This window comes from Mustela lutreola, chromosome 1 (genome assembly GCF_030435805.1).
Source record: "Mustela lutreola isolate mMusLut2 chromosome 1, mMusLut2.pri, whole genome shotgun sequence".
NCBI classification, from domain to species: Eukaryota; Metazoa; Chordata; class Mammalia; order Carnivora; family Mustelidae; genus Mustela; species Mustela lutreola.
The window spans coordinates 204,242,476-204,481,006 of NC_081290.1; the positions used below are offsets into that span (position 1 = coordinate 204,242,476).

General features: G+C 39.6%; 5 protein-coding genes and 1 non-coding gene across 24 annotated transcripts; 4 read left to right on the plus strand and 2 right to left on the minus strand.

Moving 5' to 3' along the window:
- The first annotated feature begins 5,978 nt into the window (after nucleotides 1-5,978).
- JAM3 (junctional adhesion molecule 3) lies at nucleotides 5,979-98,177 on the plus strand. Of its 2 annotated transcripts, XM_059185465.1 has the most exons (10): nucleotides 6,032-6,137; nucleotides 36,656-36,730; nucleotides 84,561-84,626; nucleotides 85,136-85,249; nucleotides 90,636-90,788; nucleotides 91,285-91,487; nucleotides 92,467-92,566; nucleotides 94,928-95,057; nucleotides 95,153-95,207; nucleotides 95,512-98,177. In XM_059185465.1, exons 2-10 carry the CDS (start codon nucleotides 36,670-36,672, stop codon nucleotides 95,545-95,547), a joined length of 918 nt encoding a protein of 305 aa, XP_059041448.1. In that variant the 5' UTR covers nucleotides 6,032-6,137; nucleotides 36,656-36,669; the 3' UTR covers nucleotides 95,548-98,177. The 2 variants fall into 2 exon arrangements, with proteins under 2 accessions (XP_059041443.1, XP_059041448.1); XM_059185460.1 differs by lacking the exon at nucleotides 36,656-36,730 and having other exon boundaries at nucleotides 5,979-6,137.
- On the minus strand, nucleotides 97,324-168,050 carry NCAPD3 (non-SMC condensin II complex subunit D3). Of its 2 annotated transcripts, XM_059185439.1 has the most exons (35): nucleotides 167,899-168,050; nucleotides 165,348-165,502; nucleotides 163,708-163,870; nucleotides 151,103-151,287; nucleotides 149,798-149,962; nucleotides 149,628-149,689; nucleotides 149,367-149,454; nucleotides 147,041-147,174; nucleotides 145,439-145,511; nucleotides 144,519-144,644; nucleotides 144,138-144,390; nucleotides 142,706-142,762; nucleotides 142,368-142,457; nucleotides 136,338-136,411; nucleotides 135,233-135,367; nucleotides 134,074-134,294; nucleotides 128,111-128,302; nucleotides 127,486-127,583; nucleotides 127,275-127,390; nucleotides 123,152-123,259; nucleotides 120,904-121,018; nucleotides 120,703-120,810; nucleotides 118,931-119,169; nucleotides 117,926-118,005; nucleotides 112,094-112,231; nucleotides 111,649-111,782; nucleotides 111,197-111,396; nucleotides 108,865-108,975; nucleotides 106,755-106,892; nucleotides 105,864-106,030; nucleotides 105,500-105,639; nucleotides 104,549-104,626; nucleotides 99,917-99,988; nucleotides 99,778-99,838; nucleotides 97,324-99,687 (listed from the first exon to the last, which is right to left on the minus strand). In XM_059185439.1, exons 1-35 carry the CDS (start codon nucleotides 167,960-167,962, stop codon nucleotides 99,579-99,581), a joined length of 4,449 nt encoding a protein of 1,482 aa, XP_059041422.1. In that variant the 5' UTR covers nucleotides 167,963-168,050; the 3' UTR covers nucleotides 97,324-99,578. The 2 variants fall into 2 exon arrangements, with proteins under 2 accessions (XP_059041422.1, XP_059041430.1); XM_059185447.1 differs by lacking the exon at nucleotides 123,152-123,259.
- On the plus strand, nucleotides 160,181-160,286 carry LOC131822914 (U6 spliceosomal RNA). Its single transcript, XR_009350390.1, has one exon. It is a non-coding gene; the product is annotated as a U6 spliceosomal RNA (small nuclear RNA).
- A 651-nt stretch (nucleotides 168,051-168,701) lies between the features above and the next one.
- VPS26B (VPS26 retromer complex component B) lies at nucleotides 168,702-191,063 on the plus strand. Its single transcript, XM_059185644.1, has 6 exons — nucleotides 168,702-169,358; nucleotides 178,217-178,373; nucleotides 183,334-183,498; nucleotides 186,406-186,581; nucleotides 188,184-188,326; nucleotides 188,735-191,063. The coding sequence occupies exons 1-6, from the start codon at nucleotides 169,136-169,138 to the stop codon at nucleotides 188,879-188,881; spliced, it is 1,011 nt and encodes a 336-aa protein (XP_059041627.1). The 5' UTR covers nucleotides 168,702-169,135; the 3' UTR covers nucleotides 188,882-191,063.
- A 439-nt stretch (nucleotides 191,064-191,502) lies between these two features.
- On the minus strand, nucleotides 191,503-197,211 carry THYN1 (thymocyte nuclear protein 1). 13 transcript variants are annotated; one of them, XM_059185600.1, is made up of 9 exons: nucleotides 197,058-197,211; nucleotides 196,202-196,329; nucleotides 194,356-194,537; nucleotides 193,480-193,548; nucleotides 193,265-193,324; nucleotides 193,041-193,133; nucleotides 192,354-192,512; nucleotides 192,031-192,181; nucleotides 191,503-191,700 (listed from the first exon to the last, which is right to left on the minus strand). In XM_059185600.1, exons 2-9 carry the CDS (start codon nucleotides 196,242-196,244, stop codon nucleotides 191,654-191,656), a joined length of 804 nt encoding a protein of 267 aa, XP_059041583.1. In that variant the 5' UTR covers nucleotides 196,245-196,329; nucleotides 197,058-197,211; the 3' UTR covers nucleotides 191,503-191,653. The 13 variants fall into 13 exon arrangements, with proteins under 13 accessions (XP_059041583.1, XP_059041512.1, XP_059041530.1 ...); XM_059185529.1 differs by lacking the exon at nucleotides 197,058-197,211 and adding an exon at nucleotides 196,523-196,653; XM_059185547.1 differs by lacking the exon at nucleotides 197,058-197,211 and adding an exon at nucleotides 196,523-196,649 and having other exon boundaries at nucleotides 192,417-192,512.
- ACAD8 (acyl-CoA dehydrogenase family member 8) lies at nucleotides 196,693-218,216 on the plus strand. Of its 5 annotated transcripts, XM_059185496.1 has the most exons (13): nucleotides 196,788-196,924; nucleotides 197,593-197,680; nucleotides 198,315-198,461; nucleotides 202,632-202,732; nucleotides 203,152-203,321; nucleotides 204,088-204,197; nucleotides 204,610-204,686; nucleotides 205,088-205,225; nucleotides 207,296-207,431; nucleotides 207,527-207,624; nucleotides 207,958-208,110; nucleotides 208,743-208,887; nucleotides 215,761-218,216. In XM_059185496.1, exons 4-13 carry the CDS (start codon nucleotides 202,700-202,702, stop codon nucleotides 215,811-215,813), a joined length of 1,113 nt encoding a protein of 370 aa, XP_059041479.1. In that variant the 5' UTR covers nucleotides 196,788-196,924; nucleotides 197,593-197,680; nucleotides 198,315-198,461; nucleotides 202,632-202,699; the 3' UTR covers nucleotides 215,814-218,216. The 5 variants fall into 5 exon arrangements, with proteins under 5 accessions (XP_059041461.1, XP_059041471.1, XP_059041479.1 ...); XM_059185515.1 differs by lacking the exon at nucleotides 198,315-198,461; XM_059185506.1 differs by lacking the exon at nucleotides 197,593-197,680.
- The last annotated feature ends 20,315 nt before the right edge of the window (nucleotides 218,217-238,531 follow it).

Consider the following 238,531-nt stretch of genomic DNA (forward strand, 5'->3'; position numbering starts at 1 on the left):
TAATCTCAAAGGCACATGTTAGAAAAGAAGGAAGGTTGAAAACTATTAAACTCTAGAAGCCTGAAAACAACTGCAGAGAAAATATGACATTAGAATATGGTGTGATGAAGTGTAAAATATATGAATGCATAGTGTATTATAGGAGGAGGGCCACCTCAATCATCTTGGAGGAACAGTGGGGTCAAGAAATTCTCCCACGAACATGCAATGCTTGGAGTGGTTCCTCAAAGACATGATACAGCTAAGAAAACCGAGCAAATAGGAGGAGAGGTGATGCAGGCCAACAGGACCCCATGGGTAACTCCAGGAGTTCAAGAGAGCATGACGAGTCATAGGAAGTTCAAATGAGTCAGTGTAACCAGATTCAAGAACATTGATGAGGCTGTAATATGAGATATTGTCTTGTTGCTCATGACCAAAGGACTTCTTTATTTCAGCTATGACTTTTTTAGTTATAGAAGGGATTTTAACTGGATTCTGAGGATAATATGGAGCCACTTAAGAATATTAAGTAGAACACTATGAGCTGCTGTTGGTTTGGTAGGATGCAGGAGTGTTTTTTTTTTTTTAAGATTTTATTTATTTATTTGACAGAGATCACAAGTAGGCAGAGAGGCAGGCAGAGAGAGAGGAAGGGAAGCAGGATCCCTGCTGAGCAGAGAGCCTGATGCGATGCGGGGCTCGATCCCAGGACCCTGAGACCATGACCTGAGCCCAAGTCAGAGACTTTAACCCACTGAGCCACCCAGGTACCCCAGTAGGATGCAGGAGTCCTATTGACATTCATTCCACGGATACTTGTTGAGCATTTACCAATGTTCCAAGCCCTATACTACTCAAAATTTTGAAAATAAAAGTCTAGAGACAGAAGATACATGCAGGTGCTTATAGATCATTTTCGCATTCTGAATGAAAACTGATGCAGCTTGCTCTAGGTTGGTGGCAGTGGGGTGGCCATTTTTGTGGGGAGGTGCACAAGGAGGATATTGATGCTTAGTAGAATTTCCCACCCTTTCCAGAGTCTATCTTGTGCATCTGCTAGTGCTGGGCCTGGACTACACTGGGCAGTGCAATTCTAGAGAATAAGGTGTGGCCAGAATACAAAATACTGCCTGGAAGGAATGACGGGAATAAGGCGAGACCTCAGAGTATAAATGTGCAGAATACAGACATTCTCAGGAGATGGTACTCTGTCCTTTGTAGAGCTAGAGTAGCCTCCAAACTGCAATAAATCTCTGCTGTCTTATGGAGTATTTTGAGGACTTGATATCATCGCAGAGGACCAAACACATCCACTCCTCCTAATCCTAAATTTTGTGGAATACAATTCCATGGGATTAAAGAGAAACTTCAGAATCCTCTCTAGAGCCTTTATCTACTTGCTTAAAAGACATGGTATTAAATAATCTCTGGGGGGAAAAAGGCTTGGGGTATAATCCTCATCATGTTAGAGATCTGGGAAATAGAATCAAATACTCACTATTTCCAGTCCTGGAACAGGCTATCCAGAAACTCTGCAATGGCAAGTAGAAAAAATACCCTTCCACCCTTGGAAAGAAAGGAGCAGTACAAGTTACCAGCCCAAAGCCTGGGCCCAAGACCATCAGGAAGAACTTGCCTCTTCCCCAAACTGTGCAGTAGGGAATTGACCCTGAAAGGGACTCTGAAAAAAATGCAAGATTCCCTGAAGGACAAGAGAGAGATAACAGAGGCCCTGGTCTCTCTTTGGTGCTGCCAGGAGGTAAATACTTGATGGTACAATTTGTATGAAGAGAAAATTACTTCTAATAGGAGGTTGAGATAAAAATATCTCCAATCTGTAAACAAAGTAGTTGGAGCATCCCAGAGGCATACAACTTGAACTGAAGAGCTGCAGATACACTGTCTGCCCACTGTTAGGAGCTCTCCTACCCCTGCCTCTGAATCTGCTCCTTGGCTGGGCTCCAAGATAGTCCCAATAGCTTGTGTGTCCTTTGTGCTAATGTTTGTCTGTGTCCCCAGTCCTGAAGCACTGATGAGGAGAAGTTTCCCATCTTCTCCCCGGGCAGTGGAAATATTCATCAAGTCAAGTAGAAGAAAGAGCTTGTTTGTTTTATCTCATGACAGGTGTCCTTCTGGGAAGTGTTTGCTGGCTGTCCCTAACACATTTTCCTTGGTGTCTGGAGGGAACATTCAGGCAAACCCTGCTTCTCTTTTTCCTCAAAGAAGGAACTGAGGCAGACACCTTTACAGGGATCTCGGGATTCACAGTTCTTAGAACCTTCAGTGCCAGAGCATAGCAAATCCTGTGTCAGGCCTCGGTTGTGGTCATGAAATTGTCCATTCAGTGTTGGTTGTTTTGCATTTTCAGGGGCACTGGTGAGTAGAGATCCTGGCTAGTGGTGATGGGACATTCCAACTCCTCCCCTAGCAGAGGTGAGTGAGTCTTTCTTTCACCCATGGCATGTATGATATACTTATTTATTCCACACACAAACACATACTAACACACTCTAGCATATGAACATCAGCTTCCTATTGGTGAAATATGAAGGGACTGCCAAATAGCTTCTTATAAAGTTCTCTCCTAGGAAGACATTTTAAGCCAAAATTTTTGGCATTAATACAACCTTTCTCAACTGAGCCACTACAAAGGAGAGGACCATGCAAATAAATTGAATAAAAAATTATTTATTTTATAAATAAAATATATAACTTCCTTATATAGCGTGAGCAGCATATCTAGTTAGAGGGGATGGAGGTTTTCCTTCCTACTGTTGCCTTGGATCGGCAGGGGAGGGATAGAAATCCTCCTATTTAAATGAAATTCAAGAAGTACTTTGAAAAGAAGGAGCAGGGCCTGATAGCTGAGAGAAAGTGTGAGAGAATAGAGTTGAATATTTCAAGGAAGAGGAAACTTGAATGGAGATGAGATGGAGCAAGAATCTTTGATAAAACCTGAAGAGGAATGCTTTCACAGAATGACTCTAGGGTCAGAGACTTCCCTTAGTCAATGGATCTTGCTTCTTTTTTGCTGTGAGGGTTGACTTCAGGTGATTGTTCAGGTGTATAATGGCATACTGAAGGGACAGAAGCTCTTCATGTTACTTTTTAAGAATATAGGGTGCCTGGGTGGCTCAGTGGGTTAAGCCGCTGCCTTCGGCTCAGGTCATGATCTCGGGGTCCTGGGATCGAGTCCCGCATCGGGCTCTCTGCTCAGCGGGGAGCCTGCTTCTCCCTCTCTCTCTGCCTGCCTCTCCGTCTACTTGTGATTTCTCTCTGTCAAATAAATAAAATCTTAAAAAAAAAAAGAATATAATCACACCAAGAGAACAAACACACATTAATGTAAAACTTCCTCTTTGCTGCTCATTCTCTCTGAACCCATATCCAGGCTGAAGATTGTTTTCATTATCAAGACTCTCCAGGAATATTATATCATTTGGCCCACTCTGAGCCGGAATAGTAGGAAAAGGAAGGGGCATAGAGCACAAACATCTACTGAGCACCTAGTATGTTCCAGACCTTTATTTCACATGATCTTCACAATGACCACTTGAGGTGGGTATTGTTATCCCTATTTTACAGACAAGGAATCCAAGGTCTAGCGAGATTAAATAGCTTTCTTAAGTTTACAAAACCCAAGAACTTGAATCATTGTCCATCAGACTCCAGGGCTTATATTTCCCCTTCTGTAATTGCTCCTTCCAGGACCTCCAGTCTGTTCAGGAGTGACTCTCACAGGAAAACTCTACTCTTTGCTACTTGATTTATACTTTGCATTAATATTGAAAAGTCTCACAAATGCTTCTGTATAAGGTTAGCATATGTGTATTTAGTTCCCTGAGTGCTTCTAAGAAATGTATCTCTCCCTAGTAAATCACACATTAGAAATAAACATATTCAGTTGGATAATGTGGTGATAGAAGCATAGACTTCACAACCCCACTCATTGAATGCTTCCAGAACTCTGGTTCCCTTCTGAACAGAGCCAGAGCTCTCCTGGGAACAGTTAAATCATGTGGAGAAGCAGATCATTTGACAGCCAAGTACATCCTACCCTGTCTTGGTGCATCACTAGTTAGGCTCCAATCCAGGATTGTGTCTCAACCACCAGCCATGACACGCAGACTCCATCTGTGGAGGAAAATCAATGTTTTACAACGAAGTACCTGCATTTGCTCTAATAGGAACCTCTTTTCCATATAGAATATTCATGGATCCTTTCTGTCTGGTCTTGTTCTAAGTTTGAAAAGATTCCTTAACAGAGAAGACCATTTAATAGAACCGTGTCACAGTGCAAACACAGGAAATACAACAGGAGAAAAGAGGCACTAGTTTTTGAAAACGACTCTGTCCACAGTAGGAAACTTCATATTTCTCAGGTAACCAAAACGGTTCCTTCATTTAGGCAAATAGGCCTAGCTATATATTTGGGAACCAAAGGGAATGATAAAGAAAAGAGAAAGCAAAAGGAAAAAAGTCAGTGGGCCTAAGAAGAATTTTCCCCTTTAAATTTCTGTATGTTGTGTTTGATGAAGGGAGAAAGGCTGCCACTATAATATAATTTTAACATACTTTTACTTGTGACTGGAATATAGTGAACTGGAACAGAAAGATGGGTTAAGAAAGGAAAGATAAAATAATAATAAATTGTTGAGTTATTTTAAATATTTTATTCTGTCTTTATGAGATTTTGAGAATGTAATTAATTCACAATTGCAAAGTTTTGAGCAATTATAAAAATTTATAAAGAAGATCATAGAGTGTGGCAGTTGAAGCATATCCTTGGCAACAACCTCAATCTATTTCATGTTTCCTGGCATTCGTAATTTGGTATATATGGAAACTACAACACACACTCACTGTTATACTTTGCAAAAAATAAAAATGCTAAAAAATATGTAGGGTGACTGTATGAAAAATGAAGTCCTTAAATTAAATATAAAAAAATCAGTTGTTGGAAACTCTGGCATATTTTACTAATAACTACACTCAGAAATCCGTTTTTACCCTATTGTTTTCTGGAGCATTTAGGGGTGTATTTTCTTTTTTTAATTTTTTAAAAATTTTATTTATTTATTTGACAGACAGAGAGAGAGATCATAAATAGGCAGAGAGGCAGGCAGAGGGGGAGGGGGAAGCAGGCTCTCTGCAGAGCAGAGAGCCTGATGCAGGGCTCGACCCCAGGACCCCGGGGTCATGACCTAAGCTGAGGGCAGAGGCTTTAACCCACTGAGCCACACAGACACCCCAGGGGTGTATTTTCTATATTAGATATAATACAAGCTATATTTTAAGAATTTTCCACAGTATTGACACACAAAACTTCCTGCATCCTTAGAACCAGTTTCCAGTACATTCTATCCTTCATCTTATCCGGTTGTCCTCATAAGATTCTGCTCCATTTTCTACCCTAGCCTTACCATTTTCCGAAATTCAGAAATCAGACAAAGAATTATCCTGCTTTTCTGCAGAGGAAGCTATCCTCGTGTTTTTGATCTACCACAGAAACTATAGATTACATTTATTTTAGGAAGACATCAGTTTTATGTACTACCTAATATATGTCTTGCTTTGTGGGGTTTTGTTTGTTTTGTTTTTGTTTTTTGGTCTTGCTTACGTTTTAAATAGATTTCAGTGCTTTTTCCTTCCATCACATTTGGAATCAGGGTTTCAAAAGAGGTTCAGGCAATAATGCTTCAAAGACAATTAGATTGTACCCTTATTTGTGAGGGAACGCTTCATTTCCAAGTTTTAATTGAGTGTTTCTTCTTTGATCTGTAGTGCCGGATTCATTTTATAGCTATGGAAAATTTACCCTGCCCCAATCTCGAACAAGCTTCTTTACCTCTTCCCATCGGATTCTTTGAATGAGACCACATGGGCGCGGGTTCAGAGCATCCCTGCATCCATAGCAACCATATTCAGCTTCTTTTGTCACCATGGTGACGGCTGTGCCGGGGCCAGGAGGTCGCTATGGTAACTAGGGGCGGGTAGCAGGGGCCCCGGCAGGCAGGGCGCATGCGCGCGGGGAAGCCTAGCTGCGCCTGGAGCCTGCGGCCCCTCAGCTCCGCTCGTCATGGCGCTGAGGCGGCGGCCGGCGGTCCGGCTCTGCGCCCGGCTGCCCGACTTCTTCTTAGTACTGCTTTTCAAGGGTGAGTGTGTTTCTGTCCCTGGGAGGGGAGGATCTGGGGCGGATGGGAGTTGAGCGAGTCCGGAGCGGCTGGAGTCGGTCCAGGCGGGAATAGCGGTCCCGGCTCCGGGAAGGCGGGGGACTCGGCCGGAGGAGCGGCGCGCGCCCGGGTCCCGGCGGGAAGGGGTGCATGCGGGCCCTCCGGGCGGGGGTCTCAGGCGGGTGGGCGCGGGGCTGCGAAGGGCCCGTGCGAGGCCCGGGTAGCTCGCTCCGGGTGGTGGGCCGGTCCCCGGGCGGAGGGCACAGCTCTCTGGAAAGGGGATGGCAGCTTAGGCGTGGGCTCGGAACTTAGGGGAAGACTCTGCGGAGCGAGCGCCTTGCCCAGAAGTGGATAGTGAGGGGCCTGCGAAGTACCAGCGAGGCACGGCTCCGAGGCCTGTCTTCTTGGTCATAGCCTTCTGGGGATCTGCGGTTCATTTCTTCCTTGCTGTAAACAAAGGAACTGATCGGGCAAACCCAGCTTTACTTCGGGGGAAATAAAATGGCACAGATCTCAATCAAGTATCCCTTTTGTCTCCAGCCTGGCCTAGGAGACCCCGCAGACCCTTAACCTGAAATAGCATCTGGGCCATTTTGATGAGGTCACATTGATAAACTTGGGAGTCTTGGGAATTCTCTTCGATTTGTATGTCCCAGGACAGTTGGACAGAATAAAGTAGATTGTATTTCGTGGAAATGAACTGTGTACTGGGCACTTCGAAATCTTTATCTCATTTAGTGCTTACAAGAACTGTGTGAGCTGGATTTTATTAATCCATTTTCAGGTAAGAGAACTACGAACCAAGTCAAATCTCCTTTCCAAGACAGTGTTCTGAGTGAGGCATAAACTCACGTTTCCATAAAGCACTACCACACTTCTGTGGTGGGCATCCAGAGGCAACCAGATCCGTAGCACTATCTGCAGACCTTTTCAGTTTTTAGGTCATTTTATTGTTTGAGTTTCTGTTGTCATCCCATGATGTTTTCCAAAATATACAAATTAAAGTACGAAGTGACTGGGAGTGGGGGTGGACAGACTAGGAAGACAAAGCACTCCTGTGTTTGATGCTCATTCTTGGGGAATGTTCATAATGGTGGTAGATAAAAGTAATGGTCCTAGAAACTGTGTAAACAGGATTCTATGATGAGGGATCAGTTTCAGGGTATAGATTTTGTCCATATACTTTGCCTGAAAGTGATCCAAAAACGTGGCTGGGAGATATAAATGATCAAAGGCTAGCCAGGGGACAAGGGTGTCAGGAATGTCCAGCTCCCAGCTTTGTTGGTCACACTGACACTGTCCTATTCACAGACTGGAACAACTCCCTATTGTTGAAAAGTTCTGTTCACATGGAAGTTTGCAGTTTTTATTGCAGACACATTTGGCAATTTAGTTTAGGAATGAATTTCAACTTGGTGTCTTGTTAATAAAACTAGAAGATGCTAAGGACCTCACATATCCTTAACTTTATTTTGCTCTCCGGGAGGTGCAGGTTTTGTGACTTTATTGATATTAAGGGCTGGGATTTACTGGTAGGACATAGGAGGAAGAGTGAAATTTTGCAAAGTAGGGCTGATGACAATCACTCTGAAGGGATGCAGCTCTCTCTCTTTTCTTTCTTTTTTTTTTTTTTAGTACGGAGCTGTTTTTCCTGTTATTTTGTATGTACTGTAAACATACTGTGATACCTTGAAATTTTATTCTTTCATAGGTCATGACACCTGTGTCTTTTTTATTTTTATGGTTATTCTTTTCAATTACTATTATTTTTCAGCATTGTCATTTGAAAAAAAATTTGTTCCCCATATAATATGTTTTTTTATTAGCCTTTGCCAGGCTCTGTTATAACAGTTTAATATTTATTCACTTGAGGTTGATAATAACTCTCAGAGGTTTTTACTATTATTTTGCCCATTTTGTGGATGAAGAAACAAGTACAGAGAGATTCAGTAACTTGCTCAGGGTGATAAGCCCGTGTGTTCTAAATTTAGAAATCTTGAACTATTTTTGTTAATCTAATTTCTGGTTACTTGTATTGCATTTGACAGTGGATTTCTTGTTATGCATTAGTTTAACAGTTTATTAAATGTTCAAAGCTATGTGGTTTGTATATATAAAATATTCTTTTGTTGTATTGGTGACAGGTGCAATTCAACCTTACTAGTGTTATGCCACATGTCTTTTTTTGAGTGATTGTATGGTAATTACTTTTTGGTTTCCAAATCTTTTGACATCCTAGAGAGAAGGGCTTCATTTAGAATTAAAACAGTAACAGTTCGTATTCTTGGGATTAGACAATTTGTGTGCTGAAGTTTAGCAAAATCTGAAAATTGAAACTTCCAGGAAAATTTTTTGAAAAATATTCTGAAACATTTTTTAGAATGACGTATTTTATATTGTTTTAATTCTTTTTAAATTATTTGGCAGATATAATTACTATCAGACTTGTGTGTGTGTGTGTGTGTGTGTGTTCAGAAAAACAAAGAACCACCTGCCCTGTAGCATGCACTTTCTCAAATCAGCTGTTCATTCCCAAATGACTTGTTGATAGGCATTTCTTCTTGAGTGCTTCAGGCTGCCGAGACTGAATGGATAGCTATTAGAGATACTTCATCATAAGTAATTGCAGTATTACATCCAGATAAAATTATCCTACACCCAGCCTCTAAGTTCTATATAACTTGCTCTTAAGGAAGCCCAGTAAGTTAGGCTTAAACCAGTTTCTTTGAAAGAAACCAGATTTGTAATTAAGCACACTTTCTGACATGGACATATACTATAACTGAAGGAGAGATAAATTTAGTATATCCAGCTAGCAGCTGTTAGAGATGTGATATTAGCAGATCACTTCTCCATAAATTCTTTGAATATTTTCAAAGCACAAGTGGGGTAAAAGAAAAGAAAATATGTGTGTGAATGAAGTTAGGATGTTGAATAAGACACTACTCATGAAGCTGGATTCTTTTTTTTAAGTTAGGTTTAGAATCAGGTGGTGTGTTTGTGATGGTGTTAGGGTTGAATACAGATTTAACCATATATGCAAATAGCTTCACTGGGGTATAAAGAGATCCTGAAAGAAAGTTTTGGTAAGCACATTCTTTTACACCTAGTTTAGCAAAGACAGTATCCACTATGGTACTGTATGTGGAGATCTAAAGCCTTAATTTGCTGCCTCTTTGCCACTTGTGAAATACAGAAAGCTTCCTGAGAATTAGACTTTGTTTCTGATTTAAAAGAATGCTGTAGTATTTTGTGTTGGTGTATTTTCTTTGTTTTTAGGTAGAATCTACTATGTGTTATATATTATATTTCCCATGAATAGTTGGTGTATATTCAACAGGGGTTTCAATGTTAATTGTGTAGAAACCTCAAACTGTTAAATAAATTAAGACTATAATACAAACATTTTTTCTTATGTTATCTTTCATTTTCACAGAATCCCAAAGCTTCTTTGGTTCAGCCTTCTTTCTGTAAACTATTGCCAGAGTCACATTCTGCTATATTCATGCTGCTCCTCTGCTTAACCTAACCTCAGCTCACAGTGACCTTTCCTATTTCCATATAAGCATAGCTCTTAGTTTGTAGTTCAGTTTAGTACAACAGTCATTTACTGAGTATTTGTTATATGCCCAGTACTGTTCTTCATGCTAAGGGTGCAGACATGAATGAAGTATCCCCTGCTCCTGAAGAGCCAGGACAGTTGTTTACTGGGTTTCAGTTATTGGGTATAAATACATTTTATCTTCTCAATGGTATTAAAAATTCATTGGGAACAGAGGCTGAATTTAATTTTTTTTTGTATCTTTCCAGATATGACATAGTAAATATTCTCTTCGTCACTTGCAAGTCAGTTAATTATCTTAAAAACTTCCTGTGTATCTGGGCATTTTTCATGTATCTTAGCTCTAGTGGCCCCAGGAACTTTGGAAATTCTCAGTTTTTACTAAAGTACTTTCCGTGAAAGAAAGCAAGTGATATTTCTTGGTTTAATTAAAAATCTTTACCATCTATGCAGTTATACAAGGTTCAGAAAAAAAAAGGGGGGGAAATGCTTATGGTATAACTTAAATGACACAAGCTGCAGATGCGACGAGCATATACTATATGATTACAGTTAAGCAAAACTAATCATATGCTTAGGGGGCAGAAAACCCTGAAATATAATGAACCAAAATTTTGAGAGTTGCTTTTTTGAGTGGTAGGTCTTACGGCTGATTGTTTTCCACATTTTTCTGGCTGATTCTTTTGTCTTTTTTCCAAGTTTTCTTTAGTGAGGATTTTTTAATATAATGGAAAAAATTGCATTTTGTTTTGGCCTCTAATAGATACAGTAGTGGAATTTTAAATTTGACACTAGTAAAGATTTTCTTTTAAAATGGAAAAACTGTTTAGTTCAATGTGATAGCATGTTGCCTGTGCTTCTTAATTAATGCCAGCCACAGAGAATAAAGGAGGGGCTGACTAGATTCAGTTGCTTGATCATGCATTGTTTGTGACTCATTTGAGAAATTTGCTGTCAGTGGCTTTTGGGTTGGGGAGCCAGCTGTGGCATCCTTAGCAAATGGATAACTGGAAAACTGAAAGAAAGCTGATGAGAAAACCTGTCCCCCCCACCTTTTTTTTGAACAAACAAACAGAATAAGCTGAGTAGTTGCTGTGGTCTGGTCTGCCTGTTCATAGTCAGCCAGCATTTATTGAACACCTCCTTCGTGCCAGCTGGGCAACTCCTGGAGGACTGTTTCCTTTGTCTTGTGTGAGAGGAACACCAGGTCAAATTGACTTCCTTGGAAAATAGACTCTGAAAGATGTTTCCTGAAGTAAGCTGTCGGCTCATGTACCCTTATCACTTCTTCCAGCCCAGCATGGACTTCCTTGTTTGATGTCTTTCTCTAAGGAAAAATACATAATGTCTTTAGAATGAGGTGCAGCTGTCTGGAGGGTTACAAAGAATGCACAAATCCTAAGACAGCTGCCTTTGAGGAGGGGCATGTTTTTGCCCTAGAGTAGCTCTGTCAGGGTGCTAAAACTTAACCAGCCAATCCATATTTATTTGGCAGTCTTGGTTTTCATGGCTGTAAAGCTTTCCATGAGCAAAACAGGAAAATCTAAGAAGAATACCTCTCCAGATGAAAAGAAACATACAGTTTAGATAGTGAACAGAGTAGCATCTTGGGAAATATTTTATTTTTTTAAATATATTATTTATTTATTTGACACACAGAGAGAGATCACAAGTAGGAAGAGAGGCAGGCAGGGGGGGAGCAGGAAGCAGGCTCCCCTCTGAGCAGAGAGCCCCATGCGGGGCTCTATCCCAGGACCCTGAGACCATGACCTGAGCCAAAGGCAGAGACTTAACCCACTGAGCCACTCAGGCACCCCTTGGGAAGTATTTTAATGTGTTTAGTTAGAAGCAAGAGCACTTACTTGTGCTTGGTTATTAGGGGAGAATTTCAAGAAGGAGCTGGACTTTCAGGGATAATTTTGATTTTCCTAGTGCACATATGAGGGAATGGAGGTGTTGAGGGCCAGTAAAATGAATATTATGAGCAAAGGCATGGGGTTGGGAATGCATATGTTATATTTTAGGACCTATGAGTTATAATGAGAAAAATACCATCTACCATTTATTGAAAACTGTGTGCCAGGTGCTGTGCAGATAGCTTTACCTGGCTATTTTAATTGGTCTCAGAAATCAGTTTTTATTGGTTTTATTTTGCAGATGATGAATCTGAGGTTTAGGCAGGTTAATTATCAGCTTAGGGTTACGCTTAGTAAATTGAAGAGCCAGATCATCCATTGTAAAAAAAAAAAAAAAAAAAAAACCCTAGAGAGTAATTAGATTGTAAAGTGCTTTCAATGCCAGGCTAAGAAATTTGGACCTGATTATGTAGGTTCTAGAAATTCATGTGGCAGTTTGAAGCAGGGAAGTGATAAGATCAAAATGATTTTGGAAGTATTAGTCTGATATTAAGAAGATTGGAAAGGGAGGGTTGGTTAGGAAGTTCAAAATCATTTCCAGGGTAGGTCTCTTGATCTTCAATTCACTTTTAAAAAAAAAATTTTAGGGCGCCTGGGTGGCTCAGTGGGTTAAGCCGCTGCCTTCAGCTCAGGTCATGATCTCAGGGTCCTGGGATCGAGTCCCGCATCGGGCTCTCTGCTCGGCAGGGAGCCTGTTTCCTCCTCTCTCTCTCTCTGCCTGCCTCTCCATCTACTTGTGATCTCTCTCTGTCAAATAAATAAATAAATAAAATCTTAAAAAAAATTTTATTTATTTATTCGACAGACAGAGATCGCAAGTAGGCAGAGAGGCAGGCAGAGAGAGACGGAGAAGCAGGCTTCCCACTGAGCAGAGAGCCCGATGTGGGGCTCGATCCCAGGACCCTGGGATCATGACCTGAGCGGAAGGCAGAGGCTTTAACCCACTGAGCCACCCAGGTGCCCCTTCAATTCTCTTTTATGTGTATCTAAAAATATATTTATTTTGTTCTTAAAATATAGATTTGCTTGATGTGGATTTGCTTTGTTAACAGTTATTTTGTCTTGGAGCCTGGAATATGTAACACAGTTGCCATTATTATTATTGTGAAGTCTGCAGTTAGTCATATCCTTAGCCTTCTCTATGTTGGCCCTCTTCTGTCCAGCTACTTTAAAGATCTTTTCTTTGTCTTTGGTATTCTGAAATGTTACTACAATGTGTCTAGGATGTGTTTCTTTTTAGTTATTTTCCTTGTTAATTTGTTATGCTTTGTGTATCTATGACTTTATAGCTTTCCTGAGAATTCTCAGGTATTATCTGTTCAAATACTGTCTACCATCTGGTTCCTTAATTGTTTCCTTCTGAGACTCCTATTTGATATGTATTCAGTCATTTTCTCTTCTAAGACTGTTAACCTTTCTGTCATAATTTTGTATTCTTCCCTCTGTGCTATTCTGGGTTATTTACTTAGCTTTGCTTTACAGCTCTTTCTTTTTTCAGCTGTGTCTAATCCGTTATTTAACCAGTACATAAAGGTTGTTTTTTTTTTTTCTTCCCCCAGTTATATTGCTCATTTCTGAAATTTTACTTCATTCTTTTTATAATTTGATCTCTTTTCTTTGCTCATTTTTTTAAAAGTCCCTTCAAAAAACCATTTCATGCATCGTTGTTTTATGTTCTTTATCTGATACTTCAAACATCTGTCATTCTTGGATATCTTAATCTAATGTTTATTGTTTCTCATGACTCTTATGGTGATTTTTTTTTTTTTTTACGCAAAAGCTGATATTTGACTGATTGTAAATAGTTCAGGGTCTGACCTGAAAATGCTTTTTGTGACAGTATGCTTCCACTAGCCAGTGGCCACCTGGGATGGCATTACTCCTTTGAGAGTCCCTGGGATTATTGGAAAATTTCAGGCTCCATTTCTCTGCCTTCCTGCTGGCTCAAGGGCACAGTCTCCCCACTGAAGTGTTAAAAATGAACATTTGTTCTCAGAGTCACATCCCTACCCATCTTTCTGGTTTCAGCCCATAGCAATTTTATTTGCCCTTTTAAAAATCTCCCCACTTTGTGGGAGCCCAGAGATGTATTAAAAACTATGGTTTACAGGGGTGCCTGGGTTACTTAGTCGGTTAAGTGTCTGCCTTTGGCTCAGGTCATGATCTCAGGGTCCTGGGTTTGAACCCTGCATTGGGCTCTCTGCTTAGTGGAGAGTCTTTTCCCTCTTCCTCTGCCTGCTGCTCCCCCAGCTTATGTTCTTTCTCTCCCTCTTCATCTCTGTCAAATATATTAAATCTTCAAAACAAAACAAAACAAAAAACAAACCAAAAAACCCCTATAGTTTACATAGGACCTTGTTGCAGTGGAAAGCCTTTTGTAGTATCTAATCCACTGTACTGCTGGGAAAAGGAATCTCAGTTTTTACTTAACCTATTTCCCCTTTTAATTAATTTTAAGAGTTACATGTCTTTATTTTTTTATTTTCTTAAAAGATTTATGTGTTAGAGACACAGAGAGCATACACACTTGCATGAATGGGAGGGGTAGAGGAAGAGGGAGAGAGAATCTCAAGCAGACTTCACACTGAGCTTGGAGCCTGATGCAGGGTTCTATCTCATGACCCTGAGGTCATGACCCGAGCCAAAACCAAGAGTCAGATGCTTAACTCTCAGCACCATCCAGGCACCCCTCACATACCTTTTTATTTTTTTTTTAATATTTTATTTATTTATTTGATAGAGATTACAAGTAGTCAGAGAGGCAAGCAGAGAGACAGGAGGAAGCAGGCTCCCTGCTGAGTGGAGAGCCCGATGTGGGGCCTGATCCCATGACCCTGAGACCATGACCTGAGCTGAAGGCAGAGGCTTTAACCCACTGAGCCACCCAGGCACCCTTACCTTTCTTTAAATGTCCATATTGTGAAGGTAATTTTTTTTCAGTTTCAAATAGAAAATAAAAGTATTATTTTTGCAGAAGCACATATACCTCCAGACAGGTTATGATATACTTGAAGGGAGGGATTGTATGATTCTTGCTAAGCTTCACTGCTTTAGGCATTGAGATTTTATATATATATATATATATATATATATATATATATATAATATATAAATAATATATATATATATATGACTATTTATTTATTTATTTTATTTATTTTAAAGAGTGAGACAGTGTGTGTAAGTGAGGGGAGGGGAAGAGGGAGAGAATCTTCTAGCAGTCTTCCCACTGAGAGTGGAGCCTTGTGCCAGGCTTGATCCCACTACCCATGAGATCATGTCCTGAGCTGAACCAAAAGTGGGATGCTTAACCACCTGAGCCACCAGACATCCTTAGGGGTATATTATTTTAAAGATATACAGAATTGTACAACTATAATCTCTGTCCTTAGATTCTCTGAGAAGCAACCATCTATCATTTAAGATACAGCAACTTAAAATTTGGAGAATTACAGCTGTTCTGCACTAAACAGGCAAGGTGAAGGTGAAGACATTCAGAGGTAAAATGTAAAAGTAAACTTGAGCTTTATAGCTGAAATCTGAATCTGAGATTCAGATTCCTACAGAATAAAATGTTGGTTCTCTGAAAGGCTCAGCACATGCACAGTGAGGAAGAAAACCACCCACTGTATCTTGGGAAGGCTCCATTGTTTGTAGCCTTTCAGATACTTTTCTGGGTGAAGGAAGGAGCACAGCATCGTGGGTGTTAGGCATTCTGGATTCATTTCCCAGCATTGCATGTGATTCATTTTTGGACCTTGCAGAGATAATACTGGTTTTAATCCAAATCATTTGAAAGTAATTTAAACACCATCCCTTTCACACTACCAGCAAAACATCCACATTTCATTCCCCTTATTAGATGACTCACTTTAACTATATAAGTTTTCACATCCAAAGAAGTGATTTTATGGGAATTTAAGAGAATTTTAAATTGATTAGTTGAATTAGTTTGTTTTTTAATTGAAAGTTTATTAGAAGGTTTTGAAAACCTAGTTTTTAGAAACCTCTTTTTCTTCTCAAAGTTTAGAAGTGTATTAGGGCCAGGTGAACTTTGTTTGATCTCCAAGAGGTTGGGAGCATTCATATTTCAGAGCCTCAGGTTTTTGTTTGTTTGTTTTTGTTTTTTTAAGACTGCTACAGCCTTACTACATCTAATGTTTTAAGAGTTTCTGTGTTTGTTTACCCAAATTAAAAACTAAGAACTATTTGGTTGGGTTGCTGTTCTTAATTCAGTATGATTTTTTTGTATCAGATATGAAGTCTCACTCACCAAAAGTCTACTGGTAATAAAGAACAGGTTTAGAACTTTAGTTGTGAATCTTTAGAACACTGATTCAGTAGGAACAAATATTGAAGTATCTTTAATTTACCATGCAATTGTTTTCATACCATTAGGGTACATTGATAAAGTACCTTATGTTATGAACACTTTATAGGAACTAATGAAACCTGTAGACAGACTCTTTCCTCCAAAGAGTATTCTTAAGTACATATATAAATCTTTTATATACTATTTTTGGGGGTTTGCAGCCCCCAGAAAATTATTCATGCACCTTAGGTTGAGAAGCCTGCTCTAGGGCTTAGGATGGGGGACAAATCCTTAGAATGAATGTTTTTTGAAATAGATGCTGACTGCGAGTAGAGTTCAGGAGGATTACAAAAATATTATTTTATTCTTATTTCTTCTTTCCCTTAATTCTCTTATAGCCTAACTTTTCTGTTAGACTATGTATGAATAATGACTGTTAGTGTCAAACATCTGGTTATGGGCACCTAGGTGGCTCAGTTAAGCATCTGCCTTTGGCTCCGGTCATAATCCCAGAGTCCTGCGATTGAGTCCCACATTGGGCTCCCTACTTAGCAGGGAATCTGCTTCTCCCTCTTCCTCTGCGCCTCCCCCGCTTGTGATCACTCACTCTCTCTCGCTTTCTCACTTTCTTAAATAATAAATAAAATCTTTAAAAAAAACCCATCTGGTCATATTCTTTATGTATTTTCAATTTAAATTACTTTGTAGATAAGTCAGAGAATGAAGACTTCGATGTAAATGGAAAATAATATACATGTAACTTTCAAAATGCTTAATTCTATAATTTTTACAGTGTTTTATCATGTTAGTACAGCTTTAGGAGGTGTGCAGGGTTAAGCCAATGAATAACAGAATGAAATGTCGAGATGAAATTATTGCTGGAATTCCTCTTCCATCTACCTCTGGTTTCTGTTTATAGCAACTCCCTCTCTGTGTCTGTCTTTGCCTCCCTGGCTCACTCTCTCTTTCTTTTTCTTAGGCATTAGTGATGAGAGAAGAATCCCAAAGACATTTAGTAACATTGGATTAGGAATTTGGACTTCATTGAAGCCAGAACAAATATTTTCTCCTTCTAGTACCCTGTGGCTAATATCCCACATGCTGTTTGCAAATTACAGCAAACTATTCCTTCAGAGTGAGTTCAGGGTCAGGTAACTTTTTTGACAAAGAGTGTGTTTTTGTGTTTTGTTCTCTCCAACTCACAGATTTTACTTTCTGTTCTCTTGTCAAGTACATTTTCTACATGTAGGATAAATAAAATCTGTTAAAACTTTGGTTGCTTTTGTTCTTACATGTGAGCAGTCCTTTTAGCTTGTATTTTTTTAAAGTTACTTTTAATGAAACCTTGAGGAAGAAAATTTAATTGGAATTTAGAAGCTCCAGTTTCAAGCCTCATAACTTACCTATAGCCCGATGATAATGTGATGTGCTTGGTTGTACAACCTTAGTTTCCTATGGAAATCACTGCTTTCCCTTCAAGAGAAAAACATTAGACTTGGGTTTCCTGATGACAGAGGTAAAGCAGTTCTTTGAATGTCCACATCCACCTTTTCCTTTGAGGAGTTGGATTCTAGAGAAATATTGCTTTCCTTTTTTTTTTCTTTTTTAAGATTATGGCTATATAATGGAGGAAAAATTGATAAGACTTACTTTATTCCCTTTTTATTGGGAATCATGATTTGGAGCATGGTATTTGGCTCTGTAGAATTGTTTTTTCATTGTCTTCTGAGTAACCCTTGTTTTTTCCATTCCTATTTTCTTATCATGGTTCATTTACCCCCAAATATAGAGCATACTATTTTCTTCATTGCTATGCATTCCCTAGTATCCAGCTTAGTGTACTTCTCTGTAAAGTCTTGTTTAGAGCTCTAACCTGTAGTGATCTCATCCTCTTCTGAATTCCTATTTATTACGAAGAGCACAAATTAGACCAAGATTTGGATCTCAACTCTGCTATATTACTTGCCAGTAATTTCCTGTTCTATAAAAGAGTAGTGATAATTTGTAAATTTGTAGGATTGTCTTGCAAACCAGTGACTATATATAAAGCTCCTATCAGAGTATCTAAATGGTAACAAATATAACATTAATTAAGGTAGTAAAATTAAAATTAATTACATGATTCATATAAGTGCTCTGCAGAGGGCGTGACATAATAATAAGCTCATAGTGTTATGTTTGTTTTTTGTTTTGGGGTTTTTTTTGGTCAATAAGTAGTAAATATTTACTTTATTATTAACTGTTGTTGCTACTACTTCTATTACTACTTATCATCTGACTGCAACTCATTTGATCCTTAATTATTGAGAGGCAAATTTAAAGTGAGGTTTATCAGGCTTGGGCATTTGGACTCCTCACTTACAGAGGGATCCCTTTCAAGGCCCTGGATTTCATACTAGCAATGTGTCCTCAGATTTGCATAAGTTAGATGCCTTAGCCATAATCAACTAAGACTGTTCCTTTCTTCCACTCGCTTTCCCTTCTGTCATACTCTTCCTCATGTTGAGTACCGTTGTAATGGTCATAGGCATTTTTTCCAGCTAACAGGAGTTGAGTTGGGAACACATTCAGTTCTGGTTTTAGTGGAATTGTTTATGTGGTCCATAGTCACTGTTATGTACAGTTGTTATTGCTAACCATCTCAGTGTAGGCATGGTTTCCAGGAATATTCTACGATGTTGTTTGACTTACTAGGATGGTGATAAGAAGTTGTAGAGCCCACTGAGAATGCCAATTTTAAGTCCTCTTAATCCTGCTGTAGTGAGTATGTGGTTGAAAAAACCGGGTAATGAATTTTCTCATGTCAAAGAGTATTTAAGATTTTTCACTGTAAAAGAAAACCTGAAATATCCTGAAGTCTTAGAGCTTAAATGTGAAAGAAACTATATAGTATGTTTTTATTTATTTTTAAATAGAGAGGAGCACCTGGGTGGCTCATTTGGTTAAGTGTCTGCCTTTGGCTCTGGTCATGATCCCAGTGTCCTGGAATTGAGCTGGGCTCCTTGCTGTCAGGCTCCCTGCTTAGTGGGGAGCTTGCTTCTCCCTCCGCCCCTGCTCATGTGCTTTTCCTCACTCAGTTTCTCAAATAAATAAATAAAATATTTTAAAAAAATAAGTAGAACACCTGCATGAGCAGGGGTGGGGGAAGGTGCCAAGGGAGAGGGAGACAGAGAATCCTAAGCAGGGTTCACATTCAGTGTGGAGCCTGATGTGGGTGGGGCTTGATCTCACAACCATAAATCATGACCTGAGCTGATATCAAGAGTTGAACACTATCAACTGAGCCACCCAGGTGTCCCTGAAGGAAACTTTAAACAGAGATTTTCCCAAATTTAACAACAGTACATTCACTCTTTGCATGATTGCCAATAATGAGTATTTCATTTTCCTGTGATATTACCAGTAATGAATAATGGAGCACCTTAAAGTGTTTGTTTTTTCATTAACCATGCTGAAAGTGGTTTTTTTTTTTTTTGTTTGTTTGTTTGTTTTTTTGTTCTTTTTTTTGGATTCACTTATTTTTATAGAACATAGTGACATAGTGGCAGGGCTGAGGGAGAGGGATAGGAAGAGAAACTCAAGCAGACTCCCTGCTGAACACAGAGCCTGATGTGGAACTCAGGCCCATGACTCCAAGATCAAGAATTGGATGCTTAATTGACTGATCCACCCAAGTGGCCCTGAGTTAACTGACTGAGCCAGGCATCCCAAGGCACCCCTGAATTAAAGTCTTGATTATCATTATTATTTTCATAGACAGTATTATGAAATCATTGTCATATCATGATGTGCTCTAAAAATCCTCAGATGTGGGAAAGATTTTAGAGTACCAAGGAGTTAATGAAAATATGATTATATGTCTAGGTTTTGTGATATTTGTGCAGCCATCTTTTTTTTTTTTTTTTTAAGATTTTATTTGACAGGCAGAGATCACAAGAAGGCAGAAAGGCAGGGGGAGAGAGAGGAGGAAGCAGGCTCCCTGCTGAGCAAAGAGCCCGATGTGGGGCTTGATCCCAGGACCCTGGGATCATGACCTGAGCCTAAGGCAGAGGCTTTAACACACTGAGCCACCCAGGTACCCCAGCCATCTTTTAAAATTTGTATTTTTTTGTGATTTTTGCTCTCATTCTTTTTTTTAAAAATATTTTATTTATTTGAGAGAGAAAATGAGAGAGAGAGAGAGAGAGCATGAGAAGGGAGAGGGTCAGAGGGAGAAGCAGACTCCCTGCCGAGCAGGGAGCCCAATGGGGGACTTGATCTTGGAACCTTAGGATCATGACTTGAGCCAAAGGCAGTTGCCTAACCAACTGAGCCACGCAGGCACCCTGTTCTCATTCTTAATAAATATTCACTTATTACCTAATTTTGTATTCATAATTTTGTATTTGTTCTCCTAATGAGGGACTCAAAATTATATCCACTTTAGACTCCACAAAACTTGGTTTACCCTAATTATAGTCTAATTTGAATCATATCTTTGGTTGTTAAATTGACCTATTAATTTAAATTACCAATGACAGTGTATTTTCCTATTTGTGTGTCTTGACTCTTCAAGTAGTTTGTAGTTTGAGGGTAGACAATTTGTCTTATGCCTAGCATAATTCTTGAAATAGGTATATAGATATAGTTACACAGATATTCACTGTTGAGAGAACAATGTGGCATAAGGAAGTGTCTATTCTTTAATTGCAGGTTTGGGAGCTTCACTAGCTATTTTAGATGCGGGCTGATAAATATTTATGTTCAAACATATTATAGCCTGAATAGATGAGAAGCCATGGTCTAATTTGTATGTTTCTTAATATTTATTTTATTTTTAAAGATTTTACTTCTTTATTTGACAGAGAGAGAGATCACAAGTAGGCAGAGGGAGGGGGGAAGTAGGCTCCCTGCTGAGCACAGAGGCTGATGTGGGGCTCTATCCCAGGACCCTGAAATCATGACCTGAGCTGAAGGTAGAGGCTTAACCCACTGAGTCATTTCCCAGGCGCCCCTAACCTTATTTTAAAGTAATTCGGAGCTAGAAGACCTGGTTTTCACTTTGATCTCTGATACTTTCAAATTTTAAAGTTATAATAGTCTCCTAATATATTTGAGAATTATTCTCTTAATCTATAGTGAGATCATTATAATACCCATTTTCTAGGATTGTTACATGGATCAGATGAGATCGTGAGTGAAAGTGGTAGTATACATTATAAAGTGCTATACAGATGTAAACAGTTACCATTCTTTGCTTTATTCCCTTTGGGTTCTAGAATTTCATTAGATCTCCAATTCTCCAAAACTTTAACAGTACTAATGAGAGGAACATAATTGTATTAAAGCTTCCCTGATGGTTTATTTTGATGAGATAACCAGTTTTTAAATTTATTTTTTTTTCTATGTAGGGAACATATTTCAACTAAGGTACAGATGGTGTCCTGAATTTTTCTTTAAAAAAAAAAAAACAAAAAAAAACCAAATAATTTTAAGTTTCAAGAGTAAAGAAGAAAAATTTCTCTTTGACATTCCAGGATTTAAAAAGTGGTTCAGTGATATTTGTAGAAAAAGACCTCAGGACACCTGGGTGACTCATTTGTTAAGTGTCTGCCTTCTGCTCAGGTCATGATCTCAGGGTCCTGGGATTGAGTCCCTCATTGGGCTTCCTGCTCAGGGGGGACCCTGCTTCTCCCTCTGCCTGCTGTTCCCCCTGCTTGTGTGCACACACACACACACACTCTCTCTGAAAAACAAATAAAAATCTAAAGAAAAGAAAAGAAAAGATTAGACCTCTTATTGGGGAAATTTTCATGTCTGAGCCAGCAAGCTTTGAGTAATACGAAGCGTTGGTGGGAATTTCAGCATATCTTTAAGTAAAGGGGCTGCCAATATAAATCATTCAGTTTACATTAAAAATAAACATCTTATGAGATAAATAGCTGGTAAGAATGGATGAGTTTGGGATAATAAAATGCCATATGAATGAATACATGTCCATATTTCATAGGCTGTTCTACCTGAGAGGTTTAGTGTTGCCTTTTCCCCAACAATGAGATAAGGTGACAGAATTTCATGTCCTGAGATCAGTGTGCCATGTAATGTTAGCTACCCTTTACATGAAGGACATTTTTGTTGCTATTGTTGTTTTTTGGTATATGAAGAAAAAGTAGGGGGGCGCCTGGGTGGCTCAGCGGTTTAAGCCTCTGCCTTCAGCTCGGGTCATGATCTCAGGGTCCTGGGATCGAGCCCTGCATCGGGCTCTCTGCTCAGTGGGGGGCCTGCTTCCCCCTCTCTCTCTGCCTGCCTCTCTGCCTACTTGTGCTCTCTATCAAATAAATAAATAAATAAATCTTTAAAAAAAAAAAAAAGAAAAAGTAGGGGAGTGTGAAGAAAAGCATTCTGAAACTCACCAAAATACCTCTGTTTTAAGACCCAAAGAATATATAGTTTTCAAAAAATGCTATAACAAAGCATATGTTGGGTATTAAACCAGAGCTTTATGGGCATTAAATTCTGGGTCTCCAACTCTCTCATAGATTATATTCATACTCATTTCAAATCATTAATTGAAGTTAGTTGAAATCTGGAAAGTCTGAAAGTGTTAACTGTTCATTCATTGGAGAGCCAAAATTTGGAATCTGTCTCATTACAGACCTATATAGGTAAGATACTTTAAAAAAATTTCCTCTTCTCTTAAATGTTGTTCATGTTGGACTTCTCTGGAAGAGGGAACTATCTTATAGGCCAAATCTAATTGCTCAGTAACTGGACTAGTTATCAGGAGATCCAGATTTTTGTCACTGATGTACATGGTGATCTCAACAACTCATTTAATCATTTTGTATTAAGTTTTCAACCCTCCAAGGTAATATTTACCCCCTCTCAACTTATACAGAGTTGAGCTTATAGAACTTAAGAGTTGAAAGGCATTGTAAGAAATGGTTTCTTAACATTGGCACTGTTGACATTTTGAGCGGGATAATCCTATATTATAGTGGGCTGTCCTGCACATTGTAGGATGTTTAGCAGCGTCCCTGGCCTCTAAATGCCAGTAGTAGCACTGCTAGTTATGACAACCAAAAATGATGCCAGAAATTTCCAAATGTTCTTTGGGTGGCAGTGTCTCTCCCAGTTGAAAACCACTGCTGTAAGAGATTATTCAAGACTGAGACAACTGAGGCCTAGAGAAGTTCAGTCACCAGCTTTAGATCACATAAATATTAAGTGATTGAGCTGGAACTAGAACCCATCTTTATTAATATACTCCCAACCCAGTTCCCTGGTTTCCCCCTTAAATTAATTTAGGGTTTTGTTCCATATCAAAAGCAGTGGCATACATTAATTATTGATGCCAAAAGAAATATTGATAAATCTTCTACATTTACCAGTTACCAGTTATGTTTTACCCACTGACTTCCACCCCACAACTTCCAGAGCTCTACCATACATCCTAAGGAATCCCTGCCTTTCTCCACTCGTAAACACTTGATAAATGCTTGAGCACCACTTGAGTTCCAGCTATCCCAAAAGGGCACCCAGTCCAGAGAGCTCTGGCCTATGCCTGTTCTACCTCCAGCAATCTCACCAGGGCCTTTGGCACAGAATGCCCTAGACTGTGCCCACTCCAACTCTAGCCATCCTTGTGGGGGTGGCTCCGGTGCGGTGTGTCCTAGGACTACTGACCCATCCTGCTTCAGCTCCAGCTCCAGTTGGCCAGCCAAAACTTCTAGGCACTCACATTTTACACTGAGGATGTTTCTTCAGGAAGCTGCTCCTTCAAGACTGGGAGATGTGACTGTTTTCCTTAATTCACAGAAACAAAGAAAACCAAAGAAAATGAGGAGACAAAGAAATACGCTTCAAATAAAAGAACAAGGCAAAACTTAAGGACAGGATGAAATGGAGATAAGCAGTCTTATAAAGATTTCAAAAAGTAAGAGTCATAATGTTACCTGACTTGAGAGAACAGTAGATAAGCTCAGTGAAGACACCAGCAAAGAGAGAGAAAATATAAAAAGAACCAATAAGAGTTTTAGAATACAATAACTGAAGTGAAAAATTCACTAGAGGGAATCAAGCAGATTAGAAGATACAGAAGAATGGATCAGTAATCTGGAAGACAGGATAATGGAAAGCACTCAAACTGAACAGAAAAAAGATAGAGATATTACTGTCTATCTATAAACATATATATCTGTTAAAGTTTTTATATATATACAAACTTTATATATGTGTAAAATATAAATGTATATATAAATATATATATAAACACACATATATATAAACATTCTATCCAAAACCAGCAGAATACACATTCTTTTCAAGTATACATCGAACACTTTTCAGGATCACATATTAGGCCACAAAATAAGTCTCAGCAAACTTAATGAAATTGAATTCTTATTAAGCATCTTTTTCATTCACAACACTATGAAACCAGCAATCAGTTACAAGAAGAGGCCTGGAAAAGGCCCATAAACATATGGAGGCTAAACAACATGCTCCTAAATAACCAATAGGTCAACAGAAACATCAAAGAAGAACTCAAAAAAATAAGTTTTTTTTAAAGCTTTTATTTATTTATTTGTTAGAGAGATTGAGAGCACAAATAGGGGCAGCAGCAGGCAGAGGAAGAAGCAGGCTCCCCCTGAGCAAGGAGCCTAGTGTGGGATTTGATTCCAGAACCCTGGTATCATGACCTGAGCTGAAGGCAGATGGTTAACTGACTGAGCCACCCAGGAGTCCCACAAAAGAAGTTTTAAGAGTGAAGTTTATAATGATACAGGCCTACGTCAAGAAACAAGGAAGATCTCAATCTAACCTTATACCTAAAGGAATTAGCAAAATAAAAGGCCCAGAGTTAGTAGAAGGAAGGAAATAGTAAAGATGAGAGTGGAAATAAATGAAAATGGAAACTACAAAAACAATAGAAAAGATCAGTGGAACTAAGAGCTTGTTCTTTGGAAAGATGAATAAAATTGATAAACCTTTAGCTAAACTTATCAAGAAAAAAAGGACTCAAAAATTAGAAATGAAAGAGAAGAATTAAAACCAACACCATAGAAATACTATGATAATAGGAGACTGCTGTGACCAATTATATGCCATAATTGGACAACCTAGAAGAAATGGATAAATTGATAGAAATATAGAGTCTTTCAAAATTGAATCAGGAGGAAAGAGAAAATCTGAATAGACCAGTTAACAGTAATGAAATTAGATTGACAATTTAAAAGCTACCAACAAAAAAAGTTTAGGACCAGATGGCTTTACAGGTGAATTGTACTAAACATTTAAAGATTAATGCCTATCCTTTAAAAAATATGACAAAAAAAATAGAAAAGGGAAAAAATCTTTCCAAATTCATTCTGTGAGGCCAGCATTACCCTGAAACCAAAACCAGACTAAGACACTATAAAAAAAAGAAAATTACAGACTAATATCCCTGATGAACATAAATGCAAAAGTTTTCAACAAAATATTTGCAAACCAAATTCAACAATACATTAAACAGATTATTTACCATGATCAAGTGGGATTTATTCCAGGGTGCAAACATGGTTCAATATCTGCACATCTATCACTGCTATAACACATTAACAAGATGAAGGATAAAAACTATATCATTTCAATAAATATAGAAAAACCATTTGACAAAATTCAACATCCATTCATGATAAACTCTAAACAGAGTAGGTTTAGAGGGAACATACCTCAGCATAATGAAGGCCATATATGACTGACCCATAGCTAACATCATATTGTTGAAAAGCCAGATGCATTTTCTCTAAGATCAAGAACGAACTAGGATATCCACTCTTTCCACTTTTATTCAGCATAGTGCTGAAAGATCCAGCCACAGCAGTCAGACAACAAAAAGAAATAAAAGGCATTCAGATTGGTAAGGAAGAAGTAAAACTTTCACTATTTGCAGATAACATGGTACTATATGTAGAAAACCTGAAAGACTCCACCAAAAGAGTATTAGAACTGATAAATGAATTCAGTAAAGCCATAGGATACAAAATCGATGTGCAGAAATCTTTTGCATTTCTATACACTAATAATAAAGCATCAGAAAGTGAAATTCAGAAAATAATCCCATTTACAATTGCACTAGAGATCACAAGATACCTGGGAATAACTAACTAGACTAAATAACTAACTAAAGAGGTGAAAGACCTGTACTCTGAAAACTGTAGAACATTGTTGAAAGAAATTGAAGATGACACAAAAATGTGGAATGACATTCCATGCTTATGGGTTGCAAGAGCAAATATTGTTAAAATGTCTATACTACTCAAAGCAATCTATACATTTAATGCAATCCTTTTCAAAATAGCAACAGCATTTTTTACAGAAGTAAAGCAAACACTAAAATTTGTATGGAACTACAAAACACCCAGGATAGCCAAAGTAATTTTGGACATCAAGTGCCAGACTGACAAAGCTGTAGTAATCAAAACAGTATGGTACTGTCACAAAAATAGACATATAGGTCAATAGAACAGAATAGAAAACCCAGAGATAAGCCCACAAGTGTATGGTCAATTAATCGCAACAAACAAGAAAAGAATATGCAATGGGGAAAAGAGTCCAGCAAATGATGTTGGGAAAACTGGTTAGCTCTATGCAGAAGAGTAAAACCAGACCACTTTCTTATACCATACACAAAAATGGATGCAAAATGGATTAAAGAACAGAGCAGAGGCAGTGATTTCTCTTACATTGGCTGTAGTAACATTTTTCTAGATGTCTCCCGAGGCAAGGGAAATAAAAAATAGACTGTTGGGACTACATCAGAAAGCTTCTGCACAGTGAAAGAAACAGCAAACTAAAAGGCAACCTACTGAATAGGAGAAGATATTTGCAAACTACATACCAATAAAGCGTTAGTACCCCAAATGTCCGAAGAACTTATACAACTCAACACCCAAAGAACAAATAATTCAGTTTAAAAATGAGCAGAAGAAATGAATAGATATTTCTTCAAAGAAGACATACAGATGACTAACAGACACATGAAAATATGCTCAACATCACTCATCTTTAGGGAAATGCAAATCAAAACTGCAGTGGGAGTTGTCTGGGCGGCTCAGTCAGTTAAGTGTCCAACTCTTGATTTCGGCTCAGGTTCTGATCTCAGGGCCATGGGATCAAGCCCTGTGTGAGATTCCATTCTCAGTGCAAGTCAGCTTGAGATTTTCTCTCTCTCCATCTTCCTCTGTCCCTCCCTCTACTTGTTCTCTCTAAAAATAAATAAAAGCATAAAAAAAAACTACAGTGAGATATTATCTTACATCTATCAGAATGGCTAAAATCAAAAACACAGGAAACAACAAGTACTGACAAAGATGTGGAGAAAGGGGAACCCTTTTATACTATTGGTGGGAATGTGAACTGATGTTACCACTGTGGAAACAGTATGGAGGTTCTTCAAAAAGTTAAAAATAGAAATACCCTATGATCCAGTACTACTGAGTATTGACAGAAAAAATACAAAAATACTGATTCAAACAGATACATGCACCCCTCTGTTTATTGCAACCTTATTTGTGGTATCCAAATTATGGAAGCAACCCAAGTGCCTATTGATAGATGAATGGATAAAGAAGATGTGGTGTATATTTATAATGGAATATTATTCATCCATATAATAGAAAGAAACTTTGCCATTTGCAACAACATGGATGGAGCTAGAGAGTATATTGCTAAGCAAAATGAGTCAGAGAAAGATACTGTATGATTTCAATCATGTGGAATTTAAGAAATGAAACAAATGAGCAAAGGGAAAGAAAAGAGAGACACAAACCAAGAAGCAAACTCTGAACTATAGAGAATAAACTAATGGTTACCAAAGGGCAAGTGGGTTGGAGGATAGGTGAAATAGGAAATGGAGATTAGGGAGTGTGCTTATCATGATGAGCACTTGGTAATCTATGGAATTGTTGAATCACTGTAATGCACACCTGAAACAAATATAACACTATATGTTAACCATACTGGACCTAAAAATAATTTTAAAAAGCCCTAGAGACTCCATGAAAAAGTTAATTAGAACTAGTAAGTTCAGTACATTTGTAGGATATAAAAATTAATATACAGAAATCTGTTGCATTTCTTTCTCTTTTTAAATAGATTTTATTTATTTATTTGACAGAGGGCGGGGAGAGAGAGAGAGTGAGAGTGTGTATAAGCAGGCAGAGAAGCAGGCAGAAGGAGAGGGAGAGGTGGGCTCTCCGCTGAGCGGAAAGCCTGGTATGGGGCTTGATCCCAGGACCCTGGGATCATGACCTGAGCCGAAGGCAGATGCTTAACCACCTGAGCCACCCAGATGCCCCAGTCTGTTGCATTTCTTTACAGTAATAGTGAAGTAGCAAAAAGAGGAAGTAAGAAAAGAGCCTCATTAACAATTGCACCAAAAAGAGTAAAGTACGTAAGAATACATTTTACCAAGTAGGTGAAAGACCTGTACTCTGAAAAACACAAGCCATTGATGAAAGAAATTGATGACACAAATGGGAAGATATTTCATGCTCATGGGTTAGAAAAATTAATATTGTTGGGGCGCCTGGGTGGCTCAGTGGGTTAAAGCCTCTGCCTTCGGCTCAGGTCATGATCCCAGCGTCCTGGGATCAAGCCCCGCATCGGGCTCTCTGCTCTGCAGGGAGCCTGCTTCCTCCTCTCTCTCTGCCTGCCTCTCTGCCTAATTGTGATCTCTGTCTGTCAAATAAATAAAAAATCTTTAAAAAAAAAAAAGAAAAATTAATATTGTTAAAATGTCCATATTACTGCAGTCTGTAGAGTCAGTGCAATCCATATAAGAATACCATTAGTCATCTTCACAGAATTAGAACAAATAATCCTAAAATTTGTATGGAGCCAAAAAAGACCCAGCATAGCCAAAACAATCTTTTTTCTTTTTTTTTTAACTTAACTTCAATTTAGTTAGCATGCAATGTATTGTTAGTTTCAGGGGTAGTATTTAATGATTCATTAGTTGTGTATAACACCTAGTGCTCATTACATCAAGTGTCCTCCTTAATGCCCATCACCCAGTTAACATCCCTCACCCACCTCCCCTCCAGCAACTCAATTTGTTCCTTATAGTTAAAGAGTCTCTTATGGTTTGCCTTCTTCTGTTTTTATCTTAGTTTTCCTTCCCTTCCCCTATGTTTATCTGTTTTGTTTCTTAAATTCCACACATGAGTGAAATCATGTATTTGTCTTTCTCTGACTGACTTATTTCATGTAGCATAATGCCCTCTAGTTCCATCCACATCTTTGCAAATGGCAAGATTTTGTTCTTTTTGATGGCTGAGTAATTCCATTATATATATATATACACACACATATATATGGAATTCCATATATATTCATAAACATATAATGGAATTACTCAGCCATCAAAAAGAATGAAATCTTGCCATATGCATACATATATGTATATATGTATGTATTATATATATACAGCACATCTTCTTTACCAATCTATCTGGGTTCTTTCTATATTTTGGCTATTGTGAACATTGCTGCTATAAACACTGGGGTACATGTGCCCTTTTGAGTCACTATTTTTTGTATCCTTTGGATAAATACCCAGTAGTACATTTGCTGGGTCAAAGGCTAGTTCTATTTTTAGCTTTCTGAGGAATCTCCATACTGTTTTCCAGAGTGGCTGTACCAGTTTGCATGCCCACCAGCAGTGTAAGAGGGTTCCTCTTTCTCCACATCTTTGGCAACATCTGTTCATAGCCAAAGCAATCTTAAGAAAGAAGAACAAAGATGGAGATTTCAAACTATACTACAAAAGTATGGTAATCAAAACAGTATACTGGCACTGACACAGAAATAGACACATAGGTCAGTAGAGTAGAATAGAGAATAGAATAGAATAGAATAGAATACCTAGAAATAAACCCACTTATTTGGTCAATTAATCTCAGCAAAGAAGGCAAAAAATACACAGTCAGGAAAAGACAGTCTCTTTTATAAATGGTAATAGGAAAACTAGATAGCAAAAGGATGAAACTGGGCTTTTTTTTTTTTTTTAAGATTATTTATTTATTTGACAGAGATCACAAGTAGGCAGAGAGGCAGAGATAGAGGAAGGAAGCAGGGTCACTGCTGAGCAGAGAGCCTGATGCGTGGCTCGATTCCAGGACCCTGGGATCATGACCTGAGCTGAAGGCAGAGGCTTTAACCCACTGAGCCACACAGGCGCCCTGGGCTACTTTTTAATACCAAGTTTATTAATATTGAGTTCATTTAAGAATAAACTCAAAATGGATTATAGACCTAAATGTAAGACCTAAACCAAAAACTTTAAAAAAATTGGGCAGTAAACTCTTAGATATTGGCCTTAGCAATATTTCTCTCGTTCTGTCTCTTCAGGAAAGGGAGACAAGAGCAAAATAAAGTATTGGGATTACACCAATATAAAACACTTTTGCATAGTGAAGGAAACAGTCAGGAAAACAAAAAGCAGCCTAGTAAATGAGAGAAGGTATTTGCAACTGGTATATTTGGTAAGGGATCAATATCCAAAATACATAGAGAGCTCTTAAAACTCAATATCAAAAAACAAATTATCTGATTAAAATGGGCAGAGGACTTGACTAGACATTTTTTCCGAAGAAGAAATAGAGGTGACTAGAAAACAGTTGAAAAGATGTTCAACATCACTAACCATCAGGGAAATGCAAATACTACCATGACGATAGATAACCTCACAATGGTCAGGATAGCTAGTATCAATAAGGCAAGAAATAACAAGTATTGGTAATGGTATAGAAGAAAGGGAACCCATATGTGCTGTTTGTGGAGGTGTAAATTGGCACATCCACTATGGAGATTCCTCAAAAATTAAAAATAGAAATGCCACATGGCCAGGGCATGTGAGTGGCTCAGTTAAGTGTCCAACTCTTTATCTCAACTTAGGTCTTGATCTCAGGGTCATGAGTTCAGGCCCCACATTGGGCTCCACACTGGGCATGGAACCTACTTTAAAAAAAATTACCACATGACCTATTAATTCCCCTTCTGGATATTTCACTGAGGAATGGGATAACATAGATGTTCATAGATGAACATCATAGATTAATGGATAAAGAAGATGTTGTGTATATATATATTACTCAGCCATAAAAAGGAATGAAATCTTCCATTTGTGACAGCCTGCATGGATGTCAGGGGTATTCTGCTAAGTAAAAGAAGTCAGAAAAAGACAAATACTGTATAATTTCACTTACATGCAGAATCTAAAAAAGAAATGGGCAAAACCAGAAACAGACTCTAGAGAACAAACTGCTGATTGCTGGAGTGAAGGGGGTCAGGTGATGGGTGAAATGGGTGAAGATAATAAAGAGGTGCAAATGTCTTGTTCTAAAATAAGTCACAGGTATGAAAGGTACAGCAAGGGTAATATAGTCAACAACATTGTAACAACTTTGGTGACAGATGGTTTAACACTTAATGGTGGTGAGCATTTGGCGATGTATAGATACCATGTTGTACACCTGAAACTAATAAAATGTTGTATGTCAACTATACTTCAGTAAAAAAGTGCTTGAGCAGCATTTAATAAGAACATTTGGAATGGCTGGTATGGAAGATTTCAGTTTGCATTATAAGTCATATAGATAAGTTTAAGTTGGATATAATGTATTGGATATTGAAAAGTAGTGAATTCTGTTGTAGTAGAGAATCTAGAAGATGTATCTTTGGAATCTAGTGCCTGTGTATCACAGTGAAATCACTGTGATATCTTATGTTTATACTGAATCATTTTGTGTCTTCCATTCTTTACGTACTGCAAAGTTACATGATTTTTAATAAACAGTAAATTTGGAAACATAGTAGCACTTAGTAAATTTTGATTATTTGTTTAAATTCATATCTGATGTTTATCATAATAACTTGGGTTTTCAGTTTATCATAATATCTTGGGTTTTCAGTATATAGAAATTCAGTTTTAGCTTGGGGACACAAGGGGAAGACAAAAGAAGGAGAACCATATAAGAGAGAGCAAATTGGGTAAAATTTGTTGTCAGAAAAACTGTCAGGTAGGAGAACTTGTAAATATACACTTTCCTTTAAAGTTAGGGTAAATCATCTGAACATTTGAATTCTGGAATTCTCTCAAGCTCTGTGCTGAGGACATCTTTGGATTTCTTATGGTCTCATTAACAGAACCTTTTCTCTGATAGCTGTGCAGCACAGCTGTCTATCTTTTGAAAACTCCAGACCCCTGCAATGTTGAAAACCTCAGACACTAAGCTTTGAAGATGCTTTTTTAATCTATTGAAATCTTTGAACTTAGATACAATTGGGTTGTTATGTAATATTCTGAACATGCATAAATTCACAATATGAAAGTGCTTGAAGTCCAAACTCAGGGGTTTGCAGACTAAGAGAAACTATAGAGTAAGAGCCAGTAGGCATTAAGTGTAATTATCTGCCATGGTTATATTTACTTGCTGTTTTTCCATTCCTCCCTCTATAAGTATATTATAAACTATCCTAAGCTAAAGTATTAATTAGATAATAAGATTTTTTTTTTTTCACGGTTGCTTGCCTTTTTATTTTTATTTTTATTTTTTTTTTAATTTTTTATTTTTTATAAACATATATTTTTATCCCCAGGGGTACAGGTCTGTGAATCACCAGGTTTACACACTTCACAGCACTCACCAAATCACATACCCTCCCCAATGTCCATAATCCCACCCCCTTCTCCCAAACCCCCTCCCCCCGGCAACCCTCAGTTTGTTTCGTGAGATTAAGAGTCACTTATGGTTTGTCTCCCTCCCAATCCCATCTTGTTTCATTTATTCTTCTTCTACCCACTTAAGCCTCCATGTTGCATCACCACTTCCTCATATCAGGGAGATCATATGATAGTTGTCTTTCTCTGCTTGACTTATTTCGCTAAGCATGATACGCTCTAGTTCCATCCATGTGGTTGCAAATGGCAAGATTTCATTTCTTTTGATGGCTGCATAGTATTCCATTGTGTATATATACCACATCTTCTTGATCCATTCATCTGTTGATGGACATCTAGGTTCTTTCCATAGTTTGGCTATTGTGGACATTGCTCCTATAAACATTCGGGTGCATGTGTCCCTTTGGATCACTACATTTGTATCTTTAGGGTAAATACCCAATAGTGCAATTGCTGGGTCATAGGGCAGTTCTATTTTCAACATTTTGAGGAACCTCCATGCTGTTTTCCAGAGTGGCTGCACCAGCTTGCATTCCCACCAACAGTGTAGGAGGGTTCCCCTTTCTCCGCATCCTCGCCAGCATCTGTCATTTCCTGATTTGTTGATTTTAGCCATTCTGACTGGTGTGAGGTGATATCTCATTGTGGTTTTGATTTGTATTTCCCTGATGCCGAGTGATATGGAGCACTTTTTCATGTGTCTGTTCGCCATCTGGATGTCTTCTTTGCAGAAATGTCTGTTCATGTCTTCTGCCCATTTCTTGATTGGATTATTTGTTCTTTGGGTGTTGAGTTTGCTAAGTTCTTTATAGATTCTGGACACTAGTCCTTTATCTGATATGTCGTTTGCAAATATCTTCTCCCATTCTGTCAGTTGTCTTTTGATTTTGTTAACTGTTTCCTTTGCTGTGCAAAAGCTTTTGATCTTGATGAAATCCCAGTAGTTCATTTTTTCCCTTGCTTCCCTTGCCTTTTGCGTTGTTCCTAGGAAGATGTTGCTGCGGCAGAGGTCGAAGAGGTTGCTGCCCGTGTTCTCCTCAAGGATTTTGATGGATTCCTTTCGTACATTGAGATCCTTCATCCATTTTGAGTCTATTTTTGTGTGTGGTGTAAGGAAATGGTCCAATTTCATTTTTCTGCATGTGGCTGTCCAATTTTCCCAGCACCATTTATTGAAAAGGCTGTCTTTTTTCCATTGGACATTCTTTCCTGCTTTGTCGAAGATTAGTTGACCATAGATTTGAGGGTCTATTTCTGGGCTCTCTATTCTGTTCCATTGATCTATGTGTCTGTTTTTGTGCCAGTACCATGCTGTCTTGATGATGACAGCTTTGTAATAGAGCTTGAAGTCCGGAATTGTGATGCCACCAACGTTGGCTTTCTTTTTCAATATCCCTTTGGCTATTCGAGGTCTTTTCTGATTCCATATAAATTTTAGCATTATTTGTTCCATTTCTTTGAAAAAGATGGATGGTACTTTGATAGGAATTGCATTAAATGTGGCCCGACTTATCAAAAAGAAAAGAGAAAGGACCCAAATAAATAAAATCATGAATGAAAGAGGAGAGATCACAACTAACACCAAAGAAATACAAACTATTATAAGAACATACTATGAGCAACTCTACGGCAATAAATTTGACAATCTGGAAGAAATGGATGCATTCCTAGAAACATATAAACTACCACAACTGAACCAGGAAGAAATAGAAAGCCTGAACAGACCCATAACCAGTAAGGAGATTGAAACAGTCATTAAAAATCTCCAAACAAACAAAAGCCCAGGGCCAGACGGCTTCCCGGGGGAATTCTACCAAACATTTAAAGAAGAACTAATTCCTATTCTCCTGAAACTGTTCCAAAAAATAGAAATAGAAGGAAAACTTCCAAACTCATTTTATGAGGCCAGCATCACCTTGATCCCAAAACCAGACAAGGATCCCACCAAAAAAGAGAGCTATAGACCGATATCCTTGATGAACACAGATGCGAAAATACTCAACAAAATACTAGCCAATAGGATTCAACAGTACATTAAAAAGATAATAAGATTTTTTAAAAAAGATTTTTATTTATTTATTTGACAGAGAGAGATCACAAGTAGGCAGAGAGGCAGGCAGAGAGAGAGGGGGAAGCAGGCTCCCCTCTGAGCAGAGAGCCCGATGTGGGACTTGATCCCAGGACCCTGAGATCATGACCTGAGTTGAAGGCAGCGGCTTAACCCACTGAGCCACCCAGGTGCCCCGCTAATAAGATTTTTAAAGATATCATTCTTCTCACTGGGTATCAATATTCTTAGTGGTATTTTCCACTAGAAAATGAACTAACACTAGCCAGTAGGGATTGGCCTAGTACTGAAGGACAGTTAAAAGTGGTCCTTGGGGCGCCTGGGTGGCTCAGTGGGTTAAAGCCTCTGCCTCTGGCTCAGGTCACGATCTCGATCTCAGGATCGAGCCCCGCATTGAGCTCTCTGCTTGGCAGGGAGCCTGCTTCCTTTCCTTTCTCTCTGCTTGCCTCTCTGCCTACTTGTGATCTCTGTCTGTCAAACAAATAAATTAACTCTTAAAAAAAAAAAAAAGTGGTCCTTAAGGGGCACCTGGGTGGCTCAGTGGGTTAAAGCCTCTGCCTTCGGTTCAGGTCATGGTCTCAGGGTCCTGGGATCGAGCCCCACATCCGGCTCTCTGCACAGCGGGTAGCCTGCTTCCTCCTCTCTCTCTGCCTGACTTTCTGCCTACTTGTGATCTCTATCAAATAAATAAATAAAAAATCTTAAAAAAAAAAAAGTGGTCCTTAAACTTAAGCTTGGATAGTAGGATTGAGGGTCAAAGAATAGGTTTGGGGGGCAGGATGTATCCTATAAGTAAATGTGTGTAGTGATGGAAAGGTTGCATGATGCAAGGGGACAAGGGAGCCACTACCATGTAGTAGTTGGGGAAATGGCCTTTTTTTTTTTTTTAACTGTAAGAATGATGGTCAGTAAAACTTGGTAAGTTTAAAAAGTTTACATAAGAAAAATAATTATTCACAATCTTAACAGGGCAGTGTTGCAACAATTTAACATTTTCATATATTTGTTATTTTTCTCTACATTTTAGAAATAATTGAGTTCATACTTTAAATATCCTTTTGTATTCTGCCCCTTTGCTCACTATAGTTGGTTTCCTTGGCTTTTATTTTCTCACAGCTGCTCAGAGAGACTGCACATGTTTCCCAGTGCATGTAATATATTTTTGGCCACTTTTTTGCAGGGTTGAATTTATTTACCCATCAGAGTCAATCCTAAATGTTATTTTCTTAGAGAAGCTTTCCCGAATTCTTGGGATTAATACCTCCTATTACATACTTTTGTAGTCCCCTGTACTTTTCTTTATAGCCTTTATTGCAATTACAATTCATAATGTATGCAGAATTAGGATGTTGTATATTGGTTAAGTATGTGTTGTTAGAATGCAAGATTCATGAGAGTAGGAACTGTTCACTCTATCTTTATCTTCTACCCAATACAGAATGTGGTAGGTGCTCAGTAACCTTCAGTATATATTGAATAAATAAATGAATGAACAAACATTATAGGCAGCAGTCTCCCTCCGTCATACATAATACCTTTGTTAAAGTGTATGTTTGGTAGTGGGTGTCTGAAAGTCTAATCCTGGATTCTTTTTTCTAGGAGCTAATAAATATATATATAGATCCCTAAATATGCTTCTTGGAAGCACTGCTCTTTTTGACCAAGGAAAATGAGTTCAGAGTCTACCTTGTTAGGCATCAGGGGTGGGAAGTGACTGCTAAGAGTGGCAGTCACCAGCTGCTCCCTACTGATTTGGAATTTTGTAAGTAGAATCAGGAATCTCTTCCTCCACAGGCTCACAGACCCCTTCCCTGATCCTTTTTAGTCCATGTTACAAGATCAGGCAACCCACAATATTGAAATTTCTGCTTTAGGATGCTCTTGGTAGCATCCTGGGTGGAAAAGGGGAGACAGTGTTCGTTTTTCTTGTCCAGGCAGCAAGATCTGAATGGAGCTTCAGCCATTTGCAGTCCCCAGTCCCACTTACAAAAATCACGATCATCATCCAGGTGGGTCTTTTCACCTGCATTTAAATTCCTGAGATAATAGAAGAGGGAGAAGACTAGTGGGGTGAGATTACAAGTATCCCCAGAACACAAAAAGTCTGACTTCATCATTGAAATGAAGGAGAAAGAAATAGGGGCACCATTGCTGTCAAAATGTTTTCCACTAACAACAGCAGCACCTGATAGGAGCACTGTCCTATTTTAATCCTGATTAACCTTTTGGATATATGGGTTAGGGCCTTGCTGCTTAGGGTGTAGTCTATAGACCAATAGCTTACAAAAAATGGATGGGCTGGGGGCACCTGGGTGGCTCAGTGGGTTAAAGCCTCTGCCTTCGGCTGAGGTCATGATCCCAGGGTCCTGGGATCGAGCCCCACATTGGGCTCTCTGAGAGGCAGGGAGCCTGCTTCTCTTCCTCTCTCTCTACCTCTCTCTCTGCCTGCTTGTGATCTATCTCTCTCTCTCAAATAAATAAATAAAATCTTAAAAAAAATGGATGGGCTTATAAAAAAAAAAATGTCAGGTTTAATTCCAGAGTAGTGAATCAGAATCTTCATTTAACCAAAGCTGGGTGGCCTGTGTGCATGTTAGCTTTTAAGGCAAGCTGGGTTAGGTTGCTGTAAAATGTACAGACTGAGTGGTTGCAAGTCAAGGACATAAGTATTTGGAAACCTGAATATCTATCTATTTTAAAATTTTATTTTTAAGTAATCTCTATACCTAATGGGGGGCTCAAACTCAACAACCCTGAGATCAAGAGTTGTGTGGTCTACTGGCTGAGCTGCTGGGCACACCAGAAACCTGATTTTTAATCTTAGACCCTGATACTCAAAATATTTGATATACGAGTTTCTTTCTGAGAGAGAAAGAGTAGCCACTCTTTAAATGTATGGCCATGCAGTAAGTTAATGGCAGTCACAACTCAGTATTTCTGTGGTGTTTTAACCTAGACTTGTTTTCTATTTAATTATTTAATTCACTTTGCCTGATTTTATATTAGGGCAAAACTTTTAAAGATAGTCTTAGGGTGCCTGGGTGGCTCAGTTAGTTAAGCATCAGACTCTTGATCTCAGCCCAGGTCTTAATCTCAGGGTTGTCAGTTCAAGCCCAGCCACTGGGCTTCATCCTGGGTGTGGAGCCTACTCAATAAATAAATAAATAAATAGATAGATAGATAAATAAATAAATAGATAGATAGATACTCAATAAATAAATAAATAAATAGATAGATAAATAAATAGATAGATAGATAGATAAATAAATAAATAAAATAGAATAAAAATTAAAATTAAAATAAAAAATAAAATTGTCTTCTTGTACCAACAGAGAAAATAGAGGTTTCCTGTGTTTGTATATACAGAGACATTTAGAAGGTATTCCAAGCAGTATATTTCTCCATTTATATTTGGACTATTTTGTTTGAAAACCTAATTTTAACAAGTGGGAAAACAGGTCAGCTTCTTTTCTCTTTTTCTGTTGGAGTTTTCATCTGTCATATTTGTTCAACATAAGTCTAAAATTTAACACACAGCAAATGAATTATCTTTTCTTTGCTAGACTCAAATGCAGCCATTAACAACATCTGCCTTTAGAAGCCATTTACTTATACAGTGAGCTGCTTTTTGCTGGAGTGAGCTCTGAGTTGAGTATAAATAGGAAAGGATCCTTATTCTCTGATCTTATGGGTCCATTCAGTTCCATCCAGAAGTTCTGGGTTTCTGGGTTGTTACGGTGGCTTTGTATGTCGAGACAAACCTTAAATGCTTTTACTCTTCTTGTTTTACTTCATATTTCATAGTAAGTATATACAGAATTTGGGAATTTCCTCTATTTTAAGATTCTTCTCAAATCCATTGTTTGGTAGAGGTTTACTGGAGACTCCAATCACCTGTTCTTCCCCCTGAGGAAAGGTAGTACGTTTGAAGTCTCAGTTCTGTTATCCAAAAGCTGGTTATGCATTTACCTGCTTCTGGTCTTTCTTACTTCCAGGAGAGGCTGACTCAACACTTCCAGCTACCTTGTGCTTTGAACTGACTTCTTTGGTGTGTTGGGGTACTCAGTTTATCAGAAGTGGACATAATTGGATGCTTCTTTCCTTTGGTAGCTGCTGGCCAGAATTACTTTTTCCCTTTTACCTGCCAATAAAGGACTCTTCAGTTTATGGTTTTACATAATTCACTAAATTTAGTGTATTTAGTTAGGTTTATCAGTATAATGTTTGCTGAGTGTTTACATTGTGCCTGACACTTTCCAGAACCATTTGGGAGAACCATTACTCGGAGAGTACATCTTTATGTCTTGGGTGTTGTGGGAGAGGGCTGGAATATAACATTGCCCTTTATGGGTTTTATTGTGATATGTAATATAGAAGAACTTTCTTCATGGGCCCCTACACATGTTTATGCCCACTTTAGGCAGATCTTCTTGAGGTAAAGAGGAATACCTTAAAGGAGGAATAGAAAATGGTGACAATGTCTTAATACCCCCCTACTGTCCTCTTCCCCCAATAGTTTGAATGTTACTTAGAAACAGTTTCTAAGAGGGAATTTCCTTAAATAAGTATTACGGAAGTTGGCAAATTGTGGAAACAATTTTAGCATCTGTGGTTGATGTTCTACATTGCAGAACATTTTTGCATATAGGTTTGAGTCTTAGCTGATCACTTTGCCTTCTACATCATGCATGCAGGAACAGGGTACAATAATAACACCTTCATTTTAGACTTAGTGAAATTTTTAACAAGGATCTCTGGACTCCTTTGATGAACCTCTTTGGAACATTTAGTGACAAAATGTCTTTTGCAGAGACATCTCTTCTTCCATCTCATGAGTCCTTAGCCTGTGCTGGTTTTCAGGAGTAGGCTGACTTCTAGTTGTATAAGCAATTAAATTTTTTCCACTAGTGGAGAAGAAAGGCATTATCAGTAATGGAAAATCCAAATTACAAAGTATTAGAAGAAATTTTTTTAGAAGCAATTTAAGGGTATAGTTTAGGGGTGCCTGGATGCTTCAGTCAGTTAAGCATCTGTCTTTGGCTCAGGTCCTGATCCTAGGGTCCTGGGATTGAGCCCCATGTCAGGCTGTCTTCTTGGCAGAGAGCATGCTTCTCCCTCTCCCTCTGCCTGCCATTCCCCCCCCCCCACTCTCTTTTTCTCTGTGTATCAAATAGATAAATAAAATCTTTAAAAAAATAAGATTATATTTTACTTTAAATAATATTTGCTGTATGTCTGACCTAACAGTGTTTATTTCAGGATAATGTTTTCTTGATTTCTTTTTATATTAGAAGATGCCACCTTATCTTCCACATTACAGAATGTAGTTTTAAGGCATGATCTTTAGGTTTTTAAAATTTTAAAATCTATTCTTAATTTTCTTATTCAATGTATATGCTTTCTTGGTCCTGTAAGATTAATACTGCCCTCTCAGCAAATCCCTCTTAGAGGAAACATGCCTTAACATAGTAAAAACCATATATGAAAAATCCACAGTTAACATCACACTCAATGGTGAAAAACTGAGAGCTTTTCCTATAACATCAGGAACAAGACAAGGATCCCCACTCTCACCACTTCTGTTCAGCATAGTGGTGGAATTCTTAGCCACAGAATTCAGACAAGAAAAAGAAATAAAAGGCAATGGGGAGGAGCTTAGATGGTGGTAGAAGAGGAGGACCCTAAGCTTGTCTCCTCCCTCAAACACAACTAGATAGCTATCAAATCTAAATACCCCAGAAATCAACCTGAAAACTGACAGAACAAACTCCACAACTAAAGGGAGAGAAGTATCTACATCAAGGAAGGTAGGAAGTATGAAATGTGGTTTAGGGGAGAAACTGGGTGCTTTGGAGGGGAGAGAGCCATGGTTGCAGAGAAAGATAGAGAGAGAGAGAGGAGAACACCAGAGAATACACAGGGAGACTATTTTCTCAAAACCATTTCCTGGAAAATGAGATGGGCTGATTTTCATGAGTTCTTACAACCATCAGGACATAAACACTAGAATTTTAAAAGTCAGTGGGCTCTATAGACAAACTATGGAAAGAACCTAGATGTCCATCAACAGATGAATGGATAAAGAAGATGTGGTGTGTGTGTGTGTGTGTATATACGTATATATATATATATATACACACACGTACACACACACACACACACACACACACACACACTCTGGAATACTATGCAGCCATCAAGAGAAATGAAATCTTGCCATTTGTGATGATGTGGATGGAACTAGAGGGTACTATGCTGAGTGAAATAAGTCAATCAGAGAACGACAACTATCATATGATCTCCCTGATAAGAGGAAGTGGAGAGGCAACGTGGGGGGCTTAAGGGGTTAGGAAAGGAATAAATGAAACAAGATGGGATTGGGAGGGAGACAAACCATAAGAGACTCTTAATCTCACAAAACAAACTGAGGGTTACTGAGGGGAGGGGGTCTGGAGAGGGGGGTGGACTTTGGGGAAGGTATGTGCTATGGTGAGTGCTGGGAAGTGTGTAAACCTGGCGATTCACAGACCTGTACCCCTGGGGATATGTTTATAAAAAAATTTAAAAATTAAAAAAAATAAATAAAATCTTAAAAAAAAAGTCAGTGGGCTTCGCAGGGTTAGAGCCATGAGAGCACTGCAGTGCTCCTGAAGAGAAGGCAGGCAAACAACCTGGAGGTGTTCAGTATGGAAACAATGATCTGGAAAATGCCTAGGTCACACATGGGGGAGATTATTCACTCCTCCCGGAGTACTCCCCTGAGAGGTGGCAATCAGGGAGATGCCTTTCCAGGGACAAAGGAGCCATCTGCACCATTTCCCTCTCCCACGCCTCAGCATAAGAGCCACCTGCAATAATCAATGCAGTGCCAACACTGCCTAACCTACTTATATCAAGTTCTACACCCTTGTGCTCTGGCAGGACTGCCTGTCTTGGTCAAAATTGCCTTAATCCCTATGCAGCAGGCCCATTCCCCAGAAGACCAGCAGAAACCCCTACCCACATAATGTCCCCCAACCAGAGAGTTCTGCAGGGCTTCAGTTCTAGTTGAAGTAGTATCAGGTCCCATTTAACAAGCAGGTCAGAGCACATCTAGTTAAAACTGGTGCATTCTGGCCAAGGACCAAACACTGCCCACTGTGGGCAAGGAGACCCTCTGTAAATGACTATATTGAAGGATAGAGCAGCCAAAACACAACAGTAGAGCTCATGCAGCACATACCAGAGACCTTCCCTAAAGAGCCAGGTCCTGGACATTACATGATCTCTTCTTCATAAAATCATTACTTTCAGGAATAGTAAACATAACAGGCTTTTTTCTAAAAAATAGAAAAAGACAAGGACTTAGACAAAATATCAAGTTGGAGGAATTAATCCCGAATGAAAAAACAGGATAAGGTCATAGCCAGAGATCTAAGTGACATGGCCAGTGGAGAATTTAAAGAAACAAACATAAGGATACTCTCTGGGCTTGAGAACAGAATTGATGATTTCAGGGAGACCCTTAAGACAGAGATAAAAGAGATAAAGCAGCAGAAATGAAAAATGCCATAACTGAGATTTGAAACAGGCTTGCTGCAATGAACACAAAGCCAAAAGAAGCAGAAGATTAAGTGATATAGAAGATAAAGTAATGGAAAAAAAAAGAAAAGAAAACAAAGTAAGGGAAAATAGTGAAAGTGAACAAAAGAGAGAAAGAAGAATTATGGAACAGGAGAGTAGACTGAGGGAATTCAGTGACTCCATCAAACGTAATAACATGTGTATTATAGGAATCCCAGAAGAGGTTGAGAGAGAAAGGGGGGCAGAAAGTTTATTTGAGGAAATAATATCTGAAAACTTCCAGAATCTGGGGAAGGAAACAGACATCCAGATCTAGGAGGCATAGACAACTTCTGTCAAAATCAACAGAAACAGGCCCACACCAAGACATTGTGATTGAATTTGTACAATATAATGATAAAGAAAAAATCTTAAAAGCAGCAAGGCAAGAGAAGTCTTAACTTACAAGGAAGGCCCATAAGGCTACCTGGAAATTTCTCAACAAAAACTTGGCAAGCCAGAGAGTGGCATGATATAATCAAAGTGCTGAATGTGAAAAAAAAAATCTATATCCAAGAATACTGTATCCAGCAAGGCTGTTCTTCAGAATAGGAGAGGTAAAGAGTTTCCCAGACAAACAAAAACTGAAGTTTGAGACTACTAAATCAGCCCTGTAAGAAATATTAAAGGGGACTCTGAGTGGAAAGGAAGGACCAAAAGTGACAAAAATAAGAAAGGAACAATGGAAATGAACAGGAACAGCAAAAAAAACAGGTAGTAAAATGGCAGTAGACACATATCTATCAATAATTACTCTGAATGTAAATGAACTCAATGCTCTAATAAAAATATATAGGGTGTCAGAATGCATAAAAAGATAAGACCCATCTATATACTGCCTATAAAAAACTCATTTTAGATCTAAAGACACCAGCAGATTGATCATGAAGAGCTGGAGAAACCTTTGTCATGCAAATGAATGTAAGAAAGCCACAGTAGCAACGTTTAAATTGGACAAATTAGACTTTAAACCAAAGACTGTAATAAGAGGTGAAGAAGGGCACTATATCATAATACAGGGGACAAATCCACCAAGATCTATCAATTATAAATATTTATGCAGCCAACCTGTGAGCACCCAGATGTATAAAACAATTAATAACAAATATAAAGGGGGGCACCTGAGAGGCTCAGTTAGTTAAGCACTCTGCCTTTAGCTCAGGTCATGATCCCAGGGTTCTGGGATCAAGCCTCATGTTAGGCTCCCTGCTCAGCTGGGAGCTCTCCCTGTACCCCTCCTCTGCTTGTGTTCTCTCTCTCTCAAATAAAAATAAAATAAAATAACTCATTGATAATAATACAATAATAGTAGGGGACTCAACACTGCATTTATATCAATATACAGATCATCTAAGCAGAAAATCAACAAGGATACAATGGCTTTGCACACTGTATCAGATAGACTTAAAGATACATTCAGAATATTCCATCTTAAAGCAGCAGAATTACACATTCTTTTCAAGTGCACATGGGACTTTCTCCAGAACAGAGCACATACTAGGTCACAAATCAAGCCTCAGTAAGTACAGAAAGATTGAGATCATACCATTCATATTTTCTGACCACAATGTTATGAAACTTGAAGTCAACCATAAGAAAAAATTTAGAAAGACCACAAATACATTGAAGTTAAAGCGCCTTCTATTAAAGAATGAATGGGTTAGGCAGGAAATTAAAAAAGTAAAATATATGTGGCAACAAATGAGAATGAAAACACAGTAGTCCAAAACCTTTGCCATGCAGCAAAAGTGGTCCTAAGGGAGAAGTATATGGCAGTAGAGGTCTACCTTGGGAGACAAGAAAAATCTCCAAGAACCTAACCTTATACTTAAAGGATCTAGAAAAAGAACAACAATTGAAGCCTAACACCAGCAGAAAAAGGGAAGTAATAAAGATTAGAGCAGAAATAAATGATACTGAAACAAACAAACAAACACAAAAACCCAGCAGAACAGATCAAGAAAACCAGGAGCTGGTTCTTTGAAAAAATTAATGAAATTGATAAACCCCTTGCCACACTTGTCAAAAAGAAAAGAGAAAGGACCCTAATAAATAAACCACAAGTGAGAGAGGAGAAATAATAACCCAACACCACCGAAATACAGTTATAAGAGAATATTATGGAAAACTATATGCCAACAAATTGGACAACCTGGAAGAAGTGGGTAAATTCCTAGAAACACATAAACTACCAAAACTGAAACACTAAGAAATAGAAAAATTGAACAAATGGAAACCATCAAAGAAATTGAATCAGTAATCAAAAAATCTCCCAACAAATAAAAGTTCAGGGCCAGATGGTTTCATAGGCAAATTCCACCAGACACTGAAGAGTTAATTCCTATTCTCAAACTATTCCAAAAAGTAGAAAAGGAAGGAAAACCTTCAAATTTATTCTATAAGGCCTGATACCAAAACCAGATGAAGACTCCACTAAAAAACCAAAACTACAGGGCACCTGGGTGGCTCAGTGGGTTAAGCCTCTGCTTTTGGCTCAGGTCATGATCTCAGGGTCCTGGTATTGAGTCCTGCATCAGGCTTTCTGCTTGGCAGTGAGTCTGCTTCCTTCTCTCTCTCTTTGCCCTCCTCTCTGCCTACTTGTCATCTCTCTCTGTCAGATAAATAAATAAAATCTTTAAAAAAAATAAAAAAAACTACAGGCCAATATCCTTGATGAACATGGATGTAAAAATCCTCAATAAAATACTAGCAAACTGAATCCCAGCAGTACATTAAAAGAAACATTCACCATGATCAAATGGGATTTATTCCTGGGCTGCAGGGGTACTTTAGTATTCACAAATCCATCAGTGTGATACATCACATTAATAAATGAAAGGATAAGAACCATATGATCCTTTCAATAGATGTAGAAAAAGCATTGACAAAGTACAACATCCATTCATGATAGAAACCCTCAACAAAGTAGGTTTTGAGGGAGCATACCTTAACATATGTACAAAAAACCTGCAGCTAACATCATCCTCAATGGGGTAAAACTGAGCTTTTCCCCTATGGTCAGGAGGAAGACAGGAATGTCCACTTTCCACCACTGTTATTTAACATAGTACTGGAAGTCCTAACCTCAGGAACAAAAAGAAATAAAGGCATCCACATCAGTAAGGAAGAAGTCAAACTCACTATTTGTAGATGATATGATACTCAATGTAGAAAACCAGAAAGAACACCAAAAAATTGCTTGGACTCATACATGAATTCAGTAAAATTGCAGGATACAAAATCAGTGTATTTTGTTGTATTTGCAATTTGTATTTGCAGTGTATTTGTTGCATTTCTCTACACCAATAATGAAGCGGTAGAAAAATAAATCAAGGAGCCTGTCCCATTTACAATTATAGCAAAAACCATAAAATACCTGGGAATAAACCTAACCAAAGACGTGAAAGATTTGTACTCTGAAAACTATAAAATAGTGATGAAAGAAGTTGAAGGTGACACAATGAAATGGAAAATCATTCCATGCTCTTGGATTGGAAGAACTAGTATTGTTAAAATGTCTCTGTTACCCAATGTAATCTAAACATTTATGCAATCCCTATCAAAGTATTAGCAGCATTTTCACAGAGCTAGAACAAACAATCCTAAAATTTTTATGGAACCACAAAGTAGCTAAAGCAACTTTGAAAAAGAAAAACCTTGAAGCTTTAGAATTCCTGACTTTAAGTTATATTACAAAGTGGTAGTGATCAAGACAATATGGTACTGTCGCAAAAATAGACATCTCGATCAGTGAAACAGAATAGAAAAAGAATAGAAAACCCAGAAATGAGCCCATAGGCAATTGATCTTTGACAAAGCAAGAAAGAATATCCAATGGAAAAAAGACAGTTTCTTCAACAATGGGTGTTGGGAATACTCAACAGCAACATGCAAAATAATAAAATTGGACCAGTTTCTTACACCATACACAAAAATAATTTCAAAATGGATGAAAGACCTAAATGTGAAACTCAAAACCATAAAAATCTAGAAGAGAACACAGGTAGTAACCTCTTTGACATTGGCTTTAGCAACTTCTTACTAGATATGTCTCCTGAGGCAAGGGAAATAAATGCAAAAATGAAGTATTGGGACTACATCAAAGTAAAAGGCTTCTGCACAATGAAGGAAAAATCCACACTAAAAGCCAGCCTATGGAATGGGAGAAGATATTTGCAAATGACATAGCTCATAAGGGATTGATATCTAAAATCTATAATGAACTTTAAAAACTCAACTCCCATAAAGCAAGTAATCCAATTAAAAAATAGGCAGAAAACACGAATAGACATTTTTTTTTCAAATAAGACATCCAGATAGTCAACAGACACATGAAAAGATGCTTAGCATAACTCATCATCAGGGAAATGCAAATCAAAACCATAATGCAGTATTACCTCACACTGTCAGAGTAGCTAAAATCAACAACACAAGAAACAATAGGTGTTGTCAAGGAAGTGGAGAAATCTTACACTGTTTATGGAAATACAAACTGGTGCAGCCATTCTGGAAAATGTATGAATGTTCTACAGAAGGTTCAAAATAGAACTACCTTTTGATCCAGCAATTGTACTACTAGGTTTTTACCCAAAGAATACAAAATATTAACTTGAAGGGGTACATGCTTCTTTGATTTTTATAGTAGCATTATCTACAATAGCTAAATTATGGAAAGAGCCCAAATGTGCATCAACTGGTGAATTAATGGGTAACAAAGAAGTGGTATCTCTACAATGGAATATTAGCTATAAAAAGAATGAAATCTTGCTATTTGCAATGGCATGGATGGAGCTAGAGAGAATAATGTTAGGCAAAATAAGTCCGCCAGAGAGAGATAAATACCATATGATTTGACTCAAATGTGGAATTTAAGAAACAAAACAAATGATCTTGGTGGGGGAGGGGAAGAGGAAAATCAAGAAACAGACTCTTTACTATAGCGAACAAACTGATGGTTACCAGAGGGGAGATGGTATAAATTTGTGATGGGGATTAAGGAGTGTACTTGTGATGAGCTGTATGTTGTATATAAATTGTACATCTCAACTAATATGATACTGTATGTTAACTAAGTAGGATTTAAATAAAAATTTTAAAAAGAGAGAGAAAAGACATCTAAATTGGTAAGGAGTAAATAAAACTTTGACTCTTTGCAGGTGATATGGTACCATGTATAGAACACTGTACATTCTCCACCAAAAAACTTTTGAAACTGATAAATGAATTCAGTGAAGTTACAGGATACAAAATTAATATACAGAATTCTATTGTATTTCTTTTTAATAATAGTGAAGTAGCAAAGAGAAATGAAGAAAATCCCATTTACAATTGCACTAAAAATAATGAAATTAATAGGAATAAACTTAACCAAGAAGATGAAAAATCTGTACTCTGAGAACTATAAAACACAAATTAAAGAAATTGACACAAACAAGTGGAAGGATATTCCACGCTCACAGATTGGAAGAACCAATATTGTTAAAATAAGTCCATAGTAAACAATCTGCAGATTGGATGCAGTCCATCACAAAATAGCAACAACATTTTCCACAGAAGTAGAACAATAACCCCCAGATTTGTATAGAACCACAAAAAACCTTGAATAGCCAATGTAATTTTGAAAAGGAAGAACAAAGCTAGAAGTACCACAATTCCAGATTTCAAGCCCTACTACAGACCTGTAGTAATGCAACTAGTAAGGTATTACACAAAAAAATAGACACATAAATCAAGGGAACAGAATAGAGAGTCCAAAAATAAACCCATGCATATATGGTCAACTAACCTATGAGACTGGGGTCAATAATATACATTTGGCAATAATATACAAAGATAGTCTCTTCAAGAGATGGCACTGGGAAAACTGGACAGCAACATGCAAAAATGAAACCAACCACTTGCTTGAAGCATAAACAAAAATATACTCAGAATTGGTTAAAGATTTAAATGGTGAGACATGAAACCATAAAACTCCTAGAAAATAACATAGGCAGTAATTTCTTTGACATTAGTCATAGAAACATTTTTCTAGATATGTCTCCTCAGGCAAGGGAAACAAAAGCAAAGTTAAGGTATTGGGACCACAACAAAATAAACTTTTAAACAGGGAAGGATGCCAGCAACAAAACAAAGCAACCTGTTGAATGGGAGAAGATATTTGCAAATGAGGGGTTTTTATCCAATAAGGGGTTAATATCCAAAATGTATAAATGATTTATATAACTCAGCACCAGAAAACCAAATAATCCAATTAAAAAATGGGCATAGGATCTGAATAGACACTTTTCAAAAAAAAAAAAAAAGACACAAAAAAGGCCAACAGACACATGAGAAGATAGATGTTCTACGACACTCATCATCAGGGAAATGCAGTTCACAACCATGATGATATATCACCTCACACCAGTCAGAATGACTAAAGTCAAAGAGAAAAAATAGCAAGTATTGGCTGAAATGTGGAGGAATACAAACCTTGTGCACTGTTGTTGGGAATGTATATTGGTCAGCCACTGTGGAAAACAATATGTAGTTTCCTTGGAAAACTAAAAATAGAATTACCATATGATCCAGTAATTCCACTACTGGGTCTTTACCCAGAGAAAATGAAAACATTAATTCAAAAAGGATATGCATCCTGTGTTTATTGCAGGATTATTTACAATAGCCAAGATATGGAAGCAGCCCAAGTGTCCATGAATAGATGAATGAATAAAGAAGATGTAGTATGTATCTACAATGGAATATCAGTCACAGAAATGAATGAGATCTTGCTATTTACAGCAATATGGATAGACCCAGAAGGTATATGCTCAATTAAATAATTCAGACAGGGAAGGACAAATACAATATGGTTTCACTCATATGTGGAATTTTAGAAACAACAAATGAAGAAAACAGAGAAAACAACTCAGACTTTTAAATACAGAGAACAAACTGGTGGTTGCAAAGAAAAGTGTGTGCAGTGGTAAGTAAAATAGAATAAAGGGGATTAAGAGTGATGAGCATTGACAAACTTAGAGAATTCTTGAATACCAGAAATTGTACACCATAAACTAATATTATAAAGTATACTTCAACTAAAAATTTTTTTTAAATTTTAAAAATAAAATATTAATCCTATATTTTATGTGAGAAGACAAAGTAAAGAGAATTTGGATTTTCTTAAAAACAAAGCAGTGATACCTGGTAATGATACTCACATGGGGGATGCTGTGTAAAGGCTTATTAATGAATAGGGCCCAGGCTCCTGCACCAAGGCTCAACTCCTTGCTACTGCCCTCAAATGCACTAAGAATCAAAGTTAAAGTAAGAGGTTTTCAAAAGGACTCGGGGCACAACACCTGTAAACCAGACTTAGCAGTCAGTTTAATCCCATCCTGCAAACTCTTTGACAGCCAGGTAAGCAGGACATGTATGACTCTGGAAGCCTGCTGTCCTGCCCTCCCCTTTCCTTCTGTCACTCTCTTTTCCCCAGGCTTGCAGGGTCCTTGCTGCATTCTCTAGTTGTCTGCTCCCCTGGAGTGTCCTACAGGGCTCAGCCCAGGCCTGACATCCATACCTGTCCCACTTGAACTTCCCAGATACTGTTCCTTCTGTATTTTATAAGCTGCCTAGATGAACTAACCAGATAAACTAAGTTCTGACTTGAGGTTTGCCTATGTTTCCCACGCTTGGTAAGCTCCACCTGGGAGTAATATCTGTGAGACTGGAGCTAGACATGGCATACCTTCCTACAGCAGCAATATTACTCCAGGACTTGGGAGAAAAATATTATTTGAAAACACATATATTATTGTGGCAAATAGTATAAAATGCACTTGATTTTAAGATAAAACATAAAATATAAAAACATAATACTATTAGTTAAATCACATCTCTAGACACTTCCCCTTCATCCCCATGTCCTATCCCTATTTATAAACCCATTCATTCTCTTCTAGAATTCAGGGCATCTTGAGGGGAAAAAAGATGCTCAGTTCATGCCATTATTAAGGGCTCTAGCCCTTGAGTTATGAAAATTTAGTGCTTGCTCTTTTGTGATGACTGTTAGTTTTTTCTGATCACTTCCAGTCTGTGACAAAGCTATACACCTTACGGGGCACACAGGAAACATCTTCCTCAATATTTTCCATTTCATTCCCCAAAAACCTTGATCGGGTCCATCCCCTGGGTCTAGTGAGCATTTATTGAGTACCTGCTGTACCCGCAGGGCTTAGTGCTAGAGCATGATGAAGGCCCTGTCCTCTAGGAGTAATACTGTAGTTGTAGAAAGGACCAAGCTGCCCACACCATGTATGCATAGAACATGATGCCTATGCAGAAGCTTCAGCTGCATATGGGCTACTTTTTGAGGAGAGTGTGGACACAAAAGTCCAATTTCAAAGAGGGAAACTAGTAGCAATTCCAAGTTAACAGATTTTAATCTGTTTTGAAAGAGGTCTGTTTATGAACTGAAGCTAGTTCTTACAAAAAGTGCAGTAACCAAAGACAGATAAAACCCATTAGAAGGTTTGTTTGAAATATATGATATTTACAAAATTAGCTCTAATGGGTCAGGACAAACAGTAAACTATTTCTACCTGGGCAAGATTTTGCTTTTCCTGTGTATCTGAAGTTAGAACCAGTCGTCCCTGAGGCTGAAATGCTTCCTCACAGGTAGGCCACATAGACAGATGTGTATTCTCTTTTTAGTTGGGTCAGCCATCTTTCCTATGTGTTAGGGTTACCTCTAATAAGATCGCTAAGGTGGCAGGGAGAGATTCTTTTTTTGCCCAATACCAAGAGCATTGTCAGAATACACTGAACTATGAATTAGGCAAATAGCAACACTTTATCTTTCATTTTTCTCAGCCTGATTTTTTATTTTTATTTTTTAAAAGATTTTATTTATTTATATGAGAGCTGGGGAGAGAACATGGAGAGGGAGAGAGAGAGAGAGAGAGAGAGAGAAGCAGGCTCCCTACTGACTTGGGGCTCCGTCTCAGGACCCTGAGATCATGACCTGAGCTGAAAGCAGATGCTTAGCCTCTCAGCCTGATTTTTATGGCATACTGATCTTCCTAACTGATTCTGAGCCAACTTTCTGAGCTGACATGATGGACCTCCCTACCTACTAAAGGATAGCTCAGTAAGTAGTTTCCTTCTCCCAGAATACCTATCCCGTTGATATTTTACCATTAGAGAAATATATCTTTGGGTTCGGTCAGAGTCTCCACAAAGTCTCCGATTAAGTGCACCTATGCTCCACAGGGGAGGGATGAGATGAGGTAAATATAAGGTGTAAGATGAAAGAGGCATCTGGCTGGGACAGGTAAGCGCAGGAACAGGTTTCAGAGTTTTATCAATATTTTTTTTAGAGTATGTTTCCATTTTCTAGATTTTTTTTTTCTTACCCATTCCCTGCTACTTAAAAGAAGATTTGAGGGTGCATACATAATGAGGAGTCTATTTGAATTCTTTTCTCTCTCAAGTTTTTATTCTCTATTCAGTGATAGTTGTGGAGGATGAGACATATTTATCGTTTGTAATGTAATATAACTGATTAAACTGTTCTCAAACTTCTATTTCTGGTTAGAAGAACACTTTGAGATGAATTCCTTTTCCCCCTTTTTCTAGTACCTTTCTCTGAATCTTTAAGGAGTTCATCACTTCTATCTAATCTAGACAAATTTCTGTGACTCTTAATTCTATAGGGCCCATGTGTCCTCTGAAGAGTGATGCTTTCTGCATAACATCCAGTGTTTTTTGCTCTTTCCACCCACATAGCGTTTCTTGTTGAGGAGGAGGTGTGATGTAGGAAAATTATGAGTGCTTTTCAAACCTATTTGAATTGATGGCCCAGATGGTGAGGAAAATCCCTTGGGGAGCTAAAAATTGAATGGTGATAGCAGAATTTTTAAAAATCATAATTTTAGGATCATTTTAGAGCTTCCAGTCTTTATTTATGAATCTGAGTTCCACTTCTTAATTGATAGTGATCTCCTTGAGGGCAGTCTTGGTTTGTACACCACTGAAACTCCAACACCTTAGAAAGTAGTTCTTTAATACTATCATAATAATGGCTAACATGGATTGAATGCATTTTATATGTTAAGTTCTGTACTGAGTACCTTACATATGCTACCTTATTTAATTCATACAACCTTAAGAGGGAGGTATTGTAATTTACCCCCATTTTATGGATGAGAAAACAGAAGTTGACTAAGATGCAAGTTACAAGTACCCTGGTAAGCAGCTGGAGAGTATGAACTCTTAACCACTACATAGTACTACTTCATTATTAAATACTTAGTTTTAAAATAAGTATTTGTTGAGCAAAGGAAGAGCGAACCAAACCTAAAATTAATTTTCTGAAGTCACATAGAGATACTTTACTCTTTAGTATGTACTGCTCAGTGTAAGCAGTAAGCTAGGATGCACAGTGCTGTGCTTGGTGCTACTCAAAATTCAAGAAGATACCACCCCTTTTATAGACACCCAACATGGAATAAGAGTGTTAACACTGAAATTTCTTCTCTTTTTATCACCTTCAAACAAAAGTTCAACAGTGATACTTGGCTTACAAACTTAACATCTGTTGTGCATCTTGGTAATGGCAAGTTAATGTGGCATTGATGAGGCGGCACTGTCATTTAAGTACAAATTAAAATGTGGGTTTTCATTCCAGTTCTGTATGTATTAAGTAGTGTGCTCTGGGAACCACAGAGTATTCTCAAGGAGGATGGCCATTTAACTCTAAGCAGAACCATTTGATTTATGAAGACCAGAATATTTGTTAAAAGAGGGTAGCAAGAAAGTGACTTGGGTAAAGATACTACTTCATAGTGGAGAGAACACTGGACTGAGAGTCAGGATATCTAGATTTTAATCCTGTCTTCATTTTAAATTTCTCTTGGGTTTAGCTAAAGCATTTCTGCTACTAATACTTTAATATCAGAGAGGTTCGTAACTACACTAGAAAATATGGTCACCTTCTTTGTGTCTTTGTAACAGTACAGTATTCTTTTGGTAGAATTTTCTGTCCACCACCAGCCTTGCTTTTTATCTTCTTAAAAACAAATCTGATCACATTACTCTCTTATTCACTCCTATTTTTATTAAGTGCTTGCTCTATGCCAGAAATTGCTATAGGTCATTTGTATGTAGTAACTCATTTAATTATCTCAGTTATCTTAAGAGGCAGGCTCTGATACCTACATTTCACAGATGAAGAAACTGAAGCACAGTAGTACCAAAAGTAGCGTAATAATTGATGGTGCTAGTATCAGACCCAGACAGTTCAATGCCCAAACTGACACTATGAATTACTACTCTTCACTTCCTGTCAGTAAGACATTTCTTTCTTGAAAATCATCAACAAAAACATTTATGAGCTCCTAATTTATGCCAGTTACTGTTCTAGGCACTGAGGATTCAGAGGTGACCAAAATGTAGGCACTGGGGGCAGGGGGAGGGGCGTGTGGGTGGCTCAGTCAATTAAGCAGCTGCCTTCTGCTCAGCTCATGATCCCAGGATACTGGGTTGAGCCCAGCGTTGGACTGTCTGCTCAGCAGGGAGCCTACTTCTTCCTCTCCCTCTGCCTGCCACTCTGCCTACTTGCGCTATATATCTCTGTTAAATAAATAAATAAAATCTTTTTTTAAAAAAAGATTTTATTTATTTATTTGACAGAGAGAGAGAGATCACAAGTAGGCAGAGAGGCAGGCAGAGAGAGAGAGAGAGAGGGAAGCAAACTCCCTGCTGAGCAGAGAGCCTGATGCGGGACTCGATCCCAGGACCCCTGAGATCATGACCTGAGCCGAAGGCAGGGGCTTAACCCACCGAGCCACCCAGGTGCCCATAAATAAATAAAATCTTAAAAAAAAAAACAAAAACATGTAGGCCCTGGGGTTCAGATAATCTGTACCTGATTAGAGTGCTTTCCTTGTAAACTTTCTGGTGATTTAATCAAAAACATGGGGCCACTCCAGCCCCCACCCTATTACACAGAAAGCAGAATATTAAACTTTCTCCAAGACTAGTCTGTGGCTTTTGGCCTCAGGCATGATAGATTTTCATCCTTCAGACTTCCCCTTTTCTTATCAAATGTCCATGTCAGCATCCCCTTATTCTATATGTAGACAGGCAAGGGAGTACAGCAGCATAAGTAAGAGCAACACATATCTAGAGCCACAAGCTGGTTCATCTCCCCTGTACCTTATTTTTTTTTTTAAATAAATGTTTTATTGGAGAAAAATAGAATCATCATGTACACAGGGAAAAGAGCACAAAAATTTAACTGATATAGAACAATGGAAAGTCGTCATTACCCAGTGTTGTTTGCAGTTACTTTTTAGTTTCTTAAATACCTCCCCTCAACTTATTTGTTTTTCTTAAATATTTATTTTAGAGGCAGTGTGGGAGGAGGGGCAGCAGGAGAGGGAGAGAGAGAGTCTTAAGCAGACTCTGTGCTGAGTGTGGAGCCTGATGCAGGGCTCAAACTTACTACCCTGAGATCATGATCTAAGCTGAAAGCAAGAGTTGGATGCTTAACCAGCTGAGCCACCCAGGTGCCCCTCAACTTGTTTTTTAATAGTCTTGCCAATTTTTCAGTTGAAATAGCATCAAATTTTCAGAAAATTGAGAGCCTTGGGGGAAGGGACCAGCTTTCAGGATAACAAAAGTGACATCAAGAGTCTCCTCCTAACAGGGACAAATTCTACCTCAACATTCCTTAAGACTAACTATTGAAAAAGTTGTATATCTCAGAGACCATCAGCGATGAGTTAGGACACTGACCTAGATGGTCCAATGTGGAGAGAGGATTAACAGACTAGCTGCATTTCCTTATCAGATGGGCTCATGCAAAGAAGCCAGGGAGAAGCTAAGAAAATAGAGGCAATGGCTTCTCAGAAAGAATTAGGAAGGCATTCTAAATATCAAATATTGTTAACAGTGTGCAAGTTGATGCAGTTAGAAGCAGGCAACTTTTTATAATTGCTGGCTGGTCACAGTTCTTAAGAACTCAAGAAAACAAACAGTAGTAGACACAAGAGCCAAAAGTTTCTTCAGTTGACTGTTAAGAGCTAAGTATTCTTCCTAATGGCTCCAGTTAGTCAGGGAAATAGAATGTTGCCAGAGGCATCAAAGCAGTTCTGATTTTAAAAAATCCAAAGTTTTCTGTTTTTCCTCCAAGATCAGATCTCTTCAATGAAAAAACAAACAAAAGACAAAAACAAAACAAAAACCCACAAAAACAAATGAACAAAAACCTCACTGATGCTAAAGAGCTTTTACTCACATTATCAATCTGAATAAAGTACTTTACTGTTTTCTCTGTATGAACAATCCTAAGACATTCCCCTGAAAAGTAGATGTCCAGTGGCTATGAGAAGTCTTCAAGAAATTTTGAAAGGCATAAGATCAGCATAATACAGATTTTTGAAATTCCAGATTAGGGAGTATATGGGGAAAATAAAGAAGGACCTTTTTATCTAGGATTTTAGGAAGTTAGAAGATGTATGATAGGAAATGTTTATTTACCAAGAAAACTCTTGGGGTGCCTGGGTGCCTCATTAAGTTGAGTGGCTGCCTTCTGCTCAGGTCATGATCCCAGGGTACTGGGATGGAGCCCTGTATTGGGCTCCCTGCTCAGAGGAGAGCCTGCTTCTCCCTCTCCCTTTGTCTGCTTTTTTTTTTTTTTAATTTTTTATTTTTTATAAACATATATTTTTATCCCCAGGGGTATTTTTTTTTTTTAAAGAAAGAAAGAAAGAAAAAAGAAAATCCCCATGTACCTTAGTTGCTGTGAGACTTCTCTGCAAGTCTTCTCTTCTGTGATGGGGATAATCACTGGCTCTGCCTCACAGGATCATTGGGAAAAGGAAGTCCAGTGTTTTAGGAACTTGGCACATGGCCCCAATGTTCATAGCGGCAATGGCCACAATTGCCAAACGGTGGAAAGAGCCAGGATGCCCGTCAACAGACGAATGGATAAAGATTTGGTCCATATATACAATGGAATATTATGCCTCCATCAGAAAGGATGAATACCCAACTTTTGTATCAACATGGACGGGACTGGAGGATATTATGCTGAGTGAAGTAAGTCAAGCAGAGAGAGTCAATTATCATATGGTTTCACTTACTTGTGGAGCATAAGGAATAACATGGAGGGCATTAGGAGAAAGAAAGGAAAAGTGAGTTGGGGGAAATTGGAGAGGGAGACAAACTACGAGAGACTGTGGACTCTGAGAAACAAACTGAGGGTTTTGGTGGGGGTTTAGGGGAGCCTGGTGGTGGGTACTAAGGAGGACATGTATTGCATGGAGCACTGGGTATGGTACATAAACAATGAATATTGGAAACCTGAAAAAATAAAATTAAATTGAAAAAAAAGGGACTTGGCACATGGCATGTAGGAAATACTCCTGAAGGGGTTTGCAGAGAGGTGTGTGTGTGTGTGTGCGTGCGCACGTGCATGCGCACCCACATGCATATGTGTGTAATGACACACAAACATATCTATATGAGCATGTGTAATTTATGTAATGTACATATATATAGTATTCGTTTAGATTATGATTATAATTTGTGTTGAAAGCTATACTTCCATTTCTGACCTTGAATTTATAGCTCATTTTAATTTGCTTTCTTGTAAGAAAAATGTTAACCATATGAGATGGTAGTTTTCACATACAAACTATTTTTTCTATTTTTAGAGGCCACTCTTCTCCTTGGTTCTAAACATGTAATTCATGGGATTATGGAAGTTGTGGTAGGAGGGAGATGCTAGACTCCAGATTGCTGGACTATTTATTTGGGTGTTGTGAGCATTTTGGGGTTCTATAATAACTCTGAAACTTGGTATGTGGGTATCCTATTAATTTATGGATCTACAGAAGTTAAAAATGAAATCCTCCATTTATAGGAATTGTCTAAAAAGAATGTGGATATTCCTGTTTTATTACTTATCTGGATGAGAACACTTTTTTTTCCCCTAAGCTTCAGTTTCTTTTTTAATGTGTGATTTTACCATTTCCCTTTTCCCATTCTCTTTCTTACACATTTTAAAGTTCAAAACCAGGCCAACAACTCAATTCTGGGTTGTTTGGGGAGGATGATTACATGCTAGAAGAAGAATTAAGAGCTCCTTCCTTTTAATACTATAATTTTACTGACCCTGCACCTTTCCCCCTTAGGATCATACAAAGTGAGAGATGAAATTGCTTAATTTTCATTGGTATCTTTCTGTAGTTAAGTTAAATGATGGATGTGTGTTGGAGTGGAGTGCAGGCATGTGGTACAGGTATAGAAAATGTATAGTAGGGATGAAGAATCATCTTCAAGGAACCATATTGGTCTATATTCTTATACACTATCCTTCTCCCAGAAGGAAAAGGTTAGGATGCTTCCATATCTATGTTCAATTTTGGGATTGAGGAATTCTGGTTTAGAGCTACTATATTCTTATTCAGCAGATTTCTGTGTCACAGGGCCACACATCAGAGACCTCTTTTACAACTGTGGATGTTTTAGAAAACAGTGAGGTGTAATTAACATACAATAGGCTGCACATATTTAGTGTACAGTTTGATAGGTTTGGCATATCTGTAAACTCTTGAAACTACCACCACAGTTAAGAATTGGACATAATCGTCACTTCCAGAAGTTTTATAGTGCCCCCTTGGAATCCTCTTTTACACCTCCATCCCACCCCATCTGCCCTTTCCCCAGGCAACCATTTATCTGTCTTCCATAATTTCATGCTACTTTGGATTTCCTAGGATTTTTATATAAATGGAATCATACCATGTATTTTTTTATGTCTGGCTTCTTTCACTCAGCATAATTATTTTGGGATTTATCCATGTTTGAGTATGCATCAATAATTCATTCCTTTTTATTAGTGAATATTAGTATTACATTGTATGGAAATGCCACAGTTGGTTTTTCTATTCACTGTTCAGGGGCATTTGGGTTGCTTCCAGTTTTTAGTTATTACAAATAAATTGCTGTGAACATTTGTGTGCAAGTGCTTATATGATTATATGATTTTATTTTCTTTCATAGGTATCTGGGATTAGAATGATTGAACCAAATGACAAGTGTATGTTTAAATTTTTAAGAAACTCTGTTATTTTCCAAAGTGGTGATACCATTTTACATTCCTACCTGCAATAGATGAGAAATCCACTTTTTGAAATTCTTGTTAACACTTGTTATGGTCAGTTTTTAAAATTATAGGTATTATATGAGGTGTGCAGTGGTATCTTATTGGTTTCTTAAAAATTAATTTATTTAAAAGTAATCTCTACATCCAGTATAGGGCTCAAACTCAGCACCCCGAGATCAAGAGTCTCATGTTCAACCAACTGAGCCAGTTAGGTCCTCCAAGTATCTTACTGTTTTAATTTGCATTTCAGTAGTGGCTGATGATGTTGAGCATCTTTTCTTGTGTTAATTTTTCTTCCATAAGATCTCTGTCAGAGTTGCTCAACTCTGCCATTTTAGAGCGAAACACCTGTATGTTAATGAATGGGTATAGCTGTGTTCCAGTGAAATTTTATTTACCAAAACAAACAATAGCACGAAAAAACAGAGCAGGGAAAAAATTTAAAAAGCAAGTTGTACATAGACTTGGATTGTAGTTTGCTGACTCCTGTTGTATGAACATGTCATCTACAAATAAAAACAGATTTTTTTCTTCTTTTCCAGTCTGGCTGTATTCAAATATTTCTTTTTCATGCCTGATCGTACTCTCTAAAATGTCCAACACAGTATTGTCTAGAGATGGTGAGAGCAGATATCCTTGTCTTATTCCAGCTCTTAGGGAAAAAACATTCAATCTTTTATGATTAGTTATATTCTTAACTGTAAGTTTGTTGTGGATACTATTGATCAGGATTAGGAAATTCTCTCTATTGTTAATTTTGGTTTACTTGAACTAGCTTTTGGTTTATTAATTTTCTTCTATTTTTTTCTGTTGTTTATCTCTGGAGGTTCCTTTCTATTCTGAATATTTTCTATCAGGAATGGATGTTGGACCTTGTCAGATGATTTTTCTGCATTTATTAAGAATATCATATAGTTTTTAGCTTTTTATGTGATGAGTTATATTGATTGGTTTTCAGATGTGAAGCCAGTCTTGCATTCCTGGAATAAACCTTAGTTGGTCTTTTTTATATTTTTGGATTTGGTTTGCTAAGGATTTTATTTGGAATTTTTTCTTAAGTTTTTACTTATTTGAGAAGGAGACAGAGAGCACAAGCAGGGGAGAGGGAGAGGCAGAGAAGAGGGAGAAGTAGACCCCAATGTTTAGGTAGCCTGCTATGGGACTCAGTCCCAAGACCTTGGGATGATGACCTGAGCTGAAGGCACTTAACCAACTGAGCCACCTATGTGCCCCTTTATTTGGAACTTTTGCATCTGTGCTTATGAGACACATTGATCTGTAGTTCCCCTGTAATGGTTTTGGTGTTAAGGTAATGATGGACTCTTAAATAAGTTGGGAAATACTTCCTTCTCTCTACCTTTTTGGAAGAGTTCAGATTTGGTATTATTTTTTCTTTAAATGTTTGGTAGAATTCACCAGTGAACCTGTCTGGGCTTGGAGGATTTTTTATTGTTGTTTTTTTGTTGTGTGTGTGTGTGTGTGTTTAATAGACATAACAATACTTCAATTAATCATTTGTTCTCGAGTGAGCTTTGGTAGTTCGTGTCTTCCAAGGAATTTATTTTCTTTAAGTTGTCAAATTTGTATAAACTTGCCTATAATATTGCCTCATTTTAAAAATACCTATACAATTGTAGTGATGTCTCCCTCTCATGCCTGATATTGTGTCTTCTCTCAGTTTTTCCTGCAGTCTAAGTAGAGTTTTATTAATTTTATTGCTCTTTGCTCAAAACCACCTTTGGTTTTATTGCTTTTTGTCTGTTTTTCTGTCTTCTATCTCAGAATTTCTGCTTTGATCTCTATCATTTTCTTTATTCTGATTACTTTGCATATAATTTGCTTCTTTCTTCCTACTTTCTTAATGCAGAAGACAAGGTTATTGATTTGAGACCTTCTTTCCCATGGTAGGCCATTAGTGGTGCCAATTTTGCTTTAATTACTGTGTTAGCAGTCTACCACAAATTCTGCTATGTCATTTTTCATTTTTGTTCAGTTCAAAATACTTTCTTTCCCTTTAGATTTTTTCTTCGATTGAGCTGTTATTGAAAAGTGTTTAGTGATTAATTTTCAAATATTAGGGCCTTTCCAGATACCTTTCTGTTAGTGATTTCTAATTTAATTTCATTGTGGTTAGAGAACAGACTTTGTATTACTTGAATCTTCTAAATTTTTTGTGATTCATTTTATTGCTTAGAATGGTCTATATGGTAAATGTTCCATGTGCATTTGAGAAGAATGTATTTTGTTGTCTTTGAATGAACTGTTCTATAAATATCAACTAAATCAAGTTGATAGTGCTTTTTGAAGTCTATGTTCTTACTGATTTCATATCTCCTTGTTCAATTAATTATTGAGAGAAGAGAGTTGAAATTTAATAACTGGATTTGTGCATTATCTATTTTGCACCTTTATTATTAGGTACATGATTGTTTAGGATTCTTATGTCCTCTTGATGAATTGACCCCTTATCATTATGCATGATGTTTTTAATACCTGGTAATATTCTTTGCTCCAAAGTCTACTTTGTCTTATATTAATATAACCACCCCACTTTTCTTTTGACTAGTGTTAGCATAGCATATCCTTTTATTTCAAACCTATTTGTGTCAATATTTAAAGATGTCTTTCCTTTTTTAAAAAAAAAGTGTATCTGATAGTCTCTGCTTTCTAATTGGGATATTTAGACCATTTAGTTTAATGTGATTATTTATGTAGTTAGGTTTAAGTATATTCTTTTGCTGTTTGTTTTATATTTGTCTCACCATTTCTTTTCTTTTTTAAAGATTCTTTTTAAAATTTTGTTTATTTATTTGACAGACAGATTACATGTAGGCAGAGAGGCAGGCAGAGAGAGAGGAGGAAGCAGGCTCCCTGCTGAGCAGAGAGCCCGATTCGGGGCTCGATCCCAGGATCCTGAGATCATGACCTGAGCTGAAGGCAGAGGCTTAACCCACTGAGCCACCCAGGCGCCCCTGAAGATTTTATTTTTTATATATTTATTTATTTGACACAGAGAGAGAGAGAGAGATCACAAGTAGGCAGAGAGGCAGGCAGGGTGGGGGGAGAAGCAGGCTCCTTGCTAGGCAGAAAGCCTGATGCAGGGCTTCATCCCAGGACCCTGAGACCATGACCTTGTAAAGGCAGAGGCTTAACCCACTGAGCCACCCAGGTGCTCCATGTCTCATCATTTCTTTATCTTTTCCTCTTTTTTTTTGGCTTTCTTTCAAATTGAGTAGTTCTTATTCTAATTTATCTCCTTTGCTATTAGCTATATTTCATGACCTTGACATATTTAAATAGTAGTAGTTGGTTATTTTGTAGAGTGCCACTCAATTTGAGTTTGTCCAGTATTTTCTCATGATTAGACTTGGGGTGTAGTAATATCCTTCTCATCATAGATATGAAAGGGTACGTGGTATTATCATGACATGTTAACTGATGTTACCTGAATCTCTAGGTTCAGGTGGTATCTTCAAGGTGTCTTCACCCTAAAGTTAATGTTTTTCCCTTTTTGAACTCTGTTATTTATAAGAACAGTCTACACTCAATGGGAAGGAATTAGGTTTCTCCTCTTAGATGGAGGAATATCAATTACTCCTCCACATGTAGACACATAATAAAACCATCACAATAACTAATAAATATTTTGGGGGATCAAATACTATGAAACTATGCAAATACTCAATTTCTCCTTAAAGATTTCCAACAAATTTTGGCAATCAGTGGATTTTGCCAAAAACAATTATTACTCTGGTCCAAAGGTAATTTGTTTATTTACCTAGTTATTTCTACATTGACTAACTGGAATACTTTTTTTTTTTTTAAGATTTTATTTATTTATTTGACAGAGAGAGATCACAAGTAGGCAGAGAGGCAGGCAGGGCGGAGGGGGGAGCAGGCTCCTTGCTGAGCAGAGAGCCTTTTGTGGGGCTCGATCTCAGGACCCAGAGACTGTGACCTGAGCCGAAGGCAGAGGCTTAACCCACTGAGCCACCCAGGCACCCTCAGAGTCACTTTTGACATGAGAAAATAGGCAGGTTAGCCAGGGCTGGAGTCATTAAGTTTTACTAGGTTGAAATCTGCAGTAGGGAAAATTAAGCTAAGTTTTGCTTTGTTTTCTTTTTGTTTTAGAATGATGATGGTCTTTGATGTGGCTTCCTGGAGAATATTTTCATCTCCAAATAGGCATCTCTAATTTTCCTATCCATAGTAGAGCAGTTGAAGATGAGTGAATTGTAATTAACCAGTTTAAAAAGAAAATCAAAGGTCACTGGTTAGTGATGACTATCCAAAGCCTGCCACTATTAATATTTCAAAATTCTCTGGCACTGTAATGATATAGCTAGCTGTTGTTCCATTTTTTCTCTTTTTACACCTTTGCACTTTTTCACTTTTCCTTTTATGCTCATTCCATGTTCATTTATTCATTGAGCCTTGTATATTTAGTCCTGCCTATCATGTGTCACTAAACTCTATGTTAACCTTTGTACTACTAGCTTTATATAAAATTAAAATATTTTTTAGCATTAGTTGTATTTATTGAATATATTATGGTCTTAAAATGTAAATGGATGAAATATTTTATTCTTCATTGAGGTAAAAAAGTAAATTAAGGTGCTTTTTATATGATTTGTTTAATCTATGTATGTATCAGTGGTCATCAAGAGAAAAAGGTATTCCTACCCTTGTATCAAAGTAGAAATACTCGATCATTTATAATCTCTTCTTCTACTTTAGGTGGGATTGCACTAAAACTAATGTGAACATAGGATATTTTTGTGAAGACCACCCCTTCTATTCCCCCCCCCAATAGCTCAGTCCTCATTGGAATATTTCATAGCATTTAAAAAAAAATGTTAAACCTAAAGCCCATGTGTTGTAGCTTGAATATGTTTTCTCTTACTGATACATTAGCAGAATAAAACAAAAACAAAAATAACTAACTAGTCCTTGTCTTTTATCCAGTGGTTATTGGCAGGTGAAATTACCATACATGTTTAAGTCTAGAGCACCTGAGATGGCTTACCCAGTCAGCTTCTAAAGTAGGGTGGTAAGCATGTACTGCCTTTCACCTTAACAGCAAAGGCTATTTCCGTGCACCTCTGAAGGATACAAAGATGGAGTGAGCTATAGAGATCACAAGTAGGATGGGAAGATTGCAGTGTTTGCAGTTGGAAAGCAGATGTAACTTTGAATTATTTCTCTGTAGCATGTGAGAGAACACAGTTTTCAGAATGCTCTGATACCAGAATCTGTAATCCATAGGAAACTGTATTTTAGGACTGGGCTCATGCAGAGAGTAGCATCATGCTAAAGTCTTATGCTCAGGGTATGTTTGGGGTAATTTATTCCCAGATGAGATGTTTTACTGAACAAGAGTATGCCTTGATACATATTCTGTATTTAGTTACATGTATTTGTCATGCCTCAGTACCTTTAAGATAGATCTCATTGCAACAGACAGAGAATTTTATGTGTTCATCTGTACTTTAATGCCAAGAATATTTTACAGTTGGTTTGATCGGTCTGCAGTTAGAAAAGTGATGGTGTACCTGGTTCATGTAAAATTGGTGACTGCCTCTCCACCAAGCATTTGTATAACTTCATTTCCTTATTTTAGTTTAGAGGAAAGCTCCTGGTGAGTAAAGGTTTTGTGCAGTTTTGTTTCCATTGCATATAGACTCTTTAAACCGTCGAAAACATTGAGAAATCATTGCCTTGTTATGATAGAAGTAGTGCCATTATTCTAGATAATTCTTTCCTTTCTTCCTCTCTTTTTCCTCAGCCTTCGCTCTACCTATTCCTTGCACTTCACTCTTCTCTCAGCTCATCTTCTTACCTTCACCCTCCTCTCTTCTCCCTTTCTAACTTTTTCCCAACCACTAGTTTAGGAGATTTTATCCTTGTTTTTACTTGGTGGTTTGTTTAAAGGGCATATAAGACCTAGCCGTCTCCCTTTCCCTTTTGGTCTTCTCCCAAAGCTTCCATTCACATGACAGTAATTTCTTACCCTTGGCAATCCTGGATCTCCTACTGAAGCAGCATAAACCTGTCTATTAGACATTGAAGGGGGATGGGGAAAGTCCTTTCAAGGTACTTATTTCTTCAAACACTTCTATCTAGATGGATTTTCACTCTAGTGTTTATGACTTGGTTAGTCAGACTCATGGTCAAGAAATCTTTGGTTCAGCATAGAAACAACAAATAGTATACTCAAATTAAGAGCATCTCATTTCATTTCATCCTGCTGCCTTAACGTAGGAATATAACATGATACTGTTCTGACTCTGCATTTAGGATTGCCACTGAAGGAGTTCATGAACTATATGTGCAGTGAAATTACAGATTTTTCTTTTAAACTTGAGATTCAAAACAAGAAGCAACATAGCCTAGTGTATTTGTCAAGGTTCTCCAGAGAAATAGAACCAGTGTGTGTGTTTGTGTGTATAGAATAGAATAGAATTTATTTATTATATGTGTGTGTATGTGTATGTATATATATATATTTTTTCTTTTTTTCTATATACAAAGAGCTTTATTATGAGGAATTGGCTCATGTGATTAAGGAGTCTGGCAGGTTCAAAATTAGCAGGTACCAGCAGGCTAGAGACCCAGGAGAGCTGAAGGTGCAGATGAACTCCAAAGGCAGTCTGCTAGAGAAATTCCCTCTTGCCTGGGAAAGCTTATCTTTTTGATTTATTCATGCCTTTCAGCTGATTGGATGCAGCTCACCATGTTATAGAGGGCAGTGTGCTCATGGAAATTTTGCAAACTTAAATGTTAATCTCATCCAAAAACAGCTCCAAGTTGATATATAAAATGAAACATGACAAATCAGATGTATTTGGAATTCCATGATATTTGGTTTGGTCTTATATTTTTTATGGGTTTCTTTGTATAAACATTTGATTACCAGAGTAGCAATGGGTAGACTTTAACCCGAGATTCAACTGGCTACATTCTTCTCACAGTCCTTTTTTGCTTGATTTACTATATATTCTTAGCTATGTGTATGAGTGAGTGTGTCTGGAAAATATCATTGATTGACATGTACTTTCTTCTGCTCTTGCTCTTAAATTCCTTAAAAAATTGGCTAAGGAATTGAGACAATGTTAAAAAGATGCTATTTTATGAGATATTTTCTTCTCTAAGATGGAGTCTGCTAAGCAAGCACACAGAAGTAGTCTTGAAGAATAAACATGTAAATATCCTCCACTGGAAAGCCTGCATTGCCATTTTATATTTAGACTTGACCCCAGTAGACCAGTGAGGTCCCACAGTGATGCATGCTGACGTGCACCCACGCTGTTCTAGTCTCAGTCAGGGAAAAGTTTCTTTTGAGCAGGGGAAAAACTGGACAGAATGCCAGAAGTCTAATTATAACTCTTTAGAGAGCCAGACATACATAAACTAGTTCTTAGTGAGCAACACATCTGACTTAAAGTGAAAGCATTTTCTAAAAGAACTTCTTTTCCTTCTTGGTATATAATAATGAGTATAAACCCAAACTAATTTTTTTGTGGTGAGCTTAGACGGCTATTGATTTTTCTCTTTTAGCTCTCTCTGCAGTTAAATGATAATAGCCATTATGAAAGATAGAAGGAAGCTCCTACATCTCCCTGTATCCCAGGCAGTATGCCTGTTCTGCTGCTCAAATTGGTTTTGTTTCCGTAAGTGGAAAAGACAGGTAGTTTGGAGTTTGAGACGTTGATCTTCCTGGCTGTGGGTTGGATGGTCACTTTTGGAATTTAGTCTTTCCCGGACTCTTCCTCCTCCTCAGGATGCTTGCACTGGTGTGCTAAGGCAGTTTGAAGAATCAATCAAAATAAGCCAGGCTCTACTGAATCAGGGAGTTTGTGGGTTAAGAGTAACATTATCTCAACAACTGTTATGGTTTAAATGTATTTTTTATTATAATATTCTGTGTTGTTATTAGTTTCTTTGCCTGTGGATCTGGAAGCATTTTATAGCCAGTAATTCTTTAGAATAATAAAGGAAAGCAATCGTCATCCTCATGCCCAAGAAAGGGCTGTCCTGTGAACACAACCCTAGATTTCTCATTGGGCCCATTCAGAATGAATGACTTAGTTGCAAGGTTCCATAAAAGGGACTGCACATAAGAGTCACCTGGGAGGCATGGCAAAAACAAACAAACAAACGAAAACAGATCCAGGCTTTTCCCAACCCACTGAATAAGAATTCAGGGTTTGTGTGCTCTAGGGACTGAGGAGGTGTATTGGGAAATAGCATTTCAAACAAGATCCCGAGGGAATTGTCATGCATCTTGTCTGGCATCAGATACCCAGACTCTGGCAGAATTTCCAAAAGGTCTCTCAAAACCAAAATAAGAAACTGCAGTTGTTGTCCACAGCTGCTAAAACTGTTTCAGATTAGGAAAGGGAAGGGCAAACAAAGAACACAGTAGTTTCAGAGAATAATCTGAGGAGCCTGCATGAACTGGGAAGGCCATTGTGAACCTCAGCGTCAGCATTTCCTCCCCTGCCTTATCATCCCCCCATCTGCCTGCTCCCTTCACTGCCCCTTAATTCAGTTCCACATCTTCCCTAGAAGGAAGAGATGGCTGTGTTGAAGATGCCAGTGCTATCTGCATATTATACCAGAGGCTTTTTTTTTTTTTTTTTTTTTTAAAGGCCACTTCCCCTGCAAACTCATCAGAGAAAGGGTTTTAGTAGAACAATGGGATATAAGTTTAGGCTTCAGGGTCTGAGTCATGTTTCCCTTTTGGTTCCAGATCCTCTTTGCATGTATTTATTGCAATCTCTTTTAGTTCTGGATAGATTTTAATAATACGTTTCTTCTTATATAGGAAAGATTATGAAATAGAGGAAGAAGTGGGGTCTCAGAGTCAGAACTCCTGGCTTCTGGTTTTTACTTTGTGCTTATAGACATTAACCTCTAGGACTTGGTCCCCTAACTGGGAAATGAGTGTAGTCATCCTTACCTACATTGATGGAATGCCGGAGGCCTAATTAGTGTTCCCAATGTGCTGTCAGACAACCTAAACAGTTTTCAGAAGAATGTACAGTTCATTGAATGCCTAACAGCACTATGTACTTACCCTTTAGTTCCCTCCTGCTTTGTTAATTATCAAAATATTGGTGGGAGGAAGTACAGTGTCTGCTCTATTCTATTATCTACTTTATCCATCATGCAGGCTAGGTTGACTCTCCTGTTCAGAGAAAAGTGCCTTAACAAGTCCAGTTTTCTTTTTTAGCAGACTAGTGAACTGAACAACAAGGAGAAGCTTACCATCACATCTGCCACAGTTCAATACAGTACTGCTTGTGAGTCTAAAGGTCTCATTTCTCTGTGTGCTCTTCTTTCTCTGAAAGCTGATTGGCTTTTTATAGGTAGAATTTTATGCTCTATATGACCTCCTTTCCCAGCCCACCTTTGACTTCTTAGAAGCATGTATTTTTATTGTAGACCAGTGGCCAGAGATACTTGTAGTTCTTGAGTCCAGTTGCTTAACTAGATTATTCTGGAATTTAGAAATTGACACCAAGTTCCTCTGGCTCTCTGTTCTGTATGTGCTATGCTCCAGGTCCCTAACCAAATGAGGCAAAGCCTTATGTCAAATGTGGTGACTAATATGTAGATGAATGGCCACAGTGTGCTCCATCCCTGCCATCATCTGTTTGTTTTTCTGCCGAGCCTCGCTGCAGTGCCCTGCAGGTTCATTTATATGCAAGTCTCTGGCATCTGTTTCTAAGAGCAGAGAGGGAAGCTCCTGACTGGGAAGGGCCTGTGCTCTTTCTTTTAGGGCAGTCCCATATTTCTCCCTTCTCAAGGCAGGATTCCTATCTCATTTACTTCTCTCCATGTAGTGCCTTGTTCCTTTGGCTTTTTCTTCATGTAGTTTAGGCAGGGGCACACAGATGTGGGGGAAGGTACACTTAATCTGGGAACTATGTAGATGGAGATGGGTCAGAAAATCTGTGATAGATCTAGGACAGCAGTCACAGTTTCTAGAAAACTATTGCCATACAACACTATTTATGACATGGTACGTGTGTTTGGAAGTAGATCTGTCCCATGTGTAACCTTTCTTCATCTTGGTTTTGTCTCTTCCTCCTCAAGTCTTGCTGATTCTACCTAACTGTTGGACCTTAAGGATATCACCATGCCTCTAATAATGTATGGTTAGTATCAATATATTGGTGATAACCTAGTCTTCATGCATTGTAGAATAGCATTGCCTTTGGACCATCTTAGAGCCATTTAGCATTTGGGAAATAACTGGTTAGAAGGATTCTCCAACTTTTTTTTTTTTTTTTTAATCTCTTGCCACATTTCTTGTCAAGTACACCCACAGATGAAACCAACCAAATGTTAATTTCTTCCATGGATTCCGTGGGGAAAAGAAGAGGTGTAGACAATACAGTGTATTGGAAGGAGTGTTCAACTTGGAGTCTGAGGATACAAATTGAGTACTAGCTTCATCAGTTAGCTGTAGACTAGAGGTTAGTCAGTTAGCCACTTCTTTCATAAGTTGGAAATAATACCACTTACATCAGTATTTTAGAGAGTGATCTAAGGAATAAATTGGAATCTTATTTTCACTTTCCTCCTCACCTCTGGAACTATGACTTCTTTGATGACCTTGGTTTCAAGAATAAGAAATCACGCCATTATCCTAAGCCACTTCAAAGCTTGATCCCTCTGGAAACCCAGAATTAGTTTCATATTTTTCAAAAAAAGTAAGCCCAGTGGAGAATGGTGTGACAACTGCTGCTCCTAGAATAACATGAAAAGCAGGGGATAAAAAGAGGAGATAAAAAGAAAGAGACAATGTAAGCCTAGGCCATTTTCAGCTGGCCTTCCCATAATTACATCTGTCCTTTCAGAGCTCCTTAGTCTCCTCTCTGCCCTTATGTCCAGGCTGACATGGACCTTATGCTGGGTATGAGGTACCTCCAGGCAGAAAGCATATATTGACTCTCATAGTGAACCAGGCAGTGGTACCTTTTGCTTATTAATAAAAAATCAGAGCCTATGGTTGTTGTTTACAAAAAAAAGAAAGAAAGGAAAAAAGTGGCTTCCTTCTTGGATTTTAGCTTTGGCTTGCCACTGAGCTGGTGTATTTTCATAATTATTATCAGCTTGAGACTAGCCTCAAGTCAAGTCTTTTCCTTAATATAGTTGGAAATGTCATATTGTGTGGCTTTGTAATTCCTTTGTCATCTCTGCTCATCTGCAAAGCAGCCCTCCAGGACTGAACCCCCGTGCCTACATTCTCAGAAATCCTCCATTACTATGCTGGGATTAAATACTTTTGGACTAAAAGACCAAGAAACTTTGCCAGCTATGAATTCAAGCATATTTTGATGCTCAGAAATTTAGATTTTCTGGATTTGGTGTAAAAGGAATTATCATTTTTATATTTTCATTTATTTTACTTCTTCTTCTTCTTGACACCATTTAGTTCTTCTGCCACCTTTCAGTTCTTCTCACCCTCCCTTATCCTACCTCTCCTTCACCTGCCTTGGACCTCATATTGAATTTTCTTGGGATTCTCATTTTTATTATTCTACTCATGGTATTTACGATTAATATATTTCTGGCTTCAAGTCTAAAGCCATTCAATTTAAAACTTAATGTTCTTGGGCCACTAGAAAGGCATTGATCTCTATATAGCAAATATAATAATGACAATAAGATAATAAGTGTTTCTCTTTCTCTATTTTTATTTAGTTTTATTTATTGGTGAAAGAAGGATAAAGTTTCTAATAGTATTTTATACTTGGGAAAATAGGGTCAGATTTCTTGATGGTAATTTATAGTTTTGGCATATAGAAGAACTTTGAAAATGGAATTTTAAGCACAAGACTGTTTACCTCTATATTAGCATCTGTCACCTAGTTCATCTGGTTGAAAAAACATTTGTCAGTTCTGTTTGAAGCAGTTAAGTCCTAGGAAATCATGGAATCCAAAATGCTAAAAATTTCCTAATTTATACTGAGAGCTACATTGTCAGAAGAAACACTGAAAGAGCAAAGACAGTCCTGGGTTTGAGTCCTGGCTCTTTGGTCATACCCTCCGTGTATTACTGACATGTAGATCATCATATTTTATTGAAATTGTGTCTCTCCTCCACTTTGTAGTCAATAGCATTTCCAAAACCTTCTTGTATCTCAGGTATGATTGTTGGGAGGTATAAGGATGAATAAAAATGGCTGAGATAACAAATAAAAAATAAAAAGAGCCATAATGCTAGTTTGGAGTGACATCAGCAAGAGCTCTTGTTCTCCCATAGAAACATTGAAAAAACAAACAAACAGAAGTTGAACCAACTTTGTAGGAGCTTTGGAAACCAGTTAAAGTTTTATAGGAACCAAATAAATGCCCAGTAGAGAAAAAAATAATCTTCAAAATGGTAGGGAAGTTTTTTGACATTTTTACTCACTCCCTACCACAGTCTCTCCCTCTGTCCCCCTCCTCCACTCCCTAAATTGGAGGGAGCAGAACAAACCTTATTTTCAGATCGTTTGATACCTTTATTCTAACTTCTCTGAGCATAACTGAAGGACAGACATCAGGTGCTCATCTTTGTCTCACATAAGTTGGAATGCAGGTGGGAAAAATAGTAGGTACTGCTTGTAAAAGCTACAAGGGGACTATAAACCCACAATTGCTCTAAGAGATTCTGGGTAGAGATAAAACAACAGGCCATCTGGGGCTCAGAAGAGAAGCTGTGATAAGACTAGGAAATTAGGACATTCAGAGCAATAGCATAACATCTCAGGTGATCCCTAGACTCAGAACAAACCTAAAGAAGAAAGGGGAAAAGGAGTGCCGCTGTACGGAGCCAGTCTGCAAAGATTTGGGAGAGGGGGCTGTTATCTCGTGTGTGTGTGTGTGTGTGTGTGTGTGTGTATGTGTGTTTCAGTTCTTGGCATTCAAGGAAGTCTTTATCAGAACAGGAAATGTCTGTCAGAACACTAGCTGAAAAGAAGCTAAAGGAATCTCAGTGACCATGTTCAAAAAGGAATAGTGTTTGAGGAAAAAAAAAAAATTGGAACTTTCAAAACAGAGAACAACAGTTTTCAACAATAATTAAACACACACACACACACACACACACACACAGCAAACCCTGGGGAAGGAGAATCTGATTTCCTGAATAATAATTTTGTAATAGTGAAATGCCCAATTTTCAACAAAACTTGGAAAACATACAAATAAGTAGGAAAATGTAGCTTATTCAAAGAAACAAAGTGAATGAAAAGAAACTGTCCCAGAGGAAGACCAGACATTGGATTTAGTAGAAAAAGACATTAAATAATTTATCTTAAATATGCTTAGAGAGCTAAGGGAAAAGGAAATCAGGGAAACATTTTTGAGCGTCAGAGTATCAACAAAGAGAAAGAAGTTGTAAAAAGGAATCAGAAAGAAATTCTGGACCTGAAAAGTACAATAACTGAAAAGAAAAATTCACTGGAGAAGATAAATAGCATATTTGAGCAGGTAAAGGAAAGCATCAGTGAACCAGAAGATAGGGCAATATAAAGTATTATTCAAGTCTGGGGAGCAAAAAGAAAAAAGAATGAAGAGTGAACATAGCTTGTATTATTTTCCTAGGCTGCCATAACAAAATGCCACAGATTGATTGACTTAAACAACCAAAATCTATTTTCTCACAGTTCTGGAGGGTAGAAGTCCAAGATCAAGGTGTCAGCTGGTTTGGTTCCTCTGGAGGCTTCTCCTTGGTGTACATATGGCTGCTGTCTTGCTATGTCCTTACACAGTTTTTCCTCTACATGTACATCATTCTATGTGTCCTAATTTCCTATTTATGTAAGACATAAGCCAGCTTGGATTAGGACTCCTAATAGCCTCAGTTTAACTTACCACCTTTTTAAGGGCTCTGTCTCCACATTTCGTCATATTCTAAGGTACTAGGTGACAGAACTTCAAAATATGAATCTTGGTCAAGGGGAGGTAGGTACACAATTCAGCACATAACAGAGCTTAAGGGACTTGTGGGACACTGTCAACCTGACCAACATGTGCTTTATAGGAGTCCCAGGAGAAGAGAGAGTAAAGGAGGCAGAATGATTATTTGAAGAAGGAAGAAATAATGGCTGAAAACATCCCCAATTTGATGGAACAAATCCAAGAAGCTCAATGAAATCCAAGGAGGATAAATCCAGGGGGATTCATTCTGAGACGCATTATAATCAAACTGTCAAAAGCCAGAGACCAAAAAAATCTTGAAAGCAGCAAGAGAGAAGTGAATTATCACTAGGAATCATCAATAAAATTATCAGCTGATGCCTCACCAGAAGTGTTGGAAGCTAGAAGACCGTGGAATGGCATATTTAATGTGTTGAAAGAAAAATACTCTAAACTGAAATTTTTATATCTGGCAAAACTGACCTTCAAAATTGAGGGAGAAATTAAGACATTTTTCAGAAAAGCTGAGGGAGTTCATTATCTGCTCTATATAAAAATGTCAAAGGGAATCCATCAAGTTGAAATGAAGGAACACTAGACAGTAACTCAAATCTATGTATCTTCATGGGTGCCTGGGTGGCTCAGTGGGTTAAGCCGCTGCCTTCGGCTCAGGTCATGATCTCAGGGTCCTGGGATCGAGTCCTGCATCGGGCTCTCTGCTCAGCAGGGAGCCTGCTTCCCTCTCTCTCTCTCTGCCTGCCTCTCTGTCTACTTGTGATCTCTGTCAAATAAATAAATAAAATCTTTAAAAAAAAATCTATATATCTTCAGTAGAGATAATTACAAATATAAAAACTAGTCTTATAATTGTGGTATATAATTCTACAGAATTTAAAAGACAAATGCATAAAGTAATTATATTTTATTGACAAGACATACAACCTGTAAAGATATACTTTGTGTCAATAATAATATAAAGGGAAGGACAGAGTCGATTTTTTTCATACAGTTGAAGTTAAGTTGGTATCAGTTCAAATTTGTTATAATTTGAGGATGTTATAAACCTTATGATAACTGCAAGGAAAATATCTATAGAGTTTACAATGAAGAAAATGAGAAGGGAATCATAATTTGTCACTCCCAAAAAACAAAACATTAAAAAAAAAGGCCATGGAGGAAATGAGGGACAAAAAATAATACATACAGAAAGCAAGTAGTAAAATAGCAGAAATAAGTTCATTATTAGTTAATTACTTTAAATGTAAGGAACTAAATTCTTCAGCAAAAGGCAGAGATTGGCAGAAAGGATAAATAAATAATCCAGCTACATGCTGTCTATAAGACATTCACTTTAGATCTAAACACCAATGATTTGAAAGGATGGGAAAAGATATTCTATGCAAATAGTAACCAAAAGATAAAGCAGACTTTAAGTAAAAAACTATTAAAAAAGACAAAGAATGTCAGTAATAATAATATAATATATAATAATTAGAAACGTGTGCATCAGACATCTGAGCCCCTTAATATATGAAGCAAACTTGACAGGATTAAAGAGAGAACTTGTTCTACAATAATAATTGGAGATTTTAGTGCCCACTTTCAATAATGGATAAACAAGATAGAAGGTCAATAAGGAAATACAGGACTTGAATAACATTATAAACCAGTTGGACCTAAAAGACAAATATAGAGCCCTACACTCAGCAACATAGAATACACATTTTTCACAAGTACACATAGAACATTCTTTAGGATTGATCATATTTTAAGCCAAATTAAAAAAATTAAACCATATAAAGTATCTTTTCTACTCACAATAGAATGAAACTAGAAATAAATAACTGAAAGAAATTAGAAAATTCACAGATGTGGAAGTCAACACACTCCTAACCAATGTGTCAAAGAAGTTACAAAGGAAATTAGAAAATACCTTGAGATAAGTGAAAACACAATATACCAAATTTATAGGATTCAGAGAAAGTAGTGCTAAGAGCTAAAACACTTAAGATTTCAATAAAGAAAGATCTAAAATCAACAGCAATGTTACACTATAAGGAACTGGAAAAAGAAAAATAAACTAACCCCCAAACCAGCAGAAGGAAGGAAATGGAAAAGATTAGAGCAGAAATTAACAAAAAAAAAAAAAAAAAAAAAAAGAGAGAGAGAGAGAGAGAAAGAGAAAATAGAAAAACAATAGAAAAAAAATCAATGAAAGTAAAATTATCTTCTTTGGAAAAATAAAAAAAAATTGACAGACTTTAACTAGATTGACTAAGGAAGAAAGAAGGTTTGAATTACTAAAATCAGAAAAGGAAGGGGAGGTGTAACTACTGATTTTATAGAAGTAAATGGATTATGAAAGAATGCTGTGAAGAAATAGCCAAACTATTGGAAAGAACCTAGATGTCCATCAACAGATGAATGGATAAAGAAGATATGTGTGTGTGTATACACACACACACACACACACACACACACACGCAAGCACAATGGAATACTATGCAGCCATCAAAAGAAATGAAATCTTGCCATTTGTGATGATGTGGATGGAACTAGAGGGTATTATGCTGAGCGAAATAAGTCAGTCAGAGAAAGACAATTATCATATGATCTCCCTGATATGAGGAAGTTGAGAGGCAAAGTGGGAGGTTTGAGGGGGAGGGAAGGAAAAATGAAACAAGATGGGATTGGGAGGAAGACGAACCATAAGAGACTCTTAATCTCACAAAACAGGGTTGCTGGGGGGAGGGGGATAGGGAGAGGGTGGTTGGGTTATGGACATTGGGGAAGGTATGTGCTATGGTGAGTGCTGTGAAGTATGTAAACCTGGCAATTCACAGACCTGTACCCCTGGGGCTAATAATACTTTATATGTTAATAAAAAAAAATACTGTGAAGAAGTGTACATCAATAAATTGACAAATTGCTAGAAACAAGTAATACTAAAACTTAATTGTTAAGAAATAGAAAATCTGGAGATCCCTGGGTGGCTCAGTTGGTGGTTCAGCCCAGGTCATGATCCCAGGGTCCTGGGATTGAGCCCCGCATGGGCTCCTTGCTTAGCTGGTAGCCTGCTTCACTCTCTCATCCCCACTTGTGCTCTCTTCTCGCTATCTCTTTCTCTCTCTGTGTCAAATAAATAAATATTATCTTAAAAAAAAGAGAGAGAACTGGAAAATCTGAATAGATTTTCAACCAGTAAGGAGACTGAATCCATAATCAAAAACAAAGAAAAGCTCTGACCAGATGACTTTACGGTGAATTCTGACTAACATTTAATTTTGTCAAACTTAACTGAAAAATTGAAGAGGGAATACCTTCTTTTTTCTTTTTTTTTAGGGAATGCCTTCTAACTCATTACCCTGATATGAACAATAGAAAAAGACACTAGAAGAAAAGAAAGCTATAGATCAGTATTCCTAATATTGATTAAAAAATGTTACAGAAAATAAAAGCAAACTGAACTACACACCCTGAACAAATGAGATTTGTTTCCAGAATGCAAGAATTATTTAACATATGAAAATTAGTTAAGGTAATAACCAGATTAATAGAATAAAGAACCACATGGTCATCTTAGTTGATGCAGTAAAAGCATTTGACAAAATTAAACTCCCTTCATAATAAAAAAACTCAATAAATTAGGAGTAGAAGGGACTTACTCAATATGATAAAAATAAAACCACATATGAAAAACTCACAGCTAATGTCATAAGTAATGGTGGAAGACTGGTTTCCTCCTAAGATCAGGAACAAGACAAGGATATCTACCTACATTCACCATTTCTGTTCTACATGTTTTTGGAATTTCTAGCCAGAGCAGTTAGGCAACAGAGGAAAAAGTAGAAGTATTCATATTGGAAAGGAAAGAGTAAAATGATACTAGAAAGAAAGAAAGAAAATTATTTCTATTCATAGATAATATGATCTTATGTGTAGGAAACCCTAAAGGTTACATCAAAAGAAGAAAGAAAGAAAGGAAGGAAGGAAGGAAGGAAGGAAGGAAGGAAGGGAGGGAGATGGAGAAAGAGAGAAAGAAAGGGAGAAAAGTATGTAAGTGTGGAGGTAGCCCAGAGCTAATAACAAGGAAAACAACAAAAAAAGAAACTCCCAACACACAAAAAGTAAGTTGCATTTCGACATTAACAATGAACAATGAACATAGAGAAAAGGAAAATAAGAAAACAACCCCATTTATAATAGCATCAAAAAGAATAAAAAAATAGGAATAAATTTAATCCAGGAAGTAAAAGACTTGTACCCTAAAAACGGCAAAACTTTGCTGAAATTAAAGAAGACATAAATAAATGGAGTAAATTCTGGGTTTATGGACTAGAATATTTAATATTGTTAACAGTACTCAAAGGGATCTACATTTCAGTGTAGATTGGGATTTCAAAATGCCAAAGGTGTTCTTTTCTGAAATATAAAAATCCATCCTGAAATTTATATGGTATCTCAAGGGGCCCTGAATAGTCATGTAGAAAAAGAACAAAGTTGGAGGACTCATATTTCCTGATTGCAAAACAAACTATGAAGCTACTATGAACTAATCAAAACAATGTGGTAGTGGAATAATTGCAGACACATGAACCAATGGAGCAATGGAGCAGAATAGACCACCCTGAAATAAACCCTTGCATACCTGGTCAAATAATTTTCAACAAGGGTGCTAAGACTATTGAATGAGGAAGAGTAGTCTTTTCAAAAAATAATGCTGGGAAAACTAGATATGAACATTCTATATAATGAATTTGGGCTCTTATCATACACAAAAATGACTTAAAATGGATGAAAGACCTAAATATAAATATAAAGCTAAAATTCTTTGAAGAAAACATTGATATTGGATTTGGCAATGGCGTCTTGGGTAGAACACCAAAAGCACAGGCCAACAAAAGAAAAAGATATATTGGACTCCATCAAAATTGAAAACTTCTGGGGCTTCTGGGTAACTCAGTCATTGAGTGTCTCCCTTTGGCTCAGGTTATGATCCCAGGGTCCTGGGATTGAGCCCTGCACTGGGCTCTCTGCTTGACGGGGAGCCTGCTTCTCCCTCTCTCACTCTCCTTGCTTGTGTTCCCTCTCTCACTGTCAAATAAATAAGTAAAATCTTAAAAAAAAAAATTAAAAACTTCTGTAAATCAAAGGACACTATCAATAGAATAAAACAGAATGGGAGGAAACACTTGTAAACATATATATATAATAAAGAACTGATATCCAGAATGTATAAGGAACCCCTACAACTCAACAACAACAACAACACCTACTTTTAAAAAAAGGCAAAGGACTTGAATAAACATGTCTCCAAAGAAGATATACAAATAACCAATAAGCACATGAAAAGATGTGCAACATCTTCTAGCTTAGGGAAATGCAAATCAAAATCACAATGAGATACAATGAGTAAAAAACAAAAATCAGAAAATTACATATGTTGGTGAGGATATAGAGAAATTGGATATCTCTTGGGCATTGCTGATGGGGTCATAAAATGGTATAGCCACATCAGTGAAGTTTAGCATTTCCTCAAAAAGTTGCACATAGAATTACCATATGATCCAGGAATTAAACTTCTAGGTTCGTACCCAAAATAATTAAAAGCCAGGACTCAAACAGATACTTGTACACTATAGTTCAGCATAATTCACAATAGCCAAAAGGTAGAAACAAACCATCTGTTGATGAATGATGCATGGGTAAACAAGATGTGGTAAATATATACAATAGGATATTATTCAGCCTTAAAAAAGAGTGAAATTCTGATACATATTACACAGATATACCTTGAAAACATAATGCTGTGTGAAATAAGCCAGACATAAAAGGACAAACATTGTATGATTCCACTTATATGTGGTACCTGAAATAGGCAAATTCATAGAAGGTAGAATGGAGGTTACTGGAGGCTGGAGTTTGGTGGAAATAGGAAGTTACTGTTTAATTGGTATAGATTCTGTTTAGGATGATGAACAAGTTGTGGAAGTGGACAGTGGCAATTGTTGTACAACATCATGAATGTCCTTAATGCCACTGAATTAATTATACATGTAACAGTGGTTAAAATGGTGAATTTTCTGTTACGTATGACAGAATAAGAAAAAAAATTTTTTAAATAGTAATGGTGAGAATGTGGGAAAACTGGATCAGTCATAGACTGCACGTAGAAAACACAGTAAGGACATAAGGGGTGGAACACCATGTCTCACATTCAATTCAGATGTCTTATTGATATAAAAATACCACAGTCCGTAAAGAGAAAATCTTTGTCACTCTGACTGATTTTCTCTATTCACTAACCATCAATTGGGTAGGAAAAGCAGATACTCTGCCTGCTGCTATGGTTTTTTAGAGAGCCCAAAAGCAAAACCTCAAAACCTTCATGTTCAATGAAATGTCAGAAACATGTAGACCACTGCCAAATTATTCATGATCACGTAAGTGTTTTCACTACATACTTTGATCATGAATGCAGTTAAGCCAATTGATTTTTTAACTTATATATTCACTGAAAGAATTCAGGAAAATTTATATAACATTTTTTATTAACTTTAAATAGTTCTTACGTATCTATTTTTTGAAATATCATAAATATTAATACCTTAAAACTGTTCCTTCACTTTTTTTTTTACTGTATCCAGTGGATTCCAAATGCCCTGTTATTAAAACAAAACAAACTTTGATCATGGAAGTTTCGAAATTCAGATTGGAATTTTGAAAGCAATGATTTTTTGGTACAGCCAACTCTGGAAAACAGTTTATGAGTTTCTTAAAAAAAAAAAAAATCTAAAACAAAACTGACCATGCAACAACATACAGTGGGGCACATGTACTTTTGGGCCTTTATTCCAGAGGAAAGGACACGTGTTCATACAAAAACCTGTAACACATGTTCACAGCAGCTTTATTCGGAATAGCCACAAACTGAGAACAACCCAGCTATCTTTTAATGAGTTAGTAGTTAAACTGTAGTACATCCGTACCATGGAATACTACTCAGCAATGGAAAGAAATGAACTATATATAGTTAAACCGAAGTTGGATGGATATAAAGGGCATTATGCTGAATGAAAAAAGTCATTCTCTGAAGGTCACCTACAGTGTATTTCCATTTATATATATATTTTTTTATATGTTTCTAAGTGACAAAATTATGGAGATGGAGAGCAGATTAGTGGTTGCTAGGAGTAATGGATATTAAGGGGGTAGATGTGACTATAAGGGGTAGCATGAGGGCAATCTTTGTGTCGTGGAATAGTTCTGTATCTTTTTTTTTTTTTAGTAGTTCTTTATATTGCAGTGGTGATTACAGGAATCTTTACATGTGATAAAGTGACATAGAACCATATACATTTTTTTTCTACAAAAGTGGAGACATATACATGTCAGTGTTCCAATTTTGATATTGTGCTATAATTATGTAAGGTGTGACCAATGAGGGAAACTGGATGAAAGATTTACTGAATTTTTTAAAAAGTACTTTATTTTAGGGGCATCTAGGTGACTTAGTCCATTAAGTGCCTGCCTTTGGCTCAGGTCATGATCCCAGGGTTCTGGGTTGGAGCCCTGGAGTAGGCCTTCTGATCAATGGGCAGTCTGCTGCTTCATCTCCTGCTTGTGCTCTCTCTCTCTTTCTCTTTACCTGAAAGTGATAGAGAGTGACAGAGAGTACAGAGGGGGAAGAAATGGAGAAGCAGGCTCCCCGATGCAGGGCTCAATCCCAGGACCACAACCTGAGCCGGAGGGAGACTCTCGACTGAGCCACCCAGGTGCCCCCAGAAAAAGATTTTATTTTAGAGAGAGAGAGCACGAACGAGCAGGAGAAAGAGCAGAGCAGAGGGAGAGGGATAAGAAGAATCCACACTAAGCACGTGGAGGTCGATCCCACAACCCTGAGATCATGACCTAAGCCTAAACAAGAGCTGGAAGCTTAACCGACTGAGCGACCCAGGTGCCCCAGATTTACTGAATTTTAATAACTACATACTGAAACCATAATATGCTTAAGACTTAACCACACCTGCCTCTAGAGGGGAGTCTTAAATTTGGTTAAGACGTTTTGAATACAGAGAGACAACTATACGTATCTTAGATCGTTCTAAGTTCAAGACTCAATAATATATTCCTAGGCAGGATGAAGAAGAGAGTGACCACATTATAGCCCTGTGAGAAAACTGAATTCAACCAAATGATTTTTTGGAAAGCTCAAGTCAAGGAAATCCAATATAGAATACAAAAAAATGCACCTTGATTTATTCAGCAACCACTTTCCAAGTACCTACTAAATATCATTCAGTGTTAGAATTGAAGATAGAAAGATGAGTACACCTAATAATATTTATTCTTTTATACTAGAATGTAAGCTCGATGAGAACATAGGTCTTTATCTGTTTTATTCACGTCTGTAATGTTCAGGCCAGTATCTGGCATATAATAGGTGCTAAATAAAAATTGCTGAATGAATGGATTCTCCTAAAAAGCCTTGAGTCTGATAAGCCAAGATTGGAAATAGGGACAAGAGCATGTGATAGATGCTATCATAGATATGCTGCCTTTTTCTCCTTCCTTTTCCATCTAAAGTGGTATCTCTTCATGAGTATTCTGATAGTACTGGGTTCAGTGTGTGCACAGTTAAACTTTAGCAGTCACCACTTCAGGGCTGGCTTCTGGACCCCATTTCCCATCTGGTTCTGTCAGAATCTTACCTTCAAGCAGGGGTAGTTACTCCAAGTTCCAGTGAGTTACTTGCGATACCTTTAAGAGTTAGGTTTGTTCCAGGCCTCATAGCACCGTTCTTTTACACAAGTTATTGCTATTCAGTTGACCCTGGGACAGCATGGGGCAAATAGGTGCCGCTTCCCCCCCTCCCCGCACAGTTGAAAATCCTGTAACTTTTGACTCCTCTGAAACTTAATTATTAATAATAGCCTACTGTTGCCAGAACCCTTACCTATAACATAAACAGTCGATAAACTAATATTTTATATGTATTATATCCTGCATTCTTATAATAAAGTAGCCTGGGGGAAGAAAAATTTTAAATCATAAGAGAAAGTACATTTACAGTACTGTATGGCTATTTATTTTTTAAAGAATCCTCCAGGTGGGGCTGGGACAAGGGGTGGTGGCAGCAGGCCTGGCCCCAGGGGGATGATGTTCTACAGCTGGTGGTCTCTGCTCAGTAGTGGTAGCAGCTGGGCGGCCTGGAAGTTCAGTACAGTTGACCCACCTGCCTGGATGTATACCGCTGGCTATAACCATCAGCAGCTTTGGAGATAGAAGGAAGAGGGACTAGAGGGACTCAGGGCAGCCCAGAGCCGGGCACACAGAGGACCCTCTGGGCATGTTCTTCCTCTTCCTCTTCAGCCCAGGCTCCTGTCTGCCAGCTGTGGGCGCTCAAACCGACCACCCTGTTGGCATATGGGCCACCTGTAGCTCTGTCTGGTACTGAGGCTTCCCTGGGGCTGCTGACGGCTCCCTGCGGGCCTCTCCTGTGTTCTCAGGGGGTAGCAGGTATGACTTCTGTGCCAGTCACCTTTGATTCTCCTGAGGAGACTGGGGTGGGAAGTTGTAAATAAATACTGTGTGGTTTTTGCTGTCAACCCTTAAAAACCCACCTGTAAGTGGACCTGTGCAACTCAAACCCGTGTTGTTCAGGGTCATCTGTATTTTAAAGTGGGATCTAGGCTATTGGGGAGGGTTAAATGAGGCGTGTAGAATGTTTATAAGTTTAAGACTTGCTTAATAATAATAATAATAATAATAATAATAAAGGCTTATTTAAGAATAGAAGGAGAACTCTGAAGTATAGGACTCTCAGCATGGGCCTCCTCAGCTCAGGCCTGGCTGTGGTGAATCCTCATCTGGGCTAGAGTTTCACTTGCTTGTAGTGGTCCTCTGTTGTTTAATCTTCTTGGGACAAACCATCTTTCAGGATTGGCACAGAATTCCAGGATTGCCTATGAAACTTATCCAGGGTAATTGGGCTGGAGAGGTTCTGGCAGAGCCTTCATTAAGGAGTACAGAGCATTCACCTCTTTGCTGCAGAGTAGAGGGATTAAAAGAGGTGATCATTTCCATTATCTGAGGCTGTGTTACCTTAGCTTCTTTTAGATTGTAAGAAGCACATTAGTTTACTTCACTGTAGGGGTTTATTATAAAAAATGTGTCTCAGTTGGCCTTCGTGAAAATTCGACATTGTCGCAGTTACGAGAGTAGCTTTCCTGTTATATCCTCTTTGTTCTCCAGTTCACTTGTTACCAACTATAGTGTTTTAACCATTTTGATAAGTCAGTTAATCCTTTCCTCTACTCTTCTTCCACTCTGTTTCTCTGGTGACTATGAACTCTCTAATGCATTCTTCATTTCTCTTAGCATCATACTTCTTAAAGGAAAGTGGCAGATTGGGTTTGTCTAGTTGTTTATTATCCAGTTATTTGAAGCTCTCATGAGTTACCTCAAAGGCCCCTTAGATGGCCTCTGGGTTGGAAGGTGTTTCCTGGTCATAGTCATTTGTAACTAGAGTTTCAGTGTCTCATCATCTAAATTATAGTGATCTCACTGGAAGAACTGTTTGTGGTCATTTACTTAGAAGGAACCGGTGGGGCCTTGGTAGATACTTGAAGCATCATTTATTAATCTTTCTCAGTGGTCATTGGGAGCTTTTGGATTGAAGGAGAAGTAGAAAGTGCTGCACATACATACATGGGATATGTTTCTGGTTCCCAAAAGGAGTAGCTCAGGTTAATCAATACAAAATAAAATTATTTTTACTTGTCCTGGTTCACTAACCTTTTGTAGAAGTCAGTGTTCTAGAAATTAATATCAACTCAGGTATATGTATTATATTTCTGATTTTCATCCCTGTTAGTAAATTTTTATGGCTTTTGCTATAATTAATGAAGTCTTACTAAAAAAGAAACAAAGGATCAAGATGTATACTGGGATTGTACACGTCACTGAACCATTAAATAAGACTTAAAAAAGGGAAAGACTGGATTGTTGTGACATGCATCCCACCTAATATACAAGGAGTTAGCTACTCAGGAGTACATGTCTTTCTGCACTTTGTCCTTAGCTGGGATAGTAAGCTAAGATCCAGAGACCTTCATGAGGGTTTTGTATGAAGGCCCTCTTTGGGGAATGCATATTTTCCTAAAGGCCAGGTGGCTGAAGAATGAGATTTTGTGGGTGGTCATTGTACCTTCTATGTCTTCTCCAAGAAAATAGGTAAGACGTTAGAGACCATGATAAACTGGTTTTAATGTTTGTTGAAACATGTGGAGAGTCAGATGCTAGTTTTGAAAGGGATTACTGTACAGTTGGCATGTCTTGATTTTATCAGTAGCTTCATTCAATTTCGCTTAATGAAAATAGTTATTTTTCTCATTTTACCAAAAACTAGTGAAAAAAATTTTTTTTAAGATTTTATTTATTTATTTATTTTAGAGAGACAGTGCACGTGAGCCAGTGCAGGGAGGTGCGGAGGGAGGGAGACTCCCGCTGAGCGGGTAGCCCTACATGAGACTCGATCCCAGGACTCTGAGATCATGACCTGAGCTGAAATTAAGAGTCAGACATTTAACTGACTGAGCCACCCAGGTGCCCCCAGTGAAAACTTTGTAATGGATGGGAATCACTGGGTTATATGGTTAATAGAGCGAGGTGGTCTCTTTGCTGGTTGATATCTATACCAGAGAATGTTGTTCTATCCTGAGGGGGAACATACCAGACCATGAGTCTGGGCCATATCAAATCCACCAAGGGTGCCATTGCTGTGTTGGAAGCTTGGAGGAGAGAATCTGCAGGATGCAGGAAAGACAAGGCCCAGGTGGGTCTGGTTGAAAGACGTTTACAGGATTAAGAATGGCTCTGCGCAAGAAGGAAATTCTTAGAACTCTAGCTCCAGGGTGGTTATGCTCTAGATCTAAATTCTCAGAACTCTTCCACTCAGTTCATTCCAGTGAGGTTAGACTAAGAAAGAAAGTTGTCAACTTGCTTTATCTAATAGACTTTGTTTTGAAATATACTATTTTTCTATACTCTGTGGTTAGTGATTGTAGTCTACCTAGAAGGGGAAAAATCTGAACTTGATTGGAGGATTCTCTGCTATTTTAGAGTTGCATTGTCTCTAATTTTACTTTATTTATTTTTTCCTTCAGGTTGCTTGATTGGAGCCGTGAATCTCAAATCCAGCAACCGAACCCCAGTGGTACAGGAATTTGAAAGTAAGTACAAGGGAGACTACTAAGAGAATGGGCACCATCTAATGGACATTTGGTAGTCTTGCAGCCTACTCAGGACAAACACAGCACATCCATACAGTGCCCAAGAGATGTTTGGGTGGGTGGCTCTGTAGCAGTGCATTTGATGTGCACATGTGTCAGTGAAGCCCTTTTCAGCAGGCCGACAGGGAACTCTGCAGGTTTTATATTGGCTAGAATCAGATCCCTGCCCTGGTTTTGTACATATATAACAAAGAACTTCCTTATATACAAGCAGAGTATTAAGGCCTTGCTAATCACCTTTAAAAATTTTTCTGGCTAAAATTCATCTTTTCTTAGAGTCATTTGGAACTTGAAGATAGATTTTTTAAATGTACATTTAAGACTTCTTTCAAATTAGAGATAGCTTGCAGGGTCCAGATATACAAGTGATCATAAAATTGTTTCCCATTCTGTAAGAGTTCTTCTTCTTCTTCTTCTCCTTCTTCTTCTTCTTTTTTTTGGCTCATTAGGTGTGGAATTATCTTGTATCATTACGGATTCACAGACAAGTGACCCCAGGATTGAGTGGAAGAAAATTCAAGATGACCAAACCACATATGTGTTTTTTGACAACAGAATTCAGGGTATGATTCTCTAATCCCCTCCTTTATTCACAGGGCCCAGACATATACTTGTGCCCAGAGACTTTCCTCTGACTGGTCCTGCATCTGTATCCAGGATTGGTTTGTTTTTTGTTTTGTTTTGTTTGTTTCACTTCTGAAAAATTCAAACACGGAAAAGTAATGAGAGTAGTCTATTGAATCTCCCTGTCCCTGTTACTCAGCTTCAACAAGTATCACCTCATTAGTTACGATTTAAATCTATCTGTAGCCCATCCTATTGTGCAATGAGAGTGAATGTTGTCCTATGCCATCCTCTTATCATGGTCCCATTCGTGATACCAGCTGCATGTGTTAATCAGAAGGATCACAGGGAACAGCAAGGAGATAAGACAGGTATTTGCTGAGCACCTACTGTGTCCCAAGCTTCCTACATTGAGAAAGCATTTGCTAGAACAGACATCAGCATAAGGTATCTCTGATCACATGAAGTAGGAGCAGGGCAGCTGGTGGGGGAAGCTTCCCAGAAGTGGCATCTAGGCTGAGCTGTGAAGCTGGTTATCCAGGCCAGATGGTGATGGGTGGGGTGGAGGAAGGTGTTGGGCAAGAAAGAATGCTCTGCATATAGACGTGGAAGCAAAAGGCAGGTTGGCTTAAGGAAACTGCAAGTTCTCTATCACAGGTGGGATTTAAGGAAGGGAGAGAGGAATATCTCCACACAGCTGGTGAGGCATGCCAAGGCCAGGCAGGAAGTACTGAACACCATGCAAGAATGGACAGCATCTTGAGTTCCGTAAAGATTTTTTTTGGAGGGAAGGGAGATGACTTCATTTTCAGTTTAGAAAGACTTGACTCGGCTGCTTTGTAGAGGAGATTGGGAATGGGGAAAACTCAGAGCAGGGGTGCTAATTTAGATTGTTTTGCAGATGCCAGAAGGGAGCTGCTGATGACCTGAGCTAAGATTGAGGCATTGTAGAGAGCAATGGGGAGGACTTGCTAGGAGCTGGCTGTGGCGAGTGAGGGAGGGAGAGAAATTATAGATGACGTGCAATGGTACCTTACCTTCATTTTGACAGAAGGGATGGGAGGAACATGAGGGACAAATGCAATAGCTTCTAAGGGCTGGCTTTGTTGTTCTCCGAGAAATTGATAGTTGAGGCTTCAGAGAAGAGGAGAGATGTCGAAACAGCTAAATCTCAGTCTTCCTGCTTTGGGTCCCCAATATCATCAGGCTCTTAAAAATCTTTTGGGGACACCTGGGTGGCTCAGTCAGTTAAGCATCTGCCTTCAACTCAGGTCTGATCCCAGGGTCCTGGGATGGAGCCTGCTGCTCAGCGGGGAGTTTGCTTTTCCTTCTCCCGCCCCACTCCTCCTGCTTGCGCGCTCTCTCTCACACACACTCAAATCTTTTTAAATATTTTGTTGTTTTTTTTCCTTCACCAGTATATCTCCCACCTTTTAATTTTGAAGAGATGGAAATGTTTTTTCCAGAAAACAAGTCTGGTTTCTCTGGCAGTTTAGGCTGCTGCTGATAAAGCCTGTACGTGCATTTGTGATCATCAGAGAACCTAGGTGGGGAATTTTTTCTTTTTTTTTTTTTAGGTGAGAATTTTCTTAAAGAACTTCCTGTTTGTAGGCACCTGGGTAGCTTGGTTGGTTAAATGACTGCCTTTGACTCAGACTATCATCTGGGAGTCACAGGATCAAGTCCCACATTGGGCTCCCTGTTTAGTGGAGAGTCTCCTTCTCTCTGTAACTCTCTCTCTCTCTCTCATTCTCTTTCTCTCTCAAATAAATAGGATCTTAAAAAAGATTCTCTTTCTGGGAATTAAACACCTTATTCTTAGCCAGAGGGATGAGGAGGATATTTATACACAAAATATGAAGGCTGCAGGAAAATTTGAATCTTTCTTGGCCTCATCTCTTGTCTCAATTCAGGACTGTGCCAAAAACATCCTGATATATTTTTTTAATGCCCCCCCCCCTTTTTAAAAGATTTTATTTATTTATTTGACACAGAGAGAGCACAAACAGGGACCAGCAGAGGGAGCTGCAGAGGGAGAGGGAAAAGCAGGCTCCCCACTGAGCAGAGAGCCTGATGTGGGGTTGGATCCCAGGACCCTGGGACCCTGGGATCATGCCCTAAATTGAAGGCAGACATTAACTGGCTGAGCCATCCAGGCACCCCAATCCTGATAGATTTTTTTAAAACTTTATTGTTGAAGTATGGGTGATATACAGTGTTATATTAGGCTCACGTATATAACATAGTGATTAGACAAATCGTACTCAATGCTCCCTGCAAGAAGAGTAGTCACCATACAACATTATTACAATATCATTGACTCTATTTCCTCTGTCATACTTTTTATCTCCATGACTTATTTTATAACTGGAAGTTTGTTTCTCTTAATTTCCTCTTCACCTATTTTGCCCTGCCACCCACCCACTCCCCTTTGGCAACCACCAGTTTGTTCTCTATATTTAGTAATCTGTCTTTGGCTTTTTTTGTTGTTTGGTTTGTGTTTTAGATCACACATATAAGTGAAATCATATGGTACTTGTCTTTCTGTCTGATCTCTCTTCACTTAGCATATATTCTCTAGGCCTGCTGATGTTATCACAGATGAGTAGATCTCATTCTTTTTTATAGTTGAGTAATATTCTCAATTATACACACACACACACCATATCTTTGATAGATTTGCTTACATGGTAAAAGTCTAATCCTCCACTAACGGCTACTGGATAGCAACCTTCTTATTAGAAAATGCCTTTGCAAGTGTTTATCTTTTGTCCTAAGCATTTTTCTATTTTTATTATATTATGGTGAATCCTTCCTGTTCTTACCACCAGTCATCAGGTTTTAGTAATAATTATTTTCTATTTTTGTGTCCTTTTTTCCCCCCTAATTCCTTCCCTTATTTGTCTTTTTTTTTTTTTTTTTTTTAGGATTTTATTTATTCATTTGACAGAGAGAGCACAAGCAGGGGGAACAGCAGGCAGAGGCAGAGGGAGAAGCAGGCTCCCCACTAAGCAGGGAGCCCAATGCGGGACTTGATCCCAGGACTCTGGGATCACGACCTGAGCTGAAGGCAGAAGCTCAACTGACTAAGCCACCCAGACGCTCCTTTATTTGACATTCTTTAGGTTCTTCATGCTTCTTTGAAAGAGCTACCATCTTTTTATACTTTAAAAGTTTTAAATATTGAGATATAGTTCATACAGCATAAAACTCACATTTTTTAAAGTGTATACTTCAGCAGTTGTTAGTATATGCAACAAAGATGTGCAACCCTCACTGCTATCAAATTCCAGAACACTTTTATCAACCCCAAAAGAAACTGCATATCCTTTGGCAGTGACTTCCCTTCCCCCGTGTCCCCACCTCCAGGCAACCACTAATCTACTTTGTTTCTATGTATTTGCCTATTCTGGGTGCTTCATATAAGTAGAATCATACAATACGTGGTCCTTGGTGACTGACCTCTTCCACTTAGCATATTATTTTCAAGGTTCATCCACGGTGTGGCATGTATCAATACTTCATCCCATTTTATATGGGTGCATAATATTTCATTGCACTTAGGCCACTTTTTTTTAATCCATTTATCAGTTGATGTACACTTGGGTTATTTCCAGTTTTTGGCTGTTATCAATAATGTAGCTATGGATATTCATGTAAGAATAATGTTTTTTGTGTAAACATAAGTTTTCATTTGGGGATGGATAAATCACCAAAAGTACAATTGCTAGGTAATATGGTAGTTATATATAAACTATATAGAACCTGTCAAACTATATTCCCAAGTGGCTGCACCATTTTACATTCTTTCAGCAGTGTTTTTCCCTATTTCCTCCCTAACATTTGTAATTGTCCATCTTTTTTTTTTTTTAAAGATTTTATTTATTTGTTTGAGAGAGAGAAAGAGAGAGAGAGAGAGAGAGAGAGAGAGAGAGCATGAGAGTGGGGAGGGTCAGAGAGAAAAAGAGACTCACTGCTGAGCAGGGAGCCTGACTTGGGACTCAGGATCATAACCTAAGCTGAAGGTAGACGCTTAACCAACTGAGCCACCCAGGTGCCCCTGTAATTGCCCACCTTTTCAATCTGGCCGTTCTAGTGGGTGTGAAGTGATATTTCATTGTGGTTTTGATTTGCATTTCACTGGTGACTAATGATGCTGAGCATATTTTCATGTTCTTGGGGGCCATTTAATATACTTTCTTTGGAGAAATGTCTACTCAAATCCTTTGTCTATTTTTAATTAGGTTATTTGTCCATTTATTGTTGAGTTGCAAATTCCTTATATATTTGGATACTAGTTCTTTTTCCCAGATACATGATTTGCAGATACTTTCTAGTGGATTGTCTTTTCAAAACTTGAATGTGTTGTTTGAAGCACAGAAGTTTTAAAATTTTTTATGAAAGTCCAGTGTCATTTTTTTTTATGCTTGTGGTCTTGGTGCCATTTCTAAAAAATTATTGCCTAATCCAAGGTCATGGTGATTTTTATCTGTTTTTTTCCTGAGAGCCATACTGTTAACTCTTGTTTTAAGTTTTATTTTTTAGAGAGTGAGTGCTTGAGATACAGAGCACAAGCAGCAGGGAGGGACAGAAGTATAGGGACAAGCTGACTCCTCACTGAGCAGTGGGGCTTGATCCCAGGACCCTAGGATCATGGCCTGAGGCATGATGAAGGTCTTAACTGACTTAAGCCACAGCTTAACTGACTGAGCCACTAGGAGCCCCCATATTGTTAACTCTTAGAGGAAAGTCTTTGTTGTATATAGTGTGAGGTAGGAGTCCAGCCTCATTCTTTTGCATGTAGATATCCAGTTGTCCTAGCACCATTTATGAATACTGGTTGTTTTTTTCATGTTGCTTGTTTGATTTTTTTTTTTTCTCTTTTAATGGGGAGTCCTGGCTAGGAATGAGGAGAACGAAATAAGGTCCATGCTTGCTTGCTTGCTTGCTTGCTTATTTATTTATTTATTATTTTAAAAAGATTTTAATTTATTTGTCAGAGAGAAAGCATGAGCAGGTTGCAGGGGAGAAGTAGAGGTAGAAGGAGAAGCAGGCTTCCTGCTGAGCAGGCAGCCCGATGGCAGAACTCGATCCCAGGACGCTGGGATCATGACCTGAGCTGAAGGCAGATGCTTAACTGACTGAGACACCCAGGCGTCCCAAGGTCCCTGCTTTAACAACAGAGACACATGTAATGAGTCCTTTTACACACCAGGTACTATTTTGGTGCTCAGTGTCCTTAGTTTACCTCTCTTTTACAGGAGCAGAAGGAGAAGCCAGTCTGCAGTGTCCTTACTGAGGCATTAAATGCTAGCCCCAGAAGCCTCCTTCTTCACAGGTGACAAAGATGTCTTTAAAGTCTTTTTGTGTTCTTCTTTTCTGTAGGAGATTTGGCAGGTCGTGCAGAACTATTGGGGAAAACCTCTCTAAGAATCTGGAATGTGACCCGGACAGACTCAGCCCTTTATCGCTGTGAGGTGGTTGCTCGAAACGACCGGAAAGAAATTGATGAGATTGTCATTGAGTTAACTGTTCAAGGTAGGAACTCACATAAAGTTAAAAATATGTTCCCCCTTTTAGACCTCATGAATCTGTCTATAAAATAAAAAAGATTGGGGAGGCGGAAAAATAAATAAAAATTAAAAAAAGAGATTAGCTCTTTCTTTCTTCCCAAAGGCATATCCCTGGGGGTATTGCAGGCCTTAGGGGGCAGGCGGTTGTAGGAGCTTGGACTGCCTGAGTTGGGATAGAAGGCGAGAAGGGAGGTGGAGCTACGGCCACCCACCCCCAACCAGCTGTAGGAAGTGCTCCTCAGGAGGTGTGGGCATTAGAAATGCATTGTGGGTTATACATGGGGGTGAGCTGTGTGTGGGGCAGATGCCATGGCAGATCCAAGCCCATGGGCGTGACATGGCTGTGGCAGTGGTGCATCCCCAGGCTGGTTTTCCTTTTTTGTGAGCAGGTTTATTATGGGCTTTCAGAAGAATCAATCCATGTGGCTGATTTGAAACCCCAACTCGAATTTCTTCCACAGTGAAGCCAGTCCCTCCTGTGTGCAGAGTCCCGAAGGCTGTACCTGTAGGCAAGACGGCCACGTTGCACTGCCAGGAGAGTGAGGGCTACCCCCGGCCGTACTACAGCTGGTACCGCAACGATGTGCCGCTGCCCACAGACTCCAGAGCCAATCCTAGATTCCGAAATTCCTCTTTTCTCTTAAACTCTGAAACAGGCACTCTGGTAAGATCTCTTCTTGGACGTGAGGATAGAAGAAAAGTCTTTGTTGAGGAAGGGATACTTATGGTGGGAAGAGCACTTACTAGGAAAAACAATAAACTTTATAAGACAGGAACTAAAAACCTATAATGTTGGGGATTCTGTGGGAAAAATGAACCCTCCCTCCTTTGTATAAGCAAGTAAGTTCTAAGAGGATTAAAATAAAGGAAGGGAAACTTGTAAAATAAAGGTGATTGTGTAGGTCTATTAAAGAAATATAATGGATGAGTGATGTTAGGGTCCTGATGTGAATAACCACCTGTAAAAATCACGAGACAGGGAAACTGGATTACTGGTGGCATATTCGATGTTAAGGAATTGTTCATTGCTTTAGGTACAATAAGGTATTATAGTTATAATCTGAAGAAGTCCTTGTCTTTCAGAGTTGCATGCTGAAGTTTTTATGGGTAAAATGTGTCTAGAATTTTCTTCAAAATAACCCAGTGATGGTAGTGGAAAGTGGTTGGGGGGCAAGATGCAGTTACATTGGTCATGTATAGAAGACAGACTGCCCTCCGCAGCAGCATCTCAGCTGGGCTTTTCTACAGCCAGCCCTCCTGATCCTTGGCGTATTTAACTACAGGTAGTAACAAGTCAGGTTATATAAGATCCTCTGTATTTGTATTGCCCAAGTGTTGCTGAGAAACAATTCTTCTTATTATCTTCACACTGCATTCTGAATGTTGCTTTGATATCTTAAAAAATCTGAGGGGATCTCATTGTTCAGGAGCTCTTGGGCAAGACTGCTGGGGAAGAATATCAGGGAAGAACCTGACAGTGCAGGAAACTGAAAGGAAGCCAAGAGCAAATGAGATATTTTACTGAGCTCTGGACTTAGCACCTTGTTGGGAGGCCCGGGTGGCGGAGCATAGTGATGTCTTCAGTCCACAGAGGTCTGCCCTCGTGATTGGTCTCATAATTTACTTGTAATTTACTGAAATAGGTTTTCAATGCTGTTCACAAGGAGGACTCTGGGCAGTATTACTGCATCGCTTCCAATGATGCAGGCTCAGCCAGATGTGAAGAGCAGGAGATGGAAGTCTGTGAGTTACTTTTTGAAACTATTTCATCTGAAGACTGGCAAGTGGATAGAACATTTTTAATTTAATATTGGACCATCTTTAGACAACTGGTCTCCTTTCTTCTGGAGATGACTAAATTCACCAAAACCCATCCGGGTACATTGAAAGGAAAGATGAGAAAGTTCGGAGTAACAGCTAAGTGACTAATAAGTGGTTACTTGAAATATGTTTATCTCCTCAAAATAGACTGGTGTTGGGAACATAGCTAATCATGTCACTTTAAACTGAGTTTGTTTTTTTAAAAAAATTTTAAAGATTTTATTTATTTGACAGAGAGAGCAAGCCAGAGAGCACAAGTGAGGGGGAAAAGCAGAGGGAGATGGAGAAGCAGGCTCTCCACTGAGAAGGGAGCCTGATGTGGGGTTCTAGGGTACTGGGATTATGACGTGAGCTGAAGGCAGCCACTTAACCAACGGAGCCTCTCAGGTGCCCCTTAACTGTGTTTAATAAACTCCACTTCTGGGATGTAAGCATCTGATTCTTGATCTTAGCTCAGGCTTCATCTCAGGGTCATGAGTTCAAGCCCTGTGTTGGGCTTCATGCTGGGCGTGGAGCCTACTTAAAATAAATAAATATATGGATAGATGGAGGAAAGATAGAAAAAATTACTTCATTTCTTTGGTAATTGATAAGATCAAAACATTATGTCATGTAAAGTCTCTAGAAATTTATCCAGTTATAACCATTTTGTGGTAAGCTGACAGTCAGAGGTTTAGCCTCAATAACTTTACCATGCATGTTCTGTGATGATGCCATCTCTAGGGTGCTGGTTCTAAAGGAGAGGTGTTGAAGGCAGGATGGGGCAGATGGAGCATGTCACATTCAGTCATCTGCGGAGCTATCTCAGCCCCTCCCTCCTTCCTGAGAATAACTGACCCCAGAGCAGTGTTTTCCAAGCTTGCCTAATTATGAGAATCCTTTGCACTGTTTCATGTACGGATTCCAAGGCCCCACCCCAGGCTTATGGACTTAGTCCTCAGGGGAGGTCTGGAAATGTCTGTGTGTCAAACACAATTCCAGGGGATTCTTGTCATCTGTCAAATTCAGGAAACTGCTCCAGGGCAGGAGGGAGACTCTTGGACTTTGCCCCAGACCTACTGAATCTCTCTGTAGTGATAGAGCGTGGGAATTGACATTTGAAAAGTTAAAATTCCAATTTTTAAATGCACACTTGCATTTGAAACCCCTGCATTAAGATAAGGGAGAATTTAACAACTTCCAAGTTAGCTGGCTTATGTTGCTATATCGCTTGCATGTTTTCCATTGCATTTTTGTCTGTGTGGAGGAAACAACCCCAGTGCCCCACACTGATGTGGACTGGGGCACCTATGTGGACTGGGGCACCTTTGCCCGGTATAGAGAAATGGGAAGAGAGGGTCAAGGGCCTTCCTCCAAGAGACTAGAAGATATGAGGCCATGCAGCTGAGAGTGAAAGGTCATGTTCCTACCTCATATTTTTACTTTTCAGTCTTGTGCAACACTAGTTCTTTTTCCCCCAAATAATGCATAGCAAAGGAAATCCGTAGAAATTAGGAATTTTTTCTTTGGGATTCCTGGCTCCTTAATTCTGTCTCTATAAAGTGAAACAATTTTCTCCATTAATAATATTTTTAGGAATTTAGCCAGAAGATTGTAAAACCTTTTAAAAATGCTAAGCCCCTTTTTAAAAGATTTTTTTAAAAATTTATTTATTTGACAGAGAGAGAGAGATCACAAGTAGGAAGAGAGACAGGCAGGGGGGTGGGAAAGCAGGCTCCTTGCTGAGCAGAGAGCCTGATGTGGGGCTTGATTCCAGGACCCTGAGATCATGACCTGAGTTGAAGGCAGAGGCTTAATCCACTGAGCCACCCAGATGCCCCCTAAGTCCTTTTTAATATCAGATTAAGTATAACAGCATTTGAACTTTGGAGGTCTCAGTACTTTTTACAAGTGAGAGCAGGGGTTTGGGGTCCTGTATGTTCCGGGCTAAAGTGTTAAAAAGTGGGGACACCTGGATGGCTCAGTGGGTTAAATGGCTGCCTTTGGCTCAGGTCATGATCTCAGGATCCTGGGATCGAGACCACATTGGACTCCTTGCTCAGCAGGAAGGCTGCTTTTTCCCCTCCCAGTCCCCCCGCTTGTGTTCTCTCTCTCTCGCCATGTCTCTCTCTGTCAAATAAATAAATAAAATCTTAAAAAAAAAAAAAAGTTGAAGTGGTCTCACTCTGCTCTTCTGGCTGGAGTAGGCATGACAGGGCAGATGTGGGAAGTGGAAGGATGCAAAAAAGAAGTGGGGTCAAGGACTTTTCTAAGACCAGATCCCTTAATCCCTTTTTTTTCCAGATGACCTGAACATCGGTGGCATTATTGGGGGAATTCTGGTGGTCCTTGCTGTACTGGTCCTGATCACTGTGGGCATCTGCTGTGCGTACAGACGGGGTTACTTCATCAATAATAAGCAGAATAGCGAAAAGTGAGCCTGTCTTCCGTCTTAAATGACCAAACCAAAGTTTAAGTTGGCATTACATGAAAAATCAGTCATTGAAGCCCTCTCTCCTTCCTTTTCAGTTATAAGAGTCCGGGGAAGTCAGATGGAGTGAACTATATCAGGACAGATGAGGAGGTAAGGAAAGGAGTGAGGCAACAGAGCAGACATTGATTAGGAAACCTAGTAATTGAAGTGTTTCCAGAAAAAATGACATTCGTCCTTGGAAACCTTCCTAATGCAGAGTTTTTACACACCCCTGGCATTCAGTTTGCAGGCTCTAGTAGTAGATGTTACCTTTGAAGAAGGGTTTCATTTGATTTGTTTTGCCATAAGTTTCCTCAGGGAAATGGGGATTAGATCTGGCTTCCAATTTCTCTCTCCCACTTAGGCCCCTAGGTTTGTCAAGGATGGCCGTTTCTAACCTGTTTTGGCCTTGCAGGGCGACTTCAGACACAAATCATCATTTGTGATCTGAAATCTGATGGTGTGACTGACGGGGCACATGCAAATACCTCTACCAGAAACTCCTATCAAGAGCAGCCCGGGAGCCAAGTGCACTTGGACAGAGCTAGACACTTGCGCAAAAGCTTTTTGTTTTGGCCAAAGTTGACCGCTACTCCTTTCTTACTTTTTAACAAGCCACACGAATAAAAGAATTTTCCTCGAGGTGGGCATAGTCATCACAAGGGGGAAGAAAAACCACACAACTGTATTTCACTGAGGCGGATTCCCAGTCTGTTTCTGGCCTGGCTCCCACCTGAGCGTTAAGGTGAGCGGAAAGCTCTTGCTCACAGAGGCCGGGCTGGGCATTGTGGCCTGCGAAGCCAGTTTATTTGCCGCTCACTTACATCAGCCCAGGTGAGTCCCATGTGTGTTCCCACAGGCAGCCATGTAGCACCAGCATTGCAGGGCTTGGGAGCACAACCCACTGCAACACCCTACAGCTGCAGAGTTTGAACAGTGAACCCATCTATGTGATGGTCTTGTTTCACAGCTGCCCATAGCCAGCATGGCAGATTCTTCTTGAAGGTTTTGTTGATCAGTATTTTAGTGTCCATCTTGGAAAATCTATTTGGATCAGAATTTTATAAAAACAGCCCAAATCAGGAAGGTAAATTGCTTGTCCATGGGCGGGGGGGTAATATTTACATACAAACCTTCATCTTAGGCAAAATCTGAAATGGTACTGAAATAATGCTCTGCTTTTCTATCGGTGTTTATTTTATAAAATTTTACATTCTAAATTTTTGCTAAAGATGTATTTTGGTTATTGAAGGAAAATTTCTATTTAAACTGTAAATATGTTGTCATACAGTGTTAAATACCTATTTTTTTAAAAAAAATTTCAACTTAAGGTAGGAGTTCCAAGCTACTAGTGTTAAATTGGAAAATACCAATAATTAAAGAGTATTTTAACCCCAAAAAAATCCTCTCGAGGAAGCTTACTGGAACATTCCTTTTTCCCACATAAGTTTCAGCATTTTTCACAAGAGAACTACATTGTCTATACATCAAGCCATTGTTACTTAGGAAACTTTTTTAAAAATCCAATTGAATAATGTCAAAATCTGTTTACATCTCTCCAGAAGAAAATGTAACCTCTAAGGTTGGCTTTGAACAGTGTCTTACTGGATTACTCAGACTACCTAAGCCCAGAGACACCACCCATAAGTGCTTGGATGTACCTGTGAAACTATGTTAGCCAACCCCCGGGCTTGAGTCCTGCATCACTCTCTAAGTCGATATTGGCTGTTAACTTTGAAGGTTAGCCAGCATGTGCACTGCCATCTTTATTGGCTTGACAGTGGCTTTGTGTGCTGATTAGCTTTACAGTTAGTTGTAAGGTGGACATTTCAAGAAGGGTGGGTGTCTTCCCTGTGGTATCCCAGCCTTTGGATCCCCTGTGACAGAGCTCTTTGTGGATGGCTCCTGAAACAAAGCAGCCTCTGCTGTTTGGTTTTAAAATTCATTTTACTTATTTGTGTAGTTCATAAGACTGTCCAGGGCCAAAGGCCGTTCTGAAAACTACAGTAATGTTTTTTAAGAAAATGAATTCCACTCTTCCTCTTTGCCATGAAGAAAGCACAGAGACACCACAGGTTGTGTCTCACTTCACAATAAACCCATTGTGTGGTGGCGGCGAGGCCATCCCTTTGAAGAACATCAGGTATTGTAGCCAGAGCAGAAAGCCTGATGGTGAGGAAAGCGAAATGCCTGAATCAAAGGCCATATTCTGATTTTTTAATTTTAAAAAGTCTACCCAAGACACTGTTGCTCACTGGGTGTGGGACATTAGAAACATCATTCAAAAGCCTTTGTTCTTCAAGAGCAGATGTTCTTCACCTTAGATACATTCTGTGTTAAACTCATGATGTGAAGCTGTTTGAAGAGGGAGCTTCTCAGAAGAGCGCCTCCAGTCCCAGTGCCTCCAGTGTGCTTCAAGGATGGTTTTTATTCAGAAGGATATAGTCATCTTGAGATTAAACTTCCAGTGTCTTAATTTTTTATACTTGGAGGGTGTTTTTTAATTGAATACTTGAGACTTATGTTGACTTTTCTTTTTTAAGTTCTGTGAATACTCTGCCATGGGCTATTTGGCAGAAGTGGTGGGCAACTCTTCATAATTGCTTAATGGTACCCATCTTCTTTTGCGTTTGTGTCTTGAATGCTTAGACTTAAGATATCCCTTCATCTTCACCCCATCTTGGTAGAAAGGGATAGTGTTCCTGTTCTCTAATTGTTGGGGAGTAACACTCTAGCTGCCATCTTGGTTGTCCAAGTGATAGGACGGCCTTGTTGACTCCCTTCTTGTGACCACAACACCTCCTATCCTAGTGCCATGTGAACTGGGTCTGACAGAAGTGAGTATGGAGTCTGGGAAGTTGTTGCCTAATTTGTTGTTTACATTACTGTAAAAATGTAAACAGAAAAGGAACATTCATGTGTTTTTAAGATGTGAATGTGATTGAAGACTTGGAGCTTCTATAAGGCTACTGTGGCTTCTGGTGTGGCTGTTGCTGTACATAGACTTTGCAGACTTGTACTAACACACCTATAAGTTGGTATTTGTTAAACCTCATTTATAAAAGCTTTTAAAAAAATCAACTTTGTCTCATTATTTCTCCTCCTTATGTGCTCTTATGTTGAGATTACCTCATCTTCCTAGCATTTTGTTAGGAAGGTATACTTAAAATAGCACAATCCCAGGTTTCAAAAGAGGCTGCCATCAATTACCATCTACTTGATTTGGAGATAACTGTCCTTACTCAAGGGCAGCTTTGTGACTCTCTCTGCCAATGACATCTCCATGTGTGTCACCATTCATATATGGGAGGACTGTAGAATAGACACAATGCACAATGACATTCTACCCCTCAAATCCAACTACCCCATTTATACTAAAAAAAAAATACCAACACAGTAACCCTGTAATTTTGCTTCTATAGTACTGGGATTAAAAAGGGAACTGAATGAATTTTTTCCCCAGTCACTCTTGGATAAAACATGAGTGTACATGTGTTTTAAGGTTACCTAACGGTATCAGCAGAAGACACCAACACCTTACCCCTTCATGGGAGCAATCTTTATGGACTGTTAATACAAACCAGCATTAGTGCATGCCACACATAGGTGGAACTTTCAGGAGCCAGCCCAGGTTTACATTTGAAGACAGATGTGTGCTATTAGGAGGCAGACAGCTTCTGTCAGGGGACAGAAGCAGAGGGACAGATGAGCTGAACCTTAAAGACAAAGGGAGTCATTTTTTTTTCCTAAAAGGAAAGTTGGGTTTTATTCTTTTTCTTCCTTTTTTTTTTTTTTTTTTAAACAACACACATTTATTTCTCACAGTTCTTGAGGCAGAGAAGGTTTTATTATTCTTAAACACTTAATGTGAATCAAAATGACTACCAGTAAAAGCTCTGTTCTAAAAGTAGAAATATTCTATTAAATAACCAGAAGGCTATATTTATGCTTAACCTTTATTATTCCATTTTATAAAGCTGTACACTTTAAAAACCTGCAATTTATAAATAAGAATAAAAAAAATAATTACAATGAAAATTTCATCATTAGATACAGGAAACTACTGTACTATAGGGAATTCCGACCATATAACAAACAGAGCCTTCATTTATATAAAAGAAAGCTGATCTGTTGAGTTCCTTAAAGGCCAGAGTATGCTTTATCAGAATGAACATGATACTTTCAAATGGAATAAAATTAGAATATTAAATAGCTAAGGCAGTTCTATTATATATATATATATACACATATATATGTATATATATATATTTTAACCACGTATTGCATAAAGAGAAATGCAAAAGTTTGGCCAGCCACACAGATAAACAGTTAGAGTGATGGAGTCACAAGAAAAAACTCTGGTATCACACAGTAAAAGTTTCCCTCACCCTGAGAGTAAGGGAGGTGGACTCTGCCTTTCCACAGGCAGGAGACAACATCTCCTTAGAGCTCTTGCCTCCTGGATACTCCTGAATGACTGTTTCAGTTGGCTGTTTTCAGGGGTATCTTTCTGAGTGACCTCCTGCTAGGGGCTGGGTTATCTTTATTTCTAGCCGGGGACTTCACATTCCACTGCTGAGGCTGTGGCGGCCTAGGGAAAGGAAAGAGACAATCATTCTGGAACTAAAGATAAAACCCTGACACAAACATTTACCTCAAAAGGAACTCTTGGTAAACTTACGGTTTATCAGGAAGCGATAAACATAAAATGTCATTTCCTTGACATTGGGCTTCAATTTTCTCTGAAAGGGAGTCAGACACAAATTCAGATTTCCCAGAACTCAAAAGCGGCTAATACATCTGACAGGAAAGGAACTTGCCTTTGACTGAAGGTGTCTGTGGTGTACCTATGTAGCTGACTCCTGCTCCAAATGTGACATCATTGATGGTCCCTGGGTAAATACGGGGAAAACAACACCATTAACGAAAAGCCAGTAGGAGACAGACCTACATAAAGTCACCTGCGCAAGGTCAGTCATGGAGCTTCCGCTCCAGTTTTACTCAGTCACTTGTATCAATCCCTAAGCACTGTCAAATCTAAATCCAGGGGCCCTGTCAGGCCTCAATTTTACCTTTGTTGTGGGTGGGACTCAAATGAAGTTGGAGACTCTCCTGGATACTCATCCCACCAATGGTCTCCTGGCTCCTTCCACCTCTGACTACTCCCTCAGATGGCTCTGTGGCCCCTGCATTCCCACTGCCCACTGCCTCTGGCTTCTTGCCCACCCCACATCTCCAGTTACTGCCAACACACCGGTGACTCCATCCAGCTCTAGCCTCTCTCGGAGTCCTACATTTCCTACTGTCCCTCACTGCACTCCCTGAAAACACTTGGCCCACCTCATTACCCCCACTTCTGAGCACATTCCTTCTGAATCTCCTATCAATGGACTGCCCAAGTCAGAACTGTCAGGCATGAGAGGCTCCTTCTCCACACCTAATCACTAACTGGTTACATTTACCTTCCTCCTATCTCCTCCTCCTCCCATTGCCTCCTCTCCTCCTCACTTGCTGTCTGCTCCTCTCACCCTGACTTAGCTTAGTGGTTGGTCTCCACCCATGGCCTCCTCTTCTTTCAGTTCTCCCCTAGGAGGCAGGGAGCAGAGTGTAGGAACAGATCTGAATCAGACTTGATCTGAATACTGGCTCAGGGTCTTACTGAATTACTCTAAAAACCTCAAGCTTTTTCTTCTTTTTTTCTTAAGATTTTATTTGACACAGAGCAAGATCACAAGTAGGCAGAGAGGCAGGCAGAGAGAGAGAGAGGGAAGCAGGCTCCCTGCTGAGCAGAGAGCCCGATGTGGGGCTTGTAATTTCTCTCTGTCAAATAAATAAAATCTAAAAAAAAAAAAAAAGAGTACTGATTAGATTTTTCTAGTCTGTTTTAAAGTCCACAGTGCATCTGCAGTGCTGTGTGCCCATGAACAACTTAAGCTACATTAACTGCTAAGAGACTGTATTTTCATAATGTGTGTTGGAGAGGATGTGGAGAAAGGGGAACCCTTTTACACTGTTGGTGGGAATGCAAGTTGGTGCAGCCACTTTGGAAAACAGTGTGGAGATTCCTTAAGAAATTAAAAATAGAACTTCCCTATGACCCTGCAATTGCACTACTGGGTATTTACCCCAAAGATACAGATGTAGTGAAAAGAAGGGCCACCTGTACCCCAATGTTCATAGCAGCAATGGCCACAGTCACCAAACTGTGGAAAGAACCAAGATGCCCTTCAACAGATGAATGGATAAGTTAGATGTGATCCATATACACTATGGAGTATTCTGCCTCCATCAGAAAGGATGAATACCCAACTTTTGTAGCAACATGGATGGGACTGGATGAGATTATGCTGAGTGAAATAAGTCAAGCAGAGAGAGTCCATTATATCATATGGTTTCACTTATTTGTGGAGCATAAGAAATAACATGGAGGACATGGAGAGAAGGGAGTTGGGGGAAATTGGAGGCGGAGATGAACCATGAGACTATGGACTCTGAAAAGCAATTTGAGGGTTTTGAAGGGGCATGGGTTGTGAGGTTGGGTAAGCCTGGTGGTGGGTATTATGGAGGGTGCATATTGTGTGTAACACTGGGTGTGGTACATAAACAATGAAAAGAAATTAAAAACAGAGAGAGAGAGACCAGTATTTTCATCATGCTGCCACTCAAATAGCTCAGTTGTGCTTATTCCTGTTTCTAGGAGGTCTCTCCTTATGCTGCAGTTCAAACTCCCCTTCCCTACGTATACATTCCTTTTCCGGTTTGGAAGCCTGAGCACATCCAGGCAATAGGTCTCCAAACTTCGCAAAGGCAGCTATGTGGTAGCTCTCAGATCCCCTGTGCACTTTGTAACCAAAGGCAGGAGCATCTCTGCTGCCTGAGTGACAGCAATAAGAGGGACTTACCTGCATGGATTTTCAGTTAAGATCTAGCTCTGAAAAGGACTAATTTACATTTCGCAAAGCCCCTCTGCTCATGCTGAATACCACTGGTGTGCCAGAACAGTGGAACTGGCTAGCATTTTTCCTCCTACCTTCTTAGAGCTGAGACCACTTCCTGACAGTCACCCCACTAAGAGTTGTCAATAGAATGTGTATTTATAAACCACACAGAAAACAGAACTGAGTGTTTTACATGATCTGATAATTCTTCCAGGAAGGAGAGCTAATAGGAGACCCTTCTTCAAGCATTCCTTCCTGGTTCAGAATAAGGAAAGATGGCCACGAATTTTATATTCAAGGGCCTAGAGAGAGAAAAAGTAGTCTGTTGACCTGGGGTCACCTGACAGTCTTATTTTCAGTGCAAAGACGGCTCCATGCATGCACATTCAAGCAGTATTAATGCAGCATGCCAGACTTCACAGCTGAGGAACTCAGGCTGCTAGGAAACCAACTAAAGACTGGAATCAGGGACTCCTGGGGACGAACAAAACTAAAATGAGATGCATTCGCCCCATTTCTGCAGCATATGGTTTCTAATGCCAAAATAGAAGCACTATGAACCAGGAACAAAGAACATACAAAAAAATTTGTCTGTTTCAAAGGGTTGAATTTTTCCACATATATAATATTACACCTATTCAATATAGAGGAACCCCAAATTACAGCTTTTAATGACAAAAGCAGTCATGATTCAGTTGTCATCTAAGGAGATGTGGGGTAGGAATTCTGTTCATCTGTTAATCTCCCTTAAAAGGAGGACTTGATGGGTGCCTGGGTGGCTCAGAGGGTTAAGCCTCTGCCTTCGGCTCATCGGTCATGATCTCAGGGTCCTAGGATCAAGCCCCGCATCTGACTCTCTGCTCAGCAGGGAGCCTGCTCCCCCCGACCCCTCTCTGCCTGCCTCTCTGCCTACTTGTGATCTCTCTGTCAAATAAATAAATAAAATCTTAAAAAAAAAAAAAAGAGGACTTGATGGAAATTCTCTACAACCCAGTATATACTCTAACAGATCACAGCATCACAGGTCATAGAATTGTCCAGCAACTAGCCAGAACACACTAGGTGCTCAATACATTTGTATGACTGAATGTACAACTAAATGAATGGCTTGCTCCTGGGCTGCACCATAATCGAAGAGAAGAACACCTTAACATGTTCTCATCTTGCAGTCATGCCCAAGAGCAGCACTGGGAGAGCAAAGGCTGTAGAAGGACATAGGACTTGCAGTCAGGAGACTTGACTTCAGGTCCCAGTTCTGCCATTTGTCCCATCACTTAACTCATTAACATCTGTTTCACTCCTCTCATGTTCCAGGCACTGTGGCAGGCACAGTGGGTACAGTGAAGAGTAAAACAGCTTATGAACTGCAAGGACAGGTGAAGCAGTACAGATGACCCTGAACAACGAAGGAGCTGGAGCTGCCAACCCCACCAACAGTTGAAAATCTGTGTATAACTGCCCCCAAAGCTAACTACCAATAGCCTACTGTTGGCCAGAAGGATATTACTGGTAATATCAATTAATGGTGCTGCACTGTAAACAATTTATGGTGCTGCACTGTAAACAATCCGCGCATAAGTGGACCTGTGCAGTTCAAACCTGTGCTGTTCAAGGGGTCCCCTGTGTCTGGAGGTACGGTGAGTACTGCTGCTGGAGGGTAAAGCAGCGAACACCAGGGAAAGGGAAGTTGTAGATGAGGACATGGTGCATGAACGCCCCGTGGCAAGCAAGAGCAGGTGTATGCAGGACTTTGAGAACCCGGCCCAGGAGTGGTAGACAGAGGAAGGGGGAGGTTAAGAGGGAAGAGGCAAAAAAAAAAAAAAAAAAAAAAAAAAAAAAAGAGGGAAGAGGCAGGAGGCACAGTGAGACACGCTGTGGACAGTAAGAAGGTAAAAAACAAGGTAATAGGGAAAAAATCCTCTATACTTCTAACTCACCTTGACTTTGAAATAATAGGAAATAACAGAAGATTAGAAAAACCACCCAATGGTAGTGAGAAGACAGAGGTTCTCGACACAGCTGGTGGGGGGGGTCCTCAATAGGACACTGAACCCGAAGCCTCAGCCTGGCTCTGGAGCTGGCCTCAATGACGTACACGGAGCATGCCAGCATCAACATGTGACAGCTACAAAGCAGGGCTGCCCGAGGCAGGCCGGAGTGCCCAAGTGCTGGCTCTAGATTGGCAAGCATGGCGCTGCCAAGGGAAGTTGTGCCTCAGCCTCCCCGTGTGTCAAACAGGGATCCTCAAAGATGGCTGGGAGTTTAACTGAGTTCATGCCTGTGAAATCACTTAGAAGAGTGCTTGACTTACATTCAGCTAGTTCCTGGGCTGTTGAGTTATAATTATCATGAGACACCATGTGACAAGGCACCACAATGTTGGTGACCACAAGAAGTGCCTTCATCTAGTACAAGACCTTTCTTTCAAGAGAAGGAGTCTTACTGCAGCTCCCGCAGACACACAGTGGCTGAGGAGAGACTTAGCAGAAGCTGGCTTGTCACAGGAGTACTTACTCTCAGGAGTACTGATCGCTCGTTTAGTTACGCGGTCCACAGCTCCACTGGACTCCTGCTCCAGGCTGTAGGAGTTTGCTAGGACAAAACAGGGAAATTTTAGCTGTCCAGAAAAACCCCCAACATGATTAGCAAGATCTATGATAAAGTTAATATCCCAAATAAAGTGTTCTTATAATGAAATAATTCAGAAAGATATAAAAAAATGATAAACATGAGAAACAATGTCCATTTTCACTAGGATTCAAAGAAAAGGAAATTAAAACCATCACCAGTTTGACCTATAAAGCCTGGCAAAGAAGGGAAATTGTTAGACCAATGTTTTGAAGTAGGAAAACAGACACCGGTGCACCACTGGCTCCCATCAATGTACAACCACGGGGAATTACAGAAGGCAACCTGACACTAGCAAAGGCTTTAAAAATATCCACGGCCTTGGAGTGCTGGGAATCAATCCTAAAGATTATATACTTTATTGTGACATTACTTCAAAAAATTGAAAAACACCTATATTTCCAAGAAAAGGGTAACATTAAATAGGTTTCAGTACTTTCACAAGATAGAATGCCACGAAGCCACAGGAGAAAAGTTAGGAAAGAAAAGTTCATGAGCAAATGTTCACTGTTATTGTATGTGTAGGGAAGTAGATTACAAACCAAAAGTGCGCACTAAGATTAAAACTTTATAAATAAGGCCAAACGCATGTGTGTGGGAAGTAGAAAGATGGGAAAAATGAACACTAATGGATGAGTTTTCCACTTCACTCGTTTCCAAATCTCTTCTTACAGAATCCCAAATGCCCAAAATTGTTTGTTTTAAAGATAAGAAAACAGAAATCACTTAGAAAAGGATGAGAGGGAGGCCTGTTCTGTATTTTCATCTGTAACCTCACTGTGTCTGAGGTACAAAACCCAGCACTTCTTTCAGCCCCCGGAGCCACTTGGGGCTTACCACGATTGCACATTTTGTCCAGGCTTTGAGAGCTTAATGGGAATGGCAACGCTCCTGTGCTCCGACTCCGGTGCCTGCTATTGGACTCCACAGCTTTCTTGACAGAATTCAGGATTGCGATGGTGCTCAAGGACATGGGCCTGTAGAGGAAAACATGCCACAGACACGCAGAGAGAAGGAGGGTGAAAATGCTGGAGTCACCACCCTCTGCCTTTCAGGTGCACCCTCAATCACACTCATTGCAAATCTGAAGGAGAGGAGCCTGGAGGAAGTGTTCATGAAACACCCAGTGGGGAAGGCACAGACATCATGGAGAATGTGGTGAGAGGCAGACTGCCCCATTCCTGATGTACCAGCTCCATACCTGCTTTTGGGTATGAACCTCTTCAATAGCCCAGCCTCAAGGGAAGGAGACAGAGGCGGTGCTTGGCCAGCAGCCGTCCTGGGTGTTGAGGGCTGGGTATCAGTGGCAGGCACAGTGGCACCTTCCTGGCCAGCAGAAGCTGGCATAACTTCCGAACTCGGGGCAACCTGTCAGAGAACAGAAATAAAGACTATTTACCTACTGCAACTTTTTTTTTTTTTTAATGGAAACTTTACATGCCCTGAGCAAGTCCAGAAGTAATTTATTTTAAAACCATATCAGCCCTTGTCAAGTAGAACTTTTTCTTCAGAAAGTTATGGCAGATGCTATGGCATTAAAGAGAAAAAGGATTAAGTTAGTTTGCCTTCATCAGTTTTTAATGCAGCAGATCTATCTGGATTTCTCAGAGAAGTGACCACACTTTGTCTGGAAGTGAACAGCAGCTTACTAGAAATAACCCAAGCAACATTTTGTCCTGAACAGGGGCACATGGGGAGCAGGACCACAAACAAACTGAGATACCTAGAGGGATCTAATTAGCTATGATCACTAGAATCACACATTAAATAACCCAACCACCAGCTTGCTTTTTGGGCATTCATACGTGGCCCCCAAGTATTACTACGATGACTTTCCAGAAAAATTCACGTAGCCTGGGCATGAGGGAAGGGAAGCCTCTCTGATCAAATAATCTGTGTGGCACACGTGGCAAAGGAACATAAAGCGATCCACAACCGGCAACCCAAAAGGTCTTGTTCCAACCAACCTTGGCTCCTATGTGGGTTTCAAGAAGCACTGGGAAAGCTGGCAGTGGAAGGCAGACTGGAGAGGAGGGTCACATGCTACTGGTGCTCTTTGTGTCCCCCGGGCCCTGTAAGCCACCCCACTCACATCTGCTTGTTCTGCCAGCTCCTGCTCCTGCGCTAGCTGCTCGTTGTACTTCTTAATGTCGTATTCAAGTTCTGATGCAAGCTGCTTGTCTAATGCAAAGAAATCCTTTATTTCATCACGGTAATCCTGCATCACCTCCTAAAACAGACCCAGAGGCATCTTTTAGTGTTTACTTGAATAAATACATAAGTTCTGCAACACAACCTGATAAATATTAACAGGAATAATAAGATGTGTTTTGTTGAGAGCAGACTTATTTCTAGTATATCAACCAACAAGTTAAGTAACATGATGGTATTATCCTGGGAAATGCCAACTGCACTCGTATTGACCACAGAAGCCAAGAAGACTTGAGAGATTAACTATCAGTTCTGATCTCTTAGGGAGCGTCCTGTCTAACCACCACTCAACAGGCAGTTTCCCAGGATCCTGATAAGGAAGAAAGAAAACAGAATCACACAATCTGAGCCTCAAGCAGGTCTTATACAAGGGCACAGACTTGCACTAATAAGCTACCCCCATCTATTCCTGAAAGTAGGGATGGGGATAGTGATGTAGCTAGGTGATCGGGCTTCGCTCTGGGTCACTACCAGTTTAAAGGCTTCTGTAGTGTCACTGAGGCAGGTCCTTTAGCAATTCAAGTCAGAGGTTAGATGGGCAGGTGATATATGGCACTGTCCTGGCTCTGACAGGACCTCTGAAGCAAGTTACAGGAAGCTGTGCAGTCTAAAAGTTGCTCATCTGTCTACACTAGCTTTCTCAGAGGACTGCAACTATAGCTCTAATCCCATCGTTCTGTCTTCCTCTGAAGATAGAACAGAAGAGCTTTCATCATACAAGGCTAAGAACATTCTCAGGCCTTACGGGGAGATGCCAGGGACCAGGCCTCTTTGCTAAGAGGAAGAAACCATTTCATCTAACAGTATCAGAAGGAGAAGATTTATCACAGCCCTACCTGCGAGGGAAGTCCTAACAAAAGGTAGGAACTCTATAAACGCTTCCAGGTACCATGAAGAGGGGGCTGCACAGGCTGGGGGAGAGGACGGCTGGAGCTGCTTTCACAGAAGGCTGCCAATGCACGAGCACTGTGCTGCTCAAATAAGGCAACTGTGTGGCCATCCTCTGGGCGTGTGCTCAGAAATAGGGGAAACTTATTGTTCATAAGCCTTTAAGTAGTTTATTGAAGATCTAAACTCTTTTTTTTCCTCTTAGAGCTTTAAAACAGTCAGGGCAGTAAAAGCATAAGAATGACTGAAGTTCTCATTTGGTCCACACAATGAGCCTATCTTTTCTACCTTAACTTAACTTTCCTACCTTAACTCTTTAGTTTAAAGAGCTATTTGAAGAATTTACATTAAATGTAATTTGGTTGTAGCCCTTATGGAAAAATTTTTTTTTAGCATTTCTTGAGGAAGAAAATAGCATCATGTAAACAGAGAAAGGAAAAAAAAAGTTCCATTTATTTCTGATAGAAAAATGTAAACAGAGAAAGGAAAAAAAATGTTCCATTTATTTCTGATAGAAAAATTTTACCAGAAAGGTCAGGGGCCTCATTTATGTCTGCACAGCAGTTCTACATATTCTGAGGGCTTAGACCATTTTTCATGGCCTCGGATACCACCAGTGATGGTGGCCCAGCCCCCATCAGTGTGCCCCCAAACCCACTGTTATTTCCTGATGTGGAGGCAGTGTTAAAGGCAAACATCCCCAAACTGAACATGATGCCCAATTTCACTTTATCCCTCCCCAGAATGACTAAGATGAAGTCTTTGTACTTGACCCCAGTTGAGAAAGCCTTCAAAACTGAATCTCCAAACTGGCATCAAGGACACACAGGCTCAGCACAGTGAGTCAGCCCTTCATAAACTCAACAGCCATGAAAAAGGCAAGAACCAGCTTCTGTGGAACCTATGGTCAAACACTCTCTCTGTTCTCCCAACAGTCAAAGGCCTATTTGGCTGGTCTAATTCTAAAAAAATATAAAGCTGGTTTTGTAGCATTCTGAGTTCCTGTGTTCACTGACCAACTACACCATCATAACTGTGACAGATCCTGAATAATGAGCTAGAGGCAGGAGACAGAGTCCACAAAGCACAAAGTCCTCTTTTACCCTGAGATAGGTCATGAGTTCCCGCAAAGCTGGGATCTTATTTTTCTCTAGTACGGTCTTCAGGGAGATGATTATTGGAATAATATTTTCTATAAAATTCTTCTTCTGAACCTGTAGTAACACAAACAAAGGCATGTTTTAGATGGATAAAGTTCTGAGACAAAGATTTCTCCACCTAGCACCTTCTGCATAGCCGAGCTATATAGTACTACAAAGGCTTCTTGTTTATCTTTTATCATGATGCTGGGAACTCTAGCACCTTTGTCCTGGAGACTTTATAAGCATGATCTCAAAATACTCAGAAGGCTTTGTGAAGGAGGATGGGGGCAAATGCTATTCATATTTTCTAAACAAGAAACAGGAATTAGAAATAGGATGAATACTTGATAATAAGCTCTCAACCTCTACACAAACCCATCTCGGATCCAGTCAATTCTTCTACTCAGCATCCCCCCTTTGGAATAAAAATGAGTTCACTTCTGGCTACTCAAAAAAGACATTTTATATTCCTGCTGTGAAATGACAAATGGTTGAGAATGTCTAAGCATGAAAGAGTCAGCGTTGTATTTCTCTCTTTTTGTGTGTATAACTTCGCATACATTTAGAAAAGGTTTATGTATTTATACAGTACCTGATTTGACCATGCCTTCATATTCTTACCATGAATCCTCACTAACCATAGATATTTTCTAATAAATCTCTTAGAATTAAAAATAATCATTATAGTAGCCAACATATGTAGAAAGATTTCTCCTTTTGGATTTGGAAAGTGTTCTTTTTCTTCTTATTTAAAGTCACTAGTATATGTTCCTTGCTTGTAAATCACCATTTCTAAAAAGGCTTATCAGTTCCTGAAATAGAAGTTCAATCGGTAGAGAAATAAGCACTTTAATAATTATGAGTCTGAGCAGATCGTAAGTATAGGGATAGCCTTAAAATGTGGTTTAAATGCATTCAACTCAATAAATATTATCAAATGCCTTCTTTGTACCAGACACAAAGTTAACCTCTGGGGATGTAAACATGAAGCCAAGAATTCTTGCCTTCAAGCTACTTCCAGACCAGGCTGTGTGCTATGATGTATGACATGGTGTGACAAGTGGCAGGATGGTGAGCAACTTACACAAGAGGGATGCCTACGTAGGCAGGTGAACCTTTTGAAAAGATGTAGGAATTTGGCAGCAGGAAATGAGGACAGCGTGGGAGAGGTCCTGCGGGGGCGGGGGGGGGGGGCAGACAGTGTGCAAAGGCAAACAGCAGGAGCACACACCTCCCACTTGAGGAACCAACAGGGACCTGGAATGGAGGGGTCAGGGAGGGGAGCATGGAGACGGGAGGCGCAGGGGCAGTATGGACACTCAAGAGTTCCATGTGCCTGGGAGAATAAGGATTTTATTCAGAAGGTGATAGGAAGCCACCAAACTACAGACTAAAGGTAGCAGTGGTGAGGTATAAATTATATGCAATAAAATTTACCCATGTTAAGTGAACAGTTTGACGCATCTGACAACAGTATAGAGTGAGTAACCAATACCACAATCTGCTTAATCACCCATAATCCATCACTCTGAAAGTTCCCTGCTGCCCTCTGCAGCCAATCTTCCTCTAGTCTCTTTTAAGCAGAAGAATAAAATGATCAAATTTGTCCTTAAGAAAAACTGCTGGGGCAGCAAGGTGGTACACAGCCTGAACCAGGAAGAAACTAGCGACACAAAGGGTGTTGAGTGAGGAAACCACTGGGAACGGCACCAGTTTAAGTAAGTGAAGAATGGGTGAGAGAGATGGGTTTGTGAGATAAAATGGACTGGATGGCATCAAGGTCTATTTTTTTAGGGTCCAAAGCTCTTAGGACTCAAGTGGGAAATACAACCTAGTGATCGAGGCTAGTTTAAGAACTGGACCCTGGTGAGGACTATGGCAATTAAGTGCCATTCTAAATTAGCCTGATCCCAATCTGGATACTCTGGTCAAAGGAAGCATGCACTTGGCATGCCAGACTCCAGACGGAGGTGGCACTGGGTTACAACTTGGTAGATAATGGTTTGTTTCCCCACAATAAAGACAGTGAGAGAAGAGACAAAGAGAAGAAAAGAGGAGTAACTCAGTTTTGACAGAGGAAGTCTGAGATGCCTGTGGCACATCCAAGCAGACAAATGGGATGGGCTCAGGCCATGAGAGAAGGTGGAGCTAGAAACAGAGGCAGAATCATCATCACTAGGGTAAGTGTTAAGGCCATGGGTGAGAATAAAAGTGAGGTAGACCACCAGCACTCAAGGGGTGGACGGAGGAACACAGGAGTATAACCAGGCCCATTTACGGAATGACAACTCACTTGCGAGATGAGCCTCTTTTGAGCTTCCTGCATGACTGCACTGGCCAAGGCTGTGTCATCTTCTTCTAAAAGAAGGTCCTTATCTGCTTTAGATCTCATGGCCAAAAGCTTGATCTCCTTTGAGCTGAGGACCTCAAATGTATCTGAGAGCAATTCACTGGCTTCCATGTCTAGGGGCAGGATGCCGTCAGCAAAAGATGCTGAGAAAAGAGCACAGAAGATCAGCTTCTGAGAAACAGTCCAGCTGCAGGGGGAAGGGTATCCCACAGAGCTAGGAGGGCCCATCTTGGCTTCGAGTGGGGGTCTGCATGGGCACAGCTGATGTCAAAGAAGGAAAAAAACGGGGTCTTCCCATAATATCAGGGTCTCATTTGCTACAGATCTGCTGAGCCATTAGCCACAAGGCATTTCATTTTTAAATATACATTTTATCCCAAACACATCAGGCCTACCCAAAATACTAAGACAGATTTTAGAAGTGATATTGAATCGCTGTTCATCTGTGAAGTGTTCCAGAAGAAATTTGTAGATTTTCATTCGTTTCTGCTTATTTGTCTTTCCCTTCAGTGAAAACAGCCGCTTCTCTCTATGGTGAAACAGGACAATTTTACCACATCACATGGACAAGGATACAAGGGTACAATTTCAACAGCAGTTTGCAGCATCCTAAAAAAATTGTCTACCCAAGGTGTAAGTGCACAGATCAGAGGACTGTGCTTCCTGGAGGCACTTCCCTCAGAACACTATCACAGGGCAAACTGTCTCGGGTCACTTTGCCCAGAGAGGGCAGGCCCGCCACACAGAGTGCTAGGGCCGGGGTCTGTGCCTCATCACCTGTACAAAGCAGATGCCCACCTCCCACTGTTTTGCCTAGCCCTTCCAGAGAGCTCCACTGACCTCTCTGACTGGGGAAACTTGTTATACTTCTCATGCTTCTCGTAGTTATTGAAGTGGAAGATACATTCAATGAAGTGCTGGAAGAACATGACAGGGTTCCTCTTCAGTAACAAATGAGCCAGGCAAAACTCCCCAAAACTATAGAGAAGAGGAGAGAAAAGAGAAAGAAAGAGACCCAATTCCTGTTTGCAGACAGCCTCTAAAATTACACCAAAAACACAGGGGCCAGGGGAAGCTACGAATAAGGGAAAGAGATACGAAATCTATCCCAATATACAACTTCATTCAGACCAAAAGCAAGATACAAATTTAGCTTCTTTTGTCTGTCCTTGCTCAAGTGCATAAAGGCTTTTTCTACCTAGATTCCTTTCAAAATTCTAACAAGGTGTTATTATTCAGCTATATTTCAAATGCAGGAAAACAACCAACCGACCCGAAACTGCTCTTCAAGTAGAATTCTGTGGTCCTTATAGCTGATGCAACAACAGACCACCACCTGAAAATGAACACTTGGTTTCCTTCCCCCACTTCAACTTAAGGTGTGTTGTCCACAATAATGAACAACAACCAACTTTCGTAATTGGGACTTCTTTAAGAACTGGGATTAGTCATAAGAGCCTCAAAGTTTGGGTCAGCCCAGACAGTGAAGCACTCTCACTGAGCCTTAGACCCATCAGCAAGCCCCAGGCACTCTCCTTTCTCCCATGGCCCCAAACCTAGAAGAGGCATCTGACATGCACATACCAGGCCACCCAGTAAGACACAGATGTCACCAACACTGTGCCGATCTGAATGGCAAAACACTAGTGGTTTCCAAAGCCAAATGTATATGGACAAAAGCCAACTGCAGGCCCTAGACAGTTTATCTAGTAGGGGAGAGAAGGCCAAGGCATGAGCATTTGCTCAGAGGTCAGCATGGGGTGGTACAGGGCTGGCTCTGATTCATTTAGACTGTCTAGAGCAATGTTTTAATTTCATTTCAGAGTTAAATCCAATTTCCACCTACACAGGGGCACCAGTTAGCTCTCAAGGAGGGAGGAGCAATGACGAGGATAACCCAAAGTGATTCTTGGCTTTGGGAAGCACAGGACTTGCAGGAGAGTCACCTTCTCCTAACGGTCCTCCTGAGGCTAATATTAAAATCACTTTGTATTCAAAGAATACACATTGATTATGACTCAGAGTAGGTAGTTCTGGAAACTTGACTGAAGTAAACCTAGGAAAAAGCTCCACTGCAAAAAGTGGCACTCTGACCACTTATCTAGGAGATAAGGGAGCAGCCTAACACAAAACCAGCAAAACTCTAATTCCCTTAGGAGAAGTTCATATAAGGCCAGCTAGATGCCCCTGCTGATCTAGGAGCAATCGGTATGTTCTACACAAACTGCTGTTTTGTAGACCTGGCTGAAGAACAAGCAAGGTCACAGCATCAGGTGAAGTTCTTTCTAAACAAGGGTTACTCTGGTAAGCTATCTGTGACCAAGAGTGGAGAAAATCATTAAGTAAACAAAAACCATTTCCCTAGAAACAAGGCTTTACTTCCCTTTATTACAGTTAACCTACAATAGCATAGCAGTTCTTACAACTATCTGCATTTTCTCCTCGTATCTGAAATCATTCATGTCAAAATAAGATTAGACAGAATACAACCCTTCTACAAGAAGAGGGGCTACTGTGAGCTTCAATTTTTGAGCTTGGACTTGATCTTCAGTGTTCATCTGCTCAGAATTTAGGTCAAGAATACATACCAGTAAAGGTAACTGACGGGCAAGATACTGCAATCTACTCCCTAGTGAGTTACTGGCTTAACCAAGTATACAGATAAATCCAAGAGTAACACAAATTATGCAAAGGATTCACATGCTCAGGGCTGGAAGCAGAGTTAAAGGGCTTTGCATCATGAGAAGCCAGAAACCACAGTCAATGGGTAACATTCAGCACTCGTCTTGCTATTACATTTACTGGGACTAAAAGGACACATTTCAGCATTACACTTACCAATCTTTCTAGCTTGATAAACTGGGAAGAGAGAGAATTGGGGATTTTTTTTTGTCAGCTGAAAAGTTAAAATAAATGAACAGTAGTCTAAGGAATGTTTCCTGGAGCATTCCTTTTAGAGTGGCAGAGGACAACACTTTCCAGATACATAAAACAGGAAACTTTAACACTTCCAAAGACACCTTCCTAAGAACTCAACTTCCTTTCCCACCTCTTCTCATCCCTCAGGACAGCTGAAAGGAACCGTACATAATCACACCACCAATTCAGGGATATTGTCTAGACATTTTACACCGCATTAATTACATTACACAGAAAACAAAGAGAAGACCAGCTAAATTGGAGTCATAATAATCGTTTACAAAACGGTTGTTACTCTCTTACTAAGAATCCAAATCCAGGTTTCAAATAGCCTGGGAGGACAGGAGGGCTAGATTCCTCCACCTGGCCCACATAATAGTACGTAGCCTCCTCTACTGAGGATCTGGCTTTTTTCCTTCACTGCTTGGTAACTGCTTCCTAGTTTTCTCCCAACAACGCTTCTGTGGTCTGAATGTTTGTGTCCCCACAAACCCCATTCCTATGTTGAGAACCTAGCCCCTAAGGAAACAGTATTAGAAGACTGGGCCTTTGGGATTACTGAATGAGATTAGTGTTCTTATAAAAGATGCCCTGGAAAGATCCCTTGTCCCTTCTGCCATGTGAAGACACATGAGAAGCCTGCTATCTGGAAGATGACCTTCATTCACCAGAACCCAATCATGCTGGTGACCTTGTTTCAGACTTCTGAATTCTAAACTTTAAGAAAGAAATTTATGTTGTTTATAAGCTACTCAGTCTGTATTATTTTTTTTTAAATATTTTATTTATTTATTCGACAGAAAAAGAGAGACCACAGCAAAGGGAGCAGCAAGCAGAGGGAGAGAAAGAAGCAGGCTTCCTGGTGAGCAGGGAGCCCGATGTGGGGCTTGATCCCAGGACCCTGGGATCACAACCAAGCTGAAGGCAGATGCCTAACAGACTGAGCCACCTAGGTACCCCCAGTATTTTGCTATAGCTGCCTGAATGGACTTAGACAATTTCTCAGGGATTCTTCAATGTCCATACAGATAACCTCAATTAACCCCTAACTTTCTATTTTTCTGATCTCATCAACTCTAGTGATCCTCCCATGCATGTTCTATGTAGCTACTCTGCAGCCCCATCCTGAACCATGTCACTACATCCAGAACACCCGCTTCTGATGTACGATAATCTACGTCATGACCACACACACCTAACCTTCCAGCTTTCTGACACCCCCTCTTCCCGTCCCTTTTGTTCTACAACTTCACTAACCCCTTGACATGCTCAATTACTTCCTCTTCTTCCAACCAGTCCGTCTTCACTTTCTTTACTGACTCAATGACTACTATCTTAGTCACTCTCTTGCCTTGAACCTCTCTGGCCCTGCCTTGTGACACTTCTGTGGCATTTCCCCAGTTAAGCCCAAACAACCCACTTTTTACCTATCACCTCTTGACTGCTATACTACAAGGACACCACCTAGTGGGCAGAGGGAATTTTTTTTTCTTTCCACTGGAGACAGGTTTTATTGAGGTTAATGGTCATAGGAAAGGCTCCCAAGGAACCTGGGGAAGGGGTTCCCTGTTGAGTCAGTCAGCGGATGCACAAGGCCAGGGCACATATGTGGGAGGTTAGGGCACATTCATCTTCTCAGGATTCTGTCGCTCCTTCTTTGGAGAAGGGGGAGAGCATCTTAAGGGAGGAGTAATTCAAAGAGAGCAAGGGAGAGGTTAGGCACAGTTGAGAGCTCCTAACCTGAGAGAAGGCAACACAATAGGCAGCAACATCTGTGTGGAAAGCTGGATACATCATACATCATACAATTCTGCAGACCCTAAACTTTAGTGGGTGTATATGACCAATTAAAAATGTCACTCAAATTTGCAAGAATCTTCAGGAAATCCACCTAGGCCAGAAATAAATGCATCAGGCTGTGCCACTACAGTTTTTAGAAGACTGTATTAGCACACATGTATGGAAAAATTAATGTGTTTCATGCAAGCAGATAGGCCTGACCTAAAAATAAGGGAACAGACTAATTTAAATTACAGTTAATAAAGGTAATCATCAGCTTATCAAAGCTGAAAATCAGGGCCCACATTTAAGCCACGTGGTTTAAACAAACACAGAATATGGAGATACAATGGAAAGATTTAAAAGGAAAGTATCAGAATACTGCATTGATAATCTACTATAAATACCTATCTATCCTTTTTTTATTTAAGATTTTATTTATTTACTTGACAGAGATCACAAGTAGGCAGAGAGGCAGGCAGAGAGAGAGGGTGGGGGGAAGCAGGCTCCCTGTTGAGCAGAGAGCCTGATGGCCTCAATCCAGGACCCTGGGATCATGACCTGAGCCGAAGGCAGAGGCTTTAACCCACTGAGCCACCCAGGCGCCCCCCTATCTATCCTTCTAATTTCTTTCTGATTCATGCTCTGATCACTTTTTTTTTTTTTAAGATTTCATTTACTCATTTGACCGAGACAAAGAGAGAACACAAGCAGGGGGAGCAGCAGGCAGAGGGAGAAGCAGGCTCTCCACTAAGCAGGGAGCCCAATGTGGGGCTCAAGTCCAGGACCCTGAGATCATGACCTGAGCCAAGGTAGCTGTTTAACCAACTGAGCCACTCAGGTACCTTCTGATCACTTCTATAATGGGTTCTGTGTATGTTACATACTGACCAATGCTCTTGTTCACATACATGTAACGAGGCTGAGAAAAGGGAGTAAACCTAGAAGGGTAGGTCTCACCTCCCCGGCTCATCACATGAAAGCCTCTCAACACTTCTAATTATAGTTGCTGCTGGGCTATACATTGCAGAGAGGAGAAAGCCAGGACAGCCAGTCTTATGGTAGCACAGTAAAGGTAAGAGGGCATTACATTGTTATTTTGGTCCTTTCTCAGTTATATAAACAACAAAAAAAGTAATAGTCTCAGCTTTTTTTTTCTGACTCTAGATAGCATTAATTAGAATGTTAACCTTCTACTAGTTTTCTATGTGAAATATTCCTCCTTGGAAAATTATACCCAAAGAAAAACCAAACAGAAATTCTTCCATGGAAGTCAGAGTAAATCACAGGTGATCATATTTAGAACCACTATTATAAGCTATTTATAGCTAATGAACTCTATAAAGACCTTTTCCCAACTGTGGTAGCTTTTGCCATGGCATTCAACATTCTATTTTCCAGTTGTAGAACTGCTCCAAAAAGAATTATTCATGCAACATAATCAAGGTAAACAAATCATTCCTCAACCTCCTGAAAACAATCCTCAAAAACACAGAATGACAGGAATTAACAATTCTCAAGAAACACCCATTTCCAAGAAGCCTTGTAATTTGTATACTCTCATTTCACATGTGCAATTATCTCAAAATTCCTAAAATATCTTCCTTACAAGTTCTGTACTTTTAAAAAGCATGAACTCTATCAAAATTGGCATTTTATTGACCTAGAAATCAACATAGTTAAGTCAACAATTAATGGCTACAATTACTCCTTTAGGGAGAATCAACATTGTTAGCAAGTGTAGTCAGTGCTGAGATTATTTAACGGTCAAATTGGATGAGGCATTTTTCTTTTAAACATATGCAAATTAAAGCTTTGTTATATAGCTTACAAATCTGCTAATTCTCTGGCAACTGCCAAAAGTTCACTAAATTCTAAATAACTCAGCTCTAAACCAGTTTTAAGGAAAAGAGCTAAAATACACAAGAAATTAGGTAAATCATTCAGTTTTCTGACATGTGAGGGAAGAGTTACCTGGCAATGTCCGGGTGTGAATCTATCAGAGTGCTGACAAATCTGAAGAACAGAGAGCCCTTCCATTTCACAAATTCTTCCTGTATAAAGAGAAACAGGCTTACTTAAGGATGAATTTTAATACACAAATCCTAAAATCAGTCATAAAACCAACTGTTAACTTTCTTTTGTTTAACATCACAGCTGTCAGCTACTTAGTCTGTCTGTGGCACATTAGCACAGTCTGTTAGCACTCACTTCCCGACCATCTTGAAAGCATGTGTATTTGTTAATCACAAAGAGAAGTGGAGGGATATTTGGATAGAACAGCATCATATCTACTCTATTAGGAAAATGACTCAAAGCACATAGCTTTAAAAGGGAGAGTGCCAATGGTGCCTTCGTCAGCCATCTAACCATATGAAAAAGTAAGTATATAGAACATATAAGAATAGACATACATCTTAGTTAAATGCCTTCTTTTTAAAGATCAATTATTATTTCTCCTTCACTTTAGGCTAAACATATGTTCTTGATAGCAAGAAAAATATTGAGTGCTCTGTTCACTAAGTTTAGAGTTCACCAAGTTCTTTCGCATACTAAAATTTCTCATTAGACTCTCAGAGCAACTCTGAGCTAGCCAAGGCAAACATGATCCTCATTTCACAAAAGAAGTTATGTCGAGAAACACTGACTTGTTCAAAGTCAAGGAGAATGACAGAATAGTAACTAGAAGTACTCATCCACTGAGTGTGTTCTTCTCTATATGGAATTTATTCACAAAAATGAAACCTCACACTGGTTGACAGGATATCTGAACAAACACCCAAAATAAACATTAGGAAGTAATGATCTGTTTAAACGCCTGTACAGAACATCAGAAGAGTGATATTTTAAACTAGAGCCAAGGCTGATTATTTTTGGATTCTACTACAGAGCAGCACATTTCCTATTTACTCAAATATTCCCTGAAACCAGAAGAAATAGTGGAAGGAAAAATATGACAGGTCCTGTTCTAAGACATACCTGCAAGAGATTAGTAAGCAAGATGAGTGTTTGCTTTCGGATAAATGGATTTGAATCCTTTAGACACATGGAGATATTGGGAATGTACTTGTCCACCATGACAGTGTACCGGATACAAAGATCACACATGACGATGACGACATTGTTGCGAACAGCCACATCATCACACACTTCCAGCTCTCGCACAAGGGCCGGGATGCTCTTCTTTGCAAGATCCTCATGCTGTAAGCACAACTTACCTGTCAGAGAAGAGATTAAGATTCTTAATTCTAATCCTATGCTTACATTTTCTCCAGATATAGCTTGCTAAAATATATATTTTACTTGATCAAAGTTAAAATATCATGCCAACAATCACAAAAGGTCAAAGGCAGGCAAACTCATACTACTAAATATAAGGAAGTTCAAAACACCTAAAAAAACAATATTCCCCTACCCCTTCCAGGGTTTTATGAGACATAGACTAAGAGATGTTCCTTCATTGGAGCAAAACTATTCTCCTGGTTTTTTTTTAAAGATTTATTTATTTGACACAGAGAGAGAGAGAGATCACAAGTAGGCAGAGAGGCAGGCAGAGAGAGAAGGAAGTAGACTCCCCACTGAGCAGAGAGCCCAATGCGGGACTCGATCCCAGGACCCTGAGATCATGACCTGAGCCGAAGGCAGAGGCTTAACCCACTGAGCCACCCAGGCACCCAAACTATTCTCCTTTTAAAGTCAACATATGAATTTCAGAATTATCTACTCATCTGGAAAATGACCAATAAAATCTAAAAGATGATACATTTTATTTTGATTATACACATATTCCACTGAAGCCAAAAAGTTTAATAATGAATTCGAAATCTGAATTAGGTAAATAGGAAAGAATGACCACCTCATTTTATTTCTTGTTCACGGTTAGGAGAAGGAAAGCTGTAAATGAGTTTTGTTTGTATATTTTTTTAAAGATTTTTTTTTTTATTATTTGAGAGAAAGAGCATAGGCAGGCAGAGGGAAAAAGGGGCAAGCAGACTCCCTGCTGAATGGGGAGGGCTCGATCCCAGGACCCTGAGATCACGACCTGGCCAAACTCAGCTTAACTGACTGCACCACCCAGGTGCCCCTGTTTGTATTTTTTTTTGCAGCCCAGAGAATGTTTTGCTCTTATTCACAATTCTTATATTTCTGAAAAATAACCATTATTACAAAAAACATTCATAAATCTTATCCAGCATAAGATAAACAAGCATACTAAAACAAAATTAAAATCACAGCATAGAGGTCAGTCTTTTTGAGATTCACAACAATTTGAGTCTATAGGGAAATATGTTTATTAATTAGCTCATCTGCCAGTCCTGGAAGGTATCAAATAAACTATTTCCTTTCATGAACTGAACTGCAAATTAATTTTTTCATTCCCAGCAATCAGTGTAGTACCCGGCATACAGTTCCAGATGAACAGACTTCGTGGTGCCACATTATGAGTATTAAAAAAAATAAAAACAAAAACAGGAACAGGTAAAATTGTAATAAATTAACATAAAAACCAAAAGCTCTCTATAGGGGGTGTCTTGAATCTGACTGTCTTGGGCGGCTGCCAACCGAAGGCTCTCATTATCAGCTCTCTGGTATGCCTCTGAGGTGGGAGCACCTATCAAATTCACAAGAGCTAGAGTAAATACGAGTGTAGCATATGTAATACATTACTAAGGCTGCCTTATTTAGGACAAAAAGCTACTCATGGAACTAGACTGCACCAGCAATACTTTCCCTATGTTATTCTTGCTTACCCAAGGTAATGATGGCATGTGCTCTAATCACGGAAGGCATGACACAACTTCTGACTGGGGAGAGTGGCTGGAAGACTGGGGCTTCACTGCCACCTTGAGAAGATGTTGCTATAAGGAAGGAAAAGAGATCTTACTTATAGTATCTCAGAGGCTAACCGTGCCTTAAGACAGCCATGCAGAAGATAATTTCAAGTGCCTTACGATGATCTGTATCAACAGAAGAAGCTAGAATGGACTGAATCAGAAGGAATGCTCGCTTCTCCACTCGGGCTGGACAAAGCTGGGCTATATCTCCTAAGGTAAAAATGTACTTCACCTGCAAAAAGAATTGGTTTTGCAGTAAAAATAAGGCAAAAGAAAAATTAACTGTAGCTCAAGACATGTCAATTTTTTTGTACCCCAAATTAACTATTTTTTTTCCATAGAAACATATAGCTACTGTAAAAATTCAGTCACTAAATGGCAAAATCGCCCAACCATATATATATATATATATAAAACATAATTATATATGTATAATAAATTTTTAATGACTATATAAGTATGTTAAGAACTATTGATATCATCATAATTTACTTCACTACTAGCAAACATTTACACTATTTCTAATCCTTTACTATTATTTGCTTTCCTTCTGAAGAATACCTTTGTACCTTTAAACACTGTTTTACTTCCTTAGAAGTAATCCAGAGTTAAAGGGCATAAAACTGTTTTACATTTTATTTTTTTTTAAAGATTTTATTTATTTATTTGACAGAGAGAAATTATAAGTACACTGAGAGGCAGGCAGAGAGAGAGAGAGAGAAGGAAGCAGGCTCCCTGCTGAGCAGAGAGCCCGACGTGGGACTCGATCCCAGGACCCTGAGATCATGACCCGAGCCCAAGGCAACAGCCTAACCCACTGAGCCACCCAGGCGCCCCCTGTTTTACATTTTAAAACATATTTCCAAACTGTCTGCTTGATTGGTTTACTATTAAGACTCTTATCAAAAACTTGTAACTTCTGTCTTCCTCACAGCTGCTATGTTTATGAAGACATTCCACTTGATAATTAATAACACTGCTTTTTTTTCATCCTAAAAATGCAGGGGTGAGGCTAAATAGTAAAATGCAAAAGGTTTTTTTTTTTTTTTAAGATTTACTTACTTATTTTAGAGAAAGTGTGTGTGCAAGCAGGGCGAGGGACAGAGGGAGAGAGAGAATGTTAAGCAGACTTTGCCCAGAGCAGAGCCCAACGTGGGGCTTCATCTCATGACCCTGAGATCACGATCTGAACCAAAATCAAAAGTATGTATTTTTAATCTTAGTGATTAAAGGAAAATTTCAATTCTATTTAAAGAAGAGTGATGTAAACAATATGATACAGGGCAAAACATCTCCATATATATTTTGACTGAAGGGAAGATTTTGATGACATATTTAATAGTTGGAAAAAAATTTAGAGGGAAAAACTCATTGGTCATAATAAGCATTTTTCTTAGTTTGGGCAGTGACTGCTCAGACAAATTAGAGGCGTGAGACCCCCTAGAAACCCTGGGACAGGGCCATATCACACATCAAAGCCCTCTGAACTGAAATGTCTAGATTCCTAATGATATTATTTTTATTACTAAAGTTGTATATTAATACCTCGGCACAAATGGTCTCTTCTCACAAATCTAAACATGGTCTTCAGTTTCTAGGTACAAGTGTAAGGTGGCAAAGAGGAGAGCTCAGAGGAGAGGTGCTCTACTAATTTTCAAATAGATGAGAAAAATGGCCAATTCTGGTGAAATGCTGGCCTCTATTGAAGGGCATCAAAAAGTTTTCTTTCCCAAGTGTCAGATGTTGGCAGTCAGAATTACTACAGCATGTTTTGTTGATGGTCAGCCACTCAAATCAGGAAACTGGCTCCACATATCCTGGCCCACAGAAATTAACTGCACCAACACAATTTCTAAAGCAGCGTGCCATGTCATACAGTTTTGCTGCTCCAAGGTTACTTGTATCTTCAATTTTTAAACACTCCACTGTATTACAGACAAGGCTTCAGAACTGCTCAGCCCTAGTCCCTAGTTCTACAGTCTGATACTCAAACAGCTTAGCAGACACATTATAATTTAAATACACACCAAACAAATAAGCCAAAAGAACAAAGAGCATACTCTCTTTATTACTTTCTTACCTTATTATTTCAGTGCATACTGTGTTTTCCCTGTTGGATCAGGTACCTCACAGGCTCTAGCTGGATGAAGCATATCCCAACCAGTTTTTCCCCAGATAATATATACATGAGAGAAAAATGAAGAGGCCACCAACACAAAAATTTTTCTAAAAATAAGTAAGTAAGGTCTAGGCTCGGAAAATCCTTTTCTTGCTAATAGGATTAGAAATGCACATTAGAAAGTCATTTTTAGAAAATCCCGCCCAATGTAAAGGAAAGGAATGTCTGAGAAAAGTAATTACTTACAAATAGGTCTTCATCCATATTCCCGGGTCCACTTTGCTTCAGAACTATGTCAGAGAGTGACTGCACACAGGTGGAGAGGATATCCCCACACACCTGTTTCAGTAGTTCCTGTGACAAGTCAAAGGTAATCTCTGAAGGATTCCATATATCTACAAGACTATCCATGAAACAATTTTCTCAGAAGAAACTCTATGGTCTTCAAAGGCATAAACCATGAGAAGTCCTAGCCATCATGCTTTCGAATCTTTGCTCTTTTTAGCAATCTAGCTAGAAGAACTAAGCAGAATTCACAAAGAATAGTATATATAGATAGATAAATAGATAGATAGATGTACACTATATATATATATAGATAGATAGACAGATACATATATAGACATCTATATATATATCTCATAGGTGTGTGTATAAACACATATAATACACATACATACACACTTTTCTCTTTCTCTGGGAAGATCTAGTACCCTGATAAGAAATCTATAATAGCAGTGCTCTTCCATTAATAGAGAAAAACACTGGAAACCTGGGTGGTATACAACCACCCAGTGGTATACAACCACCCAGTGGGTAGTATACAACACTTCCACGCCAGCTGAGAGAGCTCAGTCACATTCTGTAGCTCTTTGACTACATTTTCTCTAGGAGGCCAGTCCCAAAACACCGAAGTTTAGCTAAGAGGCTCCACTCCAAGATTTCCATGTTATTTCCATGTTTATTTATTTGACAGAGAGCAACTGGGGGTCGGGAGTGGACAGAGGGAAAGGAAGAGGGAGGAGCAGACCCTGCACTGAGTGCAGAGCCCAAGCTGGGGCTTGATCCCACAGCCCTGAGATGGTGACCTGAAATGAAATCAAAAGTTGGGATGCTCAACTGACTGAGCCACCCAGCAGCCCCAGAAATGATTATAGTACATGTTGAAATCACCTGTTTCCATGTGCATTTTTCCTGTTATGTTTTGAGTGCCTTAGGAAGGGACTCTGTTTTAACAAATCACCCCAGGGCCCAGCAGCACTACCACAAAACAATGCTTAATGTTTACCATACTGTAGCCACTATGACTGTGATCCAAATGTTTTTTAGTTTGACATGGCCTAAAACATTTCAAAATGACTGTCTTTATTACTTTTTATGGAATTACTGTACTTATTTTAATAGATTGCACTGCTTGGGCTATAATGCTGTCCAAGAGAACTTTTGAAATCTGTATGCTCTATCCTGGCAAGAAGACAAAGGTCAGCTTGTGTGAGACCTCAAGCCTAGAACTGGGCTGGATAGTTGGACTAGAACTTCTGTAATCACAGAATCTGGGAGAGAACTGTTATGCCCATCTAATCCTGGGATTCTCTCCACATAGGGAGGGACTCATGTCAAGTTGTCTAGCTTCTCTCTGAACACATCCAATGACTTAGGATGTATTCTGAGGGAAGTCCCTCCATTTTAGGCAGACCTAGTGTTTTTTATCTTTAGTTGGCCAATTATTTGTCTCCTTGCAATTTCCCACTCACTGGTCCAAATCAGTTCTCTGTGATGCCAAATAAATCTAATTTTTTTCATTTTAAGGTCCTTCATATATTTGAACTTAGGTAGGCAGTGTATCCCACATAATTCTTCTCTTCATCAGCTAAACACCCAGGTCTCTCAGCTGTTCCTTATACAATGTGCTTTGCAATTGCCTCACCGAATTGCTTTCCCACTGATATATTCAATTTTATCAACATTTCTCTAAGGAGTTGCCACTGAAGTTAAATTAGAACACCCCAACTTAGATTTTACCAATATAAAGAAGAGGACAATCACCCCTCTTACTGTAGACACTGTTTCTATTAATACAGTCCAAAATCTCACAGATTGTTTCTAGTGATAGCCACAAAACACTATAAACCAGTAACAACCTTATAGATAGCAACAATGCCCCAAGACCTATGTCTTTTCATATAGAGTGCTGTTGAGCTTTGGGCAATTTGTTTTTCTCAGTAAAATATAGAATGTTCATTTACAGAGAAAAGAGATGTATGTTTAGGGGACACACCAGATCAAACGAATTTAAAATATCCCAAGATTCTGGAAAATCTCAGGGTGCACTGTCTACTACCAAGGAAATAGTTTTGACAAAGCTACAACCATGGTGGTAGTAACCTCTCTTCTAGTTCTGTTTTTAAATGTGAAAATAACTCTGTTTTCCTCACAGACTCTAATAATGATATAACTTACTGTGCTAACAACTGTGGGCCATTAGTGAGCAGCCAGTGGCTTCATAAGGCCCCAATGCCTCCAGTATTATAGATCACTCTTCCTCCAGCCAGTGCTGGTGAAAAAAAAGTTCCAGAGGTCTTAGTTCCAGGCAGGGCTCTGACATTAATCAATGGTATGCCATCAAGACATCACAGTTTCATAATCTAAGAAATATACATTTCCCCCCACTTTTTCCTACATCACTCTTTCTTCATGAATAGCTTTTTGTTTTGTTTTGACCTGTTTTCTGCTATTCAGATATGCTCCCTACTTAGGTAATGTTCCCCATTTAAAAAAGTTTTTCTTGGATGAAGAGATAAACAGTTAGAAAAATCAAACAAAGCAAGTATCTCTTTCACCAGATGAGCCAAAAGGTAGACTCCAGGAAAACACCAGACACTATTTACATGGAAAGAACAGGGCATTTTTAGTTAAGTACATTTCAACCTGTTTTCAGTCCTAAGGAAAAAAAAGTTATAATATATTTTCTTATTATATCTGTTGCTACAAATAGAAGATGTAACTTATCAAGGAAGGACTTTCTTTAAGGAACTTATATAAGAAAAGGAAGCATAGGAATGTAGCTGAATGAAGCAAAAATATTTTTATTCTGGGAAACTTAAAAATATTCCAGCAGTTATTTAAATTAAATTTTCACTTCTAGAATCATTATTAATAACCTTAGTCCTAAAATTTTTCATTATGATTAGCATTGTCTAGGAGTATATTTGACATAGAGTGCTGTTGAGCTTTGGGCAATTTGTTTTTCTCAGTAAAATACAGAATGTTCATTTACAGAGAAAAGAGATGTATGTTTAGGGGACACACCAGATCAAACGAATTTAAAATATCCCAAGATTCTGGAAAATCTCAGGGTGCACTGTCTACTACCAGGGAAATAGTATTGACAAAGCTACAACCATGGTGGTAGTAACCTCTCTTCTAGTTCTGTGACAAAAACAGAATACATGGTAATAAAATAACTTACTAGAGAAACTGAATCAAATATTAGAGAAAGGGGCGCCAGGGTGACTCAGTGGGTTAAGCCACTGCCTTCGGCTCAGGTCATGATCTCAGGGTCCTGGGATCGGGTCCCGCATCGGGCTCTCTGCTCAGCAGGGAGCCTGCTTCCCTATCTGTCTCTCTCTCTGGCTGCCTCTCCATCTACTTGTGATTTCTCTCTGTCAAATTAATAAATAAAATCTTTAAAAAAAAAAAATTAGAGAAAGTAATGGCTCTGTCTCATGCGAAACCCTGGTTTGGATTTGTGTCTATGTCTACTGAAAACATGAGCTGTAGGCTCTGACCAGCTTTGGGGATGTGACACAGGAAGAGATATTACAGTAATAAGGCTTATAGTAACAGAACAGGTATTTTCCAGGAGTATGACCTCTCAAATGATCAGAAATCATTTCCTAGAAGACACCTGTACCTAGAACCAAAATGGGTGACTTCCTGAGGGAACCCTGGGTCATTAGTACCCAAGATCTTCTCGGGGAATGTCAACTGCTTGTCACATAAGAATTTGCTTGGGGGCGCCTGGGTGGCTCAGTGGGTTGGACCGCTGCCTTCGGCTCAGGTCGTGATCTCGGGGTCCTGGGATCGAGTCCCACGTGGGGCTCTCTGCTCAGCGGGGGGCCTACTTCCCTTCCTCTCTCTCTGCCTGCCTCTCTGCCTACTTGTGATCTGTCAAATAAATAAAATCTTAAAAAAAAAAATTAAAAAAAAAAAATAAAAAATAAAAAAAAGAATTTCCTTGTAGTATCAGTTACTGGAGACTACCCATTCCTGTAGGTTCTCCAAAGAGAACACAATTCAAACTTCAAAACAGAGTAATATGTCTAAGTACAAATAAATGACAAACATCCAGGAAGAGTTTGTAGCCTACCTGTTCTTCCATAGGTGTCTCTGCAGATGCTCTACAGAGTCTTTGTAAAGTATCAACAGCTGAGCTGATCAACTCTAGAGACCACTGGAATCCATTCAGCTTACACTTGACCACATCTAAAAGGAATGTCAAAACCTTCCAAATGTAACTGCTTAAAACATATATAAAGTGAGAAGCAAAGCCTTTGCAAGATTTTCCAACAGACACTCACCGGTCACCTTGTCCCGGGTACTCTTAGGAAGATGCTTCGCAATATGCCCAATAACACACAGAATATGTCCTAAGGTGTTTGAATTGGGATTCTGTTGACTAGGAAAATGACATAAAGAACATCAATCTAGAGCCAAAATAAGCTCTGCTGCCAACAAAATAGTCTCTGGATTGTTAATACTGGAGGAACGTAGGGTAGCATAGTTTAGGAGTCAAGTTGTAGGAGCATTAAGGCACTTAAATTACCCGGACAAAGGGTAAACTGAAAGCTTAAAACTTATTCTTATGTTCCTGTTTGTTTTTATTCCAGAATATAAAGACAAGATCTATGTATAAGAATAGCTATGAAATAGCCCACTTCCTTTTTTTCTTTTTAAAGATTTATTTTTTTGACAGACAGAGATACAGTGACAGAGAGAATATAAGCAGGGGGAGTGGGCATGGAGAACAGGCTTCCTGCAGAGCAGGGAGCCTGATGTGGGGCTCGATCCTAGGAACCCGGGATCATGACCAGAGCTGAAGGCAGACAGATGCTTAGCCACCCAGGCACCCCAAAGAGCCCACTTCCTTAAGACATGAGCTCTGTTTACAAGAATCTTCAGCAACTACAGTATAAGCATGCAAACCTGCTGATTTTCTCCCAAGACTCTATTATTTTGGTGTAGTCCAGCTTGGGGGATGAGCAAGCAATCTCGGAGAGCAGCATCCAGGCTGGTGCAGAATGTTCTGTGCCAGTGTAGGATATCACATTGTTTATAAAACTGGATGAGAATTTCTCTTTCTTGGACCAGATATGAAAAGCCTTATTTAAATAGCGGCTGGAAAAAAAGATAGGAATGAACAATTGTAACTGTAAATATACAAAACTGTTCAGAGCAGCCCTCAGTGAAAAGTTACCACCTTCTGTTGCTCCAGGACTCCTCTGGTACATCAAACATCTATGCAGAAGTTCCTGGCTAGTGACATATTTGATATCAAATTAGGTATCTTTAAAAAATATTTTTTTTAAATTTTATTTATTTGACAGAGAGCGAGAGCCCAAGCAGGCAGAGTAGCAGGTAGAAGGAGAGGGGAAGCAGGCTCCCCGCTGAGCAAGGAGTCTGATGTGGGGCTCGATCCCAGGACCCTTGGGATCATGACTGGAGCCAAAGGCAGTCACTTACCCAACTGAGCCACCCAGGCGCCCCTAAAATTTTTCTTATACAGGATAAGATATATTTATTTCTCCCCTTATAAAGTATTTATCATTTATTTATTTATTTATTTATTTTAAAGATTTTATTTATTTGACAGACAGAAATCACAAGTAGGCAGAGAGGTAAGCAGAGAGAGAAGGGGAGGCAGGCTCCCTGCCAAGCAGAGAGCCCGATGTGGGGCTCGATCCTACGACCCTGGTATCATGACCTGAGCCGAAGGCAGAGGCTTTAACCCACTGAGTCATCCAGGCACCCCGAAGTATTTATTTTTAAAGCAAAGAATAAAATTTCACAATTCATTTGAGACCCTTCTTATCCTCGTTTCCTCTAAAACTAATATACAAACATAAGAGATGAGTTACCAACAACAAGTACATGAGCTTAGAGGGTTTTAGTGACAATAAACGTAGACATTGATTTTTCAATGGAAAGACTGGAGACAAATGACATTCTAGCATTTAAATATGGTGATATTAAACAAGCTAAACTTTGCCATGACCTGCCAATACCACTCAGAAATATATATTTCTAACCCTTTAAAAATAAGACAAAAAATGCTTCTTGTGTATTAAAATGCTGGTGTTATTTTTATATCATTTATCTGACTTCTTCGCATGTACTTCACATGCATGTACTTCACAAGAACATGTGACTGATAAGACGAATGAAGTGTTACCTATCTAAGCAAAGAGAAAAATACACTTCTTCCTCCAATTAATACTTCTTAAAATTCTAGGAACACAAACACACTCACACATACTCATATACCAAGACTTTCTCACTAAATGAAAAAAATTCTCAAAGCATGCAGAAGACAACGGAAACAAAATAAACACACCTACACATAATAAGCATATCCATATAAATTAATGGTTTTAATAAATTAGCTACTGTTTATCTATCTATAAATACCTAGAATTTTACTGCAGGTAGCTCATACTTTATATCTGATTACAGTCCAAAAGCAACATACATACAATCAGCAAGTATTTTAAAATTTATTAAGAATCACACAAAATATTAAGTAATGTCTACTGTAAGAAATGAACAGAATGGGAAAAAAAAATCCTCTGAACCTCCCTGTTTTGAAACCTCAAATTTGACAACTCACACCCCTCCACATCAGCTGAACAGTTCCCAAAAAGCCTCCCTCAATTAGCTTACCCTTGAGTTAGCCCCACTGTTGATCACAAGTCACTCCCTATCAGGTCAGAATGTTGTCAACAGATACTAACCTGGTTCTTTTGTACAATACCACTGACCTCTATCCTAATATCAAAACCAATGGACTATGTTCAGTCCCCATTTTCCATGATCTCTGCCAGACATTACTGACTACTCTCTCTGCCCTCGTACTCTGGTCTATGGTCTACTTGTTGGATCTCTTTTCTTTTCCCTTCCCTAATCCCTTTTCTTCAAAACACTCTAATGGCTGATTTTGAAAAGTTCTATTCTTAGTCCTCTTCTCTTTCTACAACAGAACCTAGATGATCTCATTCATTACCAAAAGGTTTCCACTTAGACATAACAAAACAATGCAAGCACACATCAAGTTAGTTAACATATAGTGTAGTATTGATTTCAGAAATAAAATTTTGTGATTCATCACTCACATAGAATACCCAGTGCTCATTCCAACAAGTGTCCTTCTTAATACCCATCACCCCACCCACATCACCTCCAACAACCCTCAGTTTGTTCTCTATACTTGAGTCTCTTATGGTTTGCTTCCCTCTCTGTTTTCATCTTATTTTATTTTTCCTTTCCTTCCCCTTTCCATATTCATGTTTTGTTTCTTAAATTCCACATGAGTGAAATCATATATTTGTCTTTCTCTGACTTATTTTAACATAATATAGTCTAAGTTCCATCCACTTGTTGCAAATGACAAGATTTCATTCTTTTTGATCACAGAGTAATATTCTATTAAATACATACCACCCCCCACATCTTTATCCATTCATAGTTGATGAACATTTGGGCTCTTTCCATAATTTGCCTATTGTTGATACTGCTATAAACACTGTGGTGCATGTGCCCCTTCAAATCAGTATTTTTGTACTATTCGGATAAATATCTCACAGTGCAATTCTGGGTCATAGCACATCTCTATTTGCAACTTCTTGAGGAATCTCCATACTGTTTTCCAGAGGGGCTGTACCAGCTTGCGTTCCCAACAGTGCAAGAGGGTTCCCCTTTCTCCACCATCCTCGCCAACATCTGTTGTTTCCTTACTTGTTAATTTTAGCCATTCTGACAGGTATGAGGTAGTATCTCATTATGATTTTGATTTGTATTTCCCTGATGATGTGTGATGTTGAGCATCTTTTAATGTGTCTGTTAGCCATCTGGATATCGTCTTTGGAAAAGTGTCTATTCATGTCTTCTGCCCATTTCTTAACTGGATTTTTTTTTTTGGGTGTTGAGTTTGATAAGTTGTTTATAGATTTTAGGTACTAACCCTTTACATGACGTGTCATTTGCAAATATCTTCTCCCATTCCATAGGCTGGCTCTCAGTTTTGTCAATTGTTTGAAGTCCTTTGCTCTGCAGACATTTAAATTAGACTTCCATCTCCTGCCCTCCCTCTGTTAAGAAATCTGCCCTGATTCTGCTTGCCATACCTCAGTGAATGGAAATCCCAATGACCAGTTCTTTTGGACAGAATCAGGGAGCCTTCAGGCCTCTATTGCTATTTTTTTGTCTGGGAAGTCTCACTATTATGGCTGCCTGGTTAATTCTACTTAGTCTACCGCTGGGAATAATTCAGCTCTTGCCACCATCGATAGGAAGCCAACTGAAGCTAAAACAAAACAAAACAAAACAAAACAAAAAACCACCAAACTGCTCTATGCCCTTCCTCTTTGCGCCTAAAACTCACTTTCTACCAAAGTTGTGAATTTATTTTGTCTCTTTCCACTAGACTGTGAGCAGCTTAAGAAGAGTGAAAGTGCACTGATTCCTTTCAAATCAAAACTTTACCAATTCTAAACTTCCACTTCTTAAATATACTTCATTCTCTTCACTTCTAATGCCTTCTCCTTGATGCAACCCCTCATCATCTTTAACTTACACTTCAGTGTAAGTTCACTTACATCTTTAACAACACTTCAGTGTTGGCCTGTTTTCTTAGATTCTAGTTTTCTCCTGGTCACCAAGCACAAGTCCCTTTCTGCACTTCTCTGAAACTGAAAGTGGAGCTGAGAAGCCAGCAGGGGGAGCTCTCATGCCTACCACTGGTCATCAATTTCAGACCCAACAGGAAGGGTTAGGACTTAGACGCCCAAGAGGAACAAGCTGACTTGACTATTCCAGCCAAGAGGCAGGATTCCTTCTAGCCTGGTGACAGCCCAGCTAATTGAGAGTATGTCACAATTCAGCCAGTGAGAAACAATCACTACCTTGAATTCTCACTCACTTTTAATGCTTTCCTTCGAAGCAGCCCCTCCCAAAGTCCCCCTCTCTCTAAACACTAATAGTTCCTCTCCTTTGATCTCCAGACTTGCCTGTGGTTTGTCATAGCTATGCTATTCCTGTATAAACCCATTTTGCTGATAAAATAATTGGGTGTTTTATTTTTAAGGTTAGTATTTCCAAAAATATAAAATCCTGTATTACCCATCCACTTTAAATTCATCAGCAGCCTCCCCCTCCCATTCTGTTTTCTATCTAAAGTCAAACTCCTTGGTATGCTATTTTAAAACTTTGCAGTATGTGGACCCTGCTTAACATCTCCTTTCATTTTATGTAGTCTGACAGGCACCATTTCTCTACCCACAGTGTAATCCTATAGCTCCTAACAGGATGCACTGCTTATGCTTCCATGGCTTTACACTGGCTGTTTGTTTCCCCTTCTACCTCCTTATTAGCCTTCAATATTCAAATTCAAATATCCAATATTCATCTGTTCTGTTAAGTCTCTCCTCTTGAACATGTCCTAATGTTCTAGCTATTTTCTGTTAATCAGAGAACATGCCAAAAGATTTTGTTTACAAATGTTTATAGAACTCTGTTCCTTCTACCAGCCCATACTTTCCTTAATAATCCTTTCTGAAAAACTGATTCCAAAGCTCAGTGGTTCTCACACTTTTTCATCTTTGGGCACTTTTGAGCTAAAAAAATTATGCACCACCTTGAAGAGCTTTGGTTTATGTGGGCTATATCCTGCTATGCAGAAATTAAAACTGAGAAATTTAAAAATACCTATCTATTAATCTAAAAATAACAATAAGCCAATTATAAGTTAACATAAATGCATTGTTTTACAAAAAAATAATCTTTCTCAAATAATCTTTCTCAAAAAAAATAATCTTTGTTTTTAAAATAATCTTTCTCAAAACAAACTTGGTGAGAACAGTGTCATTGCTTTTACTTTTTGTAAATCTCCTTATGGTCTGGCTTAAACAGAAGATACGTGGATTATTATAATTGCCTCTGCATTCTATTTGCTTCAAATACTATCATATGGTTCCAGAAAACTCTACTGTACTGTGAAAGAAAAAAAGTGAAAAATGGCACATAACATCTTAATATAATGATCAAAATAGTCTGAGCTCATGAATCCATCACACTTTGAGGACTGCTGCCCTAAATCATTTTCTATAATGGCTATTCCAAAACTTTTTTACACTTAAGACTCTAATTCTATACTCTCCTTCCTAATTTTGGGCAAACAAATTTTTTTTCTTGTGGTAAAATACACATAATAAAATTTATCATTTTAATGATTTTTAGGTGTATAGTTCAGTGGGGTCACACGGTTGTGCCAATCATCCATCCCCAAACTCTGTTATCACCTCACAGTGAAACTTTGTACCCATTTAACAGTAACTCCCCATTGCTTTCTCCACAGCCCCTGCTAAGCACCATTTTACTGGTGATTTGTCAGAGCTACAGAACAGCATTTTACAATACAAAATCTAGTATGTTTCTACTGTGTGATAATTCCTTCATGACTACATGTAAACAAGTTGGAAGTGTTTCTTACCCAATTAAAAAAAAGTCACTCAAGGTAGGGTAAACACAAGCTAACTGTAAGATTACTACAGGATAGGTAAAATTTAGCAATACAACAGGTGTTAACCCTCACTATAGTATTCACTGCACAGTGTATGCTCAGTAAATGTTATTAAATGGGGAAAAAAATACTGCTGTCATACTAAGTCAACCAATCCAGTAAAATGTCAGGAAAAGTTTAATTTGAAAGAACTAGAAAGTAATCTTTTATAAAAATGAGTATCTGGAAAGGTACTATTAATATATCATGTCCATCAGTACTTTCTATTACATAATAAGACATTAATTTAAACACTCAGAGAAAAGCAAAAGGAGGTAATCAAAAGCTTCACAAAAAACTGTCACTTCAAAAATGCTAAGCAATTTGAATTACATACCTCAGTTCCTGGTTTTCTGTACTAAGGAGAGTAAGAAGTGCCCAAGCCAGTACCTGGCTATTGTCTCCAGTATGGAATTTATTGTAATGCTTAATGTTCTGTAATAGGAGCTGGTCAAGGCATTCCAGAGCCTTTTCCTGCACTGTGCTCTCACAGTCCATCACAGCTGGGATGGTCCCTATCAGCCAGGCTTTCTGTATCTGGACACATCCAGGTTGGGCCTTAGGAATTAAACATCATGAAGTCATAAAGAAGTCTGATGTTACCAGAAGTCTAAATACAAATCAGTGAGGCTGTGGTCAATATTGAGACAGATTAAAAATAATCACTCATACAAGTACAAATAAACCATCAAAGTGAAAAAAAAAAAATCAACATTTGAAATATATGTTAAAACAAAGTTCAATCCCCAATTACTGTATTATCAGTGTGTATTGAAATTTTAAACTTAGGAAGCCATTGCAGTATTATTAGTAAATCAGCACTTTTTGGTAATTCAAGATCAAGAACAAAAGATGAATGTTTATTCCAAAGGAACGATTAGAATAGATGCTGACAGAGGAAGTAAATATATGCATTGCCTGTTGCTTTCTATCATGAAGTAAAGAAATAAACATGCTTTTAAAATTCTTCAAAAGCTAATTATTTGGCAAAAGCAAATCACATATCAGATTAGTGGATCTGTTCTTTTGACAATATCATCTAATAGGTTTTAATGTGGAAAAATTGATCTAGGTCTCCGACCTAACAAAATTCATTTTAAAATTCACATTTCTATGGGAGATTTAAGTTAAAGTAAAAAAAAGGGTAATCTCTAGCATTCTCTAGTATTAGTTCATAATTTATATTAATATGAAACATTATTATATGTAATTGAAAGACGCCTCTTCCCTTACACTGTATATAGTCCTACAATACACTTGGTAGAATTTCCACTAGTCAACTTAATATTTAGCAAAAGGTAATTATTTATGCTGAATTATTTTTCACGTAAAAATACACTGTTCCTGGGGTTATGGACACTGGGGAGGGTATGTGCTATGGTGAGTGCTGTGAAGTGTAAACCTGGCAATTCACAGACCTGTACCCCTGGGGATAAAAATATATTATATATTTATAAAAAATAAAAAATTTAAAAAAAAAATACACTGTTCCTCACCACAAGAAGTTCCGTAAGAGACTGCAAGGCCTGCTTTCGGACAGATACTGCAGGGTCCCGACACTGGTCTTGCAGAAGTGATAGCTCTTCTTTCATACTGGAGATGTCACAGTGTTTCAAAATACTCACTAGTACCTAGAAGGAACATATGTAACAGGGCTGATAACTTATTGGTAGTAAAAAGACACACTGTAGACAAAAATAAGACTTAAGTCTGTGGTACTTAAAACTTTTGAGGTCATAGATCCATCTCTCCACCCAGTAACATCTCACCTTTTCAGAATCTAATCAAAGCTACGGCCTCTCTCTGGAGAAAATTTGACATACATTTTACATAAACAAGTATTTACAAACAAATTCAGCGGTTACATGCACCCTAACAAAATCCATCCATGGTTCCTAGATTAAGAATCCCTAATCCAGGGCGCCTGGGTGGCTCAGTGGGTTAAGCTGCTGCCTTTGGCTCGGGTCATGATCTCAGGGTCCTGGGATCCAGTCCCGCATCGGGCTCTCTGCTCAGCAGGGAGCCTGCTTCCCTCTCTCTCTCTCTCTCTCTCTCTGCCTACCTCTCTGTCTACTTGTGATCTCTCTCTATCAAATAAATAAATAAAATCTTAAAAAAAAAAAAAAAAAGAATCCCCAATCCAAGAACAAAACAACAAAAAAAGCTAAGGCTATATATATCTGACTTTTTTTTTTTAAAAGATTTTAATTATTTATTAACAGATTGAGATCACAGGTAGGCAGAGAGGCAGGCAGAGAGAGAGAGAGGAGGAAGCAGGCTCCCTGCTGAGCAGAGAGCCTGATGCAGGGCTAGATCCCACGACCCTGGGATCATGATCTGAGCCGAAGGCAGAGGCTTTGACCCACTAAGCCACCCAGGAGCCCCTAAATATCTGATTCTTAAAAAGCCAACAACCCACCAGGAAACTTAAAAACAGACAAACCTTTAGATCATCTCTGTAATTTATATATACAACAGTGAACAAATGTTAAGTAAAAAAGAAGTTAAATAATGACTATGGCTGGGGTTTTTACAAAATATTTCCAAGTTTTTAGTGCTAAAAAGAGAGCATATTCAAGGATATCTAGAAAAAACTCACACCTGCAGTGCAGACTTCCTGACATTTGTCTTCTCTTCCCTGATTCTCTTTCTCAGCATTGCCATGACACATCTCACTGTTGAGGAAATGCCAAAGAATCATTATGGTCTGAGAAAAACTGTATTTACAGTATCTAACACCTTACTACATAGTACTGAGAAAATACTCTAAAAGATTGACCAATTAGTCAATGTAGAAAAGAAGAAAAGTCAAATAATTAGCTAGTCAAAATAACACAAAGGACAGAACAGTATAATTTTTGAAGGGCATAAATTCTGGAATATGAAAAACTCAGTTTTTAATCCTGGCTCTTATGTTTAAAATGCTGAATTATTTAGCTTTTCCATTTTGTTTAGCTATAAGAAAGGAATCTCTAAATCACAATTTTTTTTTTAAAGAATAAATAAAATATAACAGCAGCTTTAAAACTTTTTGATCACAGGCTTCTTTACCCTATTAATTCTCTGAAGACTCCTAAGGGCTTTTTTGGTAAAAATCTCTAGTAAAAAGATTTAATAGTTCATTTTAAAATAGGAAAATGTATCACTATAAATGGTACATTTTTAAAGGAAAACTAATTCTATTTCCCCCTCAAAAATATTAGTGACAATGGCATTGTTTTACAACTTTGCAAACTCTTTAATACCAGGCTAAATAAAAAAGAGAAAGTTCTCATCTCTGCTTCAAAATCAGAATGCTTTACAGTACAGAGTCTTGGTGTTATTATGAGATCAATATTAACTTCAACGACCTGCTGAAGGAGGCTAAGGGATTCCCAACTACACTCTGTGAGCTGCTGATGTACAAGAAAATATATTACAAAATGAAACAGAGAATGGAAAACAATAGAAAAAAATCAATGAAATCAAAAGTAGGTTCCTTGAAAAAGATAAAATTAACAAAGTTTTAGCTAGAAAAAAAGAAAGAAGACTTAAACTCTTAAAATCAGGAAAGAAGGAGGAAACATCATTACTATCATTACAGAAATAAAAAGGACTTGCAAAGAAATACTATAAACAATTTTATGTTACAATTTACAATTTTATGTAATCTGGATGAAATGGACAAATTTCTACAAACATAAAAACTATGGAAACTGACCCAATATAACAATAACAAGTAATCAAAAACCTTCCCACAAAAAAAAAACCAAAACCTCAAATAAAACAAAACAAAAACTTTCCCACACATGCACAAGATCCCAGGACCAGAGGACTTCAGTGGAGAATTCCATGAAATGTTAAAGCAAAAATGAAAACCAATTCATAAACTCTTTTAAAGAAGAAAACACTTCCTGCTACATTCTAGTAAGCAGTATTACCCTGAGAGTAAAACCAGATAAAAATATCTCAAGAAAACAACAGACCAAAATCCCTTCTGAATACATACACAAAATTTTCAACAAAATATCAGCAAATCAAATCTAGCAAGATACAAAATGGATTATATACCATGCTTGGGATTTACCCCAGGAATGAAATGTAATCAATCAATGTAACTAATATACCTTTATATAATATAATACAACATAAGATATAATTATACATAAATTATATATATAAATTATATATAATTATATATTTCATTACATATATAGTATATAATTATATATAATATATATTATTATATATATAAATATAATATATAATATAATAAAGGAGAAAGACCACATGATTATCTCCACAGATAAGGAAAACGTGCAAAATGCAACACCCCTTCATAATAAAAACACTAAATAAATTCAGAAGAGAAGGAAACTTCATCACACTGATAAAAGTCATCCTGAAAAAACTCAAAGCTAACATCACACTCAATAGTGAAAGACTGAAAACTAAGTACAAAAGAAAGATAAGGCGGTCTGCTCTCCCCTCTTCTTTTCCACATTGTACTAGGGGTTCTCGCCAGGGAAAGCAGGCAATGAAAAGACGGAAAAGACAGAAAAGGCATCCAGATGGAAAAGAAAGAAAAAAAACTCTCTCTGTTCAGAGATGGCATGAGCTTATACAGATATTCTTAAGGAATACACGCACACACACACACACAGAACACACACACAGAATTAACAAATTTAGCAAGGTTGCAGGACACAACGTCAAACCATCAAATAGCAGTTGTAAAAACTAGCAATGGACATTTAGAATATGAAACTAAGGAAATACTGGAATTTATTATAGCATCAAAAAGAATAATGTATTTAGGAATCAACTTAAAAAGCAAGAGTTGTACACTGAAAACTGAAAAAATATCACTGAAACAAATTAAAGATCTAAATAAATAGAAAGGCACCTCATGTTCATGAACTGAAGGGCTCAATATTATTAAACTGGCTTTTCTCCCTAAAGTCATCTATAGATCAATCCTTACCAAAATTCAAGCTGGCTTTTTTTTTTTCTTTTCCCCAGAAATTGACAGATGATCATAAAATTCATATGGAAATATAAGAGACACAGAATAGGGGCACCTGGGTGGCTCAGTTGGTTAAGCAACTGCCTTTGGCTCAGGTCATAATCCTGGAGTCCCAGAATCAAGTCCCACATCGGGCTCCTTGCCTGGCAGGGAGTCTGTTTCTCCCTCTGACCTCTCCTCTCTCATGCTTTCTTTCTTTCTCTTTCTCTCTCTCAAATCAATTAAAAAACCTTTAAAAAGAGAGAGAGAGAAAATATTTATCTAGAAAAACAAGAATTTATCTAGAAAAACAAGAGCAAGGATGCAGAAGCTATACTTCCTGATTTTAAAATTCCTATAAAGCACCAGTAATTAACAGTGTGGTACTGCCATAAAGAGAGACAATGGAATGTCAGTGGAACAGAAATGAAAGTACAGAATAAGCCCATGTGTCTATGGTCAGTTGATTTTTGACAAGGGTGCCAAGAGCATTCAAAGGAGATGAAAGTCTTTTAAACAAACAGTGCTGCGTCAAACTAGTTATCTGCATGCAAAAATTGGACGCCTACCTCAAACCATATGCAAGAATTAACTAAAATTGATTGCAGACCAAAACATAAGAGGTAAAATTACAAAACTCTGAGAGGAAAACATAAAAGCAAATCTTCATAAAAAATTAGGCAGTGGTTTCTTAGCTTTGATACCAAAAGCACAAGGAAAAAAAAGAAAAAGTGGACAGCTAGAATTTATCAAGGCTACAATGTTTTATGCTTCAATGAGCACCATCAAGAAGCTGAGAAACTACACCCCAGAATGAGAAAAGAAATATTTGCAAATCATATATCTGGTAAGGAATTTGGATCCTGAATACATAAAAAGCTCTTTTGACTCAAAAATAAAGACAAATAACCCATTTTAAAAAATGGGCAAAGAAGCTGAACAGACATTTCTCCAAAGAAGTCATATAAATGGCCAATAAACACAAGAATATTTGCTTAACACTGTTAGTCATTAGGGAAATATAGATCAAAACTACAGTGAGTAGGTATCAATTCACATCCACTAGGATGGCTACAATAAAAATAGATATGACAAGTGTTGGTAAGGATGTGGAAAAATTAAAATTATTACACATGCTAGTGTGTAAATGTAAAAACAGTATGGTCACTCTGGAAAAAGCCCGGCAGTTCTTCAAAATGTTAAACATAGGGATACCACATGACCCAGCAGTTCCACTCCTAGGTATTCACTCCAAAAGGAGTGAATATATTTACATAACAAAACTTGCACAAGAATGTTCATAGCAGCATCATTTGTAATAGCCCCAAGATGGAAATGACCCAAAAGCCCATCAACTGATAAGTGAACACACAAAACATAGTCTTATCCACACAATGGACTATTTTGAAGCTGTAAAAAGTAATGAAATATTGACATGAATATGGATGAAAATATTATGCTAAGTGAAAGAAGCCATCCACAAAAGAACACATATTGTATGCTTGTACCTATGTGGAATAGGTAGAATAGGCAAATACAGAAATAGGCAAATCTGTAGAGACAGAAAGCAAATCAGTGATTGGCAGAGACTGGGGGAAGGTGAGAATGGGGAGGAACTGCTAATGAGAATGGGGTTTCTTTTTTGGCAAAGGAAAAATTCTGAAAATCGATCAGTTTTGTAAAAATAGTAAAAACCACTAAATCATAAAAGCAAATCTTCATAAAAAATTAGGCAGTGGTTTCTTAGCTGTGATACCACTAAATCATACACTTTATTATTTTTTTTAAAAAGATTTTACTTATTTATTTGACAGAGAGAGACACAGCAAGAGAGGGAACAGAAGCAGGGGGAGTGGGAGAGGGAGAAGTAGGCTTCCTGCCAAGCAGGGAGCATGATGTAGGGCTTGATCCCAGGACCCTGGGATCACGACCTCAGCCAATGTCATATGCTTAACGACTGAGCCAACCAGGTGCTCCAAATTATACACTTTAAATGGTGAATTTTTATGGTATGTGAATTACATCTCAAAAAAAACAAAAAACAAAAAACAAAAAAACCCAAAAAAAGGAACCCCCTCTGCCTTTGCCAAGAAAACACTTAGCACTCACCTTGTTAAGACTGGAGTCAACACAGACATTCAACACTTTTGGAGAATAAATTTTTTATAATATTTTAGGAAATCAGTTTATATACATATTGAGTTTTTGCTCTGAATTTGAATAACACATCCTAATATCTAGTCATATAAATCAAATTCCATGCTGATCTTTCAGGCTAAAATAATAAGTAATTAACTTCATGGCACTTCACATAGACCTCAGCACTTACCTGACAACATTATTCTTTTATATAAACATGTAGGTAAAATTTGTATACATATTTATTATTCCTACTGCTCCTCAACACATGGAACTATGTTTTATTAAAGTCTGTATCTACAATCCCTAGCACAGATTACAAGGGGCCAGATAAATGTTAATGGAACAAATTAATAAATCTAATTATATAATTAATTCTCTACACATATATTCTCTCACTTATCTATCTTGAAAAAATCACTTCTCTAAACTTCTTTTCACAGACTTTGACAATGGCCCTCTGTGAAAGACAGGGAGGGTGTTAGACTCAGAAAGTTACAGATTAAGGTGCTGGGTTAGCGTCCATGTCTTAGGCAGCTATTTAGTACCAGAATTAGTACAAGAATTCAGAACAACTCTCATTTCTAAATAGTGTTCCCCATTATTTCATGCTATGTCATCTTACAGATGAAAAAGGCACCCAGAGAAGGAAAGTGACTTTTTCAAGATCACAATGGATAGACAGACACAGAATCTGGGAGTAGGGTCCAGATCTATCTACTTACTAGTCTAGATTTGTTTTTTTCCCTCCTAAATCACATTAGCACTTAAGCCAACCCAGATTACTCTGGGTTCAGCAAGTCAATGAAAGTGCTCAGGCATCACTTGTATTCAGAATCCTTTGCTGGAGGCCATGGGAGAGAGGACTCCACAACCATCCCATACAGTATGTATGGTTTACCTTACTCATCAAGAGAAATTATAATCTAAATTCTGAATTTACTTTTTCAACGTGAGCTTCAATTCACAGTTCCCCATCATTTATTAAAAGTGAATTCTGGGATGCCTGATCAGAGTCAAGATGAAATGGTGAAAAAAGTAATGAAGAATTAAAAGTAGGAACAAGATTGGGTACTTGGGTACAAAGGTATTCTTCATCTTTTCCTTTTTTTTTTTTTTAAATGATGCCAAACACAAATTTATTATGTGCGGCACTTTTTCTAGCAGCTGGTCCCTTTTTAGGTCAGCAATCCCAAGAGTTCACAATGACTGCCTTTAATAAGGAAATAAAGTATTCGCTAATATTCTCTTATGTGTTACAGAAATACTGAGATTCAGGACATAGTCAGTGGAATGTAGCTTTTCTTTACCTTAAGATGAAAGTATAGTGTGAAGATATCAGAGATACAATAAAATAGAAATTATTCCACTTTTAAAAAGAAGGATGTTCCAATTATTAAGGGTGAATTAATCAGAAAAAAAAAAAATCCAAGGTTTTTAGATTCTACTTACAGTTGTCTGAAATACAATAGTTATTACTCATCTGATAGTAATAAAATCTGACATACCCCCAGATCCATCTGTTTCACCACTGTTGTCTATATTGGTCACCCCTGAGCCTCCAGAAGGGTTAAGTGTTTGCCTCTGACAGGAAAAAGCTTAAAAATAATTAAAAAAAAAGATAAGTCATTAAGATAAAAATTTGTTATACCTCTTAGTAATAATAAGCATGGCATTATACACATTTAGATTACTACATCATTATTGAAATGAATTTCAATTTCCTTGATGAATAAAGTTCATTAAAAAGGTAAATATGGAAATAGAAAAAAGCATGTCAAATACCCAGCAAGTCCTTTAAACAAAAGACAATTATTCAATATTGGAAAATATATTCACCCATTACCTGATGAATTTCTCGGTAAGATACCAGGACGGCTCTCTATTCTTGAAATTGCAGTACCTAAAAATAAGCAGATTGAAAAAGAGGGAAAATGTCATAGTATCATCAGCACCAAGTAAATATTCAAAGAATCACCAAAATCAAGATAATTAGGCCTATACACAAAACAGATTCTAAACTGCTGACAATAATGTTCTCTTTGGTATGCATTTGAAATGGTTGGATATTAGGCCCAATATAGCCAATACCCAAAAATGCAAAGTAGTGGTACAGGCAGCCAACAATCTCACCTCTAAAACATGAATATCTAAAATACTCTAAAAGGCCTTTCAAATTTGTCAGGCTTGTCTAACAGATGTACCTTGTTTTATCACACTTTGTTTTACTGCGCTTCATAGATACTGCAGTTTTAACAAATTGAGAATTTGTGGTAACTGCAACAAGCAAATCTATGGGTGCCATTTTTCTAACAGTATTTGCTTGCTTTGTGTCTGCCAGGTTTTGGTAATTTTCAAAATACTTCAAACTTCTTCATATTGATGGTGATCTATGAGCAGTGATCTTTGATGTTACTATTATAATTGTTTTGGGATACTATGAACCATACCCATATAACATAGCAAACCTAATAAATGATATATGTATTCTGACTGCAGATGTGCAAACATGAAGAGAAGCAGAATTAGAAGCAAAGCCTGGAAATATGACTGAATTGCTGCAATCTCATGACAAAACTTGAACAAATGAAGAGTAGCTTCTTACAGGTGAACAAAGACAGTGGTTTCCTAGGATGGAATCTACTTGTGGTAAAGAAGCTGTGAGCGTTGGGAATAACTCCAATTTGGAAGAAAGTGTCACCTACTACAGAGAAATCATTGGTGAAAAGAAGAGTCGATTGATGTGGCAAACTTCATCACTGTTTTATTTTAAGAAGCCGCCAGAGCCACCCCATCCTTTAGCAACCACCACACTGATTTATTGGTCAGCAGCCATCAACACTGAGGCAAGACCCTCCACTGGCAGAAAGACTGCAACTTGCTGAAAGCTCACATGATACTTAACATTATTAGCAAAAAGTATTTTTTGATTATAGTAAGTACTTTTTTGAGACATAATGCTATCGCCAACTAACTGACAACAGTGTATTGTAAACATAACTTTTATATGTACTGGGAAACCAAGAAATTCATTTGACTTATTTTATTGCAGTATTTGCTTTACTGTGGTGGTCTGGAACCAAACTCAAAATCTGCAAGGTATGTCTATATTTAAGAAGTTATTGAACAAAAAAATGTACTAAAATTGGTTTATGAGGGCAAAAGTATATCATACTGTATCAATTACTTTTGCAACAGCAAAGAATGATTTTTCTTTACAGTCCAATTTCTTGAAAAGCACAAGACAGGTTCCATGTCCCAATGGTTACCACACTTACTGTTACTCAGAAGTTCCAGTATGCTCTCCGATGCAGTGGTAACAGATACCTCCAGGCAATGTGCAAAACTGGACAGTGCCTTGCTGCGGACAGTCGGTGACTTGTCTACACAACGGTCAAATATAATTTCCTGTACCAAGAACTTATGCTTTAAGATCTTCTGATGCTCCATCGAGAGAGTGTTATCTACCGCTCTTTCAGGCAGTTCCAATAGAGCTAAGACAACATCTAGAGTAAAAACCCTGTGTGGGATCTGATAAAGCAAAATCATAAGAATCTCCATCAGACAGGAATAAAAAACAAAGTATCCCTTGTGTATTCAGATCTGTCTGTCAGGAGGTTGCAAGAGCCAGGAATCAAGATTTTATGCATATCTCCTACCTTGGAACTTCGTGAATATCTGTAAAGCCAGGCAATGAATGTAGCATATTCCCTACTGGGAAGTTTGCTGAGCAGCTGGACCAAGGACTGGGCCGCATAGGTCCGATACTCTGATTTATCAGTCACCTGAAATATAAGCATTGAGAGGCTGTCCAGCCCATATCTACCTATAGGACAACTGAAATACGTGTTGTGATAGAAGCAGAAAATTAGTGAATGAAACTATTCAGTGAATCTTTAAATGTTATAAAAATTACTAGCAAATTTTAGGTTCCAGACCCCTTTGAAAACTAATCTATAAGCCCTTCCCTCAGAAAGTCAAACTTAGCACAAAATTTCGGAAAGTTTATGGAACCCCCCTAGAATCTACTGCATTCAAATTAGGAATCATTTGTCCAAACTGCTATAGAAACTGAAAAGATAATCATAAAAATTTGAACATTAACCAGATATTTGATGATATTAAGGAATTATTATATATTTTCTTTGGTGTGTTGGTATTTATTGGTTATGTTTTTAGGGTTCTTATCCTCTAGAGATACATATGAAATATTTAAGCATCAATGGATATGGTGGAATTTGCTTAAAAAAAGAAAAACCCAATGTTTACATGTGTTGACGAAATTATACATTATAGGGGTATAAGTGACACAAAATTGTTGAAAGTAGGTGCTTATCACCATATTCTATTTATTCACATGTTTGAAATTTTCCAAAATAAAAAGGATCCCCCCCAAAAAGAACACTGTCAATGGGAACATGTAGTGAAAAAATTAAACAAAACTACTTTCCATAATGAATAATAGATTCATTCACAAGAACAAATATACACACAAACATACACATTTACCTTCACATCTAGTATGTATTTTTATCATCATCTTTATCATTCTTACTATTACTATTAAAGCAAATGGTACCTTGGCACAGATGTGCTGGAGTAAGATGCGAAGGACTGGGAATACATTTTCCTTTAGTTCATCCACAAGTGAACTATTTAAAAAAGAAACCACACCCACTGTTTACAATACACCAATTACAAAGAATAGTAATTTTTCAATTCTGTTCTCAAACACCATGACTTCTATGTTTTAAAAGTCCTGAATATTAAAAACTATTTACCCCATATTGTAAGCATTGCTTCAGTGAAGAGAGTAAAATAGTTTCACAGCAGCAGATCATTCACTATGTCCTATGTGTGTTTTTAGAGAGCTGCTGCCAAGCAGACAGCTACAGTCAGGGAAGAGTAAATGCGAAACTTTGTATGACTTTTTGGCTATGTACTAAATTTCATATTGAGACTCTAAAATACATCTTTTTTGGGGTAAATAATAATAAATAAGACATGGCACCACCTTGTGGTAGCTGAGTGAAATGCAACATTTCAACAGCTTTGTTAATAATACGTCTCCAAACTTTAATCCAAAATTATTATTGTGTGTGTTTTTTTTAAGTTTACTTACTTATTTTAGTAACCTCTACCCCCAATGTGGACTCAACCCCATGCCCCAAGATGAAGAGTCACACACTCTTTCAATTGAGCCAGCCAGGTGCCCCAGATTATCATAGTAATGCCCAGATTTGATCCATCTTTAGTGTTTATCTGTACCATTATGTGGATACTACAGCAATTGGAGACATCATGAACTGTTATGGAAGAACCAAAACGGGTGTTTCCACTTAAAGCATCTTAGCTATTTAATGTTTTAAGAAACCCCCCACAAGAGATACTTGCTCAATGATCAGATGACAGCCTATATATATCTGGATTCTACCATCCACACCCCATATCTCCAACTACACTATATTCCATGTATACCTGCAGGCATGTACACACTCATATACTTACCACTTCATTCCACCACCTCCACAGTGCATGCCAAAAATTCAATAAAGGAGGGAAAGAAAAGCCAATGACATAGCAATATGTCTTCCCCAGTAAAGATGAGAAATGGAACTTTTTAGGGGAAGCTATATGATTCATGAAGGGAAAATTGGTCTATCAATTATTGTTAAAGAAGTAAAAATTAATTTAATTCTTCCCTTTAGGAAGTATGGTTGTAGAGGGAAAAGGATAGAAAAGAGAGAGGAAACATGGAAAAAGTGGCAAGGAACAAAAAGAAAGAGACTAAGAGAAGACAGAAATACAAAAAGGAAAAGAAGAGGCAGACTCGTAAGAGAGGCAAACACTGAGCCAAATGATAAAACAGATGAGAAGCAAACTGTCATTCCTCAGAGCCTGACTTTATAGGCTCGTGGGAATCAGGCTGGAGGCCAGTGCTAGTCCATGAATTACAGACTCTGTATCCCTTAACAATGACCCTGTGCAGAGGCTACCAACAATGAACTCCGGGCCATGTGAACCAGAAGAGCTCGGAAGTGCTTTACTTTGACCCCCAAAACCATAACAGGCCAGAAATCTGTTAGTTTCCATAGGTGTTAGAAATTTTGGCTAGTACAGGGCCCAGGAGGTTTAAGAGAGAGTGCTAAAGAGAGTGAAAATCTACGCGTGTATGCCTCACCTGATGAACTGGACCGCCTGCTTTCTACCGTTGATAACTGATGTTGTAATACTAAGGGGAGCACGATGGGCTCCTTCACCTGCTTCTAACATTAATATCACATTCAGCATTTGATGGAAAACACAACCTATAACCTGGAAGAGAAGAAAATTTTATTTAAGGATTGATAAAGAATCTAAGGGCCTCAAAGAGAGTGATGCAGACCACAGTAAACCACTTCTTTTTCTTTTCTTTTTAAGAATTTATTTTTTTGAGAGAGAGAAAGAGCACACTTGCACAAGTTGGGGGGTGGGGATCAGAGGAAGAGAGAGAAGCAGGCTCCTCATTGAGACAGGAGCCTGATACAGGGCGCAATCTCGGGACCCTTGGGTCGACCTGAGCTGAAAGCAGACGCTTAACCAACTAAGCCACCCAGGTGCCCTAGAGTAAACCATTTCAAGCTGTGTGAAGATAAGTTGGGTTGACAGAGTTTTTGGATGAACACCAGAAACGTGTTTCTTGGACAATTACCAAGTACTCAATAAACACATGATGGAAACAACGTGAAAACACTGCTTACAGGTAGTGATAGGAATGCCATCTAGTTTTTCTCCCTACCCTTTCAAACTGTAGCTCTGAAATTAGGGTAAATAGAGGATTAATTGTCACTTCTAAATGGCAAAAAAATGCTACTGCTAATCCCTTATACAACAAAGGAAGAATGGTATTTTACACTTGTGTTTTACCTGAAGTTTACAACATGCCTTCCAATGTTTAACACCTCATATAACTTATTCAATTTAACCATTCATTCACCCTGTAAATAAAACATGTGCAGAAAACCACATATGTGGCAGGTATTGTGTTAAGCACATTCATATATATTACCAGATTTAATCTCAAACCTCACAACTGCATAAGTGAGGCATTTCATATATATATATATATATACCTGATAAAAGAGCCTCCATGACTAAAACCAACATGTCTGACATCTAGTCAACCCTCTCACAATTAAAAAATACTACATCTTGAGAAATTCTGTAGACCTAGGCATATATTTCCCCATCCAGCTTTTACAAATGTTACAAAGACCACAGAAATTGAAAGCACTCATGTGAATTCTATCCCACCCATATTTTAAACACAGAAAGGAAAATGGTATAATAAATTATAAAACATGGCATGTTTTCTAAACAGGCATGGCACTCAGCATCTGACAAGCATTCTTTCATTTCCTCCTCCTGGCAACGCTGTGGAAAGACTGAGGCTTTGGAAAGGCTGAGTACCTCATACAAGGAGGCACAGCTGTAGGAGGTGGAGCCAGAATTCAACCACTGCTGTACACAATCTGGCCCAAAGTCCCGAACCTATTTCTTTTCTTTTTCTTAAGATTTTATTTATTTATGAGAAAGAGAGAGAGAGGAAGAGGAGAGGGAAAGGGACGACCAGACTCCATGCTGAATGCCAAGCCCAATGTGGGGCTTGATTCCAAAACCCTGAGATCACAACCTGAGCCAAAAAGAAGAGTCAGTGGAGCTACCCAGGTGCCCTCAACCTACTTCTTCCTCTTCTTCTTCTTTTTTTTTTTTGTTCCCCAAAGACTAATTGACTTTATTTTATTTTATTTTTTAAAATTTTTATTGTGTTATGTTAGTCACCATCTTTGAACCTACTTCTTAAGTAGGGACTCACTTTCCAGGGACTCACCCTGGAAATTAAGTGTAGCACAGACACCGAAAGTCATAGGACCTTGTTCTATTACATTTCTTGTAAAATCTTGTTTTATTAATCACATCCAAGTCTAGTAATACCATAATGCTTGAACAACCCTGACTCCAAAGTTTAGATAGTGATACTCTCTTAGTGAGGAAAATCCATATACAAATATTGACTAGGAATGATAACCAGTGATATTTCTATAGAATTCTCAACTGAAATGATATAAACACTAATAGAAATACTGAAGCACACATGAAACTTGCCAAGGAAAACTTGAAAATTCCACGACTCTCTGTTCTTTTGAGAACAATCTGGTGACTGTTTCTCTAAAAGTGACATTCTATTCCGTGTTCTTCCTATCTAATTCACACTGGAACCATTTTTTGTATGAAACCTAACAGTAATTTGCCATACCCTGCAAGTATTTGAATACCAGTTTGGTTATGAAAAACAGGTAGCAAACAGAAACAGTGATGCTTTTTTTGCCAAAAATGACGTAAGATCATGAAAATGACTTGGTAAATTAAAATGGCAATTACACCAAATGCTGCCAATGTTTTTCCATTATATGATTCAGATGCTTTCAATTCAAATAGTAATTAAATTAAATCTTTTTCTCCTTTACCTTATCTCCTTCTCCATGAATGGGGGAGCATAGCAAATACAATCCATGATAGGCTAGTTCTGGTACATATTTTACTTGGTTAAGGTTTCTAAAGAAAAAAGGCAAAAGATTAATTAATGGACACAATATTACTCTGAATCTTCTGTAACCCTGTAATAAACCACATCCAAATGAATAAATTCTTGTGTGCCAGTTAGGATAATATGGCATTTATACTTTTGCTAGAGCAAAATTTTAGCATTGGAAGAATTAGTGGCTCACCTGGCCTGGGTCACATGAAATTCATGATGAACTGGTTCAAAATTAGTTAATGCAACAAAGACCTGGAAAACAGATACAAAGAAGACAGCTGATTTTTCCTACTTATTAAGTATTAGCTATCATCTCTGCCCTTTGAGGTTGCCCCAAGGTTTTTTGGAATTCTCACTTACTTCTATGCAATTCTGTATGCACTGTGGCTTTTCTTTCAGAGAAAATTTAGACAGCAGCCTTAAAAAATTCTTCAAAAGGTGAAAGATGGTATTTCGAATTTGACAAAGGTCTCGAGCAGAAAAACAAATACTTTCTTCATCTTCCTGTTCTTCTATTTCATCCACCTAGATTATAAAGATATGTATAGGTGATGCCTGCTTCACCTGCTGCATAATAATGCCTAACACTTTGTCCCATGGTTTTTAATGTACTCAAATCCAAGTCCAGTTACACTCCACGTGATTGCTGAATTGCAGAGGTGATATGACCCTGATCAGGTCCCTTAACTGCTCTGTCTCCAAAGCCAGAAAAATAAATCATTGGACTAGATGACTGCAGAGTAGTTTCTAGCTCTGTATTTTTGTGTCAATGGGAATCCTTTTGTTTCTTATAAGTTTTCATGTCAAAGAACATCCACCGTCCTACCAAGTCATCACACAAGAATTTGGAATTAATATTATTCCATTACACTCTTACAGACATGAGTCCTCAGATACTTCAATCCTCCTCTTTAATGACGGTAAGATAATGTGGCAAATAAACCTGTTGGGATGTTGCCAAGCATACCTGGGAATAAAGCTGGTGAAAGATTATGGGGAGGTTGGAAAGATGACAAGGCAGAAACGTATTCTCAGTAGTATACAAAGCATGAAACAACTTAAGGTCATACTGGAATACTGGATAGCTGATGATACTTTGGGATCATTTGGTTATAATCATGATGCCCAAAACCATAATATATATATATATATATATATACATATATACATACATACATACATATATATGTATGTGTGTGTGTGTATATTTTTATTTGACAGAGAGAGTGAGAGCACAAGTAGGCAGAGAGAGAAAGGGAAGTAGGCTCCCTGCTGAGCAGAGAGCTCAATGAGGGGCTTGATCGCAGAAACCTGAGACCATGACCCGAGCTGAACGCAGAGGCTTAACCCTCTGAGCCACCCAGGCGCCCCCCCAAAACCATATTTTAATATAAAGTTAATCATTGGGGTGCCTGGGTGGCTCAATGGGTTAAGCCTCTGCGTTCTGCTCAGGTCATGGTCTCAGGGTCCTGGGATTGAGCCCCGCATCTCTGCTCAGCAGGGAGCCTACTTCCCTCCCCCCCACTCTCTGCCTGCCTCCCTGCCTACTTGTGCTCTCTCTCTCTGTCAAATAAATAAATAAAATCTTAAGAAAAAAAAAGTTAATTCTTAAATCACAATCTTGTGTTGATACAGATATGTTTTATTATTACATTTACTTCTTACCTCAATATCTTCTTTCCTAGGTGGCTTTCCTCTTTTCCTATTCCCTCTTGGATTTGCCTCAGAATTCTTAGGCTGCTCTTTCTTTCTTTTCCGATTCAAGTTAGATTCCTGAGGCCAGCTCTTCTTTAGAATCTGAATACATTTGTCAAACATCACTTGGTGGAACACTTGATTGGCTACACTGCCTATTTATAAAGAATAAAGAGTAGATGGGTTAGATTTAATTGTCTTGAGATAGGTCTATAACAACAGATGAAAAATTAATAAGTAAAAATGAGCTTATCATTAACTCTAAACAAACAATGACCCTTTAGCAAATAAATACCATTCAACTTCAGCATCAGGAGATGAGAAATCGTGCTGATCAGAAATAAATAAGATATTCACACCTGACCAGGGAGTAATTGAGTTTTATACCTGTCGTGCGGCCAAAAACTATGTAACTGGACAAAAATGTATAAAATAACTATTTTACAGACATGGAGCAATAGGTAGCATAGAAACACAGTGTCTGAGGAAACAAAAACAAATTAGGTAAATCCTAAAATTGCCCCAGTTTTGTGTTTTGAGGTAATTTTTGGACAACAGCAGAAAATGGTGAACCCAAATACATTATGACAGTGTTTCTAAGTTGAGAATACAGAAATTAGAGTCAGGAAGGCAAGGGTAGCTGGAGTTTAAGGAGCAGGGTATTGGAGAAGCAGAAACTATACAGAAAAAGAGCTTCAGAGATCTCCATAGGGCTAAATATAAGCTATGTCCACAGAGGGTAAAATTTTATGAAAGTAAGCAAAGAACAATTTCCAAGGAGCTAGAAGATAAATAGCTTTTCTAACTTATACAGGGTTGAGAAATATTTGAGTTCTGGCCAGCCAGTGCTGGAAACTTAGACACCTAGAGCATTTAGTAGCCTCTTTGGAAAGAAACACACCTTAAGAGTAGGGCTAAACTAGCTCTAGAGTAAAGGCTACCTTATCTCTACTCCAACAAAACTTTAAAACAAGCCTCAAAAGGATCAAGTTAATCCAGGAATAACTGCTTATCAAAATATACTTAAACACTATTTGAAAAGAAACAATAATGTAACAATGTTTCTAAAACCGATTTTTGAATATGACTATGATACTATATGCAATACAATTTTTTTTTTTTAAAGATTTTATTTATTTGCCAGAGATAGAGAGTACACACAAGCAGGCAGAGAGGCAGGCAGAGGCAGCGAGGAGAGAAGCAGGCTCCCCGCCCAGCAAGGAGCCCTACGCAGGACTCGATCCCAGGACCCTGGAATCATGACCCGAGCCGAAGGCAGCGGCTTAACCAATGAGCCACCCAGGCATCCCTGCAATAAAAATTTGATAAGGATTCATTCATTAGTGTATAGGGTAGGCTACCCTGAAGTAATCTTTCTTAAAGATTTTATTTTATTCATATATGAAAGACAGAGAGCATGCATGTGTGCACTCATAAGCAGGAGAGAGGCAGAGAGGAGGGAGAGGGAGAGAAAGAATCTCTCAAGCAGACTCCATGCTGAGCTCAGAGACTCACATGGGGCTTGACCTCACGACCCTCAGACCATGACCTGAGCTGAAACCACAAGTCAGATGCTTAACTGACTGAGACACCCAGGTGTCCCAAGAATACATAATATAATACATAATATAATCAATAACATCAGAAGTGGGTTCTCTGAAATGACCAATACAATTAATAAACCTCTAGACTAAGGAAAACAACAAAAATATACAAATTACCAATCAGACCTGAACGCAAACAACATATCACTATAGATTTTACAAAAAAATTTTTCTCAAAGAAAACTCCAGGCCCAGATGACTTCATTATTGATTCTACCAAAAATTTAAGGCAGAAAAACAATCCTGTCTTCACAAACTTCCAAAATATAAAAAAGGCAAGAACACTACCCAACTCATTCTATGTGTGATATTATCCTGAAACCCAAACCAGACAAAGGCTTATCAAAAAGAAGAGTATCTCTTGAGGAGGCGGGAAGATGGTGGAGGAGTAGGAGACTAAAATATCATCAGTCCTAGGAGTTCAGCTAGATAGTTATCAAACCATTCTGAATACCTACACACTCAATAGGAGATAGAAGAGAAGAGCAGCAATTCTAGTAACAGAACATAGACCACTTTCTGGAAGGCAGGACACGTGGAGAAGTGAATCCAAAGCAACAAGACAGATCGCAGGGGGAGGGGCTGGCTCCCAGCAGTGGTAGAGCAGCAGAACACAAAATTGGAACTTTTAGAAGTCTGCTCCACTGAGGGATATTGCTCCAGACGCTAAGTGGGGGGTAGAGCCCTCACGGGGATAGTGTGGTCTCAGGACCCAAGGGGTTACAGAAAGACCGGGGGTGTCTGAGTGTGGCTGAGTTCCTAGGTATTGGAGCAGGAAAGCCAGCTACAGGGACGGAGCTAAGGAGTGCGCTCTCACCTCGGGGTTACCTAAAACCGTGATCCAAGCACAGTTGGGACACTGCTCTTCAAGCAGTGACCCCACAAGTGGCAGACCTGGAGAGACCCCTGCCCCCGCCCCGTTTCCTCCTCCAGGAGGAGCAGTGCAGGAGCACGATGTAGGAACCTGGTGTGTTTGGAAACTCCAAAGGGGGCCGTGTACCAGAGACAGAAACACACGGCCACAGGCTGGGTAAGACAGGAGTGCAGCCAGAGACCAGGGAGACAGGAGGGATTGAATGCTTTTCTCTGAGGGCACACTGAGGAGTGGGGCCCTGAGCTCTCAGCTCCTACAGGCTGGAGATTTGGAGGACGCCATCCTCATTCCCCTCCTCCAGAGTTGTATGACAATCATTCAGGAAATAAAAGCTACCAACAGTGAACCCAATCAGATTACTTAGCCTGGCCCCTGGCAAGGGTGGTGCAATTCTGCCTCAGGCAAAGACATTTGAGAATCACTGCAACAGGTCCCTCCCCCAGAAGATCAGCAAGAACAACCAGCTCAGACCAAGTTCACCAATCAATGAGAACTCTGGAACTCCAGAGCTAGGGGAAAGCAACACATAGAACTCGGTGGCTTTTTTCCCATGACCCTTTAGTCTTGCAAAGTTCAACGTTTCAAATGTTATTTTTTTCTTACTCAATTTTTAAAATTTTCCTCTTTTAACATTTTTAACTATTTTATCAATACTTTTAAAAAAAGCTTTAAAATTTTCATTATTATAGTCATATATTATCCCTTCATTGGATTTAACCTTATTTTTTGTACACATATAGGTTTTTATTCTTTTTTAAAATTTTGGGATACGATTTCTTCTAACAGATGGAAATATACCCTAGAATCTAGCACATGCCTTTGTTCTATTCTCCAGCCTGATCACATTCTCTGCACTTTTTTTTTCCAACCAACTTCTTATCTTATCAATTCTTTTTAGAATCTTTTTAAATTTTCATCTTTACAGTCATATTCCATCCCTTCATCATGTTCACCTTTATTTTTGTATATATATGTTTTTCCTTGTCTAAAATTTGGGGAGGTAGTTTCTTCTAAGAGATGAGAATACACCCCAAATCAAGTGGGTGGCTCTGTTCTATTCACCACTCTAACATATATATATTTTCTTATTATTTATTTTTTCTCCCTTTCTTCTCCCCCCGGTTTTGGGTCTCTTCTGATTTGGTTGGCATATATTTTTCTGGGTCTTTGCCACGCTTTTAGTATTTTGTTCTCTCATTCATTTATTCTTATCTGGATAAAATGACAAGGCAGAAAAACTCAACAGAAGAAAAAGAACAAGAGGCGGTACCAATGGCTAGAGACCTAATCAATATGGACATTAATAATATGTCAGAACTAGAGTTCAGAATGATGATTATCAAGGCTGGGCTTGAAAAAAAGCATGGAAGATATTAGAAAATCCCTTTCTAGAGAAAAAAAAATCCCTTTCTGGAGAAATAAAAGAACTAAAATGACCAAGTTGAAATAAAAAAAGCTATTAATGATGTGAAACTCAAGAAAGGTCTTAAGTACACAACCTAAAAAATGGAGGCTTTTACTGTTAGGATAAATGAGGCAGAAGAGAGAATTAGTGATATAGAAGACCAAAAGACGAATAAAGAAGCTGAGCAATAGAGAGACAAACAACTACTGGACCACGAGAGGAGAATTCGAGAGATAAGTGATACCATAAGACGAAAATATATTAGAATAACTGGGATTCCAGAAGAAGAAAGAGAGGGGGGCAGATGGTATATTGGAGTAAATTATTATATAGAGAATTTCCCAAATATGGCAAAGGAACAAACATCAAAATCCAAGAGGTGCAGAGAACCCCTCTCCAAACCAGTAAGAATAGGTGCACACCCCATCACCTAATAGTAAAACTTACAAGCATTAGTGACAAAGAGAAAAATCCTGAAAGCAGCTCGGGACAAGAGGTCTGTAACATACAACTGTAGAAATATTAGATTGGCAGCAGACTTATCCTCAGAGACCTGGCAGGCCAGAAAGGACTGGCAGGATATACTCAGAGCACTAAATGAGAAAAATATGCAGCCAAGAATACTATATCCAGTTAGGCTGTAATTTAAATAGAAGGAGGGATAAAAAGCTTGTAAGAGAAACAATAACTAAAATAAAATAATTTGCAAACTCCAAACCAGTTCTATAGGAAATATTGAAAGGGGTCCTCTAAGCAAAGAAAGAGTCTAAAAGTAACAGACCACAAAGGAACAGAGACAATATACAGTAACAGCCACCTTACAGGCAATACAATGGCACTAAATTCATATCTTTCAATAGCTACCCTGAATGTAAATAGGCTAAATCCCCCAATCAAAAGACATAGGGTATCAGAATGGGGAAAAAAAAAAAAAGACTCACTGATAAGCTGTCTCTGAGAAACTAGAGATTTTATTTATTTGATAGCCAGAGATCACAAGTAGGCAGAGAGGCAGGCAGAGAGAGAGGGGGAAGCAGACTCCCTGCTGAGCAGAAAGTCCTATGCGGGGCTTGATTCCAGGACCCTGGGATCATGACCTGAACCAAAGGCAGAGGCTTTAACCCACTGAGCCACCCAGGCACCCCTGAGAAACTCATTTTAGACCCAAAGACACCTCCAAATTTAAAGTGAAGAGGTGGAAAACAATTTACCATGCTAATGCACATCAAAAGAAAGCTGGGCTGGCAATCCTTTTATCAGATAAATTAGATTTTAAGCCAAAGACTATATCAAAGACACTGTATCATACTCAAAGGGTCTGTCCAACAAGAAGATCTAACAATTTTATATATCTATGCCCCTGACATGGGAGCAGCCAACTATATAAACCATTTAAAAACAACATCAAAGAAACACATCAACAATAATGCAATAATAGTAGGGGACTTTAATACTCCCCTCACTGAAATGGACAGATCATCTAAGCAAAAGATCAACAAGGAAATAAAGGCTTTCAATGATACATGGACCAGATGGACATCACAGATATACTTAGAACACTCCATTCCAAAGCAATAGAATACACATTCTTCTCTAGTGCACATGGAACATTCTCCACAATAGATCACATCCTGGGTCACAAATCAGGTCTCAACCCATACCAAAACACTAGGATTATTCCCTGCATATTTTGAGACTACAGTGCTCTGAATGAAACTAGAATTCAATCACAAGAGGAAAGTTGGAAATAATTCAAATACATGGAGGTTAAAGGGCATCCTACTAAAGAATGAATGGGTAAACTAGGAAATTAAAGAAGAATTTTAAAAATTCATGGAACAAATGAAAATGAAAACACAACTGTTCAAAATCCTTGGGACACAGCAAAGGCAGTCCTGAGAAGAAATAATATAGCAATACAAGACTTTCTCAAGAAACAAGAAAGGTCTCAAGTACACAACTTACCCTACACCTAAAGGAGCTAGAGAAAGAAGAGCAAAGAAAGCCTAAACCCAGCAAGAGAAGAGAAATCACAAAGATCAGAGAAGAAATCAATGAAATAGAAACGAAAAGAACAGTAGTACAAATCAATGAAACTAGAAGCTGGTTCTTTGAAAGAATTAATAAGATTGATAAACCCCTGGCCAGACTTAACAAAAAGAAAAAAGAAAGGGCCCAAATTAATATAATCATGAATGAAAGAGGAGAGGTCATAACCAATACCAAAGAAATACAAACAATTATAAGAACATATTACGAGCAACTACACGCCAGCAAATTTGACAATCTGGAAGAAATGGATGCAATCCTAGAGACATATAAACTATCAAAACTGAACCAGGAAGAAATAGAAAACATGAACACACACATAACCAGTAAGGTAATTGAAGGAGTCATCAAAAATGTCCCAACAAGCAAGAGCCCAGGGCCAGATGGCTTCCTGGGAGAATTCTACCAAACATTTAAGGAACAATTAATACCTATTCTCCTGAAACTATTCCAAAAAATAGAAATGGAAGGAAAACTTCCAAACTCATTTTATGAAGCCAGCATTACCTTGATCCCAAAACCAGACACACCATCAAAAAGGAGAATTACAGACCAATATCCCTGATGAACATGGATGCAAAAATTAACACCAAAATACTAGCCAATAGGATCCAACAGTACATTAAAAGTATTATTCAGCACGACCAAGTGGGATTTATTCCTGGGCTGCAAAGTTGGTTCAACATCTGCAAATCAATGAATGTGATACATTAATAAAAGAAAGAACAAGAACCATATGATACTCAATATATGCTGAAAAGCATTTGACAAAGTACAGCATCTTTTCTTGATCAAAACTCTTCACAGTGTAGGGAGAGAGAGTGCATACCTCAATATCATCAAGGCCATCTATGAAAAACCCACAGCAAATATCATGTTCAGTGGGGAAAAACTGAGAGCTTTGCCCCTACGGTCAAGAACATGGCAGGGATGTCTACTATCAGCACTGCTATTCAACATAATACTAGAAGTCCTAGGCTCAGCAATCAGACAAAAAAAAGAAATAAAGGCATCTGAATTGGCAAGGAAGAAGTCAAACTCTCATTCTCTGCAGATGGTATGATACTTTATGTGGGAAACCCAAAAGACTCTACTCCAAATCTGCTAGAACCCATACATGAAGTCAGTAAAGTGTCAGGATATAAAATCAATGCACAGAAATCAGTTGCTTTTCTTTACACCAACAATAAGAAAGAAGAAAGAGAAATAAAAGAGTTGATCCCACTTACAACTGCACCCAAAACCATAAGATACCTAGGAATAAACCTAACCAAAGAGGCAAAGTATCTGTACTCAGAAAACTATAAAGCACTCATGAAAGAAACTGAGGAAGACACAAAGAAATGGAAAAATGTTCCATGCTTATAGATTAGAAGAACAAATATTGTGAAAAAATCTATATTACCTAAAGCAATCTACACACTTAATGCAATACCTACCAAAATACCATCAATATTTTTCAGAAAAGGAACAAATAATCTTAAAATCTACATGGAAACAGAAAAGACTCTCCCAATAGCCAGAGGATGTTGAAAAAGAAAAACAAAACTGGTAGCCTCACAATTCCAGACTTTAAGCTCTATTACAAAGCTGTAATCATCAAGACAGTATGGTACTGGCACAAAAACAGACACATAGATCAGTGGAACAGAACAGAGCCCAGAATCCATCAACTAATCTTCGACAAAGCAGGAAAATTCTTTGTAATTTTTTCCAAAATTTTCTCCAATGGAAAAAAGACAGTCTCTTCAACATGGTGTTGGGAAAACTTGATAGCCACATGCAGAAAAATGAAACTTGACCATTTCTTTACACCACACACAAAAATAGACTCAAAATAGATGAAAGACCTCAATGTGAGAAAGGATTCCATCAAAATCCTGGAGAAGAACACAGGCAGCAACCTCTTCGATGTCAGCTACAGCAACTTCTTCCTAAAAACGTTGCCAAAGGCAAGGGAAGCAAGGGCAAAAATGAACTATTGGAACTGCTTCTAGATCAAAAGTTTTTGCACAGCAAAGGAAACACTCAACAAAACCAAAAGACAACTGACAGAATGGGAGAAGATATTTGCAAATGACATATCAGATAAAGGGCAACTATCCAACAATCTATAAAGAACTTATCAAACTCAACACCCAAAGATCAAATAATCCAATCAAGAAATGGGCAGAAGACATGAATAGATATTTCTGCAAAGAAGACATCCAGATGGCCAAGAGACACATGAAAAAGTGCTCAACATCACTCGGCATCAGGGAAATACAAACCAAAACCAATTTATACCACCTCCCACCAGTCAAAATGGCTAAAATTAACAAGTCAGGAAACTACAGATGTTGGCAAGGATGCAGAAAAAGAGGAACCCTCCTACACTACTGGCAGGAATGCAAACTGGTGCAACCACTCTGGAAAACAGTAAGGAGGTTCCTCAAAGAATTGAAAATAGAACTACCCTATGACCCAGCAGTTGCACTACTGGATATTTACCCTAAAGATACAAATGTAGTGATCCAAGTGATCCAAAGATACAAATGTAGTGATCGGGCACGTGCACCCGAATGTTTATAGCAGCAATGTCCACAATAGCCAAACTATGGAAAGAACCTAGATGTCCATCAACAGATGAATGGATAAAGATGTGATACACACACACACACACACACACACACACACACACAGAGAAATACTATGCAGCCATCAAAAGAAACAAAATCCTGCCATTTGCAATGACACAGATGGAACTAAAGGGTATTATACTGAGCAAAATAAGTCAGTCATAGAATTATGATATGAGGTACTTGAGACGCAGAGTTGGGGGACTGTGGGCAGTAGGGAAGGAAAAAAATGAAAAAAGATGGGATTAGGAGGGAGAAAAACCATAAGAGACTCTTAATCTCACAATACAAACTGAGGGCTGCTGGGTGGGGGGGTAGGATAGGGTGGCTGGGTTATGGACATTGGCAGGGTATGTGCTATGATGAGTGCTATGAAATGTGTAGTCTGATGATTCACAGACCTGTACCCCCGGGGCAAATAATACATTATATTTAAAAAAAAAAAAAAGAATATCTCTTATGAATACAGATGCAAAAATCTTCAGTAAAATATTAGTTGTGCGCACTTCAAGAGCACATATACTAAAATTAGAACAATACAGAGAATATTAGCATAGCTCTGGGCAAGGATAACACGCAAATTCACAAAATGTTCCATATTTCTAATAAATAAATAAATAAATAAATAAAGCATTAGCCAGCAGAATCTGGCAATACATAAAAAGGAGTATACACTATGATCAAGGAAATGCAAAACTAGTTTAACACGAAAATCAATCATCATAATACCATACTCTATAATTGGAATAAGGATCAAAAATCAGATGAACATCTCATAGATACAGAAAAGCAAATAGTAAGATTCAATACCCTTTCAAAATAAAACATACAACAAAGTAGGAGTAACAATGTCTTAAAGGTGATCCTCAAAACACCCACAGCAAATATCATCCTTAAGAACAAAAGACAATGTTTTCCTCCTGAGATCAGAAACAAGACAAGATGTGCACCTCCTGCTCAGCACTATACTGGAGGTCCTCATCAGGACAACTAGACAAATTAAAAAAAAAAAAAAACAACGAAAAGAAATACAAGGAACCTAAACTGGAAAAAAGAAGTAAAATTATGTCTATTCACATAAGATATAATCCTATTAGATAAAGATAAAATAATAATTGTAGAAATAGAAACAGTAATTGAATTCAGTGAGTTTTCATAGTATAAGATTGGTAATAAAAAAGTCAATTGTAGTCCTTTAATTAAAAAAAGGGCAGAGGACACGAATAGTTTTCCAAAAAAGACATAAACTGTCAACAGGTACTTGAAAAGATGCTCAACAATACTAATCATCAGGGAAACACAAATCAAAACCACAATGATATTACTTCATACCTATCACAATGGCTAAAATTAAAAAGACAAGAGGGGCACCTGGGTGGCTCAGTTAAGCATCTGCCTTTGGCTCAAGTCATGGTCCCAGTGTCCATGATGGAGCCCCAAGTCAGGCTCCCTGCTCAGTGGGGAGTCTCCTTCTCCCTTTGTCTCTGCCCCATCCCCTGCTCGTGCTCTCTCTCTCTCACAAATAAATAAAATCTTAAAAGAAAAAGACAAGAAATGACAAATCCAAGGATATGAAGAAAAAGGAACTCTCGTGCACTGTTGGTGGGAATGTTGGTACAGCCACTGTGGAAAGAAAATAGCATGGAAGTTACTAAAAAAATTAAAAACTAAAATACTGTAAGATCCAATAATTCCACTACTGAGTATTTAACCAAAGAAAGCACTAATTAAAAAATTTACATGCACCCCTATGTTTACTGCAGCATTATTTACAATAGTCAATAGATGGACGCAGCCCAAGTGTGCATTGATAGATAAATGGATAAAGATGGGGTACATATATATAAAATGGATTACTCAGGTACAAAACAGAATGAGATCTTGCCATTTGCAACAATACAGACTGACCTAGAGGGTAGTGTGCTAAGTGAAATAAATCAGACAGAGAAAGACAAATATATGATTTCACATATATGTGAAAACTAAAAAAGTAAAACAAACAAAAAAAGCTGAAACAAACCAGTAAATACAAAGAACAAACTGGTAGTTGCTTGAGGGATTGGAAATGGGCAAAATGGGGGAGGGGAAATAGAAGGCTTCCAGTTACAGAATGAATAAGTCATGGGAATGAAAGGCACAGCACAGAAAATATACCCAATGGTACTGTAATAGCATAGAATGGTGACATGATAGCCTCACTTGGAGTGAACATAGCATAAGGTATAGGCTTTTCATATATAGACTTGTTCCATCACTATATTGTATGACTGAAATTAATGTGACATTGTACATCAACTACACTTAAATATTAAGTAAATAAATGTAACTTGTACCTCTACACACTACCAGTAAACAATCTGAAAATGAAACTGAGAAAACAATTTAATCTACAATAGCAAGGAAAAGAATAAAATACTTAGGAATAAATTTTACTGAGTAAGCGCAAGAGTTGTACATTGGAAAGTATAAAATATTGAAACAGATGAGGGAAAATCAAAATAAATGGAAAGATAGCCTATGTTCACGGTTTGAAAGACTTAATGTTGTTAAGATGGCAACACTCCCTAAACTGATCTACGAATTCAGTGCACTGTCAAAATCCCAGAAGCCTTTTTTGGGAGAAATTGACATCCACCTCCTCTAATTCACATGGAAATGCAAGGGACCTAGAATAACCAAAACAATCTTGAAAAAGAGCACACTGTGATTAAAAATTGAATCTCAAAAGCATTGCAACCATAATGCAGAAACATTTAAAAACAGAAGATAATTGGCAAGAACACCACTTGCTGGAAAGCTGCAAGTAGCCTATAATGAACAACACTCTTCACTTTGGCATACATTTCCACCTTAATCAGAAGGAATTGGATCTAACAAGTGAAGAAAAGAACAAAAGTGGGTTCCTAAAACCACCACTTTTCTGTAAGACAGCTCAGTTACAACTGAGATACTGTTTAGCAAGAAGAAAGTCTTTAGAAACTCACTTCAGAAGTCATTATTGGGAGCTTTTTTTTTTTTTTTAAAGATTTTATTTATTTGACAGAGAGAGAGATCACAAGTAGGCAGAGAGGCAGGCAAAGAAAGAAAGGGGGAAGCAGATTCCCCGCTCAGCAGAGAGCCCGATGCGGGGCTCAATCCCAGGGCCCTGAGATCATGACCTGAGCCGAAGGCAGAGGCTTAACCCACTAAACCACCCAGGCGCCCCTTTGAGCTTTAATAATAATACAAATTAATGTCCAAGGCTTTATATGTCTTTTTACCATCCCCCAAATCATATGGGATAATCATCATCCTTTAACAGTTATTATAAATGACAATAAATATAAATAAATATAAACATACAAATGACAATAAATATAAAAAATGACAAGCAGTAACTTTAGGTTCTCCAGTTATATCCCCCTCTATGTACCATCCTCTCTTGCCTTGGGTTTGAGATGGGTAGAAGAGATTCTTACTGCTCACAGGAGGAACAGCCACCTAAGTGTTCTAACAATAAAGGAAGTAAAACAATGCTCATAGACTACTTTCCTGTGCTTTCCTTCATCAAGCATTACTAGCTATTCTCATGCTTTCTTTATTAGAATGGTTTTAAAGTATTTTTTCATATATGCATAGGAAAGAGATTATATATAACACAATGACTCCCCAGTCTTTCTCAGTCTGGACAGGGAGTCAGAAGATGAGCAGGCAGTATCAGTTTTTTATACTAGGTGGGGGTGGGTGGGAATGGAGCTCTTGTATCTTAGAAATAATTCCCCTCCTCAAGCCTTTAACTCTCTCAGATTAATTGCATTAGGTTATAGACACAACATATTTAAAAAAAAAAAAAAAAAAAAAACAAGGGAAAGGTATTTCTTGAACACCTGTAACATGCCATATATTTTATAGACATACTCTATACAACTGTGAGATGGGTTACTATTACTCCGTTTTAGAAGTGAGAAGACAAAATGTAAGGGCTCGAAACAATGTAAAAATTTAAAACAGAAGTATATTTATTCTATCATATCAAATATACATACCTGGTACTTCCAGCAACAGAAAATAAAGCCCAGCAGCATGAAGGCCATATTGTCGATACTGCACGCTGACACTTTTCTTATGAACTGTTTGAACAAAGTGATAGAACAATGCCACCAGTGCCCTGTGAGAAATACTGTTCTCAATGAAGAAGGTCCATATGCTCTGGGGAGAGGGAGAGACATAAAAGCCAAGAATTACAGAAATGGGAAAATCTCTTGTTATTTTTGATTTTACCAAGTATTTAGTATCTCATTAAAAAAAAAAACAAAACAGACCAACCTGGCTCCTAATTATAAATCTTCCAAGGAACTGAAGCAAAAAATTAAAATGTAGTATTCAAAACTAAAAAATAAATTAGTATATAAGAAACATAAATAATCAAATTTTCAAAAATAATTTGGGGATAGGTTTGAAGCATATATATTTCTGAAATTATCATAGTTAAAAATTATACTAAGACCTTTGGGGCACCTTATATTAGTGTTTACTCAAACAAGTTACCCCCTATATTAAAAGTATTCAAAACCATTTATCACTCTAATTACTAACTGAAGAAATCAGAGCCATTTACTTAAAATTTAAATGCTCTATGGGCAGTGGGAACAGGAAAAGAAATACCTGAAAGCTTCTCCCTCAGCATATTTCAGAAGTGACCTAGGTTAGAAAAGTAATACACTTGCAACTATAAATCACAATTTTATTAACTGTATCATTCCTCCATGTTTAGCCAATTAAACACATGAAGAGGAACACTTGAGGGTTATTTCTATAAACCAAACACAGCAGCAACTAAATACGGTTTATCCTGGAATACCTTTAAAAAAACTTGGGCCCACGAAAGTTCAAGAAACAGACCTTGTACTTCCTGATTTCCTGAAGACAGGGAAAGTGGGAGGTAATGTCTTGGCTTAGCCACACTGCTTAGCACGTGCCACTTTATAGAAGAGCACATTTAGAATCCTATATGCAGTCTGCATTTTTTTCACCTGAAGCTTTCAGAAGAAATCACCTCCTACTTTTATAGCAGTCACCTCCTCAATCCTAATACCACTTCAGCTGTACTCCACTCACCAGTAACTGTGACCCTTCAGGTCACCAATGATGATCCAATCATCTCTGCCCCAACTTCCTTGTGTCAGAACTCTGCCTGCCCATGACTCTACAGCACTTGATGCCTGACTACTCCCTAGTCTTCATATTAACACTCACCACATTCTGACTGCTTGCCTGCACATCACTTTGAACCAGCTTTCTCAGTCCTGTCCTGTCTCTTTTCTTCCCCACTGACCTCATGCATCACTGCACTTCACCTATCCCCTTGATTCAGATGGCTCTTCCTATCTATGTGGTTGAATTTTTACTTCTTTCCTAGTCTTCCAATTCACATTGCCAGTGACCTATTACATCTCCCTAAGAATTTCCTAACAGAATTTCACGTTCAAAAGCCTAAACTTTCTTCCCACTTGACTTAGCTATTAGCCATTACAATTTTATAACAAATGAACCACATTCTCTATGCTATTCTTATCATACTCCATATAAACTGTATACTAAAAAGGCTAAGCCTCAGATTATAATGACTTTCATCTTTCACTTCTGGCTTAATTTTTAATTTTATTTATTTATTTATTTACTTTACCTCTGTAGATCCATGTTCTTCAGTAGCAAAGGGGAAAACACTTTCATATAGTTTTGTGAATGCATTCAACCCAGTCTCTAGGATTTCTGCTTCTATGCTGGGATCCAAAGGCTCAGTCTCTGTGAAATCCAGTTCCCATACTGTGTCCACCCATTCTAGTAGGAAAATGCAATTAAATAAAACGTTTTTATAATAAGTAAAACATCAATAACCTTTAGATTTTAAGTATATTTATAAAGAGAAAACTTGGGTGCCTGGGTGGCTTAGTTGTTAAGGGTCTGCCTTCAGCTCAGGTCATGATCCCAGGTCCTGGGTTTAAGCCCCACATCGGCACCCTGCTCAGTGGGAAGCCTGCTTCTCTGTCTCCCACTCCCTCTGTTTGTGTTCCCTCTCTTGCCGTCTCTCTCTCTCTCTCTCTGTCAAATAAATACAATCTTTAAAAAAAAAAAAAAAATGGAGAACTTACTAGTCACAACTCACATTTAAACATACAATACAGGTGGAGCATAATTAAAAGAGAGCAAGAAATGCTAAAAATCTTTTTTAAAATCAGAACTGGCAGCTGGTTATTAGATTGATCATCGCCTAAAAATACCAAGAAAGAAAACACTTTTTAGATATGAATGACACTTCAAAACACTGAACGATATGGCTTTCCCAGAATTCAATCTGGCGAAAAAAGAGAGGTTAATAAAAGATTGCCTCAGATGTCCCTTTGTGAAAATCTTACAATCAAGTTAATAAACCCAAAGAAAGTATGCAGCACAAAGGGACACCTGAGGCAATGGTTTAACATGCTTAATTATTCACTCACTCTTTCCTAATCATTCTCTTAACAAATACAATCCTCTTCCTAAAAATATTCTTGCATCTTTTCCTGCTTCTTTTTCTCTCATATTCTCCCATTTAATTAATGTGCATATTTTTAAACACATACCAATATTTCAGATCTCATTTCTGGATGACAACTACTCAAGCCCCCATTGAAGAGAAAAGATCTGGTCAGGAAATTAATAAATTGAATAAATGATAGGCACTATCTTTTTTTTACGTTTATTATTTTTTCAGTAGACCAGTGTTAAAACAGTAATAGGTATGTAAAATACAGAGAGCATAGAAGAAAATATTATGGAGGAGGTGGGAAGGATAAAAGAAGTGGGAAAGATGATTCTGCTTCAACTGGACCTAAATGTAGGAGTTTATCAGGGAAAGAAATGCAAAAAAAGTATTCCAGACAGAGAGAATAAAGAGAAAGTAAGAATAGTCTGTTTAAAAATAAACAAAATAGTTATAACACTGAGCCTTAGTGTAAAGGGTGAGAGTCATTATTAGTATTTATTTATGCTATAAGTAAATAGTATTTATTCGGCAGCTACTATGTGCCAGGTACTAAATTAATCTTCACAAAACTCCTGTGAGGTAGATATTATTATAATCCCCATCTGACATGTAAGAAAACTATGGCTTAGCAAGGTTAAGCAACTCACTCCGTGATACAGAGATGCTAAACTGAAGAGCCAACCCACAGTTCTGACTCCAAAGGATCTGCTCTTGGATAAGAAGTGAGTGGTGAACCCTCCTACAGGGCATGCCAAAGACTTGGTCATTTATTTAAGAAATAAAGGAGAAACATCAAAGGCTTAAAGATTTGATAGGGTCACGTTTGTGTTTTCTTTTTTTTTTTTTTTTTTAAGATTTTATTTATTTATTTGACAGACAGAGATCACAAGTAGACAGAGAGGCAGGCAGAGAGAGAGAGAAGGAAGCAGGCCCCCTGCTGAGCAGAGAGCCCGACGTGGGACTCGATCCCAGGACCCTGAGATCATGACCTGAGCCGAAGGCAGCGGCTTAACCCACTGAGCCACCCAGGCGCCCACGTTTGTGTTTTCAAAACTGATCCTGGTAGAGGTGTAGGGAACAGGCTGAAAGAGTTGGCATGAGAAAACGGCTAGGATACAGGCTAGCTATCATGAGGGCTTGCTGCTCGATAGCAGCATCAGGAAAAGGAGCAAGGACGACCTGAGAGACATCTCTGAGGGGAGGACAACCGTGTGGCTGTGAGCATTAAGGATGAAGAAGGCATGCCATGACTCCCAGGTCTGTGGATTGGCTGGTACCAACAACTGGCTTTGGGAACCCCAGTTTCACGCATGTAACGTCTGAAGTCCCTGTGAGACATCCATTTAAACCAACGAACACGAAGTTCAGGAAATAAGTCTGAACGAAGAACCAAATTTACTATTTTAAAACCAAAGAACTCGATGAGACAGCCAGTGAGGATTTACAGAATAAACAAGGGAAGGCCGAGAAAACATGCAAAAGAACTAAAAGAGATCGGATCATAAAAGCTCTCTTTTTCCTGATCCTTCACTAGGTTGACCCCCTCTTCCACACCCGGCTCGCCACTGTCCTGGAATGCACAGACCTGGAGACCCCAGCCTCTGCTGGGAGCCGAGCGCCCCACCCCCACTCCAGGCCCGGGCAGAGGAACACCGCATTCGCAAAGCACCACAGCCTGGCCTCCCCGAGACTCACGGCCTCGTTTTCTCACCAGGGCTGAGATCCAGCGGACACCAGGGCTGCAGACCGCTCCCAAGGCCCGGCAGCGCCACCATTATCGCTCAGGAACCGGTTAGCCTCCCCGGTGGTCAACTTTCAAAGCTCGCTCCCGCGCGCGCTCCGAGACGTTCCTGTGGACCAATCACAATGTGGGGAATTTCCCACCGACTAATCGTCGCACCCAGCAGTTTTCCCTATATTAACCAATCAGCAGGGACTTCTGCCGCATGCGCAAAGAATGGGGCGGGCCAAGCATTGCTATTGAGCCAACGTTCCACGGGGTGATTTTTTTTTGGTTTCCGTTTAAAGTGGGGTTCAACTATTAAATAAAAGCTTAATAGTCTTTCTTGCCTTATTTTGGGAGGACACTGTAAAGAGAACTCGAGACAGGATCTTTCCTCTTGCTTCCCCGCACCCATCTCTCAAGCGGCATTTCCCGTGCGTGTCAAAGGGCTACCCTTACCCCATCAGGCAGCACTCGAACGTCGTATATATTTGAATGTAGATGGTAGTCTAATGTTTACCGAACTAAAACAATAAAGGAAAACAAAGCACCCAGAAAGGATATTTGTAGTTCTTTTAATTTTATGGGACGTCTTGCCCGGGATCCTGGCAAAAGGCTGTAACGGCCATGTCAACTAAGGGAAAGATAGGCCGCGCAGTCTACCAGTGTACATGCGCAATGAGCACACCTCGGTGGGGGGGGGGGGCCGAGTGGCGAAAGCTACAGCGGCAGAGGCGAACGCATGCGCGAAAGCTACAGCGGCAGAGGCGAACGCAAGCGTTCCGGCTGGAGACTGAGCACCCCCCCCCCGCCCCTCCTCACCCCCGCTTAAAGCCGCGGAAGCACCTCCGTGCGTTTCACCGCCAGAGGCCGGGGCTGGCTCGCTGTGCTGCTCGGCGCCGCACCCCACCCGGTGGCCCGGCAGCGGCCACGCATGTCCGGGCTGTGTACTGCCCCCCTCTAATTGCATTGCCGGCCCTAGTCCCTCACTGCCGCCGACGGCTAGGACTCGCCCGGGACTGGCGAGTCGCGGTGCACTGGTACCCACGGCGCTGCAGCGGGCCCTGCCCCCTCCCCGTGGAGCCGGGAGTCGTGCCGTCGCCCCCAGTCTGGCAGAGAGCTGGGTCCGGCGTCCAGCCCTCCGGCCTTCGCTTAGGGCTCCTCCCCCGCAGAGAGGAGAGGTTCTACCCGAGACCGGCCCGGCCTGACCCGGCCCGGCGGTGAAATGAGCTTCTTCGGCTTCGGGCAGAGCGTGGAGGTGGAAATCTTGCTGAACGATGCCGAGAGTAGGAAGCGGGCCGAGCACAAGACGGAGGACGGGAAGAAGGAGAAATATTTCCTCTTCTACGACGGAGAGACGGTGTCCGGGAAGGTTAGCCTCGCACTCAAGAATCCCAATAAGCGGCTGGAGCACCAGGGCATCAAGATCGAGTTCATCGGGCAGATCGGTGAGTAGGCACCCGGGGCCTCCCTCCCCGGCCGCCTCCCCCGGGCCAGAGACCGACTTGGGGACGGGGGAGCGGGCTGGTTCCGGGCCCAGCTCCGGTGAGGCCTGTCGGAACCCCTTGGCCACTGCAGTGTGAGGCCCGCCGGCCGGCGACTGCCCCTGTGTTGACGGCTTCCCTGCCAAAAGTGACAAGCGCATCGCGAGGACGGTGTGGGTGGCCGAGGGCGACGGGGAGCATCCCTGCCACAGCATCATTGTTGTGGGCACCTTGCCCTGGGATACCCTAGTTGTCCCTTAAACATGTTCTCAGCTTTGCTTCCTGCCTCCAGGATTTCCAAGTGAAACGCTCCTGCGGTAGCCTGCAGGTGGATTTGTTAGGGGAAGACCTTTCTCCAGTACTGCTTTTGCCATTGTCTGGACACCCACAGCTGTCGGACCCAAGTTAAGCTGGTCCTCTGAGCCTCACTTAGTTTACTCCCATCCACCCCCTTTTTCTTTCACATGTGATGTGGGAGAGAGCTCACCACCTTTCTGGCCTTAGCTCTGATCTCCTATCCTTGGACCTGTTTTGAGAAAGAAGCCCTGCAGCCTTCTGTCTTTCTGTCTACTTAGCCTGTGTTTCTAAGACTTCTTCATTAGAATGCTAGTTTTCAGTTGACTAATTTCCTCCTTACAGACAAAAAAAAAAAAAATCCTTCTCAGTCCAAAATTAAATGATCAAAATTTCTCAATGCTCTAACAATCTTCCAACATAACTGTTAATAATTAAAACTAGACAGTAACAGGCAGTAAGAATCAGAAAATTTGGGAGCTGCCAGTCAAAATGGAGTTGTCTCTAATTCTAAGACTATTTGAAGTCTTGTGTTTTTAAAAACTCTCAGGTACTTCTGAAATAAATGGTCTTTATCACTGGGTCACACTGTGGATTCAGAGTAAATATTCATGTGGGCTGAAAAAAACTTCTGGCTAAAGATTTGTTCCTGTAGCACAGGCTGCCTGTATGACCCTGTTCTTACAGACTTCTTGGGAAAACTAGTTAAATACTCTCATATTCTGAGAGCACAGCAAAAAATCTGTTCTCCTGTTTTACAGGGGCAGGAAACACTGGCACAGGTAGGAGGAATCCTGGAAAAAGGAGTCTGTGTGGCCAGTGCTCTGGCTGAAGTATTTGCTTCTGATATTTGAGAAAATAAAATTAGGTCAAAGACTGGCTGATCATATAGGAAACTTTTTTGCTATTTTAAATCCAGAATTTGAGTGGCCTTTTATGTATCAGAAAAGGGCTGAAGAGTGAGTTTCATACCCTCTACTCTCTTGCCTGTAGCTTGGATAGGGTTTCTTAACAGCAGTACTGTTTACATTTTGGGCCTTAATAATTCTTTGTTGCCTCAGGATATTTAGCAGGATATTAACATGAGCTGGACCCACCATGTACCAGAAACACCCCCAAATAGCACCCCCAAAGATGTCTTGGGATATTTCCTTATGTCCCTGGAGAGTAAAATCACCCGTAGTAAAGGACTACTGGTAGACGGGATGAATCCGAAGCATTTGGCGCTAAGCATGAGGTATGAGATAGTCGAGAAGTGCTTGCCTGCTTAGCAACGCCATTTTTCAAGTAGTAGTTTTAAAGTTATTGCATGGATTCTTTGGCTCTGTAATATGAATGTAAATAGGCACATTTAGTCCATGTCTTATACCATCACTCCAGGGAGTGGTGATACCACATCAGTACGTGAAAGATAACCAGAATGTCTCCTACCCAGCACTGTGAAATGAGCTGTTGGGGGGAATGGAGTCAAAGCCTCCCTCTAGTCTAAGTGAAAGGGAAGCTGAGGGAGCTGCTTGCTGTACCTGCCCTGCCCGGTTTCTTGTCTAACTCGAATCATCATCCCTGCTGGGTTTTCTCCCAGCCTTTTAGCTTCCATAGATAACTCTTCCTGAGCCTCTGAGCACTGTGGGCTATTGTTGACCCTGTGACTTTGAGCAAGCTGTGTGCCTCTCTGAGCCTCAGCTTTCTCACCTGTAATGCAGGGATGACAAAATCTTGTGAGAAGAATGTTGAGCTGTCAAGGCCTAATGCTTCATGCAGAGTATGGTCTATCTGTCAACAGTCTACTGATCTCAGGGCACCAGAGCGAGGCTAGCGAATAGCTTTGCCGAGGTTGTGGTTGTGTGGTTTTCTCCTTCGTTGCATTCCTTGACTGTGAATGAAGGGGGTGGAGCTTTGGTCAGGCTCCTAGGTCTGGCTCGGGAGTGATGATGTACAGTATAGGTCTTGCTATATGAGAGTAAGAAAGTTGATATCATCAGTCTCTGTCCACCTGAATTCCATTTTAACTTTAAAATGTTCTTATAAACTATCGTCTCTTGGATTTGATTTCTTTTTTCCTTCCCACCTTCCTTCCTTCTGTGGAACAGTTCCACAGCTTGAAAATCAAGTTCTTTATGTAATTAACCTTCTTATCCTTATGATTAATTTCTTTTTCCTCCTGATGAAAGTATATTTGTCCCACTTGTGTATTCATTAGAAAGACAGCCTGGTACATGATTGAGGGTCATGCAGACAGGGTGACTTAAATTAGATAGGGCTCCGTTTATAATAGAACAGTCTTTGCTAGGGTCTTGTGAGGACTAGAGATAATATATGTGATGTGCAGCTCTTAGCACATATAATAAGGTACTCAGTAAAAGGAAGTTAAGATGATTATTGTCATTTTCTCTTTTCCTATTAAGCTTGACCCATCAAGAGGTTTCCAGGCACTAGACGTTTAAAATGTGTCACTGTGTAGTCACCCTGATTCCTGTGCAGGCGGTCCATGGGGAATGTTTGGACCTGGTTAGCCTTCCCTTTGGTCTACTTGTCTGCTTCCCCCCATTGCCTTCCATTGTCTTCTTCCAAACGGCATGTTAGCCTAAGTGGAAACCTGTGAAAGGGACTCTACAGAGTCCTTGCAGAGACAACCGTTTAGCTTTTTGTTGCATTGGACCTCTCTGGACCCTTCTCAGAAAAGCTCCTGTTCCAATCTTGGTTTTAGAGGTAGGCAGGAACACGCATAACTTTTGTTTCTTGTCTTTTCTCTGTAAGTTGCTCTGACAGTCTCATCTGCACCAGTAACTTCTGTGTCTTTTATATTCTAATGACTCCCAACCTCTTTCTTTGTCCTGACCTGAACTCTCTACTGAGTTCCATGCCTGTGTCTCCAACTGCCTCCTAGGCACCTCTCCACCCGAATACCCCACAGATCCCTCAGAAACACATCCAAAACAGAAACCTCTTTCTCTGCTCCAGGTCCAGCCCTGCTTCTTGTCCTGTGTGCTCCATTGTGGCCTATGTCACACTCAGCCTCAAAGATCTAGAAGTCATCTTAGACTAATTCCTCCTCCCACACTCCCAGTCTGTTCTCCCAACAGCTCTCGAATACATCTTCAGTCTGTGCTTCCTCCTCTTGCCAGTGCTGCTGCCTTTATTATCTCTTTTTTGTGGCTCCCTCCTAACTGGTCTTCCTGCCTTTGCTCTCCTCATCTTTCAGCTCACCTTCTGTAAGAGTGAACGTTCTAAAAAACGGTTCTGACATTGTCAGTTCTCCCCTTAAAATTCTGCTCAACTTCCTATTGGCTACAGGGCGAAATTGTACCTGGCTCCTTCCTGAGCAGCCCTGCTTTTCTCCCCAGCCTCATCTCTCCCTTACCCTGTAACCCTCACCTCTTATAGTTTCATCAAAATATGTTCTTTCTAGAATCTTAGGCATCTTCCCTTTGTATGTGAACATCTTTCTACAAGGTCTGCACTTCCACTCAGGCATTTACCCATTCTTAAAGTGCCCAGCAAACATGTTTGGGGAAGCAAACATGACAGCCTCCCGCAAGTTCCCCAGGCTGACTGAAGCCCTCCCTCCACTCTTCTTACACAGGTCTCATTAATACCTCTTTTCAAACAGGATATGACAAACTTGAGACTTTTTTTTTTTTTTTCCTGGTCTGCCTTCCTCACTAAATTCTGAGTCCCTGAAAACCAGGGACTACCTTCAGTCCATCATCAGTAGGTGTTTGATAAATATTTGCTAAGTGGATACCTGGTCAGATCTAGGAATTTACAGAAGCAGTTCTCGATTATTTTCTCAACTCCTCCTAGATAAACCAAAGTTACTTGAATGAAAAGGGGGAGTATAGGTTGCTTTGCGGCTTGCTGTGATGAGGGAGGGCTTCCTCTGGCGCTTGTGGTAGAGGCATTGGTAAGCTAGGTGTGGCCATTACTCTAGGGCACTGAGAACTAAGATGACTCACCTACCAGCAGGCACCCGTGCAGCCTCTTCCCTAAGGGAACTAGGGCACAGAAACATTAAAGCTGATGTCAGTTCATTTGCTGTTGCACATTGCTTTGATCACACTTTCTTAGGCCAACCTGAGGCTGATTTCTCCCTGTATATAAGAAAATAAGAGTCATCGGACCATGATTCAGTCAGTTCTACACCAACTACTTGGATGTTGCAGTTTGAATGTTGCTTCTGAGAGTATAGGAAGGTCTTATCTATTCACCTGTATTGTCTATGTTTTCTCTTATCCTTAGTAAGTTTGTGAGCCACCTTGAGTTTCTTTCTTCATCTAGTGTGCTTTTTCCCATGGCTTGGTCTGTTGTAACAAAGCTAACAAATGTCACTCCCATGTCACTCTAGCATGGGATGGCCCACATTTTAGAAAAATGCAATGTGGTATATAAGAAGCATGGGGGAGAATTTTTTAATTGTTAGAAGAGACCATTTTTCAGCTGCACTCATTTGGGGAACTGTAATGCATGATATAAGGCAGAGCTGGGCCATCTTAGAGAGTAATGGGATTAAATAAACCAAAGGTAACTAGAAGGTCAGAGTTACAAAAGAGGGCAGATACTCCTGTCCTCCAAAACCAAATAGATAATATCTGGATTTTTTTTAAAGAAAAAAATTTTTTTAAAGTAATGCCACTGGGGGCGCCTTGGTGGCTCAGTTAGCTAAGCATCTGCCTTTCCCTCATGTCATGATCTTGGAGTCCTGGGATCTGGCCCCATGTCCAGGGCTTCCTGCCCAGCTGGGAGTCTGCTGCTTCTCTCCCTTTGCTCCTCCCCCCCCACCACCCCTGCTGGTGCTCGCTTTCTCTCTCAAATGCATAAATAAAATCTTAAAAAAAAAAAAAAGTAATGCCATTGTGTGGATCTGAACCCATCAGTACCAATCAAGCCTGTACTTCTAAAGATTTTATTTATTTATTTGAGAGAGAGAGAGAGCACACAAGCTGGGGGGAGAGGGAGAAGCAGACACCCCACTGATCAGGGAGCCCGATGTAGGGCTTAACCCCAGGACCCTAGGATCATGACTTGAACTGAAGGCAGGTGTTTAACCGACTAAGCCACCCAGGCGCTGCACGCCTGTACTTCTAAAAATTCCAGAGGTTTTCTGTATTTTATTTCATTAACCCATGAAAAGCTATGTAAAAGACACATCGAAATTAAGTGAATTGATTCTGGCCTGTTAGTGAGTTGTTGCAGGGCCTGAGCTGAGCTGTGTCTTGCTGGGGATGGGCAGCCCAGAGGTGTTACTGCTCTAGCAAGTATACTAGGATACAAGAGATTGGAGTGGATGTGGCCAGCATGGTCTTGATTGGGTTGCCAGTTAGCCGATAGTGGCTGGGAAAATCAGAATGGGGCTCTTTGGAGGTCTTTTTGGCCTTGCTCACTTAATGTTTCTTCTAAGACCTGCATGAAGCTTGGATCAAACATGGTCCCGGCCCAGTAGCAGGTTTCAGGCTGCCTCAAATGATGACCCTGTGATGCAGAGTTGGCTCAATTTCCTTACAAAGTGGCAAATTCATCCCTCAGCCGTTGGTGGCAAGTTTCATCATGAAAACATCCTGACTACAAAATCACTTCTTCCTGTTGGATCAAAAGAGAGGCTCAAGACAGGGAAGTTACCTTAATAAGAAACATGGTCAGTTCCTACTTCTAACTTGAGATGGCTGGTTGCTGAGGGCTTTGGAGGTTGGGGAGAACCAGGGATAACTTGTCATTGCATCTTTGGGATAAAATACAGGCAATTTATAACCTCTTGATGGCCCAGCCTCTTGCTAAAACAGCCTTGTAGTTTCTGTTCTAATTTATATGAGAGGAAACCAAACTTTCTGGCAAATAGCAAAGTATGGCTGTTATTTCTGCCCCTTTCCACCACAATGTTTGCAAGAGCATTGGAAAGGGCTTATAAATTATAAATTAAAAAGCCCAGTCCAGCTCCACTCAGACTACACACTGCCACTCTTATGTGACATTTAGTGCAGGACCTGATATTAACATGTGTCCAGGAGGAAAAGCACTGGGGAGAACGTGACACTATGTAGGGAAGGACCTCTCCTGCCAAAGGTGGCCACAGCCAGGTGCCCCTGCTAGGTCAGGCATAACATTACTAGGTTTCTCAGATGCTGGCCATCTGTTCTCTGGGCGTTCTTGGGTCCTTCTCGGTTTTGTTTCTCTTATTGCCTTTGGTATGTGTGATCACAGTTGTATATTTTTCCAACCTTCTCTCTCCCTCTTTTACTCAACTCTGGATTTCTCATTTAAAGTTAATGGACACTGGGGCTCTGCTCTGCCTGCTTCTGTCCCCTGAATCTATGGCCAGAACCCAGTGCTTGGGAGCTAAGATACCAGGTCTACCAGTTAAGGTCTCACTTCCCACACAGGTGTCAGGACCATCAACAAGGACTTCGGTAGCAATGGACCAGTGAGAGTAAGTGAGAGAGCCCTTGTTGCAGTGGTTCTGTTCCTACCTGATCACTGCACTTCCTGACATTACTGGGGGCCACAGTTTTTGGATTTCAAAATAGAAGAAATGGATTGTTCACCTTTTCCTATCCTTTCCCTCTATAGGTTGTAAGTGTGATCTCCCATTTAGTGACTTTGTAGATTATTACTCATTACCCAGAATGTTTCCTGCCACTGATTCCATTAAGTATTTGAAGAGAAGGTGGTTGTTTGCAATATAAAGTGGATCAAAGTGTAACTATATAGGAAATCAGCAATAAACTATAATTAGAGAATATAGTGTAAGTTCATACTTAAGTGGCCGCACTAGTTTGGGATTAAACCACACTAATGCCGCCTTCCTGACTTGGAAGAATCTTAACACAGAGCCCACTCTGCTTTGAATGCTTCCCTTTGGGGGTTTAAAAAAAAAAAAAAAAAAAGGCTCCCTATGGAATAGGCTTGTCAGGACCAGCTGCTAGGGCAGCAAGGGGTTGATTTTGCACTCAGACTGAAAGCACTATCTGAAACCATTTTCTCTTTCTTGACATGGTTCTCCCCTGGGGCAGGACTGGACACTTCATTTCTTGGGCCTGAAGATGCAGTCCTAATCAGGGTTCAGCCCTTAAGCTACCTGAGGCGGACCCACACAAATGCAGCTCTGTCGCACTGCCAGGATGCTCAGTTTGTCCCTGAGAGGGATCGCCTGCTGTGCTCTGGAGATATGGGAACTGGCCTAGTAGGCCATTGTCTCCGACACTCCTCTCTGTGGACCTGTTTCTTTGTCCCCAAGCAGCCGACAGCAGTAGTACTGAGTGCACTCTACTGGATCTAGTTCTGATCTACCCTGTTGAAGGTTGTACACTGCCATAGGACTGGAGCCCAGAAATGCCCGAGAGGTAGTGCCTTGACTGTTATGTGGCCTTGTATACTCAGAGTCAGTACTAAGTGTTTTCTCTGGACGGCTAGGTACTGAGGGGGTGCCAGGAACTAGGCCTTAACTCTAAAGACCATGCATATAGAAGAGTTAACACTTAAATAGCAGAGTACAAATAGGCATAAAATAATAGAGGATAAATTGATGGCATGAACTTATAATTAAGATTCGAATGCCAGAACTATTTCCAGAGGAGGATAAATTTAGAGCAGTGCTTCTCAAAGTGTGGTCCCTGGGCCAGCAGGACCAACATCCCCTGGAGCTTATAAGAAATGCAGAGTCTCAGGCCTCACCCCATACAGCAGGACTGAATAATCTGGTTTTAACAAACCCTCCAATTGATTTTGGTGCTCACTGAAGTTGAGGATCACCCCTCCCCTTATTTAGTTGGAGGAAATAACACTAAAATTTCTGCATCATGTAGATTCCTCTTTGAAGGATCATAACAGCTAGCAGCTAATATGTTTTGAGTATTTGCTGTCAACTGGGTACTATTCTGAGTCATTTACCTGCATTACTTCCTCTAATTCTTACAGAACCTTACAAAGTGTAATGTTATTACTCCCTTTGCACCAGGTCATAGAAATAGATTCATTCTAGCAGTAAATCTGCTTTAATCTGAGCCCTGCAGTCAGCAATGATACTCTAAGCCAATCATTTGACCATGGTATGCCTCAGTTTCTTTCTGTTAAATGGGTGACAAGGCCTGTCCTAGCTACTTCAGCTTATTATAAGGATGATATAATTAAAGAACTATGAACATGCATTCAGAAGTTAGAAATATTTTTAGAAATGTTTTTAAAGCAATGTAGTATTTTTGTTAGCAGTTCCCCTGATACAGCTCTCACTAAGGCACTGCCGTGATAGGCTGAAGCAGGGTTATATTGGGTTTTTACTGTGCCACTGGATTTCTCCGGGTAAAACCGGAGTGTTTAGAAAGTGGGGAGGAAAAGAGATCAGTATACGGAGAATGCAGTGAAGAAGTGCAATTAGGTAAATAAAGGGAATCGAAAATAAGGGCTAAGGGGAGTTTGTTTTGCGGGCGGGAGTGGTGGGGGGATGTCTCTCAGAAGAGGGGATCCTGTATCCTGGAGCCTCCTTGCTAAGCCTCATGTAGGTTGGGGTCTGATAGTAGAGATTGATGCTTTCTCCCCAGAGCTCTACTACGACCGTGGGAACCACCATGAGTTTGTGTCCCTGGTGAAGGATTTGGCCCGGCCCGGAGAAATTAGCCAATCACAGGCCTTCGACTTTGAATTCACCCACGTGGAGAAGCCGTATGAGTCCTATACAGGCCAGAATGTAAAGCTACGGTGAGTTGTGCCTGCTTTTTCCCCCACCTTCCCCTGAAGCTGTCCATGTTTCTGAGGCTTTTTAATGTGGGTCTCAAGAAGAAAGAGAACTGAGCTGTGGTGTGCTGGTAAATGGTTAACAATGGGCTCTCTGGGAGGAAAAGCCCTGGTTTGTAACATTTGTCTCTGTAGTGTAAATATTGCCACCATGGCCAATTTCAAGCTCCCAGCCAGATGTCCCTAATTACAGAGTTGGGGAGAGATGTTCAGTAGCCACCTTGACACAGCTAGATGTAAATTCCCCCAAGAGCAGAGAGAATTGTGAAAGGTAGCAAAATTATTAGGAAGCAGTGAGTTTGTAGTAAGTATTACTTTTGTTTTTCATATAATCTTAATTATAAATTTTTATAATTTAATTTTAAATAATCACTATGTTTAACAACCAGTTTTTGAAAGTCCTGAAGAGTCAACAGTTAGCTTTCATACTGTGATACATGCTGTCCCCAGCATACCCTGTGCTGCACATCAGGACATACAGATCCTCAGTCCAGCTTTGCCATACAACAGCAATGTGATCCTGAGCTCTGTCACTCAGCTTTCTCACTTGAAAAGTAGAATAGATTTGGATTCTAGATCGGTCCTCCATCATTCGGGGTAATGGGAATGTAAAACATAGCACAGTGTGACCAGCTTTTAAAAAATTAATAAACGCAGTTTAAGTACATTGGACTGTTTTTAGTGTTCCAGGTTCTGCGGATGGAGACTGATTCCAGGGGCTGCTGAGGTTAAAAAAAAAATCCAGAGAGGTTCTAGACTCTTGGATGTAACCTGAGATTAGGTGATGTCACTGAGATAAAGCAGACTTCTCTGTTACTTTAGACACCTGGTTCAAGATCTTGATGCTATCTTATAAGATCAGCTCGTCTTCATCACCTTAAGGCCCGGTAGTGCAAACTACAGGAAGACATTTCCTCCCCTTCCCTCCCCTTTTCTCCCTTTCTCTTCTCTTCTTGGTCTCTCCTCTTCCATCAGAAGCGTGACTGTAGGCTCTCTTTTTTCAGTCTGTGCAAAGAGGTCTAATCACTAACATCACTCAAACTAGAGAGATTGCATTCAGAAAAAGCTTCACAACCATGAGGATTATCTAGTTGTCACCAAAGCTTGGCTGTGGGATTTATTGTTATTTTATTTAATTTTTTTTGAAGATTTTATTTATTTATTTGACAGAGAGAGGCATGAGGAGGCAGAGTGGCAGTCAGAGGGAGAGGTAGAAGCATACGCCCTGTTGAGGAGGGAGCCTGGCATGGGGCCTGACCCAGGACCCTGGGAGCATGACTGGAGCCAAAGGCAGCCGCTTAACCAACTGAGCCACCCAGATGCCCCTATTTAATTTTATTTTTTACAGTGGATTGCTCTTAAATGTTTTTAAGACAGAGAGAAAGGTGTTGAAAAGAGTGCAGGGATTCCCCGGAATAATAAAAATAGAATTACCATATGATCCAGGAATTCTGCTTTTGGGTACAAAGCCAAAAGACGTGAAAGCAAGGAATCAAACACAGGCATATACACTCACACTCATAGCTGCTTATTCACAACAGCCAAAAGGTAGACCAATCTGAGTTCCATCAGCAGATGAAAGGGTGAACAAATGTGGTATATACATAAGTGGAATATTATTCAGCCTTAAAAAGGGAAGGAAATCCTGTGATATGCTACAACATGGATGAACACTGAAAGCATTATGCCAAGTGAAATTAGCCAGTCATAAAAAGACGACTGCTATTGGTTTCACAACAGCATGAATGTACCTAATGCCACTGAACTGTACACTTAAAAGTAGTTAAAATGTTAAATTCTTATGTGTTGTAGAGAGGAGAAAACTTTTCCTCTATCCATCTTAGGTTTGTAGACTGAGGCCCTACTAATCAGACCGACAGAAGACATGCTAGCAAGAGAAAGGCAGACTGGTTGATTCACATGTATGTTGTGCATATGCATGGAACTCAGGGATTGGTAACAGAAAGGGGTGGTTAGGACTAGGAGCTTATACAAGCATCTTAACAGAAGAATGATAATTTTGCAGAGAAGCAACAGGACATAGGGAAGGGACTTTGAGCTTCTTGGGACAGCAAGTTGTGGGAAGGTAAATATATGGGAGAAACAAATGGAAGGTAAGAATCCTTTAAGCAAGATTTGTTCTGTGGATTTCTCTAGTGCAGTCCCTGGGCTGGTAACAGTTGTCTCTGGTGATTAAGAAGGTCTTGCTCTTCTGGTAGAGAGTGGGGAGGGCAGAGAGTTTTCTTTCCTGTGTCTGCTTCTTGCCTGTTGCTTTATAATATCAGCTTAATAAACTGTCATGCCAGGGTGGTGTATTTTGGGGTGGTGTACCCTGAACTCCTTTTGTGTTTTACTACAAAGTACGTAAATGAATAAAAGAGAAAAAGGTGTTGCTGTCCACGTAGATGAAGACATTAGGATTCATGCTGAGAAAGTGAGGAGGTCAAGAAGGGAAAATTAGTTAAGGGCAGCTTATAGATGTGATTCCAGATGAAGGGCTTGTATATTATTACTTACACAGCGGTGGGGGGGGAATCAAAAGATCACTCTGAACACCTCTTTCTTTGTTTTTAGGTGGGGCATTGGTTCTTTGGATGGTTAATATAAAGCCAACATGTGCTATTTGATGAAGAGTAGAGTGCAGAGACAAAATTGTTGGAAGGCTAGTACAAGGACCTGAGCATCTTACCTTAGTGGACACAGCTGGAACGGGCAGTAAATGAGGAATTTAATGGACAACCACAGAAATGACCAGTGAATGTAGGTGCAGGTAGATGGCTATTAGGAGGAAGGGATGACTTGTAGTGAAGATGGTTCATCCAAATTTAAAGGCTAAGGCACTGACAAAATACAGAGGTATGAAAGTTCACTAGACAATTAGAAATGCAAGCCTGGCACTCAGGACAGAGAAATACACTGTTGGGAGTCCTCTGCTCAGTGCTAAAAACTGGTATATTTTTCAAGGGGGTGAGTTGAGGAAGAGAAGAGCCCAGGCAGGACCTGTTAGAGGGATAGGAAAGTGGGGTTGGGGGAGGGCGGGAGGTAAAGCAGGTAAAGCCCTCCTGTGGAACCACAGGAAGAGCATTTCTAAGAGAGAAGGAAATGTTTTACTCTCCAGTGTCAAAACTGAGGCTGAAAAGCAAGGCCACTGGGTTTGGCAATAGGGAAGAAGCTGCAATAGTTAGAACAGGACCCATCTGTGACCACTGTCCTGATGAATGGGCAGGAGCACAAAGCCTAGAGATTGTTTTGGGGATTGAGGAGTTTGGACCTTTGTATAAACTCAAAAGAGGAAGTCTTTACTGGAGAGATTCGATAGATTGAGAGAATTGGAAAACTTGAGGGATCGTGATGCCAGGTAGTAGTTCTCTACCAAAGCTCCCATATTAGAATCACTTGGGAGGCTTCAAAAAATGTTGATGCCTGTGTGCCTCTGCAGGACAGTTAAATGTCAGCTCTGCCTAGGCATCTGGATTTTGGAAGCCCCTCCTCCCCAGGGTGGTTGTAATGTACACACAGATCAAAAGTCTTTCTACCAGATGGAGAAGGAGAGGGGTCTTGAGAGACGGAGGTGCTGTTGGAAGGAGGAAAGTTTGGGCAAAGATACAGACATGTGTTTAGGACGGAAGTAAGAGACAGTGCAAAGCAGAGAAGTGAGAGAATTATCAATCTTAAATTGGAAGGCTTTCCTCTTCTCAGTAGAGTTAAAGCTGTGTCTTCCACAGATCAGGGGGAGAGGAGACTGGAGAGCCTGAGCAGTTAGAGAAGGGTTAGGAACAAATATGTGTCTTGGAGAATGTGGCAGAAGTTACTGAGATGTATAAATGGGTTGCTGAGCATGGTTCAGGTCTACACAGAGGAGAGGAGCCTAAGTGTGTCATTGATCTGGTTGACAGGTTTCTGCAGGCACAGTTGACAAGTGATACAGATCATCTAAGTTTGGGTTAGAAGAAAATATCATTAACGGGTTGTTTTTCTCCATTCACTGGGTACGAGCATAGAGTAGGTCAAGGGGACAGGGACGCCATGATCGAGCAGCTGACCAGACGGTCAGGCTTGGCATGCTAAGCCCTTCAGGTTCTGTGTCTCTGTGTTCTTCACCACTTGTCCTCTACCACAGCAACATCTCCCAAGGATCCAAGATTTAGCCAGAGACTTCCTTTGTTTAAACCGGGACCTCTCCCATCTCTGCTGCTTTACTTACAAGGTCTGCTCTGCCTGAATGCCCTTTTTCCTCTCCCCATAGACTTGATTCCTCTACCTGAATTAGCACTTGCGTGTGTTCTAATTTTTCTGTTTATTGACCCACCTTCCCTAGTGGACTGTGAGCTTCCCATGAGACTGTATCTTATTCATCCCATGCCTAGCAGTAAATGTTTGCTGAATGAAGAGCTGACTTACTTTCTCCATTCCCTATAACTCCCATTTAACTTGAAGGACTTGGAAATTGCTTAATTTATTGAATATTGTTAAGTAGAGACATGGGAATATAAGAGTTTAAGACAGATCCCTGTGCCTGAAGACCCAGGAGTTAGTTGAGGAAAAACCCATACACAAATACATGGTAGGCAGTGGTGAGGGGCTTGAAAGTTATTAGGATAACCTGTTGTGGGAGTATAGAGCAGTGAAATCAATTTTATTTAGGACAGTGCTCTGAGCCCAGAGGATGGGCTCAAAAAGCCATTTGTGGGGAAGGCCTTTGAATTCCATTGTACTATAATTGCAAAATTTTGTGCTTAAGTACGTTCATTTTTTTTTTTTTTTCTGAGAAGAGGGTCCACAGAGGTAAATTTTCGAAGGAATAAAAAGCCACAAAGGCTAACCACTATTAGAGCTTCTCTCCAGTGGGTCTGTTTGGTGCATGGATTGAGGCAGCATTGTGGAGGCTGGGAGTATTCCTTTATGACACATCCATCTCCTACAGGTATTTCCTTCGAGCCACCATCAGCCGCCGCCTCAATGATGTCGTCAAAGAGATGGACATTGTAGTCCACACACTCAGCACGTACCCAGAGCTGAACTCTTCCATCAAGATGGAAGTTGGGATTGAGGACTGCCTGCACATTGAGTTTGAGTATAATAAATCCAAGTAAGTATCTGGGGCCCCACCGTCGTGGAGAACTATTGAGGGAGGTCAAGAAGGGACCCGATGAGAATCCAAGAGGTTGGTGCCCTGGCCTTGGCTGGCTCATAATGCCGTGCTGGAGGGGAGGCCACTGACCTGGTACTATGAATATTTGTGCCAGGCTGCTGAAAGGTGGACCAGGAAATTAAGCTTCATTTTACTTAAATGGAAATTAAGAAGGTACATTTAAGTTAAATATCCTACATTGTCTTTTAAGGTCAAGCCAAATTAACTTTAAGGTCATTTGTTTTGGGTGTAGATACAGCTCTTTCCTTCTATTGATGAAAATAATCTCAGAATACAATTCCCATTAGCATTTGTATCCTATATACAGTATGTCTCTAGAAATCAATGTGAAGAAGCCACGCAATGGCCGTAGTTTGCTGCTTCCTTCTGAATTAAATGAATTATGCAAAGAATACCTGATGCCTTTTTATAAAGGTCTTTAAATAATTCTAGCTAGCAAGTTGGGAAGCCATGTATGTTTTATACTGTTTGCTGTCTGAACATGAAGATACTTAAGTGTGGAGCACTGGGGTATCTCAGTTGGTTAAGCAGCTGCCTTTTGCTCGGGTCATGATCCCAGGGTTCTGGGATCAAGCCCTGCATTCTCCATCTACCCCTGCTTCTTCCCCTGCTTGTGTTCTCTCTCTCTTTCTCTCTCCCAAATAAATGAATTTTTAATATCTTTAAAAAAATATCTAAGTAATTATAAATCACAAAACTTACTGACACTTCAAAAATATACCACAAACATATTTCTTTTCAGTATAATGCCTTCCTGAAAATGTTTGAAAATCAGATATGCAAAAGTAAAAGTGTATTCTATTCGCAGAAAGCAAAAAAAAGAAATTAGAGTCTCTAGGGTTCTTATTGGAGAGACCCCTATTATCCAGGTAGTGCGGGTTAGGAAGGGCTTTTTTAAAAATTAACAACATATGTGCTTCCTAGAACAGGGGTGAGGGAAAGGCATATATTTCCCTCTGCCCCTGGCCTATAACCCCTCATGACCCAGAAGAGGCCCTGCTTGGCAAAGCCTCGCCTATGGGACAGGGAGGGGAGAGCTGGGAGGGAGGTTGATCTGGGCCAGGCAGGGACATGTAAGGGAACAGCCTTCCCCTTTCTCTTCAGCCTCAGGGCTCTGTGGGCTTTCTGGAAAGGAGCCACCAAATAGTGCCTACCCACCAGCACTCCAGCTACCTAGTAAAAGAGGTAGCTGGCAGGCAGTACTGCCTTGTAGATCTCAAAATAACTGTCAGTCAGCAAGGTTCAAGACCAAGTGTGGTATGTGAAGGGCACTGTGGAGAGTCTATCCCATGACCTTGGGAACTGGATGTTCACACCTGTCCTGCTTCCTCAGAGTAGGCTGCTGTGTAAGAGCACACTGTCTATATCATGTAGTGCTATTCTGCCATTAGGGATTGCTCTTGGGGTAAGGTAGCTCGTACTACCATGTTTGTACCTTGGGAATCTCCTCCGAGAAGTGGAGACAGGTTAGTGGGTTTCAAACACATCAGAAGGGATAAAGTAAAAGAAGAGTGGGGTCCAGGGTTCTAGGCCCTCCACAGGAGTTTCTCATATATTCATGCTTCTGCATAGGATTTCATTTAGAATAAAGGAATGTTCTGTTTACCAAAGTTTGAAAACCCCTAGAATCTATGATCTCTTAGCATTCCTTCTGAAATGCTGTGAGCAGCCTCCATTCTGACTTTGTAAGTGTCCTTACAAAGTCTACCTTGTAAGACTTTATCTACTGAGAGTATCTACAGTTTTCCCAGTTAGACTGTAAGCAGAAAGGCAGCCTGAAATAGTGGGGAGAACACAAGCCTAGGAATTAGGCACTTGAGTTCACACCCTGTGTCTGTCCCCTACTCAAATCCTTGTTCAAGTATCTGTCTTTGAACTTCCTTTTCTCCACATGTCATATAAGGAGATTAAATTCTTATTTTTTAAGATTTATTTATTTATTTATTTATTTGGCAGAGAGAGATCGCAAGTAGGCAGGCAGAGAGAGGTAGGGAAGCAGGCTCCCCACTGAGCAGAGAGCCTGATGCGGGGATCGATCCTGGACCCTGAAATCATGACCTGAGCCAAGGGCAGAGGCTTAAGCCACTGAGCCACCCAGGTGCCCCAAGGAGGTTAAATTCTAAAATCCCTGCCAACACTCCTATTCCATGATTCTGAGCTTCAGGTTTGAAGATTTTCCTTTCTTCCTGTATGCCTGTTACAGGGCAGTGCACACACAGACGACTGGTATTCCATACTGACTCAAAGAGAAATGCTGGGAAGGGCAGAAAGTGTAATACAGCATGGCCAAGCTCATAACAGCCCACAGAGCACGAGCCATGTGAGTAGGGCCCAGAGAGAAGGTGCTGATGGAGCATAATGCATCGTCTTGCTCCACTGTTCCTGCCTGAGCTGTCACGTCCAGCAGACAAAACTCTTTGCTACAGGCAATTGAGGTCCAGTTTCCAAAAGACGTTTTGTGAGCTCAGATAGCGAGCAAATCCTGTTTCCTGCATTTGTGGGGTTTGCCTCCCACTTGTCAGGACATCTAAAACAACCTAAACACAAAAGGTATAAAAGAAATTAAAGTGCTGAGAAGATAGATCAGATGGGTAAGCATAGAATGGGTGATGTAACATGCAACAACATCCTGTGAGTTGCTTATGGAAAAATGGGACAGATTCCAATAAAGCACATACTGGGAAATCATTCTGCAAGGGCAGTGGTGGTAAGAACATGGGTGCGTGTGTACTGTGACTCCATCTTCAGCCAACCTGCTTGGCAGTGTCCCCTCCCCTGAAACCCAGGAGACCTGGAAGTATGCAGTTTGGCTGCCGTATTCACATCTTGTTTTCTGTTCCCCAGATACCACTTGAAAGATGTCATTGTAGGGAAGATCTACTTCCTCTTGGTGAGAATCAAAATCAAGCACATGGAGATAGATATCATCAAGCGGGAAACAACGGGCACAGGCCCCAATGTGTACCATGAGAACGACACGATAGCCAAGTATGAGATAATGGATGGGGCTCCCGTGAGAGGTGAGCATCCTGGCACCCAGCCCGCAGCTGCCTCACCCATTCGCCTAGGCCCTGCAGAGTTTTAGAGGGGCTCAAGAGATTATACTGCTAAATTAAGATTTCCTATTCACCTATAATTTCTCATCTCTAATTGCTCACTGTGGATCCCAATAAAGAGGAAAAGGAGGACTGGGTATGTGAAACCCCAAGCTCCTTCCCCACCTTCACCCAGAAAAGCCCCACTTTTGGCCTCGTCTACATACCGAGCTTGTACTCTCAAGAGTTATGCCTCTTAAATAACAACAACAACAAAAGCTTGAAAGTACTGGCTTAGCAGATAAAATTATACATTTTGCTACTTTTTCCTATTGGTGTTCTTTGCTGCTCGGAAGCCAGAGATTCATGCAGAATAATCATTTATGTTCCTTAGCTCTAGCTCTGGCAAAATGATTCATTCTCTGAATTCCTTCACCAAGGGTAGATACTTTGGGCAGCACTACCAGGTGCCACAGACCACACTGGGAATGGGACAGAAAACGATACTGCCCCCATCTACCCCCAGAGCGGACATTACATCTGGAATGAATGGAGTTGAAAGCTTTACTTGGGGAATCTGTGATTATTTGGGAGTAGCAATCTTTATGTTCTTCTGGCCCTGCAGCCGCTGATCAGAAAGAATGTACTTTTTCCTTTAGAAGTGCTTGGTTATGCCAAGGTTCTGTTCAGTTTATTCTCACGTGTGTGTTCTGTGGGGAAGGTAGGGACAATGACAGCAGATTCTTGAATGTCACCATGCCGGGTCCTTAGGGGGATAGGACTGAGCTCTTGACTCTGTATATGCCCTTTTGTTCACCAGCTGTGGAAGTAGAGCCACTTGTCATTTTCTCTGAGAAGTAAGACAAAACAGCAGATAATTAATGGTGCATTTTATATTTAGCTTCAGACTACATTATAGGTTTGGCCTTTCTCAGTAGAATTACTGCCCTAATTTCATTTCACTTAAATTAGGAAAGGCAGGGTGTTAGAGCTGGAAGATATAAAAAATACCACGTAGTCTGATTCCACAGTTTTCCACAAGAGAAAATTAAGGTCCAGAGAAAGCAATAGACTAACTCAGAAGTCATACAACTAGTTAATGGATAACTAAGACCAGAATTAGGATTTTCTCTTTTCCAGGCCACTATACCACTGCCAATCCATCTCAAAGTAGAGATGTATTTTGGGGGGCATACACTATGTAGGATGGAGGAAGGTGGCATTGAGATTGCTGGGTGACATGATGAGTTAGCTGAGGTTTGACAGTTGCCTTGTGAAAAACCAACAACTAGACACAATACATATAATCAAAAGATGCTTAGTAGTAGTGTCCTGTGCTGTTCATACTCATGGGTCTCTGTATTGAGGTGGTTAGAGAAGACACAACGGGACCTGGAGTGGAGCTGCAGTCATGTTTTTGCTTCAGCAGATCACTGAGCCACAGAATGCGAATTCCCACCAGGCAGAAGCATTCCCTTGAGTGTTCCATGACATGCTCAGGTGGCATCTCATGGGCGGAGTGTGACTTGGTGTCAGGTAGGATGGGTCACTTTGCCCTTCACTCTGATACCTGCTTGGCCTTTACAGGAGAGTCCATCCCTATCCGGCTCTTCCTGGCGGGCTACGAGCTCACCCCCACCATGCGGGACATCAACAAGAAGTTCTCCGTGCGCTATTACCTCAACCTGGTGCTGATAGACGAGGAGGAACGGCGCTACTTCAAACAGCAGGTGAGGCCCAGGTACCTCCCCAAGACCCCTAGTGGCCCTAGAGCCACATTAGGAATGGCATCATTCCTGTGAAGATCAGGCTCCATTTCAGACAGATTAAGCAGAACAGTACAGGGGAGAGAGTTCACTAGTCTCTGTGCCACTTGTTGGTTCACCGAGAGGGAGTCGCACAGCAAAAATGAGGGTTCCCAGTTGACACGTGAGTCTGCTTCCTGTGACTGCTCTATGCTTCCTGCCCACACCATCAGAAGGAGCCCTAAGGTAGTACGGATAACTGTTGTCATTGGAGAGAGAGAAGCAGAGGAGGTTTTACTAAGGTGCCTGGGAAAGAGTTGGAGCCTTTGGGAACCCCCACCCCCATGCCTCCCTCTCAAGGTAGCATGTTGCCCCCCTCCCCCAATTCTACAGGAAGTGGTGTTGTGGCGGAAAGGTGACATCGTACGGAAGAGCATGTCCCACCAGGCAGCCATCGCCTCACAGCGCTTCGAGGGCACAACCTCCCTGGGTGAGGTGCGGACCCCCAGCCAGCTGTCTGACAACAACAGCAGGCAGTAGGCCCCCAGGGCCAAGAAGCTGCTGGGCTTCCAACCCAGCACCCCCGTCTACCAAACACCAGCGGCTGGGGGAGGGGGAAGACAGTGTGATGCTCAACTGACCCGTTACTTGCAACCTGAAAACAAATCGTGTTTTGACTTTAATTCTTTTTTCTGAAGAACGTAAGGGGCTTGGGTCGGGAGGCAGTCTCCTTGAGATTCTGCGGCTGACGTGGGAATAGGGATAGCTAGTCTCTGTGGGGTAAGAGCCTTCTGTTGAGGCCTTCCATGTGGGGGTGCCTTGCATTTTACAGGAGAGCAGAGAGCGGGCATCCTTGATTCCTGGGTCTCTGAGCTTCCTGATACAGGATCTGAGCATGTGCCTGGGATTCTGAGCTGCCAGTGGGGCCCGGGGTAGTCACATCTTATTCTCCCCTCTACTATCCCTGCCCTATCCTAAATGGCAGGGGGGAGACTTAAGATCAGGAAGCTACCTCTTTGGGAGTATTGGATGTGGTGCTTTGACGTTTCCACAAGCCAACTCCTTTTGGCCTTTATGTCACTGCTGTGAACGAGACACCTCCCTTCTCCATCTTCTACGGACTCTTATCAGTAACGTCCTGGAACAGAAGCTTGTGGAAGGGCCTTTGGCTGTTGTCCCCTCACCTTGAGAAATTCTGGGCACGGAAACACCCTGGGGTCAGTGCCATGCATGGATGGCAGCATGTTGAACGCAGGAGGCCAAGCAGGCCCACTGAGGAAGAAGCATGGTGACTGTGCGTAGCAGCTGCCTGCCTTCACCCCATGACTGTGCTCCCCAGCCCCTGGGGCTGGATGGTTCTAGGGTATTGCTGTGTGCTACAGCAAGCCTAAACAAGGGCATCTGTTTCCTTTAAGAGATCCCGGGAAGGGGCCTTGATCTCTTTGCTTTCCTACAAATGGATCTTCATCACTCCTTACTCTCCCTCCACTTACTTTGTGGGAATTGGGGCTTGGGAGTTTCTTACTGATGCCCATGTCCCCTCATTCTCTGAGTTTCAGAAGAGAGATGAGAGCTTCAGCAGAAGACCCTGCTACACAACTTCAGAATAATTCTGCTTGCCAAATTATGTTTTCACCTTCACCAGTTGACTGACCAGAGTTTAGGACCATTGATGTTTTGTTTAAAAACTCTCATGGGTATTCTTGTTATCCTAAAGGAGAGGGGGACTTCCCTCTGTTGCACTGTGTGTGGGCCTACTGGAGTAAAGATGTTGACATCCTTTTCTGCCTCATCTGGAAATGATCTAATGGCCTCCCTTCCCTTCAAGCAGACCCCACTGGCCAATAAGTACAGTATTTGGTGGTCTAACTTCTCCATAATTTGGGAAGCAGAGAGGTTGGTTCCTGTGTCATCTTTTAGTGTGGAAAATTCAGACTCTTCTTTTCCTCAGAAATCAGTGCAGTCATGGGCCTCTGGCTGGGCAGGCTCATGGGTCAGGACTGAAACTGGAGGAAAGGATACTAGGATGATACTTGAGGTTGACTGGGGACAGCAGAACCAAGGAAGGTAAGGTGGTTCCCCTTCCCCATCTCCCATGCTAGACCCCAGGTACAGGTGCGACGGACAATCCCGTGGGATCAGGATTACCCATCCAGCTGCCCCTGGATTATCAAGGTTAGGGGCTCAAGTGTATGGGGGAGGCAGGTTCTGTGCTCCTTGCCTTTTCCACAACATGAGATTAGGCTCTGGTGTGCCTCCCATTATAGCTGGTATTCTAACTAGAAAGGACCTGTCAATTCCTCTGCCTCCCAGCTGACAACCCAAATTCATTTTCCAACTTTCCTAACATCTTAGACGTTTCTTCTGGGAGAACTAGAAGGTAGAATTTGATTTTATTCTCTCAGGAGCTGTGCATAAGCCAGGTCTTCTGTTTTCCCTCACTCTGCCCCCATTCACTCCTTGTCCGTGCAACTGTGCAGGTGAGGGGAGGCCCCACCCGCACCTTCACAGGTTCCCATACCTGGGAGTGCATAGGTACTAAACCAAGCAGTGCAACTTGTAATTAAGCAGCTGCAGTGTTTACATGTTTCTTAATGTGTCGTCTTTTCAATGGCTGTATTTTAAAAAAAAAAAAAAAAAAAAAAAAAAAGAACACTTGTTTCAGTTGTCTCTCTCTGATTAAAGGAAGCCCCTGTGGCTTGGGGGCATTGTGCCCATGGTCCACCAGGGTCTGTGATTTCTTGTCTTACACTGTCCCCACTCACACCCAAGGGGAGATAGACTCCCACCTTGATCCAACACAACCTCTGCCCTCACTGTGGCTGTACCCCCTGGTGAACAGTGATGTTTTATGAATGCCCATTTTAGACCAGCACAGGCTGAGAAAGGAATGCCAGCTGTACCCTCATCTGGCAAGCTGTGCTGAAACTGCTGATGGTTTACCCCCCTGTGGAGTCCAGATGACTTCAGGGGCAGGTGTGGGGCTGGTGTAGAAAAATGAAATTTTGTTTCAGTAGGTGGTAACAGACTGAACCCTGCACCCTGGTATTTGCTACAGTAAAGGAAGATGGTGGAGGTCAGCCTGCATCTTAGAGAGGGGCAGAAAGATCTGCAGGGGAGTAGTCTAGTCCAGTGCCATTTTAAAAGAAAAGCTTTCCATCTTTGATATTAATGTTTTATTGGAAAAGGTACATAAAACCATCTACGTACACAACCCCAGGTGAACGTAACATGCAAGCCACCTTCTTTTGTCTTAGAAAAACTTGACTTCTTTGGAGTAATGTCTTGCCCATTCCAGCAACAGTGTCCCAGTTAACTTGGCTCCTTTTCCTCCAGGCTCAAAATAAAATAAAACTCCTCTACCAAAGAAGGGGAAAAAAAAAAAGAAATGCATTAGGTATGTCTCCTCTTGAATAGAAAAGTCGTGCCAGGCACTTCACATTGTTACTGAGGCAGGTAGTCATTCATTCAAAAACTATTTATGGAGGGTTTTACTGTGTGCCAAGCACTGCTGGGTAATAGGTACGGAGTACTGGGTAACTCCAGACATAGTTCCTCCCTGGGTGTGACAGGTGAGGAGACAGACTCAGAAAAGTTTAATACTGTGCCCAAGTTAAATCACTAGTAAATGTGAGTTCACGGAGTCCTCCTGGTGTGTGGATAATATAAAGCAAAGGGCCTGCTCTTACCTGGGGTCAGGGGTTGAACTGAGAGTCTCTGGCGAGTGAAAAGAGCCATATCTTTTAAGGGGCCTCCAGTGGTTTTGTGAGCTTGGTAATGGGTTTTGAGCTCAGCCAGAGTAATGTAACGCTTCATCATCCGAACAAACTGTACATCCACCTATATAACAGAAAGGAATGTTTAGGCAGTTCCTGTCTACTGTGTTATTTGCTTCTTGTGGGAGGTTCTTAGGGGCAGAGCTGCCAGTGTTCTGTTCTTATCCCCAAAGCCAGGTAACCTCTTTTGGGTGTAAGAGCTGGACTGTGTACCTTGACCTAAAGACAGCACACACCTTCCTCCCTCGCTTTGTCCATCCTTTTCCTCTCATGAAATAGGAAAAATAAGTACTCTTTACCATGGACCATTTAGGGTTGTCTTCTTTGCTGGATGGGTCATAATAGGGACTGTTTTTCTCAAACTGTGTGTGATCTGGGTAAGCCTCCTTCACAATCTGAAACCAAAACCAAATCTCTAATCATTTGCCTGTACAGTCAACTCCATGGCCAATTTTTAACTCAAGTGCAACTTTCTCTTCTGATCCTGTACATACTCAGCTCTTCTGCCTTGCTGTAGAGCCACTATATCTGGAAATAATAATACAGTCTAGAGCAAGCATAGGAAATCAGACCTGTTTTGACAAAAATCTTGAAAGTAGGTTTTAAAACCACGTATTAAAGGTTATTATTGGTACCACTGTTTTTCCACCTATAGTTAATATTATTCTAATAACTTCTGGTTTGAAAGAGCCATCATCAGGCCTGTTTTTTGAGTGAAAGACTGAGGCAGAGAATGAAGAGAAGTCTGTACCAGTGGGACTGAACTGAGGCTTCTCTTGTTTTACCATATTCTTGTGACATCAGGGATGGGAAGGAGAGTATTTCTTTTTTGTTACAGATCTAAGCTGTGTTCCTTTATATCGATATGAGTAAGTCTCCTTGAAGGAAGAGGGATTAAGATTAATGCTTATTGTACAACTAACCTTCACAAGTCCTGCGATGCCTGGCTCTTTGCAGTTGCTATGGTAGAAGAAGGCTTCTTGCTCCAGCTTCATGGCTCGAAGGAAGTTCCGGGCCTACCCAGGAGAGAATAAACAACAACTATCCTCCTCACCCAGTGGAAAGCACCAATTAGCGGAATCAAGTCTGCTTTATTGGATGAGTTTTTCTCTTTTACAGTTTCTTCCCCATTCAATTCAATACTTGCCTTTGCTGAGACACCCAGACTGGTATGCAGACACTGGCCAGAACACAGGCCATTTGTAAACTGTATGCAGAGGAATTAAGATAGTTTTGAATATACAGTTTGGGATCTTGGAAAAAAACAATGCTGGCCAAGAGATTTTGCTACTGAATAAGTCCTAAAAGGGATTCAGGCATTTCTTTGACCCTGGGTCTCAGGGCTTGCTCTTACCCTCTTACCTGGTAGTTGCGAACACCATCCCAGCATGCTGTCTGCTTGGGCTCTGCTTTAAGATCCTCAATGCTGAACTAGGCAACAGGAAATGAATTCATTCATTAAGCAGTCTTAGGGCCAGTTGGTAGCATATGGAAGTAAAAAGGTTTTTCCCCTATGTTGAGGGTGCCACTTGCTGTAGTGGAAGTCTGTAGTTTACTGGGAAGTAGTTACACGAAGCCACTTCTATTGGGCAAATGTAGAGTTAGCATTGCATTATCTTGTTATCCTTGCTAATTAAAAGGATTAGTGGAATAGATAATTTAAATGATAAAATAACCTATTGGTTATTCGTATTTCACTCATTAAACTATTATATATTTCTATTTTCTCCAGGCTGTTACTAAAGCTGATTTATATTAATTCAATGAATATATACTAATTGTTGGCAGAGAGATACATAGGAGTATGGTAAGTGTCAAGAGTAATGCAACTTAAGTTTGAAACGTTGCCCAGATCAGGGGTTGGCAAACTATAGCTTTGTGCCCAGGCCTGACTTTGTAAATAGTTTTATTGGAGCACAGCCACACCATCTGATTACCTATTGCCCATAGCCATTTTCTTGCAACAACAACAGAGCTGAAACAGGAACCATAAGACCCCAAAACCTAAAATATTTATTATCTGGCCTTCTACAGAAAAAAGTCTGCCACCCCTTGCCCTAGATAAAGGATTCACAAAAGAGTTGATGGTAGTAAGTACTGCTAATTTTATTCCTTATAATCTATTCCCTAACCCTACCCTTCTAAGAAGTTGGTGATAGAACCCTGTGGTGTCCCATATTCACTTCTCACCTAAAAAAAAAAATAGCTTGAAGGGATTAGAGAGGTATCTAGTCTCACCTTCACATCGACACCTTTCTCTAGTCGGCTTTCTGGCTCGGACTTCATCAGCCAGTAACTGCTTAGATTCTTCCCACAGTTTTTAGAGGCTGAAGTCTTCTCATGGCTGGAGTTACCCATTGCAGCTAATGCCCCTGCTGGGTTCTTAGTCTTGGTATGTTTTCCTGCTGGCCCCTTATTGTCTGCAGTAGAAGCAAAAAGAAGAAACTGGTGAGAAGTAATGCTCTGTGTGGGGAAAGCACATTCTTTGGAGTCAGACCTGGATCCAAATCCTGCCTCTGTCAGTTACTGGCAGTAGCAACTGAATTGCTGTACTTCAGTTTATCTATAAAAATGGGGCAGGAATGCCCACCTTACAGGGTATCTCCTGGATTATCCATTCAGTGGGATAAAAATAGTGTTCATGGTTTTGGGTTAGGACTGACAGAGTCCCTGGTTTCTACTAAGTAGAAAGTGCCTTTGCTGAGGCTCTCTCTCCAATAAGGAAACCGAACACCTCCTCCACAGACTTATTTTGAAGATTAAACAAGGTAGTGCAAACAATGGGATTAAATAATGGTTGACACTATAATAAATACTCAGTACTAAGATTATTATCACCAACTCGTGGTTCTTTTTTGCTTGCTCACTGTACTTTGTGGCCTGCCTCCTGCTCCTTGAGGGTGCCAAGAGATGTTGGATAAGACAGCTCATTCTGGACTTCGAAGACGTGGCAAAGATGATTTTTTCCAAAGAGAATTAGAGCAAGAGTGCCTGGAACGTCGTAGGCACTCAATAGCTAAGTTGTTCAATTCTTACTATATAAACTCTATTTGTTATCCTAACAATAACTCCGTTAATCTACATAATGTATGAGATGTTCTGTTCATCTGCTAAATGTGTCCAGATTACACATTTCAGTAAACGGTATAATCAGGAACTGTCCCCTGGTCTATCTGAATCCACACTTCATGACCATATCTTACTACCTCTGAAGGTAGTATCATACTACCCAGGTCCTGCATTAGCTCTCATTAAGTATCATTCACAGAGGTCAAGTAGTTTGATCCTCCATAGCCTAGTTTTTAGGTGGTCCCTTTGGAGTTAAGCACACTGCAAACACCATTATGTGTTGTTAATAACGCAATGTACTATAGTCAGTCCTAAAGCACTTTCTCTACCGTCAGTTGTTTTTTTCCTGTTCATCTTCCATTCGTCCTCATGAATATAAAAATGGCATCACACTTTCTTTGCCTTTGGAAAGCCTTCCCATTTTTTTAAGGATGGACTCAAGTTCCACTTCCTTCTTAAGGTGTTCCTCCCTGCTCTCATACCCTTAGCCATGGTTTCCTAAGACCCTTTTCACTTATGTCTGTTTGCATTTTCCATGAGAGCACAACTGTATTTTCTTTGCCTTTGTACAAGCCACCCTGTATCTACACCAAACAACTACTGCTTCAGTGAACAGAAGCAGCTCTGGGTATAAGCTTGGTGGGAAGAGGAAAGAAGATGGAGGGCAGTTAAGGATAAAACACCAATCCACAAAGGATTCTCCCCACAGGCAGGGATTTGAAAGTGAACAGTATTTTTTTTTTTTTTAAGATTTATTTATTTGAGAGAAAAGAAGAGTGTGTGTGAGAGCCTGGGTATGAGCAGAGGGAGAGGGAGGAAAGAAGCACCCTCCCCGCTGAGCACGGAGCCAAGTGGGGCTCCATCTCACCCTAAGCTCATGACCTGAGCCGAAAACAGGAGTCCCACGCTCAAGCGACTGAGCCACCCAGGTGTCCTGAAAGTGAACAGTATTATACAGATCCTAGAGAAACTTTTCTTTACAGGGCTACCTTTTTGCAGCTCAGGGGCAGCTCACCTGGCCCCGCAGCCCCGCCGAGCCTCTTCCGGGGTTTCGGCATGGTTTCCCTGCGGGGGTCGAAGAGCAGAGGATTCCAAATCAACCGAGAAAAACAAGACGCAGCTCTGTTATCTGCCCCCAGAAACCTGTGCAAAGCAAGATGGAGACAACGAGAGAAATCTGAGTCTCAGCCCCGAGGGATTTTTGCGGAGCACCGATGCAACTGGCCTTGAGCCCCCTCAAATCCTTCCCAGTTACCTACGACCCCATTTCCATCTTACAAAACCTGCTGCTAAAGTCTCATCGGTTCTCTCCCTGATCTTTCTCTCATTCATTCACCATTCTTCCGAGCCACTGATCCCACAACTCCGCAGAAAAACCCCAACCAGGCTCCAGAAGGCCGGCACTGAGTCCCCCGCCAATACCCGAGCTAAGTAGTACCACAAGGCACTTTTGCGCCGCGGCCCTGGGGATCTCTGGGAGTTGTAGTCCTGCTCTGGCATAGACCCGGCTGAGTCTGAGCCATGAGGGCGCTGGGTGCACTACAGCGCCCAGGGTACACTGCGGGGCCTGGTCTGTGCCCTGCCCCAGGTCACTGCGTGCAGGTTCTGGCTGGAGAAGGAGCTACTACTATGTTGCGGAGCGGCTGCGGGCGGCTGAGAGGGTGCTTCTACTACCTGCACGGCGCTCTGCGGGCCCCCGCCAAGAGCGGTCGCCGGAGCTTGGTCTCCTGCATAGATCGTAAGACTCACTCCTCTGGTGCAAGTGTCCGGTCCCTGGGCGGGGAGGGGGTGCCGTGGTCTGAGCGCCCACAGAGCGCTTGTCACCCTCGGCTCGCTCTGGCGGTCACCTGGGCCACCACCCCCAGGCTCACCTGCCGGTTCCCTAATGGGCTTTCCCCGCCGGCTGGTCTCCCCATTTTGTTCACCGGATTGCTTCTCTGACCGCCCTCGCTCTCTGCGGTCTCCATCTGTGGCGCCCATGGGCCTCGTTTGCTACTCTTTCACCCACCTCCAAACTTGTGGGTGGGAAGCCTGGCGTTGGAAACACGTGCTGCAGGCGGTCCTCTGGCTTTTTAACCCTATCTTCCCTCCTGCCTACGTCACGGGGGCCCTCTGAAGACCAATGAAGATAGGAGAATACTGCTTGGTCTTGGTTGCTGATGATATTTGTTAATTGTTCAGGTCTTCCACAAACATACTTGATAGTATCAACCTCTTGATAACAAGTTTAATACGTTGATATCAGGTTTAATAAATAAATAAATTCATTTACTTATGAATACAATAACTAAGGGTTTTATGATGAACCTCACAACTCTGAGGGAGATTCTGTTACTATCCCTACTTTCAAATAAGTGGTGGGTGCATAGAAACTCCTGGTGGTGTTTTGTCTTGTCTTCATCCTAGGTGGTAAAGGATAGTACAGATGTAAATAGCTGGGGCTGGTTGTGGTGGATGAAGCGAAGCTCCTTTAAGTGATGCAACATTTGTTCAGGTAAATTTTGTGACTTAGCACCTATAGTTACAAAACACTTTTAGTGTTGAAATTCCCGTTGAAAAATAATTACTACTGAAAATGGGAAACTACCCAGAGTTGACAGACCTGAATGTCTTCAGACACCAGGCAAATAATTTGGATGCGAGTATGGGGGAGTGATGGTGAGCCTAGCCCCACCAGGAATAACCGGCGACTTTGTGACTCTGACCATTACATAATCGTGTTTTTGTCTTCTGGAAAAAAAATCTTTTTAATTAAGTGTCACTTTTCTTTATAACAGATTTGGTATGAATCCCTTTGATTGACACCCAGATCTATGACATACACTAGGATAGAATACCGTTTTCCTCTCCCTGTCCTAAAACTCCTTCACACGGTGCTGCCTGTTCTAGCAATTGGACTTAGTTAGGTAAACAAGGTCACCCTTGCTGATAACAATGCAAATAAGGAGTTGTTTTGGTAACAAATACATTAAATATTTAATAGGTTAATATTAAATACTAAATAACAAATAGGTTACATGGGCTACAGTATTTCTAGCAGCTGCTTGTGTAGGTTGAGCCCATGAGGTACCTTTACACCTTTTTATTTTATTTTATTTTTTTAAAGATTTTATTTATTTATTTGACAGACCGAGATCACAAGTAGGCAGAGAGAGAGGAGGAAGCATGCTCCCTGCTGAGCAGAGAGCCTGATGCACAGCCCGAAGCCCGATCCCAGGACTCCGGGATCATGACCTGAGCCAAAGGCAGAGCCTTTAACCCACTGAGCCACCCAGGTGCCCCACCTTTACACCTTTTTAAAATAAAGTACCTCTTAATTAGTAAAATGAAAGGAAACTTACCCTTTCAGTGTATCATTCTACATACTAGAATATAAAATTAATGAGAGTGATTGACAAACATTTGTTTCATTGCATATTTTAATAAGTGAAAAATGATTTTTAAGAGAATTATGATTTGTATTTTACTTATTATGTGGTATACATGTTCATTATGTATACTTCCCTCATCCTACAGATGAGGAAATTTACTCAGTGTCTAATGCAGCCGCCTCATTTTACAATGGGATAACTGAAGCGGACTGAGGTACTTGACTTACTGAAAGTTGTACATTTAATACATTTAATAACTTCAGAACCAGAGCTCAAACACCTGATGGCTTGTCTAGTGTTCTTCCACTACACTTTGCTGCAGTGTCACAAGCATTCTTTGAAACTCCAAGGTTCTCAAATAGAACTGTTGATTCTCTAGTGAGGTTTCTACTTTGGATGCATTTAAGATTATGTTCTTTAGTTATTTGTTTTTGCCTGTTGCTTACACTTAGGTTGTTATACAATCAGGGGTTTCCTCATCTCATTTGGGCCCACTTTCCTTCCTTTTTTTTTCCCTCCCTGAGATAGTGAGTGTGTGTGTGCATGTACAGGCATGTGGCAGTGGGGGAGCGGGAGCGGAGAAGGGCAAAAAAAAATTTTAACTTAAATTTAATTAATTAACAAATAATGTATTATTAGTTTCATAGGTAGAGGTCAGTCTTACATACATGACACCCAATGCTTATTGCATCACATGCCTCCTTAATCCATCACCCAGTTACCCCATTCCCCCATGTCCCTCCCATGGAGCAACCCTCAGTTTATTTCCTATGATTAAGAGTTTCTTATAGTTTGTCTCCCTCTCTGATTTCCTCTGGTTTTATTTTTTTCCTGTCTTCCCTATGATCCTTTGGTTCTTAAATTCCACATATCAGAAGATATGATAATTGTCTTTCTCTGATTGACTTATTTCACTTTGCATAATACCCTTTAGTTCCACCCACATTGTTGCAAATAGCAAGATTTTGTGTGTGTGTGTAGGTGAGTAGCGTTGCATTGTATATGTGTATACACCACATCTATCTGTGGATGGACATCTGGGCTCTCTCCATAGTTTAGTTATTGCAGACATTGCTGCTATAAACATTGGGGTACAGGTTCCCTTTTGAATCACTACATTTGTATTTTTGGGGTAAATACCCAGTAGTGGAATTGCTGGGTCATAGGGTAGCTCTATTTTCAACTTTTTGAGGAATCTCTATACTGTTTACCAGAGTGGCTGCACCAGCTTGCATTCCAGGCAACAGTGTAAGAGGGTTCCCCTTTATCTGCATCTGGGAAAGTGAAAATCTTAAGCAAACTCCGCTCCAAGGGCAGAGCTCAACCCAGGCTGGATCTCATGACCCTGAGACCATGACCTGAGTCGAAATCAAGAGTCACATGCTTAATGGACTGAGCCACTCAGGAGCTCCATGCCCTTTTTCTATTTAGCTTTGCCATTTTACATTTTACTATGTGTTGGCTTCTCGAACTCTGCTAGTAACTCTGTCCAACTTCCTTAAGTCTGGTTTTTATTTTGTTTGTTTTTAATGTATTCTGGGAACTGAGATGTTTTTACTTAGTTACCATGCTTTCTTACGTATAATTTGCTTTTTAACTTGCCTTTTCCGCTTTTTTCTGCCAAGTAGTGCTCTCATTTTATTGGCATTCCTTTATCAAAAAGTGGGTTGGATATTGTATTTCAAAAATGTGTAATTATGTTGTATATACTTGCGCACAAGATTTTCATACAGTTGATCCCTAATATTTATTTAGGATACAATTCAAACCTATTTCTTAAAACATTTTGTTTCTTGACCTACTTGTTTTACTCTAATAAAAATAATAGTAAATGTTTATTGAGCTCTTTGCTGGGACTGAAATTCTGTAGCACTTCTCTTTATACTATAAGATTTACATTATCACCATTTATGTTATGCTTTGTGTAAATGGACTATATTCATTTTTGTAACCCCAGTACTGTTCCGTAGTAGACATTCAATAAATATTCTTTTGTGAATGGTCTTTAAGCTATGATCTACAAGAGCATTTCTGCAAGACTTCTGCAAACAAATGAATGACCTCTCAGTCAGGAACCATGAATTGTTTATTCCTAACCATATTCCTGTGAGTAACAACCAACATAAATTTCTGCTCTATCCAGGTTTCTCAAAGTAGCCTAATCTCTAATCCTTATAAGTATTCCTTTCTGAGATTCTCCAATACAGACCGACTGCTTTTTCCTGGCTCACATAGCCAGCCATTACTGCTGCCTATGTCTGCCCTAAAGAAACTGACTCTGCAGCCTGCTCTTCTTCTCTAATGGAAGGATTATGCATCACTATTAGGCACTGAAATAAATTCTTATTAATTGTGGCTCCATAGTCTTACTTTAATGCTCTTTAGCATCACCTCATAATGACCACATATTTAGCACTAAAGGATGAAACCTCAGTAGGTAATACAGAGCCTTGCACTTCTTCTTTCCGCACTGTATTGTACCTCAAGGCTTCGCTTGGAAAAGTATAGGCATACACTCTATTTTTTCTTACACACCTGCGGCAGGTTGTCCTTTCAAAGTGACAATAGTAAGAGACAACAAAAGAGACATAAATATGAACAACATAAGTCTGAGTCACTCTGTGTATGTTGCTGATCCTGATGCAGATTCCCTGGATTTGTGGTCCCATCTTTTCTGAATTGGCTACACTATTGCCAAAAGGTGGTTTTCACGGGAGATTTGCCTAGGCTGTTTACTTTCAGCTCTGGCCTGCTGCTAACTGGAAGTCTGCATCACTGCAGAATAAGAAAAATATTTTATACCTTACTTAATTAGCTAGTTGACTTTGATGTCTGCTTTCTAATTCAGTGTGATCTTACTCTCTGCAGTTTTTTTTTTTTTTTTAATCTGTAAAAAATAGTGTTCATGTCATTTGGGGAACTGGCTATTTAAAGAAAATGTATGAAGTAATGATACTGTGAATTGGTAGTCATTCGGTTTATATTAGTAGAAATAGTTCTCTTTCTCCTGAAGAACATCACCTCTGATAAAGGACTACTTTGGTGTAGTCTTTTATTAGGTGTTTAAAGTTCTAAAGAAACTTCTCCTAATGAGGCCACACTGTGTTATTTGTTGATGTCAATTCTCTGTCCTTAGCTTTTAAGTATCTTAAGCCCAAAAGTGAAGGAATTACCCAAAGTCACATCACTGATAGTTTATGATAGAAAATGTTCTGAGAATGCTAAATCCATTGGCTAAAAACAGATATAGTAGGGCCTTAACCCTGTTTTCAACACTGAAGACTTTTTTTTTCATCATCAATGTTATCAGTGAATGTCTGGGATTTGCCAAATGCATAGCCTTATTAGAAGATCTTTCCCTTAATTTGAAGGTAAACCAAAGTACACATATCTTCCTTTTCCTATTGACTTTTTTTTTTTTTAATTTGTTTATTTGAGAGAGAGAGAGAACAGAAATAGGGAGAGAGAGCATAAGCCAGGAGGAGAGGGAGAAACAGGCTCCCACTGAGCAGGGAGCCTGACATGGGGCTCGATCCCAGGACCCTGGGAACATGACCTGAGCCAAAGGCAGATGCTTAACCAACCGAGCCACCCAGGTGCCCCCTCTTGATCTTTTAAAATGGATATGTTGAAACAGACAGCTATCCAGATTCACAGATAGGACAGATTTTCCCAGGATACTAATACAGAAAAGGTAGGACATTCTAAAGGAAAAAAAATGTTTACTATAATTTGAAGGTCAGTGTATGTTTACTATTTTTTTTTAATGTGGACTTATGAAGAGGAAGAGATAAATAAGAGTACCGAAAGAATAAGCAATTGGGAGGTAAATGAAGCCAGCCGATCCACTGGGGAGGAAAGAAGAAGGGAAAAGAGATAGTATATCAGATATTATCAACAGATCATATATAATATATTAATGGTGGGCAAGGCCATTCTATGGATGTTAAAGGTTATACTGCATATGAGAAATGCTATAGCATGTCCCCTGTCTCAACTTCACGCCCCTTGATATTGGCACTACTCTTCCCTGACCCCTGTCCTGGCACTGAGTATATGCAATCTTACCCACAGCTTCCGTGGGACTGAATGAAGAGCAGAAAGAATTTCAGAAAGTGGCCTTTGACTTTGCTACCCGGGAGATGGCTCCAAATATGGCAGAGTGGGACCAGAAGGTGGGAGTTTTCCTTGTGGCTAGACATTCCAGCAAATGCCCCCTGTAGTGACCCTGTCTTCGTCCCCTTGTAGTCCTGACTGTTTTGTGTTTATTCCCCTTGCACAGCTCTTAATGCAAATGAGAGTAGTGGTAATGTGATTCTTTCCCTCATCTTGTAGGGACTAGTTTTTTGTTTATTTTTTTAATTGTACATAGATTTGTATACTCTTAAAACCAAGGCAGTTCTGTTGATGATTAAGCTAGAAAACCAGTGCTTATAGAATGCATTTTAACTGCTACTATAGATAACAGCCTGTTGAGTTAAGGTAGGATATACACACTCCCAAATGCAAACCTCTTAATCCCTCATTGTGCCTTTTGAAGAAAAGTTCGTCTATGAACCCCTTACTGATGACCCTGTTCTCTTTTTGTATGTAGGAGTTGTTCCCAGTGGATGCAATGCGGAAAGCTGCTCAGCTCGGCTTTGGGGGAGTCTATGTACGAACAGATGTAGGTGGGTCTGGACTGTCACGGCTCGATACATCTGTCATCTTTGAGGCCTTGGCGACAGGCTGCACCAGCACCACAGCCTATATAAGCATCCACAAGTGAGTGCCAGAGCTTGATGAGCACAATGAAGTACTCATCAGGTTGACTGGGAAATTTCAGATAAATAGGGAAAAGTTCATCTTTTCAAGTTGATTGCTGTTGAGGAACCAGACTATAAAAGGTCACGATCTCAGGGTTGTGGGATTGAGCCCCGTGTCGGACTCCACACTGTGCATGGAGCCTGTTTGGGATTCTCTCGCTCTCCCTCTATCTCTACTCCCCACCCCCCCTTACTCCTGAGCACATGCACTCACTCACTCTCTGTTTCAAAAAAAGAAAAAGTTCATTCTAGGTCTGCTGCTGCCTCTCAGACTTGAATCTGTCATCTTATTTGTATGTTGCTTAGCAAATGAGGTCTGTCTGCCTTCTAACAAATCCTAGATTGAGCTGGAAACAAACAGACTTCTCCAGGAGAGTGGTCAGGGCCCTGTTCCCATCTTTCTCAACCCAGAGATGAATCCCCCCAGGAATTTATCTAAGTACATATAACTCTTTGGTTTTTAGGGAACTCATTTAACCTAAAAATAGCATGGACATCCAAGTGAGAAACACTTTGGCCCTGCTTATCTCTGGGTAGTACAGGTTCCATGAATATGTTTTAACCAGGCCTTTCCTTTAAAGTTGAATCTTCTTGGTGGTAACTTTCCTCTTCCCACTCTCTCTTCCTGCTTGGCTGCTTGTCTTCTCTTGCCCCTTCCCTTCCCCCCTCAGATTTCCTTTTCTCCATATGAGCTCTATCATTGTCTTTTCTTCTCGGTATATCAGCATGTGTGCCTGGATGATTGATACCTTTGGAAATGAGGAACAGAGGCACAAATTTTGCCCACCGCTCTGTACCATGGAGAAGTTTGCTTCCTATTGCCTCACTGAACCAGGTGGGTTTGCCACACCACCAGCAAGACGTAGTGGGGGTGCTGCTCAGGTGAAATCACAGAGCACTCTCTCATCCCACTGACACACATCTGCCACGACGCTGGGTTGCAGAGTAACACATTCCCATGGCCTGTTCTCACAAGCCTAAGAGTGCTCTAGGGCAGAGTCTCTCCAGGCTGCACATAGGAGCCTCCTTGTATTCAGTGTGTTGGGAGATGGAAAATGGTCTAATTGCTGTCCACAGTTTTCACCAAATACGGAGAGTTCCTCTGGCTATCTGCATGTTGAAGTATGAAACACTGAGCTGTTGGTTATAAGGGAAGATTTCCTTGGAAGTGGAACTGTGCTGGGGCCCCCTTACCGTCACTGACTTTCTCCCCCACCTTCTCTGCTTCCTTTTGATCCCTGCCTCAGGAAGTGGCAGTGATGCTGCCTCCCTTTTGACCTCAGCGAAACGACAAGGAGATCATTACATCCTCAATGGCTCCAAGGTACCAGCATGCCCACCTTACAGAACACCTTGGAGATTGTTTCCATCTTTCTGCTGACATCACCTGGATCCTTGCTATCTACAAATTAGTATTTCCTAGGAGTTTTACACATTGGGTAGAGAACCTCTGACCTGTTTCCCTTTATTTACCTTTACTTTCTCAATTTTCTGATCTGAGTCCAGATAATCCTGCTCATTTTTGTCTGTCCTTTTTATAGTCTCATCAGCTAGATTCCCAATTCCCCAGTCAGCACAGGTTCTTTTTACTCCTCCTTTACCCCTCTGTACCATCATGCCTCTTGGTGTCTTACTGTCAGGAGGACTCTGATTGTTTTCCCAGGTGTTAGGCTCCAGGGACGGATGTGTTTCCTTAACCCTGTACACACCCTCTCCAACCCCCAGGCCTTCATCAGTGGTGGAGGTGAATCAGACATCTATGTGGTCATATGCCGAACAGGAGGACCAGGCCCCAAAGGCATCTCCTGTATAATTGTGGAGAAAGGAACCCCTGGCCTCAGCTTTGGCAAGAAGGAAAAAAAGGTGAGTGGCTCTTGGACACAAAATAAGGCAAGTTCAAACAATTCAAGAGTCTGGCACCTGCCAGACCAACCTCTGTTCTGTTTTAGGGTATAGGTAACATATTTGCTAACTTGACTTGGACACAGTTGCTTCTATTAGGATTTCAACAGGAGCATATAGAATAGACTAGGGCATGGCTGAAGGATCACACCTCTGGCACCATGGCAGAGTGCCTCAGTAAGCTGATTAGCGTGAGAGATTTCTCGGACATCTGTCCCACCTTCACTTTTGGCCTGTATTTCTTATCCAGCTTCTTATTTTGGCACATTCTTTTATCCCAGGAAGAAATACTTACAGATCTGGTGGTGACTATAAGTCTTAGGGATGAAAAGCATATGGGCTACTTTTCATCTTTAAATAAAAATAAAAGAAAACTCATTGGAGATAATTGTGTTTCAGTAATAAAAAGGGAAAGTATTTCCACAGGTGCTTTGAAAAGACAGTCCTAGGACCTAGCAATCCCATAGCCAGACCATGAATAGTAGATGTATGATTCCATAGCTGTAGCTTGTGGGAAGATGAGAAGATGAGACCCATTCAGACTTGTTAGGTCAGGGGACCAGAATACTCATCTCCCCCTACTATGTACTGTTATAGTTAGGATTCTAGGGGAGAAGTCAGGTAATGAAATGACCCCTAACTATACTTCTCCTTTTAAAAAAAAAAAAAAAAGATTTTATTTGACAGAGACAGAGAGAGAGATCACAAGCAGGCAGAGAGGCAGGCAGAGACACAGAGGGAAGCAGGCTCCCTGCTGAGCAGAGAGCCTGATGCAGGGCTCCATCCCAGGACCCTGAGACCATGACCTGAGCCGAAGGTAGGGGCTTAACCCACTGAGCCACCCAGGCGCCCCTATACTTCTCCTTTTTAGTTCCTAGGGTTTCCATGTTTCCCCTCATGAGCTTTCCTGATATTTTATAAACTGCCAAAGAGTTAGAGGTTGTAGTGCCTCTTTTCATTTATAGTATAGTAGGTTTTTACTAGATTCCTACTATGTGCAAAGCATGATGCTGGCTCTTGGGGTGAGGAAGGATACAAAAGTCACCCCTAGCCTTATTTGAATTCATAAGACATACGTTGTCTTACCTGTGTAAGATGTATAAGCTGTGATTGTGGTATGTAAGTTGTGTATGTGTTATGTAAGATACATAGCTGTAGAATGTCTTAATTCTAGAAATGTCTGCTTTGGGTCATAGAACAGGGACAGACTTACATAGTCTGACACATAATTTTACAGGATCAAGTTATACTGATTTAGGTTGTTGGAACTTATAAAGGCAGTGATGATTATTTCAACACACATAGGTAGTATCCACCACAGTATCTGTGACATCTGTTGACGGAACACCAAAGCTGTCACGTTTCATGCCTAGAGAAAAATTGCAAATAAGTTCCAGAAACAAAGTGTATCATTTCTTCCTTTCAGTTTCTGTTTTCTCTCACTTTTAAGTGTATACTTTTATCTTTCTTTTTTAATTCTTGGTTTTGCTTTATATATTTTTTTATGTAAGGGAAATTTGGAAGGATACCTGTATACTCCTTCGACAGCTGGTGAGTGCCCACTATGTGCCAAGCATTTGTAAACAGTAGGGGTAGGATAGTGAACAAAGACAAAGCTCTGTCCTCATAGAGATTACCTGTCAGCAAGTAGGGACAGGCAACAGACACATAAGCAGGGTACCTTCTGGTAGTGCTCTGGCTATAGAAGGGATAAAACAGGTTGATAAAATAGTGAAGAGAGCTTGAAACTTCTGTGATAGGTCTGGGCTCTCAGAAGTCATGACTTTTGAGATGAGATCCAGAGTATTAGAAGAAACAACATAAGAATTCTGGGCAGAAACAATAGTAGATGGCCTGTTTGGGAAACCAAAAAAAAAAAAAAGTTCAGTTTGGCCCTAAGGTAATGAGCAAAGAAGAGAACAGAGTGGGATGAAATTGGACAGGCAGGCAAGGGCTTATAAGCTGAAGAGAAGAGTCACTGCCCTGAATGCCACCCTGTTGGGCAGCCATGTAGCCCCTGATTTTTGCCAGGTGGGGTGGAATTCACAGCCAACCCGCGCCGTGATCTTTGAAGATTGTGCAGTGCCCGTTGCCAACAGAATTGGAAATGAAGGACAGGGCTTCATCATTGCCATGAAAGGACTGAATGGAGGGAGGATCAATGTTGGTGAGAATACAGCGGGATGGGGCAGGGAGGCTGCCAGGGTGGGGCAGGCAGCACTGTCCTGGCTCAGTTGAAATGTTCACATTCTTCCTTTCCAGCTTCCTGCTCTCTAGGAGCTGCTCATGCCTCAGTCATCCTCACCCGAGACCACCTCAGTGTTCGGAAGCAGTTTGGAGAACCTCTGGCCAATAACCAGGTAATTTCCCAGAGGCCCCTGAATCTGCTTTCCATGCTGCAAGAGACCTGCTCTGTGGCCGATATTCTCTTGGAGGGTGAGGCTATGAGTTTTCACTGAAGTTCTGCCCCCATCTTAGAACTTGTGTTCTGATTTTATCAATAATCTTTCAGGAGGAAAGTAGGCTTGGAACTCATAAGGCAGTACATTTTCTTTGTAGAAGAGGCAGGGTCTTTGAAGCTTGGGGTCAGTTAGAAAAGGGACCTCATGAGAGATGTCTTATAGAGGGTCCCGGATCAGTGCTGGTCTAAGCCTGTGTATCTTGTCCGGTTCTCTTCTCCCCTGTTGCTGTAGTACCTGCAATTCAAACTGGCTGATATGGCAACAAGACTGGTGGCCTCACGGCTGATAATCCGCAACGCAGCAGTGGCTCTCCAAGAGGAGCGGGAAGATGCAGTGGCCCTGTGCTCCATGGCCAAGCTCTTCGCTACGGATGAATGCTTTGCTGTGCGTGCTGATGCCCTCTGGCTGTCTTGGGTGGACAAGGGGCCACTACTAGGTCCAGGGATATTAAGAACCATTAGTCTACTCCTGGGGTGCTGCAAAGATCACCTTGGGGCTTAAGGATATAAATGAACTCATGAGAGGCCTGCTTGGGAGCTCTCAGAACTGACTTTTTACCTGCTCTGTGCCATTACACACTCAATCCTCTCACTGTCATTCTGTTGTGTTCTAGACGAGACACTACCTTCGGAAGAAGGTTTGGGGCAGCCCCATGCCTCTTGCTCAAATTTAGCACTAGGCTGTGCTTAAAATGTCAAGGGCAGAACTATTTCCACATGAGGCTACATTGTCACTAGATGGCATCATAGGAAGTTCACATGATCCCATTTAAAGTGCTTGTGGGAGGCTTGTCCCCTACAGATAATAAAGTAAGAAAGGCAGAGCTCTCTGAGTTGCTTGCCTGGTGGGAACTGACAAGTTTAGTAGGTAAACTTTCCATGTCATCTAACCACACAGAATATGGAGCCCCTCTTTGGGCTTGGCTCGTTATCTGTAGGTTGTTCTTCCTCATATTAGTTTACAGCAGACTGCCAGATTAGGGGCTGGGGTAGAAAGAAAAGCCTTATGTTCCACAGTCTTCCCCCAGTCAAAGATGTCTAATCCCTGTCTCCCTGAAGATCTGCAACCAGGCTTTACAGATGCATGGAGGCTATGGCTACCTGAAGGACTATGCTGTTCAGCAGTATGTGCGGGACTCCAGGGTCCATCAAATCCTAGAAGGTAAAAATTGCCAGAGCTGTTCTCCAGAATACTTATAGGATCACCACTTTTCCCAGCCTGTCTGTCCCCATGCTGACTGGTTCTGAGGGTTCCATCAGGCCCTGTTGTCTTTTGCCTTTCTCCTTCCTCTTTCTCCTGACCCCGCTCTGGAGGTGTTTGTGGATGCCATACAGAGCACTAGCTTGGGAGTCCAGAGGCTCTGCTTTGTCACCATGAGTAAGCTATCAAATCACTCCATTTCTGCTTTTTTTCCTCTGCAAATTTTAGAGAACACTCAAATTCAGATAATATGTGGGAAAGCATTTTGAAAACTTCAACAATAACTCTTTTATAAAGTACTTGTTTCTCAGGGATCTCAAAACTTCCAGGGGCGCCTGGGTGGCTCAGTGGGTTAGGCCGCTGCCTTCGGCTCAGGTCATGATCTCATCGTCCTGGGATCGAGCCCCGCGTCGGGCTCTCTGCTCAGCGGGGAGCCTGCTTCCTCCTCTCTCTCTCTGCCTGCCTCTCTGCCTACTTGTAATCTCTCTCTGTCAAATAAATAGATAATCTTTAAAAAAAAAAAACAAAAAAACAAAAAAAAAAACTTCTGTACAGGGCAGATGTGAGCTGATTGGATCACAGGCAACCTCTATAAATTGACAATACTCTATCAATATTGCTAATGGATTTTTCAGTTAACTAAATCATATGGGTATTTTTCTTGGCAATCATAGACTGGAATGGGCTGGAAAATGTGTGAACTGCTGGAGGCTGGTTCAGAGCATTGGCCTTTTCCTCTCCACACAAAGTGGGGATGTTTTAAAACTGCATGACTCCTCTCTCAGTTGGCGTAGGAAGTGGTTATGTGGTTAGGGTTAGTTACGTGGTAGGAGCCAGGTGGGGCAAAAGCTTATCTAAGTGACCTTCAGTGATGCAGTGTGGGGCTGCTTCCAAAGAGGCACAGGAAAGACCTGAGGGCATTGGTGTCTCTGTCATTTTCAAAGCATTCTTGAACCTGAGGAGGTGCCAGAATCTTTCAGAGGGCTTGTGAAAACAGATTGCTGGGCTCCACACCCAGAGGTACTGAGCCAGTGGGTCTTAGGCCTGAGCATTTTGCATCCCTAATAAGTTTTTCAAGTCAGACTGCTGCTGGGTATCTGGGAACCACATTCTGAGACATGTTACGTCCGAATCACAGGCTTCTAAAAGTTAGACTTGCTTTGTTCTACAGATCTCATCCCTGGAATAATGTCAGTGAGCTCAGTCACTGGTGCTCAAGTTCCCCATAGGCTTTTTTGTGTTTACTTGTAAAGTTATTTCCCTACCCTGCATTTAGGAATGACAAGTTTAGTAGGTAAAGAAGAAATGGTGAAAGCCAGGTACATTTATTTGAGGCCATGCCATCATCCGCTTACAGAAAATTTGGGGCTCTAGTCTCACTTTGTTTCATTGTGGACTTTGTAATAGGATAAATCTGCAGTTTTAGATTTGATTTTATTTGAGATATGTGATTACTTATTTTTCATGGAAGTTCATATCTCTCTTTGCATTAAAAGCCACTATAAAATGAAGCAAGAAGGGGGCACCTGAGTGCTCAGTGGGTTAAAGCCTCTGCCTTTGGCTCAGGTCATGATCTCAGGGTCCTGGGATAGAGCCCAGCGTCTCTACTCAGCAGGGAGCCTGCTTCCTGCTCTCTCTCTCCCTGCGACTCTGCCTACTTGTGATCTCTGTCAAATAAATAAATAAAATCTTAAAAAAAAAATGAAGCAAGAAGTTGATCTTTCAGGGAAAATATTTTTGTCCTCTTAAAATTTACTTTTCTGATTACAGAAGAAATTGATATATTTATTGTTGAAAGCTTATAAAATATAGGAAAAGTAAAATAAAATTCATGTTTCCATATTCAGAATTAATATTTTGGATTCCTTTTATATGTAAATCCAGAAAATGTCCTTTGGGGCTTTTTCTGTGTTTTTGTGGGTACATATTTTTTAATGTGAAATATAGTTGCCATACAATATTATATTAGTTTCAGGAGGGCAACACAGTAATTAAACAGTTGAAATAGTTTGAGAAGGAAATATATTAACTCTTCTTTAAATGTTTGGTAGAATTCCCCTCTGTGGCTGTCCAGTCCTGGTCTTTTCCTGGTTCAGAGTTTTTTGATTGCCAGTTTAACTTTGTACTCATAATCAGTCTGTTCAGATTTTTTGTTTCAGTCTTGGAAAAGTGTATGTTTCTAAGGATTTATCTGTTTCTTTCTTCTAGGCTGTCTATTTCTCATTTTGGTATATCATTTTTCATGGTGGCCTCTTATAATCCTTTATGTTTTTGTGGTATTGGTTGTAACTTCTCTTTCATTTCTGATTTTACTCATTTGACTTCTCTCTCTCTCTCTCTTTTTTTTTAAGTCTGGCTAAAGATTTATCAATTTTGTGTATCTTTCCAAAGAACCTGCTCTTGGTTTCACTGAACTTTTCTGTTGTTTTTTTAGTCTCTGTTTCATTTATTTCACCCTGAGCTTTATTATTTCCTCCTTCTGCGAACTTTGGGTTTGTTTGTTCTTTTTTTCTAATTCCTTCAGGTGTATAGTTAGAGTGTACATTTGAGATTTTTCTTGTTTTTTTCTTTTTTTTAAGTAGGCTCCACCCCCAATGTGGGGCTTGAACTCATGTCCCTAACTTTACCGACTGTACCACTCAGTTGCCCCAGTTTTTATTTCTTGAAGAACGCCTATATCACTATAAACTTGCTTGTTAGACTGCTTTTGCTATGTCCCAGAGATTTGGAACTTGTCTTTCCACTTTCATTTCTCTCATGGTATCTTTTTATTTCCTGTTTGATTTCTTTTTTGACCCATTTGCTATTTAATAGCATGTTGTTTAGCTTCCTTGTGTTTTTACCATTTTTTTCCTGTAATTGATTTCAAGTTTTATACCATTGTGGTTGAAAAAAACACTTAATATGATTTCAGTCTTCTTAAATGTATTGAGAGTTGTTCTGTGGTCTCCTTACATGTGACCTTAGAGAATGTGCACTTCCAAGTGCACCTGAACAGGATGTGTATTCTGACATTTTTGGATATGTTCTGTATATATCTGTGAAGTCCTAATGTCCTGTCTGTTCTAACATGCCATTCAAAGCCACTGTTTGCGGGCGCCTGGGTGGCTCAGTTGGTTGGACGACTGCCTTTGGCTCAGGTCATGATCCCGGAGTCCCGGGATCGAGTCCCGCATCGGGCTCCCAGCTCCATGGGGAGTCTGCTTCTCCCTCTGACCTTCTCCTCGCTCATGCTCTCTCTCGCTGTCTCTCTCTCAAATAAATAAATAAAATCTTTAAAAAAAAAAAAAAAAAAAGCCACTGTTTGCTTACTGATTTTCTGTCTGGGTGATCTGTCCATTGATGTAAGTGGGGTGTTAAAGTTTCCTACTATTATTGTATTACTGTAAGTTTCTCTCTTTATATCTGTTAATATTTGCTCTATATACTTAGGGCTTTGGATTGGGTGTGCAGATATTTATAATCATTATATCCTCTTGTTGGATCAATCCTTTTATCATTATGTAATTACCTTCTTTATGTTTTGTTATAGTCTTTGTTTTAAAATCTGTTTTGCCTGATATAAATATTGCTACCTTAGCTTTTTAAAAAATTTTCCTTCACTTAGAATATCTTTTTCTGGGGCACCTGGGTGGCTCAATGGGTTAGGCCTCTGCCTTTGGCTCAGGTCATGATCACAGGGTCCTGGGATCAAGCCCCACATTGGGCTCTCTGCTCAGCTGGGCCGGGGGTGGGGGGGGTGCTTCCCTCTCCCCCTCTGCCTGCCTCTCTGCCTACTTGTGATCTCTCTCTCTGTCAAATAAATTTAAAAAAAATTTTTTTTTAAATATCTTTTTCCATCCCCTCCCCTTCAGTTTGTATTTGTTTTTAGGTCTGGAGTCAGTCTCTTGTAGGTAACATATATCTGGGCCTTGTGTTTTGTTTTGTTTTGTTTTTACCCATTCAGTCACCCTTTGTCTTTTGATTGAAGTATTTACATTTAAAGGAAAGGTGATACTGTTAGATGCGTACTTACTGCCATTTTGTTAATTGTTGTCTGGTGGTTTTTATTCAGTTTCTTTTTTCTTTTCTTGCTGTCTTCCCTTGTGATTGATGACTTACCTTAGTGTTACGCTTGGGTTCCTTTCTCTTTATTTTTTGTACATCTCTTACAGGTTTTTCATATGTGGTTACCATGAAGTTCATATATAACACTCTATTATATAGCAGTCTATTTTAAGTGATGGTTGCTTAAATTCAAACATGTAATAGGACCACATATTTAGGACCCTCCCATTTTATGTATTTGACATCATATTTTATGAGCCTCTTAACTAATTTTCTATAAATAAGTGATTTTAAAATTACTTTTTCTTTTCTTTTGACCTTCATACTAGCTTTATAAGTGATTGATCCACTACCTATGTTAAATGTTGCTTTTCCTGTGAAATTTTTTTTTAATAAGTTGCTTACTCCTAGTTATTGCCTTTTCTTTTCAACTTAAAATAAGTCCCTTAACACTTCTTGTGAAGTTGGTATAGTGATGATGAGCTCCATTAACTTTTGTTTGCCTGGGAAACTTTTTTTAAAGATTTTAATTATTTATTTATTTGTTTATTTATTTAAGAGAAAGAGAGAGAGCACCCAAACGGGGAAGGAGCAGAAGGAGAGGGACAAGCAGACTCTGCTGAGCACAGAGCCTATTGTAAGACTCAATCTTACAACCCTGCGAAAATGACCTGAGTCGAAATCAAGAGTTGGACGTTTAACAGATGAGCCACCTAGGTACCCCTGTCTGGAAAACTCTTTATCTATCCTTTTAAGGTAGACTATTCTTGATTATAGGGTTTTTTCCTTTCAGCATTTTGAATAACATCATGTTGCTTTCTTCTGGCCACAAAATTTCTGCTGAAAAGAATCAGCTCATAGCTTTATGGGTGTTTTCCCTTGTACATAACTATTTGCTTATAAGAGTTCTCTTTATATGTAATTTTACCATACACACACACACACACACAAACATATCGTGGTATGGCTCTCCTAGTTTATCTTGTCTGAGACTCTCTCTGCTTCTAGAAATGAGATGTCTCTTTTTTCCCCCCAGAGTAGGGAAGTTTTCAGCCATGATTTCTTTAAATAAGTTTTCTCTGCCTCTTTCTCTCTTCTCCTTCAGGGACCCCAATAGTGCAAATGTTAGTATAATTCATGTTGTCCCAGAGGTCCCTTAACCTATCCTTTTTTAAAATTCTTTTTTTTCTTTTTGCTGCTCAGCGTGGTGCTTTATTCTACTCTGTCTTCCAGATTGCTGATCCATTCTGCATCCTGTAATCTGCTGTTGATTCCCTATAGTGTATTTTTTCATTTTAGTTACTATACTCTGCAACTGTTTTTTGTTTTATGTTTTGTGTCTCTTTGCTGAAATTTTCACTAAATTAGACTACTCCTCTCTCAAGGCCTCTGAGCATCTTTATGACCATTATTTTGAAACTTTATCAAGTAAATTCCGTATCTCTATTTTGTTCATTTCTTTTTTCTGAGGTGTTGTTCTTTCATATGGAGAATATTCTTTTCTCCTCATTTTTGTTTTTGTGTATCAGGTAAGTCAGACTCTCCTGGTCCTGAAAGTAATGCCCTGTATGGAAGGCATCTATCTTGGAGACTCGGTAGTGCAATCCCTCCTGGTCTCTAGAACCAGGCACTCCCAGGGTGTCCCCTATGTGGTCTGCATGTGTTGTCCTGTTGTGTCTGGGCTGTGACTACTCTGGGCATGCTGGTAGCTGGCTACAAGGCCTACCTGTGAGTCTTGGGGGTGTGTTAGTGGGCAGCAGTGACTTTGGGTGGGGGCGGGCAGTGGTCCCCACTGAGGTTGCCTGCCAGGTATGGTGGTTAGTACCTGATTGGAGGGAAGTGTGCTGAGTTGAGTGTGTTGAGCCCAAAAGATCTGCAGGCAAATGCCAGGGTGGGACAAGCAGTGCTAGCAAGGTAGAGTGGGTGTCAGATCTTGCTTCCAAAGCATCTGGCTAACTAAGCTGTAGGAGTACAAGAAAAATAGCACCTGCTAACATTTCCATTCCCAGAGAAAGTTCCTACAGATCCCTGCCCCTCTGGCACACAGCTGAAAATTAGTCATTAAACCTCCCTCCTGTGTGACCCAAGAGCTTTTCAAACTGCTGCCTCTGTGCTGGGCTCTGAATGACTGACTGATACTGTGTGTGGGCCCTTTATGAGTAGTGTCTCAGTTTCCTGTAGCCCTCTGGCTCTCCTAAGTTAAGCTCCACTGATTTTCAAAGCCAGACAGTATGGGGCCTCCTCTTCCCAGTGAAGATCTCCAGGGCAGGGGCTGTCTGCTGTGGGACTTGAACTTCTCACTCCTCAGGAAGGACCTCCACATACTAGCTTGTGGATCTTGTGCTCCTGCTTGTGGGTCACTGTGCTGTGGGTTTGGTTCCCAATCGTCTCTACCCCTTCAGCCTTCTCATGTGACTTTTTCTTTATATCTTTAGCTATGGAATAGCTGTTCTGCTAGAGTTTAGGTTCACAGAGTGAGTTGTGCCGTACATAGTGGGAGCCTTAGTGTATCCATGGGAGGAGGTGAGCTCAGCATTTTCCTACTTGGCTGTCTTCCCCTGTCCCAGGAGAGGTGTTTCTAAAGGGTAGATTCATTCCTTACTTCCCGACATTTTTCTGTACTTTGCAGAGAAGTCTGTGATAATCCCATCCCACTCAGGGCTCAAGCAACAGTTGTGGTTAGAGCTGCTACTGCCCTGAATGAGGCTTGGAACACCTTGGTTTAAGCTTTACCAAGCTCTCAGACTTTGCTGCAACTAAATCCTTCATTCTTCCTCCCTCTTGCAGGTAGCAATGAAGTGATGAGGATGCTGATCTCTCGAAGCCTGTTTCAGGAGTAGTACCCAGACTTGATGTTCGCACGTGATGGTTAATGCACAACCCGAATGTTTCATGTGGACTGTTAAGTTACAGATGAATCATGGATGAGACTGAAGGGCTCAGCTTTTCTAGGTGGACCCAAAGTGGTGGAAGCAGCAGCAGCTATAGGAATGGGACAGAGTCCTCAGCAGAACTAGAGGAGTTGCCCTGATTGAGAATGTCACAAGAAGACAACAACAAGACACTCCAACAACAAGAGGACTCCTAATGAAAAAAGGTGACCAGTGAAGACTCATCACCAAGTCAGAGTCCTTTTTTGGATCCATGTTGTCCTGATTTGTCTGCATTTGGTGGTTCACTGAATCCCTCTTCCAGGGATCTGAGCACTTCCACTGAGGGTTTTTCCTGATGATAAAGCAAAGGTGTGGGAAAGGAGAAATGGACAAAAAATGTCCTCCTATCTTTTCTTATGCTCTACTAAAGATGCAGAAGGTTTCTGTGGGTTGCATTTCCTTTGTAGTACTCCTGTGAATGTAAGTAATGATAAAGTGAGTATTTGGGAAACCTTACTCCTAGGTGTGATTTAGGGTATATCTGCACTTGTACACTTTCTGAATATCAAGGGCTGAAGTTATTTGAAACTCTGAATATTTGTTGTTTTCTTTTTTAGAAACGTGTGGTCTAAGAATAGTATTTAAGTTTCTGTAACCCTTTCTGATAAGTACTTTGAGCATAATTTCTTTCTATGTGAGTTTAAGGAAATGATAGGCATATAGAAGAGAGAGTGACCTGGCAAAAGTGATAAAGTTGGAAGGGATTCATAAACAAGGTAGAAATTAAAATCAAACTTTTATGAAAATGTGTAATACATAAAGAGAACCAAGAAAGTCAGTTTTAGACAGGAAGGAACCAGGAGCAGGAAAAGTGCAGAATTTGTATGGGACCTGTTTGCAACTTTGTTTTGTTGTGCTTTGGGCTTGGCTTGGGATGGAAAGAAAATGTAAGTTGAATCTGGATGGAGAGTTATGAAAACCAAAGTGTGGGTTTTATCTCCTAATTGGAGAAACTGAGAAGGTTTTTAATGAAGATATGTTGAGATAATTTGTCGGTAAGAACGTTCTTGGAATGCACATGCAGAATGAACATGAGTAGGGAAAGACAAGATAAGGCATGTCCAGTCTGTAGGTTCTGGAAGTAATTAAGGTCTGAGGAAATTGAGCTCAAGCTTGAAAGGTAAAGAAAAGAGGAGAAGTGAGCAGATACAGACCCATGCTTAGAATGTTTGCTGTGGAACATGGAACATGAGGGTCTCCCTGGTAATTGGGCTGCTTTCTGGCATTTACTTCTAAGGCTTCTGTTCAGATTTGAAGCAAAAATAGGTGTTGTATTAATGTCTTTCTATTTGTGTCCCTCATAAGAGAATGATGAGATGCTATTACTACAAATGCAACCCACACTGTCACACCCATCATTACTATTCAGAGTTCAGTTTCCCGGCAGCCTAGCAAGGGACTTGACCTCTGTGACAAGAAGTTAGGGACATTTCAAGCTAATTTCTATCACTGTTTATTTTGCTGTTCCATAGATGAAGCCAAAAGGAGCAGAACAAATATGTCTTAAGGAACAACCTGTGCCAGGTGCTATGTTAGGTGCAGGATATACACGGATAAGCAAACACAACTTAACTTGGATGGACTTACAGGCCTGGAAGGCTAGAAATTAGATAACATAAATTCAGTATGTGGTAGCAAAAACAAACACATTTACTAAGTACACTGGGGCACAAGTAGTGTTGTGGCTCTACATGATGGCCTCAATGAAAATTGGATTTCCAAGTTGGCTTCATAATTTCTTTAAACTATCTCCCCTTGTAATAACTCATACAGTTACTATACAGGGGGAAATCTGATTGCTCTGATTATATGTCCATTTAAACAGAAGAATGTTTAGGTCACCCATTAAAATTTTCATCTTTTATAGATTCAGTAAATTAGAAGTATCTTATTTACTTATTTGCTTTAGTGCTTATCTGGTTATACTTTTATTTTAAAAAACACTTCTCCAAAGTACTTTTCTGCAGATTATCTCCTATATCTCATGATTTTCACAAGGAGCTCCTTGCATGAGTATTTACTTAAGATAATTGTGTTAAATTGATCTGAGTTGAATTGAGTAACAACCGTGATGAAAACAGCAACTAACAATGTTTCTGTTCAGTTAAGATACTGAACTATGGATTCAGGCTCCCATATCTGGATTTGATTGCTAGCTTTGCTCACTAACCATGTGACTTTAAGAAAAAACACCTAAACTCTCTGTGCCTGTTCCCTTATGTATAAAATGGAGATAATAAGGATCTCTGCCTCATAGGGTGGTTGGTGAATCAAGCGAAAGAATCCAAATAAATGGCTTTGAATAGAGTACATTAAGCACTCAAATATTAGTATTATCAATCTCATTTTATAGGTGAGCATAGTGAACTGTAAAGAGATTAAGTGACTTTCTCAAATGTATACAGGTAGCATACTGAAGTGTTAAGACACATCTCTGCCAAGAACCTTTAAAAAGTTAGAATCATGACTAGTAGTCATTTAGTGCTGAATATCAAATATTTCTGGTCTGCCTCTCTTCTAGGTAGGTAAGTGGCAGGATTGCATCTTCCTCCTGCCAACTTTACAGAAACATATATATATATATATACCTAAACAGATTTCTAAGGTTTCTCCCAGGATCTTAGGAGGGACCCAGAGCTTAACTTTCCTTAATTTCACAGTAAATTTCTTATGGTCTGTCCTCTTTCCTTTATCTGAACATCTCCATATATATTCTTCTACCCAAAATTTGTTTTACATTTGAAACTCAGGCTGTTATCCCTAGGAATTATGATCAGCCAAACACCATATGAATGAATGCTCTCCTTTTGAGTGTGGATGGGTGAGGAGTTCCTGCCACAGCATCACAACAAACCCTGAAACAGCATGGGTCCCTGTGTGCCCACTTCAACAATTCCCAATTAATGACTTCCATGGGAAGAAGAGAGGAGGATCTGCAGAAGCCAGGGTCAAGTGGGAGCCCAATGGACAAGTTTTTCCAACTAAAATCCAATCTCGTGCTTCATGACCTATATGGCAAGTTCTACCTGAGAAGTAAAAAAATAAGCCAGGATAGAACATTCTTTCATTGCTTTGAATGGAGCAAAATCCAGCACCACTAGCAGGACTCCAAAAGCTTTTCCTTCCTGCTCCAGGAGGACTCAGATTTCTCTCTGTTATTTGTAAGTGAGGGTAGGGGTAAGTGTGTACCCAGGTCTTTTTACTTTTTCCTCCTGGCTACTTGTCTTTTCACCCAGTTTCTTGATCCAAAGTCCAGGACATTCTGGATCAGTCAGGAAGCCTAAATACTCACTTCCTGTCACCACAAACAGAAAGGAATCTTAGCTCTCTCTGGTCAGGAATTCTTAATCCCCATTGAACAAAATGAGGAGTTGCCAGTTCTCTTCACACCAACAGAGAAGGATGGATATTTTGAGCCATCATGCTCAGGAAAAGTGGGGCCTGTGATTTATTTCTAGGGCAATTCTACTTAGTGTTGGTTTGGTTCTGCCCACCCTACCCCAACTTTAATATGGGCATTACAGTTTCCTCAAGAACTATATAAAAAATATTCCGGGGTAGTCCACTGTTCCCTTCCCCAGCTGTCATCCAGATTAGGGCCCTGAACTGCTACAGTACTTGGTCCTTTCTACAGAAAATCTGTATTGCTGGTTTCCGCTTTCTCTTCAAACCAGTCTGTGGTCTTAATGAGGCATAAGATTCGTCCACCAAACTCAGGTTGAAAGTCCGAAATACATTTGATTCATCTCTTTATTCTGGTGCATTCCTCACATAGTAGGAGTTCAATGTGTTTTGAGCAGATAAAGACTTTAAAAAGCCAGCACCACCAATGTGATACTAACTCTCGCTGCTCGCAAATACTTTTTAGGAATAGGCAAGACACACCATCAAAAGTCAGCTAACTAGACACAAGAACTTGGATGGACCTCTAGGGAAGTTGGGTGAGTGAAAACCAAACTCAGAAGGCTGTATACTGCAAGATCCCATTCATATGACAGTCTTGAAATCATGCTATTATAGAGGTGGAAAACGGGATAATGGTTGCCAGGGACTTGACTGGGGAGAGGGAAACAGGGTCTATAAAAGGTAAGCATGAGGATGGGAGGGGCCTGTGGTGGTGGCCACAAGTAGGTTTGCAACTCTCTTAGTTTCCCAAATGTAATCTGAACATAGGCTTTGTATTGGGCTAGGACAGGCCAAAGAAAGAGGCAGTCCACTCCAGAATGGTAGGTTGCAGGTTTTTGTTTTTGTTTTTTAATATTTTATGACAGAGAGCACAAGTAGGCAGAGCAGTAGGGGAAGGGAGAAGCAGGCTCCCCGCTGAGCAGGGAGCCCAACATAGGGCTCAATCCCAGAACCCAAGGATCATGACCTGAGCCGAAGGCAGATAACTTAACCAATTGAGCCGTCCAGGTGCCCTGGTAGTTTGTTTTAATAAGCAAAGGCAACTTCCATATGAGTCTTGTCTTGGGCAGCAGCAAGACAGGTGGATCCCTGCACCAGCCTGTTAAATCTTAAAACTTTTTAAAAAGGGAGCCTCTCCAGTCCTCAGGTCCAGCTCTCAGATTGTCACATCTTTTTGATCAGGTTCCCCAACACCACACAAAACCACAGGTGCCCTGGTAGCTTGTTTTAATAAGCAAAGGCAACTTACATATGAGTCTTGTCTTGGGCAGCATCTAGGAGAAAATAAATATATTAGACCAACAGAAATAAATTTAATTATTAGGGAAAGAAATTCTGAGAGAAGGGACTTAGCTAAAGTCATCCAATTAAGTGAGAAATTGCTATTAGAAATTAGGATTTCTCAGTAAAATACTAGTAACTGAATCCAATAGTACATTAAAAGAATCATTCACCAGAATCAAGTGGAACTTAGTTCTAGGCTGCAGGCTTGGTTCTATATTCACTAATCAATCCACATGATATACCACATTAATTAAAGGATAAAAACCATATGATCCTTTCAATAGATGAAGAAAAAGCATTTGACAAAGTACAACATCCACTCATGATAGAAACCCTCAAAAAAGTAGGATTAGAGGGAACATATCTCCGTATAAAAAAGGCCATATATGAAGGAGCCACAGCTAGTCTCATTTTCAATGAGGAAAAACTTGTTCCCTCTATGGTCTAGAACAAGACAGGAATGTCCACTCTCACCACTGTTGCTTAACATAGTATTGGAAGTCCTAGACTCAGCAATCAGACAACAAAAAGAAAAGGCATCCAAATCGGTAAGGAAGAAGTCAAACTTTCATTATTTGCAGATGACATGATACTCTATATAGAAAGTCCAGAAACCACCCCAAAATTGCCAGAACTGATACATGAATTCAGTAAAGTCACAGGATACAAAATCAACATACAAAAATCTTTTGCATTTCTATTTACTAATAATGAAGCGGCAGAAAGAGATATCAGGGAATCAGTCCCATTTACAACTGCACCAAAACCCATGAGATACCTATGAATAAACCTAACCAAAGAGGTGAAAAGATCTGTATTCTGAAAACTATAAAACACTGATGAAAGATTGATGATAACACAAAGAAATGGAAAAATATTCCATGCTCAGGGATTGGAAGAACAAATATTAAAATGTCTGTATACCCAAAGCAATCTACACATTTAATGAAATCCCTATCAAAATAACAACAGAATTTTTACAGAGCTAGAACAAACAACCCTACATTTGTATGGAACTACAAAAGACCCCAAATAACCAAAGCAATCTTGAAAAAGAAAAAGAAAAGCTGGAGGCATCTCAATTCTGGACTTCAAGTTTATTACTAAGCTATAGCCATCAAGACAGTATGGCACTGGCACAAAAATAGACACCTAGTTCAATGGAACAGAATTAAAAAACTCAGAAATGACCCCACAACAATATGATAAACTAGTCTTTGACAAAGCTGGAAAGAATAGCCAAAGGAAAAGAGTCTCTTCAACAAATGGTGTTATGAAAACTGGACTGCAACATACAAAAGAATGAAAGTGGACCACTTTCTTACACCTTACGTAAAAGTACATTTTATTTTTTTTAATTTTATTTGAAATCTTAGTATTTATTTTTTTATTTTTTTTAAAGATTTTATTTATTTATTTGACAGAAATCACAAGTAGGTAGAGAGGCAGGCAGAGAGAGAGGGAGAAGCAGGCTCCCTGCTGAGCAGAGTCTGATGTGGGGCTCTATCACAGGACCTTTGGATCATGACCTGAGCTGAAGGCAGAGACTTTAACCCATTGAGCAACCCAGGTGCCCCTAAAAGTACATTTTAAATGGACGAAAGACCTAGGTGTGAGACAGGAAACCATCAAAATCCTAGAGAACACAGCAATAACCTCTTTGGCATTGACCATAGCAACTTATATGTCAAAGGAAACAAAGGCAAAAATAAACTATTGGGACACCATCAAGATAAAAAGCTTTTGCATAGTAAACAATCACTAAAACTAAGAGGCAACCTATGGAATGGGAGAAGAGATTTGCAATGATGTACCGATAAAGGGTTAATATCCAAAATCTATAAAGAACTTATCAAATTCAATACCCCCACTATAAATAACCAATTAAAAAATGAGAATACCTAAACAAATAATTTTTTAAAGAAGACTTACCGATGGCCAACAGACACATGAAAAGATGCTCGACATCACTCATCATTGAGAAGTATAAATCAAAAATACAATAAAATATCATCTCACACCAGTGCAAATGGCTGAAATTAGCAAGATAGGAAACAACAGAGGTTGACGAGGATATGGAGAAAGGGGAATGCTTTACACTCTTGGTAGGAATGCAAACTTGTGCAGCCACTCTGGAAAACAGTATGGAGGTTCTTCATAAAGTTAAAAATAGAGCTACTCTATGACCCATAAATTGTACCACTAGCTACTTATCCAAAGGAGAAAAACAATGATTTGAAGGCCACCTGTACCCCAATGTTTATAGCAGCAATGTCCACAATAACCAAAATATGAAAAAAGCCCAGATGTCCAGTGACAGATGAATGGATAAAGAAGAGGTGGTATATACACACAATGGACTATTACTCAGCCATCAAAAAGAATGAAATCTTGCCATTTGCAACAATGGATGGAACTAAAGGGTATTATGGTAAGCAAAATAAGTCAATCAGAGAAAGACAATTATCATATGATCTCACTGATATGTGGAATTTAAGAAACAAACCAGAGGATCATAGGGAAAGAGAGGAAAAATATAACAAGATGAAATCAGAGAGAAACACCATAAGAAACTCATAATCATAGGAAACAAACTGAGGGTTGCTGGAGTTGGGGGAGATGTGGGGATGGGATAATTGGGGGAGGAGGTAATGGGCATTAAGGAGGGCACATGATAGAACAAGCACTGGGTGTTACATAATACTGATAATCACTGATCTCTACCTCTGAAACCAATAATACATTATATGTTAACTGAATTTAAACAAAAAATAAAAACAATCTTTGATATTTGTGTTAATTAATACATTATATTTGATTAATTCTTGGAAACAACAACTTAAAAAATCCTCCCATAACAAATGTGAACTATTAAAATATATAGGCCTCTTCTTTATTGTTAGGAATTTGACAAATTTAGTAAGTTGGGAAATTAATAGAAATCAATTTGAAATTTTGATTAGAAGACAAGGATATTTGCATAAGATCCTCCTAACATAACAATTACTTCATTACAAGCACTTATTTTCCTGCGATGGGAAAAGTTGATTGGAAATAGAGTATTTTCTGTGACATATGAACTGGTGTTCTGAGGGACTAACACCTGCATTTTCAACTGAAAGCAACCCTTGTTTTTTCGTTGAATAAGTTCTGTATGAAGGTAATGCTTGCCCTTATCATGGTGTGGGGAGAGAACCTAGGGATACAAAAATGCTTAAAATGTGGTTCTTGGCATGAAAGAACTTATCACATCACTTGCTATCACTAAGGATTAGCTCCTTGGGCCAGAATCAGAGCCCCCTGGTCTTGGGTGCCTCACGCTGCCCCCAGGGAGCCTGGCTGGCTGAGGTCCACACAGAGCCACTTTTGAAGGAGAGACCTCTTCTGGGAGCTTGCAGGAGAGACAGCCATGTGGAAAGCCTTCCTAGAGTTGAGACATCTTGTTTCTGCATCAGCCGTCTGCATCCTGTCTCTGGTGCCTGACCTTTCTGAATGAGAGCTAATGACCCAACCAGCTATCCCCAACCCCTGCAGCTTCTTGGAACCTCTTTCTCTGCCTTGAAATAAGCATTCTGACTCTTCAAATGTTAGCATGTCAATCTCAGAAATAATTGTCTCCTTTCCCCCATAAAAATGGATGCAAGTTGTTTAAGGTCTTATAGTTTATCTATAGATAAATCAGATCTAAATGGCCAGTTCTTTTCCAATGCCACTGATTCTTGGATGGGTGACCTGATACTACATATAAACCTGACATCAACCCTACTCATGTGGAGAGCTCCTGGTATCAGTTTCCACACATTCCTGAGCATGTAGGATCTAACTAGTAAGTGATGTCCAAACTCACCAGAAGATAGCTGTTATTTCTTCCACACATGCTTGCTTACAGGTGGATTCACTGAGGCATGGGAGCGTGCAGTGTTCTTTGGTCTGGTGACCACTTTTATTTTTCAGTCCATTGCCCTTAGAAAAAACTCAAGTAGCCATTGTTCTTAACATCAATGGTCCAATATCAGAAGACAGCATGACATGATGCAGAACTGCCTTTGGCAACTTGTTTTCTTTTTTAAAAAATTATGTTATCAAAGTTACATATGTAAATGACTATAAAAGTCAAATAATTTCTCAATTATTAGTTTTTAATAAAAACTCAATATAGTTTTTAATAAAAACTATACCCTTCTTTCCCATCTCTCTCCATTGTTCTACATTGTTCTCCATAGTCATTTTCAAAACTTTCACCTGTTTCTTCAAGTTATTTTCAAGTTATTTTCTCCAGATTTCTAAATAATATGCTTAAATTCCTACATATTGATTTTCAATTTTGAATCAATTTATTATTCCTTGATATAAAAATTAGAACTTATGGCTCCTGGACTCCTTTTACTCATCTACATAGTCTTTCTCTCTACTTATCATCCTAGTACAGTTAAACCATGATTTTTGGTTAAATCAATATTCATATTTGGTTAAATATTTAATCATATTTGATCAAATTAATATAAGTCTTGTTCCAGTTGACAATTGAGATACCAAATAAGATAGAATTGATAGATATTTGTCTATATTACAGTCTTTGAAATAATAAATTTTCATCCCACAATGTACCTATAATGTTGATATCAAATAATATTATATAAAATATAACTGGTAATACTAATGCAAACACTAATATAATAATTAGTATTGATAATTATTAGTATTGATAATATTATTATTAATACTAATATAAAAACTAACATAAAAACAAATATTAAGAGAGAGATGTTGCAAAATGCAAACACTAAAATATCTAGTTTGAACTGACTTTCTGTTCTGGAACAGTAGGGACAATGTAAAAATTTGGGATAGGCTTTAGGCAGGATGCCAGATTCCAAATTAATTACTGACTTAAATATTAAACATAAAACTATAAAACTTTTGGTAATAAGAATAGAAGAAAAATTTCAGGATGTGGGACTAGGCAAAAAATTCTTAGACTTAACACCAAAGCATAATCCATAAGAGGAAAAATAGATAAATTAGAGTTCATAAAAATGACAAGTTTTTGCTCTGTGAAAGCCATTTAAACATATGTAATATCTTAATTCCAATATAGTTAACATACAGTCTTATATTAGTTTCAGGTGTACTAATATATACACCTGATATATACACCTGTATAGTGATTCAGCAATTCCGTTAAACATCCATTGCTCATCACAAGTGGACTCCTACATTCCCATCACCTATTTCACCCCCCACCCCGGCCAACTCACCTCTCCTCTGGTAACCATCAGTTTGTTCTCCATATTTAAGAGTCTGTTTTGAAAGACCCTATTAAGCTAAGGCTATGATAAACTATAGACTAGGAAAAAGAATCTGTAAACCACATTTCCAGTGAACTGCTAGTATCTGGAATATATAATGAACTCTAAAAATCAAAATAAGAAGCAATGCAATTAGATAAAATACATTTCACAGAAGATATATATGGCAAAGCTGCACATAAAAAAATGTTCAACATCATAGTTATTAGGAAATGAAAGCTAAAACTACAATGAGATATCACTACACAATTAACCAAATGATTAATATTTAAAAAATAAAGACAATAGCAAATCCTGGTGAGGATCGGAGAAATTGGATTGCTCATACATTGCTGGTGGATTATCAGTGGAAGACAATTTGGTAGTTTCTTTAAAAACTAAAGGTGGATTTACCACATGACCCAGTAATTTGTCAGAGAAATAAAGTCTTACATTCACACAAACACCTGTACATGACTATTTTTTTCATAGTAGTCCACAGTTGGAAGCAACCCAGATGCCTTTAATGGGTGAATGATTAAGGAGACTGTGGTACAACCACACACGGAATACTACTCAGTAGAAAAAGGAACGAACTATGGATATACTTAAAAACCCAGATGAATATCCAGATAACTATGCTGAGTGAAAAAAGACCAACCCCAAAAGATTACATACCATATGATTCCATTTATATAACAGTCTTGAAGTGACAAAATTATAGAAATGGTGAACAGATTGGTGGTTGCCAGAGGTAATGAATAGATAGGAAGTAGAGGGGATGGGTGTGGCTATCAAAGTTCAGTAAGAGGGTTCCTTGTGGTGATGAATTCTTTGTATCTTGATACCATTAGTGAAACTAGGCAAAGGGCACAAGGATCTCTCCCTATTGTATCTTAAAATTGCATATGAATCTATAATTATCTCATAACATAAAGTTTAATTAAAAAGACATTAACTGGAATAGGAGTTAGATGAAATGATAAATAATAACCCAGTAAGAAAATAACATAAATTCAAATATAAGTAAAGGAAAAATTAAATTTTAAGTAGAAATTGACATATCCACCATAATAGTGGGGGACTTTTAAGACATTTCTGCCTTAAGCTCATAGATCCAATAATAAAATTTAGTGAGAACATAGATTTAAACAACACAATTACACTAGCTAGACCTAGTGGACATATATAGAACCCATCATCCATCAAATAGAGACTGAAAATACTTTTGAAATAACTATAAAAATTGATCATGTTGGGCAAAAGTTTTATTTTTAAAAAATCTTATTGAGACTCTTTATCAATCAATAAAAGACTAAAACCCAATGGAAAATTAGTTATAGTCACAATAAAAGAAATCATAAAATATGAGACACAAAAATTTAATACATTTATAAAATTTTATTCAAACTCACTAAGATTTAAAATAACTTATGTTCATTTGAAGATATTCTAGATTCCAGTATGCCAAAATGGCTGATTCAGTGTTATCATTCTTTGTTGCTGGGTATGAGACTTTCTAGAAAGCATGATGCCAATATATTAACAGTTACCTAAACAGTCCTATAGAAAACAAAATCACAATGAGATACCACCTCACACCTGTCAGAATAACTAAAATTAACAACACAAGAAATGATAGGTGTTGGTGAGGATGCAGAGAAAGAGGAACAAGCTTGCTCTATTGGTAGGAATGCAAATTGATGCAGCTACTCTGGAGAACTGTATGGAGGTTCCTCAAAAAGTTAAAAATAGAACTACTCTATGTTCCAGCAATTGCACTACTAGGTATTTACCCAAAGGATACAAAAATACTCATTCAAAGGTGCACATGCCCCCCTATGTTTACAGCAGGATTATCAACAATAGCCAAAATATGGAGAAAGCCCAAATGTCCGTATTTCCATTGACTGATGAATGGATAAAGAAGATATCTATCTATCTATCTATCTATCTATCTATCTATATCTCCACATCTATAATGGAATATTACTCAACCTTCAAAAAGAATAAATCCTGCCATTTGCAACAGCATGAATGGAGCTACAGTGCATTTCTCCAGTCAGAGAAAGAAAAATACTATATGGTTTCAATCATATGTGGAATTTAAGTAACAAAACAGATGAACACCTAGGAAGAAGGGGATATAGAAAAAAAAGAGAAAGAAGCAAAACATAAGAGACTTTTAATGACAGAGAACAAACTGAAGGTTGATGGGGAGAGGTGGGTGGGGGATGAGCTAGACTGGTGATGGACATTTCAGAGGATACTTGTTGCCATGAACAATTGATGTTGGATGAAAGTGATGCATCAGCGAATGCTACTCCTGAAACCAATATTGCACTGTACATTAACTCACTAGAATTTAAATAAAAATTAAAACACTTCAAAAAAATTAAAGCAAAACATGCTTATAAACTTTTCATCAACAATTCAACTTCTACAAAAAAATTTTAACATCTAATAGTAAGCTTTGGAAGAGATGTGACAAATTTCGAAAGTCAACATCATATAAGTTGCATTCCTTGAGTCTCTGATCATAATGCAATAGCATTAGAATTTTGGAAAAGACAAACACATGCACATACGCATAAAAAATCACACATCAAAGAAAATCATAATAGGTTTTGAAACATATTTATAACAAAGTGGAAAAATCACATGACATTTTTATGATGAGCTTAAAAAATAATTAAAAATGTAAAGCTTTTACAGTTGTATCGAAATAATAAAATATCTAAGAAGAAATTTAACTAAAGACATTAAAGACTTGTAGGCTGAAAACTATGACAGAGATTAAAGAAATTGAAGAAGACAAATAAATGAAAAGATATCACAGGCTTATGGGGCGCCTGGGTGGCTCAGTGGGTTAAGCCGCTGCCTTCGGCTCAGGTCATGATCTCAGGTTCCTGGGATCGAGTCCCGCATCGGGCTCTCTGCTCAGCAGGGGGCCTGCTTCCCTTCCTCTCTATCTGACTGCCTCTGTCTACTTGTGTTCTCTGTCTGTCAAATAAATAAATAAAATCTTTAAAAAAAAAAAAAAAAAGATATCACAGGCTTATGGATCAGAAGAATTAGTACTGTTACAATTCCATACTACCCAAAGCAAACTACAGATTCAATAATGTTGTATGGTGACTACAATTATCATGATGAGCATTGAGTAATGTATAGAATTGTTGAATCAATACTGTATAGTAATCAAAACAGTATGGCAGTGGCATTAAAACAGACACAGAGATCAGTGAAACACAAAATAAAGAGGCCAGGAAAAAATGCATACATTTACAGTCAACTAATTTAAGACAAAGGAGCCAAGAATACACAATGTGAAAGGATTGTCTCTTCAGTAAACAGTGTAGAAAATACTGGAGAGGTACATGTAAAAGAATGAAACTGGACCACTTTCATACACCATTTGTAATAATTAATTTAAAATGAAATAAAGACTTGAATGTAAGATCTGAAATCATAAATCTTCTAGAAGAAAACATAAGTAATAAGCTCCTTGACATCTGTCTTGGTGATGAGTTTTTGGATTTGACACCAAAAACAAAAACAGCAAAAGCAAAAATTAACAAATGAGACTACATTAATCCAAAATGTTTCTGCATAGAAAAGAAAACATTTATCAAAATGAAAAGGCAACCTAGAAAATATCTTCAAATCATATATTTAATAAAGGGTTAATATCCAAAAAATATTTAAAAACTCACAGAACTCAATAGCAAGAAAAAAAAATCCAATTTAAAAATGAGCAGAAGATCTCAACAGACATTTTCCCCAAGAAAACATATAGATAGTTGATAAGTACATGAAATCATGGTCAGCAGGACTAATCAACAGGGAAATAAAAATCAAAGCCACAATAAGATATCACTTCACATTTGTGAGAATGACTATTGCCAGAAAGACAAGAAATATGTGTTATCAAGGGCGTGGAGAAAAGGGGACCCTTGTACATTGTTGTGGGAATGTAAATTGATGTAGCCACAATGGAAAACAGTATGGAGTTTCCTCAAAAAAGTTAAAAATTGAAGTACTGTGTGGTCCAGCAATATCACCTGTGGGTATTTATTCAAGGGAAACAAAAACACTAATTTAAAAAGATATCTCCTTCCCCATGTTTACAGACAGCAACATCATTTACAATAGCCAAAATATAGAAGCAAACCAAGTGTCCATCCATGGATAAATGGTTAAAGAAGATGTGGTGTATATATACAGGAATAAAATTCAGCCATTAAAAAGAAAGAAATTTTGCCATTTGTGACAACATGGATGGCCCCTGAGGGAATTATGCTAAGTGAAAGAAGAATAACAAATATTGTCTGATCTCACTTATATGTGGAATCAAGGGAAAAATCATAAGAGAACAGAGTAGTGGATGCAAGAAGCAAGGGGCTATGGAGGTGGAAGAAATGGGTGAATGGGGTAAAAAGGTACACAGTTCCAGTTGAATAAGTCAATGGACAGCATGGTGACCATAATTAATAATACAGTATTGCATGTTTGAAAGTTACTAAGAGAGTAGATCTTAAAAGTTCTCAACACAGAAAAAAATGTGTTATAATATTTATAGACATTAATTTATACTTATTGTGGTAATCACTTTACAATATGAACAAATATTAAATTGTTATGTTGTATACCTGAAACTAATATAATGTATGTCAATCATACCTCAATTAAAAAAAGAGAGAGAAGGGAGGCTGGGACTAAAACACATTTATCTTGGGGCGCCTGGGTGGCTCAGTGCTTTAGGGCCTCTGCCTTCAGCTTGGGTCATGATCCCAGGGTCCTGGGATCGAGCCCCGCATCGGGCTCTCTGCTCAGCAGGGACCCTGCTTCCCCCTCTCTATCTGCCTGCCTCTCTGCCTGCTTGTGATCTGTGTCTGTCAGGTAAACGAATGGAATCTTTTTTTTTTTTTTTTAAAGATTTTATTTATTTATTTGACAGAGATCACAAGTAGGCAGAGAGGCAGGCAGAGAGAGAGGAGGAAGCAGGCTCCCTGCTGAGCAGAGAGCCCGATGCGGGGCTCGATCCCAGGACCCTGGGATCATGACCTGAGCCGAAAGCAGAGGCTTTAACCCACTGAGCCACCCAGGCGCCCCATAAACGAATGGAATCTTAAAAAAAAAAAAAAAAGAAAGAAAACACAATTATCTTATTTATTTATTTTTTACTAAAGCATAACTAATATGCAATCTTATATTAAGTTTAAGATGTACCACAAATGATAAACTAATAAGTCTAGTTGCCATCTGTTTTTAAGATTTTATTTTTATTCATTTATTTATTTATTCATTTATTTATTTGTTACAGAGTGAGGGAGAGAGATCACAATTAGGCAGAGAGGTGGGGGGAGGTGAAACTGGCTCCCTGCTGAGCAGAGAGTCCGATGTGGGCCTCCATCCCAGGACCCTGAGATCATGACCCAAGCTGAAGACAGAGGCTTAACCCACTGAGCCTCCCAGGCACCCTATTTTTAACTCTTTGAGGAACCTCCAAGCTGTTTTCCAGAGTGGCTGCACCAGCTTGCATTCCCACCAACAGAGTAGGAGGGTTCCCCCTTTCTGCGCATCCTCGCCAACATCTGTCATTTCCTGACTTGTTAATTTTAGCCCTTCTGACTGGTGTGAGGTGATATCTCCTTGTGGTTTCGATTTGTGAAATGCTCTTGGTTTTTTATTTTTGTTTTCATTTTTTTCTTTCAGGCTTGTGAGTATATCATGTCACTCCCTTCTGGCCTGCAATGTTTTTGCAGAAAAAATCTCCTGATCATCTTATGGTAGTTCCCTTATACGTAATTGGTTTTCTTTTGCTGCTTTTCATTTTTTTAAAAGTTTTTAAAGATTTTATTTATTTATTTATTTGACAGAGAGGGAGAGAGAGCACAAGCAAGGGGAGCAGCAGATAGAGAGAAAGGGAGAAGCAGCCTCCGTATTCAGCAGAGAGCCCAATATGGGGCTCAGTCTCAGGACCCTGGGATCATGACCCGAGCCGGAGGCAGACACTTAGCCAACTGAGCCACCCAGGTGCCCCTCTCTTGCTGCTCTTTACTTCGCTGTTTCTTTTTAATTTCTGACACTATAATTAAAATGTGTCTTGGTGGAGAACCATTAGGGTTTATCTTTTTGGAATTTTCTGGGATTCCTGCATCTGGGTGTCTGTTTCCTTCCCCATGGTAGGAAGGGCTTCTGCCATAAATTTGGGAGTTCTTACTATTTTCTCTTTCTCAGACACTCAGACACTTATAATGCAAATGTTGGCCAGCTTAAAATTGTCATATAAGTCCCTTTAGATATCTTTGGGTTTTTTTTGTTTTTTGTTTTTCACAAAAGTAGTAAGATATTCAGCCATTGTCTCCTCAAATAAATTTTCTGCCCCTTTCTCTCCCTCTTCTCTTTCTGGGACCACTATAATGCTAATGTTGGTCCACCTAAAGTTGTCACATAGCCTCTTGAGGTATCTTCACTCTTTTGTGTTCTTTTTTCTTTTTGCTACTCCTATTAGATGGGTTCTAATGCTCTGTCTTCAAATTTGTTGATCTTTTGTGGTTCAACAAAACTCAACTGCATTTTTTTTTCAGTTCAGTTTTTTATTTTTTTAGCTTTATTACTTCTATTTAGTACTTCCTTTTACTTTGTATTTCTGTTGAGATTTTTACTCTTTTTCATTCTTTCTTCTCCTGACCTTGGTGAGCATCTTTATAAATTTTATTTGAACTATCTATTAGGTAAATCATCTATCTCTCTATTTGATTAAGATCTATTTCTGGTGTTATCTTATTTTGTTTGAAACACATTTCTCTGTTTCTTCAGTTTCTTCAACCCTCTGTGTTAGTTTCTTTTCATTAGATAAAACAGCTCCTCTCCCAGTATTGAAAGAGTATCCTCTTGTAGGAGACAAACTTGGGCTTGGCTCTAGGTTATCTAGCTCTAGGTTATCTGGCCCTAGCTCTAGGTTATCTCTCAAACTTTTGTCATTGTCCAGGCTGACTACTTTATTTTTAGTGGCTCCCAATAGTTAGTGAATGTGTGTCAACATCTGTCAGTGTCCCAAATGGGACCTGGATGCAGGTTGACTGGGAATCAGACAGTCAGGGATCAGGTTTTATTTTTTAATTTTTAAAGACTATTTATTCATCTATCATTTGAGAGAGAGACCAAGAGAGTGGGGTCAGGGGGAGAGCAAGAGGGAGAGGGAGAAGAGAATTCAAGTAGACTCCTCGCTGAGCATGGAGCCTGATACGGAACTCAATCTCATGACTCTGAGATCACAACCTGAACCAAAGGCAAGATTCGGACACTCAAATGACTGAGCCACCCAGGTGTCTGGGCATCAGTTTTTAAAGTACACAAATACACCTCTTTCAGGGGAAGACTAGTGAGTGGAGTTTCTGTTTGCTCATTCTGTACTGAGCCCTGGGGTGATACCCAGTTAGAAACCATTTCTCTCTTTGCTACCATCCCACTAAACCTGTGAACACAAGCCTTGGTGGGCACCAGAGCTGGCTATCAAGGGATGTATCCTTTGGGTAGCCACCACAAAAACCAGGGTGACAGATGTGTACATAAACTGGTTATTTTTGGAGATGTTAATCTCACATGAGACAGATTGAGAGTGTGAAGATGGCACCTCCAGCCTCCCTAGTTTCTGGAGAGGATTGTAGTTAGCCCCTAGATGTTAATTAATTAGAAACTTACCCCTCAGGCTGCAGCTATGAAAACAAGATAATAGCCATCTTTCACAGATTCTAGAGACCTGGAGAAAGCAGAGGGAGAACTCAAAGATAGCATCCACCAGCCTCTGTCTCCAGAGAACACCTTAGTAGGCTCCTTGTTATATACCAAACCAGAAGCCTGCCCCTTGGGCTGAGTTTCAAGGCAAGCAAAAAGATCACTTTCACAGAAATAATGGGCATATGTTTCACTTTGTATTTTTGTACTGTGCCCTGAAAGTGGTCACATGCCCAGAATGGTCTCTCCATTTGTTAGAGTCTTAGGGGTCCTACAAATGCAAATCCTCCTGGCCACCAGAGGTAGGTGATCAAGGGGCTTTCTCTGGGCAGCAGCCATGAAAGCTGGAGTAGCAGATGTAGAAACTTGGGCACCAAGTCCTTGAATAGCTTCCCCTTGGGAGATACCAGATCTCTGGAGCATGACAGAAAGAAGGTAAAAATAGCAGCCACCCTCTGAGATCTCTGGAAAAGATTAAAGTCAGCCCTTAGATGTGTGTTTAATTAAAGGCCTACCCCTCAAGCCACAACTATGAAGTTTAGCTAATAGCTCTTTCAAAGAATGGCTGGGTGTCTTAGTCTGTTGCCCCTCTGCTCTGTCCTGGGGGAGATTGGTTAAGAACCTCTTCTCCATTTATTATAGTCCTGTGGGACCCATAGCAGAGCTCTGTTAGTCATTAGAGCCAGATAATCTAGATATGTCACATGGCTAGCAGCCACAAAAATTGTGGTGCCAGACAAAGGTATAGCTGCTTCCCAGGAGCTATCAGTGAGCTGGAATGAGGCGGAGAGAGAAAACTAAGATGGCACTTTCCAGCCTCCATCTTTGGAGAATATTTCCATAGGCCCCTACTTATGTGTTAAATTAGATGCCTCTGTCCTTTGGGCCAATGCTGTTTTATTCTTTCTTTTCTTTTCTTTTCTTTTTTTTTTTTGAAAGGGGAGGGGGGAGGGGCAGAGGGAGAGGAAGAGAGAGAGAGAAAGAGAGAGAGAGTCTTAAGCATGAAATGGGGCTTACCTCAAAATATTGAGATCTTGACCTGATCCAAAATCAAGAGCTAAATGCTTAAGTGACTGAGCCAACCAGGTGACCCAGGCCAATGCTTTAAGATAAATAATAAGCCTTTTCCACAGAAATTCTGGGAGCTTTTTGGTCATCTAGCTGTCTCTGTGCTGACCCCTGGGGTGAATGAGTTCATACATGCAAGCCCTTTAAGAACTGTTCTACAGTTTTCTATAGGCTTGTGGGTATCATTGGCTTTCAAAGCTAGATGTTTTGGGGACTCATCTCTCCAGCACAGGTCTTAAAAGTTGAAGTGCCAATGCAAAAGAATAAAACTAGACCATTTTCTTATACCATTTACAGAAATAAATTCAAAATGGCTTAAATATCTAAATGTGAGACACGAAACCACTAAAATCCTAGAGGAAAACACAGCCAGTAACTTCTTTGATATTGGCCATAGCAACATTTTACTAGATATGTTGCCTGAGGTAAAGGAAACAAAAACAAAAACAAACTATTGGGATGACATCAAAATAAAAATCTTCTACACAGCCAAGGAAATAATCAACAAAATTAAAAAGCAACCTACAGAATGGGAGAAGATAAATGCAAATGACAAATTCAATAAAAAGTTAGTATCTGAAATACATAAAGAACTTGCCAAACAGCCCCCAAAATAAATAATCCAATTAAAAATGGTTAGAAGACATGAGTAGACATTTTTTCAAAGACGTACAGATGGCCAACAGACACATGAAAAGATGTTGAACATCACTCATCATCAGGGAATTGCAAATCAAAACTGTAGTGAGATATCACTTCACACCTTTCAAAATGGCTAAAATCAACAACACAGGAAACAATAGAAGTTGGAGAGGATGCAGAGAAAGGGGAACACTTTTGCACTGTGGTGGGAGTGAAAACTGGTGGAGGCACTGTGGAAATCAGTATGGAGATTTCTCAAAGAGTTAAAAATAGTACTACCCTATGGTCCAGAAGTTGCACTACTAGGTATTAACCAAAAGAATACAAATATACTAATTCAAAGGGATACATGCACCTCAATGTTTATAGCAGCATTTTATACAATAGCCAAATTACAGAAAGAGCCCAAACATCCAGTGACTGATGAATGGATAAAGAAGTGGTATGTTATATACAATGGACTATGACTCAGACCTCTTGAACTCAAACCTCCATTCTTCATTCTGTAAAGGCATTCACTTACATGTCACCTTCTTATTAGGCTTTCTTCAGCTACCTTATCTGAGATAGTGTCTTCCATATCCCTAGCTTTCCTTTATCTTTCCCTGTAGCACCCACCATCTAACATAGTATAAGTTTTACATATTTATCTTTTCTGTTATTTATCTACCATGTTGAAATATAAACTCTATGAGGGCAAATTTTTATTGGTTTGTTATTTTCCTTTGTTTTCTTACTAGTGCCCTGAATAGTGCTTGGAATAATATAGGTTCTCTATAAGTATTCATTATTCAGTGAATAAATAAAAACTAAAGCATGGTGTTATGCAGAGAGAAAAATTGTGTATTATTTTTAGGCCCAAGAAAGAGATCTCAAACATTTAAATACCATGTGCTTAACTGGGATGATCTAATTACAACTTGATGAACTTAGTAAAATGATTCTAAAATTCGTCTGGAATAATAAATGAATAATCAGGAAGACTCATTAAATAGAATAACAAAGACATGGACTTGAGCTGTATAATATGTGTTTGATGAATTAAAAATATTCTGATCTACTATAGAAAACAAACAGAAAGAATAAAACTCAATGTTTTGTGAGGCGTAGATAAATTAGTCAGCTGTGAAACTTGTTAGATGAAGTAGGTAGATCATATGTATATAAACATAGGGTTAGAAGGACCAAACATGGGGCGCCTGGGTGGCTCAGTGGTTAAGCCGCTGCCTTCGGCTCAGGTCATGATCTCAGGGTCCTGGGATCGAGTCCCGCATCGGGCTCTCTGCTCAGCAGGGAGCCTGCTTCCTCCTCTCTCTCTCTCTCTGCCTGCCTCTCTGCCTACTTGTGATTTCTCTCTGTCAAATAAATAAATAAAATCTTTAAAAAAAAAAAAAAAGAAGGACCAAACATAAAATTAAATGTTTATGACATTCTGAGAATGCCACCTTAAAATTTTGCACCCTATATAGTCCACTCTAATGAAACCCTGTACATAAGCCTAAATGTTCATAAGTTAAATATATATGAAGCAAATGAGGCCCTCAAAATTCATGAGGTCCTAATTCCCTCCCATTAGTGATACTAATTCTGGTTTTAAGTATCTTCTACTCAAAAAACATTGAAAAGGGGAGGGGTTAAGATGGCAGAGGAGTAAGGGGACCCTAAGTTTGCCTCATTCCTTGAATGCACCTAGATAGTTATCAAATCATTCTGAACACCCAAGAAATCAATTGGAGGTCTGACAAAATATATGTTGTAAGTCTACAAGCAGAAAAGACACTATTTGGAAGGTAGGAGTTGCAGAGATTTGAATCCAGTGTGATACAGCTGAGGATATGGCAGCAGGAAAGAAGCCTGCTTAAGGAGGCTATTGCGAAGCATTTTAAGCAGCGTAGTGCAAAACTGGAAATTTTAGAAGTCTGCTGTAGTGGGGTGATATGCCTGGCTTAAAGATGCTCAGGTGGTGAAGCAGGGAGAATCCAGGTGTAACAAGGTAGTCTGCCGATCCCCGGGATTGCAAGAAGAAAGTCTGGTGCATAAATGGGGCACTATTCCCAGGTAAAGGAGCACGAAATCTGGCTGAGAACAGTGAGTATGTTAAGTGCCGGCTTTCTGCTCTGTGTTGCCATAAACTACGAACCACTGCATGGTCATGTGATCATGTTCCTGGGATAGGTCCAGCAAAAAAGCAGAAGCATAGGGAGACCTCCCTCTCCCAGGGGAAAAGCACAAGTCTGCTCCATGGGAGTTCCTAAAATTTGGAGTTTGAAACTGAAATTGCATGCCTGAGATAAAAATAGCTGGACACAGGCCAGGTGAACACAAGAGTTCTGAGAGAAACTGGGGAGACAAGAGTGATTGATTGCTCTTCTGCGAGGGCTCACTGAAGAGTGGGGAGCACGAACGTTCAGCTTCTGTGCTAGAGAGTGGGGCACTGCCATATTCATTGAGCCCATCAGTGCTAAAAGCCTTCAGGGAGCAAAACAGTGCTACCTGAGTCCAGAGCTGTTACCCCAAGCTAGGCCTTCCTGCACACTGGAGGTACATTTCAACTTTGGTAAGTCTACCTGAGAATCAGCACAACAATCCCCTCCCCCAGAAGACCAGCACAAACTGCTGGATGTCACCAAATTTACTGATCATCGAGGGCTGCAGAGCTACAGCTCTTGTGAAAAACAGTAGATAGCATTTTTGTATTTTTATTCTTTAGTCTCTTAGTATTATTTTTTCCATTATGTTCTTATTTTTTCAATTTTAAATTCTTTTTTAATTTTAATTTATATATGTACTTTATTTTTGTTTCCTTTCATTGTATTTTCTTATATTTTCTTTCTTATTTTAGGATCTAGTTTTTTTGTTTTTTTTGTTTTTGTTTTTAACAAACAGAGCAAAACACACAAAGGATCTAGGTTTTTTCTGTTTTTGTTTTTGTTTTTGTTTTAATTTCTTCTTTTCTTTTCTGGACAAAATGATGAGATGAAGAAATTCGGCCCAAAAGAAAGAGCAGGAGGTAGTACTTATAGCCAGGGATTTAATCAATATGGATACGAGTAAGATGTCTAAACTAGAATTAAAAAAAAAAATCATAAAGATACTAGCTGGTCTTGTAAAAAGCATAGAAGACACTAGAGGATCTCTTACTGTATAGATAAAAGAAAAGAAGTAAAATCTAGTTAGGCCAAATTTAAAAATGCT

Coding starts and splice junctions, on each gene's coding strand:
- ACAD8 (XM_059185478.1), top strand. CDS start 196,708: ATGAGGGCGCTGGGTGCACTACAGCGCCCAGGGTACACTGCGGGGCCT. Junction 202,733..203,151: donor TGGCAGAGTGGGACCAGAAG/GTGGGAGTTTTC, acceptor TTTTGTATGTAG/GAGTTGTTCCCAGTGGATGC. Junction 203,322..204,087: donor GCCTATATAAGCATCCACAA/GTGAGTGCCAGA, acceptor TCGGTATATCAG/CATGTGTGCCTGGATGATTG.
- NCAPD3 (XM_059185439.1), bottom strand. CDS start 167,962: ATGGTGGCGCTGCCGGGCCTTGGGAGCGGTCTGCAGCCCTGGTGTCCG. Junction 111,397..111,648: donor AATCTGTCTTAGTATTTTGG/GTAGGCCTGATG, acceptor CTCTTTTCTCAG/CATCTTTTGCTGACGGCATC. Junction 105,640..105,863: donor AGGTTCATACCCAAAAGCAG/GTATGGAGCTGG, acceptor TTTCCTCTACAG/GCCCATGTCCTTGAGCACCA.
- VPS26B (XM_059185644.1), top strand. CDS start 169,136: ATGAGCTTCTTCGGCTTCGGGCAGAGCGTGGAGGTGGAAATCTTGCTG. Junction 169,359..178,216: donor CGAGTTCATCGGGCAGATCG/GTGAGTAGGCAC, acceptor CTTTCTCCCCAG/AGCTCTACTACGACCGTGGG. Junction 183,499..186,405: donor TTTGAGTATAATAAATCCAA/GTAAGTATCTGG, acceptor TCTGTTCCCCAG/ATACCACTTGAAAGATGTCA.
- JAM3 (XM_059185460.1), top strand. CDS start 6,062: ATGGCGCTGAGGCGGCGGCCGGCGGTCCGGCTCTGCGCCCGGCTGCCC. Junction 6,138..84,560: donor CTTAGTACTGCTTTTCAAGG/GTGAGTGTGTTT, acceptor TTTTTCCTTCAG/GTTGCTTGATTGGAGCCGTG. Junction 85,250..90,635: donor TTTTGACAACAGAATTCAGG/GTATGATTCTCT, acceptor TCTTTTCTGTAG/GAGATTTGGCAGGTCGTGCA.
- THYN1 (XM_059185563.1), bottom strand. CDS start 196,518: ATGAATGAGAGAAAGATCAGGGAGAGAACCGATGAGACTTTAGCAGCA. Junction 193,549..194,355: donor AGAAAGGTGTCGATGTGAAG/GTGAGACTAGAT, acceptor CCTGTTGCCTAG/TTCAGCATTGAGGATCTTAA. Junction 192,513..193,040: donor GCATCGCAGGACTTGTGAAG/GTTAGTTGTACA, acceptor TTTTGGTTTCAG/ATTGTGAAGGAGGCTTACCC.